Source organism: Cryptomeria japonica, chromosome 6, assembly GCF_030272615.1.
Source record: "Cryptomeria japonica chromosome 6, Sugi_1.0, whole genome shotgun sequence".
Taxonomy (NCBI): Eukaryota; Viridiplantae; Streptophyta; class Pinopsida; order Cupressales; family Cupressaceae; genus Cryptomeria; species Cryptomeria japonica.
The window spans coordinates 200,726,757-200,970,549 of NC_081410.1; the positions used below are offsets into that span (position 1 = coordinate 200,726,757).

General features: G+C 38.2%; 2 protein-coding genes across 6 annotated transcripts; both read left to right on the forward strand.

Moving 5' to 3' along the window:
* The first annotated feature begins 61,313 nt into the window (after positions 1-61,313).
* LOC131063514 (uncharacterized) lies at positions 61,314-242,887 on the forward strand. 5 transcript variants are annotated; one of them, XM_057997365.2, is made up of 12 exons: positions 61,314-61,438; positions 61,637-61,790; positions 62,575-62,688; positions 115,121-115,239; positions 123,119-123,165; positions 123,375-123,475; positions 130,595-130,688; positions 131,698-131,806; positions 132,136-132,325; positions 189,841-189,912; positions 242,050-242,163; positions 242,448-242,887. In XM_057997365.2, exons 2-12 carry the CDS (start codon positions 61,662-61,664, stop codon positions 242,541-242,543), a joined length of 1,185 nt encoding a protein of 394 aa, XP_057853348.1. In that variant the 5' UTR covers positions 61,314-61,438; positions 61,637-61,661; the 3' UTR covers positions 242,544-242,887. The 5 variants fall into 5 exon arrangements, 3 of the variants coding, with proteins under 3 accessions (XP_057853348.1, XP_057853349.1, XP_057853347.1); XM_057997366.2 differs by having other exon boundaries at positions 61,366-61,472; XR_009111085.2 differs by lacking the exons at positions 61,314-61,438; positions 242,448-242,887 and adding an exon at positions 205,117-205,237 and having other exon boundaries at positions 61,479-61,790.
* Positions 151,683-154,594, forward strand: LOC131856077 (uncharacterized). Its single transcript, XM_059207301.1, has 2 exons — positions 151,683-151,960; positions 152,238-154,594. The coding sequence occupies exon 2, from the start codon at positions 152,259-152,261 to the stop codon at positions 154,575-154,577; it is 2,319 nt and encodes a 772-aa protein (XP_059063284.1). The 5' UTR covers positions 151,683-151,960; positions 152,238-152,258; the 3' UTR covers positions 154,578-154,594.
* Positions 242,888-243,793: the final 906 nt, after the last annotated feature.

Below are 243,793 nucleotides of genomic sequence, written 5' to 3' on the forward strand. Positions count from 1 at the left end.
TCTGCTCCACCTATTTTTCCTTCACTAAAGCATCCAAGCTTTTCTAGGGACCTTCAACCTACTATGGTCAATAGGCGACCTGACACTCTTGTCCCATATAAACACAAGCTCGAGCAGGGCACTGTCCCAGAGTTTTGACAATGCAAATCCTCACAAGTATGCTCCTCATCTCTTCCTCTACCTATCTCAGTGCCTGTTTGTTTGCCTATGTATGTGTGATTGAGAAGGCCCCGCCTTCTCTTGAGTTGGTCACTACCCCTCTTCCAGAGGTTGGCAATCTTGTTCTTGTTTTATCTTCTCTAAGTGAGTCACCTACTTCCTCCACAGAGGCCTGCATGTTCGACTCCTTGGAGGACATCTCGACCTTGTCTATGATCTTCATGCAATCGTTGACCCTTGCCTCCTCTGAGCCTATAGACGAAGACATTGTTGTTGCTTCATCTCTTGCTCTTGTTGTTGGTGAGGCACCTGGTGCAACCCTTTTGATTGTCCCTCTCCTAGATCGCCCCCTTCAGCCTATGAACTAGATTGGCAGGGCGATGATCTCTTATGGGATGACCTTTAGATATATGTCTTCTTCTTTTTTCTCTCTACATCTGCTTGCATGTATGCGTGATTGTGTTCCCTCGTACTTTCTTTATCTGTTTGTTCCCTCTCGAAGGACCCAAGTTACTCCGTAGGTACTTGGATATGGGAGGTTGACTATCTTTATCCATTGTGCTCTCCTGAAGGACCTGAGTTACTCTGTAGGTGCTAGGATACAGGGGATTTTCTATCATACACATTCCTCTATTTGTCTATCTACTTCTCCTATCTGTCGTATCTTGATTTTTGACATTTGGGAACGATGCAAAGCGTTAGGGCATCCTTTTGCCTTCTTCCATGTTGACCTGAATTTTTATTTTATCATTGTCTTCATGTGCTCTTCTTCCGATCTGAGACCTTTGGTGCTATGACGATGCACCCATCCTACAGTGATGCTATATATCCTTTTGACGCTTCTATGGGTTCTGATGCCAAATTATTGGATCCCCTTGTCCTCTTGCATTGCATATTTTGATGTTGTGTATATCTATGTGCCACTTGTTCTTGGTGGCATTCCATGGAAACATCTTGCTATGTTGACGTGCCACAACTTCTCTTCTCCTTAGAATAACATGCCTTCCAGGCATATCATTCTAAGGGGGGGCATAATAGCTGCATTTTATCTTTTAGCTCTTGCATTTGTTTTCTTTGCTAGTTGTTTTTTCATGTTTGCCTATGTGGGGGCCAAACACTCGATCTTTCTCTTTTTCAAGATCGCCGAGGTGGGGGTCAAACCACTTGATCTTTTTCTTTTCTAAGATTTCCTAGGTGGTGGCAAAAGTCACTTGATCTGTTTCAAAGATCGCCTACATGGGGGCCAAACCATTCTTGATCTATCTTTCTTTCTTTCCTTGGTAGGGGCCAATCTACTACTTACCAAATTCATTTTCCCTATCACATGAAAATCTAGCGTATCGCTACCCATGCCGGCAAATCTATCTTCATTCGCCCTATCACATGGCTATCTAGTGTATCGCTACCCATGCTGGTAATTATCTCGAGCCCTATCATATGACCATCCATACTGGCATATCACACCCTATCATATGGCTATCTAGCATGGCACATCTTGCTAACCATACTAGTGTATCTTATACCAATTGCGACTGCTTATCTCGTATCTTTCTGTTACTAGGGGTTTTCCTCCAAAGCGATCTTTGTTTCTATTACGTTATCTACTTATTTATCTTATTATCCATCAAGCTAATTTGTAGCTAGTATGTTTGCAATGTACCAAGTACCAATATTTTTTCCAAGCCTTAGCATCATTTCGCTAGGGGCAACCTCGTTTGATCAATGAAAAATCTGCCTCCCTATAGCGGCTTTCTTTTCCTTTATCTTTTTCTCTACTTTAGCTTCTCACCTCTTCGAAGAGACGTGCTCGCTAAAGTGGGGGGAAAATGTAGTGTCAAAAATATCACCCCTTTGTGATAATCACAACAAATAGTGCCTTCCCCATGTCATTGGAGGTCAGACTCTGCCATCTTGTCCTTTTGTCCACTTAGACCATCCTTGTCAGCTTTGGCCAAAGTATTACCAACTGTGCCAACCTGTCACCCTCGAGGACACAAGTATGACGTGGAGACGTTCATGTGGCATGCTAGCATTCCACGAATCTGACAGTTCGCAACTGGTTGTTTGAGCGTTACTTTTGCACCCAAAAGGAATCATAATGCCTCTGCATGCATCCACTGATGCCCAAATTCCTTCTCAGGACTATCTTTCATGTTAGAGGCATTTGGGGGGATTCTTTTTGGTGTTTTGATATTCCTTCTTGCAGGTTGAGCTCTTGGAGATTATTTTGGAAAACACCACCATTGTTGCAGCACTTCAAGCACTTCCAATAATTTCAAGCACTTCACACTAGCATTCAAACGATCATTCATGGAAGAGGAGTCTACTCAAACCTCTCTTTTTCACTTTCCAATTTGTATTTCCAATCTCGTATTGCATTATCTATTATCTTCATTATTTCTCTTTTCTTGTGGCTTGTTGGGTTGTCCATGGAGGTGGAAACACCAAAACAGGGATCTAACTTATGCAGACTCCAAAACACAACCCCAACATTTTTCCTCTCTTGTATGTGTGTAGGAATATCATTGTGAGGAGGATGTTGAGTTGCAGGAGGCTTCATAACGTGGACTTGTTGTGAGATTTTCGTACTCCTTTATTATTGTCTTATCCTATTTCATGATTCATGTTTTTCAACCATTTTACCATTGTTTAGTTATTTTTCAAACTCTGTTGTACATCTTCGACTCTTTGTCTGCGCTCTACACTGCATCTATAGAGGACGACAGTGCGCCGCGTTGGTGTCCCAGATCCACATGCTCATCCCAAAGACAGAGGCTCTACAGAGCTGTCTAGAGATGCCTCTTGGGTGTCTGACACTTCTCGCATAATTTTGTTATCCTCTGGCTCATCTTAGAGCCAGTTCGAGGAGGTAACAGAGGGTTAGTTTGTCCTTGAGGATTCATCATCCTTGAGATGACAAATTTCCTCCCTTACAATAATAAAAGATAAATTAAAAATAAATAATTTTTTTCCTCTTGGACAATAATTTAATTCTAATTTAGACCTGTAAATATTGTTGAAAGCAATTTAATCTACACCCTGAGAAGATGCTGAAAACAAGACATACACCATATCCTTGACACAAACATGAAATCAACAAAACTTTTTTATTAATTGCATGAGTCTAAACATAATACAAGGGGACAACTCAATTAAAATTTAAATATTCATTTTCTCATTCTGATAAAAATTTAATATAAAATAGTATACTATGATATCATGAGAATTCTTCTATATCTTTTGGAAAGACACTTTACAAAATAAGACTAGACCTCCTAGAACTCAAACATTGAATCATTTCAAAATGGTCTTGAATTCCCTGTTACAAAAAAAAGCGATCAACAAGCTTTCAGCCATGTACACATGTTAGGTATTCATTTGACAATCATATAACAAAATAATATGGCAAAGGCATCTTTGCATCTACTTCATTTCATCATATTTTCAAAAATGATAACTAATAGTTGAGATGGAAAGATGGAGCCCTATATAGTGGTTGAGTTCACATGCAACCCAAGATTACATTCTTCTTCATTCTACAAAGAAAAATGCCATCCACTCTAATGTTATCAACAAGTACTATATGTTGATTATACTCATCTTCCAATAATATGCTAACAAATATTGTTATTTCAGTCATTCCACTCTCAAGCTTTGAAACATCATTGAGATAAGTGATCAATTTCTCAATACTTGTTTTCTCCTCAACATTAATATCAACAAAAAGAAGGGCTAGGATATTTTTGAACTTTATTCTCCATTCGAACATATCCTTAAGTGGACCTTTCTCCTTAATAGTGTAGGCATGTGAAATATTGAAGTGCCTTCAAATGAAATCAACTCCTTTTAATCAACCTTGTATATATCATATGGGTGTCAAGCAAATAGAATACATGTTTGTAATTGATATGCATGTTAATAAAAACCAATTGTGCTTCTTGTCCCATTTGTACATTCTCAAACAAAACATTTAAAGCATTAAATATTCTTCCGATATGTTTCTCTAAACATTGCAAATCAATTTCACACCTAGAATGGTCTTTGTATAATTATTTGATTATATTATAGCTTTTCCATGCTTTGTTTACATGTTGAAGAAGCGACTCCAATCTATTTCCTTGAGTAATGAACTTATTAGGTCAGTTTCCAAATTCTTCTATTTTTCTTCAAAGTTCTCCTTGTCTTCCAACTCTCTTTCAAATTGTTTGATCTTCACCTTTTTAAACTCCAATTATTGGCTCAATTTCAACAATTCATCTGATGATATTACTATTCGTGGAGGAGGGATTGATGATGTTCTAGTGGTTAGTTGCCCTTTAAGCCTTTGATTTTTCTTAGTCAGCTTAACCAAGTCATCTTCATGTGTCTAATATAATTTCTCTATAAGCATGATAATATTAGATGTCAACTATACAACCAGAACAATAGTTGCATCTGAGATAATTATGGCAACCATGTGACCACACAATTCATTTTTCTATTTGGTCATTGTAGGCTTATTGGTCATAAAGAAGTGTGACCAAATGGCCAACACATCATGTTTGTCATCAAGAACATAACCAAAATATAAATTCTTGGTGATTTCAATATTAGCAATAACCTCTATCCAACTCGTCTTCTTAGAAAATAAAAAACAATCACTAATGAAATATCCTAGCCTTCCAACATTAGAATGCCACTATATTTAACAATCTTTCTTCCTTCTTTAGGGGTCATTTTTTCTAACTTATCCTTCACTCTTTTTATGATCTCCTCAGAGAGTAGTTTGTTATTCTCCAAAATGACCTCCTAAATTTCCTTTTCCTATTGGCATTTTTCATCAATTACTTTGAAAATAAATTTCTTAAACTCCTTAGATTTGGTGAACTTATCATCATCCTTAAAATGATTGCAGACCAACTCTCTAATGTCATATACAACATCTCCCCCTTGTCTAAATGTGACCAATCTTATATTTGAGAGAGGAGGCCTCTCTCTAACATTCTCTTGTGTATCAAATTCACTTCTCTTCTTCTTGGCCCCTTGGGACAAACTCAAAACCATTGTCAAGGAACTGCACTATGGGATCCCTTCCAAGAGACAATACATGAAATGGTTTTATAGCCCTTTGTCTCTTTGGAATGATAGGGGTTGCAAGCGTTGATGGATTAGATGATGATGAAGGTACTAAAGAAGACCATTCAGAAAATCTAGAAATAAAATGTATAGTGGGGGTGGGGTAGTAATACTTGAGAAGACTAAACTTAGTAATTTTATCTCATCTAGATCATTCTTGTAGGCACTCTAGATCATCCTCAATCTTAGCATAGAGTCTTGGACATCCTCCCAAGATCCTTTATAATCCATGTCTTTTTTTTTTCTATCTGGCTTTGTAAATCTAATCCAATTTTCTCTAACCTTCTACAATTTTGCATAATTGGCACAATTTATGATCATTTCCTCTTCCTCATTAAACTCGTGCATATACATAGACATTTTGAATGTAGCCCTAATTTTCTTGATAAAACCTTCTAGATCAATTGACCTTATTACTCCTAAGTCCATTTTATATGGGGTTGGGTAATTGATGATAAGCTCAAGGGCTTCCTTATAATATACATAAAAATAAATAAAAATGCAAAGTGACAGACATGAATGAGCCCTTCTTTAATATCCTCAAATAAGTCTTGTCTAACTCATTTATCTATCAGACAATCTTCAAGAAACCAATTCTATTGGGGATAAATTTGGGGTGCACATGAGGATATACTGGTGACCCACAAACTCTAATTATTGTGTTGTCCCTAAAGAAAAATTGGTCTCCCCACTCATGAACCTTAAAATTTGTTGTCAGATCCTTGGGCCTCAAAAATGTTTTAATCTACATAGAGAGACGGGGATAAATTTGGGGTGCACATGAGGATATACTGGTGACCCACAAACTCTAATTATTGTGTTGTCCCTAAAGAAAAATTTGTCTCCCCAACTGTGAACCTTAAAATTTGGTGCCAGATCCTTGGGCCTCAAAAATGTTTTAATCTACATAGAGAGACCCCAATCAAATTGTCCCCCCAACTAAAATAATACTTTCCTAACAAAATGTTCCTCAAAATACACATAATTGGTAGTAGGGTAGTGTCTATCCCACATGCATGTCCACTCTTAGAATAGAAAACTCTCTTTCTCCTCTATAGGTCTGACATTTAGCGGCTCCTCCCACACCTTCAAACTAGTGAATAGAATCATGTCCATCAAGAATGAATAAAATCTGAAGTAAACTCTAGGAGGCTCACTTTTCACATCCACTAGGGCTTTGTAGAGTCTATTTGCAATAAGCTTAGCATAATCAAAAGGCCTATTCTGATCTCTTGATTGAATGTTTTCACACAATACCAACATATAGTTTGGAACCCTTATCTCGTAATCAAGGCCAAAAATTTGACAAAGTACATGATAAGTATCCTTGAAATAAATCCCAACAAATCAATATGATATGGAACTTGCATATCGGTGATGAGTTGTTTATTTTCCTTGGACAAATGATATAGCCTAAAGGTCGAGAGTTTGAATTCTTGTTCAGTTTGAAAATATGGAAAATCATGTCTTTATTAATGGTCATTAATCTTCTTCCATCCTTAATAAACAAGTCCATCTTCTTAGGATCATATGCCTTTGCAATGGCCCTTATCAAATACATTGACAAACACATTTAGTACCACTAACCTCCCAAGTTTATACCTCCATATTTTGTAGATAGGGGATTTTAATTTGGCTTTGTCATAGCCTCTTTGAAACAATTGAAAACCATTAGGAGAGACAATTAGGTCTCTACAAGAAGCATGATCATCTACAAATAAGTCTTGGATCATTCCTAACCCACTAGTGTTTTTACTTACTTCTAATGAGCTTGGAAATTAGGAAATTAGGTCTTCATGAGATTTTATTTTAGCACTCTTAGATGATCCAATCATTTTGGAAACTAGGTTTACGGAACTAGTGTTATAGGCCTTTTAGAGAATTTGTCAAAAAAGAACTCAAATGATGATAGATATACTAAATTAAAACCCTTGGCCTTTAATTTATTAATCGGCTCTTTATAAAGACATGGAAATGCACTTTAAATTCTAAAATGGGGCAGAAGAATGCAATAGAAGACTCACTAGTTATATTGCCTCCAAGAACCCTAATTTGTAAATGGAATTTAGCACTGCAACTTCAATTCTCAAACATTAACAATGTAACTACTTTTTTAGGAGCTCTAGAGATAATATTCTTCGCAAATGATGGAGAAAAGCATTGGAAATTGCCTTTAAAACCACCACAAGGATGCCATTAATTCTCATTTGAGTTAGGCAGGTTGGCATGACTAGTCGTTAATATTTTTGAATTCAAACATTTTCCAGCTTCACCTTTGGTGACTTTGAATTCTACGAAACCAATTCTTGACTGATAACTCATCCATGTAGACACCAACTTGGATGAACTTTAGAGGTGGGGTCCTCTCTTTGTGCTTTCACTTGTGAGTCTTCAAGATTTTTGATCTTGCTAAAACACAAAACTCATGAGAGTCATCGATCTTGATGAAGCTAGCAAGAAGTTAAAATTCATACTTTTCTTCTTGCACTTATGTATGAGGTAGCTTTTCTATCTTCTGATCTTGCAAAAATGTTAAATTCAAGAGACAAAAGCTTGGTTTTTGGGAAGTGGAGGCTATTCAATAAGTAGGAGCTTCAGGTGGCTTAGCTATACTGTGGGACCAAAGAAGGATAGTGATAGATGAAATAGTTAAAAGTACAAATTGGTGCAGCAACATTGCCAATGGAGTCAGAAGTAACATCAAATTGCTTCAAGAGACAAAACTTAATATAGAGGAAATAAAATCATTTATAGAAAAAGATGGGTTTTTGGGAAGTGGAGGCTATTCAAGTAGAAGGAGCTTTAGGTGGCTTAGCTATACTATGGGACCAAAGAAGGATAGTGATAGATGAAATGGTTAAAAGTACAAATTGGTGCAACAACATTGTCAATGGAGTCAGCGGTAACATCAAATTTAGATTGGTAAATGTGTATGGACCAATCCCAACTAATAGGAAGCGAGAAGTATGGACAGAATTGGGAATATTTTTGAACCAAAATCCTTTGCATACTATAAAAGGAGGATATTTCAACGCAATTTTACATTTATCAGAAAAGAATGGAGGAATCCAAAAGGAAATGCAAACACAAATTGTCTTCTGAGACTGGGTAAATAGAAACAATTTGATAGAAGTGATTTCTGAGAATGGTGTGTTTACATGGAATAATAGAAGAGAAGAATTTATCTATATAGCAGAAAAGCTAGATAGATTGTTTTTTAAATGAGACATCTTAACTTTTGAACATGACATGAAATTGGTCATTATGCGTTTCTCAGGGTTAGACCATTTTCCAGTCCAACTAAATATATTTGGGACATCTAAACCCAAGAATTGCTCTTTCAAGTTTGAGAACATGTGGATGAAACATAAGGACTTCATGGATCTGATTGATAATTGGTGGAAGGAAGAGAAATTTGAAGGATCCAAGTTATTTTGTTTTGTTGCAAAACTCAAAGCACTAAAACAATTTTTTTTAAAGTGGAATGGAGAACAATTTAGAAGTATCTTTGAGACAAAAGAAAAGTTAGAAGAACAATTAAAAAACCTTAATAAAGAAATCAGAAGGCAAGGTATGGTTCAATCATTTTTTCTCAAAGAGAAGGAATTACTAAATGAATATGAAGATATCTTAGCTAAGGAAGAAACCTTCAAGAGGAAAAAGTCTAGGGAGTTATGGCTTATGGAAGGGGACGAAAATTCTAAACTCTTCCATAATAGCACCAAATTCAGAAGAGGAATTAACAGGATTACCTCATTAATTAAAAACAATGGTGAGCTGGTGGAAAAACATGTGGATATAGTAAAAGAGGTAGTTGTATATTTTCAGGACACCTTCAACAATGTGGAAGGGTCGAACTATAGAGATGAATCCTCTTTGGTGAATCAAATTCCTAGAATACTGACAAAAGATCAAAATAGCATGTTAATGAAGAAATTATCAGAAGAAGAAGTGCTAATGGTGGTAAAACAATTGCACCCGAATAAAGCTCCAGGAGAAGATGGATTCCCTACTGGATTCTATAAAAAATGATGGCCTATAATAGGGAAAGAATTGGTTGAAGCAATAGACACAACAAGACACTCAAGAAGATTTCTCAAAGAAAAAAATAATACTTTTATAGCGTTAGTACTAAAAAAAGGGAATGCTACCTCCTTAGATGAGTATAGACCTATATCACTATGCAACATCTCATACAAAATCCTTGTCAAGTTTTTGGCAAACAGATTAAGGAAAATATTACCAACATTAATATCAAATGAATAGTTTGGTTTTGTCCCTGGAAGGTCAATTTCAGAGGGCATTATCATAGTGTAAAGCGGAAAAATGATCGAACCCTAGTCATTCTCCCCTCCCCAACTCCGAGGAGAGAGAAGGGAGAGTCTCTAGGGTTGATGGTTTTCACTTAGGGGAGACTTTACATTCAAAAGAGGGGTTGAAACCCACAAGATCCAATCCCACATAATGCAAGATTGGATGCTAAATGAGTTTCAAGAGTTAAGACAGCAAGGCTACCCTCTTTTGTAAAGAATGTTGATAGAAGAATTAAGCTAGGAATGCATAGAAAGTGAGAAAGATTCGCTTATAAACTGAGATAGGGATATAGGATGAAGCTGCGGACCTAGAATTAGCTATAAAATGTCGATACGGCGCTGTCCTGCAAATTTGAGCAAAAGTTGACGGGACGATGGCGCCCGGCGTGCACACGGTCCTCCGAAAAATCCGCGAAACGAAGGGGGATCTGTTCGTCTCTGCACAAGGATTCCAGATCTTCAATTTCAGCCGCGTACCTGCAACCTACACACAGAAAAGCGAAGATGATTGGGGGGTTAGGGATTAGGGGTTTGCCCTTAGGTCAAACCCCGGTTTTGGAATTAACCAAGAAATGAGAAATGTTGTAAATGTAATGTAAAACAAGTACTAATACCTTGTTGTAAGGATGTTTGTATCCTTATATGCGAAGGTATAGATGTTGTTGTTTGTTGTATGTTGTATGTTGTAGCATGTAATGTGTTGTAAGTGATCTCCTCTTCAATGGTTGAATCCTTGTCTTGAATGCAACACTTAGCCTTGAATGGAGACTTAGAATGATCAATTGCTTGAAGGAATGCTTGAATGCTTGAATGCTTGAATGTTTGAATATCGTTTTCACCTTTTTTCATCCTCCTCAAATGAGAGAGGAAAAGTAGTTTATATACTTGCCAATTAGGGTTAAAAGACTGATTTTCCTGACCTTAGGCCGACCAGGAAAGATAATTCTCCAATTTGCAAACAAAAAGGCCCGAAGTCCCATAGGAGACCGGGCCCAAAATAGGGCCAGGGACCAGGGCACTGGGCGCCATGGTCCTGGGGGACCAGGGCGCTGGGCGCTCTGGTCCCACCTCCCGAGACAGTAGGGTGCAAGGAGGATCAAGCCAGGGTGCTGGAAAAATGCAGCTTTTGGTGTCATGAGCAAGTTTCGGGGTCTCCATTCAGGTTTAGTGTTGCGTCGCCATCGTGAAGACCCAAATGCAGTCGAAATTGCAAGTGTCGCAATTTTAGGACACTACATTTAGCCCCCACTTTAGCGGGAGTATAAGCGTACGCTCATACTTCCGGTAAAGTACAAGGAAACAACATTGAAAAACTTTCACCACGTCAAGGAGGCAAGATACACCAAGCCCCCAGTGGACTAAGGATCTTACGACTTCGATTGACAAAGTAAAAGGGAAGATCACGAGGGAGAACCATGACTGTCAGTAGTAAGGTTCCCTCACTATGAGTCATGCAAGAAAGATATCAAAAATTTTCAAGGCAAGGCTAAATTTGTCAAGAAATTTTCAAGTATCTTGAAAAGATATGAATGGGATGTATGCCCCCCTACGTTAAAGTGATCACACATGCCTCACCGGGGGTGATTGCTTTAAGGTAGTGATACATATAAGAAATGAGAAAGGAAAGGAGCACGTTATCACAAGGATTTAGCCCCCAAGTGTGAGATAAGCCCAAGGATAATAGACACAAAACACAAAGCACAAGGTGACTTCACTTTCCTTGGGGTCAGTATGCTGTATGATAATTCATGTATATCATATGTATGTATGCATAATTGTTCTTCATTCCCCAATCAAGGAAGGTCACCTAGAAGAAGGGAACACATGTGTCTTTTGAGTCAACATGAGAGAGATCGAGAGATCTCAATGCTTTGCATCGTCCTCAAGTAGACAACACTAAGGACAACAAATAGAAGAATGAGAATAACACATAGAGGAAGTAACGAAAGAGAGGAGGAGAGAATCTGCTATGCTAATGAAACTAGTCTAGCATGTCATCTACCCCCCGATCTTGCTGATCAATGTTTCGGGAGGTAGTGAACACGCTAGAGGAGGAACATCCAACATAGCAGATGGAGCTATCACAAGATCCAAACAAGGGCTATGTTCATATCCCAAGCCGTGGTGTTCTTGTCTAGGAGCTAGGATAAGTGCTTTAGAAAATTCATTAGATAAATGGTTATCAATATCAACAAGTTCATATTCACTATCAGAATGAACAGGAGTAATATTTTCATCATGAATAACATTTTCATCCATATCATCATCAAGATTTATAAAAATAGGATCTTTAACTCGCACAGGATCAAGACCATCATGCATCTTATGTTTAGGAGATTTCGGCTCAATCGTCGGCTGAGGAGAAAATGGAATAATGCTTGTTGAAGGTGTTTTTGGGGATTGCAAAGTTTGAGAGGTAGCTGCCTGAGCTCTAAGATGACGCTTTCATCGGCATTCACGAGCAGAACGATTTCGTCTAGTGTTAGTAGGGAGTTGAGAAGATTGAGGAGGAGGAATGTTCTCATCCTTATCACTTGGGTGTTTAGGTTGTGGTCTCTTAGGTTGAATAATAGGAGAAGAGGAAGGTCTCTTCTCTCCATAAGAGGAAGGAGGAGGAACTGCTCCATATAAGGGAGGAATATTTGGTTTAGGAAGGAGACCAAGTCCATCATGACGAGGAGGGATAGGTCTACTTATAGGAAGTTTATCAGACATAGACATAGTCACATCCATAGGGATGGGTTGGGAATCTTCTTGAGGAAAGACATTAGTTTTATCTTTCAAAGGAAGAACTTCCTTCTCAAGAATGATAGGAATGTCAAGTTTGTGTGTTCTAGGTTCACTTAGAGATAGGATCATATCTGTTTTCCACTTTTGATAAGATTTGAAAAGATGATCACTTCGTGGAGGAAGAGATTGGAATTGTTTAGGCCAAAAATAATCAATAGGAACGCTAGAAGTTCTTTCAGCTGGTTTAAAGAGACTATGATTGACAGTAACAACTTCACCATTATGGGGAAATTTCAAACACTTGTGAATAGGAGAAGCAATAGCTTTCATGGAAGATAGCCAAGGATAGCCAAGCTTCACACGAAATTGTTCGGAAGATGGAATAATAGAAAAGTTCACATCAAGGGATTTGTTACGGACCTCAATAGGTAATGTAATAGAACCAATTACAGGAGAAGAAAATGCATCAAATAATTTCACAATCACATCTGTTTTGTCATAGATCACTTGATTCAATTGCAAAGTAAAAAGAAATTCTTCAGTAATGACATTAACCATACAAGAAGGATCAATAAGCACTCCACGGCAAGGTGTGTTCTTTACTTTTGCAACTATATATAAAGGACCATCAGGTGCCCTGATAGTTTCACTGGAATCAAAGGTGATGGAAGGTTCTTTAGGGATTTTCTGCTGCTCTACAAAGTTAATCACATTCGGAGTCATAGACACAAGATCATCAGGTGAGACAGAGGAATCAGTAGTATCAATCGCATTAGAGGTATGAGAAGGTAATGGATCAGTAAAAATCTAAAGATTTTGGTTAGGGGGAGCTACAAATGTATTGCCTTTATCATTCACACCAGAAACAGAGATAGTATTATTATCAATCAAATCTTGAATTTTCCCCTTTAAAGCAAAACATTTTTCAGTATCATGCCCAGGTTGACGATGAAATTGACAAAAAGATTTGTTATCAAAATAAGGTGAATTAATCTTTGCAGGATCAATTTGCCTTATAGGAGGAAGAGTAAGCACATTTTGTTCCAATAACTTATTCATAATACTATGCAATGATTCATTCAAAGGAGTAAACTTTCTTTCTTTCTTGAAAAACTTAGAAATAGGAGACACACCTGATGCTGCATTCACATTGTTGTTGATGATGTTTTCATTGAATTTAATGGACTCTCTATTCAGTTTAAACTTCCCAAATGGTTGTTGACTACTATCACCCTTATCACTCGGAGCCATAGGATGTGATTGTTCCATTTGACTCACAGTCAGTTGATAATTGTGAAGAGTTGCGCACAACTGTTGGAAAGAAGTAAACTCAGAAAATAGGAGTTTTTCTCTAATGTCTTTTTGTAAATTAGAAATAAAGATTCTTTGAATATCATTGTCAGGCACTGGAAAAGAAATTTGAGCATACAAATGCTTATATCTACCAATGAAATCAGTCACTTTTTCTTTAACACCTTGTTTACAATGCATTAAATCAATCAAAGTAACTTTAGGACTTATATTGTTTTGAAATTGTTGAATGAAAGCATTTGCAAGTTGTTCGAAAGAAGTAATAGAATAGGAAGGCAACGAGCAATACCATTGTAGTGCTTTGTCTCTTAATGTTCTAGTAAACAATTTTGCAAGCAACCTTTGGTCATAAGCAAAATCAGTACATATTGTTTGAAAGGTCTTAACATGTGTTAGAGGATCACCCTTACCATTATAAAGCTCCAAATGCGGAATTTCAACATGTTTAGGGGGGATAGCTCGAACAATATCAAGAGAAAGTGGGCTCGCAACATCAAATGTGGGCACACTAAACTTAGATTGATTCATAGAGGCAATTTGTTGCTGTAAAGAAGAGACAGTTTGTGCAAGATTGTTAATGGTCGCTTCAGTCGAAGAGTTCATATTAGATGTGTTAGATTGTGATGGAGGTGTTATGTTATTGAAAGAAGGTAGAGAGTAAGGTGGTGGGACACTATGATAGTTAGTCATAGGATATGATTGGACAGGAGGAACACTACAAGGAGGAATGGAATGGTTAAATGAATTGCCCCCTTGCGTCATGTTCATTTGTGGTGATATAATAGGAACACTCATTGAAGGAATGAAAGAAGAAGTCAGATTGAATGAAGGAAGAGGGTTGATTGAAGAAGAGGGATTGCCCCCATGACTGGTGATCATAGGAGGAATGTCTTGTATTGAAGTAGTCATTATGTTTGATGTAAAAGTAGGTATGCTAGCAATAGAAGTCATCAAAGGAATAGAATGATTGACTTGAGTAGGAGGTTGTGTATAACCTAAGGTTTCGGCACAACTTTTCATAGGCATCACATTTGAATCCACAATGTGTGCAATACCACGCAAAATATCAATTCCATTCTTATCACTTTGAAGCATACGTTTTAGACCCTCAATTAAAGGAAGAGCTTGACTATTAGGGTATTCTTGAGACATCCATTGTCGAAAATCATCAAATTGGTTATCCAATTTTGAAAGTTGTTCTACAGAAACCTCATGGAGAGCTTCTTCATCATTAAGAGGATTAGAGGAATTACCCATGTCCTCGTTAAAAAGACCATTCAAATTAGGTTCCATCTCCTCAGTAATTAAACCTTGGAAAGACTTAATTCTAAGGCTTCGTCTAACGGGAATAGTGTAAGTAGGGCTTATTGTTGTAAAACTCATGCACTAAAGAAAGAGAGAAGATTTTGAATTTTAGAGGTAGCAAATTTCAATAAAATCAGCCAATCTCCTAGATTTAAGCTGTAAAATGCAAGCAGGACAATCTCCCGAAATTTCGGAAAAAATGTCTGGGACCGTGGCACTCGGGGTGCACACGGTCCTCGCAACTTTTTTCAAAATTTGCAGGGATGAAAGTTATGATGATTTTACAACTAACTTGAAAAAATTGAGTGATTTTACGATCTGTAGATAGGCCAAATTAAAGTTGCAATTTCAAAATTGAACCCTACCAAGATTGTCGAAAAATGCAAAATTTGAATTTTGAAAAAGAGAGGGAAACTGAAATTTTGAATTTTATGATTTTAGAGGGAATACCAAAAGCAATGCAAGTTTTGAAATTTGAAAGTTGACTCAATTTCACGCAAAATTCAATTTTGAAAGCGGAAATCAAAGTTGTTGTAATTAAGCACTTAATTTCAAAAGTCACAAATTGCAAAAATTTGAATAAATCACTGAAATTTCGAATGAATGATAACACACTTTTCAGATTTAGGACTGTAAGAAACACAATTTTGACACAAATTTCAATTTCAACAATTTTTGAATGATTAGAAGCCTCAATCCAAGCAATCACTAGACCAACTTTGACTGCAATTTTGAAAGTGTTAAAATTGATAAAATCGGCCAAAATTCTGGATTTTAGCAGAAAAATATAGTAAGATCTAGCTCCCGAAATTTCGGAAAAAATGTCGCGGACGATGGCGCTCGGAGTGCACACGGTCCTTACAACTTTTTTCCAAATTTTCAGGGATGAAAGATATTGTGATTTTATTGCGGAATCCAAAGTTATAGCTGATTTGGAGATGTTTTGATCAGTGAAATTGTCGGACAAAGGTTGAATCAAGAGGGTTTCAAAAATTAGGGTTTTGACACTTAACCACTTAATTTTCAAAATTAACGCACAAATATGAATTAATAATTTGTAATAGAAGGGCAGATCTGAAACAAGCATCAACAATTAAACATTTCACAAGTTTAATTACTTAAAAAGGAAATTTAGGGTTTTTATGCAATTAACCTCTAAAATTTTGCAAAAGATCAAACATGGAAATGTAATCAAGGAGTCCAATTTTCAGATCTAACTATGAATAATCAGAAAGGATGTTCACGTCGGGTTCACCAAAATGTAAAGCCACAACTCCGAGGAGAGAGAAGGGAGAGTCTCTAGGGTTGATGGTTTTCACTTAGGGGAGACTTTACATTCAAAAGAGGGGTTGAAACCCACAAGATCCAATCCCACACAATGCAAGATTGGATGCTAAATGAGTTTCAAGAGTTAAGACAGCAAGGCTACCCTCTTTTGTAAAGAATGTTGATAGAAGAATTAAGCTAGGAATGCATAGAAAGTGAGAAAGATTCGCTTATAAACTGAGATAGGGATATAGGATGAAGCTGCGGACCTGAAATTAGCTGTAAAATGTCGATACAGCGCTATCCTGCAAATTTGAGCAAAAGTTGACGGGACGATGGCGCCCGGCGTGCACACGGTCCTCCGAAAAATCCGCGAAATGAAGGGGGATCTGTTCGTCTTTGCACAAGGATTCCAGATCTTCAATTTCAGCCGCGTACCTGCAACCTACACACAGAAAAGCGAAGATGATTGGGGGGTTAGGGATTAGGGGTTTTCCCTTAGGTCAAACCTCGGTTTTGGAATTAACCAAGAAATGAGAAATGCTGTAAATGTAATGTAAAACAAGTACTAATACCTTGTTGTAAGGATGTTTGTATCCTTATATGCGAAGGTATAGATGTTTTTGTTTGTTGTATGTTGTATGTTGTAGCATGTAATGTGTTGTAAGTGATCTCCTCTTCAATGGTTGAATCCTTGTCTTGAATGCAACACTTAGCCTTGAATGGAGACTTAGAATGATCAATTGCTTGAAGGAATGCTTGAATGCTTGAATGCTTGAATGTTTGAATATCGTTTTCACCTTTTTTCATCCTCCTCAAATGAGAGAGGAAAAGTAGTTTATATACTTGCCAATTAGGGTTAAAAGACTGATTTTCCTGACCTTAGGCCGACCAGGAAAGATAATTCTCCAATTTGCAAACAAAAAGGCCCGAAGTCCCATAGGAGACCGGGCCCAAAATAGGGCCAGGGACCAGGGCACTGGGCGCCATGGTCCTGGGGGACCAGGGCGCTGGGTGCTCTGGTCCCACCTCCCGAGACAGTAGGGTGCAAGGAGGATCAAGCCAGGGTGCTGGAAAAATGCAGTTTTTGGTGTCATGAGCAAGTTTCGGGGTCTCCATTCAGGTTTAGTGTTGCGTCGCCATCGTGAAGACCCAAATGCAGTCGAAATTGCAAGTGTCACAATTTTAGGACGCTACACATAGGTCAATAAGCTATACACTCAGCTCAGAAGAAAAGAAACAAAGCATGTTAATCAAACTAGACATCAAAAAGGCTTATGACAAAGTGGATTGGATATGCCTTTGTAAATGCATGGAAGCATTTGGATTTAGCAAGAAATGGATAGATTTAATCTTCTTTTGGATATCAACTCCAAAATTTATAATTTTGGTCAATGGTGCCCAATAAGGATTTTTTGAAATAACAAGAGGGATAAGGCAAGGGGGCCCAATTTATCCCTTCTTATTTATCATAATGGCTGAAACTTTGGGCGGATATTTAAAAAGAGCACAAGAATCGGGCCTACTTAAAAAGATTAAAATCACAAACTCAATCAATTTTATAACACATCAGTAGTTTGTAGATGATACTATGCTCTTTGGAGAAGGATCAGAACAAGAATCTAGGGAGATAAAGTCAACACTAGACCTTTATAGTAGAGCATCTGGTGAATTCATCAACCAAGAGAAATTAGAGATATTCTTTTAAAACATAAACATCAGGGAAGAAGAAAATATACTTAGAATTTTATACTTCAAGAGAGGAAATCTCCCATGTAAGTATCTGGGTCTTCCCCTTGATAAGGATACTAGAACAATCAGAGTTTGGGATCCACTAGGGGAGAAACAATTGGAAAGGCAGATGGCTGACTTGGGCGGGTAGAGTAGTAATGTTGGTAATAGTTTTAACAACAATCCCAATTTATATGTTATCATGCTTAGCCTTGTCTGTTGGAGCTAATGCGAAATTGGTTAAGATCCTAAGAATTTTTTTCTAGAAAGGGTTAGCACAAAAGAAGAAATACACCCTAATTGTATGGGATAAGATTTGCAAGCCTAAAGAGCTAGGTGGAGTTGGTATGAGAGATTTATTTTGGCTTAATAAAGCTTTGAGAGCTAAATTGATATGGAAAATGTATGAAAACCTAGAAGCTAAATAGGTCAAAATATTACAACACAAATACTTGGAAAACAATGAACCTTGTAGCATCTTTAGAACAACACTGCCTCCAAAAGGGTCTAGAGTATGGAATTTCTCAATGAGCTAAAGAAACATTATATCAGAATAACTAACATGGGATGTGGCAAATGGTAAGAAAGATTTATTTTGGAATCATTCATGGGGAGGTTATCCAATTATATCTCAAATGATGGATATAGTCATAATCAAAGATGAGTTAGAAAGGGTATGGGGCAAATTTGTTAGGGATTACGTGGAATTTAAAAATTCAAACTCAACAGGAGGATGGAAATGGAAATATTTTGAAAACGTTAACCTGCCTATAGAAGACATCGAACAACTCCAATCCTCAAAGATAGAACAATATTTTTTATAAATTCAGAAGATAAATTAGTTTGGACGGTTCATCCTCAGGCTCCTCAGGCAAATACAGTTCAAAGGAAGGATATATAACTATAATTAAAAAGCAGAACATAATCAAATCTGACCTACCTTTTCATCTTTGCTGGGATAAATGGATTCTCCCTAAAGAAGGTATGTTTACATGGGCCACACTTAAAAAGAAAATCCTAATTGTACAATGGTTTAAAAGAATAGGCCTCCAAGGACCATCAAGGTGTGCTTTATGTGAAAAGGATGAAGAAACAATAGATCACATATTTACTATTTTCCCTTTTGCTCAAGAATGTTGGTAATGGTTATGTGCCAAATTGGGTTGGATAACAACACTTCCAAATGATATAACCACATTATTCAAGAGTTGGCCAATTCTCAATTAGGAAGAAACTTGTAAGGGATTATGGATAGCAGTGCCCTCAATAGTAATTTGGGAAATATGGAAAGAAAGGAATAGAAGACTTTTCAAGCAAAAAAAGGCAGAAATGAAATCTATCAACAATAGAATAGAAGCAACAATTGTGGAAGTCATCAATAGTATATTAGAAATTCCTCCATGTAGCAATGCAAAATTCATATTTTGGGATAATAGAATAAGGAAAATATGGCATGGTCTTCAAATCCCTACATATGCTGGCCCACGAGGGCTTTCCAGCAAAGAAGAGAGGAAAAAATGTATTTGGGTTCCTCCAAAACATGGTTGGTTTAAGCTCAATTTTGATGGAGCTTCAAGGGGAAACCCAAGAATATTAGGAGCTAGATGTGTCATCCATAAGTGGGATGGACTAATTGTGGCAAGGGCAGCTAAACCTCTAGAACAGGACACCAATAATATTGTAGAATTTAAAGCTCTAATCATGGGGATCCAAACTAGTAAAGAGCTAGGAATCAAGAGGTTGGAGATAGAAGGAGACTCAACTATAGTAGTAAATGCCATAAGAAAGGAAGAAGCTTCAAATTGGAGGATCAAATCCTTATTGTTCAAGTGTTAGAAGAAATGAAATCCTTTGAAGAATTTGATATTAATCACATATATAGAGAAGGAAATGTGATAGTTGATCAGTTGGTGAATAAGGGTGCGAATGGTGAGACTATTAAAGAATTAAATCAAGAATTACTTCTCTAATGAGATAATTATTAATATTGGATAGATATTTGATGTTTATTCTTGTCTCATACAAGGTATTAGATAGATATTTTGATAATAAAAATCATATTTGTATTTAAAATCAAACTTTGTAGGGGGTTGATCTAGGCTAGTTATGGTGGAAGGGTTGCGGTATTTTATAATATCTTGAGACTTGATGAAAATTAAATTTATGGCCTTGACCTTTATTGAGCAAAAAAAAATGCTAAATTGACACCAATTGTCAATATCGATGAAAACATGTTCCTTTAGGCACTAACAAAGAAAAGGAATATTTGAGCATCTCATGGTTTCTCAAAATTTGACATGGTTTAATCACATGGTTTGCTGATTTTGTTCTCATGGTGAGGAGGAGAGATGTTGTTACCAAGTACAGTCATGATGGGGGACCTATATGGTTGAATGTGTGTTTTGTGGATGTGATCATGATGCCATGGTTGTTCCTTGTGTTTAGGGACTTTGGCATGACATGGTTGGATTTGTAGGTGCTTTGATTTATAATTATTTGATTTGGATTCCTGATTGATATGGTGGTATATCTTCTTGTGTTGAGGATCATGGTTACTTTGACTTTTGGGAGCTCATGATGCATGCTTTGAGTTCTTTGATTGTTATATTGTTTTGGTTGATTCTCATGTTAGAGGATGGTTTTATGATATTGTCATGGATAGCTTGGATACACTTTTAGTGGGAGATTTTGATAGTGTGATGTGGTGGTGTAGGATTTGATCCTGATTATTTGTTGGTGGTTTTGTATCTTCTTGAGATGGAGTTCATGGTTTATTTGATATTGTTGACATTTTAGTTGTATGTGTGTAGACCTTGATGATCTTCATTTAAGAAATGGTTATCATGATGCTATGGAGAGCTTGGTATCATGGTTAAGTGAGAGCTTGTAGCAGTGATGCGTATTCACCATTGGATGGTGGATGATCTTCTTAGTGTGCAGATGTTTGGAGGATGCCTTAGATCCTGTTGTTGCAGAATGGTCTTTCACATTTACGGGTACACTTGTAGGAGATGGTGATCTTCATGATATTTGAGGATGTTAACATCATGGAGTTCTCATAAGAGTTCTTTGGTTGAGGTACGGTTTATGCTTTCATTTGACATGTTATCCTTTCTTGATAGGATCGTTGATATTATGTCATGGCACACTCTTGATATTCATTTAGAATCATGGCATGTTATAGTTATTTGATATGTTCATATGGAGCATGTTATCTCTTTGGTGGAGATGGTTAGATCATGTTGTCATGTTTATGCTGTTGATTTTGTGGTTGGAGCTTTGACATTGATCTTGGTAGTTCTCTTTGTATTGGGTACATGATCATTTGCTTGATTACTTCATGGTGGTGGTATGTTGCATTTGGAGTTTGGAATGGATTTATTGGTTGTAGGTACTCATGGATACATAGAGATGTTGGTGATGTTGGTATTCTCTTGTGATTAGAGATATATGTTGAGATGGTTGATGGTTTCAATAGAAAGACCGAGGAGAATTCACCTAGTATAGACTTGAGAGGAGATTGTTCTTAGATGAGTCATGATGACTTGGATAGCTTAATAAGCATTCTCATTCCCACTCTTGGTCTACTCAGCGGTTTTACTACTTGAGAGGTATTGTCCATTATTCCTTTCAGGTGCATTATGTTTATGCTTATCTTTCATAGATATGGATCTTGAGCTATGAATAGATAGTTAGTTTTGAAGGATTTAGTTTGAGAGATGTATGGCATTGGTTATCTCCTTGTGCATTTTAGTTATTATTATGATGGTGACAGTCATTGATATTAGTTTGGGAGATGGTTTATTGGGTGTATTCACTAGGCTTGGGAATGGATATTTAGTTTGATCTTCTTGGTTATGAGAAGTTTACATCCATGTTGATTACATGTTATATATGTTGGTTTAGTCCAAGGGACTTAACGATGTTTGGGTGTTGTTATGCTATTCTCATTTGGGGTTTTATGGAGGAGATCATACTTGACACAGTTGGCATTTAGAGGTGTATGTAGAAGGACATGCTACAGGTTTTGATTTGCAGTATTTCTCTCTTTGTTTTGGTTATCTTCTTGGATGTTCGTATTCACATTATATTGGTTTTAGGTTGTTTATCTCTTTCTTTTGTTGGTGTGGAGAACATGGGAGAATGTTGGAGACATGGTGTGAGAATGGTACTTGCAGGTTATTGGTTTACATGATGTTCATATTGATGTGGATGTTCTTGATACTACATGGTTACACTTCTATGATATGTTATTGGTGGATTCATTTCAGATTTGACATTACCTATGCAGTGGGAGTTCCTTGGTGTACATGCGTGGAAGGTATTGCACTTGGGGTTTATGATTGCATGTTACAGGTTGCATATGTTGATGAAATGTTATTCATTTGGTTTTTATGCCTTGGAGGCATGTATAGTTGATGTGCTAGTACTTGCTATGGGTGTTATTTCAGCTATGTAAACAACTACCTTTGTATTGGATACCTTTGGATTAGTGTTTTTGTTTGGATATCAGTTGGTGCAAGACTTATCATTTGTTGTGACATATTGTGTGGCTTTCTCTTTGGATGGCCTTTTCATGTCTAGTGGCAGTGGCATGATGGAGGGTGGGAGCATTCATGTATGATATGGTGGTCACTTTGGTTCTTGTTGTAGGTATTTTGATGGAGCACTTGGATTCCATTATGGTATATGTGCATGAAGAGAACAATCTCTTGTTCGTGTGACAGATTACTTCTTGGCCCTTATGCAATGTATACAACAAGTGGGAGAATGTTGGGAAAATGGTGTTGTACACCTTGAATAATATTTTTTTATTGTTGTATTATTTTATTATTGTGTGAGGTGGACATGGAATTATATTGTAAAGTTGCACCTAGGAGCACCTAGATGGACATGCAACATGTAGAGATTCTTTTGGAATATTCTTGTAACCACTTGATGAGTTGTATTGACACACTGATATTATTATATTTTATTTAATATTGGGGAATGTAATTGTGATGAAGTACCCAATATTAAATGTGGATCAAGGGTAGGTAGGAAAAATATTATATTTTATTGTCACATGGTTTTGCGCACATGGTTTTGGTGTAATACCAATTGGTAGTTTTGTGGGAGCTTGTGTTTATAAAAGAAACCACAAGGGTAGTTGTTTGGGTTGGTCAGTTAGCCAGGTTAGCATTTGTGGATGTTGAAAGCATGGCATGGGATGTGTGGATTCATGCTTACTCACATGGAGTGCTTGTTGATGGCTTGTTATGGTTGGGTTTTAGAAGCTTTCCATAGTTATATTGTAATGGACGCATTGATGAATAATACATGGTAGATGATGCTTTTGGAGGTTGGGTTTTTCCCTCATGAGGGTTTTCCCAGGGTATATCTTGTGTCACCTTTTCATGGGTATGTTGTCTATTCTTTGCATGTGGATTCTATGAGTTTATTTTGTTGAGATCTAAATTGGGTTATGTGGAAATTGTCAAAAAGTTGGCTACAAGTTTTCTTACAATTATTTCATAGGATTGGGAAACATAGTGGGATCTTTGTATTACTTTGCAATGAATGTAATGTATTAGAGGAAAGTTTTTAGTTGACTTTGCTAATCATTGCATGTTGTGACTATTGTGGAGGGATATATTTCTTCTAATTTTAAGTTTGAATTTTGATAATCAAGAAGGTTTTTCTATCTATTATCAAAGATTATGTGTTGTTGTGACAAAACACAAAAACGTGTATATTTATAAAGCACAAAGGTAATGCAATCGGTAAGACTCGGTAACCCTAGGTCGAGGGGCCGATTATTTCAATGTTTGAAGGCGCTTAAGTTGTGACTCAAGTGATTGGTTAAGGGCAATAGAAAGCCATTGATGAATAATAACATAGAGCCCAAAAGAGCAATAAAGATTTATGGTTTTAGATAACCTAGATAACTTAAAGATTATAATTAAGACGTGGAGAATTAAAATAGACAGGGAAAATTAAAATATTTTTTCCAGTCTATAATGAATGAATGAATGATTTTTAATGACGTCCACAAGACCATTAGTCTATGGGACCAAGAGTAGCATCATTAACCATTTTCAAGTTCTTTTCCTTGTCAACCCTTTTGTTGTATATCTTAATCAATAAGCCAGCGGTCTTGTGAGGTTTTGCCTCTTCAAATATCTCTTTCAAACTGGACCCCTTCAAAATTTCCTCATATTGTATACTAATATCCTCATAGGCCGCACACTCAAAGATGAAGTGTCATTCAGTTTCGACTCCCCCTTTATTGCAAAAAAGACAAATTCTTTCCTCCCAATCCTCCTTTGGGACCGTCCATCTGCCTGTCTCTCATCTTAGATGATGGGACCCAGTTCTGATATGAGCAACAAGCAATCTAGCCTTTCCTTTAATTAGCACCCTTGGATAGTCTTTATCCCCATGTTCACCCAACAGTTTAAACTCTTTGATATAATGAGCTTGTTTTCGACCAACCTGCTTTGTCCACATGGCAGTTCTAAATTTTTCAAACATGAACTTTTTAATCTCCTCATTGTTATTTGGACAATCTTTCAAATTGATGTCCCACTTGATGGTCCATATAATATTTTGCTTCATCCAAGTTTTCTTCCTCCGTTTTAACTCCTCTTCAACCACCATTTTGGGTCAATGATGCTCATCCATGTTTTCAATAGTAAATTAGAATTCATTAAGTTATTTGAATTTTATTGCATCTCGACTTTGAGGTGGGACTACTTCCATAAAATTGTGATACGAAATCTTGTGTGATGCAATAGAAAGGTGACACTTGTCTCAATTTTGATAATGCTTTGATATTTGATCATCTAATGACATGTAAATATAAATTTAAAATATTATATATTTTCTATTGTGATTCACAAATAACATTAATTAATTTCAAATTATATTAAAAAGGAAAGGTTGGTCGAAGCATTATTGGGGGTAATTGTCGAGTCTAGTTCCAGACGTAGCTCTAGAAGCACTATAATCCCGATGAACCCACCCAGGGAATTATAGAACAACATCTGATCAGGGAGAACTATTTAGAGCCTTCAATGAGATCAAGAAATATAAGTTCAGTTAAGGTAATCCCATCTATCCACTAGCCTACAGTAACGAGTTTCCCTCCTTATTATAGTTGTTCAAAATCAATACCAATGAGAAAGAAAGAATTCAACAAGTTAGTTAGTTAGTTAGGGCCTCCAACTAATTTCAAATCGGTAGCTCAAAAATTAATGAGCCAAATTTCTTGCCAATCGCTAACTATTGACTCAACCACATAGACACCAACTTAGATGGGCTTCAGAGGTGGAGTCCTCTCTTTTTACTTTCACAAAATGTACGACTCTAAGCTTTTTTATCTTGTAAAAACATGAAACTCATAAGAGTCCTTGATATTGATGAATCTAGCAGATAGTTACCATTTATACTTTGCCTCTTCACACTTTTGCAAGATGTAGCTTTCCTCATCTTCAAATCTTGCAAAAATGTAAACTCAACATTTGTCATCGATCTTGACGAAAACATGTTAACTTTAAACAATGGTAGGGAAAAAGAATATTTGAGCATCTCATGGTTTTGTAAGATGCAAAAATCTTTTCTTTTTGATCTTATAAGAATTCAAATTCATTCTACGCCATAAATCTTGGTGAAGCTACACACATGATAAGTTTGACTAAAAGGTACTTTGTGGGTTCGCAGAATGTGCAACTTTATGATCGACAAAAGTGTAAAAATATGATAGAATACATTTTTTATTGATCATAGTGAACACAAATTAGTCATAAAGAACAGAGGCATCGCAAGCAGTAAGACATAGGCATGCTAGGTTGAGGGGCTAGTTAGTTATTTCAACATTTTCAAAGTTGCTTAAGTCATGACTTAAGTGACCGATTGATGGTATGATGAAAGAATAAGGATCCGATCAACTACTGAGAGGGGGGGTGAAACAGTAGATAGAAAACTGATATAAACTTTTAGCAAACAAAAATCAACCTCTCAAAGCAAACTCTAAACTGATTGGTTTGAACACTGAACTTCAAATGCAATAATACTGACAAGTTAAATCGGTTGACTGTCATAACAGAATAACAATAAGACAACTCTGGAACCCACAAAACCTTTTAACTAAATCATTCAAATACTTTACTGATAGTAGTTAAAACATATTTCAGATTCTTGTCGGTTAACATAACATATCAAAGTGGATTTAGTAGTTAAGGAATTCAACCATAATAAACATAACCACAAAAGCATTCACCACTTGACACAATATTTTCGACGTGGAAACCCAAATGGGAAAAACCACGGTGGGGATGAATACCCATAAGTATTCTGAACTCTTCTGAAGTTTGCCCTGTTAGGAGCCTAGCCTGTGAAAGCTTTACAATAAGTCTTGTTAAGAACAGATCCTGTTAGGGACCACCTGGTTAAGGGATTAACTATAATGCCCTATTAGAAGCAATACCCTATTAGGAGTAACCTCGGTAGAGGATTTGGAATCCAAACTAATGGACCACCTGGTTAGAGGATTTGAATAACACTAAGCTTGTCAGAGCTTACCCTGTTAGGGGATTTGACTATTGTAATTGTTAGAAAACAACAGGGGTTTGTTGATCTATTTGAACAGCACTACACTTTCTTGTTCAGATCCTTTTCATGCTCCTATTTGTCTTTACACATACTGCAAAATATCATCTGGTTCGGCAACCACACTCTCTTACTCTCAACTACAAATTACCAACAATTCAACAAAACAACTCATCGACCTTATAAACAAAACAATAGGTCGGTAACGCATCACAAACCTATGATCTCATAGAGATTACAAACAAATCGGTTCCAAGTATGACTTTTGGATTACATAATAATCATTGCACAACATTCAAGATATCCTTAACCGCTTCATCGAACATTGTAACTCATCACATGGTTTCCATTACATGCAACGAACTTGTTCATTCCCAAGACAAAAACCATTATATCTACATGCCAAAATCCTTTTGAAACTCTTCTCATACAACATGCATACGTGTCATAATCATTACCGCTCATCATTTGATCATAAACCAATACAACTAATTCACCAAACTCCATCAGTTAGGGTTTATCATATCAACAGGTAAGGTTTACCGGTTGAAATCACTTCTTCTCTAGTAATACCGGTTTCCTTCACAAGCTCACTTACTGGTAGAAAAACAACATTATAACAACATCATCACCGGTTAAGTGACATCAATGGAAACATAACATTTCATTAATACAATCTTCATGCAAATGCCAACACTAATTAAGAGTAATAAGTTACTAACGAGTTAGAACATAGATCAATAAAGATAAATAATGGTTTAGGGTTTTAGATGGCTTAAAAATTATGATTAGCACTTGGAGAATTAAAATAGACTTAAGGAAAAATAAAATATTTTTACTGATCTAGGTTATGGGTTAGAAATTTGAATTCGTAGCATCTCGACTTTGAGGTGGTATTGCTTCCTTAAAGTTTTGATATGAAATCCTTTTGCGATGCAATAGAAAGGTGACACTTGTCTCAATTATAGCAATGCTATGTAAGAAATTGGTTGTGTTAGAGATTTGGACTACAATTGGACCTACATCATTGATATTCGATCACCTAACATTGCATGTAGATATAAATTTTAAATATTATCTATTTCTATCATAATTCACAAATAACATTAATTAATCATAAATTATAATAAAAAAGGAAAGGTTGGCACGACAAAATTCCTTGCCAATGGTTGATTGTTGACTTAGCCACGTAGACACCAACATGGATGAGCTTTGGAGGTGGTGTCCTCTCTTTGCACTTTTGCAAGATGTAAGTTTGAAACATTTTTGATCTTGCAAAAATGTAAATTTAACATTGGTCGTTTATCTTGATTAAAAAACATGTTACCTTTAAGCACTGACAGGGAAAAGGAACATTCAGGCATCTCACAGTTTCATAAGATACAACTCTCTTTGCTTTTAAATCTTGCAAAAATGCAAAGTCATTCTAGGTTGTAGATCCCAGTGAAGCTGCACACATGATACCTTTGAATAAAAGACACTTCATGAGTTGATGAAGTTCACAACTTTATGATTAACAAAAGTGAGAAAATGTGACACAAAATAGATTATTGATCTTGATTATGATGAATTTGAGTTATTCATAAAGGACAAAGGCATTGCAACCAACAAGACATGGGAACACTAGGTCAATGGGCTGAGTATATCAATGTTTGAAGGCACTTAAGTGATCGGTTAAGGGAAACAACAAATTATTGACAAATTACAACACAGAGAAACAAGGAGAAGCAAGGGTTTAGGGTTTTAGATAACCTAAATAACTTAAAAATTATAAATAGTACATGGAGAATCAAAATAGACTTAGAGACAAGTAGAATATTTTTCTCGATCTAGGTAATGGGTTAGAAATCAGAAATAAGAATTCATCAAGTAATTTGAATTTTGCAGTATCTCAACTTTGAGGTGGGACCACTTCCATAAAGTTGTGATATGAAATCCTTGTGTGATTCCATAGAAAGATAACACTTTTCTTAATTCTAGTAACATTATGTAGGAAATTGGTTGTGTCAGAGCTTCAACCCGACTTTGAACCTACATCATTTATGTTCGATCATCTGATGGTGCATATGTAAATATAAATTTCAAATTTATGTGTTTTCAATTGTAATTCATAAATAGCATTAATTAATCACAAATCACAATAAAAAGGAAAGGTTGGAACCACCAAATTCCTTACCATTTGCAAGGTTGTAATCTTATAGAGATAAATCCAATAGCCACATAAAATAATAATAAATAGTCTCAAATTTGTGCCAAGTAAATAATAGTCACATCAAGTAATTTTGCAACATCTTGAGTTTAAGGTGGGACTCCTTCCATAAAATTGTGATATGAAATCTTTGTATGATGCAATAGTAAGGTGACACTTGTCTCAATTACAGAGATGATAGGTAGGAAGTTGTTTGTGTCAGAGCTTCGGTCTAGAATTGAACCTACATCATTGATATTCGATCATCTGATGATGCATTTGTTAATATAAATTTTAATATATTTTTTCTATCACAATTCAAAAATAGCATTAATTTACCAAAAATTACAATAAAAGACAAATTGTAGCATTAATTAATTCGACATCGATTAATTTGCATGAGAATTGTTTTGGCTAGTCTTATGTCATTTATGCCAACTTGTGTGAATTACCTCATTGTTGGCTTACTATGGCTTAAAGAATTTGAATTTTAATACACCTATGTCTAATTTTGCACCAATTTATCAAATCAAAGCAACTAAATTTAAGTAAGAAAGTAGTTTCTTGTTGATTACATTGGTGTGATATTAATGCATTTCAACTTTAAATTCTCAAGGTTTGATTTGCCAAATCATGTAAAACTAGCTAGAGTTTCCTATTTGTATTTGGCAAACACTTCAGTCATGGATAGACCAATTAGTTTGACAATAGATTTAATAAAAATGGTCATCCTAAGATTGATTTCAGATGTGCATATACAATGCATTTTAAAAATTAGCATAGACTTGTTTATTTGAGTAGTTTAATAGATCTTAGGAGAGGAGTTTCCGGTGTTGAAAACTAGATACAAAGCTAACACATATGTGTCCCTCTCTTCTGGAATTAGGTGAGGATAAGGATATTGTATTACAACTAAGTGAGTAAATGATCAAAGAGGATTTTTTAGGTGGCTTAGATGATGCAGTGGAAGTGACCTAGCTTGGAGTTGGTGATAGGGAGGGGGGTACTCAAAGAGAGTTAATCCTTTTGCAATAGGAAGTTTTGTGATGTATTAGTGGGCTCCCTTCACTCTACACTGGTCTATCAAAAAATCAAAACATTCAAACTCTCTAGGAGTGCTCCCAATCAGAATGTGCTCACTAACTGCTCAGGCATGGTTGAGATTCACAAGGGTAAATCCAACCTCAATCTATCAAATTTCTAACATATGCTCGCAGGGGTTGTAGTAGGTGTCCTTAAGGTTTTTTTCAAGCTAATCAACTAGTTTTGTGATTGGGTTTCATTAATTTCTCCATTGCTCCTTCTTTCCCCTATTTTATAGGCTAGTAGCCCTAAAGCCCCAATTAGCCCTACCTAACCGGTTTTTGAGGAATTACTCAAAATTGTCTCAAAGAACCAAGAAAATTCATTTTTGATTTGTGTACCCTTTTGGCTGAAATTTAAGATTCATTAGGTGAGGAAACCAGGTCTGTCTGTACAGATACGGAACCCAAAAATGGCATATTTGGAGGGTTTTTGGGTCTTTTTGGTCTTCTTCCAAGGGTTTAATGTCTTCCCTGGTCTTCCACACCTCCAAACTTCCACAAAGGCTCTTCCACACCCCACCTACTCATGTCAAACACTAGGAATCTTCAAACCTGATCATCCCTACAAGCACTTGCAAATTTTCAATCATATCCTAATTGGGCTATGACTGAGCTCACCTAGGAAATGATGTCCAATGGCCTTTCAATGACCTCCAAACCAAAACAAATATTATATACACTGTACGAAGGTTCCATGGCTCGATTCCTAAGAGTTATTGAGCAAACCTCAAAGGACTTCAAGCTGGAACCATGTTTGGGCCTCTAAAACCCTTGCTTAGGCCGAGAGCAATACAAAATAAAAAACTCAATTCAAACCTGCAACAAAGACTAACTCAAATGCCTCCTAAGCACTACAACAACATGTAAAAATCAATCCATGAAGTACAGATTGTTGCTCACAATTTGAGAAAAATGTAAGTTAAAATTGGAAAAAGGTCTTCAAAATGTATTACAATTTTCTCAAGGTGTTCACCAACCTGATTACATTCATCCTCAGAGAATTTATATTCCAAGTAGATCCTAACCAACTCTCCATCGGTTTCCTAAACACCGATATGCTCATTTCAAAAAGTTGCTCAAAAGTTGTAAAATGTTGTCGAGCAACATTGACAACTTTTGCCAAAAAGTGCATTTTTGCTAAGATGACTTAAAATCATTAACATGACATGTCTTAATTTCAAATAAGGCTTTTCAATATGTTTGACACCAAAAAGCACGTTTATGCCATTTTAGCCTTACAACGGCTCATAAGCCAAAATTGAGTAAATACATGATCCCATTGACATTCATCCTCCAAATGCATTTCAAAAACACATGTGGACCTATAAGTAGTTCATTATTCACAATCCAAAACCAAACTAAAGACTAACACACCAAAATGTAGAAAATGCACTCAAAACTAGGTGCTCCTACACCATACTCCCCCAATGAGAAAGAAGTCAAGTGACTCCTTTAGGAAACAAAGAAAGGGGAACTCCAAGATTAGAAAATTCTACCTCAAGTACCCAAGTATCCTCATATGCTAGAAGGTTCTGCCATTTGATCAAGTTCTCCATATAGACGGTATGCCTTGTTTGCTGAGAACTCTAGAGTCTAACACCTTCTCATCTTGTGGAATGGGTGCAGGTGGTAAGGGCGGGTCTGATATTTCTTGAGAGACCTTTGAGACTCTACTACCTTCCTCTGGAAGTGTACCCTTATACTGTACCAAATCGGCAACATTGAAGATGGGAGATAAAGCCATATCATCGGGTAGGTCTAACTTGTAAGCATTGTTGCCATACTTGGCCAAGATTTTGTAAGGACCAATCCTCCTTATCTGAAGATTACTAGGGAAACCTTTCTAAAGCCTTGCTTTGTTCAAGTTAACCATGACCATGTCCCCAACTGGAAATTGTATATCCTTTCTTTTCTCATCTACTTTTTCCTTGATTCTCTGAGTGGTGTCTAGTAGGGTTGTTGTAACCTGCTCATGAACCTCTTTCATGGATTGAGATATATCCAAATCATGTCCACTCTATTGTCCCATCTTTCCAACATATCTAAGCTCCAAAACACCTCTAGGATGAAGGCCATACACAATCTCAAAAGGGCTTTTATCGATTGACCTGTTCGCACTGTCATTATAAGCAAACTCAGCTTGATGGATGATTTGATCAAAAGCTTGTCCATACTCCTTTGTCAGGAATCTATGAAGGTTTCCAAGTGTTCTATTGACCACCTCTGTTTGGCCATCCATTTGGGGATGATGGCTAAACCGAAATACTAGTACCCAATCTATGCCACAAAGTCTTCCAAAAATGACCAATAAACTTTGCATCTCTATCTGATACAATGTTGATAGGTAAACCATGAATTATAATAACCTCCTTGAAAAAAAAAAGAGCAATGTGACTAGCATCATGAGTGGGCTTACATGGAATAAAATGGGCCATCTTGCTAAACCTATCCGCCACAAAATAGATGCTATCAAAACCTGATTTGGTTTTAGGCAAACCAGCAACAAAATCCATACTTACACACTCCCATGGATGATTTGGGATAGGTAAAGGCTGATAAAGACCAGCATTGGAAGAGGTACCCTTAGCTCTTTGGAAAACCACACATTGTTCCATATATTTCTTGATATCTCTTTGCATCTTAGGCCAATAGTAGAATCTTTGGACAAGTTCCAAAGTCTTGTTCAAACCAAAATGTCCACTTAGGCATCCATTATGCTTCTCTTGCATCAAATTTTCTCTCATAGACCCTTTAGGTACACATAGTTGTCCTCCTTTAAACAAAAGTCCATCTTGTAAGGCGTAATTTTCATATTCACTATGAAAATGGTTTCCAAACTCTTGACAAACCTTGTAGGTAGCAACAAAGTCTTCATCATCTTGATACAAAATCTTGAAACTATCCACCCCAATGCTTTTTAGTTGCACTTCTTGCACCGTTAGCAACCTTCTACTTAATTCATCATCTACTTTATTACATTGTCCTTTCTTGTGTTTAATGGTAAAGTTATATGACTACAAATATTCTACCCATTTAATATGCTTATGGTTCAACTTTTCTTGAGAATTGAGAAAGCTAAGAACTTGATTATCAGTATAAACCAAATTCTTTAGGCAATAAATAATGCCTCTATTTCATCAATGATTGAACAAGTACATACAACTTCAAATCATAAGAGGAATACCTTTTCTTTTCACCATTGAGCTTCTCACTGAAAAATGCAAGCGATCTATTGTCTTCGCTTAAAACTGCTCCAACCGCTATGTTGCTTGCATCACATTCAATGGTGAAGAGCTTGTCAAATCTTGGAAGAATGAGTACCGATTGAGTAGCGACATTTTTCTTCAAGAGATAAAATCCTCTTTGTGCTTCCTTTGTCCATTGAAACTTGGTTTTCATACCTCCCTTGATTGTCTCAAGCATGGGTGTACATATCTCACTAAATCCTCTGATGAACTTTCTATAGAATTTTGCCAAACCATGAAAAATTCTTACTTCACTTGTTCTATTAGGTGTAGGCCAACTGATTATGGATTCCACCTTAGAGGTATCCATCTTCAAATCACCTCTTGAGATGACAAACCCAAGATATATCAATTCCTGTTTAATAAACTCACATTTCTCTAAATTGATGGTTAGTTGCTCATCACATAGTTTCCTCTTTAATATGTCATCTAAGTAAACAACAACAAATTTACCAATATAGTCCTTGAGTACTTCATTCACGAGTCTCATGAATGTGCTAGGAGCATTTTTGAGTCCAAATGGCATAACAAGCCATTCACAAAGTCCTTTTGTGGTCTTGAAGGTTGTCTTCCATTCATCACCCTCCTTGATTATGATTTGGTGGTAACCACTCTTGAGGTCTATCTTGGTGAAGTATTCAGCACCTCCTAAACAATCCATCAAGTCTTCAATTCTTGGAATGGGAAATCTACACCTGATGGTAATCTGGTTTATGGCTCTAGAATCAGTGCAAAGTCTCCAAGTACCTCCCTTATTTGGGGCTAAAATGATGGGTATTGTACATGGGTTGATGCCCTTTCTTATTAGTCCATTGTCTAAGAGTTCTTGTATTTGCTTAGCTATTTCCTTGTTTTGATCTGGTGTCATTTTGTAAGTTGCCTTATTAGGCAATGAAGCTCTGGGTATGAAATCAATTTGGTGACTTATGGCACATTGAGGAGGCAATGTTGTTAGTGTTCCATCATTGATAATGTCCTTAAACTTATTTAGGACCCGATTCACTTCTTTGGGAATGCATACTTTCTTCTCTTTGTTGTCTTCTTTTGGTTTTACAACAATGGCAAACCCCACTCCTTCTCCTTCCTTGAGTGTGTTGATAAACTCCTTCTCACCAACTAGCAGCACGTTAGAACCTTTTGATCTGCCCTCTACTTGGTCTCCTATGGACTGAATTTTATAGGTGATTCCATCCTTTTGAAATGTATAGGCATTCTTCTCTCCATGGTGAATTGCTTTTCTATCAAACTGCCATGGCCTACCTAGGAGTAGCTGGCGAGCATCCATGGGCAAGATGTCACACAATAATATGTCCTTATAGCCTCCTATAGTGAACTCCACCCAAGTTTGTTCATTCACAAGAACATGTTGCCCCTTGTTGAGCCAAGTAACCCTATAAAGATCACTATGTGATATTCTTGGTAAATTGAGCTTACTCACAACTTCCTCTAATACTATGTTATCTATGGATCCTGAATCCACCACCACTCTACATACCTTTCCCAAGATCTTGCATTTTATCCTAAACAAGGATCTCCTTTGGCTAGGTTCCTCCTTAACCGGTTCTTTAATCAAGACTCTTCTTATCTAAAATTCTCTCCAACCTCTGAATCCAAAATCACTTCTGATGCCTTCATGTATGTTGCATCTTCTTGAGCATAATTTACTCTCCTCTCACCTCCTTGGGATGAGAAAGACTTCTCAGGGAATCCATAGGCCAGGTGTCCAAGTTGATGGCAATTGTAGCACTTCATTGTGGTGAAATAGGACCCTATTCCTGATCCACTAGACCTTCCTTTACTAGAGTGGCTAGATCCCCTTCCCTTAAAATTGATATTGCTATTGGAATCCCCACTTTTCTCTACCAACTTGGATCCCCCTTGGGATATTTGGTCTATGCTTCTTCCACCAAAGCTACCTCTCTGACCTCTACCATCTCTCCCCCTACCTCTACCGCTGTTGCTTTTCTCTTGTTTCTTTTTGCTGTTTTCTTCCACCTTGAGTGCCAATTGATAGCACATATGAACGGTACTAGGGTTTAACAAACTCAATTCTTCTTGAATATTCCATCTTAAGCCATTCGAGTATTTGGCTAGCTTGATGCTTTCATCTTCCACCACCTTGGATCTCAGATGCAACTTCTAAAATTCCTAAGTGTAGCTGCTCACATCTAAGTCTTTTTGTCTCCTTTTGTGCAATTGGATCTTATAATCTTCAGAGATATATGCTTCTTTCACCTTGGCTAGAATTCCTTTCCAAGTGGCTATTGGGTTCTTACCCTCCTTTTTCCTCTCTTCTTGGATGAATTTCCACCAAGTCAAGGCTGCTCCTCTCAATCTAGATTTGGCTACCTTCACCTTTTGTACCTCACTAATCCCATCACATTTAAAGTGATTCTCCAATCCTTCAATCCATTTCATGACTACTTCTGGTTCCATTTTTCCACAAAAAAGTGGCACTCCTTCTAAGGATTTTCCACCTAAAGCTTTGATGGCTCTAAGGAAAGGTTATTCAGTTAGAATACGATTTGGTTCAGGTGTTCTATCCTCTTCTACTACTTCTTTACCCTTCCCTGCATTGACCTTAATTGTCAATTTCTCAGTCTTGTATTCAACTGTGTCTAGTTTTCTCTCCAATTGTAGTAATCTTTCCCTAAGGAGTCTATTCTCTTCCTCGTGATCTTCTACCTTCTTGGCTAACTCTTCATTGGTCACCATCCTTGACTATTTTCTCCTACTAATTTAGTGTTTGTCATCTACTGGCTTCTTCCCAAATCTTGGTTGCTTTGATACCACTATGATGGGGAGGGGGTACTCAAAGAGAGTCAATCCTTTTGCAATAGGAAGTTGAGTGATGTCTTAGTGGGATCCCTCCATTCTACACCGGTCTATAAACCAATCAAAACATTCAAACTCTCTAGGAGTGCTTTCAATCAGAATGTGCTCACTAACTACTCAGGCATGGTTGAGATTCACAAGGGTAAATCCAACCTCAATCTATCAAACTTCTAACATATGCTTGTAGGGGTTATAGAAGGTGTCCTTGAGATTTTTTTCAAGCCAATCAACTAGTTTTGTGATTGGGTTTCATTAATTTCTCCATTGCTCCTTCTTTCCCCTATTTTCTAGGCCTAGTATCCCTAGAGCCCTAATTAGCCCTACCTAACCGGTTTTTGAGGAATTACTCAAAATTGTCTCAAAGAACTAGGAAAAATCATTTATGATCTAAGAACCCTTTTGGCTGAACTTTTAGATTCATTAGGTGAGGAAACCAAGTCTATCCGTACAAGTATGAAACCCGAAAATGACATATTTGAAGGGTTTTTGGGTCTTTTTGGTCTTCTTCCAAGGGTTTAATGTCTTCCCTAGTCTGCTACACCTCCAAAATTCCACAAAGGCTCTACCACACCCGACCTACTCATGTCAAACACTAGGCATCTTCAAACTTGATCATCCCTGCAAGCATTTGCAAATTTTCAATCATTTCCTAACCGGGCTATGATTGAGCTCGTCTAGGAAATGATGTCCAATAGCCTTTCAATGACCTCCAAACCAAAACAAATATTATATGCACTATATAAAGGTTCCATGGATCGATTCCTAAGGGTTATTGAGCAAAACTCAAAGGACTTCAAGCTGGAACCATGTTTGGGCCTCTAAAACCCTTGCTTAGGCTGAGAGCAATACAAAATCAAAAACTCAATTCAAACCTGCAACAAAGACTAACTCAAATGCCTCTTGATCACTACAAGAATATGTACAAATCAATCATGAAATAATAGTAAAGAAATCAATCCATGAAGTACGGATTGCTGCTCACAATTTGAGAAAAATGCAAGTTAAAACTAGAAAAAGGTCTTCAAAATGTATTACAATTTGCTCAAGGCGTTCACCAACCTGATTACATTCATCCTCAAAGAATTTATATGCCAAGGATATCCCAACCAACTCTCCATCAGTTTCCTAACCACCGATATGCTCAAACTTTCAAAAAGTTGCTCAAAAGTTGTAAAATGTTGTCGAGCAACATTGACAACTTTTGCCAAAAAGTGCATTTTTGCCTTTTATGCCTTGCCACTCATTCTAAGCCACCTAGGATGACTTGAAACCACTAACATGACATGTATTAATGCCAAATGAGGCTTTTCAAGATGTTTGACACCAATATGCATGTTTATGCCATTTTAGGCTTACAAGGGCTCATAAGCAAAAATTGAGTAAATGCATGATCCCATTGACATTCATCCTCCAAATGCATTTCAAAAACACATGTGGACCTATGAGTATTCCATTATTCACAATCCAAAACCAAACTAAAGACTAGCACACCAAAATGTAGAAAATGCACTCAAAACTAAGTGCTCCTGCACCAGTTGGGGTGCCTTTACCTCAAGATATTGAAAGCTATCTTGATACCTAGGCTCCCATGCACTAGTATCATTTCTTAGGAGGATTTCATAAAAACACCTTGGCTATACATTATGAGAAAGAATGTAAGGTATGTTGATTCCCGAAGAGGCTACTTTTGATTGATCCCATCAACAACATGTTATGGATTGATGGATTCAAGGCTCAAATTGTTGCAGAAGATGGACATCTCTAAGATGTCTTAATGTCCTCTTTGTGTTGTTTGCTTACTCTCTTTTTTTTCTAATGCTTATTGAGTTTTGGTCTATTTGTTTTATTTGTCATTTTAGAAAATTTGAAACTATTCACTTTGGGTAACATCCCATGGCTACTTAGTACTCTGTAAATTTTGACCAAATATAATGAAATACTATTCATTTCAAGTAATATTTTGGCATCTAAGCAATATGGGTAATAGTTATAATCTAACAGAATATTTTTTGGCTTTATGTCTCATGAATTATTTCATTTTTGAAGAATTCAAATATTCTTCAAATATATAAGTTAATATAATATGTTTAGTGTTTGAAACTCTCAAACCTAGCTTAATCTAATCTTTCAAATGCATGAACTTGAAGAAAAGATTGGTCTACTTCATTTTCGAAGCTTCAAAACACATAATTATAACAAAAAATATTCTCATTTATTTTTGGAGTATTTAAACATATATGTTAAACTAAAAATATGGAGAAAAACTAGTAATAAATATATTGGTTTCAATTCTAAAGGCCTTCAAATTTAGCTCAACATTTGAAACGTAAATTCATCAAGTAAACTAATTATTATCATTTAGCATTGATATTTTCACCAACAAAATTATTATAGTTTTTTATATTTATATAATTCGTCAGTAAAATTATTTTTTGTTTTATATCAAAGCATAATTCACCAATTAAAACTTTATAGTTTTATATATCTATATAATTCACCAATAAAATTATTTTATATCAAATCATAATTCGCTAATGAAAGCAATTCTTTTAATTTTAAGAAATGCTTGATATGCTAGAAAAAATATTACATTTATTTGAATATAAGGAAAAATCACCAACAATAATTTTTTTATTTATAAGGAAGATATTTATATTTGGCAACATTTTCTAATGGTTTTGGACGATTTGAGAAAATTCGTCAACCACATTAATATTATGTGTCTATAAATATTGAAAAACTCACCAATACAATTAAATGTTATTTCTACAAGTAACAAAAAATTCGCCAAGATTTTATAATTTTTTTGAGGTGGGGTTTCTTAAAGTTTTCATTGATAGAGATCGTACTAATTGAAGATACAAATATGTCATGAAATGAACATCACGTTCACATCACTCTCTGCCATACAATTTTTACAAGTAGCTACCTATAGAGATGAAGGATGAAGTCACATTTTTGAAGGTTGTACCACCTTTATTGATGGTTGTACATATATCCATTGTGAAGGGGTATGCGGGATGAGGGTGGCTGCAAGAAGTTGAGTCCCACTTTTGGGCAAAAAGTGGAAGTGTTTTTTGTTTTTCAAATTTTCTGTCGATTGATGTCAAAATTTGAGGCACTTAGAGATTGAATCTCAAAAAAAATTAATAAAAAAAATGTAGTGCTTGGAGTCTACTTTTCAAATATATAATTTATTTTAGTACCCACATGGTATAAATCGCTTTTTAGTAGGCATGTTTAAAAACCACTTTTTCAAAATGTCCGTTTCAAGACCATACCACATGTGTACGACCACCATTTTTTGATGAAAATAAATTAATTTTTGCAAATCCTTTTGGGAAAAAATACCTAAGACACCAAATATTGATGAGAATATTTTTTCTTATTTTTTTATTAATTTTTAATTGACAATAAAGTACATTTTCAAAACATCGGGTGAACGACCACCATAATTTGATGAAAATTTCATTTTTAATTTTTTTTTTTAATCTTCAAAAGAATTGTATGTAGATTGATGTCATATAATTTATTTTTCTAAAAACCTTAAAAACAAAAAAGTTATTAAAGTTTTACTGAACCTTAGTATTTTAGGTTTAGGTACCACTCTTGATTAATAAATGATGCAAAAATAGTAAAAATAATCTTATTACGATGAAATTTACACTTTTTAAATCAAGACACTGAGAACTCTAATGGGTTTTTGTTTCATCAAAAAATTCGATCAGGAAGGCCCTCAAAAATTAGGCCAAGGCAGAAATCTGATATTCTTTTGCCTTAGCCATTTTTTTGGAGGTCCAAGCATAGGCTTGGTCCCACCAAGCCTAAACCAAAGCTAAAACCAAGACATAGGGATGTTTCCCGCTCCACCTTTTATGAAATGGGCACCCGTTATTTGAAATTCAAAAAATGAGCGCCTGTTTCACTTTGTACCATTGAAAGCGAAACAGGTGCTCGTTTCGCTTTGTACCGTTGAAAGCAAAATGAGCACCTGTTTTTTCAGAAACATGTACCTGATTTGAAAACGGGCACCCATTTCATTCAAATAACGAGTGTCTGTTTCTTAAAAGATCTGTTGGGCAAAAAACTGGCCCACAAGGACAAATTTCAATGATTGAATGATTATTCAATCATTATCTAATAGGTTTGATCTGTAGAGAGAATATTTTGTTAAATAATTCTCTTTTCTTGTCTTGTTGTCAATTTGACAAGGAGATCCATTTGAATTCAAATTTTGGTGTAGTCATGGGATCAAATCAATGCAGAAAGAGGCAAAGGAAGGTTCTGACAGCTGAAGACATTGCAACAAATAGAGAGAAGGATGCAAAATGTCAATGAGAAAGAAGAGCAAGAATTAAACAATTGAACAATGTTGGAGCTTCAAGTTCAACAATCGTTTCAGAAGAGGAGAACATCAAGGACACCATAAATGTTGAAGAAGGAAACACAATAGAACCAAATTTAGGTGCATCTTCTAATCCATTATTGGATACAGGTATGTCTTCACAACCCCATGTTTCTTCTCATGAACAAATTGGCGATTTAGTAGAAGCAGGTTACTCATTAAATCAAACCCTAAATGAAAGTAAAACTCAAATTGAAACTGAAATTGAAACCCCAATTGAAATTCAAAATCAACCAGCAATTGAAATCAATAATGTGGATGTAGACATGGAAACACCAATTGAAAAAGAAACATGTTTGAATGATAATGAAATGAATGAATATTTTTAAATTAAAAGTGAAGTGCTAGACAATCTTCCTGACTTGGTTTCATGGAGACAGATTAGGACACATGCAAATAGATTGTTTAGACAATTTTTTTATAATAAGAAATTTGGGTTTCAATGTCAATTAATGTTTCAACTAATTAAAATGACTAAAATGCAAAAAGTGATGAAGAAATTAGGATTTTATATCAAACCCTAGAAGAAGGACGAGTCTTTAAAATAAGTTGTATCGACTGTTGCTAGCACCTTTGATACAATCGGAAAGAAAAATTGTTCTAAAGATAAGAATGCGGCACGACGAGCAATAACAACAACTTTAGTAAGCAAAACAACTTCTAATAAAAAAATGATGACTAACATAAGTGGATATCTTAATATTCATCCCAAAACTTTGTCAAGAGTTGTAAAGAGAAGAGTTAACTTTGAAAGTGATCTGGCAAACAATTTATGGACTTTTAGTGGTATACTACCAAGGTCTGATATGAAACTTACCGGTGAAGTCAAAACTTTGATCGAAACATTCTACCATGATAATACGAGAGTATCACCTAATGCTAAAGATGTTCTTAAATTAAGAGTTGGGTCAAAAAATTATGATCCACATCCAAAACACCTTTTGGACATGACTCAAACTGAATTGTACAAAAAAAAAATTAGATGATAAGATGTTAACTATTAGCATTAGTCAAAGGTCTTTTTAAAAGTGTAAACATTGGTATGTTCGGATTAACAAGGAAAGAGTCACATCATGTTGCAAAACTCATGTTCAATTTCATTACCATTATGATGTATTTTGGTATATACGTGTTACCATGCATAGTAATGGAATGTTGCAAAAATGTGGTATAAATATACCACTTGAAACTATAAATGAGTTTCTATCAAGTTTGTTTTGCAACCCACCTAATGAGCAATATTTTCTTTTCAATGCATGTGTTTCTGGTGTATGTGATATATGTGACAATCTTGCATTGTTGGATGAGTGTTTGCATGAAAATATTTCAATTGATTTTGGATAACAATTAGTTGATGTAAAAAGATTTAAAACTGTTGAGTATCTATTGAAGGATGGAAAGGTTGGAAGACAGTGTGATCTAATTACTGAAAAAGTTAGTGTTCATGCATTTATGAATGAATTTAAGAGTAAGATTGAAACTAAATATGCTAAACACTCTCAAAATGCTAGATGGGTCCATGGTTAGTTTCGAATATGTAAGAATACATTTCTTATTAGTAGTATAGTTTTGGTCGTTGACTTTGTAGAGAACTACACACTTTCACCACAAGATGAGGTCCAATCACAATATTACAATTCGGTGCAAGTAGCAATTTTTGTTCATATTGTCTATAGGCATGCACTTGATAGTACATAAGAGGATCATAAAATTTTGAGAGAGTGCCATTTCTATATGAGTGATAATAAATTACACTCATCAGAGTTTGTCTAGTATTGCTTCAAGACCTTTTATGAGAATTTGAGGGAGAGAGAAATTCATATGACACAACATCTAATATGGTCAGATAATTGCACAGGGCAATTCAAGAATTCTAGAATGTTTTATTGGTTGAGTAGGATACATAAGCAAACTAATATTGAACACATATGGAGTTTTTTTGAGGCTAGACACAGGAAAGGAGAACATGATGGTGTCGGTGCATGTGTTAAGAGAGCCCTTTGCAGAGAGCAACTTAAATTTTAGGAAAAAGCTAAATTTAAAAATGCAAGTGCAATTGTGGATTGGTGTAGTGCAACTTTATCCACAGGATCAAGTCAAAACTCTACAATCAGATGTTTCTTCTGGCTAGTTGAAGAGGAGAATATCCTTCCAAGATATGATTGTGATACAACCAATGGGTCAACTAGATGGCATTCATTTAAGAGTTCTAATTCTAACACTTGGACTATATGGACTAGGGAGCTTGCATGTTTTTGTCAATTTTGTGTTGCAGGTGAATGGGAAGAATGCGAGAATACGGAATAGATTGAAGAATGACAACAAAAATCCTTAACACCTAGTGAGACACAATATCAAGATGTTAGAAGAAATGAAGACCCAGATCATGCATTTACATCAGAAGATTATGATCGTGTTTTAGACCTCATACAACTTGGTAATTTAATTCAATTTCTTGTTTATAACTTTAAATTATATTATTTATGTATTATCATATAATTTATTATTGTATCTGAATTAAAAATTCTAATAGGTTTTATTTCTACATGTACTTAATTTTTTTTTCCAGGACATGTGTATGTTGTTGTTGCACCTGAGGATAATGATGAGCAGACTAAGTATTGGCTAGCTAGATGTGTAGAACCTAAGAAAAATTTGATATGTCATCAAGTAGATGATGATGGTTTTCAGTATCCAGTTGGGTCTGTTGTGGTAGTTGGCACATGGCTACACAAATACCTAACAAGAAAGAATGGCTTACCAGCTTATGAAGACTACCAATCAGAAAAGAAAATTATACACTATTCTCATTTGGTGATGGCAGCAAACATCAAATTAGAAAGATACACAGGGAGACCTGTTAATAAGGTATTATGGGCACTTTCAATGGAAGAGCATGAGGCAATCATAGATGCATTGCAGAAGAGAGAGGATGTAGATGGTACATTAGGTTGAATCAAATTTATGCATGTAAGTTTGTGTTAATTGTGTGAACTTTTTATATGTAACTTTCTATATGTATATATGTCTTCTTTATTCTTATACATTTAGCAAATTAATTTGGTGTTTAGGTATCAAGTACAACTTTATGTAACATGGATGACATTGAACTTGTGCATTTTACAACTTTTGGCTAATCAAAGTTGTAATACTAGGTGAGTACAATTCTTTTATCGTCGTTATATTGTAATACAAGATGAGGTCCTAGAATTCAATTCAATTATGATAATTTTTTGTCTTTGTCCCTTTAACATATATATTGTTGTTATATACATAGGTAAAATGAAAGTTTAGTATTGAGATGTCAAGTACAACTTGATGACATGAATGACATAGATACAACTTGGTGAGTACATTAGATTGAATAAAATATATTTAACATTTTGTAGCGTAAATTAAACTTTACTTTTAAATATATATTTTTAATGACATTTGAACATTCATTTTATTTTTGCAGGACCCCGCAGAATAACATGCGTGCATTGATATAATTTTGGTTTCATAAACAACATTGTATTCATCTACTTTTATTAAATAAATAAACTATGTACATTGGCCCCATGTTCACTAATTGATGATGATAGTTTTTTATGTTGATAGTTATTTTTTCATGTCAATCGATGTAACTTCATTCAATATAAATAAGTTGATGTTTGCATATATATATATATATATATATATGTATGTATGTATGTATGTATGTATGTATGTATGTATGTATGTATGTATGTGTCCTACTCTAATCTAGTTCTCATAAAATCAATTCATCTTGTCAATTACATGAACAAATAAGTACATAATAATGAATGATAACAAGTCTATGTTATAAGTCCACCATAGTACTCATTTTGAATATTATTATTTCGATTGTAAAAATGACCCATTCAATTATTTCAGATATATATTCTTTTTAAATTGCATCATTTAGTGAACTATTCAACAACTTCATCCTATCTTTTCATATTCTAATTTATTGCTCCCAAAAATTTCAATTTTAAAGGCTAATTGTTTTCCATCACTATTTATGCTAAACCAATATAGATCTAGCATTTAAGATTTTGTGTTCAATGACAAGTTCAAAAGTCATTGGTAATTATTCAAATTAGATTGAAAAGAAGAATGAACCAATTATTTTTTATTACATCCACGTCAATAGATACAACATTATCATAAGCATTTACATATATGTCACGTGTGTCTTTAATTTATATGTATATTAGAAAACAAATTTGGCTTAATGTCAACAATGTGTCATGATTTTTCTACACATAATAAATTCCTAATATGTTTTTAGTACCCCATTTGTCTTTGACACACATTTAAGCATATGCTAAATTTCATTGAAATTATTAGATTTAAAGGATGTAACCACATCAAGTGGACAAGACTATATGCACATGTATTCATCTCAAATATCACAAACATCTTTCTTAGTTTTTATTTTCCATATGTATAGCATTTCAATAGTAGATCTAGACTATCACACTAGTCATAACATATCATTTGACCCAAAGGGAGAAGTCGATAGTAATTGTTAAAATAGTTGAGTATTCCTTATCTATCACATTTTCAATTATCATTCTCATCTCTTTTAATAAGTTTAGAGTTTATATTGCATTGTTTGTTCTATTATTTTAGTATACAAAATTGATGAGCTTTATGTGAACATGCAAGATTTAAAACTACCTATCACATTGTTCTAGGTTAAATTTTTTCTCAACTCATAGTTAATTGAATTTTATTTTATTTCTATAAAATTTCATAATATTATATTTTTCATCAACCTATGCTTCTAGTTAATATTACAATGTCTTTTCATAATTAGTAGTTTTATCTTTGATATTTAATAATGTCATATGATGTGCAAGTGCGAGCCTCTAGAATGGAAAATGATATTGGAGAATATGTGTATGTCATATAATCTTTGTCTTTAATAGTTTTAGAATGTCATATCATGTGCATGTGTTAAAAATTTTAGTATGATTATTTTCTACCTAGGATGCATGTGTGAGCCTAGAATGACAACACGACACATAAATATCTTGTACAAGTAAAGTGCAAAAAATTCATACTAGAGGGCACCAAATCACATAACAACTGATGATATATGTTATCACATAGCAATTCCTGATATCATAATAACAAGGACATGACATAATAACAAGTCCTAGTCCAAATAACATAACAAGTCCTGATAACATAATAACAAGTCCAAATAACATAATGTCAAGTCCTGATAACATAACAAGTGTCATCATAAAAAGTCCATAATATAATAACATAACATGTTATAACATATATAATCTAAGAGCTCTCGTGCATCTGATTAGCAGTCCTCTTCACTCCGCGCGAAGATGATGCATCATCCTGCTGGATGTGCTCTTGAGATGCACCATCTTGTGTGTCTACAATATCAGTGTCTGCGCCCTCCTGTACATTATAAAAGATAACATGACAAGAAGTTATGTGTGTTTAATTCAAATGACTTGCATAATTCACTTATAAAGTAATTAAATAATGAACATTTAAAATAAATTACCATACGACCATGCTATGTAATGCCCTCAATGGTACAAGGAGGTCCACTCTCATGAACAAAAAAAGTGGTTGCAGTCAAGTCCTGTACAAAAAAAACATTATATCAATTTTGATAATCCCTATAAAAGACAGGTACACAATAGACAAATTAGAATTTTTTTTTTTAATCATGACCTCAAATGACAATGTTGATGGTTGCATTTGGCTCAATCTCGTAGCCATACCAAGACTGATAGTGGTGTCGACCTAAACAACATATATAAAGCACAAATCAAACTTGTATATACATAAATTATAAAGTATATAAAGACTACAAGTTTATGGAAGAAAATCATATATATGGTGTCTGATGTGCAGCCAAAGTCACTGATGGGTGAGGACGTACACGTGATGCATCATCAGACAACCCAAAAGCCTACAATTGCAAAAAATAGGCATGAATCAGAGTTGTACATAAATTAGTAAGCATATAAACACTCAAAATTAATGGATGAAAAATATACTAGGGGTATATGAGGCCGAGCCTCAGTGATCGATGGGCCAGGGCGTGAAGAACTATTAACCTCAGTGTTACACAAAACACCCTACAAAATTGGAAAAAAAATATCATACGCATTATTAAATTCGAGTTTTAATTGTTTATTTTAAATGTACTTCAATGTATCTAGATGAAAGTGCATACCATAAACAGGGCACCAGCATCTTGAGGTATTGAGGTAAGATGATGGGGGTCCCTCGATGATGTGGTATGAACCCTCCTCTGTTCAAAAATTAACTCGTGTTAGGGTTCATATGTGTATATATATTGAATTTAATATTGCACTACAAATTATATAAATAAATTTGTACCTCTGTAGGATGATCATTGTCTATGCATAGGGGATTAACATACGAAGAGATGACATCATCATCTATACCCTCGCCAGTATCGTCATATCCACCATGGGCCACATCAACATCGATAGGATCACCATCTCCTCCATGGGCAACGTCACTCTAGGGACCTGTACATATACTCCCACAGCTCGTGCAAACATGTGCAATGCTGGGGGTAGCCCTCACCCGGTGCAGTTGCTCTAACAAATTACTTGAAAGGGCACTCAATGAACCAAGAGTAGATTCAACTGCTCGATGATGAATGGGTGCAGGAACAACTAGTGTGGGAAGAGGAACAAGGAGATCATCACACACATGATTTCTAACTCTATCACTCAATTTGGCCCCTGGCTTGTCCTATGACATGCCTCAACCAACCCCCTGGAATGATTTGATGTTAAAGTAATTGGGTTTTTTACCCAATTCAAATTCAGCCCATAATTTTTTCAAAAAATACATCGGCACCTCATGATTAGAGTGTGGTGGATGGTCAAATACCATCCACCAACACTTGCAAAAGTGTGCAGCTATCTGTGGGTGCCTACACCATCTAATAGATATACGTGGCTTCTTGGGATCTATCTCCTCACCCGTTTTTGGGTTCACAAAATAACATTTCAAATTATTTTTTGCTATTTTCAACTCATTGACCTATTTATAAGATAGACCATCAGAATAATAAGTACACATGGACTCCCTCAATGTGTGATATCTATCTAACTCCTCATCCAATGTCTGTACAAAATAGACAACACCTTGCATACTATCTGCAAGACGTAGTAGCTGCAGAGGAGGATGAGGATCATGTCTAATACTATGAATATCCCTCAAGAGGGAAGCAATATTCCTCCTCATGTTCTCCCTCAACTTCTCGAGAGTAGGTGGAGGTGGAGGTGGAGGGGGTGGAGGTCGCATATGACCTAATGGATCGTCTATGTCAAACTCATTCATTATGTGAATATAATCTACATATATATACAAACATGAAAAAATTACTATTTAATTTATATTTCACCTTCCAAAAAAAAAATAATAATTAAATACAACATTTAGAAATATAAATTTAAACATTCAAACTTTTACGCACGATTAAAATAAAGAGAGATAGAGAGAGAGGGAGAGTAGGTAATTTGAGAGACAATGAGTGAGAGAGAGTGAATGAGCGAGAGAGAGAAAAGAGGAGAGAGTTCATAGAGAGAGAGTGAGAGAAAGAGAGAGTAGATAATGAGAGTGAGTGAGTGAGATAGAGAGACAAAGAGTAGGAAATGAGAGAGAGTGAGCAATATATATATATATATATATATATATATATATATAGAGAGAGAGAGAGAGAGAGAGAGAGAGAGAGAGAGAGAGAGAGAGAGAGAGAGAGATTTAAACATCTAACTATACATGTATAACATTTAAATATATGTAGAATTGGGGTGAAAATGGGTCTAAGGAATCTTATGTCATATAAGGTCCTACTAAGGGGTCCTAGGTATCTTAAAAGGTCCTAGGTTATACTAAGGGGTCCTAGGTTATCATTTTAACTTCTAACTATACATGTTTAATATTTATACATAACATTAGAAACATATAGAATGTAATATTTCAACATATCAAAAAAAAATTTAAACATTTAAACATCTAACTATACACATGTATAACATTTAAATATACATAACATTGGGGTGAAAATGGGTCTAAGGATGCAATAGGATGTATTAAAGGGTTCTCAGTTTCTTATAAGGTCAAAATATGTCCTAGGATGTATTAAGGAATCCTATAATGTCTTAAGAGGTCCTAGGATGTACTAAGGGGTCCTAGAGAGAGAGAGAGAGAGAGAGAGAGAGAGAGAGTAGGTAATGAGAGAGATTGAGAGAGAGAGGGGGGGTTATTGTTCATTTTCTATCTATAGTTTATTCTTTATATTTTGTCTAGGGTTTATTGTTCATTTTTTTTAGGGTTTATTGTTCGTTTGTTTTTTGTTTAGGGTTTATTGTTCATTTGTTTTCTTTCTAGTTTTTTTTGTTCATTTATGTTTTTCTTTTTGTTTTCTACCTAGGGTTTTAAGTTTTAACTATTTTTTATTTTTCATGTTTTCTACAATATTTGAAAACTAAAAACAACTATTTTAAACATAAAATTAAATATTTTTTTTACACTATTAACATTTTTCAAACTTTAAAATTTTAACCTACACACTATGATTAAAAAATGACAATAAATTAATATTTTTTAAGAAAAATAATAATAAAAAATGAAAAAAAACAAAAAACAAAGGTACGTACCTAGAATGAGGAAAAAAATGGTCTGGGGGGTCAGCTGTCAAGCTAAAAACAGGCACCTGTGCTTCCTGAAATCGCTTACCCATTTTCTGAATAGTGAAAATGAGGAAAAAATGGCTAATTTTTTTTGTAAATACATTTACAAAACGAGCCCCCATTTTTTAGAAATCAGAATCGGGTGCCTGTTTTTCTTTGGGGGCCCGAACCAAAACGAGTGCACGTTTTCAAAAATGTGCGCCCGTTTTAGTCACGACTCAGGCCTCCGAAGCGAAATGGGGTAATTTTCCCAACCCACGGACTTCCACAGGATTGGGACCCAACTTTCAACTAGATTACCCATGAAATAATCATTTAAGTGAAATTTACATATGGACATATACTTCCTTACACTTGAAGTTGTATGTCATATATATAGTTTTAAGATATTTGAGATGGGTTTAAGATCTTTAGGAGTTGCAATGCAAATTTTAGTTTTTTGAGGATCTTATTTTATGTCTTATTCAAATTTTAGTAATCAATAGGATCCTATAATATTCAATAGTATCCAACCATTATCTAGTGTTGCCAATCATTTTGGAGGCGTCCCTTGGCATTTTCGGTTATTTTTATTGCTACCTGTACAATTTCAAGTGGTGATTAAATTCTAATTTGTGCTGGATACTTTTGGGTATCATCTTTGACAATTTATAATGTGTTCTAAATGTGTTTAATTCTAATTTGATAGTTTATTGACAGTGCCAAACCAAGTGATATCAAACCTTCAGTCAACTTCTAGTGTCATATATCAAAGGTATACCTTTGTTGGGTATGTGAGTATATTGTTTATCCATATTATTTGCTTCACTTTAGGGTTGTTGCAATCATCTTTATATATGATCAACAATTTATAATAACTATCAATGTTTTTATATGATATTTATAATACATTTGATCTAATTTTGTAATATTGTGGATGGTAGTATGACCAGTGGTTACTTCTTTGCATCTTATTATTTGCACATGCCACTAAATAAGTGGAAGTACTTGTGCCAATTTGTATTGCACTTTGTTGAATAAGTAGTGCAAGTGTTTTGTAATTGTTGTAATGCGCCGCCAAGGAACCCTAGAGGATAAGAGCTAAATACACAAGGAATGCATTAAAAAAAAATTTGAACTAATAAAGTGTCGTCATGCATAATATATACAAGTATAACACTCAAACCTCAAGATAAGATCAAAATGCCTATAACCAACAACACACATGTGGAAGATTAAATACACAAAACTCCAATTGAATAAGGGGAATAGTATCCCAAACCTTAGGACACGGTAGAAGAGATTTTTAGGGTCACACATGAACATCCACAAAGTTACCAAGCTCAAACAACAACCAAGACACACTAAATTATGTCCTAGGTGTCACGAATGGACTCTGGTGAAACACTAGTTGTAAATGGATGCCTTGAAAACCATCCAAAATCACACAAAACCTACTCAAGACCTCTCTAAGGGTTCACTAACATTACTACCTTCACAATGCATCAAAAATTGAGTCAAATTGATGCTTATAGCTCCCGAAGATGCCTTTGGATTGAATGGCCAAGTATAGATTCACAAGTTAGAATCAAGTGAACAATTGGCACTAGTGCTCAATAAGAACACTAGTGTGATGTTTTGGTATCCTCTACCTACACTAGTATCCTTACGAGGCACTGGCATGCTCTAGATTGGTAATCTGCACTGACGTCCCTAAGACACACATTCGTCCAAAAAAAAAGAGATTCCTAGTCGGGTTGTACGAAGCCCAAGACACCTTAAAACCCTTGGTGAAGATGAAACATCTCTAAGACACCCAAGATAAGAGAATTTGATGATTTTTTTTTGAATTGAGACAAGATGATTAACTTTAAGTCACCGGATCACACCTACAAGATAAGGTGAAGTATAGTACAACTAGAAACCATAGTTCCAAACCTCAAGGGCGCCTATCGAAGTGTCCCAAACGAGCTCCAAAGGACTCAATTATACTAAGGATTTGATAATATCTCATGACCATAAAATGAGATGACTAAATCAATCTTTGAAACTATAAGAGACACATCTACATTCATTTTAAGCACCAATGGAAGTGTTCCTATGATAACCATATAATATACCATGAAATGAAAAGTATACAAGATCATACTTGTGGCCAAGTCCAACACTAGTCCACATAAAGGATTTCACTTACCAAATCAATTACATCTAATTAAAACAATATCCTCATGAAGTGATCATAAATGCATAGTTATCAATAAATACAATGCTCATTTCAAATTACATAAATATAAAGATAGCCAAAGCAATTAAAATCATTGGAAGGGGATTTTAACACCACGTGCATTCTCATATGTTCGAATGATGCGATATCATCACTATTACATATAATCATCAATTAAAGGATATAAAAAATAATCGCATCAAATTATTGCATTAAACAACAACATCAATATTATTTCATTGCATCAATAAGCATATAAACATTCCCCAAATGATCAACATCATAACAATGTACTAAATTCAACATGCATTTCATCAATTGCATCAATAAGCATTTTAATCTACTTAATGCATCAAAATAACATAAATGTACTTATTAATATTAAATCAACTAATCAGGCTAACGTCACTTGTCTACTCCAATCATTAATCAAATCGTCATAAATATCTTCATCTCTCATAAGGTAGTTTGTAATGCCCCTGCTATGAGGCCTAGAGGACAAAACATAATAAACAGAAGAAAAAAAAAGTTTTTTTTTTTAAAGAATTAAACCATACAATGCAATGAGTATCATGATGATACACGATAAGGATAAAATAAATATTTAATATCATACAAGAGTTCTCAGGGCCCACAACGATGCTACTCAAAATTAACACAACCATACATATAAGAATAAATGAAAACTTTTACAAATAAGATTACACTGTCCTTTACAAGGTACATGAATAATATTACATTGCCATGAGAGTGTACATAAGATCATTGTTTACAATACAAGGTATCCATAAGGATATAGTCTCCAAGAGTACAATAATGAAGTGAGTACAAAATCTGGAACACAATGTAGATCTTTAGTCTCCTCACAAACTATCTCAACCAGGATGCAAGTCGAACCAAAACCCAATGGGTGCGAATAGAACCCCACCCAACAATGTGGTACCATCAAGTCCACCCCCCATGCTAGGAGGTATTAGTTAGACCCAAGAGACGAAAGGAAGAAACATAATGATTCAAGGACACACTTGAGGGTCACAGGACCAAAATCACAAGAAATCCACAAGACGAGATCAAAGAAACTCACAAGAACAACAACCAACTTCTAGATGCCCAAGAAAACACAAAGGGACAAAAATAAAGAGAAACCACTAGGTATGCACCTGGGAAGAGTATCATCACTAGTTTGTCATGAGTTACCCTGGTAGGTCTTCACTAGGTCCCGATCCCCATCCTGGGTTACCCTGATGACCTCTCCCGACCCTCGGCCCCCATGCAAACTCTAGTGGACCACACCAACCTTTCATGGGGACAAGATTGGTGGACGCTATTCTAGGCCTTCTCAACTTATCCTGAACCTTTACAAGCATTTGAAAGTAAAAGAGACAATAAAATTAATCTTATTTAATGTGATCTAACTACCCACCCCAATTCATTATGTTATGTTTTCACTTGATTACAAACTTTCATTCAGTTACCCTAGTGACCACTTTGGGTTTTGACCCCCAATGAAAGCCACTCCCCCATGAATGAACCCAGGAATCCAAGCAACACCAAAGATCAACTAAAAATCACAAGATGGTAAAACACCAAAATACCATAGCAAGGCTTGACTCTCTTGCTAGAAAAGGATAACATACATGGAGTATCCAATAAGGGCTAGGTAACACCATCCAGCTACCAAATCATACAAGACTTGAATGCATATCAAAAGAGAAGCAAGACTAAGACAATAAGGAATTCCATAACTCCCTCCCAAAGCCTCTGGAACAATTAACATAAAACAACCCATCCAATTAACCTGTAATGACATAAAGGCAAAAATATGGTCTCATTATGTCAAGGATGACATATTTCAGTTCAAAAAACAAAAAGACCACTATAACACTATTACAATCAAGTAGTTCAAAACTTCATTAACTCTCTTAATCCAGGGTTATAAAAAGAACCATTATTTCTTAATTTTACTCTAAATAATTGCTAAAATGATCTACCTCTACATTATGCAACATTTAAAATAACACTTTTCATTTTAACCCCAACATGATTCATTGGATTAAATGAAGAACCCAAATACACTATATATAATTATACAACAAAATATATTCTGGCCAACATTATAATGCAGGGCACGGGAGCCGAACACGACAGCGCCTGTCGCAGGGTGACGTGGGTGTTCTCCACAACAGTGGGAAGGGTTTTCCCCTCCCCACGACTATGGGGAGGCTCCCCATCGAAGTGGATTGAGCCACCCATAGTCGTGGAAGGGGCTATCCCACGTCTGTGGGAAGAGCTCCCCATAGGTGTGGGTGAACCCACCCCAAAATGCATAGAGAATCATTAAAAAATAGAATACAATTTTTTTTCTTTAGAAATACGACTCAATGAATATATATATATATATATATATATATATATATATATATATATATATATATATATATATATAAATATATATATATAACATACACGAATTTCACAGAAAGATTCTATAGGAAATAATATTAATTTAAAAAAAAAAACCATCAAGAATTCAAAATGCACAGTTGATAATAATTTTATATTCAAACCCCCAAATTTTCTTTTGATTTCTGTAAAACTAAAACAATCAACAATTTTACATTCAAGCCACAAATTGTAAATTTTTCCAAAAACCCAATTTTACCCAGATTCACAAATAATTTTTCTAGAACCCAAAAACCCATATTTAGAGATCACAATTTACATTAATTTATCTCAGGTTCATAACTAGATTGCAATAACCTGAAAAAAAATCCCTCATTCCAAGAGAACTGTCTCTTTTCAAATCAATCACAGACAATTTCCCACATTGAAACAAATAAATTTTCTTACATGCAAGGTGTGGATCTAAAATCCCTACCTCAAAAACGTTGTCTAGGAAGAAAATGTGTAGAAGCAAAAGCAACAATTTACCAGATGTTCCTCGACTGCCGAATTTAGAGAGCCAGACACAAAATTCCAGAAGCTATGATAAAATATTCAAACACCCATCTCTGCTTTCTTAGTAAAATTCAATCAACCCCCTTGTTTCCCCAAGAACTAGCAAATTCATGCACATAGCTTCCCCAATTTTCTTCACGGGAAGAGCTTGTGTCCATTTCCCCTAAAAAAGATGTATCAAATAATTTCTCAAAAGTAACTCCCAATGCATGCAAGAGTTTTTTTTTTCCATAAACCAAGATATTAATTATTCATAACTCCCCACACACAATATAAAAATCAAAATAATTAAATAAAAAAATTATATTATTATATATATACTTTTCTTTAATAAAAAGGGTAAAATAGATTATTTAATGAGTGGCAAGTATACCAAATAATTACTTTTAAAATTTAATTCCTTTGAGCACAATAAAATACCAAATTAAATGTTTTAATTTAATTTTAATCTAGTATAATTTGCATTTCATTAATTAAATAATTAATCAGGAAAACTCGAGTACTATTTGATTATAAAATTAATCTTTTTTGCAAAAGTATTTAATTAACATTAACCAAACTCTAAGATGACGTTGCAACTAACATAACACGAAGACACAAGGGCATGACCGGCAAATACAAAACTAACTAAGACCACAAGGATACCTGAAATGAAGGTTATGTCTAGGGTCTGACTGATATCTCCAGTTTCCACTTTACCATTGGGTTGGAGAGCATGCTTAGACTTGAAGATTCAAGTGGAGTCAATGCTCAGTACCTGCAGATACATAAGCAAACCATCGAACATGTGCATATAAACCATATAATAACACACCGTGAAAAGGGAATGGAAGCGACATAGCTTTCCCATAGAGAATAGTGCGACGCTTTTCCCCTTCACCCAAGCACATCAGAGATAAATTGCAATGTATGATTAGAATAAATAATCATTGATAAACATAAAGATTAAATCCTAACATTATATATGGAATCCATCTCAATGATCATCTAACTATCATAGCATAGATATCACCAAATAACGATATCATAAACAACAGTATGAAAATCATCATTATTCTAACAATTCACATAACATAGAGTATAAATGTCACATATGAATCTAGGGAACATAGACAACATCACATCCAAAACAAAATGGACCAACACCAAAAGGGTCGAAAGCACACAAAAAACTCATAATCACAGGGTCTGACAAGCCAAAAGAGAGAGGGCACTACATAGTTTGAATCACTACGTCAGTCTATCAAAATCATCAAAGGCACAATTGCATCATCACAAATCTGATAACAATTGCATCATCATAAATCACCATAATGCAATCCAACACATCATGGGTCCATAACAATCAAAAAACATATATCAAATAGAGCATAATATAGGCACTCAAGGCCATACATTAAAATCTATAAGAATTTGTCAAAAATAACCAAGATCTAGAGCCCAATGAATAGCACAAAAAAGGGAGACAAAAGATTGATACGAACAATTGTATTCTCATCCAGATGCAAAATATGATCAACTGGATAAAATCATACAATGAGATGAGCCCGCTTATAAATGCAAGGCCATATGGAGGTGAGCATACAATCATTACATGTGGCCCAATGAGAAACACAGGTAGGTAGGAGAAATAATAAAATATTCCACAAGAGGTAGATCACCCACCGAAGGTGGAATGTAACAACAAGATAAGACCACAAAAGGTGGAATTTATCCTACAAGCAATTTCCCTATGTACACACTTCCCTAAGTGTCTCATATGCAATCTACAATGAAATGCATTACCCTAAGTCAACTTAAGTGTAATTATGAGACATAATTTACACCAACAACCCCCCTCAAGTGAAACTTAGGGGAATGTAGAATCAAGCTAATAATGCTAGATGGGTCTTGATTATGAGGCCATGTTAGGTACCCATGTACAAATGCAATTCAATCTCTCACAAATAGAGAAAGGGAGAAAACCACGTGGGTAAAACTCATGCCCCGCCAAAAGAGAGATGAACATACAAAAGAACTCGGAAAGATGAAGGACAAAACCCCGTGTGAGGAAAAGGTCCCGCCCCTAAGAGAGAAGAAGATAGGCCAAGTAGTCCCCCCTCAATGTAGAATTTGCACCAATGGCAAAAGCTTGAAATTGAATGAAGAAACTACTCTATGATCGTCGAATAATGTTCCTCCCCTTAGGAAGAAACAAAAGCAAAGGTGTTTGTATGGAGTATCCCCAATCCTGAAAGGAAGATGTAGGAAGAAAACTCAAGATGTATGAAGTCTCTGAAAACTACTCAAGTGTCCCCATGTTAATGCTGAAAGCTGCCCTCTCCAAATCAGGTGTATTAGTCCATAGTACTGAAAAAGACAATCCAAGATCTAGTGAAGAAGAATGTAGAACATGATCCAAAGACTCAAGTGTCTCCTTTAAGGATAAATAGACCTCCTTCAAATGTTATACATAAGTATTCACAATCATGTCAACCTCAAAAGAATGATTATGTAGAGAATGAGCAAGAGGGTTAGAGTGTTTCCTCGCAACAATTGAAGAATGAGCATCTCCATCAAAGAGAAAATGAATATCATCAATGATATCTCCCAAATCAGCAATGTAGGATTCCATAAACAAAGCTACAATGTCTGTCAAGTAGTCATCCCAAGGAACTGTATGTGGAAGACAAGGTATATCCTACTGCACTGAATCACAAGAAGCCAAAACTATAGCAACATCTACACCATCAGGTGCAATAGTAGATGCTATATCAATATGAAGAGATGAAATGCAAAGCTTAAGAACTGGATCACATGTGAGAACACCCAAGTTCAAGCAACCAAAGTTCTCCTCAATATCGATATCCACACAATGAGTGTGATCATCATGTGAAGAATCAAGCTCATCAATAGGACCAAAATTTGAAAAGGAGTACAACTGAGATGTATGATCCACCACCATAGTAGCAATGATAGATCTACTCTCCAAGTCTCTATTGATAACTAAGTCAGGTGAGAACTCCATAGTATTCCTTGTTTCCCCATGATGATTTGATAGATGGAAAGAAGATTGTTTGTTAAATGAGGTACACACAACACATCATTGAAGGAGTTATCCCCAATAGCAATAGATCCTTTCCCAATCACAATCATATATGTATGTTTTCCCATCAAAATTGATGGCATGTTGCAAGGCTCAAATGAAAAGAATATAGATTTCAACGATGCCATATGATGAGAAGCTCATGAATCTAGAAGCCACCTCCCTGAATCATGAATTGTAGTAGCATAAAGAGCTTGTCCTTTACTTGTCCCAAAAGTGTGATCCTTTCCTTTATCAAATTCCTTTTCTTTGGAAGAAGAAGCTGAAGTAGACATTCTATAAGGCAAACTGATTCTATTCTTCTCAAGAAGATGTTTCAATTCATCAACATCCTTCTTGTAACAATGGTGTTCATCATGTCTCGATTTCTTGCAATATGCACAAAAAAGCTTCTCCTTATGTGAGGATGTAGATTTTCCTTGTCGTGGAGAGGATGATTGTGTTGTATCTTGTTGTGACTTTGTCTTAGACAATTTTTGGTTTTTTCCTTTTCCTTAATTGCTTTGATTCCCTTGATTAGCCACCAAAGCTTTGGACTTTGAAGACTTGAGAACCCTCATGCTCATCAAATTTGTTTGCTCCAACATTAACATTTATGTGAGTGAATCAAACGAGGGTATAGTGAAAGAACTATCCACTATCAAGCGATGGGTTCAGAAGCTAGAAACAAATGATTCATATTCTGATGGCAGCTTTCCCAATAAATTATAGACCAACTGTGCGTTCTTCTTGTCAATGCCATAATTCTTAAGTTGCACTCTTAGCTCATTTGCCTTAGTGACATAGTCTTGGATTGTATCAAAATTTTTGGGATCTAACATAGTGAGATCATTATCAAGTTGATAGCCCCTAATATCATCAATTTGGCCATACAATTTACCGAAGCTATCCCAAGCATCTTTAACTGTTGTACACTTCTCAATGTGAAAGATGATATCCTTTGATACACACTTCCTCAAAGTTCTAAGATCCATAATGTTTTTAGTGATCCATTCCATGTGAGAATTATGATCAGTTGGTATCGTAATAGTTCCATCAATATAGTGAGTTAATCCTTTTTCCATTAACTTACTCCATGCATCAATAATCCAAGAAACATAATTATGTGTAGTTAAAAGTGGAAATTTAGGAGAACCCATAGCAACAAAATGAAAGAGCAGAAGATAAGGAGAGGCACAGTCACACAAGACAGCCCCTCCCCCCCCAAAAAAAAAAAATTCACTCAATCAAAGAACCCTCCCTCTCTCTGCCCCCCAAAATGATGATTTGACACTTTATACTTAGTGTGTGTATAATAGGTCACTTGCAAACTGGGGTAAAGTGGGCTTCTAATTTCAAGATTACAATTGCCTCAAATAGGCTATACAAGAATCAAACCAATAATGCAAGAGATCCAAACTGAGATCCAAGTACCAAATAGGCCAAAAGAGACCAAATACTGAAAGTACAATTTCTACTCAAAATGGTGAAAAATTGATAGCACCACGTGAAAGTAGACAAAAAACTATGCACTTTTAAAAAATACACCTGAAAAGGAGATCATATGAACTTAAACAGAGCCCAAGAAGCTGCAAAATCAAGGATTGGATAGGTACAATTGTTAAAAACTGAAATTTTTTGAAAAATTTGTCCATTAAAATCAGAAATTAACAACACTATTGCGGAGAGCATGAAAAATTTGCCCAAATAAAAAAAAATGATTAAAAAAGGCTTTCAATTGACCAAGATATGAGCCTCCGAAATTGGATTGCAAAATCAAAAAGCTCATTGAAGAGGGGTCAAAAATATTTCAAAAAATGTGTTGATGTAGTGCTGATATCAACATTTCACTAGCTTAAATTTGATGGCCGTATGGCCATGATGGCCAAAATACCTCTGCCTACATGGCTGTATGAGTGTACATATGTGCTAATTTGGGCAAATGAAAATGTGACAGATGTCCGTACAGATTGTATGAAATTTGACGTGGCTGTACAACTGGCCTGCGTGTCAGTTTGATGTGGCACTTGTACTACGTATGACATCAACACTTGTACACATGGCTGTGTGGTGCCAACTAGGCATATGATTGCTTGCATACAGTGCTGACGTGTACTAATTGTGTGTAGACGTGACCAAATGAGAACCTGACACATGTCCTGTGCAAGTAGCATGAATGAAGGAAATCTTGTTGTGTGGCGGCACTATGGTTGAGTTTGGTGAATAGAAGAACACTATGTGTCTGCGTCGGGTCCTTCCAAAGGTAGAGTCGATAGAAGAGGTGCAGCTGCCGATGGTGCGAGTGGTGGAGAGATGGGGGCTGTGCTGGGGAGTGCCGACTGAACGGATTGAGGAGTGGTGTAGTCGGGGAGCTAGAGGTAGGAGAGCATTGTGTGGGCTATCGAGGAGCGGGGCAACGATCTGGAAACATTGCATGGGCAATAACATAGGAAAAGAGTAGGACTACGGTTGGATAAAGTGTAGGGCGACGACGACAAACCTTGCAACCATACAACATGGTATGATACAGGAGTGAGGGTGACCAACCCCCCCTCCCCCAAACAAATAATAATTTTTGACAATTCCCTTTTTAAATAAAACAAAACTTTTACAATAAAAAATATAAATTCTGCGGAAAGTATTTAGAAAATAAAAATGCAAAAATATATTTTTTTCTTTTGAAAAAATCTATACAGTACTCCTTAATAGGTGATTTTTTTCTCCTTATGCTTTGAAATTGACTTTCACCAAAAATAGTTGAATTTATACTCAAAATTCATGGAAATGACCTCCTCAATTTATGGCGAGGTTGATATCGACGTAGGATGCTCCCAAATTGTGATACTCCCCAAATCTTAAAATTAAATTCACCAAGATCTCTCTAAAATGACTACTTAATGAAGTCCCAATGGCTTTGATACCATGTAAAAATTTGTCAAAAATAACCAAGATCTAGAGCCCAATGAATAGCACAAACAAGAGAGACATAAGATTGATAAAAACAACTGTATTCTCATCAAGATGCAAAATATGATCAACTCGATAAACCATACAATGAAGATGAGTCTGCTTATAAAGGCAAGGCCATATGGATATGTGAGCACACAATCATGACATGTGGTCCAATGAGAAACAAGTGTATGTAGGAGAAATAATAAAATATTTCACAAGAGGTGGATCACCCATCGAAGGTGGAATGTAACAACAAGATAAAATCACAAAAGACAAAATTTCTCCTGCAAACAACTTCCCTATGCGCACACTTCCCTAAGTGTCTCATATGCAAACTACAATGAAATGCATTACCCTAAGTCAACTTAAGTAAAGTGTAATAATGAGACATAATTTACACCAACAAAAACAAATAAAGCATCCAAAGTAAGATCAAAGCATCACAAAAATATTTACATCCAAAATGCAAATGACACAATCATAGGCACATGGCTGAATCCACATCAAGAAGGAAGAATGCAAAAGCGCACACTGGAGGGACATTACAATTGTACTCCGTTGAATAAATTTATAGTGCTTGTGCTTATTGTAATTGCACACCCCATCAGATAATCATATATATGAATGTTTGCCTTATAGTTCTTGCATGACACTCCACCAAAGAAGTCAAGATTTGGCTAACACTATTGCCTAGTGTGTTTTTTCAACATTGTTGCATTTTAGATAGTGGTGTTGTCCTATACATCATATGTTCTCACCTTGCCCATATCAAAAATTTGGTGATCAAAAAGTGATAAAGACACTACATTGTAGTTTATTTTCAATCAAAAAATATGAAAAAAAAATAGAATGACTATTACAATTACATCAAAGCACCTCCTATTAGTTTAGATCTATGCACTTCAATTCAGATTTGTATCGAAGATTAGGTTTACACACATGAATTCACAATCACAAAAGTGAACCAGAAGAATGAGAAATAGTTAATTTGTAGAATTATATATTTCCATGATAGTCAGTATTAAAAACCCATAATATTAGTGAATTGATTCTTAACATCCTACATTTCATTTTTCCATCATCAATTATTAGACTAATTATCACGTTATATTTATTTACATTCCACATTTTTTTGATATTAATCCCAACTCATTATACCTCTATATAAAACAAAACTGAGATCTATTTATGGCGTTTTGATTGCCAAAACCGGAGATTTGTATTTTGCTGACATTTAAGCCTAAAGGGCAAGCACGTTACAATGGTATATAATCTTCAGCATTTTTTTCCTTAAACAGGTACTTTCTTTAGTTTGGCAAAGAGGTAAATTTGGTAACCATGATCATACACAATTGAAAGCAATAGCCACCCTCGGCGTCTAAAACGAAAATGTCAAAAGTTACCAATGTCTCCAATAGAAAAAATATATTGAACCGAGATTCTCCTGATCAATGTTTTGCAGACAAGCGAAGTTTGAAGTGAATTGAATGAAAATGGGGACGAATTTACTAGTAAAGGAGTGTGCAGGAAAGGGCATGGGGGGAGCATGCGCTGGTCCGGCCTATATACGCTGTGGACTCTGCGGAGCTGTTAGTTATTGCTCTCCTTTTCACCAGGTGCACCCTCGCAATGAATATCTGTTTTACGTCTGTCTGTGTTTGTAATCTCTCTTATATTGTAAAGGTATTTTTTCATATCATTCTTTCCCTTACTCGGCAAAAATTCATTAGAATGCAGTGATTATCTTTATTGTTCTAGTAGAATAGGAAAAAGGGTTAGAGTTCATTACGAAGGATAGGTTTCAGGAATTCTTTATAAGAACTTCCCATAATTTAGAAATAGGTGGTGTGCAAATATAATATGAATTCAATTCAGTAACATAGATACTCCTCAATTCTAAGGCATTTTAGTTAAAGTCTTTGCTTAGGTGGTAGTTGGAGAAAAACAATTGGTACAAATATAATTTGAATTCAATTCAGTAACATGATTTAATATATTCCACTTTCAAGGGCACTTTAGTCACAGTCTTTGCTTAGTATATTGCTTTTAGTGTATAATTCTAACCAATGACACGATGATACTATAAAAACAATCTTTAATATTGTCTACCATTTTCCTTTTGTTTTAAGAAATTTGTATTGACTTAGACCTTCTAGTTTATCTAGAGATGCTGAATCAGTCTGACTTTTTTGGAACTGGATATTTATGCAGGGTGTTAAAATTCAGTAGAACTAGGAGTATATGAAAGCTCTTAAGAATAAAATGCCCATTGAAACTAATTCAGCCATATAAGCTGAAGATATTTGCATATAGATGCAATCACAATTCTTATTCTAGTTAAATGTAGCAGCAAGAGTTTCAGTTAAGTTGACATGAAGGTTTGTTGTTTTGTTTGTGCAGAAACTTCATTGGACAGAACACAAGGAAGAATGTAAGAGAATGGAGAAGCAAATGAAACACACTAGCTTTTTGCATGATTTTCCTTTTCTGTTTACACGAGAAAGTACAGAGCAGGTAACCATTTGTTCTTTTGTTTTCCTCTATTTTCATTTCATCCCTTGAAATATAAATCACAACTCATGGTTGTTTTCTAGTTTCAAGATCTTTTTAGCATACCACCTCAAAATTTATGTATTTGGCATATTCTTTTGAAGTTTCTAGTCACGAGTGGAATACATTTTGTGGGTTCATAGAATGTGCATGTGAAATACTAAATTTATATCTTGTCAGGAAGGTTGAACCGATTAATAACCTTTTGGTAATTCCTTACCACTTCTCTTTACTCTCTTCTTGATAGAGTTTGCTATGTTGAGTGCAATCTAAGCTCATCTATGACTATAATCTGATATACCTGCATCAAATCATCTTCTTAATCTTCAGAAATTCATTATCAATAGTATTTTTTTCTATTCATGCATCTCAATAAAGAAAACAAACTTTGTATGAATACTTACTTTGTAAGGATTCAAACTGAGGTACTTCACAAATTTATAAAATGCTTTAAATTTAGATAAAAATTTCAAAAGTACTATATAACAAATTATCTAAGATCCAAGTTTTGCATTTGTTTTGAGCAATGTAAAGAAATAAACACAATGCTATGAGAATCTGAGAAATAAAATCAAGGCTATGAGAATATGTACATTTCAGAAAGAATGCAGATTTAACATGTCTAATGATTGTCAATATCCATCATCCCATCTGATCAATGTTGCCGCCTTTCATCTACTAAATTTATTGCTATTTCAATAACGGCTGACTGGTTTTAGAACCTGATCCCCCTTGAGAGGACAATGACCATCTTAATTCCCTCCTCCACAACCTACTTGAAACAGATCTCCCTTAAATGATTCAATTCAACCATCAAAGACAAGCTCCTGAATTTCCTGTGTTGGTTGAAAATTTTGTACACCTGGGGAGGTGTGCAAAATTTTGGTTTCAGCCACAGCATGTGAGTTAAAAAACTCTCCTAATTCTAAGGGAAGGCTCCCCCTTTTCTACTATTACAAATTAACTATGATATATAAACACTAATCTAACTTGGGTGGGACAACATCCTTTTCTCTTTCTTCAGAAAAGATGATTTTCTTTTCTCTTTTCAAAAAAGAAATTGCAATTAAGAAACAAATACAACAACTTAAGAAACTTTAACAAATACCAAGATGCTTATACAAAAGGAATTGAAGTTTCTGTGAAAGCGCAAAGTCTTCCGTCACTTCCCCGGGACTGGAATGTAGAAACAAAAGCTCAAAGTCTTTACTTTCCTACTATCCTATCTACCTTCCATAATGATTAATATGAGAACTGTTAAAATTAGAACCACAAAGATTAAAATTAGAAATCAGAAACAAAAAAATTCTCAAAGGAACAAAATACACAAAATTTATCCTAGGAAAACCCTCCCCTTGAGGGTGAAAAACCCAACCACACCAAAAGTGAACTTTATTATAGGCACAAATCTGATACAATGCTTTCAAGATTAACAAACAATGAACTAAATAAGATTGTTAACACTTTAACAATCAACACATAAGCCAATAACATCTCAAAATGAGTGAAGGCTTCTACCATACATCTGACACATAACCTTTCTGCAATATGAATTGATAAAACACCAATCGAATACAAGCAGACGAACCAAAATATCTGATGAAGATGCAAGGTCGCAAATGAAGATATCAACCAACAACAAAAACAAAAAAAACTTCTACCTCAAAATGATCACGTAAATATATATTTTGAAAACCTTAAACTTCACATGCCCGAGACACATAGCTGATCCTCGAATAGAAGAAGCACGACACAACATAACTCTCGATGGTGGAAGACGAAAAGCCACATGCTAAAGAATAATCGGTAGTTACACTACCGACATCAAGAGGAGTTGCAAATACGATGAAACAACTGAACTTCACAACGGATGAAAAACAGGTAGGAAATAAACCGCTACCAGCACACACGATGCTCACACGAAGCCGCAAGCCATGCACACATGAGCGGTGATGGTTATCATAAAGAACCGATACACCTACAACATTCCTTGAAGTGAAGAAATAAACTACAACAAACACAGAGCTCAAAAAAATCGAGTGAAATAGATGAATGAATAGATGCGACAAGGTAAGGAATCATTAGCAAGAAGAGATTCGCACTCATCGCTGGTGATATGAAGTCTCCTGACGCTACAAACATTAACACTCCCTCTTAGCAAAGGAGATATCATTTACTGATTTTCAAGTCATGGAGTCTCTCAACATGACAAACACAATGCCTACGCCCATATGTGTAAATAGCAAAATTTAGTCACAGATTCTCTCAACGTGATTGTTGGTTGAAAATTTTGTACACTTGGGGAAATATACAAAATTGTGGTTTCAACTACAGCGTGTAAGTAAAACTCTCCTAATTAAGGGAAGGCTCCCCCTATCTAACTACAACTTTGAAAATAAAATAGGATGGGACAGCAATCTTTCTTCTTCTTTCAAGAAAGACAATATCCTTTTCTCTTCACAGAAAAGGATAACGATTGGATATAAACAACAGTAACCACTTTCAAATGAAATGAGGAAAGGAAATGAAGTTTCCTGAAAGCGCAAAGACTTCCATCACTTCCTTTGGGACGGGACAACAATATCAAGCTCAAAGACTTGATTATATGAAGTCCTATCTACCTTTTTCTATACTAATGCTATAAAAGACAAGTTATGACAGCTCAAAGACTGAAACTTATTCTTTTCTTCTTTAAACAATGAGAAGTAGTGTAAGCTCAAAGACTCACAACTATTTCCCACAAAATCTCCTTCTAAATTCTGTTTAAGAACAAGTGTAAGAACAAAGGCTTACAACTTTTTCCAATAGAACTTCTACTTTAACTAAATTAATTTTCAATATTTGCAGCCCAAAGACTGCAAATCAAATTCGATTAAGCTCTCAAAGAAACACTTGCAAAGAAGGAAATATGGAACATCAACTCAAGAATGTAGTACAAAGACTCAAAACTTGAGTAATTTTCTTCTATTCCTTTCAATCTTTCAATTTACACATAAAAGCTCAAAGACTTCTTTGCTGCAAATTTGACAGAGTTTTTGCTTGCTTTCCAAAAAGATAAAAATTACAATAGACCCCCTCAAGTATCCAACTAACTTGAGAAATTCTCTCAACCACCAAGACCTATTCAATAACTAACTATGACTTATTCCAACTACAGTCCTAATTGAACATAACTTGTAGTTGCTTTACATGTAATTACAAAAGTGCAAGTAATGAGTTAACTTGCATTTTACAAAAAATACTTTTACATGTAACTTGTCGAAAGGAAAACTACAACTAAAGATTACAAAAGTGGAAAAATACAACTAAGTGTTGAAAAACACTTAAGTTGCAGCACGTGAAGACACGAATCCTTTGAACTTCTGGATGATCATTTGTAGTTCCTCAGGATCTGGTTCATGAGTGTTCTTGGCAACAACCATGGTCTTCACGATAGTATCATGACACCGGAGGAGCGCAGAGCTGTTTTTATTCAGGATGGACTGAATTTCATGCAAAAAGGCTTGGTGTTTTATCAACATTTGAATTGAAGCGGCCGAGAATTGTTCGCTCCTCCATTATGAATCCTCATCTGTAAATCAGTAAGAACTTCTTCATCTGTAATTCGCATACCTACAACAATGACTAACAATGACTAACACGACCATTGCAAACTTGGATGCTCTAGAATTTGCTCGCCTTCCCAGGTGGCATCCTCGATGGGTAGATTCTTTCAGTGTATAAGGAACTCTTTGATTGTGCGTGTTCTCAACCTCTTTTCTCTGACATCGATGATCTCATCCGACTCCAAAATTAGTTTCCCTTCGTCGATGGGTGGCAGATCCTTAGACACTGTGACGTGTTGCCCGACGACCTTCTTCAGACATGACACGTGAAAAACATAGTGAATCCGACTCCCCTTAGGAAGCTCCAACTCCTAGGCAACTTCACCCACTCTCCGAACCACCCTGTATCCATAGAAACGCGGCTTCAACTTCTCCTTACCACTTGTCTTCAAGGAGGATTGTCTGTGCGGTTGAAGTCGGAGGTAAACCAGATCACCAACCTCAAAATTCCGCTCAATCCAGTGTCGGTCAGCATACATCTTTTGTTGGTTTTGAGGTAGGTTGTCTTTGAGAGATGTGAGGATGTCTAAACTCTCCTGAAGCCAATCTTTGGCCATTGGTTCACGACTGTCTCCCAATGCCAGGTCAACAAATGAAGAAGGTTCATAACCGTACAGTGCTTTGAAAGGTGGCATGCCTATCGACATGTGATAAGTGGTGTTGTAACAGTGTTCACCCAAATGTAACCAGCAAACCCAAGCCTTTTGTTGTGCTGAGACGTAGTTCCTGAGATAACCCTCCAACCATTTGTTCACAATCTCGGTCTATTCGTTTGTTTGCGGATGGTAGCTTGTGCTGGGCGATAACTCGGTTCCTCCCAACCAAAATAACTCCATCCAGAAGGTACTCAGAAAACGGCTATCCCTGTCACTGACTATGTTTCGCGGTAAACCATGTAGGTGGAACACCTCACGGAAGAACAACTCGGCCACTTGAACTACTTGATATCCTGTGGGGATGGCAAAAAAAAGTGCATACTTGGTCAATCGGTCAACTATGACAAAAATGCAATCCTTTCCTTGCACTCTGGGGAGTCCAGTAATGAAAATCCATCGAGATGCTATCCCATTTTTGGTCGGGAATTGGCAGTGGTTGTAGCAGTCTGACCGGTAGGTTATGCTCAGATTTGTTCTGCTGACAGGTGGAGCATTCCCGCACATACTGCAGGACACCGTTCTTAAGCCCCTTCCAGGAAAACCTTTCACGGATCTGTTTGTAGGTTTTCAAGTATCCCGGGTGTCCAGCCAAGGGAGAGTTGTGCAATTCCTTCAGAACCTTTTCCTTCATCTTGGATTCGGGTACCAGATAAATTCTGCCCTTGTAATAAATGATGTCGTCAACTACCTTGTATTGGTTATCCTACACTTGACCATCCATCAGTTCGCAGGCAAAAGTGTTCTTGGAGTATTCAACCAACAGGTATTCCTTCCAGTCCGCCGAAATCTGAGATAAAGAACATATGGCAGGCCTTCTTGACAGGGCATCAACGACCACGTTATTCTTTCCCTTCACATATTCAATGTCGAAATCAAATGCTTGGACTCTGCTCACCCATTTCTGTTGTCGTTCATTCAGATCCCTCTGCTCCAAGAAGTATCGCAAGCTGTTGTGGTCTGTTCGCACAACAAACTTTGCTCCGACGAGGTACTGCCGAAACTTCGTAGTGCGTGTATGATGGCGAGCATCTCCTTGTCGTAGATGGAATATAACCGCTCAACTCTCGAGAGCTTTTGACTCTCGAATGCAATCGGGTGACGGTCTTGCATCAACACCGCTCCAATGCCTTCCCCCGAGGCATCGCACTCCAGGATGAAAGGGCGAGTGAAGTCTGGTAGTGCCAGAACTGGACACATACTCATAACTTCTTTTAATTTGTCGAAGGTCTGTTGCGCTTGCGCATTCCAATGGAAGGATCCTTTCTTTGTCAGATCTGTCATTGGTGCCCCAAGCTGTGAAAATCCTTTCACAAACCTTCTATAATAATTGCACAAACCAAAAAATCTGCACAGCTCTGAGAGAGTCCTGGGTGGTGGCCAATCCAAAATGGCCTGAATCTTCTCTGGGTGAACTTGTACCCTCTGGGCGCTGATGACGTGACCCAAGTACAGGACCTCGGTCATTCCAAATTCACATTTGGACCTTTTGGCATACAGTGATTGTGATTCCATAATCCCCAATACTTCATCCAAATGCCCCACATGTTCCTTCCAGCATCTACAAATGTCTTTTTACCGGTATCCTTGCTTACAGTGAATGTCTTCTTTTCTTCACCTTCATTTGAAGAGGTGAACTTTATTTCTTTACCGGATGTGTCTTTGCTGTTGTTTGAGCTTTGACCTTCTTCAAAGCCTAGGCCACCGGTATCTGTGGATTGCTTTTGTTTGCTCAACATCTTATCTAAGGCTTCGATGCTGCCTTCATATTTGCTTCTTACTTTTATTTCTTCCTTACTTTCTTCAAGTTCCTTTGTGAGCTTCACTATTTCTGCTTCCAGATCTTGATGCTCCTTTTCCTTCATTAGATTAAAAGATGTAACTTCACATATCCTCTTGGCTTCTTCTAGCTGCAGTTTCAAGTCAGACATAACTTGACCGGACTCATCTAGGGATTGCTTCAAGAGACCTTGTTCATCTATTGCAGCAAGCTTGACCTTCTTGAGTTCTCTTCTTGTTTTACTTAGTTCTTCAAGAGCACTTATAAGCTCTCCTTCTAAATCCACTTTAGCCTCAATATCCTCTTCTTCCTCATCTTCACCAACCGGTTCATCAAGTGCCATAAAGAGATTAACATTTCTGTCATTCTCATGGTAGTCATTTCTGATGCACTTTCTTCATCTGTGGTATCATCCTCAATAGTATATAGGCTGTTCTGCTTCCGGTAGCCTCTTCTTCCTTGTCGATAGACATTTCTTTCTCTATCTTTGCCAGTAGATCTGCTAAACCCTGTTGACTCATCTCCACCAGTTTCATTATAAGGACATTTTGCAGCAAAGTGTTCAACTCTACCATAGTTGGAACATTTGAGTGGTAGCTTTCCTTTATACTTGCCGAATCCTCTTTTGAGCTTTCTGACAAAGTTTGCTGCCTCTGCATCAGAGTCTTCACTGGATCCTTTATGAGCAGCTACTTCTTTGCCCTTTTGGGTGGTGTTGAATGCTGCCTCTTTCCTTAAGGAAGCATCACCAGTTGTTCTCATTTCATAGGCTGTTAGTGAGCCAAATAGCTCATCCATCGAAAAGATCTTCAGATCCTTGGCTTCTTCTATGGCAGACACCTTTGTATCATACTTAGGTGTAAGGGACCTAAGTACCTTTTTGACAAGGATCTCATCTGCAATTTCTTCTCCAAGTCCTTTGATGGTGTTCATAGTTTCATCAAATCTGTGAAGGTAGTCTGCAATCTTTTCATCATCCTTCATCTTGATGCCTTCAAGTTGGCCCCTTAGTGCTTGCAGCTTAGCCTCTTTGACTTTTGCATCTCCCTCAAATAACCTCTGCAATTTATCCCAAGTCTCCTTGGCTGATGCACAGTGCATGACTTTGACAAACTCATTATCAGACAGCCCGCTCAAGATAGCATGTTTGGCCTTTGCATTGTTCTCATACTCCTTGGCATCCGGATCAGTGGGAGGAACACTAGAAACATCATACCCATTCTTGACAGACATCCACACATTAAAACCAAGGGAGGAAATATAGGTCTCCATTCTTTTGCTCTAGAAGGCATAGTTGGATCCATCAAACATGGGGGCTTTTGAGGAAGCAAACTCATTTCTTGCCATTGTGTTCTAAGTCCAGAATCTACCCAAGGTTTAAAAATAACCAGGAACCTAGGCTCTGATACCAATGGTTGAACACAGAGTACCACTAAGAGGGGGGGGGGGGGGTGAATCAGTGGTTCCTAATCTTTTTGACTTCTAAAGCATTTTCAAAATACCGGTTGTTATCTTAAGCACTAAACAATCAAACAAGTAAAGGAAATGAGGAAACCAAAAAGGACAATCACACAAGTGCAACCCACAACACCAGATGTACAAGGAAAACCCAATATGGGAAAAACCTCGTTGAGAAATGCTGCTGGAGACTACTGCTCCAATCCAACCTCACAAGTAAAACACTAAATTACAAAGATTTAGGGCACCAACCTCTACTGATTTAGGGCACCAACCCAAGGAGCACCAACCCCTGCACCAAGCTCCAACTTGGTGATGTATATTGAAATACAATTTTGATACAGTTATAGCTTCTTGTTGCAAATGAGTTTTGCAACTCTTGATCAAATAGGTTACTGCTGGTTGACAGTCTTTTCTTCTCTACTGGATCTCACACTACTTGTTATGAGATCACTCTCTCTAATTCTTGGCCTCTCTTCTCTCTCTCTCTCTCTCTCTCTCTCTCTCACAGTCTCACAACTCACTGTGTCACACTTTGATGCCGTCTTTCTCAACCACACTTCACCGGTTTGCTCAACTGTTGGACTTGCTACAGTTATATCGGTACTCAACCACTGCCGGTTAAACCCTCTCACCGGTTTGCTTGTTGACTCACTCTGCAACTTTCTTAGAATAAATTCTAAGGGAGATGATTCTTCTCTGCTCTCAAGCTCTCTTCAATTTTTTTCTTCTCCTCAAGCATCAACCTTTTCTGTTTTGAGCTCATGTATTTGTTATCGTGGATTCCCGCCAAGAACGCATTCAAACATTGCTGTGTTAGGTTTGCCTTCTCCAACTCGATCCGAATACAATTTGATTTTATCTGCTTTTCAGGGATAAGATCTTCATGACATCGATCAATCACCAGCAAAGCTTCGCATTCCAATGTGCGTTTTCTAAATCTGGAGGTCTGCATCATGCTTTTCTACTTTTCTTTGTCATTCGCCATTAATGGATTTGCTGTTTCCTTCACCAAAGAGGTACGAAGATCAAATCTTCTTGCAGGATCAGTGCAGTTGCTTTTCTAGCTTGCCTTCCTCGAGCCGCAATCCTCTGGCATCCTCCGTGACTTGTGGGTTCCTCATAAAAGCCAACCTGCTTGCAGATCTGTTACATCGATGCACATTCCACCGACCTGTGCAATACCTCCACCTAGCATCCAGCTGTCATGCTTGTCGACATCCACCTTTGCTTGGATTCCTATGTCGGTTTGACATGCTTTGTCGACCAGAGTTGAATCCCGGTTTAGTTTATCTTACCAGTATGACTATCAAACACCCTCTCTGTTCTGTTCATCGGTTGTTGTGCCTTCATAACACACAAACAACCTTCGTCCCGGTTTATGCCTTACCGGTAAGCCTTCTTTACCGGTAGATGACACAAGTCACATTTACCGGAACCCTTCCTTCTGTCTTGCTCTTCTTATACCTATCACCATTTCTTACTTACCGGTCACCTAGCCAAACCTGTTGACATCAATGACAACTTAATGCCAAATTGCCAACATTCACCTCATACAAATTATCCTTCACCTTGTATGGATCTATATCCTTCGAACACCATATGTGCCTTTTTAATTACTGTACTAACCCCTCATACGGATTTGTTTCTTCTTGCCACCGTACGGGCTTTTTTAGATGCTGTGAAAACTACTCGTATGGTTGAACTCATACAGACTTCTCTTCCCTCGGGAGGATGTTTTGTTTTCAGTCTCGATATCTATTGTTCAATTGTAAGCATCAACATATGAGGACGAAGGCACTACTTTCATCTTCTTGCGCAGCAAAGGGATCAATCCCTCAGTGAACCACCTCTTCTTCAACCCGTTGGTCAGCTAGTGTTCCATCTTGTTTAACAACTCTTTGAGCCTATGGTTGTTAGTGCGTACACTCTCATTTTTCCCTTGCTTAGTATTATAGATTTCGGCCACGATCTCGTTGCCATCCCTTAGGAGTTTGAACTCCTCTTCGAATGCCTTCTTCAGTTCATTCCACTCGGCCTTGTTCTTAGCATCTAGGTCTGTGTACCAGTCAATAGCAATTCCTCAAAGGATGCAGGAAATGCCTTCTGCCAATAATCGTAGTCATCTTGGCCAATTCCATCCCATATCGTTATACATGTCTTACAATGCCGCATGGGATCCTCTGATCCATCCCTTGTAAATTAAGGGAGTTTCTGCTTCTCCTAGGTGTTCATCATTGTTTTCACTCGGAAGGTACCAAAGGATTCTTCGGCTCAGGCTTCCTTGTTCTTGGTTTCTCGGCGAGGGACAAGTTCCCGCAAATTGGTTTCTTGCCTTCTTTCTTCCTTGTGTGCCGGGCTTGGGGGACTGTAATGACCGCTACGTCCTAGTGCTTTCCTTGTACTCTCGGCCACGTACGCGTCCACCTCCAACGTCTCCAACACTTCGGGTACTTCTAGGTGTGCTGAACCTGGGTAGATTGTTCGAACTACCACGTTCCAGTGCTTTCCTTGGTACTCTTGGCCATGTGCGCATCCTATACACGTCCACCTCTAGCATCCCAACACTTTGGGTACTTCCAGGCTCTAACTCATCCTTGTGCTCCCTTTGGCCAACAGTCGGGGAATCACCTAATCGCTTGGTCTTGACCACCTTGTGGCCTCTTCTCACCTTTATTGGGGTCTACGAACATGAATCACTCAAGGCTGACCCGATTTCTTTTAAGGCAAGGACGCCAAAATGTTTGCTTCTATATCTAATAAATTAAGTATAGGAAATAATAATACAAATGATAATGCATACCAGACAGGGCAGTAAAATATATCTTTATTCACACATGCAATTATTATAGAGAAGAAGACCAGAGATGGTCGACCAAGGATTACAATTTACCCAACTATAGAGTCCCCCCTTCCTTGGTGGTACACAACATATGTAAAGGACCCGACGGTTGCCAAGAGGAACACAACTGTCAACCAATCGACACATTAACTACCCGAGAGTGACAAACCACTTAATACAAACAATTAATACATTGGTGGATAACGAATATTACCAAATATAACGATAGACATTTTATGCTGACTACAAAATCCCCTCAAATATGTTTCACAAATCTGCAATATGAGAGACTCAACAAACAAGTCTGAAACACCTGTCAAATACTCATTCCACAAAGCAAGATCTGAAACACTATGATCAACCTATTGAAGTGAAGCACTCAAATATGAAGAAGCGGGAGGTGGAGGAGTAGGAAGCTCAATACTCATCTCAAGAACACCAAGATTCAAGTGACCAAACTTCTCACAAACATGATTAACCCTTGATGGAAGGGTGTGAACATTAGTCAAAGGAACATCATCATTATCATGAGAAAAATGAGAAAAGGAATATAATCAAGATGAATGATCCACCACTCCTATTGTAGTAGGCTACCCTTGTTTGCTTCAAACTTTTCCCAACAGTCTAGAGGAATTTCGTCAAACAGTTGTCATGTATAGAACCTATGTATTGTTTTTTTATTTTAGTGTAGTGGTCTGTTGTTTTGCTGATACCTGGTGTGTTTTGTGGTGTATCAACTTGCAAGCATACATTCCATTCCAATATATTTATAGCAACAAGTTCATACGGAAAAAGTTCTAAACAGTTGCAACCAAAACTAACTTGAAATTATTATGCTTCGAATATCCAAAATTACAGACCAAACTTATGGTTACTTTCAGATTTTACAAAAACAAGTTTTAGGAAGTATTCTATTTCTCAAGCACAAGTGATAACTCAGAACCTATCACAACATTATTGTTGCTAGGCCATGACATAGTCACTGGCTTTGATATATGCTGCAGATTATGGACAATGGCCCTTCCCAGCGCTACATGTCCCAGTCACAGTGATAGACAACTTGCAATTCAAGGCTGGGCGTCACCTCCTCACACTCGTGCCTCACCCCACAATGGCAATCTGCACCCTCAAGGAGGACAACCAAGGAGTTGTATGGCTATGGCTGAGTTGTAATGGCTTGGGTGCTATTTGCAACACAGCAGTAACTCACGCAGGAATGTTCTTCTGTAAGGCCCGTAGCAAGTAGTGAATGAAATCGCGCTTAGCTCCCTTCCTAGTACGTGCTAACTGTAATGCCACGCTTCAGCATTGAAAATTACTGTGGTCTGCCAATCAATAGAATCTGCGACTTAACCCAATGGAGCCTTCACAGTCCAAACTAAAATATAGATGCCGAACTATTCATTCATTGTTAATTTGGATTATTTCCTAGACCAGGTCTCTCATAGGCATGGAAAATGTTGCATTAGAGGATGAACGTCCCATAATGCCTGAAAATTTTCCAAAGACATTCTCCTGAAATAAAAAACTTCAACACAATTTCCAAGATAACACAACCAACATTTAAAGCTCTTATTTATAACTCCCTTTGGGCACAATTACCAATGCACCATAAATGTGGGGATAAAGAATGTTGCAGTAAAATATTAAATATCCCTTATGTCTCCAAAATGAAAGGGAACTTTTAATTTTTCCCTTTAAACATTAATACTAGCATTTAATAATCACTTAGGTTAAATATTTAAATTTAACTTTAGGAACTTTTAATTTAATTGCCAATTAATTAATGGCTCATGAAATTGGCAAACTTGATGAGGAATTAAATGCACCAAAATATTGATATCCAAAAATGCTTCAAATATTTCCAATCATTTAGCCACAACTCACTATAAATAGTAAGTATCTGGAAACCTTGACAAACACATCTGATTGTTGTGAAACTGAAATTGCCGAGGCCAAATCCTTCACTGATCCCTGTACGTCCTAGTTAGACCTTGGGACCATGGCAAGATGGGCTAACGAAAGATCACCTCATGTCTGGCTAAAAGGGGGACATTATAGTCCGCCCCTCTTGAAATTGCTTGTCCTCAAGCAATCTCGGCTCTAGATGCTGCAAAACATACTCGCCCTCCTAGGTAGCATCCTCTACCGGCAAGTTCTTCCACTTTACCAAATACTCCTTGATGACCCGCCTCCGTAAAGTGCGCTCCCTAGTATCAAGAATGACTTCAGTAACCAAATAAGTTTCCCCTCATCATCCAGAGGAGGAACTCTGCTGAAGGTACCGCATTATGTGCCAACGCCTTTTTGAGGCGAGACCCATGAAACACATTATGCATTTTACTGTTTGTTGGCAACTCAAGCTCATAAGCCACCTCACCTACCCTCCTGCTAACTTTGAAAGGTCCATAGTAGCGAGGCTTCATCTTCTCTACACCACTCCTCTTGAGAGTGGATTGTGGGTAAGGCTGCAACATAAGGTAAACCATGTCATCGACCTCAAAAGATCTCTCCACTCTGCGTTGGTTTGCATACTGTTTTTGTTGATTCTGAGCTTTTTGCATATTCTCTTTCACGGAATTCATTATATCTAGACTCTCTTGTATGAGATCCTTAGCCTTAGGTACCTGTTGACGTGTCTGAAATCGCATTGCTACGACTCCATCCGGCTAATGCAGAATAGAATGTACTCGCTGAGTATCCTATCCTCTCTTGAGATAAGGAAATCCCTAATGCTGTTTTTTGTTGATTAAAGGGGACGACCTCAAGGTTTCGATTGTCAGGTCTTGACTGCAAGTCGCTCAGTGGTTTGATGTGTTTTGCTGGAAACACAAAGGGGACTGTTAGTAGCCTATGTCGGTCATGACTCTAACCATAAATATATCGGGCTCACTGATGAAGAATTAAGTACAAGGTATTGCAGTCGTGAAGCATACATCACAAAATATAAGCCAACGCACGCATTACAAAATATAAGCACTCATAGAATAGATGCATTTAGAGATGTATTTTATTCATTCCAAAAACCCACACCTTCAAAGGTGCTACAAGGTTGCATATAAAGAGTCTGCGGTTGGTTGAGCCATCAACTGCCAACAACTACCAACTACCCACCCATATAACAGCTTAATTATTACTATTACATTAATATAACTAGTTTTACGGCTTACATCATCCCTCCCTCAAAACTTGTCGTCTTCCAGACGACAACCAAAACAAAATTAAGGAACTATCTACTGAGAGGGACAAGAGGGCGTCCCTGTTCCTGCTGTGGTCCGCTCCCTAAGAGCTCGTAGGTCTCTCTCAGCAGCCAGTTGCTTTCCCCTAGTGGCCTTCAGTAGTCGAAGAGCATCCATCCGATCTTTCTCCGAAACTGCCAGTTCCTGTTCCTTAGCCACCCGTGCAATTTTTTCTTGTGCCACTTCGAGTTTGAGAGCTTTAATTCTTTCTTGCATCTCACCTTTTTGTTGCAGGGATAAGGCATGTTCCCTTTCTAGCCCGCTTGCCTTCCCTGTCACTTCCTGGAGGTGCAAAAAGGTAGTGCGGAAGGTCTGTTCCATGGCAGTGAGAGCCCTCATCACTCCTGGATCTACTACATATCCTTTCAGAGTTTGTGGCACCACCCAGTTTCCTATCATTTCTGGAGTTGCCCTATCCGGCCATCCCAGGTCTCTCATATGCTCGGAGAACTCCTCGCAGCCCTCCATCATAAAAGCCAGCAATGCCTCAGTTGCCACTACTATAGTACTCATATCAGATCCTCGAGAGTGGTTAATCATCCTCAGGGTGGCTGCTCTCATGGCCTCCAATTCTGAGACAAATTGCTGCGCAGCAGCCTCGAACCCTCTGGTTCCTTCCTCTGGTGTACTTGTGTTGTGTCCTTTTCCAGTTCCATCACTCTTTGTGCTCTCTTCCTGCGCAGTTCCCCCCATCCCTGGGCTTTCCTCCTGTCTGCCAAACCCTAGGGATGGTGACGGTGGTGGGACTTCCACGGCCATAGCAAACCTGGCTAGTAGGCTATCTGCTTTGGCCTCCATATCCTCTTCCCCTTGTGGATGTTCTCCTGCTTCCTGTGGGTGAGTTACTACCTCCATATCCTTTTCTTGGTGTGTCCCTCCCCAGTCTCCTCCTGTGGGTGTGTTACTACTTGGATCGGCTATTGGTGCCACCACCAAGGCTATGGCTCTTGTTGCTTCCACCCCCCGAGATGTGTTTATGTGGAGAGTGTGGGCCCCTGAGTTGTGTTGCCGTAGGTCCACTATCCTCGACTGTGACAAGGTACCCTGCACTCCTTGTGCCAGGTGTGCTATGCACGGGAACTGTAGTATTCTTTTCTTTGCTCCCCATCCAGCTGCTACCATCTCCTGTCCTGCTCCTACTCCTCCATGTGCCATGCCTAAGGCCTCCATATTTGTTGTGTGTCCACTTCCTTCCCCCTCCACTCTTTCTGCAAGGGTTGGCCTCGGCTGGAGTCGAAACTCTTCTCCCTCTTCCTCTGATGAGGATACTGCAAGTGCCTCTTCTTCCCCTGTTTCTTCTTCTTCCTCCTCCTCAGAGCTACCTTCTCCTTCCAAGCCTTCCTCCATGCTACCTGATGGTTGTAGCCTTACCCTTTTTCCTAGGTCTTCCGCTTGCGCACATGTGTCCAAATGTATCTAGTAGTACATGGCTGGTTTGCATGGTTCCACCTGGCTTGCAGCTATAAATTCCTTTCTGTGTTCAGGTGCCACCTGCGTTCTCAGTGCTTCGAGAAATAGGGCAAAGATGTGGTGCAGCATATAAAATGTCTTATGTTTCAGAAGCATAGCCTCTTTTACCCGACTGGATAGAACGCGACCCCAGTTGTATATTTTCCCATTGCTCAGTCCATACGTCAGGCGCAACATCCATATGGCCACATCTGATGCTCGGCTTGCAGCAGTGAGTTTGCTTTTTAGAACATCCATCACGCACCTCCATTCTGGGGAAGTAATATATGTTTTCTTCAAGCCTCTTCTATTATTGTTCTGCCACAAGTTGTTCCATTGGTCTTTGGTGAGTGTATCACCACATATGTGTTCCAGGAGCCTCTTTTTTTCCTCAGTCGCCATTCTCACGGATGGCTTCATGGCTGAATCCCCACTACTAGGAATGCCAAAAACTTTCCTGAATTCCTTAGCTGCGTATGAGATGACCATTGTGTGTCCCAAGTAGTCGATCACTGATCTGTGCTTGTCCTACTCATATCCGTGGACCATGGCTCTCAGTATGGGCTCGAATTCCCTAAAGTTGAATATTGGCATAAATATGATTCTATCCACCTCTGCCCTTTTTAGCGAAGCTTTTAAGGGATGATCATCTCTAGTACTTTCCCGCCACCTCTTGCATTCTGACCCCGTCACTCCTTCAAATACTAGGTTCGCTGCAGTCACCTGTTCCTGTGTCTTCGCCTGGCCTTTCTTGCTGGAGGTGGCCATGTTTTGTTTGTTCGAATTAGTTCCTCTGAAGTTGATCTCGTAGCTTCCAGTCTTAGGGTTACCTAGACTAGCTTTCACCATATTGAACCGGAATTGTTGCCCGACCCGATTATCTTTAATTGTTTTGCTCAGCACGATGCTAGGGTTATTGCTCGGTATGCCCTGCGTAGGTTTCCCTGTGTGCAACCTGTTGGTGTGCTTCCTATGACTGCTGTTGTGCGTACGCGTATGCCTAGCGGTTGTGCGTACTCTCCTGGGCTGGAGGGCCTGTGCCACTCGTGCAGTGTGTGACGCGTATGCTGGCTGAGCGCGGGACGCGTACGCTGGCTGCGCCTGTGCCTCCCGCACGCACCTCCTCCACCCTCTGTTCCGTGCACCCCGTTGGCCACTGGTGTATGTGCCACCCAGCGTAAGCCAGACCCCGTCTGTGCCACCCCACGTACGCCACCCTCCACCTGCTGTGCTTCCTGTTGTGCCGCCTGTGGTGTCGCCCTACGTACGCCCCACCTAGCCTGTTGTGTCGCCCATCGTGCGCCACACCTCGTCCACCATGTCGCCTCGTGTACGCCACCCTCGACCTGTGGTGCCGCCTTGCGTACATCACACCCAACGTGTTGTGCCGCCTGGTGTGCACTCTGCCTTGCTTGTTCGCATGTCGCGTTGTATGTGTCGTGTCTCCCTTCGCCTTGTGCCGCCCTATGTGCACTCGACCCTCCCTTGCCTTCACTTTGTGCCGCCCTGTGTGCACTCACACTCCGTTGTCCGCTTCTTGTCGTTCTTCACCTTTTGATTTTTAGCGTACAATGATAGTACGCACTTTGCCATGTTATTATATTTTTCCCTTGCTTTAATTTTTAATGTCTTGACTTTACTTTTTGATATTTCGCCTTGGCCTTTTATTTTTAAATATTTTTGCCTTGTATTTTTTCTTCTTTTTCTCTCTCCATCCTCTTCTCTCTTCATTTTTTCTTTTTTCCACTTTAATCTACCTTCCCATATTTTTGTTTGGGTTTTGTGGAAATCTGATACGTTAATTTTTTCCATCACATTGTCCTTGTGACCACCTGTGGGTTCCACCATTTTAATGGCTATCGACTCCCTTTCCTTGTAGATTTTTAGTTTTGATCCATTCACTGGATCCTTGATGGGACTGTCATCCAGGTTAGACAATTTAATAGCTCCATTTTTTCCCACCTCCCTTACTTTGTATGGTCCTAGCCATCGGAGGCGAAATTTACCTGGTCGGAGTTCATTACGGCCATTGTACTTGAGTACCAGCTGTCCGGGCGAGAACTTCATCCGCCTTAGATGTTTATCATGCCAAGCTTTTCTTCTGTTTTGGGCGACTTCTGTGGCCCATTGTGCCATTAGGCGGCGCTCATCTAATTTCTACAAGGTCATGAGTCGTTCCTTTAGGCTTTCCTCATCCCCCCATCTATTCTGTACTGCTATTCGCAAGGTTGGCACAGTGTATTCTGCTGTCATCACTGCCTCTTGTCCATACATAAGTTGAAAAGGAGTGTGCGCTGTTGTTGCCTTGTACGTTGTCCGGTAGGCCCACAATATCGCAGGCAACCGCTCTTCCCAATCCCCTTGCTCCACTCCACACGTCTTGTAGAGAATAGATACGAGTACTTTGTTGGTCGACTCCGCTTGGCCATTCGCCCTGGGATAGTACAGGCTAGACAATGCGTGGAATATCTTGAATTCTATTGTCATATTGCGTATCACTTGATTGACAAAATGTACCCCCCTATCACTTGTGATTTGCAGGGGTATTCCGAACCGGGTCACAATCTATTCATAGAGAAAGTTGGCGGTGCTCATGGCTGTGTTGTCAGGTAAAGTCTGGCCTCGGCCCACTTAGTGAGGTATTCTGTGGCTACCACTATGTAGTGGCATCTATGCACCTTGCTGGTCCTAAGTGGTCCTATGAAATCCAATCCCCATCTTTCGAACAATTCCTGTGGTTGGGATGGAAAAAGAGGCATGAAGTCTCGTTTGAGTGGCTTACCTGCCCTTTGGCATGTGTCGCAGCTTGTCCCCCATTCCCTCGCATCTGCATAGAGTGTAGGCCACCAGAGCCCTGCTAGCAAGATTTTCCATGCCGTGGTATCCGGCCCCATATGTCCTCCCGCTATTCCTTCGTGAGATTCTCTTAGGACTCCAGGAATTTCTTCCTCCAAGACACATCTCCGCAAGATACCGTTCGGCCCCAGCTTATATAGGAGTCCTTGGATTAGTTGGAACGTGGTGCTTTTTAGTGCTAGCTTCCTTCTCTCGCTTGGGGGCATGTCGCCTGGGAATGTTGCTGTAGAAAGATACTGCCCAAGTTTCTAGTACCAGGATGGTAATACAACTATCTTGAATAAGTGACCATCAGGGAAATCTTCGCTCACCCCTCCTTCTGCTGGCTCCCCGGATTTTATTCTGGATAGGTGATCAGCCATTACGTGACTTTTCCCTGGTGGCACCACAACGTTGAAGGTGAATTCCTGAAGCAAGATCAACCATCGGCTTACTTGTCCTTGAATAACAGGTTTGTTCACCAAGTACATGAGTGCTTGGTGGTCCACGAAGAATGTGAATGGTGTGGCTAAAAGATAATGGCGGAACTTTTGTACTGCATATACCATTCCTAAGGCTTCCCTTTTTGTGGTGCTATAGTTTCTTTCTACCTTCAACAGTAACCTACTAGCAAAATATATTGGGTGGTCCAAGCCTGAGGATCCAGGTTGCGTCAGGGTGGCTCCAATCGCAAAGTTAGAGGCGTCCACATGTACATGAAATTTGTTCTCCCAATTCGGGCATGCCAAAGTAGGTGCACTTACCAATCTAGTTTTGAGTTCTTCGAACGCTTCCTTCTGTTCCTTGTTCCATACAAATGGTTCCCCTTTCCTTGTTAGGCGTTCAAGTGGAAGGGACACTTCGGCAAATCCTTTAATGAACCGCCGGTAGTACCCAACATGGCCGAGGAAGGATTTTATCCCTGTAACATCCATTGGGCTATCCATGTCGAGGATAACTCTGATCTTATCTAGGTCTGTTTTTAACCCCGCTTTACAAACTATGTGGCCGAGTAATCTCCCTTGTGACACCAGGAACCGGCATTTCTTGGGATTGAGTGCAAGTCTTGCTCGTCGGCACCGGTCCATGCATTCCCCCGGTATCCTCGAATGGTTCTCCTTATCACTATATACTGACCAGTTATCCAGAAAGGCTTTAAAGTTCCCCGTGGCCATTTTGTCAAAAATGTGGAGTATGATCCTCTGGAAAGTGGTTGGGGCGTTGCATAGCCCAAATGGCATACGGTTGTACGCGAAAACTCCATCCTCTACAACAAATGTGGTTTTGAGTTTGTCCTCCTCCGCGATGCTGATCTGGTTATAGCTGGAAAAGCCATCCATGAAGGAGTAAATCTCATGCCCCCCCCGCTACCTCTTCCAGGATACTATCCGTAAATGGTATCGGGAACGTGTCCTTAATGGTTACAGCATTTAAGCTTCTGAAGTCTATGCAAATTCGGATCTGGTTTCCTTCCTTCTTCAGGGAAATAACAATGGGAGAAACCCATTCACTAGTTTGCCCTCGGAAAATGATCCCAGCCTCTAGCATTTTTTCTATCTCTTCTTGTACCTTGGCCGCATAGTTCTTATTCATGCGATAGGGGCGTTTCCGCACAGGCCTTGCCCCCTCCATCAAAGGTGTTCGACGTACGCATAGTTCTGGGGGTACTACCTTCAGATCCTTATAAGTCCAAGCGAACATATCTTTATACTCCAAGAATATCTTAAATGCCGCCATCTTTAGCACAGGGTCCCAGTCATCTCCAACCAATATTACTCTTGGGTCCTTGTCATCCCCCAGGTTGGTGCTCTGAACCTTTGGTTCCTCGTATTGTACCACCTCTTTATCAAATTGATGTGTCGGGGTTCTGTCTACCTCTGCCCCTCCTTCCTCGTATTCAGCAAATTGTGGCGGGTAGGTGTCATCGTTTTCCAACTCGAGGATTTCTAACACATTGCACTCTAGTTGGAAGATCTCATAGTCCTCCATCTGCCAGTGGAATAGTCCACTAAGAGAACTTGTCTCATCTTCTGAACAATTACCGAGGCAGAGCACCCCTTCTTCATTTGGCTCTATCTTGCCTTTTTCCCTTGCGACATCCTCCTCTGAGCCAGAATCTGAGGCCACTTCTTGACTCACCTGCTGGTTCCGAAGGTCAATGACATATTTGTTCCCCTCACTTTCAATGGAAAGGGTATTTTTCTTCCAATTATGGTCTGCTTTGGCCGTGATAAGCCATCCCCTTCCCAAGAGTGCATCATATCGCTTCCGCTCCAACGATATGACCATGGAATCTAAAAAGAAGTGTTGTGTCCCGATAGTTACCTTTTTGCTCATAAGCGTGCCCAATGGTTTGATGCCATGCTGATCGGCTCCTACGAGGTGGAAGGCAGGTGGCCAGAGCGTTGACTTCCCCAAGGTTTTCCATGCCTCCTCAGGCAGCACGTTTACAGCAAACCCACCGTCTACAATGGTGTTAGTAAGCCTGAACCCGAGAATCTCCATTTCTACTACGACTGGTGTCCTGCCTACCCCTACTGTCATCAACATAGGGTCATTGGTCTCCTTTGAGTGTTTCCTTTCTTCCATTTCCTCCCTTTGGCTTTGCGTCTTCCCCTCCTTCCTAGTCTCCTCCACTTGGTTTATAGCTATCTGCAGTTGTGGTAGTGTCTGCAACAGATCCACTACGCGGACCGACACGGTGGTTTGTAGCAGCTGTTTCATTATGGTTGCTTTAGAGTCAATCCGTATGGTGTTGGTGGTTTTGTGGGATACTGGCTTTCTCCGTTCCTCACTCATTTCCCTTTCTACTTCCTTTTGTGCCTCCTTTAGTCTTTCCTTTTTTGTACCTGGGTCAGGGTATATTAGTTTCCTTGTATGGGATTGGGTAATGGCCAATACTTCTGATACTTCTGGTTCTGGCCGTACTACCTCCAGCATGTTCACGCCTTTCTGCCTTGGACATTCTGCATCTTCGTGATTGCCCGGCCCACACCATTTGCAGAGTAGTCCTCCTCCTTGTCCGACACCACTCTGGCAGTCGCGTGCAAAATGGCCCCATTCGTTACATCGTCGACATTGTATCATTGGTCTGCCTTTTGCATCGTATTGGATGCAACCCCGTGGGGTATTATTATTACTGTTGTTGTTACTCCCCCTCCGGCTGCTCCTATAGCCACCTGGTGATGCGTCTGAGTTTGTGCTCTTGGAAAGTGTAGTGGGTGGTGTTGCCTGTTCTTGAGTATATAGTACCTGGGCACTCCTTGTCTTCAAGTTGCAGGGGCATTCCTTAATAGCATGCCCCAACACTTGGCAAATGTCACTGAAAGCTTTCTTTGGACAATTGGTTTTTGTGTGTCCCTCCAGTTTGCACTCTGTGCACCAGAGGTCCCTGCCCTCCCTACTTTCTTCCTTTTGCGTCCGCATTTCCCACATCATCCGTCTCATATCCTTCCAGAGTGCTTGTATCGTTCATGACTCCTCCTCGCTTTCCTGATCACTACTATCTTCATCACTTGTGCCTTCTTGCCTTTCGATGTCTTGTTCTCACTTTCAATATCCATGGCTCTATTGTATGCCTCCATGAAAGTAGATGGAGGTACTACCTTCATCTTTTTCCGCAGGGATGGTTGCAGACCCTCGATGAACCATCGCTTCTTTAACCCTTCGGCTGGCGTATTGTCCATTTTGCCAATTAATTCTTTTAGTTCGCGGTAGTAGGACCGTACCGTCTCACTCTTGCCCTGTTTGGTGTTGTATATTTCTGTGACAATCTCGTCATCGTCCTGCAGTAGCCGAAACTCCTCCTCAAATGCCTTAGCAAGTTTTTTCCAGGTATCCTTCGAAGTGGTGGGTAGGTCCATGTACCAGTCAATGGCAATTCCATGGAGAGTGGCTGGGAATGCTTTCAGCCAGTTATCCTCATCATCCTCGCCATTGGCCTGCCATATGGTGACACAAGTTTTACAGTGGCGAGCAGGGTCCTTCGATCCTAGTCCATTGAATCTGGAAAGTTTTTGTTTTTCGGGGTTATGTGCCATCTTTCTCGTACTCCCCGAGTTACTTTGGAAATTGTTGAATGACTCGGTTGGCGCGGTCGTTTGTTCCCAATTATCACTACTTCCTATTGCCTCTGGGCTGTTGTGATTCCTGTCCCACTCTTGTGTATGTTGTCGAGAACCTTCCGCCAGGCTCCCTCTTTCTTCAACTATCCGGTAGAGTTTCAGGCGCCTCTCGAGTTGCTCCTGGATGCGCAGGGATCTTCTCACTATGTCTTCTTGGTTCCCTTCTTGTTCCTCCGAGGCTTGTCAACTTCGATCTTTGTTGAGTGTATTTGGCATTAATTATTGGAACTACAGTGGTTTCGTCGTTGTGTGGAGTCCCTCTGCTCTTCTTCCCTTTAATTCCTTTCTTTGTATTGTTGGAGCACTTGTTGCCTATGTTGCTCCCTTCGTGTGTTCTCTCGTTCCTCTTCACGTTCCACGAGTACACGTGCCAACAACCGTGGAAGGCTACCTAGGAGGTCATATACCGCCTGGTTCATGTTGAGTTCCGCTCGTACCGTATCAGCCGAGACAGCGCTCAGTTCCGCTTCTCGCTGTACGTACCGTTCCACAGAAACGTCTCACGCGTGAATCAAGTCCTGTGTCAACTGATCCTCCCTGGTTACTTCGGTGTTATCTTCCACGTCACTGTCTGTCACCAGGATGCTTTGGTCGAATGGACGACCCATTATACTTCCATCCTGCCAGCTTTCCATCCTAAGACCTTCAGATTCGACTTAGGCAATGGTGCCAAAATGTTAGTAGCCTACATCGGTCAGGACTCTAACCATAAATATATCGGGCTCACTGATGAAGAATTAAGTACAAGGTATTGCAGTCGTGAAGCATACATCACAGAATATAAGCCAATGCACGCATTACAGAATATAAGCACTCATAGGATAGATGCATTTAGAGATGTATTTTATTCATTCCAAAAACCCACACCTTCAAAGGTGCTACAAGGCTGCATATAAAGAGTCTGCGGTTGGTTGAGCCATCAACTGCCAACAACTACCGACTACCCACCCATATAACAACTTAATTATTACTATTACATTAATATAACTAGTTTTACGGCTTACAGGGACTTACGGTGATATGGATAATTGCTGGATGAGTTCCCTAAAAGTTTGATAGTCTCATTATCGATTGGTTTTAGTTGCATGATACTATTTCAGTAGGACTACGGATTCTTCTTGGTAAAAAAAAGGGAAAAAGAGGGATAGGGAAAGAGAGGTACAAAAAGTCTAAATTATTTAACTAAGATAGCATATTAAGAAAATAGATAGACACCTCCAAATAACTAGATTAAACACTATCAACCATTTAACCACAATACTTGTATAAATCTAGTGCGATCTTCAAGGGAAAAATGAGTTTTCATACTATTAAACACAACATCAGAACTTTAACATTCATTCAATGAGTATTCAATAACCAAACTAAGCATGTGAAAGGGTTCAGATTAACCATGTAGAAGGAGTGACAATCAGTCATTCCCTAATGGTATGAACAACGAGGATTCTATTAGATGTTTATCTGTAAAATGCTATATAAATGAAAAAAAACGTAACTGAATAATTCAAATTAGTGAAGAAGGAGACCATGCACTCACAAGGAAACTTGAAACAATCTTAACTTTGCATTAAATCCTGTAAATTTCGCTAGAGCTTCAGCAACAATCCATGAACTTCTTACAAAATGAGGGAAAACCAGTCCCCTTAAATAGGCTTGCAAAAATAGATGAATGTCCAAGATCTAATCTAAACAAGTGGCCTAGATTCATCCTTACAAAAGGTACCCATACCCATAAATGGAGGGTAAATATCAGCAACTACCCCCAAAGGGAGCAATAACTACCTAAAAAGGTAATTAGAACTTATCCAAAATAATTCAAAAAGGTGTACACACAGTTTACATTTACAGTTGACTTGGAAGTCAAATATGACCCTTTGGCCAAAAAGTGCACTTTTCAAAATTTTAAAAAGAAAAAAACACTTTTAAGAAAACACTTTTTCTTTTCCAGTTTCATATCCTTTTACCAAGAATTGATCCTCTCCATGCAAATATTCTTGCCAAAGGCCTCGACCTGCTGCACGTTCCTCACGAACATACCTCTGGAACTTGATGCACTATTGGAACAACAAACCGAACTGAGGCATAGGGGGATGATGAATTTTATACTGCATGCTCTCCAGATAATGATCTATGTGTTTCAAACCGTCCTGCCAGCTGGACCGATTAGCCTCAAAACTCAAGATATTAGAATGTAATTTACTAGCAAAATCTAGGTCCTCTGTAGAGTAGGCGACCTTATCTATTTTTAATCTATCTTCCCAGTCTGGATGGATTATGGGATCGGACAAACTATTTTGCCAACCCAAAACATGGATCGGAGGATTATTCCACCAAGGTCCCTTGTGTTCCTCAGAATTTCCTCGCATGTCTCCTGCTCTTTGTTAATGATGGCCTTTGTGTCATTCTTCATGCTGATGGTCCAGTACTATTCTTTAAAAATGTTGACGTCGTGGGGGTCCAAGATCTCAGACAATGTAGGAATTTGTGGATGGGTCTAGAAGAGAGCTGTCATGAGGGGGAGAGTTGTAGTAACGACTTCATGAATTATGAGGCATTCCCGCTTCATCTTGTACAATTTGACCAAAACGGTTTCCCGGTGGTGGGCCATTTTCTTTACATCCTTAATGATTAGCTCCCCCTTCTCCTTGAGGCTTCGAATCCATTCCCTAACAGCTTTGGCAGTATCCCGTACTCCTTCAAATTTTGCCGTGGTCCTCTGTGCCAATGCTGTCGGGAGAATGTGGGATTCGGGGGTGTTATGCAATGGTCTTAGGAGTTGGTTAATGTACCCCTCGGCCTGCTCAACACGAGCTTGATACATGTTCTTTTCAGCAGTTATTTCTTCAAGTTGCCTGAGCATGTTCTGTACTGAATCCTTGAATTCCTCCTGTTCCTGCTCCTTAGTGGCTCGTCCGATGGGGACAGTCGTTATGCTATAATTAGCCAGTGTAATCTGATTTGCTGGCTTGTCCATAGGCGGGGTGGCAATATGAAGGATACAGTTTCTTTGCTCATCCTTGGTTATCCTGGAATACGCCTTGGGCTTTTTCTTCCCCTTGGCCTTAGCTTGGTCGATACATGAGAAGATGTCCTCCAAATCGATGGGTGGCTTGGTGGCGGCCTTGTGCTGAGCTCAAGCAATTAACCATTCTTGAGGTACAGTCTGGGCTGATGCTATGGTTAAATTGGCACTTTGTTCTTTGATGTTTTCAGTCGGTTCGTCGCATATTTGCAGCTGTTCCGTTACAGGAGGAGTAGAGGAAGTGTCAAGTTCCTTGCTCGTAGCCGAATTCTCTCCCACTTCACTGAATAACTGCTTGGTATTTTCATGTGATGGTTGTTATTTAGTCTTTTTAGGCTCGCGGGTATCATCTGTCCTTTGCTCTCCTTCAACAGTAGAGTCATCCTTAGTAGTATTATGGAGCAGCAATTCATGGTGGCTCTGTTGGGTGGGTTCATGCAACTCAATCCCCTGAGTGGATGGAATCTCTCCTTCCTCAACTTGGTTATCAGGTTCGGCTGATTCAATGGCTCTTAGCTCGACATCTAGCATGTCGGGTGCAGGAGGATCATCAGCCCCAAATACGTCAATATCACTCTGGGAAGGCGGAGCAGGTATATAATCTAGTTCAACTACATCATTTGACGAACTGGGGTCCTTTGATGATGAAGTGACCTTCGGTCTCCTAATAGGGATCTTTTCCCTTCTTGTTCTTTTGGATGTCCGAGTTCCTCTGCTGGCCTTAGCCTTCTTTCTTTTCTCAGGCTTTTTGGCCTCTTCCTTAGGTGCACTGGAAGTTCCCTCATCTTCGGAGGACTGAGAATCAAGGTTACCCATCAAGTGGTAGGTGAACTGGACCCCCTCATGTATCAGTCGCTCAATTTGCTGGTGCAACCATTGGTCAGTATATCTTCCCGGGGCTGCCATAACCACCTCAAAATCAATGATTGGATCTTGTGACCAATCGATGCTTGGCAAAAGATGCCTTACTGCCTCGAATTCTCGGACTTGCAGGCAATTTTCTGAATCTGAGTTGATCTGGGACCCGGCGGTATTCATAGAGTCGCATTTGCTGCACACTCAGCCTTGAATATTCGCGCCTTCGGATCTCATAGTCATTAGAGCAGTTCTTCCAATAATCTTCAACTGACTCTTTTGCTTTGTATCGCCTGCCATAGGCCCTCTTTGCCAGATTGTCGTGATCGAAGCATTTCCTTGGAAAATGCTCTTGTAGGCCATAGGAGGCTAGTTCTGCAAAGGATTCCTCTGCTTGGGATGGGTTCTTTAGATGGACATCCTAGTTACCTATAACCATAGGGAAAGCGAATCCAGATTGCTGCCTGTCTCTGAGTAAGCTACTCACCGGATGTGACTGCCTTGCGACTTCCAGGAGAACTATCTTTTCGGTTGGGTACCGCGGAAGTCGGAAAGGAGTACCCTCAAAGCCAGCTATCAGGATGTATGAGAACCTTGGGAACTGGATGAAGCAGGCCCCATACCTCTGTACTAGAATAGTAGCTTTCTCTGAGAGCCTTATGTGTAGTCCTCCCTGCATCAGCCTGACCAGGCGCATTGTGAAGGCCTCATTGACGCGTTCATACTGACCAACTGCATAGGTCGGGTTGTTCTTTTCCCTTTGAGCTATGTCCTGATAGTGTAGCTGTGGATAACAATCATATACTTTCACCTGATCAGGTCCATTCCCAATTTCACCTTTCATGATCAAACCCGGTAGCGGCTGGTTCCTGGTGAACATGTAGACCAAATAGGAGGTCATAGTGAAGTACTTCTTTGTCTCAAGTTCGATCAGTTGAGTGTGGATGTTGTCGCTTATGATCTGGGCCCAGTCAAACTTGGATTTCCCAGCGAAGACCTATTTTGTGAAGTAAAACATCCATTCTTCAAAGTGATTAGATTGGGGAAGTCCCATAATCCTGTTGAGCAATGTGACCATGTCCCCATGCTCATTGTGAAAGTCGCTTCTAGGGGTCTTTTTCCCAATCCTGACGCTTGGAGGTCTTCTTTCCTTGTACCACTCTTCATTTATCGGTGTTCTGCATCTGGCGGGGTTCATGTCATACGCCCCCTGCGCTTCATCTATAGTCGTGGTTGTGGGGTTGTTCGGGAAGGGAATGTCAAATACGTTGCCAATGGCCTCAGGAGTGAAGTTAGCGAGGACCATGTCCTCGAGGAGCACCAATCTGGAGCTTGGTTGGTAATGTCGGGCAACCTCTACTACTAGCTCATAGTTTTGCACTGCCGGGGGAAATCCTGCTGCCTGGGCGATGCCACTTTCCATCATCCGCCTAGGCTTGCCATAGGCATTAGGGGAGAAGACTTGGTTTCTGAAATCTTGAATATCAATATGGCCCAGGTCAGTATCACCGACATTCTCCCAGACACTCTGAACTTTTGATTCCCTTAGTCCCCCTCTCTGATACTGATACTTCATCCTTTCGACTTTGTGAGGGATATCTAATTTGGACGCTCGTGATGTCTCGGCTGTAGCAGGTGTCTTTGATGATTCTATTGTCGATTTAGGCATTTATCTTGCACAGCCGGATGTGGATTACGAGGCGATGTAAAGGAAGTAAAGCGGGTTAGATAAAGGATATGTCAACATACAAGGATCAATTCGAAAACCGAATTTAAAGAACAACATGACACCTTAGCTAAAAGCTTGATTGATTTAAACATGAATATTTATGAAGCTTTCGATTACGAATTTATACTTTGGCAATTTTAGGATCAATTTTTGAAAATGGACAAAGCTTTAAAATTTTCCCAAGTCTGAAAATGCATTTTTCAGCTGATTCTTAGGAACAGACTCTGATTTAATTGCTTTGAATGATGCCTTATAAATGGAAAAAGATGCGGTTTCGGATTTAATCAGTTTAAATTTACTTCGCATACGCATCTATATGATTTTGCAAATATTTTGAATGATTTCAAGAGAGGTGAAGCACACTTACCTGGCGAAAATGAATGGTGTGGATCCGCACAACCTGCCTTGCAAGAATGAATTCCAAATTTCGGATGGGGGAGTCTGCGATTTGAATTTTAACGGTTAACTCCCTATTCAAAAATTTCGCGCCTTTGGTTTGAAAAGAAAATGCAATTTTACACTCAGACTCAGCAATTTTATTACCTTGGTTAGGATGGCGATTTACCTTGGGCGATTAACCTCCTGCGATTTCCCTTGAGTGATTTTTCGGAAAAAAAAGGGGGGGTTTTGGCGTTTGCAAAGATTGAAAATTGCGATTTACCTTAACTGCGATTTTAGATACTTCGCAAGGTTTGTAAACTTTTCTAACTTTCACGAGATTTATCTCCTAAATGCAAACTTCGGCAAAATGGGAGGGGATTTCAAGTTTTACTTCTCGCAATATGGGCTCCCTGCGCGACTTTCCGCATTCTATGCACTTTCAAACTTCTAACTTCCATGCACTTCACCCTAACTTTGGGCCTTCGACATTCTGAGGGGGGTTTTCAAGTGTTTTATAAACTTTGGCACTTTGGAGCATTTTGCCAAGTTTGACACTTTGATGCACTTTTCCAACTTCACACTTTTAACTTGAGATGCCATTTTCGGGGCTTTGACCCATTTTGAAAACTTCGGCACTTTTAGTGCACTCTCAAACTTCGCAATTTCACAATTGCCCTCCAAATCGCAATTTTCAGGGGAATGGAGGGTTTTGCAAACTTATACTTTCACGCACTTTTCCTTGTATGACAAATTTCGGACTTTTGAAAGAGTTTGCAAAGTGCGGCACTTTAAGTATGTTTTCAAACTTCGGCACTTTGACTCTTTTTGCCAATTTCGGCGATTTGGTGGCTTTTGCCAACTTCGGCGATTTGGCTTATTTTGCCAACCTTCTAACCTTTTCGCCTTCACTTGAAAGTGCAAACTTCGACACTTTGGTGGCTTTTGAAGACTTTACTTTAACACTCCTCCCTCATGCGAATTTCGGGTTTTGGAGGTATTTTTCAAACTTCGGCGTTTGAAGCTATTTTGCCAACTTCGGTGATTTCAGGTGTTTTGAAAATTTCGCACTTTAAGCATTTTCACCCAAAAGTGCGAATTTCGGCGTTTTGAAGGAGTTTGCCAATTTTCCAATTTTAACGCTTTACCTAAAGGTGCGATTTTCGGGCTTTATGCGCCCTTTGCAAACTTTAAAAAAAAAACTTTCACTTCCACCTTTATGTGCGTTTTCAGCATTTTAGTGGCTTTTGCCAACTTAAGCGATTTGGGGCATATTGCAAGGTTTTCGCCCTTTTCACACTTTACCCTCCGGCTGCGAACTTCGGTGAATGGGAGGGTCTTGGGGAACTTTTGTTTTCTGCATCTTAATGCCATTTTCGGGGTTTTGACCCATTTTGCCAATTTCGGCACTTAGAGAGCTTTTGCAAATTTTTACTTCTTGAATTTGGTCCAATGCTAGTGAACTTCGGCATTTTGGCCCATTTTGCAAACTCTTAGAAACTCATGTAATTTCTCCCCTTTAGTGCAACTTTTGAGGATCTTGGGAGGATTTGGAACTTCGACATTTGCATCCTTTTATCTCTGCTATATCCTCTGACGAAAATCGGCACTTTGGGTCTTCATGCGACCTTCAGATGCTTTATCTCTTTACATGGCGGATTTCGCCAGTTTCTATCATGCCACGCCTATCTCAGGCGATTTTACAAGCTTAGACAATCACTTGGAATTCATGCCCAAAGGCTCAACTGACCTCATGGATTCACAAGCTCCTCCGCTCAACATCATCATCTCATGGACTGATTACGGGCTCGCTCAAAAGGACGTGAGACACTCTGTGTGGAACTCAACAAGGTGAAGACGGAAAGGCCCCAAAAAGGAAAGGGGACCCTATCGGCGACAGGGAGCGTGTGCAACGCACAACAGTACCCAATTATCACCAAACAACAAATCCAAAAAGCTCGAAGCCTTGTAACCATAAAGAGCCATAAAGGGTGACATCTGGATAGACATTATAAGTGGTGTTATAACAATATTCTCCTAAATGCAACCATTTCACCCATGCTTTCAGCTGCCTTGCAATATAATTACGGAGGTATCCTTCCACCCACTTGTTCACAATCTTTGACTACCCATCTGTTTGTGGGTGATAACTAGTGCTTGGGGTAAGTTCTGTTCCACACTACCTGAAGAGCTCCTGCCAAAAATTGCTCATGAATCTGCTGTCCCTGTCACTAACAGTGCTCCGTGGCAAACCGTGCAACCTGAATACCTCTCGGAAAAATAACTTAGCTGTTTGAACCGCTGTATAGGTGGATGAAATAGCGAAGAAGTGTGCAAACTTTGTCAACCGATCCACTACAACATAAATGTAATCCCTGCCTTGGACCTTGGGTAGGCCTGTAATGAAATCCATCGACACATTGTCCCACTTCCTCTCAGGACTGGGTAAGGGCTGTAATAGTCCTCCTGGGAAAGAGTGCTCATACTTATTCTGTTGACACATCGGGCACTCCCTCACATACTGTAACACCTCTGTCTTGAGCCCCTTCCATGTGAAGCGCTCTCTCACCTGCCTGTAAGTTTTGAAATAACCTAGGTAACCTGCTAACAGCGAGTCATGGAAAGCCCTCAAGATCTTTCGCTTCATAGGAGATCCTGGCACTAAGAAGATCCTCTCCTTGTAAATGATCAAATCATTTACCACAGTGTACCCGTCATCCTGGATAGTGCCATCAATAATTTTGGTGGCCCACTTGTCCTTCGCATACTCTACAAAAATCAACTCTCTCCAATCATCACCCAATACTCCCAAAACACACAAGTGAGGTCTCCTAGATAAAGCATCAGCAACTATATTTTTTTTTGCCTTTGACAAAAAACTATGTCAAAGTCATAGGCCTGTAGTTTGCTGACCCACTTTTGTTGCCTATCATTCAAGTCCTCCTATCCAAGGAAATGCTTCAAACTATTATGATCCGTCTTGACTGTGAATTTGCTTCCCACCAAATACTATATGAATTTAGCCAAGGCGTGCATAATTGCCAACATCTCCTTGTCATAAATGTTGTAGCTCCTCTTAATACCCCTCAACTTCCTGCTCTCGAATGCAATGGGGAGCCTATCCTGCATCAATACCGCCCCTATGCCTTCCCCTGAGGCATCACAATGCAACTCAAAAGTGTTGTGCCTTGCACACACTCCCCATCGTCGACAGGGTCCCCTCCCTTTCTTTTTGTTTTCTCGTCTCGTCCTCACTCAGGTTCTGAGTAGGGAGTTCCGGTAGTTCGCAAGGAAGATGTAGCAGCTAAGAAATTTTTGAATGATGAGAGAATGACTAGCCTAAGTTCTAGTTACTGGAGTGTTTACATCTTGGAAAAAGAGGCAAGATTTTGCATCTAAGTCAGATGACCAAGCCGCTAAGGGGGTTTTGAAAATTCAAAGTTTCTGAAATAATCTTGAGGTCGAGTTGAAAATGTCTTTAGGACCTCTCGAGAGCCAAAATTGGCCCCTAAGGCCAAAATGCGAATTCAAAATCTTTAAGGCCCAAAACGTTACAACTTAAAGTTGAAATTTGGTCAACTAGCCCAAAATGCTAGGAAAAGTTCAAAATTCGGACCATAAAGCCAAAGTTGGAGGTCACTAAAAGAAAACATGCAAAATTGTCTCCTAGCTCGAAAAATCTAAATCGTGCAAAATGGCCTCTTAGGCCGAAAAGTGAAAAGAAGTAACTCGCTTCAAAGTTTGCAAAAAGGCCCTATAGGCCGAAAATGGGCAAAACTCGAAAAAAGTCCTTTTAGGCCAAAAATGGGCAAAGGCTCTCAAAATCGGCCTTTAAGCCGAAATTCACAAAAGAGCCTTTAAGCTTGAAAACCACTTAAGAGCTCTAAAATCGGGCATGAAGAAGAAAATTTCAAATCAAATTCACAATATTGGTTCATTAGCCGAAAATACCCTTTGGCCCGAAAAAGAACAAGTTAATAGAGTCTAAATCACGCAATAGAGGTCTTTTGGCCGAAAATGGCTAATCTCGTGAAACTACTTAAGAGGCCGAAAAGTTAATAAGGACTAAATCTCACAAAATCATACTTCTAGGTCGAAAACTTCAAAAGGTTCACTTCAGGCGATAATCATTTCACTCGAAAATAAACTTAACTCCAAGTCGCGCAAAGTAATTCTTAGGCCAAAAAGAGGAGGTTTGTAAAATTAGCTTTCAGACCGAAGTTGCTAAGAGGTAGAAATAAATCGCGCAAAAGCCCTTTTAGCCCAAAATCCACATAGGGGGTTATCTTCATTTAACATCATCTTGCATTTTAAAATGTATGACCTAAGATTTCAATAAAGATCGATAGAGGAACAACCAAACTCGCAAAAGAGCCATCTTCCTCGAAAATAGAGTAGAGGAAAGTTCGCGCAAATCATACTTCTAGGGCGAAAATCGTCAAGGAAGGAAATCATGAAACGCATCAAGGAGGAAACTCACACGATATGAGAATCATTAGAGAGATATGATTCACGAAATACCAGGTCAAAGGCCGAAAAATTAAAATGGTTTTCTAGATCACGCAAAACCCTTTATGAAGCCGAAAATAACCAAAGCATCAGAGAATTGCGAAAGTAAGTTTCAAGCTGAAAATCCACAGGTTTGCATAGTCACGTCAAAGGAAAAATCGTGAGAAATCATTCAAAGAAAGAATCATATGAGAAGCCAAAAAGGGAGGTAAATTCTAAATCACCATTTAACCTTCATTCTGCCGATATTTTCAAACACATCCATCATACTCTAAGATATTAAATCGCTCAAACCCCTTTAGGAGCCGGAAATGATAAGTTTGCATTTTGGAGTAATAGATTCAAAGTTTGCATTCTAGCTTTCGAAGCCGAAAATCGCAAAGGAGTTAAGTTCATTTGAGAGGAATCATGCGAAAGAAATAGGGCGTGGGTTAAAGAGTCAAGCCCGAGAAGTTCTCCCTTCATCACCGAATTTCAACTGTTTTTGGTCAACAACCTATCATATTGCTGCGAGGTAAGTTAAATTCGTCCTTCACATGGTTGAAAAATGATCATATTTCTTTTATTTAAGATGGACTTGTAAAATAAATTGTGAAAGTTTAAACTTAAACCTTAGGAAACAATCAATCATTCACCAAAACACTCTTTTCCAAGTACATTCTCGAAACAATCAGCATACAATTATCAAAACTTTCAAACATTGAGTCACAAGCCAAAACGTTTGCAACTTTCCGCCATTAACAATTGGGAGTAACATTTCGAAATCCGCTCCAAGAACAACAGTTAACCAAAGCAACTTGACTTTCAGCTTCAAATTGCATTTAGCTTCCAGACGATGAGATTTAAATTGTTTAAATGTTGTGTTTTAGCAATGTTTTCAAATTTCGATTACCTCGTTGATCGTCAATCTTAACGCTAACACCATATTTTGGTTTTGCTAACCCGTTTTTGTTACCTTAATCTTGTCTCGTAATCCGTGTCCGATTGCGTAGGATAGATGCCTAAATCGGCGCCAGAGTCCTCAAAAGCACCTAGCGCAACTGGAACATCCCGGATTTCCAAAGTTGACATTCCCCACAAGGTCGAAAAAATGAAGTACCAGTACCAAGGAGGAGTGAAGGAGTCAAAGGTCTAGAGTGTGTGGGAAAACATAGGAGACACGGACCTAGGACATATTGATATTCAGGATTTCAGGAATAGAGTGTACTCTCCGAAAGCCTATGGCAAGCCCAGACGAATGATGGAGATTGGTATTGCTCACGCAACTGTGTTCCCTCCGGCTGTGCAAAATTATGAATTAGTGGTTGAGGCTGCTAAACATTATCAGCTGGAAACCAGATTAGTGGTATTGAAGGGGATGGTACTAGCTGACTTCATGCCTGAAGCCCTTGGGGAAGCATTTGATATCTCGTTTCCCGATGATCCCATTGCCACAACTATCGATAAGGCTCAGGTTGTTTATGACATGAAATCCTGCTAAGTGCAAAACATTGATAAACGAGGAATGGTTCAGTGAAAGAAGACCACCAAGCACTATAATCACTAAAAAGACCCCCATAAGCAATTTTCATAATGAGTATGGTGATATGGTTACCTTACTCAGCCGGGTCATGGGACTTCCTCAATCCAATCTCTTTGAGGAATGGATGTTCTACTTCACTGAGCAAGTCTTCGCTGGGAAGAGTTCGACTGGGCTCAGATCATTAGCGACAATATTCATACACAGCTGGTTGAGCTTGAAGAAAAAAAGTACTTTGCCATGACTTCCTACTTGGTCTATATGTTTGCTCGACACCAACTGGTGACGAGATTAATTAAGAAAGGTGAGATTGGGAATGGGTCGAATTAGGTGAAGGTATACGACTGTTACCCTTAGTTACATTACTATGACATTGCCCAAAGAGAAAAGAATAACATTGCATACGCAATTGGTCAGTACGAGCGTGTTAATGACGCTTTTACAATGCGCCTGGTTAGATTAATGCAAGGAGGATTGCATATAAGGCTGTCAAAACAGGCTACCACCCTGATTCGGAAATATGGTGCATGGTTCATCTAGTTCCCCAGGTTCACCTACATCAGAATAGTAGGCTTTGAGGGAACACCATTCTGGCTTCTATGCTATCCATCAGACAGAGTAGTCCTCATGGAGGTAGCAAGGCGGGCACACTCAACAGGCAGCTTACTTAGACAAAAAGCAATCGGGGTTCACCTTCCCCATGATTTTGGGTAATCTTGATGCACACTTCAAAAATTTAGTGCAAGCTGAAGAGTCATTTGCTGAATTGGTGTCCTATTGCTTACAGGAGCATTTCCCCAGGAAATGCTTTAACCATGAGGGATTGGGAATGAAGGCCTACGACAAGCATTACAGGGCCAAGGCATCGATAGAGGACTATTGGAGCAATTGTTTTGATGACTTTGAGGTCCGTCGGCGGGAATATTCTAGGTTGAGTGTTCAGCAAATGTGGCTTTATGAGTACCACCAAGTCCCAGATCAAGTGACGGACTATGGAAATTGCTTGCAAGTCCGGGAATTTGAAGCAGTTAAGAACCTCCTGCCAGCCATTGATTGGACTCAGGACCCAATCACAAATTTTGAAGCAATCATGGAAGGTCCAAGAAGGTACACAGATGACTAGTTATCCCAACAAATTGAGAGGCTAACCATGAAGGGACCCAATTCACATACAATTTGATGGGTAGTCTCGATTCCCAGTCTTCAGAGGACGAAGGAACCTCAAGCGCGCCAAAGGAAGAGGTTGAGAAACTTGAAAAGAAGAGAAAGAAAGCAAGGGCCAATAGAGGGACTCGAACATCGAAAAGAACAAGAAGAGAAAAGATCCCAATTAGGAGGCCAAAGGTTACTTCCTCATCCAAGGACCCCAGTTCAGAGGATGATGTGGTTGAATTTGATTACATACCCACTCCACCTTCACAAAATGATCCTATTGCATTCGAGGCAAATAATCCTCAAACTTAAAATGAGCAAGAGGCAGAGGTGAGGATCATTAGCTTGGATGAACCTGGAAATTAGGTCGAGGGAGAGATTGCACCTGATCATGGTATTGGTAAACAGGAGCTCACGCAAGAGAGCAGGCATGAGTTGCAGCTGGAAAGCGGCAACAAAGATGACACCATGGTTGAGGGAGAACAGAAAGAAGATGCGACTCAAGAACCCAACAGAATTGAAGAGCAACCATTACTAGAGGGTACCCAACAGTTGCTCAGTGACGTGGGGGAGAACTCAGCCGTGAGTAAAGGATTAGATACTGCACCCATTCCTCCTATGCCCGATCAGTTACAGATAGGCAACGAGTCAGCAGAGGCCTTCAAAGAACAGAGCGAGAATCTAGCAATTACATTTGGACAGACCATCCCTCAGGACTGCTTAATAGCTCGTGCACAATAGAAGGCGGCTGTCAAGCCACCAATTAACTTGGAGGATATCTTCTCTCGGATAGGAGAAATAAAATCCAAAGGCAGGAAAAAGCCGAAGACTTACTCCAAGATTACCCAAGAGGAGAAAAGGAATCGCACGATTCATATTGCTACCCCACCTGCAGACAAACCAGCAGATCATATTGCATTAGCTGATTACAACATCACGACCATCCCAATAGGGCGAGCCACCAAAAAGCAGGAGAGGGAAGAGTTCAAAGATTTCATGCAGAATATGCTCAGACAGCTTGATGAAATGACCGCTGAGAGAGATATGTATCGGGCTCGTGCTAAGCAAGCTGAGGGGTACATATATCACCTATTGAAACCGCTGCAGCATGCCGCTGAATCCCATGTTCCCCCATTGGGGCTAGCACAAAAGACTACAACTGAATTTGAAGGAGTGCGTGACACTGCCAAGGCTGTTAGGGAATGGACCTGGGGCATTAAAATAAAAGGAAAGAAGATTATTAATGATGTATTTGAAGTAACAATCAAAATACAAGCGGCATGGATAAAGATGCTGGAGGTGCATAGGGAGTACGCCAAAATTCAGGAAGTGGTTGCCTTAGCTCAACCACTCATGAGGGCTTTTTTCTGGACTCACACTCGGATTCCGACACTACATTCTATCCTAGATCCCTATAATGTCAATACTTTGAAAGAGTGGTATTGGATCGTCAACATGAAGATGGACATGGCGGACATCATTAAGAAAATTCGGGAGGAATGTGAGATGGACTTATCCCATATCGAAAATGGCGGTGAAAATATCCATAAGGCATTGGTCATTGGTTGGACGGATACTATGGAGGATGCTGATGTAGTATCACGATGGAATGCCAGGTTGAAGTCCGATAAAAATGCATACTCTGTGGAGGACATAGAGTGCATCAACAAGCTGCATACAGACATATTGCGCTTCAAAGATCAACAATTGGATTGGAGTACGCCAAAATTCAGGAAGTGGTTGCCTTAGCTCAACCACTCATGAGGGCTTTTTTCTGGACTCACACTCGGATTCCGACACTACATTCTATCCTAGATCCCTATAATGTCAATACTTTGAAAGAGTGGTATTGGATCGTCAACATGAAGATGGACATGGCGGACATCGTTAAGAAAATTCGGGAGGAATGTGAGATGGACTTATCCCATATCGAAAATGGTAGTGAAAATATCCATAAGGCATTGGTCATTGGTTGGACGGATACTATGGAGGATGCTGATGTAGTATCACGATGGAATGCCAGGTTGAAGTCCGATAAAACTGCATACTCTGTGGAGGACATAGAGTGCATCAACAAGCTGCATACAGACATATTGCGCTTCAAAGATCAACAATTGGATTGGCGCGAGCGGCTAGGGATAGTCGACTCTCATCTTGAAGGAACGAAGTTTAAAATGCGCAATCCTCCTTTCCCCCCTAATGAGGAATTGTTCCCCGTTTGTATATAATTTCAAGAATATGTTCGGGAAGAACGTGCGGCACACCGGGACATCTGGAAAGGTTACTTGCATGAAGAGGATGAATTTTTGGAGAAAAAGTCCACCACGGGGAAGGAAAAAGTGCTTTCTGGAAAATATCTGTTTCTTTCAAATTCTAAGTGCACTTTTTCAACATAAAGTTTCTTTCCAACTACCAAAGTCATTGTAAATTTTTGAGCTCCGTGCAAGTGCACTTTTTGGAGCAGCTTTATGTTTGGTAGTCGGTAGTTATTAGTTACTTTATGGTTGGTGTTGATATTTTGCTTTCCATTTATGGGTATGGGCAACCTTGTTTTAAGGGATGAATCTGGCCCACTTGTTTAAGTTTAATGTTGGTCATTCATCCATTTTGAAACTCTATATAAAGGAGTTGGTTTCTCCTTTATTTTGAGTAAGAAGTTAAAGATTGTTGCAAAAGCTCTGGCAAAATTTATACAGATTTTAATGGATGTTAAAGTTGTGTCATTTTACTATGAGTGCATGGTCGTCTTCTCCACCTTTTTTAAATTTCTGCAAATGTATTTAATTTTTAGACAACTTGTTTAGATATATATTTGATAGAAATCTTGGTTCATACCATTAAGAAATAACTGATTGTTATTCCCTCTGTATGGTTAGTCTGAGCCCAATTTTATGCTAAGTTAGGTTGTTAAATTTGAATAAATGGGTGTGAAAATCCAGCATTTATATTTAGCAACTTGAAAATTTAAAGTTCCTAGATGATTGCATCGGTTTTACCTAGTTGTGCTTGTTTGCTGGCAAAGTAATTTCTGGTTATTTTAAGATTTCCGTCTATGTCTCAATATGTTGTCTTATTTAAGTTAGCTAGCTGTTCTTATTACTCTCTATCTTTATCCCTTTTTTCCCTTTTTTTTTTAACCCGCAAGTCAAAGCTAAAGCAACATCATGTTAAAGGTAAATCAGATGAAATCAAACTGTAAGATCTTAGGAAACATGTGCGAAACCAATTCTGTCTAACCGTAAGTCCCCTTTGTGTTTCTAGCAAAACACATCAACTGTTGAGCTATCCTGCAGTCAAGACCTGACAATCGAAACCTTGAGGTCGTCCCCATTGATCAATTAAAACAACATTAGGGATTTCCTTTTCTCAAGAGAGGATAGGATACTTAGCATTCTATTTTGCGTTGATTGGAGAGAGTCGTAGTTCCGTGATTTTAGCCACATCAACAAAAAGGTCTACTAAAATCAAGAATGGCCAAAACCGGGCAAGTGCTCTTCATTCCTTAAACTTGTCAAAACACTGCTAAGCTCTATTTGACCACTCAAAAGCATCCTTTCGAGTCAAATCTGTAAGGGGAACAACAGTTTGTGAAAAACCCCTCACAAAGTGGCGGTAGAACCCACACAACTTGGGAAATCCCTTAAGCTGTGAAATATTCCGGGGTGGCGGCCAATCTATGATAGCCTGAATCTTTTCCGGATCCACACGAACACCCTTAACACTGACAATGTGACCCAGATATAGCAACTCAGTCATCCTAAATGCACACTTAGACTTTTTTGCATATAGGGACTCCCGCTCAAGAATGCTCAACACAATATCAATGTGTTTCAAATGCTTCTCCCAAGTCTTACTGTAAATAAGTATATCATCAAAAAATATGAATACAAATCTCCTCAATTGATCTCTGAATATCCTGTTCATACAGGACTGGAAGGTAGCTAGTGCATTAGTCAAACCCAAGGGCATGACTAAGAACGGAAAGTGACCAAAATGACACCTGAAAGCTGTCTTCTCCACATCATCTTCCTTGAGCCGAATCTAATGGTAGTTGGATCTCAAGTCTATCTTGAGGAAGTAACAAGCTCCATGTAACTCATCTATAAGCTGTTTTCTTATTCAACTCCCTGTAGTCAATGCACATCCTGAAAGTCCCACCCTTCTTTTTTACTAACACAACTGATGAAGCAAAGGGGCTCGTACTAGGTCTAATGTGCCCCATCTCAAGAATCTCTCTGATAGCCTTCTCAATCTCATCCTTATACCTCTTCAGATGCCTATAGGGTGTGGTAATAATAGGTATAGCCCCCTCTATTTCTATCACATGCTCGAATCCCCTGTCGGAGGTCTACCTGGTGGAATATCACCAAATACTTGGTCAACAATGATTGCACTTGTGTAATGTCCCCTTCTCAGTGATGTGCATTCAGTGGTCCATTGGCCTATTCCGGAGACTCGTAGGCTATTTGGAAAGGAGAATTAGGGTTTCCTATTAAATAGGAGGATTCTTTTGTGTTTTCAGGGCATATATGTGGGAGTTTGACAGTTTGGATTCTGGATTCCTTCTGGGTTTTCAGAGAGCTTCAAGATGGTTCGACATGCATCTGTATCGAGTGACTTTTTCCTGACTTACTATTTTTAGTAAGTGCGACGGCTGCTCAGAATGTGGTTAAAATCACTTTGGAAACACTTACTATTTTTAGCAGGATGCTATTTTTAGTAAGTACTATTTTTAGCAGTTCTATTTTTAGCAGGATGTCAGCTGGCCTGTTCAGATGGCTATTTTTGGCAGGTCAGTTTGAGCAGTTGGTCTTCCAGCATTTTTTGGTGCTATTCTTGGCAGGGATTCTACAGCTCAGCTCAGATGACTATTTTTGGCAGTTCAGTTCAGAGCCCCAACTCAGTTCAGTTTTGGTGATTTCCAGCACTTCAGTCTCCAGCTCAATTTGGCAATAATCAATATTTGAGGAGAAGGCATTTTAATATATATTATACCTTAGGCATGAGGTATTAATAATTGATTATTTTATGGATGGACGACTTAGGAAGGGAGAAAATATTAATTTTATCCTAAGTCTATTTGGGCGAAAATTGCATATGACTTCAAGGGGGTCGTCATGGTGTTAATAAGTAAATTATAACTCAAGGCAAATGGGCGATTTTCTAAGTATATTGCCTTAGTAATATTTTTTATTTGGAAGTCATAGTTGGGCGCCCACTTTACACTTTATTTTATGACACTTATATTTATTAAAAAGGGCGAACTTGTGCAAGGAAATGAAATGAAATGCAATGCTAAATGTGGGTGAAATGGAATTGCATTTGGTTTGGGCGTATTTGGAGTGCATTTGAATTTGAATTTGGTTGGCAAAAAGTTATAAATAAGTGACTTGGGCTCTCATTTTGGTATCTTGAAAATCAGTGATGTTATGCTGCCGGATTGGCGACAGAACTTGAGGCTTCGGAGTGCGTCTCCCTAGTGCTACCCGGTTTCGTACTTGAAATACAGTACCTAGCTGTGCCTTGTATTCTTCCTATCATTTTCAGAGCTTTGCCATAGACATCTTGGTGTTGCAACGATTCTGGACTTGCTGGTTTTGCCTGTGGCTGAAACACATTTTTGCTCACATCTCTCTGCTGGAGCGTCTGATAGTTATGGGTATTATTCCTATCTTCCTTCCCAGCACTGGCAAACAAGTTTGTAAGTTTTTAGCACATTTGTTTGAGTATTGATTTAATTATGCAAAATCGAAATTTCTAGTCTAGGCGTGGGTTTTTTTGGGTTGCATTGGGATGCGTGCAAAATAAAAAGAGGGTTGTTTGGGGTGTGGCTATGATTGGTTGTCATTGTATTGGATGTATGGTGGGATTGGGCTTGATTTGAATCAATTCGGGTAAAAATTGAGTGAGTTATGAGTATTTTCATGTTTTCATGGGCTGCTGGAACTGTACTTTCAGCCTGCAGAGCAGTGTAACAGAAAATTACAGTATTGTGTAGAAATCTGCAGTTAATCTTCTCATCTCATCTCCATATTGTAAGGATTGTCTCAGTAGTATTGAGCATCCCATTCTATCTGCTTTCATTTGTAATTCCCATTGCATAAGTGGAAGAGGCTGGCTTGCCGCCTTCTCAGTTTTGTAATTCAGTTTTCTTTGATAAATAGTCCTCCCGCTGAAATATGCGGTAGAGTGATGTTTTAATGTAATGTCCTCCCGCTGAATAAGTGGTCGAGTGATAAAGTTCAATGTTTTGGTCCTCCTGCTGAAATATGCGGTAGAGTGATTGTTAATGTAATGTCCTCCCGCTGAAATACGCGGTAGAGTGATTGAACTTCAATTTCTTGTAATTTTCCCTTGGTCGGTTTACCGCCAAGATGTTCAGTTTCTATCCTGCTGGATAAGCAGAAGGGGCTGGCTTGCCGCCCATGCATTGTAATTTTCAGTTTGTTTATTGATGCTGACGATCCCCGGAACACCGTATGCTCTCACCCTCCCAGTCTGGGCTCTCGGTGAACAAAAGGTGGAAGGGTTCTCTTTCAGTTGTTTTGCTTATTCCTCTAACCTTAACGGGTTATTTGTTGTGGATGAATTGTTATTGGCCTGAAAATCAAAAAAAAAAATTAGTGGGATATTACAACTTGTGAAGGATTCTCTTGCTTCTGTTGTCCAGTAACCTTTGGCATCACCAAAATCTCAGCAGCCCACTGAACCTGATCATGATGCATCAAATGCTCCATCCTTCTAAGTGACACCATATGATAAGCCTCGATGTACCACCTTTCTACCCTGATGCTCAAACTTCATCTCTACCTTCTCCAAATTAAATGTAAACTCCACCAATGAAGCCATCCAAGTCATGCCTAATATCACATCATAGTCCCCCGTATCAACCACATAAAAATCATCCACTAGCTCATAATCACCTATCCACATATGCAAGTTAGTAATTTTCTGCGTGTAAAGGATTTTGTGTCCACTAGCCACCATGACTCTAAACCCATCATGCTCCTTTGTATGTAGACCTCGTTTCTCCACCAACTGAGCATCAAAAAAATGTGTCGCTCCAGTGTCAATTGATGATATCACACGCTGCCCTTGTATCACTCCATGAACCTTAAAGGTGATTACCTTTTGGGTACCTGTCAAACGTGCTAACATCCTATCATCACTGGAATCCCCTCCTGCCGCTGATCCACCATCACTGTTTCTAGAAGCTGATGAATTTTCTGAACTCTCAGAAGCTGTATCCTCTGCTGAAAAATACTCAATCTGCTTGACCTTGGTCTTAAGAAGACACCTATGGGAAGGGTTCCATTGCTCCCTGCAATGAAAACACATTTTTTTCCTCCTAAGCTCATTCAGCTGATCATTATCCAGTTTCTTAGTACCCTCACATGGTTGTTCCGTGTCTTTTTGTAGTGGTTTCTTATCTTTGTCTTTCCTATAATGGGAGTCCTTAGGCTGAAATTTACTTTTATAGGATGAAGGTGCCAAGTGTCTAGTTTTTTTAATTGCTTCTTGTAAAGTCAAAGGATCATGACCGTTGACCCAACCTCGCAATGGATCTAAAAGACCATCCACAAACAAGACAACCAGCCTGCTCTCTGAAATATCAGTTACCAACACGGCTAACCTTTGAAATTCAGCAATGTATGTATCAATTGATCCCCATTGTCTAAGTTGTGCCAGCTCCTTAAAATGCAACTCGAGGTCCTTGGTATCAAATCTCTCAATTAATTTCTTTGTGAACTCTGCATAAGTGACAATTTGCGCATGTCCCAAGGTCACCATACCATGGTGTCATGTCCCCTAAATAAACGTTTGACATATGTAATATTAATTATTTTATATGAACCTTCCCCATTCATTCATATAAATGATTAATATTACATGTGTAATGGTTAAAAGGCATGTTCTTAATTACATGTGTTATTGTTTAACTATTACGGGATTTTTAACTACCAAATTGGTGTTAATAAAGAATGGGCAGCAACGATGAGGGATAACGAAGATTTATGAAACGAAAACCAAGTTGGGAAGCAACGTTTGATTATCCGTGTGAAATCAAACACTTTTGTTAATTCCTTTCGCCAGCCTGCAACTGGCCTATTGGAACTGGGACGTAACATAGCCTGAAAAGAAACCTGTGTATTACCGTGGACTCCAGGCAACTCTGTGCATTGCCGAGTATTTCAAAAACCATCCTTGGTGGGAAGGCTCGCGACTCTGGGCAGTAACGTGGACTCCAGGCAACTCTGTACATTGTCGTGTATTTCAGAAGAAGGCTCGCAAATTCTGTTCATGACTGTGGATTCCAGGCAACTCGGTGCATTGCCGTGTATTTCAGAAACCATGCTGTGGACTCTAGGAAACTGACAGTGGGTGTAGCACTCGGCACGTGAACTCCATTCAACGACGTCGATGGTAGAAATCTGCGCATCCATTCATTCCATCGTGAACGGAGAGACCCGATATCGAGTGCGTGATTAATTTGTTTCTGCATGGTGAGTGGAAGCTATGATAGAAATGCAACATGCCGTAAACTTCACTCGGTAAATACTCGATGCTGAAGCTGCTGCTAACACGCATCATGGGGAAGTTCCGAAACTCTCTGAAGACAGTCAACCACGTAAAGGGACATTGAGAGCTACGGATAATCTATAGGTGCATTATTTTGCAATATAACTCACTGTAAATGACTGTTCAATACTTGTTATGAATATCAATAAAAATGAAATGAAGTTTGGGCTATACGGGTTACATTGTTTAATTAAAGTCATACGCCTTTCACCTATCAAACAGTTAAGTAAAAACTATATCTCTGTATAAACTGGACTTTTGCAAACAGTCTCTAGTAGGGAATTTTACAGTGGTATCAGAGCTTTGAATCCTGCCAGCCTATAGGGTATTGAAACTTCATGAAACCTTAATTCACAGTTGAGTATGCACCAGGGAAATTATAATTTCCGAAGTACTAGGGCCCGTCAAAACAAATTTCCTAACTCTCCTTTAGCGCAGAGTAGTTCATCTATTCCGTTTGAAATTGAGGATAGCCACACAGAAACTGACGAAGAACTTATTTTTGAAACCAACATGGGAGACCCAGATAACAATAGGGATCTATTGGCTGCACTAATCAGAAGTCAACAAGATATGCAAGATAACGTTAACAGAATAACCAACTTGATGACCCAGTGTATGGCCAATAATATAAATCAGCACCAAAATAATGGAAGACAGAATTAATCAACATCAAAATAATGGGGGAAACAATGGGGGTAGAGATGAATAGTCAGTCAATAATCAGCCAGAAAGAACAGGAACAAGACCATTTATGCCTACATTTACTGCTAGAAACCAGCCGCCTGAAAATGAACCCACAATAAAAGTAATACAGGAGGAAATACATCAGGATTGGTTAGGTTCCAGAGAAGAATTCAGATCAACAATGACATTTAGAGAATATTTAGATGTCAGAATGAAACATAGGCCAAAAGGACAACAAGGGAACAACAGTGAATTGCAAAGGAAAATTGGAAAAATGTCCATTCCTTATTTTGATGGTACAGGTAAAACAACTGCTCGGGCATGGGTGCAAAAATTAGACACATACTTCCAATTAAACCCTATGTTGGAAGAGGAGGCAATTAAATATGCTGCATTACATCTTGACAGTGTGGCACATGAATGGTGGCATCATGGGCAAATAACTTTGGGACATAATTTGACAGTTACTTATGTAGAATTCACTGAGAAACTTATTGATAGGTTTGATTCCAAAGATCCTGAATTACATCTTAAGGATTTGACTCAGCTTAAGCAAACTGGAACTGTTGAACAATATATTTCTGAATTTGAAAAATTGGCTGTCTTAGTTACTGAAATTTCAGAAAGACACAAGATTGTGATATTTATAGATGGATTGTCTAATTCCCTCAAAGGTTGGGTTAAGTCCTTAAACCCCCTTACCTTACAAACAATGTCAAAAGAGCAAGAGAATTTGTCATGTCCCCTCCTGGATCGTTATATATATAAGCAGAGAAAGAGAGAGACCCTAAATGAAGAAATTATTATTATTATTTAATATAATAATTACTAATGAATGATTAATTAAAATTCATTAATTAAATATTACTTATGAAGGTGCACATTACAAAGAGCACAAATGGAGGTGTATTCTTTCTATGCCATGCCCCATCCTTAATCATCATATTTTTCCTAACCAAGAAATGTGACCTAAATATAGCAATTAAAATATTGTTAATTGTTTATTAATTTAATATTTTAATTTATTCATTATATACAAATGATATAATAAAATAAATCTAACAATTATTATTAATTAATTAATATTTGTTAATCGATGATATTCATAAAATGTTTTAATGAAATACTATCACACCATTCAAGTGTCGTAATGATTCTACCACATAAGTTTACCTTGATCGTCAAAGGCAGAATCATCTAGGTTCACTAGCCCAATCATTGGTCTAAGACTCGATTAAGACTTGAAGTATAAACAATCAATAGTTTATACATTTCAGATACAATGCAAGCATACCATTTATTATTTATGGGCATCGTGGAAGGTTAATACGGATGGCATGAATGACGTCAAAGATTAAGGAGCCGATTCTTCTCTAAGAAAGTTCACGGAATAGTTTCCTCTTAAGACACCGCTATGGTATAGTTTCCAATGAATAACACAAGCGATCATGTTAATATCAATAAGGATATTGATGACTGATTAAGCAATTACAATCGATTAATTTTGGAGCAATACAAGATGAGTTTAGGAAGAGACATCAGACATGTCTCTTGGAGGCATCCAATCTAATTGCAAAGATATAAGGAGGAAAAAGAAATATAGAAAGAGAAAAACAAAAGGAGGTGCTTAATACGTAGGCTGATATATGAAGTTTGAAATGATATTATGCAGAATTTAATAATAAGATTTAGGTAGAATTTCTTTATTGTGGCAGATCAGATCTGACACATGTTAGATCTGTCTGCTCTTACAGCTAAATTATAATAACTAATGTAATTAGGCAGTGGCGGTGTTAAGCTCTTACAACCAGAATTATAACAACTAATGTTTTTAGGTAGTGGGACGTTAATAATTTATATAATAAGTTATATATATATATATCAGAATAAGGAATAATATAATTATTGTAAATATGGATATTGATAATAATAAATATTAATATCATAATTACTATTAATACAGTACTTTTAGAGATTAGTAATAATTCATATAACTAGTAATTAATAAATACGTAAATGATTTATAAATGAATCAGAACAAGATTAATTGTTTAGTAGGGTAAGAGATGTACAGAATGTAGGTGTAAATAGATATAAGTAATAATATTTTAATATATATATATATTAATGAATATAATGAATAGTTTAATATATATAGATTAATGAATATAAATAATGAACATCTGAATACATATGTTAATGTAAGGTTCTTAGATGTTAATGAATATGTATGAACATAAGTAATTAATACATATCAATGAATAGTAGGAATATATGTTAAGAAATAAATGTGAATATTGGATAATGAACATTTTTATGAATATATGTTAGAAAATACATGTAAATCAGGAATATGTAAATGTGGATTGTGGAATGGAAAATAGTAATAAAATGCAAAAATGTATTATAAATATTATTACATGATGGAGGCTATAGAGGGAGAAACTCCCTTAGTCTAAAGGAGGGATTATGATAATCCCTAGGGCAGTATATATACTGAATATCTATATGCATATATATGGTTTGGTTGACTAAGTTCATCCAAGAAGAGACGGATCTGGCCCGTCCCCTCTAAGGACTTGGATGATGGGATGCATCATCCAAGGCAAGGAATTGACATATGGTCTTCCTTGGATGGCTTGGGTGTAAGACAGGAATCGAATTAACCTTCGATTTCTTGGATGGCTTGGGTGTAAGAAGTTACATCCAAGACAGGAATCGAATTAACCTTCGATTTCCTGGATGGCTTGGGTGTAAGAAATTACATCCAAGACAGGAATCGAATTAACCTTCGATTTCCTGGATGGCTTGGGTGTAAGAAATTACATCCAAGACAGGAATTGAATTAACCTTCGATTTCCTAGAGGACTTGGAACCAAGATGGGTTCCAAGAAGGTGAGCTTCACAGCCGCCTAAGGACATGTCCCAGTGCTGCACACGTATCCTTTTTAAGAATTGAGATTAGTGTAATTAAGTAATTGAACTTTAATTGCAAATGAGATTAAATATGTATATATTTTTTGTGTTCTAACAATCGGTTTTGCGGGACAATGATCTCTAACTAGTAGGGACATTACAGAATTAGAACCATCTTCAAAAGGAATTTTTTTTAATAAAGGACCACCTCCTAAACCAGAAAAGGACAAAAAACCTTTCAACAAAGATATTTTCCCTAAAAACAGGTTAGATAAGGAGGAGAGGGAAGAGCTCCGAAGGAAAAAACTGTGTTTCAATTGTAGGGAAGCATGGCAGCCTGGACATAGATGTTTAGGGAAGGGAAAAATTTATTATATTGAGGTTATGTTTGACAGTGAGGATGAAGAGAATGTTGATCCTAATATAGAACGAGCATCACAGAACACAGAGTTAGAAACAGGTACTAAACAAGGAGGAGTAATAGCATCCATGACAGGAACTCCACATTATAATATTTTCAGAGTTAGAGGAGTTTTGAATGGACAGCATGTAATTGTTATGCTTGATAGTGGTTCTACTCATAATTTTATAGATTCAACACTTGTAGAAAAACGTGGTTTGCAGACTGAAAAACATGAGAGATTTGATGTTAGAGTAGCAGGTGGAACTAATTTATCTAGTACTCATAAGGTTCCTAAATTGAATATTACTCTTGGCAATTACACTAATACTGATGATTTTTATGTGATTGATTTGGCTGACACTAATGTTGTCCTGGGCATACAGTGGATGGAAACATTAGATGAAATACCAGTTGGCAAGCATGTCAAGATTATCACCATATGTATCGCTCAAATGATTATTACCAAAGGCATCGATAAAGGAGATTAAGGAAGATTAATTAATTAATGTCAAGTAAACAATAGCGATTATAATGACTTTGCTAAGGCAGTGATTAATCATTTTAAACCGATTTGTATAAGTCATAAAGAGGTGAGATTAAGGAAGGGACATGTCTATTCCCACCAATGGATGCAACTATCCTATAACAATGAGACACATAATGAGAATCGATCCCATTCTAAAGGCATCAGGGGATTTTGTCTTTGAAGGATAAATCAGATACAAGCATTCACAAACAGGGATCAGACTACATAGATTGTGATAGACAGCAATAAAGAAGCGATTAGATGTTAATACAATGATGGAGTCTATGCAAGCAATCGATTATGAAGGATATTATGATAAGGAAACGATAGTGAAGACTCAATGAAGTATTGTGATTTGAATGATGCTAGACGATTTATTAAAGACAGTAATTGAATAAGGAGAGCAGCAACCGGAGTAAAGCTGCAACTACTAAAAATGTATGATAAAAGACAACTGTGATGTGAAGCAATCAGGATTATAAGGGCAGTGAATCAGTTAAGAGCAGCAAATATTTAATGAAGTATAGCAAATTAAGACTTAATACAAAGACCAGCAATTACATGCTAAAGAAGCACCCAAGGTAAGGTAAATGAATGTGATAATCGCCCTTGTTAAATGCAGCGATTAATAAGTTATAGAGGAGTGATTAATGAATCCTATTAAAGACGACGATTAAAAAGTATTACAGAATGGGATGCGTCCTTCACCCAGTGTCTTATAATTCCACGGATAAGATATAAAATGCATTTACAGTTTCTTAAACATAGCAGAGGAATTGGGCAAAACTTCAAACTCTTTTAAAATTGGGCTATGGTAATATTATTGGGTTCTCTTATGTCATCACTGCGATCACTATCTGATGTGAACTATTGAAGATCAATACAAAGTCAAACGGATTATTAAAATCAATAATAAAGAGACAGGACAGTTACGTAGCTAAGGAGTAATCCGTATAAATCATGATTAGAATGATGAGTCGACAAGTCTTAAAGAACAGCGAATTCATAAGTAGCAGCATGTTTAACAAATAGCAGCAATTGATAGTAAATTGAAGCTAAGCAACTAGTTTGCAAAAGGACATCTCCTTTAAAGAGAGATGTTTATTTGCATAAGGATGTGACTCTTCAATAAATATGAATATATAAAAGGAGAAGTAGAGGAGATAAGAAAAAGCCATTTTTTGAAGACTTTAATTAGTTATTTATTTCCAGATTTGGATATCTCTAGTAGAGTAGAAGTCTGCAATATAGAAGCACACATCTCAAGTATATGAACCTGAGAAAGTTATCAAGATAAGTTCTATCCTATGAACTAGTCTAGGAATTTTAAGTTGAAATATTATAATGAAATATATTCAGTTTGATAAAATTATATTTAATAGTATATTATAACTCTCACTTTAAGTTAGATTTGTTGTTTCAGGACTGAATTATGGTAAATCCCAAATGGGGACATTAAACGATATTTGAAATTTCATCTTTCATTCTCCTAGTTTCAAACTTTTAAATGTATAACAACATCATAAGTTTATAAATGTTTACTACAATGATATGTCAAAATGATAAAAGCAACCAAATACAATCTACATCGTCCTCTTTCCCCTCCTAATGTAACTCAATTTGTCAGGCCTCAAACTAAAAGGTGCTACAATATCAAAATGATGATAGAATGTTTCTTCAACATTGTCTATGTGGATCTCAATGCTCCTCTTCTCCTCTTCTTCCTTTCGTATTTTGTTGTTCAAACCTGTTTTGTACAAGATTGGACTAAATAAAAGAAGATAAATTTACTCTTTAATGTTTTTTTACCTCCCTAGCTGCACCCAAGTGGACCTGAGAGTCCATGCCCAAAGCTCAGGAGTCCGAGTTTGGGGCTCGGAGAGTCCTGGGGTGAGACTTCAATGAGTACTCCCTAGAGCTCTTTCAGACTCACCGCGAGAGTCAGTGGCAAGTGGACTCAGGTAGAGATAGGGCTTGGGAGTTTGGAGAATTTTGGAGAGTTTTCACAGTCCTCGAACTATGGACAATGATATCCCAGCCAATGCAATGATCTCACTTGCGATCAAGGCAAAATAAAAAAGCCTGTAACAAATTGCTGCAGTCCACAATGATCAAGAGGGTATCCAATCCAATCAGTCCACAAAGGACAAAGTATGCAGGAAATAAAAGTTTGAACCATAAACTGCTTGCCACAGATCTCAAAAAGTATAATTGCCTACAACAAAGGTTAGACTAACAAAGATAAAAGGAATCAGACCATATACTGGAAATCGGCCTACCACCAATATAAATAGCCTTGCAGATGACAAAAGTGCTGATCTAATGTATGGCATAGACCGTGGGTAGTTCAAGCCGCGGGCCAAATCATGAACCTCAACCCAAAAGAAAAATTGTAGAGAGATCTTGCCTTACTCCAAATATATGAGAGGCTTGTAAGCCAACCTTCACAAAATGAAGATGCAAGTTGTTCTGCGAAAATGAAATCAGGCCAATGTGTGGATGTCAATGAAAATATAGACCCAGCTAATGCACTATTGTGGTTGTGACCAAGGGGCTGACAAAAAGACAATCACAGACCTGCAACAATTTGGTGCCATGGCCAAAAACAAGAAACACGCAAGGTACAAGCCAAGGCTGCAAACAACAGATCTAGTCACCAAAATAGATATAGCGCCACTCGGCAATCTTAAAGCTTGTCAGAATCAAAGGCCCACCAATGAATATAGAACATAGACTAAAAAGTAGAGACATCGACCACACATGTAGGGGAATTGGAGATCTAGTGGGTTGACAAATGTCTGATCAACTTGTAGACCAGATCAAAAAAGTACATGCACCAAGCAATATGATATGATCCAAAAAGAACAATTTCACTGTGAATTTGTTTTTATATATTTCAACCATATATAGATATCTCATATCAAAATATTTTGCCCTGAAAAAAATATGCAGAGAAATGATAGTTTTTCTTTTTTTGCAAAATAAGAAATCCAAATTGATTGTGCTCAGGGGGTTGTACAGCCTCTCGGGCAAATTTTTTTGCCTTAGAAACAACTTTTTCTGAAAATAGGCGAATTTATAGTCAAAATTCACTGGATCAGCCTCCTTAACACAATGGTGATGCCCGTTTCACCTCAAACTGCACCCAACAACTTCTCAATGCCAAAACACGCTTCTCAAGAGGAGTTTTCAAATCTAGCGCTATGATACCATGTTAGACTATTTGGTGACTCTACAACCCCCTAGGATCTCTGAAGACCAAAACAACTTCCACAAAGGAGAATGGCAAGAAAGATTGCTTCAACAATACAAGATTGATGAATATTGATAATAGACATATGAATGTACATAATAGACCTTGCATATAACGACAAGGTGAAATGAAGGATTAGACAAGTGTCATAATCCTATGCAATTGATAGCCTATCATCCACATAAGGTGGATAAGTGACAATGTGATAATTCCACTAAAGGTGGGAATTCCACTTATAGTGGAAATGTTCCTAAAGTGGTCACTAAGTAAACTTCAGTAACATTTGTAATTAGGACCTAGGTGAAGACTTTATTAGGTACAACACTTAATTACATCAACATGAATGTGGTCATCAAGTGTTATTCATCCACTTATCTCCATCTGGAGAATGATGCAATATGGGGGGTGGTTAGAAATATTGCATCATAGGATGCATAAAATAATAATTTGTTATAGTTTGTTAAATAGGTTTTAGAATAGTGGTACATATTGAGCTGTTAAAAAAAGCTCAATATTTATAGGAAAGTTGTTTGGGAGTTACCTATAAAATAGGATATGAGAACCTTGTAGAGGGGTGATGTATTTGATTGAAAAATAAGTATGTATGATCTTGTGTTTAATTTTTGCAGCTTTTTTTTCTTGCTCAATTTTCTTACAAAAAGCTACAATTCTTTTCTCCTCTTAATTCCTCTGAAAGTGATTTCATTGTATAGTCAGAATTGGTTAGCTGTTTTATATTTTTCTGATGTTTGATGCCCTATTTGTGATACGATTGTGAGTGCATATTTGTTCCCAAAATAGATATGAGTTGTCGTTTCTTGTTTATATTGAAGCCAAATCATACATGATCCAAAATTGTACTCCTTAAAATTTTCCTTATAGGTGGAAATGGGAGAGGTATCATATTGCTCTTTCTTAGAAAGACGAGAACTTCACCAGATTGGTTTGTGGAAATCCGAATGTGGATGTGGAGAGCCAATATTGTATTTGGATGCTTCATGGTATGTCTTCTTCCTCTCCTGCCCCTTCTCCCTCTCTTTTGCTGTGACGACACATGTATATATTCACCTAGTTTTGTAATTTCTCCGGTGTATAAGGAACACAAGTATTCCTTGTCATGAACTGAATTCCTTGTTTGTGTCAAGGTTGCTCATGTATCATATTTTTCTCAGTGACTAAGATTGTGATTTGCTTTGAAAGTTTTGTTGTTATTTGAAGGTAATCTAGCTATTTCAATATGCTAGAAACATTTAATGTATTATATTAGGTGGTAGTCAGGTGTTAGGGTTTTGTGGTGTTTGTTACATTTTTTAATTAAAAAGGGTAAATTATATTAATATGTAAGATTTTTCCAGAAATCCCATTGTCCACAAGAATAAAAAGAGACTTGAGCAACAGTGATATAGTTACCAAAGACTTCCATTTGGAAAAAAAAACAAAGCATTTGATGACAACCATTGCTTTTAACAGCTGACGACAAACAGATTTAAGAAAAGTCTAAATTGAAGAACACATAAGGAAAAAGAGATTATTAACTGTATAAAATCTATTTAAGTTTTGACATTGATTTTTCTCCAGCTAACGAAATTGTTACTCCTGTCCCACTGATTGTATATACGTGTGTTCCTTGTATCAAATATCATATTCAGTCTGGGAGAATCAGCATATTGTGTAAATATCTAGGTGCAATTTTAATATTATCATATATTTTCCATTCATCTTGTATGTGTTTATTCCTTTGCATGTATTTGTGTGCAATCAAGTGCTTCTCACAGGTGCTCTACTTTGATTGTTTCTTTGCCTTGAGGCTTTGCAACCTCGGTGAGTTTTTTCTCAATTTTACTATGTCATGTGTTTTTTGTTGATTATTATTGTAACTAGGGGCATTTTGATGATTTTTTTTAGGTTATAGTGATGTGTTGAGGTTGTTGGGTATTTCCTGCTATTGAAGCTTTCTGGAAAAACCATACCTCAGAGCCATTGATTATTGTTATTTTAGACATCTTATTCAGTTTGGCAGTTTCCTTGGAGAAGTTTCTAAATATCTAGTTCGAATTCTGATACAATTCTATACTTGCCATTGATCTTGTTGCTTGTGTTCATTTCTTTGTTCATCTCTGTGTTCTATTTATTGCTTATCATCAGTTCTCTTCTTTGTCTGCCTCTATGCCCTTTAAGAATTTGCGACTTTGGTGGTTAGTTTTAATTTCCTGATAATATCTAGTGTATTGCTGGATGAGAAGATGTATAGTATAAGCTAATAGGAGATGGTAATTGTGTTATTTTCTTTGAGTCTTTTTTTCCTTATTTTCTTAAAGATTCAACTAGTGGGCACAGTGTGTGTGGTGCAAACTGAAGAGACAGGCTCTGTTGTTTTACTAATAAAAGTGGTTTAGGTCCAGGAACCAACAAAATTGGGGCAGACACCAGTGTCCAGGCTGAAGCCACATAACAATTTTCTGATTGACAAGGTATCAAACAGAAAACAAACACTAAACTCATACTAATATTTAGTCAAAACAGCCAAAGCCACAACCGGACCACCACATTCAATACAAATACAATGGGAAAGAATGCCATTAGTTCTACTTATTGCTACACATGCCAAATGTCCTGCCTGCCATCACCCTTTCCTATTATCAGGAGAACCTTCTTGTACGAGAGATAGGCTCTATGAAGATAGAGGACAATATTATTATTTCACATAAAAATTAAAAACCATGGTAGGTAATGGATGATATGTCATCATATGGATAGTCAGTTTATTGTGGGCAGGTAGGTAACGGATGAGTTTGATTGGCCTCGATAAGATTTGTATTAGTGCATCTTCTAGAGAACTGAAAGATTTTCTCGTACAAAGTTGGATCAACAAGAAGATTGGTTGGAACAAGTGAATAAAATTAATTTGCAATCCTTTTCAATTAATCCACTTTTTGAGTTAGATATAGAGATATCTTATGATAATTCACTTTTTGAAGTGGTTCTCTAGGATAATCATGTTGAGAGTTATGTACATGAGAAAGGTGCCTCATCGAGTAGTAATGATGGTTTTGAGCTCACTAACATTTTGTAGTATACAACCCTAATTTTTTGAAAATATTATCAATTGAAATTGAGATGCAAAGCAACTTTCCTTTCACTTTTTGATCACCTAGATTCCGGAGTGGGCAAGGTGAGAGCATACGGTGTCAAGATTATGATGAAACTGAATTGCAGCATCTGAAAAGAAAATGCCGGGTGACAAAGCCAGCTAATACCACTTATTCAGTGGGGTGCATATGTAGCATAGTTGCAAGACTCGAACTCGGCAAGCTGATTTGTGACTCACACTCGGCACCCAGACTCGGCAAATTGAAAAACCCCAAAAAATCAATTTTTTGAGGATTTAAAACCAGTTTCATGCATCCTTTAATAAATAAACATTAAAGACACAATAATCTCATCAAATAGAAGCACATACACAAGTTTACATTGATCACATAAGTATAAATGCAAATCAACAACATGGACTATGGAAATCTGATGAATCTAATTCATAAAATCTTCCTGATATTTGTGGAACACCTGCAAACACTTTATAAACTCTATATTGAATTCCTCAATGTGATTTTGATTGGACTTCATCTTTGTCTGACAATCGCAACTCTTAACCCGACAAGTTGGCAAGGTCAAATCTCTGATACCATTGTGAGATACCCTTACTGTTTTCACCCCAAGTCCTTGTAATATATTCCAAACAATTATAACAAAAATTTGCAAAATGTCTAATGCTCAGAAAATAATATTTGCAGAGCAGACTTGGTTTGTAACCAGCTTGATATTTTATAAGAACTCGGAGTATTACAACATGGTGCACCTTATCAGCTGTGTCTTCCAACATATTTGCATTCAATCTTATTCAACTAAATAAATATATTTGCACAGTGAATAGTAACTAAATCATAATAAATGAACAACTATTATTGGACATATTTGTAGAAATAACTTCAATAGAGAATTTCATAAATCTGAGTTTAATATAAATATTGATCAATGTTGTTGTATGGAGCCTAATAAGACTTGAAGGTTAAAATTTTCCCCACATTTATCAGCACAGTTTCCCCTCAAATTATTCAACGGGGGTTTGGGGGCAGCGCCCCCAAGATGGGGTCAAGGGGCTTTTATTTTTTTATAAAGGCGTCGGGAGTTATTTTTCTATTGGCTGATATCTAATGCTCAGAAAATAATATTTGTAGAATATCCATCAAAGTCCAAGGTTTGCGTGGCTTAATTACTCCTCACGTCCTTGAAATTTCTCTCTAATGGAGACTACACTAACTTTACAAGAACATAATATCACCAATCACTTATAGATTTACAAGAACTGATTTTGCTGATTCAGAATGCTTCCCTAACTTGGAAAACTCCTTAAAAAACTCTGCTGCAGCAACCTGGGCACCAAAACTATGAAGGGCGATTCAACTAGAATGAAGATTCTCACTTCCCAAGGCCATGAACTGTAATAAACACTTCTAGAATTATTTTGGAAGCTTAGATGCCTCCAGGCAAGATGATTTGCAGACAAAAGAAGGCAGACTAATCACACCACCCCATGTACCAGTACCAAGGTTAGGTGCTTTCTTTCAAGAGTGGCAATTTCAACTATAAATTCAAATATGCATCAAAAATTACATATGACATATGGAAAAGGGTCACCCAGCAGGTAGAAATCCTTTGAACCAATACCCACAAGCAGAAAATGATTCTTCGTTGAAATATGTGCCAAAATATGGTTTTTTGTGTAGCTGATATGGTACAACCAGCACTGGAAAAAGTCTTCAAACCCCTTGAAACTCAAACAACACTCCAAAATGGCATTTAAATAATCAAAAACTGAATACCCAAATCAAATACTTGACAAATCTTCATTCTTACTAAACCCTTATCTCCAAACCTCAGGCCGAGGTCACTGAAACTCAAACTGAAAACAAAACCAGCTAGAGTGGATCTTGCACCAACGAAATCAGAGAACCTGTAGAGGGTTTTTGTTTTCAACAATCTTCAGAAGAAGGGTTTTTGTTTTCAACAATCTTCAGAAGAACTCTCCTAAGTCATTCCAACAGTATTTCATTATGTGTGCACACGCAGAATAATGCAAATGAGAACCCCAATCCTCCTTTTATAACTTTTGAGAGCTATTTTAGGAAAAAGCATTTTTTGCTGCCTTCTTTCTTTTTTGAAAAAAACTTTTTTGCTTTTTAGCTAGCTACTTAAAACTCGAGTTATCCTTTGATTTCCCATGAGATCTTTCCCTCATGAACTTTGGTAAGAATCATGAGGCAAAGAGATCCACAAGCTCACAAACTCTTCTAATTGATGTTAGTACGGGAGAGGAGATTTCTAACAATTCAATGCAGGGACTTTCAGCTTAAATCCTGCTTTAGGACCTGCTAAGATCTTGTTAAATACAATGATTAGTTAGCTTATATACAATGATCAGTAAGCTTATCTTCCCTAGTAACTATTATAAGCATGGGATCATCCACTCCCGCCAGTTTTGTATTTTTAATTAATTGCTGCTTTTGCAAAGCAACAAAAATAAATATAATGTCTAGATAATGTTGTATGCTAGAAACTCAAATGCTTTAAAATAAAATTGTGTTTGTAAAAGTCCAAGTACCTTATTTAGGTGATGGGAAAAGGTATTGAGGGATCACTTTGAGTCTCTTCAGAAACAAGGATAACTTGGATATCATGATAGACAAGACACATCAAAACATCTAAAGGAGAATGTTTCTCTATCTTTACCCCTTGGAAAGAGAAAAGACAACTGGTTGGAGAAGCCACATTCTTTATCATGATAGTTTTCTCGGGAGATATAGACACCACCATCGTTCTTGTCTATATTTGAATGCAATTGTGTAGCCTAGGGCTTTGACAATGAAAAACAACAGAAGGGGGAGGGGATGAATCAGTATTTTCAGATTTTAAAATCTCAAGAAGACATGAAACTGAAAATTAAACATTCAGTAAGACAGAGACAAGACATTTTATCACGTGGAAAACCCTTTCAGGTAAAAAACCACGGTTTGCTAAACTGCAAAAAAAATGGGCATCAACCCGATTACAAAATAGAGCTCTAACTCTGTCTATTCGAGGCTCCAACCTCTATTACACAAGAAGCACCAACTTCTGAAAACAACTTCTTATAGAAAGGCTCAAACCATCTCAAATATAGGATTTAAAAGAGAACAGATTAACAACATTGTTTTATACTAATATGTATAAAACTCTTTAACCTCAGAACATCTCCAGCATAAACTTTAAGCTTTAAAATGTACCATACAAAGATACTTTGCAGCAGACTAAAAGACTGTATAATATAAGAGTTATTCTGGTTCAAAAACACCTTTTCGCATTGGCACCTGTTACTTCATATACTTCTCAACTGACCACCACGATATTTGAGTGAGTATCATTTGAGATGCTTGATGATCTTTAAAGTTGCAGACAGAGAACTCGTTTTCAACTGAAGGTGATTCATTCTACTTGAAACTTCAAGAGCACATCCGTATGTCAAGATTATGCATGCTTCAAAGTCGATACACACAATAAAAACTTCTCATCAAAAAAATAATCATAGCCATATTCAGTCATCACCATTTAACTTCTGCTACTTCTCTTCATATTAGAAACTACTCGCATCAACCTGAAAAAAACAGTCGCATCTCTTCATGACAATTGGCACACGTAGAAATTCAACGGCTATACTCAGCTGCAAACTCGACTTCAGACTGAAAATTCAGAGGCAAACACACCACTTACAGAGAGATATCAGTTTCAAAAATCATCCACAAGACACAGTCCAAATCATTTTTTTGCAGAGCATAGAATAGCTGGAAAGGTGAGTTGGAGGAAAGAATATACAGTTACAAACAAACCACCTCTGCAGATATGACAGGAAAAGTAATTAAAACGAATACACTAGCACATTTTCTGAGTCTTTTTAAAATAAAAAAAAAGTCCTCATGCCTGCCACAGCTGCTACCAAAAACGAACTGACACTCAGTCTGCCACAAGGAATGTAACTGACGTCAGAGAAGACAGACCTACTAACTGTCGAACTCCTGCCTTGACTGCCACTAAGGACACTGAAAAATCGGCAAAACCATAAAGGTGACAAAAGTGACAAACAAACAGCCATCCGCCTGGCAACAACCAAACAACCAAGACATACGACCAAACAGCTGCCACATGCCACACACTGAACTTAGAAGATCACACAACACCAGTAGCATAGATCATACTAAAAAAAAACTGTGATGTCCCCTTCTAGCTAGAGACATCACTCTAGCTTGTGATTAGCCTATCAAAGACCCTCGTAGGCTAGTAGGATTGGATAGAGGGTCACCTTGGCGTGGAGATCTTCCGGTGACAGAGCAGAGTACACTTCTAGGTTGCCAGAGTTTGTTTATGATGAGTTTTGCTTTGAGTTTGGCTTGGCCAAGCTATTTTTAGCAGTTGGAGATGGACCCCAGCTATTTTTAGCAGACATCATGGTCATATGGGTGGTCAACTAGTGAGCTCTAGTTTCAGACGGCATAGCTAAATTCAAAATATTCGTGGAGTTAGACAAGTTTGAATGACTTAGCATTTATTATTAAGTGATTTAATAATAAAATTATAAAGTGACTTTATATTATAATCACTTAACTTGAGGGTCAACTCATCATTAGACGGGCCATGTTTTTAATTAAATTATCTGAGCCAGACTATTGAAATATTAAAATTAAATGCCCATTTAATGATTAAAATCATTTTGACACCCAAAGTGAAATTAAATGAAATTACAAGCAAAATTGTAATTAAGAGGATTAGGGTACGACTTGCAAAAAAGGATATATAGGGTTGAGTTTGGAAAGAAGAGCATGGCTATTTTATTTCGACATTGTGAAATTGAAAGGGTTTTGCTCTGGAGACTAGGGTTTTCAGCCACTATTGGAGGACGTAGTTGCTTCAATGTTCACCATCTGAGCTGATGAAATATTCAGTGATATTTGGTTTCAGGAAGACTTCATTCAGAGGTCTTATTTGCATCTAATTGCGCAAAATTGAAGAATAAATTCACGAGAAATTATTGCAGATTTATTGAAGAAATTTTGGTGATTAACAAGTATGGTACGGATTGCTACAGTACCGCCGTACGGACTGCTATAGTGCAGCGTGAACAGTACCACGTGAACAGTGCCGCCGTACGGACTGCTACAGTACCGCGTGAACAGTAATTTTTTTCAAAAAAAATAAAATTTGCAGTTTGCAGATTTTTCAACTACTGGGACAGCAAAAATCAGGTTTTTTATCTTACATTGTAATAAATTTGTTTCCCAGGCATATTGGCCATAAAACAGAACAACATTCCCTTGATAGTCTCGTAAATTAATTCCAGCAGTAATATTATTGTTTCAGTATTATTTTAAGCATAGGAGTTTATTTCAGTATTGTATCATTGCTCATATTACCAAAAAAACACAAAAAAATCTATAAACATTCAAAAACCAAAACAAATTCAAATCTACTGCATTCAAAAGAAACAGTCAACAGAGGAGAGCCAAGTTGGGTTCTTACAAAAACTGGCTACTTGACATCAATGACACAATAACAGACAAGTGCAAACTCATGATAAGTACACACTGTTGGCTTTTTTATCATATTAGTTATGCTTCTGTTCTTTAGTTGGAGTTTGGAATAAGTCTAGTAACAAGTTACTACACTCCAATGCCAATTTAAAATAGTTTTTAATTGTGAATAAATCCCAAGATAAATAAATTTTAATGTATAATTGCAATATACTAAAAAGAAACATAAAAGAAGAATCATTAATGCTTTGTTTGTTTTTTCCAGGATACATGGCAGTTGGAATTTGAAGAGTGAGATGTGCCCTTGCACAGGTAGTCTCCTCAATGCATGTTACGGTCTACTTATCTTTCTTTATGTCAGCTGTTGTTTTGTGGTGGGGAAATAAACTAGACTATCTATCAAACTTGCAAGATTTTCATACTCTGTCTCTTGTTTTATTTCTTTGGGATAAACTGCTTTTAGATAAAAAATAGATAATTAGTGTTTATATGTTCTTATTTACCAAATGTATCATTTGCAGATCCTGAAAGTCCCTTAGCTACAGTTCTGACGAATTGGGCTGATTACTACAGCTGGAGGTGCCTCCCTCTTGATTCACCAGTTGCTTTACTGCTCCACTGGGTACACTATGGCCTAATTGATTTTTTATAATAAACTAGAAAGAGCTAATTTATTTATATCATTTGTGTGATTGTCTTATTCTTTGGCAAAAAACCAATCCATGTATATTCAACATGTTGGGCTTAAATTTGGGAAAAAATGGATTAGGGAAAAAACAGAAAAGATCGCGCTGCAAAAATTGGAAAAAAACCTTAACCTTAGATTTTTTTGGGTCAAAATATTGGTCTGACCAATATTATGTAGAAACTTGTGATTTTTCCAGGGAAAAAAATGGCATAGGGGAACAATAAAGATAAATTATGATTTATCTTGAGTTTTTAAAGATTTCTGCTTCTATGATCTGAAGAGTAGGATTAAGGATAGTCTATCAGATATCCTTATAATTTCATAAGCATTTTTTTTAGTTTGCAAAATGTGAATTATATCAAAAGTAGGCAGTGGCGTAGAAATATACATATCATATAAAATGTGTGCATAGCACTCTTATCTGATTCCTTGCAACTCAGTACATAGCTCCCAAAAAACACACAACATATGCAAATTTTGTACTAAATATGCTATAAAAAGACTGATATCAAAGTCATGCAACTTGCTAGTGTTATGCACATAAGCACAAGATAATTGTAATAATAAATTTGAACATAACAAAGTTATGTATTCATATGAATTAAATTTGCTCTTGAATATCTTGCAAAGACTAGAGCTCCTAGATTTTGATGTTCATAAAAGCCAAATCCTCCATGAATTGAACTTTGAAGGTATGGTATTACAAAGATCTTCCAGATCTCACATTAGCTTTTTGAGTTGAAGTTGTAAATTATATTCATATGCAACCTCACCAACAAAGAGTTAATCAGGGGGATCTCTATATATATCAAGAAAATGGTTCTCAATCCTGAACCTTAAATGTAACATGATTTTTGAGTTCCCAGGAGATCATTAGAAGCAAATGTATATATGTGTGTCTCTGCATGTGTGTGTATTTAGATATCCTTGAGATGCTCTGAAGTTTGAGATAATTTCAACATGAAAGCTTCTCCAAGTTCCCTTATCTCTTTTGATCTTTCATTTCTTTGTCACCAATTAGAGTTATGTTGTCATTGATGGTGTCCATTGGGGACAGTTCAGATGGCTTAGTTTTAAATTCAATGATGGATGTGAAAGAAAGAATTGAAATGAAATGATTTTAACTATGCCCATGAGACCAAAATTAATGTATGGGATGAGATTGTAAAAATCTATATTTGTGATTTAGGTGTTTTAACAAATCTTCACAAAATCAAAATCAACACAAGTATAAAGAAATTTCAAGGCCTTTTCAGCAATTATGGCTCCAAACTCCTTTGAAAAACACCTCCAAACTGGATGTGCTCCTTCCCAACAAACCACACTCTAGCACTGCACTTCAACCCCCCATTAAAGCACTCAACTCCTCAGAGGAAGACCAAAGTTACAGGTCTGAAAGTATTTCCCTGTAGGTTGCTGTTTGGATGCTGAAAATACAAGGGACAGTGATCATTGGTTGAGACAACTTGCCATTTTACGTCCATATTCGCTCCAATAACTCCTACAATGTGTTAAATGTAATGTCCCCTTTTTGGGATGATATGGTTTATGATTGGATTAGCCTATTATTGGCCCTCGTAGGCTAAGACTAATGGTTACAGGGTCCCAGTTGGCAGTGCAGGAGGCTTATTCCCATTCCGGAGGTCAGAAGTGTTCAGGATTGCTCTTCGTTTGGTTCAGTTTATTAGAATATCCTTATATTTCTATTATTTAATGGTTAATTATGTACGATATTGTAAATATTTAGGAGTTTCCTTTCTTGCTTCAGTTATCGATTGTTTCTCATTAGAAACATCGATCCTTGTAACTCTATTTAATGATCGGTTTGATCATTTGTAAAGATATCATATTTTTACCAAATACTTCAGCATATTATGGTATCAGAGCAGCAGTTTTTAAATTTTTTTGAAAAATTTATCATTCAAAATTTTTCAAGAAATTTTTTCCGGGTCCTGCATTTGTAAAAATCGTGGGTTTGTCTAGGAAATTTTAATTAATAAAGCTCTCCAGCTTGTTCGAGAAGCTACTTCATAAGGAGGAATTAAAAGTAAAGAATGTTTTATGATTTATCCCACATTGCTAAAAGTACAAGCATTCACCGACTTGAGAAAGCTATATAAGCAAGGCTATCCTTTCATTTGAGGCATGTTATGAGAACTGGATATTGAGATTATTTCTCCATTGTTGCTGGAAATCAGTGACTGGATTTTCTAAGGACAAAAACCCTTGGAATTAGTGAAGGTTGGATGGAAACTCATTCCTTCAAGATTGGTGAATTCAAACGGAGTTCACATCTAGATTAATAGTGGAATTTTGGAATCGAACAAGCAGATTATTGGAGGTATTGGTGGCGCAAATGTTCATATTCGCTCGGGAGAAAATCATGGGTTTGAGAAACACACATACAGCCATTGATTCTTAAATCAGACTCCATCTATTTGCAGATTGTGAGTATAATATTCAGCAATTACTCTTGCTACCTTGGGTGCTGCCTTCCTAAGGTTTAGACGATCATGTTTAATGCACAATAGATGGCATAAAGGCTGCAAATTATTCATTGTATAAAGCTTCAGGTCTGAAACAGGGGCGGCTACCTTTGTGCATCGATTTGGCATCCAAGAGTCCTCATTGCATGAACTAGGGATGCCAGGCCTTCATTGATTGAGGAGGCTTCATAATCAGGTTCTTTCATAGCCACTTCATGCATTGTGGTGTTGTTTCCTAAGCAATGAATTGTATATCAGACCTTAAGGGGGCTGCTGTAGATGATCATTTTATATCAGACTTGTGTAGCATTGGGAAATCATTGTAAGGCCAATAGACTAGGCTGCTCATTCTATACTAGTATTGTAATGAGGTAGAACATCAATGAAAGGAAGGGGAGGTTGCATGATAAATGTTTGATTTGATGCCTATGGTTATAATCTTCATAGACAGCATAATAGATTGCATGCCAACCGTTTGAAGTAATGTCTAGTTGCTGTAGGTGCATATTTACATAGTGTGGGTTATCTATATGCATTCATAAAGACAAAAAGAATTGCATTTGCATTATGGCTCTTTGCCTAGACATCTGAGTAACCATTTGACAGCATTTAAAAAGTGTTTGACAAAATTCCTAAGTATTTAAAACTGAAAATTTAAGTCAGAACCAGCATTGGTTCCTACATTAACCATTCCTAGGTGCAACCAATAACCCAAATATGGGCCCAGAAAACCTCACGCCAGGACTCCCTAATGCTCATGCCAAGGTTATGTGCGCTTGTATGGCCCATGAATGTACACCTCCCTTAATAAATTCAAATGCTGCTATAAAGACGTGGAAATCAGTGTTAATATGGTCGCCCTGCAGTTAGGAACCCTCTAGAAAATACCCACAATTATTTGATCCACATTTTCACCCTTATCAACTCCAAAGGGGGTACGGCCAGCTCTTGGGAGTGTACGGCTAGCCCAAAAACTCTGCAAAATCACTCCAAAATCACTGCCAACTATTAACAACACAAACTCCAATACATGCAATCAGAACACTTTGAATATTCTCATGTTTTGAAGCCCAGAAATCCCAAACTCCATAAAATTAGTGTTTCCTGTGTGAAAACACCAAACCAGATATGATGGATCTTTCACCATCGAAACTAGTGAATATTGATGTGGGTTTTCGTCCTCAAACAACTTCTTAAAAAACTCAATGTTCACTCCAACATCATCTCGGTATGTGTGCAACTTTGAGTGAATTAAAATGAGAGCCAAAACCCCTTTATATAGAGTTGGAGGGAAAAAGGACAAATTTAAAAACTCAAATAAATTCATTTCTCTAGAAAAGGCCCCCCTTTTAATAATTTTAAAACAGTTTAATTCCAAGTTCCCCTTTCCCTAGGCATCCAACTTGGGGAACATAACATCACTTTATAAAAATAAAACACTAAGCAAAGTTGCATGGAAACGGATACGGATACGGTATTGGATACAGATACAGCCATTTTTTAAGACCTCCAATATGGATACAGCTGGATACAACATTCATAAAAATCACATATACATATATTTAACACAATTTTCTAAGTTATTAGAGGAGATTTTCATTACTTCCAAAGCAATATGGACACATAATTGCTACATAAATAATTATATGTTGATTTAGCAATTTACAATATGCAAAAATAGTAGAGTTGCACTAGAAGATAGTTTGAAAAAATGGGTTGCTGGAATAGAAAAACATTTCATTTGCCTTTCTCAATTGGTGTAGGTTTTGCTTATACCAATTTTTAATTTTTTTTTTGCATGAATGAAGTTTTATTAATGTAAATTTAAGAAGATTTACATCAATTTTGAAGAAATCAAATCACATAGTATTTGGCATGATTGGAAATCAAGGTTTTTTGGGCATGCATGGGTACAATATCCGAGTTGTATCGGATACGTACCCATTTTGGATACGAGGATATGTGCGCCCAAGGAGGGACATAGGAGTTTCGGGCTACTCTGACACTAAGTGAATATCAAAACATTAATTTATAACTTTAGTGCAAACATTTAAATAATTCCAATCACATTGCAAAAGGCCTTGCCAAGGCACCAAAAACTGATCATGCCAAGAAATAACTGATGCTGAAGAAGGATGCCAAGTGCCAAACGGACTCTTACTATACATAGCAGTATTCTCCAAGAATTGTGGAGAACAACCTATAAGGCCAAAAATGCTACAAAAAGGGTCCCTACCAACTGAACACCCACACAACTGTTGGAAGCTGAGAAAACTGAAACCAAGCTCTCCAAGAAAGCTGGAGTCCCTAATCACCACCAATTAGCCTACAGGAACCCAGGAATAGGCTAACAGGAAAACATCAGCTGACTAGGTCTGAGAGGGGGACATTACATAAGAGATGTATAAAGTTATTTAACAATTGATATACTTTCATTGTACAGCTGTATGTTGTCAGTCAGCAACAGTACGCTCTCATTGTATAGCTGTATGCAGTAACACTGACTCTTTCTACAGCTATATGCAATCCTAAAGAAATATATGGAATTTATGTTACAAAAGCAATTATCAGTAGGTAACTAGTTGTAAGGTATTTAAGGAAGTTTCAGACATTTGCTTTTCAGTTGTAAATCAAGTACTGCTTATTGGCTTCTTATTTTGGGTCTCTAGAGCAGAGAAACGGGAATTGCCCAAAATTGCCGAGTTTGGGAGTGCGCAAGGGGCGCTGCCCCTGGACCCCGCAAGGGGCGTTGCCCCTTGACCCCAACTTGGGGGTACTACCCCCAAACCCCCATCGTAAAATTAGGGGGGAAATTGCACCGATAAAATTAGGGAAATTTAACCTTTGAGTCTAATTAGGCTCCAATTCCATATAACAACATATAGTTTCATTTGGTGCATCAAGAGTTGGAAAGGAAGAGTTCACATCTCATTTGATCATATGATGACATGGATTTTTTATTACATGAGTTTTGTAATATTGTATACATTTGACAATATTTATATATCTATGATTGTTATTTCCTTCAGCTACAATTTGCGTTTATGCTTATGTGATTGATGTATACTTGTGTATGTAATCAAATTAGCTTCTATTTGATGATGTTATTGTGTGTGTAAGTTATATTTAATAAAGGGTGCATAAAACAAGTTTTAAATCTTTAAAAATCTCTAAATTTCTTGAGTTTTCCACTTTGCCGAGTCTAGCCGAGTCTAAGCCGAGTTTTGACTCCCAAGTCCGAGAACTGAGTCGAGTCGGCCTCGCCGAGTCCGAGTCCCGTTTCTTTGTTCTAGAGGCCTTTGGGGATATCAATGTAAACATAGTTGTACAACAGAAATGAAAAAGAATTTGTGTACAGTCTAGAACAGATCTTGGGAAGATTTAAATCTTTTTTTGCACTTATAATTTGCCATCTTGTTAAAAAAATTAACATTATAGTCATTCAGTGTTCCTCGCCTTTTCCAATTCTTCAAATTTGGGAATGACAAAGGTTGTTTATGAATTTTAGATAAAAAATGAAGCCTTTCAAAATGCTATCTCGTTCAAATATTCTATAAGTGTTATTACATTTTATGAAAATATTGTGAAATTCTTATTTTCATGGTTATGGGTATCTTCAAAAAAGTGTCAGCTATTAGGGCCCCATGTTGCGTATCACATTGAGTGAAGATATCTCATGATACATAGGTTCGGACTTAGCAGAGTCAAATTGTCTGAACCAGTCTCTGGCTTAGGTTTACTCATCAAGATTTGTGGAGCCTGACTTTCATGATATATTTTCTAACTCCTGGATGACAACATGAATACAATTAGAAGGAACATCATCTAGAAATGAAATAATATCATATTATTGTGGATGAGATACAACATGAGAGAGCACCAATAACAGAGAAGTAGAATGTTTGGAAAAAATAAAATATGGGTCTACCAAGAAAATTTGATACCAAAAAGCCTATGAAATTACAAGGAAAGAAGAATATAGTAAAGAAGCTACCTTAACTACTGGCCTATGAGCTTAAACAATGGAAATGGCTTCACATAAGTTGGCCTGAGGCAGTTAGAAATTTTAAAGAGCAGTGAATGAATGTGAAGCCAGGCACTTCATGTGTGGTAAACATAACACTTAATTTAACACCATAATTAGGAAACCGTAGCCCAAATTGAAGGAGAAATTTTAGCACTAAATTGGACATATATAAATAATCCCTATTTTGGTACATTTGCACAAGTGATTCGAGTTCTCTATCCACTTCAAACATTGCATTGAAAATTTTAATGTGTTAACTAATGCTAACAATATTCTTTTATAAAATATTTAATACACTAATTAATACTTTATGCAAATGAAAATTATTCAGAGGCAGGGTTTACTAGAATGCGATCTTAAGTCTGAGATGCTTTACCATGGAAACATTCATTTCAAAACTAATTTTCTATTTATTCATGTATTTGATTGTATTTTTAGTTCTCATCTAAAGTGCACATTTTTTATAAAATGCCTATTAATGAAGATTAATATCTGTTGGTATCTTTTAACAATAATATTGTGTGGAGATGTTGTTTACAGCCCCTGACTATGTATTATGCTTTCCAACTCCTTGCTACTAGACTGCAAAACATTCTACCCAGTCCTGGGCAGGAGTTGCGGATCCATTATTTGGGTAAGCTGAAATTCTCTTTAATATATAATTTTTCAAAGTTAAAGCTATAGTTAATGAATTCATTACAGTTTCCATTCTAAATTGTGCTCAAGCTATGATGCTTGTTGAAAGAACAGATTGAAAATATGGTAAAACTAAATATTATTGATAATTTATTGTTATCCTTTCCAAATTGCTAATTATGGCAGTAAAATTTACAGTTATAATGCTTAAGTTTTCTATCTTTAAGTAGGGCTGTCTCTTGTTTAAAATCAGTTGTTGAGCTTAACATAAACAATGAAATAGCTTATTTGACTGTCCAATACAACCAAAAAGTATCAAATGCACTGGTAATGAATTTTACATTTTGAAATAGCAAAGTTGAAGATTCTAAGCCATTTTTTATCCGAATCTGAAATTGCAATTCCTTATAAGCCAATAGGAGGCCAGAGCATGAGATGGGTTGAATTTTAACCAGTAGCCATGCAGTGATATATCAGAATTTATCTTCAGGAAATTGCTAAATACAATTTATGGAGTTTCTTAGAACAAAACTTGGTGTGCTTTTTCTTCATGCACTTTACAATCAGTTCTTTTGGGCTTTAGAAAGCTTGCCATTTTATGAGCAATATCTTTGCCTTTGCTTACCTTTTTCTTGCCAGTGATCACTGTTGAGGTTTAAGGCCAATCAATTCTAGTTGTCTGCAATTAATGAATATTACCAGATGATTTTGTCTATTTTGTGTTTATTGATGGTTTAAAATTTCTATCAGAAATTTTCTGATGTTATATTTAAGATGCATTAAACAAAGCTTTAGAAGGAAAAAATGAAAGAAATAAATTATATTAGTTTTTGTCAATTACTAAAGGCTAAAGCCATCCGATGGGATTGTAAAACATAACCATCCAAGTTAACCCCATAACCTAAGAAATGTTTGTTTCATCTATTAGCATAATGCAATTTCTTTTATGAATGAAAAATTCATACATATGAAATATGATATTCCACCTTTTCTTTGATTGCATTCAGGTCCTGACAAGGAACTCCATCAGCTTCCAGTTTTTGCAGAGCTATGTACTCTTTTTCCTGGTGTTCAATTACAAATAGATTTTGTTGGACCTTCCGTACCAGATTTCAGGTTATTCCCTTTATTGTAAAGCAATCTTCTCGAATAATAAACATATTTAATCAATTCTCTGGACTTAATAAATCAATGTACTAAAGGGAATTGAGATGAGCTTGGTTGAAAAAAATGGAATCTAATTCCAGTCAAGTGGTTCCTTTAATTTGGGCTTCATTTTGTATCCCTTACCTATACAGCTCCATAGAGAAAGTGGACATTCATAAGTTTAAATAGACAAAGTCCACATTTCATGACTTGAAGGGCTTATATTATTGTGCCTTCTTACTTTTCTTCTTCAAGTACTGAGAATTGCTCTTTGTTTATCAATTTTGTTGCTTTGTTAGAGATGGTGAACATGCTGAACTTACAGGATATGCAAAATGCCTGAATGATTCTTGCCAATGCAAAGTTTCTAGATGTATGGAAGATCATATGTATGACACAACATCTGTACAATGCAAAAATCAACCTTCCACTATGGCATTACGGTTTTGGAAGGGTCTCTATCATGAGCGTTTTGAAGATATTAAAAAAGTAAGTAATTTTATCTTACTTTATTTTTTCCAAAATGGGACAGAGAACTTATGTTAATAGTTGATGTTACTAGGTATTATGCATTGCTTGACGATTGAATTACATATATATTTGGGGATTCCTAAAGAACTAATTGTCATAAACTAGGTTTACTTGGTGAGTCAGACATTGGTTTGTGGTTTTGTGAATAATTGTTATGTCATTAGAAGAAATTATTCCAAGATCAAATGCTAAACTATTGAACCATAAGTACAGATATGTAATAAATGAGCAATAACTGTAAAATTCATAATATCAAAAGATTAGATCTGTAAGATTTGTTGTGGGGAAACTGATACTATGGAAGAAAACCCCTCATAACCCTCTTAATGATTGGCCCAAAGTAATTGCAAACCTTTCACAATATACAGTAATCTTTCTTTAAGAGAGATTAAGAGAGGGGTGATAAAATTGTAGAAACACCAAAAGAAGCCTATTATCCACGTTAAGAAGAGACTACTGGATTCTATAAATAGAGTGGAGAACTCAATAAGAGTTGCAAAGTGATTTCAATCATTATCCATGGTCAACCTTCAGAGTGTTTGCCAAGTAACCATATTTCCCATTTGGTGAGGGGAAAGTGTGTGCAAAGTGGTGAAGTAATTGCATTTAAAATGAAATTCCAATATTTTTCATGAGGAGGAATATCTCTAAATGGGTAAAATAGCCAAAGAAGAAAAGATGATTTAACACACTTATAGTCCTTTTTAAAGTGAATACGAACTCTACATGGTGATCTAGAGTATTTAAAATTTACCTAAATAAAGATTAACTTCCAAAAGCAATTCTACATTTTAGTGCATATTATACTACATCTTTTAGTTTGGATTTTTCAACATGGGGAATATCTTGCCTCCTAAGACGTTAAGTACATCCTAGGTAATGAGGCATCTTCATTTGGTTTTTCTGGTTTTCTTAGATAATGTGGTTCCCACACTTGGATTGTATTGAGTGGTGTAGTCTCTTCAAATAATAGCATTAAAGCCTTTAGAGAATTCACTAGCCTCTTTTCTAATGTAGTCAATTTTGGTAAATTAGGAGTGTTTCTTACTTGCAATGTAATGTCTTTTTTTGTTTGACCCTCAAAAATAATTAAAAGATTAAAATTAAGTTGTCAAAAGATAAATAAATTATAAGACGACTAATTTTAATTATTTAAAAGGGTCTTTAAAATAATTAAATACTTGTTCAACTATTTCAATGAGTGACTCATGTTATGGAAATTTATTAAAGGTCACCTTCTTATTAAAATGGATTAAAATTATATTCTTTCTGGGAAGTTCCAGGAAAGATTATAAAAGGAGGATTGAGGGAGTCATTTGGTATGCTTGGTTTTTATTATTTTCTCTTGGAGAGCTTAAGAGCTTCTGGCTTTTGGTTCAAGAAATCTGAGGACAGAAACCCTTGGAATTTCATGGTGGATTGGACGAAAACCCAATTCATCTTTGGGGGTGGATTCATGATAGGATTCATCATTGCACAGTATTGATCAGCTGGTTGGAGGTTTTAATCTGGGATGTCATAGAGGGCTTTTATAGCTAAATATTGTCAAAGTCTCTTTCAGAGATGAATCTGCAGAGTGGGTGAAATGGATATTTAGCTATTCATTAGATGAATATTTTGTTGGGCTTTGTGAAGATTTATTAATTGATTCTGATTGATTTGAATAATATGAGAGCAGCTTCAGTTATTTATGGGCATATGGAACAACGATGAATGCCATTGTTAATATGAAATTAGCTGATTTAATAAAAAGGGAAGACAAAAATTATTATATTTTAATTTTTAAGTGACTTACCAAAGGCACCATTGGATGAATTATGAAGAATTGTGGGAATTGTTATTGATGGTAAAGGGCTCGATTAATTTAAAGCACGGATACTATGGAAATAAATAATTGATGGTTTGAATATTTAGCCACTCCATTTTCATGCTTAAATGAATAAAGTTCATTTTTGATACTTTGAAGAGATTCTTTGATGGCATGAACTGCCATATTATACAATGTGGGTTTATTTCCGTTAAAGCAATTCCCTGGTATGACATAGTGTTGACGTGGCTAAAGTCGTGTTGTGCGAATCGCACACCCATCCCCGTCTTAGACAGGGACCCCCTAGTTTGTGCCTTTCTGTCCTTGCGGAAGAGGAAGGGGATATGAAGGGTCAAGTGCCGCTAAACCAAATTCGGCCTCTAGTGCCATATTGTGAACTTAAAACTCCCCAATTCTTGCAAAATCGCCTAAATGTGAAGAAAGAGTTAAAGCCTGCAATGACGTTGAAAGGATGATTTTCGCCTGCTGGTGAAGGAGTGAATTTCCTAGCCAAAATGCCAAGGTTGCAAAGCTTGCCCAAATGCCTTAAAATTCCAAAAAACTGATCCAAAATCCAAAATTTGTAGAATCTGGCGAAAACTGATCCAAAATCCAAAATTTGTATAATCTGGCGAAAACTGATCCAAGGTCCAAAATTTCACTTAAGTTCCCAAAATCGCCTTATGGACCGAATTTCGGACCCAGAGGCCAAAATGTTAAAACTTCACCAAGTTGAAAGATTGCTAAAATCGCCCAGGGGGCCGAATTTCGGACCCTGGGGTTAAATTTCAAAAAATTCAAAATTTCCCAAAAATGGCAAATGGTCCGAATTTACCTTCAAATTGCAAAAACCTCCAAATGGTCCGAATTTCACTTAAAAATATCCAATTTCGGACCTTGGGGCCGAAATTCAAAATTTTGTATAAATTTGCAAAAGGGTGGTTAAGGTCCGAAATTTGTGGAAGTTGTAAAAAACTCCTTATGGTCCGAAATTTGGGTAAAATCGCAAAGTGCCTTAAGCTCCGAAATTCGAAAATATGAAAAAGTTGCGAAAATGTGCAAATAGTCTGAAATCCTTCCAATTCGCCAAGAGAGCCAAAAAATCGCGAAATTCCAAACTGGCTTAAGGTCTGAATTTGGCCTAAAAATCGCAAAATTCCAAACACGCCTTATGTTTCGAAGTTTCTTTGATTTTCAAAAGGGGGCTTAGGGTCCGAAGTTTTTTGTTGCGAAAAGTGTTAAATGGTCCGAAAATGCCTTAGTAAACAAAAACGTCTAAAACATCCGAAAATTCCAAAAGGCGTCCAGGTCCGAAACTCCGAAGTTCTTGTAAAATCGCGAAAATCGCAAAGGCTTTGAAACTCCAAAAACGTTAAAAGGTTTGAAAAGAATGCAGCCTCCGAAGTTCACGCAGGTCAGGCAAATGCAAAGTATAAGTTTTGGAAGGGCCTCCATATTTGCCAAAGGGTCCGAAGTTGGAAGATAAAACGCAGTTGAAATTCCAAAGTCCCCTACTTCTCCGAAATTCACCAGAAAGGGCATGAGTGTTAGGATTTTAAAATTTGCAGGAGCTCTTCAAACCTCCCGAGTTGCGCTATAAGAAGTTTTCAAAACGCCATAAACCCATTCAAAACGCCCAAGACTCCAAAGGTAAAATCACGCAGAAGTAAATCGCCCAAACACCATCAAGACCAAGGATCAGATTTCACATTCGAAGAGAAAGGAGAAGCATTTTCAAGATACATCTCACAAAGAGCTTCTCAAGCCAGACGTCGTAATTAAATTTAATATTTGTTAAATTAATTAATTAATTTTTCAAATTAATTTAAAGAAGTGAAATTGGTTGATTGATCGCAGGATGTCATCGAAGAACCAGGAGAAGGCCTCAAACGCAAATCAAGGAAGGATCGCAATCCAAGGCCAAGCGCTGGAAGCTGGAGGAGAAGGATGCACTGCAGGATCAAAGCGATGAAGCATTGAGAAGCGTGCCACCCAGGACCAAAGACCGAAGAACATTCCAAATGCAACAATCATGCATTCTCAGGAAAAATGGACGACAACCTGAAGCGCAAATTGGAGATGTGATCAGAGTGATCAAGAATGAGGAACGTGTTGCAGAGCGCAAGACGAAGCATAAAGAAGCGCGCCACAACCTGAACCACAGAGTTGAAGTCCACCGACAAGATTGAAGACAAAAAGAAAAAGAACACTCGGTCTATGCATTCTTAAGAAAGTGCACAGCTGGATTTAAGTCCAGAAATTCAGTTTTAAAATTGAAACTGCTTTATTATAAACTGCCTATGGGTCCCGCGCAAGATATTTTTGTGGATAAACTATTCCCAACCACCAAGAAGACCGAATAAACCTGAATTAAAGCCAAAAGTGGCAGGTAGTTGAGATATTTGTTGGTTGGATAACTGGGAATTAATTGGGCATAGGATAAAGCTGCCATCTTCTAGAAGGCAGATCAGGACCCTTGGATGCAGTCCATCCTAGCCTTCGATTCAAAATTGTAATATCTATTAAAGGCAGAGGCCTTTCTTTTGTAAAGGGTTAGATGGTTAGATAGTTAGAGATTGTTGGATTGTTAGACTTTGTTGAGAGAGTTAGATTTTAGAGTTAGAATAGGTTAGATTTTAAGCAGTAGCATAGAGATGCTACAGAAATTGTTGTAATAGGCAGCTGAAATCAATATATAAACATTGATTTGGTGTTTATTGTCTTGTTTTCATCCTGTTTGCATGGTTTCTCTCAACATTTTAGATAGATCTTTTTGTTTTGGGTGTGCAGGTATTTGATAGATTCAAGCTCATACCATTGAGGATATACTGATTGTGTATCCTTTTGTATGGTTAACCTAAGCCTTTAATTGTGCTTAGTTCAATTGCAGGTGTCCGTCTGAGCTACGCCAGAATTGGGTGCTTAGCTGTGCATCTCCAGTCTGAAAATCTTTTAAGTCCCTTTGAAGATTGCACCGTTCCTACAAGGTTGTGAGCTATTCTGGCCAAGCAGGAATTGGTTATGTTGAATCCGTCTACCTGCATACCCGTGTTGTTAGTTTTAGATCTCCTAACCCTTTCCTTTTGCTCTTTATTACGTAATTCAAGAATCACAGTAGACCAGTTTGTTGCAAATCGTAAGTCCCCTTGTGTTTCCAGCAAAAACACATCAAACCACTGAGTAGTCCCGCAGTCAAGACTTGACAATCAAAACCTTGAGGTCGTCCCCTTTGATCAAACCAAAAACAGCATTAGGGACGGACTTATCTCAAGAGAGGATAGGATACTCAGCTGGTTATTCTATTCTGCGTTGGCCGTATGGAGTTTGCAGCAATGCGATTTCAGACACATCAACAAGTCGGATAACCAACTCCATCCGGTCAATGCAGAATAGAATGTTGTTGGTTGAGTGTTCTATCCTCTCTTGAATAAGGAATCCCTAATGCTGTTCTAATTGATCAATGGGGACAACCTCAAGGTTCCAATCGTTAGGTCATGACTGCGGTATAGTTCAGTGATTTAATGTGTTTTGCTAGAAACACAAGGGGACTTACGTGGTTAGATAAAATTAGCTTTGGTTTCACAAGCTCCCTAAGACTCTACAGTCTTAACTTCATCAAATTATTCTTTGTCATGATGCTGTTCATGGTTTCAACTTTCAAATAAAAAAGGGGAAAAAGGGGGATATAGAGGAAGAAAGAAACTAACTAATTTATCTAAAACAGCATATTTAGGTGCATAGATAGAAACCTTTGAAAAACCAGATTTAACTTTGACAGCTAATATAGCACAACTATGTAAAATCTAATGCAATCTTAAAGGGAAAACTAGATTTTCAAGCTATTAAACACGAATACTGTTAGGTGGGAACTAGGATAATGCTTATAATTTTGCTAGTTATGGTTTAGTAATACTTTGGTTATGTAATAAGTCAGCCATTTGGTTCTCGTAGGGGTTAGTCGGCAGTTGTGATGGTTGGCACCCCCGCCAACTGCCGAGTCTTATATAGTGCAATGTAAGGGAACCACAAAAACAGTGATGATGTACTAGTTTTGGAATGCAATAAAGGAAACATCTTTCTGCCATATTGTTGTGACCGTGACTGTTAATTTATGTTTTTGAATATAATTGGAGTTGTTGGTTATATGTTCTGTGTGTACTTCCTGTTTATTCCGTGAACTTGAACTCACCGTAGGGAGTAAACATTTTGGCGCCGTTGCTGATTCGAATTCCGGAGATCAATATGGCAGCAGGTGGTAACCACTAATGGGCCGACCATTCAAACAACACTTGATAGTCATTGAAGGTGACACACACGAAGAGGCCACGTAGGCAGAATTATGGGAGGATCAACTGAAGGAGGATCTAGTGGAACTGTGGGACGTTTCCGTCACTCAGTTTGTGCAGAGGGAAGCTTGGGAGAGAGCAGTCCTTGAGGGCACGGTACGTGAGGAACTCATAGTAAATTATGTCATGTTTGATCTTCTTGGGAGCCTTCCTAGACTGCTGGCACAAAACCTCATTGAACGGCAAGAGCAAAGGGAAGAAATCAGTCGTGAACGTCGTCGGCAACAAATCCTGCAGCAGTACGAAGAAAGGAGCCGTAGGGAAGAGGAAGAGAGGGATACGAGCAGATGCCGTACCCCTGGCAATTAATGCCCCTACGTCCCAACAAAGACCGACGACATGGTACCAATGGAGAGGTAGGCGAGGGGTCGGTACGAAGATCCCTACGTATCAGAGAACAAAACAAGCGGAGACGTTGGTTGAGGGAGATTGCTGAAGGGCCGGAGAATCCGGAAAGGCAGAGCAATAGTCGGAGCGTGAGTTAGAGCCGTAGTCGGGAGAGGTAGAAACCGTGTACGTGGAACTAGTTGGTAGAGGTTGCGAGCAACCTACCACTGTCGGACGTAGCGGAGGAAGATCTCGTCGACCAAGCCGCTCACTCGATGTCGAGTGAAGAAACTGAAACTCACTCTAAGAGAAATCCGACCGTGACGAAGAGGTCGCATGGGACCTGTAGGGTGAGGTCACCGAACTCTTTGAAAATAATCTGTATAGAATTGGGAGTTTGTCTCTTGCGGAACAGTCAAAAATAGGAGGGCTAGAGCCAAAAACCCCAGGAAGGAGGGACTATAGGAGTGGGGGTGACCAAGGTGCGAAGGACAGAAGGGGACGCGTAGAAAGCTCGCGTACGGAGCCGAACGGTAGAATCTGGTCGAACGCATACGAGACCTTCCAGACGGCATATAACACATTCCAAGCGGCACATAACACCTCTCAAGCGAGACAAAGTACCTTCCAGGTAAAAGCAATGGTACACAACCAAAACACTCCAGAGAGACAAAAACTTCCAAGATTTATGGGCGACGGGTTAGAGGACCCCGTACGGCACTGCAAAACATGTGTAACCATATGGGAAGCGAACAACCAATATGACCAAGATTAGTGGTTGAAAGAATTCTCAACCACTCTCTGGGGGATCGTGATTGACTGGTATACGAACCTTGATGCCCAACACAAAACAAGTTGGAATGCTTTGAAGAGGGCCTTCTAGGAGGAGTTCAAGCTCCTGAGGGATGATAATGAGATTGTGTCTGAGATCTATAGTACTAAGAAAGGGAAAAGTGAAAGTGTCTGGGCCTATAACCGTAGGATGAAGGAGTTGCTAAACAAGATGGAGAATCAGCTGCGCGATGGGTTGAAGAAAAGATGGTTTGTGGAGGGGCTCCTACCATCCCTCAAAAGAAAGATGAAGTTGGTCCCTCCGTTGTCATATGATGAGGCCTACAACAAAGCAATGGACATTGAAAGTGAAAGCAAAACATCAAAAGGGAAGAGGAGGGCGAGCAATGATAACGGTACGGATGAAGATAGTGATCGAGAGCCCAAGATCGTACAGGCCCTCTGTAGGGATATGATGCGGATGATGAGAGAGTTGAAGGTCGACAAGGAGAATGGCAAAGAGGGTAAAGAACTCTGGTGTACCAAATGCAAGGCAGAAGGTCACACTAAGGGAACATGCCCACGAAAATATTTTTGCGACATCTATCAAGTGTTGGGGGATTCCATCAGGGAATGCCCATACAATCTAAAAACGTGGTCCTCACCCAACCGAAGCAAATCATTCCGCCAACCACACCACCCAAACCAGCAAACTCCGATGCTTCACCAGGGGGATATCACAATAATCGGCGAGGGAATAATCGGTCCAATACAAACATGCCAAGGAGTAAAATCCAGTATGATGCAAAAGGGCGACCTATGATTCAATGCCGCAAATGTAATGAATGAGGCCACTTCGCTCAGGAGTGCCAGAATGGAAACAACAATCGGAGTTTGTTGTGTAAGTGGTGCGGACCTGGAAATTTTGAGGACATTGATTGCCCGAAACAGAAGGGGGTGAATATGCTTGACGTGAAGGAACTGGAGGAGGTACTAGCAATCACAAGATTGCAGAGCAATAAGGCAGTGTATCCCGATCCCCGTATGGAGAAAGAGACTCCGGGAAGCAAAAGAAGACATTGAACGGGCAATGGCGGAGGAACGAAGAGCCTCGCACAACGCTGCCAACACCCACTTCGGTTAGGGCCTGAAAAGACTATAATCAAGCAGATGTTGCAAATCACCGTACCTGTATGAGTATCCGATCTTCTGCAAACAATGCCACAATTGAGGATGGCTCTGACAAATGTAGTTGGTGACAACACCATCAACCAAGAACACCATCCGGTGACAGCAAAACCACCCAGTACGAACCCCAGGACAGAACCAGAACTTCCACAGACCCCATGCTACTCACTGTGAGTATCAGTCGGAAGCTGACCGTGGTGGAAATGGAGATAATGGAACAGAAATTGAGACACAATTGTGGACAGCAGCTCTGGAGTGAATGTACTGCTAGAAGAGACATGGAGGGGTCTCGACAAACCAACCCTCTGGCCACCAACCTTCCACCTTGTCGGTGCGGATCAACACGGCATCAAACCTCTTGGAACCCTCATGGCACAGAAGGTTGTTGTGGGTACACAACATTTCTTCAATGGTTTGTGGTCATTCCGTTGGAGAGGAAGGCCTATGACGCCCTCCTCGGGAGGGGATGGTTGATTACGACTAAGGCAAACCATAATTGGAAGAGGAATACACTCTCCATCGAAAGTGAAGGCCGGAAGTACGTAGTTGACCTACAGAACCAAGCTGTAAGCGAGGAACTAGCATCATTTGATTTTGACTCGGATGACTCGCACAATTGGGAATGGGGTTACCAAGAAGGTAAGGGGAGGATGGAACCCAATGACGAAGGGGTGTTGGAATTAGAAGGATGCTCCGAGGATGAAACCTGTTCTCTGGCCAAACTTTTCCACTGGCAAATGGAAGACTACAAAGTGTTCCATCTGGAGTGCCACATGCTGTAGATATGTGAGATCCAAGAGTCAGGTGATGGTATGGAGGAGGCAGCATTCCCTCCTGAGTATGGGGAGTACCGTGAGGGTGTGGCACGGGTGGATGAAACACCTGCCCATAGGTTTGAGTGGGATAAGGCTATCAAGTACGAAGAAGCAAATGTGAAGATGGTCAACTTGGGCAAGGATGACGATCTGAAGGTGATACTTGTAGGGGATGACTGGAACTCCGTACTTAAAGAAGCAACCTTCAGAATATTCCTGGAGTACAAGGACGTCTTTGCGTGGACGTACAAGGATTTGAAGGGGATACCTTCGGAGTTGTGCGTACACCGCATACCCCTTGTACTCGGAGCCTAGCCCATACGGAGGAGGCCGTACAAAATGAATAAGAATTATGCAGCAAAGGTGAATGAAGAAATTGACAAGATGTTGGAGGCCTGAATTATCTTCAAGGTAGAAACCAGTGACTGGGTATCACCAATTGCATCTCTCTAAAGAAGGAAGCAAACCATATCAAGATATGTGTGGACTTTCGATGCCTGAATGTTGTGACTATCAAGGACCACTTCCCAATTCCGTTCATTGACGACATTTTGGAGGAGGTAGAGGGCCACGAGATTTACTCGTTCCTGGACAGATTTTTTGGATATAACCAGATTAGCATCGCGGACGAAGATAAGCTGAAAACAACATTCATAGTGGAGGATGGAGTATATGCATACAATCAGATGCCCTTCGGCCTTTGTAATGCTTTGGCAACCTTCTAGCGGATAATATTGCACATTTTTTATGGGATGTCAGTTGGAAGTTTCAAGGCATTCCTCGATGACTGGTCTATCTACCAGTAAGCAGGAAACCCATTTGAGTGCACTCGGGGAGTGCATGGAGAGATGTTGACGGGCCCGACTAGCCCTGAACCCTAAGAAGTGTCGATTCATGGTACCACAGGGGAAGCTGTTGGGGCACATTGTGTGCAAGGAAGGATTGAAGACAGACCTCGACAAGGTAGGGGTGATTGTGAACATGGAGAGTCTAGTGGATGTCATGGGGGTGAAATCCTTTCTCGGACATGTCGGCTATTATAGGAGGTTTATCAAGAGCTTTGCGCAAGTATCTTGTCCATTGGACAAGCTGACAAGGAAGGGAGAACCGTTCAAGTGGGGGACGGAGTAGGAAGAATCCTTCAAGGAGTTAAAATCGCGACTGGTGAGTGCACCAATCCTCGTGTACCCTAACTGGGACAAGGAGTTCTACGTTCACATGGATGCCTCCAATTATGCCATCGGCGCCGCTCTGGCATAGGTGAGTGTACAGAGATTGGATCACCCCATTTTTTTCGCCAGCCAATTGCTTTCCAAGGCTGAACGGAACTATAGCACGACAAAGAGGGAGGCACTGGGAATGGTGTACTCCGTACAAAAGTTCAGCCATTACCTCCTTGCAACACCATTCACCTTTTATGTGGATCATCAAGCCTTGATGTATCTGGTGAATAAGCCAATAATCTAGGGACGGGTAAGCTGTTGGTTGTTATTACTTTAGGAGTTCACCTTCACAATCGTAGGACGGCCCGGAAAGAGCCATGTCATTGCGGACCAACTATCAAGGATCAAATCCGGAGAGCCCGCGAAAGGAGTAAATGAGGATTTTTCAGATGCCCACTGTTCCAAATAACCTTACTACCTCCCTGGTACGAGAGCATTGGCGAGTACCTGTCCACCTCGACATTTCCACGAGACATGCCATTGGGGGAACTGCGTAAGCTGGCACTGAAAAGTAAAACCTTTCAACTGATCAATGGCCTACTATACAAGATGGGACTGGACCAGATCCTGCGAAGATGTGTGACGCAAGAAGAAATTTCATGTGTACTAAAGGAAGCTCATGACAGACTCGCAGGAAGCCACACGGGACCTGATGCCACCGCACGAAAAGTATTGTTGGCAAGGCTGGGGTGGCCAACCTTGCATAATGATGCACAAGAATGGGTCGTGGGATGTGATACATGTCAGTGTATGGGGAAACCACTGAAGCGGGATTTCATGCCCCCATTCCTCTCTTAGCCGCAGGAACTGTTTGAAAGATGGGGATTGGATTTTGCAGGGCCTCTCAAGGTGAGCAATATGCACAGATGTCGGTGCATTGTTGTGGCTACGAAGGATCTCACGAAGTGGGTCGAAGCGAGAGCTCTCCCAGACAACAGTGTCGTGAGTACGACAAGGTTCCTATACGAGCAAATTGTGACCAGGTTCGGGATTCCAATTCCGATTACAAGTTACCAAGGAGTTCACTTTGTTAACCAGGTCATTTGGATGATGACAGCAAAGTTTAAAATCTTTCACAATCTATCTAGTCCATACTATCCTCGAGCAAATGGTCAGGTGGAAGCCACAAACAAGATACTTGTCTCCATCATTTATAAGTCATGTGGAGTGGAACAGGATGACTGGGAGGAGTGTCTCCTCGTAGTACTCTGGGCGTACCGTACAACATACAAGGTGATGACAGGTCACACCCCATTCCAATTTATGTATGGCCAGGAAGCCGTGGCACCGACAGAGTACACTGTACCAAGCCTACGAATTGCTGTTGACAACCGGCTGGGAAATAAGGAGAGTCTAAGTACCCATCTTATGAACCTCACCAAGTTAGATGAACGTCGGATGATGGCGCAGTGGGCGACGGAAGTACTGGCACGACAAATCTCCGACGGACGAACTTCCGTCCCTATCAGTTGGTTCTGAAGTATAATGGCCGCAACGAACTTCGGCCTGGTAAGTTCAAAGTTCGTTGGTTGGGGCCCTATAAAATCAGAGAAGTGGGGAAGAATGGAGCAGTAAAACTTTCCACTTTGGATGATAACCCAATATGTGACCCTGTAAATGACTCGAAGTTGAAACTATATTGAGAACATGATAAACCAATCCTACCAATCAACATGTTGGGATATGCCACAAAGGGAGACTAGACTATCGAACGAAGCAAGGAAGTGGAAGAAGAACCTGTGGTTGTGGCAGAACCCTACCGACACGACGAGGATTGGGCCAAGCCACTCACATTCATTGAAGAAAGACTCGTGCCCAAACAAGTTGAAGGTATTGCATTACCTAGAATTCACAAGCACCTCACAAATGCCTATTTCGGTGATCCAGCCGTATGGATAAGGATCAGGGGGCATTGGAGGAAGAGAGCTCCATACGAAGGATTCCGCGAAGGTTATATTGCATACGACATTGATGAAGAAGCAACGGCTAAAAGGAAGGCAAAATTTGCCGAGAAGGAAGAGGAGCCAATTGACTTGGAGGAAGAGGTAGATTTGGAGTATGGTGCAACCTTAGGACCATGTTTGAAAATGGTACTAAAAGTTGAAGACTTGTTTGTGATAGCATCACGACCTGGCGAGCAGGAAGCAGGCCCCAATGCACTTTACCAAGTGATCCCTAACCCCATAAGGCCACTGCAGGTGGATGGCGAGAAAGTGACATGGTACCAACAATATGGAGGTCGGTACGCATATGGAAGTTATAAAGGAGTGTGACCGGCACCATTGGTGGACAAAATAGGGTACCTGGAATATGTGGGCACGTGTTGCCCTGAGGAGTGTTACAGGAGACTACCACATGTATGTGCATGGTTGCATGACTTAGAGATCAGAGTAAGACCTCAAGAAGATCCCACTGGGGTAAAGAGGAAAATGGAGGATCCGGAGGAGGGTGAGGATCAAGTGGGACCAAGCAAAAAGAGGAAGGAAGAAGACGTTGGCAATAGGGTAAGACCGAGGAAAGGAGTGAAATGTCGGAGACAAAAAGCCAAGTCGCGTAAACAGAAGAAGACAATACAAGCTCTGGAAGAAAAGGTGGTACAAAAAGGTGATAGAAAAAGCACCTGGAGGAAGCAAATTGACAAGCTCTATGGTAAATTAAAGGTACGAGGGTTAACATTGAAAAATTCTTGCCAAGTAAAAATATTTAAAGAGTATTTCAAAAGAAGAATACTAAAAATGGAAAAAAGCTGGCAAATAATAAGAATTAAAGGGGAAGGGTCAAGAGTCATTAAGAAATTAAAAGAAAAGGGAAAAATATTAAAATTGAGCAAAGAAAGATTGACTAAGGAAAAAAAGAAGTTATTTTATAAAAAATTACTAAAGTATGTTTTAAGAACCCTAACCCTGAAGGAAAAAAAAGTGTATAAATCATCCTTGCCGCCTAGATCAAACCAATTAAGCAGCCAGCTGAGAAGCGAAAAAGAGGAAGTCGGAATTTCAAGAAGCCGAAGACAGTCGTATGATACCGTACCATCAGCATCAAAGGAATTGACGTACGTTATCATACTACCATCAGATGAAGTGTCGTACGATACTGTACGAACAACGCAGACCGAACAATATTGTTAGCGAAAGTGGTCGTACAACCTAGTACGAGGTACACTGGAGTGTGAGCAATGGTCGTACGGGGCTGTACGGAGGAGGTCAGCACGAACATCACCAAAGGTAGCATATGGGCCCATACAAACATCAAGCAGTTCGTATGACATCATACGATTGGATGAAAGTTGCAAAGGAACACCGTACGAACGTGTGGGCCTAGCATCGTATGGGTCAGAAGAGACTACGTACGGTTCTGTACGAAGTGTCTAGACTCGCTGGGAAGAATTACGTACGGCTGTGACAGGGTTCTGCACATGGCGTGAAGGCATCAATATTTTTTTTGGGTATTCGTTCAGAGTTGGAAGGAGTCCGTACTGCATTGGCTAAGGGAATTGGGGAAGAAATTGCTGATATCTATGCAGTTCGTATTAAAAAAAAGTCATGAAGGGTTTGGAACCCACGACATTCCGAAAAGTGGAAATCCGTACGGTGAGGGACCCACGACATTGCACGACAAGAAGGATTCAGGAGCAATCACCCCAATTGAAGGTATGGTGAGAACAAGTTGGGGAGACCCCAGCCGTGTGAGAGCTCCAGATTGTTATAATAACGGTCAAGGGCACGAAAAAGTAAAGGGAAAAGCATAGAACCCCAGCCAAACAACAATGATGGCGACAAGTACATGAGAGTCCAGTAGCAGCAGTAAGAAGGCCAAAGTAAGGCCAAAAATTCAACGTGACCTGCAAGGGAAAGTGACAGTGGACACTTTAACATTTGAAAGTGTCACAGGAAGTGAATGCCGCAGCTGGTGGGACAAAACCCCTCTGGACTACGCATTGAAGAAGTCTCTCAGGAAGGCTGAAGTAGACCACGCCATTCAGATGCCGACCTTCAACATAAAGGAGTTTGAACCGGTTCTCCGAACCATAGTGGCTGGCTACGAACCCTGCAGACAAAAATCCATTATAGAGTACCAGGGCTGCAATATCACGTTCTCCTTCAAGCCGCATGACTTCCAGAGGGTATTTGGAATTCCAAAGAGAGGGGAGTCCGCGTCGAAACCAACCACCTAAATGACAAAAGAGAGGAAAGATTTTTTGTTGAGGTTGGTGTGTCGTAGCGGTTTGACTCCTGTAGAGTGGAAGAGCTTGTGGGCAAGTAGCAACAGCAAAGGGCTAAAACGCTCCTTCATTGCCAATGGTGACTGGCAGTGTCTGATGGACCTGGTGAAAAGCACGCTGACAGGGGCGAGTAGGGCTTCGGATATTGCTATTTGGATGATAAGCCTTATGAATGGACTTAGCTTGGGTAGGGTGTATAATTGGTTGCAACTGCTCTCGGATAGAATCAATGAATTTCTTTCCCTGGAACATAAAACATTCTACATGTGCCACCACGCCATCTGCTTGTTCCTGGAAGATGTCCGTACGCAGGTACCCTCAGAGACGTGGGGGAAATTTCAACCGTAGGGAAGAGTAGAGCCAAATAAACCAGCCATGTACTACTGGATCCATTGGGACACCCTTAGCGGTGATGCCATCCAGTCGGCCAGGAAGAAGAGGAAGCAAGATGTAGAGGAGGAAATTTCGGATGAGGATACAAAAGTGGAAGAGGAAGAGACTGAAGATCTGGAGAGCTAGAGTGGTGAGGAAGGGTTTCAAATGGCACCACACAATGTGGATTCGGATGAAGTTGAAGAAGTGGAAGGGGTGGAAGTGTAGCCAGAAGGAGAAGAGGTAGAGAGGCCCATGGCTGAAGGAGTACAAGTGCAAGAAAAAACTATAGCACAGGTAAAGTTTGCAGCCCCAAAGTTACCCCCTTCAGCTCACTTAGTACCCTCGTAGGCATTGACAGTGCCACACCGCTGGGAGAAGCCACCCCAGTTGGTGTGTTATTTCAAAGAGTTCCCGAAGGATCCCCACAGGCACCAGTCCGAGTGTCCTTGCCCTAGGTTGCGCTGGCCATCGAAGGGGTAGTGCAGCCTAGGGACAAAGCCGCACAAACACCTATAGTCGGGGCAATACAGTCAGTTGAGGGAGTCGTACGCACACCTCCAACAACAACGGGAGTGACTATGGAGGGGGATGTACGCACGACGGGGGCAACCGAAGATGTTCACTGTACGGATAACAACTATACAGATGGCAGTATCTTTGGGAGATGTACAAATGACAGTGGCACCACCTTCAGGTGGAGGTGTACCGACGGCAATACCTTCGAGCGGAGATGTACGGGTGACTATGGCCGAAGGAGTAGTACAGAGTGTAGAAGACAATGCATACAGATGAAGGGCCAGTACGAGAGGAATTGGCTGTACTAGATGCTCTTGTGGCAGAGGAGATAGATCAAGAGCAAGACGTGGATCCATCCCTGGACAGTTGGTTGGGGAAGTTTGCCCTTGCACCCCATGCACCATGTCCCCCTTGACCACGCACAATGGCAGTTGGCCAGGAGCAAATTAAAGGATGAAGAGATCGGAGACGTAGGGCAAACCCCGAGGAAGGGGGAGAGCTAACAAGAGAATACACATAGTGTCATCAATTTGGAGGATGAGAACTTCCAATCCGGGAGCAACAGGATGGACACGTAGTCGCCACCAAGGAAGGATCCATCCAGGGGTCTTTGCATTTCACAGCCAAATTCACAGGACCTAGTGGGATCCATTCGACGGTTCATGGAAGAGTTGCAGGGCTTTACAGAGGTATCACGGGGCATTGTTGACCTGGCCTTGTGAGTGGATGCAGGAGCCCTAGTGAAAGCGGAGAAGCTTCTGGCATTTAAGACCTCCGGATGTCAGGAGGAGTTCACACAACAGTTCGTCCAACACGGCTGGCCAGCAGCCGAGACTCCAAAGATGGTGGCAACCTGGCGGGGCACACACATCATGCACGGCCAGGGGGCACTTGGCCCCACTTTGTAGGGTATGGAGAGCTCCTATAGGGAGCTATATTTCGAGATGCAACGGGCCCAGGCCGAGCAACGAGCTACTAAGGAAGAGGCTGTTGGACTCCAAAAGGAGTTGGATAAACATATAGAACTTGCTGCTGTGGATAAGCAGGTTAGATTTGAGCTAGAGGAGGCAACTTCACTCCAATAGACCCATTTGGCTGAACAAAGTGTTCAAATGAAGACATTGGAGGAGAGGGTATCGTCCTTGACATGTCAGGTGGAGCAGAAGGATTAAGATCTGATGGAGGCAACTCTCACGGTGAAGAAAGCTCGTGAACACCAGTTGGTTGCAAAGAGGAACCTACGACTCTGTACGGAGCAACTTCAGTATTCCCGACAGCAGGCTCTAGCTTCTACCACCCCAAGGACGTATTCTCATCCCTCTTAGTCTTAGTTTTCAGTTTTGACTAGCTCCCATTTTGTTTTCGTTGTCTGAAAGATGACTACTTTGGGGGGGGGGGGCTGATGTTAGGCGGCAACTAGGATAATGCTTATAATTTTTCTAGTTGTGGTTTATTAATACTCTGGTTATGTAATAAGTCAATCGTTTGGTTCCCATAGGGGTTAGTCGGCAGTTGTGATGGTTGGCACCCCTATCAACCGTCGGGTCTTACATAACTAGTTTTGGAATGCAATAATGGAAACATCTTTCTTCCATATTGTTGTGATTGTGACTATTAATTTATGTTTTGAATATAATTGGAGTTGCTGGTTATATGTTTAGACTAACCATACAGAGGGAATGGCAATCAGCCAGTCCTTAATGGTATGAACTTAAAGACTTCTATCAAATATTAACCTGAATACACTATCTATAAACAAAATACATAGAATAAAATCAAATGGTGAAGAAGGAGACCATGCACTCACATAAAAATTATAACAGCTTTAACTTCCATTAATTCTGTATAAATTTTGGCAGAGTTTCAGCAACAATTCTAGAACTTCTTACGAAAACAAGGGAACTCCAATCCCTTTATATAGGTTTCCAAAATTGGATGAATGGCCCAGGTTTAATCATACAAGTGGCCCAGATTCATCCTCCAAGAAGTGGCTGCCCATACCTATTTAATAGGAAAAATATCTCCCTACCAATTACCAACTAACTAATAACTACCTATCATAAAGCTGGCCCCCCAAAAAGTGCACCTGCACAGAGCTCAAAATTTTCAAAAGTACTTTAGTGGTGGGAAGAAATAACTATTTTTGGAAAAGTGCCTTTATGATCCCAAGGTTGACTCTTTCTCCAAAAAGTCAGTTTCTCCATCCAAATGGTCTTTCCAGATATCTCAGTTTGTTGTTGAGTCCCAAATAAGGCTTTCATGATGGGGAATCTCGGTTTGCTGCGTGAGTCCCAAATAAGGCTTTCATGATGGGTAGAGCTATACCAATCGTTTCCTGAAATTTGATGTACTCTCTCTCGACCTCCAACATCTTTATGCGGGTTGACTGTAGATCGATTGCCATGTTGACTGCAGCCCTGATAACTTGCCTTCCAAGAGCCTTGACGCTCTTGATCCATTCTCTAACTGCCTTAGTTGTGTTGCACACTCCCTCAAACTCAGCTGTAGTTTTTTGCACCAATGCCAATGGAGGAACATGAGATACAACAGCATGTTGTAGCGGCCTTAGCAAGTGATCTATATATCCCTTAGCCTACTCGGCACGAGCCCGATACATGTTGCGTTCAGTGGTCATCTCATCCAGTTTGAAGTATGTTTTGTACAAAGTCCTTGAACTCTTTTCTCTCTTGCTCCTTAGTCACCTTCCCAATTGGGATACATGTGATGCTGTAATCAGCCAGGGCGACCTCTTCTGCCGGTTTATCCTTAGGCGGGGCAGCAATATGGATCATCTGATTCCTTTGCTCGTCCTTGGTGATCCTAGAATAAGTTCTCGGCTTTTTCTTTCCTTTGGCCTGAGATTCCCCTATCCGAGAAAATATGTCCTCCAGGTTAATTGGTGGCTTGACAGTTGCCTTTCGCTAGGCTCGGGCTATTAGCCATTCATGAGGGATGGTTTGTCCTGATGTGAGTACCAACTCCCCACCTTGTTCTTTGGACGCTTCAGTGGACTCACTGCCTATCTGTGGTTGATCGAACGTAGAAGGTGGATTGGGCGTTGTATCTTGTCCTTTACTCATAGTTGAGTTTTCTCCCACCTCATTGAGCAACTGTTGGGTAGCTTCCAATGGGGGTTGCTCCTTTGTCTCGTGGGGTTCTTCAGTTCTATCTTCCTCCTTTTCTCCTTCAACTGTGGTGTTATTTGTTGTATCACCTTCTTCTTGTTGAGCCTCATGTTTGCCCTCTTGTTGTTTCTGCTTCTCACACTCGTGTTCTCGCGTGTGCTCATGCCTGCTAGTCTCCTCACTTGGCCTAATTTCCCCCTCAACCTGATTTTCAGGCCCATCCAAATTGATGATCAACGTCTCTATTTCTTGCTCATTGAGCTATTGTGCATCATCTATCTCTAGTGGCTTATTTGCAGTGAACCACGGGGACGCGTCCCCCCCATTTTTGGGCGCGTCCCCCCGTCAGAGACGTCTCGGGGACGCGGGGACGGGGACGCGACGTCCCCCGCCGTCCCGCCACCGCCACCCAAACTCCGCCGGGACGGGGAGACGTCCCCGACGCGGAGACGTCTGGGCGTCTCCGTGGGAGACGCCTGGGCGTCTCCCTGTCCCTCAAGAGACGTCCAGGCGTCTCTCGAGGGACGGGGGGACGCCCAGGCGTCTCCCGCATTCCCACGCAAATAAAGCGCATTTTTTATTTTTTTTTTAAGTTTTTTATGACATGTGCTTTTTGGGGGGGGTTAAGGGGTAACCCTAATTGGACGTGGGCCCCACCCTACCCCCCAAAACAACACAAAAACATATTTAGTTTGGATTTCACTCTCATTATGCAAAACTGATTTTTTTTCCAGCAGCTTGAAGAGGAGGAACAGCTTGAAGAAGATTGATTGAAGGGGTGAAAAAAGTGACTACAAGCGTGATAGGAGCTAGAAGAAGCAAGAAGAAGAGGAAGAAGAAGATTCTTCTACATTTTGGAGAGATTTTTCAAGCACAAGGTAGGGTTTTTCAACTTCTTCTTGTTTTTTTTTTGTTTTAGTTTCTGATTTTCATTGTTCTATGTCATTTTTGGTTTTTTTAATTTTTTTTCCCTATTCATCTTAAGACTCAAAATGAGATTTGATGTTGAATCTTGAGGGCAAAATGATTCATCATTTTGCCCTCAAGATTCAACATCAAATCTCATTTTGAGATGAATAGGAAAAAAATTTAAAAATATATTGTTAAACAAGGCTGATTTTATTTTTATTTTTATTTTTATTTTGTGAAATGCAGTGTCAATTTGAAAATTTCACAATGAGCTCCCAAGGCACGAGTGAAGATAACATGGAAATCCATTCTCATAGTGAGAATGATTCAGAATTTGAACCTGAAAATGAGGGGGGTGACCATGGGGCTGATCCTGAAGCCCAATCTAGTTCTATGGCAAGTGCAGCAGCTAGTACAGGTTGCCCTTCAGAGTTGTTGGCACCATATGCTAGGGGTCATTTTGATCCTAAGTCTCCTCTAAAACAGTTTGCTTCACAAATATCAGTACAAGGCACTGCATCACATTCAAGTGGGGGAACAAGGAAGTGGAAGTGCAATATTTGTGACAGAGAATGGTTCGGTAGCATTAGCAGGGTGAATGCACACTTTCTATTTTGGAGAGGAAAAGGCGTGAAACATTGTAAGTTTTTGGAGGAACCCAAAAATATACATTACAGAATTGAGTTTAACAGGCTTTGGGGGGTTCCAGATGACACAAATATTTCAATGCCTACTACTTTGTCTGCTAGGGCATCACTTCACGACAGCCAGAATGTGCCAGTGCCACATACTTATCATGCTTCGCAGGCGGGAGGAATGATGTTTGGATCTCCATCTACTTCCACTTCTACTGCTGCCAGGGCTGGGAAACGTAAGTTGCATACACCACAGAGCAACCCCATTGCTGATATGTTTAATGTGCAGCTGAGAGATGAGATAGATGAATCCATTGGCAATTTCTTCTTTGCCAATGGCATTCCATTTCATGTTTCACGGTCTCCTTATTATAGGAAGATGATAGATATGGTGGCCAAGGGAGGACCATCTTATGTGCCACCAGGGGAGACGAAAATGAGGACCTCGATCTTGGATAAAAGCTATTCCAAGATCAATATTTTGATGGAGAAGATGAAGGCATGTTGGGTGGCATCGGGGTGCAGCATAGTTATGGATGGGTGGACGAACATTAGCCATCGTCCACTCATCAACGTCATGGTCACATGTGCAGAGGGCCCATACTTCCTTAGAGCAGTTGATTGTACAGGGCATCGTAAAGATGCTGATTTCCAGTTTCAGGTCCTCAGGGAGGCTATTGAGGAGGTTGGGCCACAAAATGTGGTCCAAGTAGTGACAGATGCAGCCTATGTGTGTAGAGCAGCAGGGAGACTCGTTGAGGCAGCCTATAGACACATTTGGTGGACCCCATGTTGTGTGCATGCCATGAACAATGCACTCAAGGACATGGGGAAGATTGACTGGATTAGAGGAGTGGTCACCGATGCGAGAGATGTGCAGATGTTTATCTGCAACCACCACATTTCACATGCACTCTTCAGGACCTTCGCGAAGAAGGAGTTCTTGAAACCAGTTGAGACTAGATATGCATCCTATTTCATTCTCTTGGAGAGAATGATTGAGTTGCAAGAGGCATTGCAACTCATGGTTATGACTAATGAGTGGAATAGGTGGGCTGAGGCCAAGACAGAGCAGGGGAGAAGGGTGAAGGAGATAGTGAAGAGTGATGTGTTTTGGACTGATGCGAAATACATTGTCTCCATCATTTCTCCAGTATTCCAGGTGATCAGATATGGGGATGGGGATGCACCTAACCTTGGAGAGGTGTATGAGTGCATTGACTCTATGCTTGGCCAGATGAGGGCTGCTGTGCGAGTGAAGGACCCCTCTCTAGCATTCTACAATGAGCAAATCCGGCCTATCATTCAGAGTAGATGGGACAAGTTGAACACTCCTTTGCATATGGCTGCCTTTGCCTTGAATCCTAAGTGGTACAAGGCTAGACCGGGTAGAACGACACCGATTGAGGATGATGAGGTGAAGGCAGGTTTCTTTAGGTGCATAGAGAAGATGTTTGATTCCAGAGATGCCGGCACAATGCGCACTGAGTGGGGAAGATTTGCCACTCTTAGAGGTTATTCAGATGCAGCAAAGATGGATATAGACATTATGGCACAGGAGGACCCACTTTTGTGGTGGAAATGTCATGGCCCGAAATCTTTGACCACCACTCTAGCCATCCGTCTGCTATCCCAGGTTTCCAGTTCTTCAGCTGCTGAGAGGAACTGGTCTACATATAGCTTCATCCACTCTCTTAAGAGGAACAGACTTACCTCTAAGAGAGCAGAGAAGCTTGTGGCTGTACACAGTGCTTTGCGTCTCATTGACCGCAAGACACTTATGTACAAGGAGAGTCCAGCGGCACGATGGGATGTAGAGCCAGAGGAGCCTTCACAGATTGATGAGGATGATCCTACCACTTCAGATGCAGGGCTAGTTGGTGTGAGCTTGAGGGACCTTGATCCTCAGGAGTCCAGCAGTTCCAGTGAGGAGGAGTTTGCAGATGATTAGAGGCCTCCATTAGCTACAGTTTGAGTTTTCACTTTTCAGTTTTCAGTTTTGTCATTTTGTATTTGACTCGTCTCTTTTGTAATGCTATTGCTACACGTATTTGTATTTGGCTACTCATTGTAATGATGAATCATGTAATCATCTTTATTATTATAGACTTTGCAATGGCATCAGATATTCATATTTTTCGTTTTCCTTTTTCGATATTCATATGATAGAAATGAGAAATCTCCAATTTGACAATTTCATTTGTCAAATTTTATTTACTTTTAGTTTTAGCAATTAGCAATTAGTTACGTATCACTAATCTAAGTAATCTTGGTATTTCCTATAGTTTCATTTGAAATCTAATTCTTATACTGTTATACTGTTATACATCTTTTCAAAACTAGTTTTTCAAGTACTATATGTATATATATGAGCACCACCACCCCGCCACCCCCCCGCCGTCGTCCCCCCCGCCGTCCCCCCGCCGTCCCCAAATTTAGGCCCTTGGTCCCCCCGTCCCCGAGACGCGTCCCCCTCGTCCCCCCGTCCCCCCGTCCCGAACGCCCGTGGAACACTGCTTATTTGCCTATGCGCCAACTGGATCATTCTACGGAGGTGGAGTAGGTAGATGATCAAGCTCAACTACTTCATCGCCCGAGTTGGGGTCTTTAGATGAAGTGGCGACCTCTGGCTTTCTTATTTGGATCTTTTCCCATACATGGGCTTCGAGTGATCGACAGGGGTTCCTCTTTGTCCTCTTTGATGTTCGGGCTCCCCTGCTGGCCTTTGCTTTCTTTCTTTTCTTCTCAGGATTTTCAACTTCTTCCTCCCTTGGCGCACTTTACGCCTCCTCGTCTTCTGAAGACTGGGAATCAAGACCACCCATCAGATTATATGTGAACTGGGTCCCCTCATGGGTTAGCCTCTCTATCTACTGGTATAGCCAGCTATCTGTATATCTCCTGGGACCTTCCATTATGGCTTCTAAATCTGTGATCGGGTCCTGGGCCCAATTAATGGATGGTGGGAGGTCCTTGACTACCTCATAATCTTGGGTCTACAAGCAATCCCCATAATCAACTATCTGATTCGAGACCCGACAGTATTTGAAAATTCTCATTTGCTGAATACTTAACCTTGAGTATTCTCGTCGACGGACCTCAAAGTCGTCCAAGCAGTTAGTCCAATAGTCCTCTATGGATTCTTTACCTCTGTAATGTCTTCCATAAGCCTTCTTCCCTAATCCAGCAGGGTCGAAATACTTCCTGGGGAGGTGTTCTTGTAGGTTGTATGATGCTATCTCGTCGAAGGATTCCTCGGCATGCACAGAGTTTTTGAAGTACACATCATTTTTCCCTATAACCATTGGGAATGTGAATCTTGATTGCTTCTTCTCTGTAAGTATGTGTCCAGCTAGTTGCGCCCGTCTTACAACTTCTAATAGGACCATTCTATCTGACGGATAATGGGGAAGTCGGAATGGAGTTCCCTCGAAGCCTAAAATTCTGATATAGGAAAAATGAGGGAACTGAATGAACCATGCTCCATACTTCAATATCAGCGCATTAGCCTGCTTTGACAACATTATATGCAATCCTCCTTGCATCATTTGGACCATGCGCATCGTGAATGCATCATTAACGTGCTCATACCTGTCGATTGCATAAGCAATGTTGTTTTTCTCCCTTTGAGCTCTGTTGTAATAATGCAGCTGAGGGTAACAGTCGTATACCTTCACCTGATTTGGTCCATTCCCAATTTCTCCTATTTAGATCAACCTTGGCAGCTGCTGATGTCTAGCAAACATGTAAACCAAGTAGGAAGTGATGGTGAAGTATTTCTTCTCTGCAAGCTCGACCAGTTGTGTATGGATGTTGTCGCTTATGATCTGAGCCCAATTGAACTTAGCCTTTCCATTGAAGACCTGCCATGCGAAATAAAACATCCACTCCTCAAATAGGTTAGAGTGGGGGAGCCCCATGACCCGGCTAAGCAGTGTAACCATGTCCCCATATTCCTCAACGAACTCGCTTCTATAGGTCTTTTTGACAATCCTAGTGCTCGAGGCTCTTCTTACTTTGAACCATTCTTTGTTTACTAGTACCTTGTACTTATTGGGATTCATATCAAAAGCGAGTTGGGCCTCATCTATGGTTACCACGCTGGCGCCTTCAAGAAGCAGGATGTCAAATGCTTCTTCGATGGCCTCTGGAATGAAATCAGCCATCACCATTTCATTTGCAACTACCACCCTGCTCTTCGGCTGATAGTGCTTTGCAGCCTTGACCACAAGCTCATAATTCTGAATTGTTGGTGGGAAACCTGCAGCTTGCGCAATGCCGCTTTCTAGCATCCGCTTGGGCTTTCCGTATACATTTGGAGCACATACCCTCTCTCTGAAGTTTTGAATGTCTACCTGCTCGAGGTCTGTATCTCCAACATTCTCCCAATTGCTCTGGACCTTCAACTCTTTTATCACCCCCTGATATTGATACTTCATCTTTTCAAGCTTGTGGGGAATGTCGGCTTTGGACGTCTGTGATGTCACTGGTGCATCAGGTGCTTTGGAAGACTCTGCCACCTGATTAGGCATCTATCTTGCACACCCGGACAAGAATTACGAGACAAGTTTAAGGTGAAAAACGCAGGTTAGCAGTGCCAGAAGACAACGTTAGCACTAATATTGTTAAACAACGAGATAATCAGAATTTGAAAATACGGTAAAACATGCTATTTCAACGACTTGTATTATGTGGATGGAGATTAAATGCAATTTGGATTTGAAAACCTTGGTTAGTTGGTTTGAGCGAGTTTAAAATTTTATTGCTCCCTGCGTTGTTGATGATTGAAAGTCACAAACGCTTTCTGTTTTGAGCGCTTTTTGTTTTCAGACTTGTTCGCTTTGCTGGAGATTTTAAATAAAATGTTTTGATGAAGATTTGGTTTGGAGGGATGGTTTTAGGTTCTTCAGTTTACAGCCAGAATCTTCAAAATTTGTTTGAGTTTTAAATTTAGAGTGGAGGCCGAATTCGAGAGGTAATGGTTTCTTGGGTTTGAATTTTAAAATTTACTTAAATGCTTTCTACATACTAACCTTAGTGTGAATAATATTCATACTCATCAAATGTAAGATTTCAAAACCATTGAAGGGCATTTCCAAGCTTACCTGGCGACGTATTTGAAGTTTATTGACTGCAAATATTGAATGAAATTCTGCATTTGAAGAGTCTTTGCAATTTCGACCTAATGTATTGGAATGAGAGAACGTCCTCCTAGTAATAAAACTCAAACGTTAATAATAGAATACAAACTCGGCATGATAACAACAAACATGCTTTGTTTGCGAACTTGAATTACTTGAAGAATCAGCGACTTTTGGTTTTGCCCTATACCAAACTTGGCGATTTTTACCCAAACATGTGATTTATCTCTGTTAATTTTCGCCCTTCTTGCCTCAACTATCGAACTTTAAAATGCCCTAGACCAAACTTCGACCATTTTACTTAAATGTGCGATTTTGATCTTTTAATTTAAAACTCCTAACTCTTGCCTTCAGATTCTGGATGAGAATGCACGACTTTAGGTTAAGCGCCCAGCGAATTCGGGAATCATTTCATGAAATGAGCGATTTTGCTAAACTTGAGATTTTTGGTAGGAATGCACGACTTCGCACGATTTTGTCCTAGCTCGCGACTTTGGGAAACTTGGATTTTCTCCTTTCACTTGCGTGACTCCTTGTTTCTTGGTTATGAACGCTAGAATTTGGCGACTTCTGAAAAATTTACGATTTTGCCTTTAGTTTTATACGCCCCTTTCTTGCTTCGCACATTTTACCTCTTTTGTGCTATTTTTAGGCTTTACTTTTAAGTTAAAATATCCCTCTCTCACAAACTTCGCTCACTTTAACTCATTTGTGCGATTTGTGTTCTTTTGCAAGCTTTGTTTGAATGCTCTTTATTTCGGGTATTTTGACCCTTTTGCACGATTTTGGACCTTTTAGTTACAACGCCCTCTTGTAAATTTCGGGTTATTTAGGTATTTCGCGTGATTGTTTTTAAGTTGTAACGTCCTTGTGCAAACTTTGGGCTATTTGACTGTTTTGCATGACTTTTCTAACTGATGACGCCTCTCAACTTCGCACATTTTGACTTATTTGTGCGATTTTTGCTTCTTTTGCCTCACATTGTCAAAACTTCGGGCCTGTTGGGCGAAATGAGAGATTTTTCAGTTTCATTTTTAAGTTAAAATGCCCCTTTAAAAATTCGGGCTTTTTAGGGCTAATTGTGCGATTTTGGCATTTAACTTAAGGCGTATTTTTCATTAAGTCCAAAATTCGGGTTCTATACCTGAAATGCGCGATTTTACTCTAGGCGCAAATTTTGCTTTAGAATGAAATTCTGAATTTTCTTATACAAGGTGCAAACTTTCTTTTTATGTTTCTTGCAAAATGGCCTAAAATGCTGAACTTTCAACATACCCTCCTCAATTCTCAATGAAATTTGGCGATGTTGACTTAGATGCGACTTTGTTCTCATTCCCTTAACTAGCAAAACTCACCAAAATACCGAACTTTACTCACCTTTTGCAAGATTAGATAAAGGGCCGAGTTTTTCCTCATTTGCTCATTTAAGCAAAATTGTGATATTTTCACCTTAGTGAATTTCAGCTGCATTTACGTATTGATTCCTTGGAACCATCTCCCCTTAGGCCCAATTCATGCTTTACTACCTCCAGGACTCGGGACCTTCGATCAGCTTTCAACTCTAGTTTAAATCATCTCTCCAAGGTCTACTCTCCCATTGTCGCAATCTACTCTACCTATCTACGGAAACTCCTACGCAGGACCTCAATGAGGTAACAATGAAAGGGGGGACCCTGTCGACAACGGGGAGTGTGTGCAAGGCACAACACATAGCTTCCTTCATTACGGGAGGACCTTCTATAGCATGAGTTCTTTTCAGGTGTGGCTCTCCTTTCCTCTGTGGCGTGAGTTATTTGTTGGCATGACCCTCAGTATGGCGGGAATACCATAAGTTGTGGCATGAGTTTATTCACTGTGCAAGCCTTCTTATGGTCAAGAGACTGAATTATTTGTTGGTCGTTTACTATCTTGTGGCATGTGGAATCTCTCAAGGCGATGTACCTTTCTCTAACATGGTTATTCATCGTGTGGAGTTGCTTGTGGCGTGGTCTTTGTTTTTGGGTATGGCTTCTCACCTTTCTAGCGTAAGCTGTACACATTGGATGTTACTCTGCTGATGCAAATAGAACTCTTGGAGCCAATCTATCACTTCTACAGACCAGAATAAAGGATTGAATACTTGCTGAGTATAGATGTGGTCTTTTCTGCTAGTAATCCTCTTATTACCAATTCTAGTGGTCAGCCTGCTTTGTTGAGATGGAATCTGCAATGTATGAGGCATTTAATGAGTATGCTAGAAGATTGAGGACGATTATCTCATGGAAGGAAATTAAATGCTGCTGTGCAGTTCTGAGATCAATAACAAAATCAATCAAGATGACTTGTTTTTTCTGAGATTCAAGGTCAGGAAATTCATTATCTTGTTTATTTCTGAAAACTGTACTTTTTTCTTAAAATTATTTATGCTGGAAGTGTGTTGTTTAATTTTATTTGTTATGAACTTCACTTGAATATGAATGCCAAATCTCAAGCTAAACCCCTCTAGAAAAACAATAAACAAATCAACTTGCCAAGTTTAAGTTCAGAGCAGAAATACAGAGTTTAGATTACTTTCATATGGTAATCTTGTGAATGAATAAAATTGGGCAAAATTGGTTAATGGTGCGTTGGATTTTCTCTGTTCCAGGCAAGCTGTGAAGATTAGCATTGGCTGTCATTTTCATCTGTTTTACAAGAGCTGTTAAGAGTTGCAATCTATTTCTGGATAAGGTTTCTCTCTTTGTTGAAGTGTCCCCATAAATTGCATCATACCAAACACCTTACATATAACAGCAGTAAGGGAAGTTTAGTTAAGCTGGGCAATTTTCCCGTTGGGACATTATATGCAACCTAAATCTCTTATAACTTTAAGAAATTTGTGCTCATTCATAGGGCATTTGAGCTTGACATTTAGTGCATGACCATGTAACATTTTACATACTGGAGATTATTATTGCAAGCAACTAAAGTATGCATATAATTGCAGAGTCTAATGATTAAAGTTCAAACTTGAAACTAGATAAATTGCTGCTTTCCTTTATACATGAAAGTGATGTATTCATGATAGATAAAATTTAAAAAACCTAATTTCCAAGTGTAGAGGGAGACTAACAAAACACAATACAATCACAAATCATATTTCATGATAATCACAATGATAGAAGAGATAAAACAAGATGGAGTAAGCCAGTATTCAAGCTCAAACGACCAATGCTTGGTCCTCTACATCTATGTACTTTAATAATGGCTCAACATCATCTCCCTCATTCCCTGAATTGTCTGCTTCATCAACCTTTGAGTGCATTTAAATTTTGGGAACGTGTTCAGACTTCAGATTGCAATAATGACATTTAATTTTCCATTATCTCAAAAATTTCAGCTGAATGACCTCTCCCACCCTCAGTTGTGTATGCAGAAATTCCTCTTTGTCAACCAATAAGAAATTTGGTAATGTTAAACAGAAATCATATACCTAGAATTTAGCAGCTTGAACTAAATATTCAATAATAAATATTTGTCAACCCTTGCAAAGACAAAACTGTAGACCTGATTTAGTTGCAGTAGAAATAACAAATTGTATGGCTAAATGAAATCCCAATTTGCACAGCCAAAGATGGTAATCACGACTGTCCTTGGCAATAACTGGAAGCCGCAATAAGAATATAAAGATACGGCAATCTTGTTATTAAATCAGCAAAATGGTACGACTAGTACAAATATCAACATGGCTGGAAAATGGACTGGTACAGCCAGCAAAAATGATAATAATATTTGTCACTGAATACCAATAAAATATTCTAAAACCATCACAAGGATAATAATATTTATCACTGAATACCAATAAAATATTCCAAAACCATCACAAGTCTGATAACCAATATAAACTCATTGAAAAATACAATCACCAAATTGAAATGGGAAAACAATTGCAAACTATTAGCTCACTAGTAATCCTTGGATTGAATTACTCATATGAATGCGAGGATTTTTGTCTTTGAGTCCATTTCCCAAAAGTTAAAATTTTATTTAACTGCTCAACCATTAAAGTTATTAGTTCCATTTATTTTTTGTGGAGTAAGCTTTCCGTGGGAAGTGTTGGAGTCCTGCCAGTCAATGGAATTAGTTTGTCAAGTCTTTTAAGGTATTCACACTCAACATGTGGTAAGGATTACACATTATCACATGTCTATATTTTTCTTTTTAGTATTGAAACATTTTTAGTACAAATATTTGAGCCTTTATGAAACTTTGCATGCAATCAAAATTATTGTCAATATTCATGTCATTCTTGTCAAATAATTAAGTCATCAGGTGGTGGTTTGTTTTTGTCATCTGACAGCGTTTGCAGTTTACCCACAAATGATGATTGTCAAATGTAGAGAGTTGAGTTTTGAATGTTAAGATGGCTCCAACACTGGATGAGAAAGGATTTCACACTTTTATTGTGGAATAATGAGTCCAAAATTTTGCCAAAAAGTGGCAACCCCGCCTAAGTGAATGGGTTTGAAAATCAAAATTAGTTGCACAATTTGAGTGGCACCTAGAAAAGAGCTATTAAAAGAACATAAGGGATGGTGCACTCTCGCATGTGGCATTGTAGGGGAAAAACTTGACAGCTGGCATGTTGTCATTAAAACTATATGTCATGCCCCATCTAAAACCCTAGTCGCAACATTAAAAAATCCCAAATCACAACCACAATTGAGTTTCTCTTGACACATGGGCCGACCCATGTCTGGTGCAATTATGGATAAAAAAGAGATGCAAAAATAATCTTTTATTTTTTGATTGACCCTGTCCTATGAGCCGACCTTCTCTCAAGGAAATTTATAAATAAAAAAGGGTTTATTCATGCTTGGCCGACCAGCATTGAAGAGAGGTAACCATTTGTTTGAAGAGGCACTTCAATGGGTATAAATAAGAGTTTTTGGAGGGTCATTCAAGGGGGGGAGGAATCAAGGAAAATCAATCCTAGTCAAGTAAAGACTCGCAGCAGAAAATAAAAAGAAATATCATTTCAAGGGAGCAGACTAAAATATATTTACAGCAGACCTAAAAATATTATTAAAGCAGACATCTGAACATATTAGCGTCATCGGCTCCAAGGAATACAGCAATCAGCAAAAGCAAATAATATCCAGATCAGAAAAGACGTGTGTAAGCAGCAGACACACAAACAAGATCATACTCTAACTGATCCAATTCAGATCTATGTTACCAGAACGAGAAACGAAAAACGCAACTGCAACGACAACGTGATGAGAAATGGTAAATTTAGAAGTTGCATGTAAGAAACAGATAAGATATATATATATATATATATTTTAAAATAAAAAATTTAAACGAGTACCACTATTTTTGAAGTATAAAAATTTGAAAAACAATTTTATCATCAATAGTTAATGATTAAATCAAACAGCTCTTTAAACTAACGATGATGAATTGTACAGTTCTGTAATCGGCAATTAAATAAATAAAAACTAGTACTTTACACCTGTTATTTCTAAGGAATCAGTAAGTCTAGGAAAAGTCTAGAAACTCGTTAATAACAGCGAAAGTGTAATATCCCCCTTAATTTTTTCCACAATTACATTCAACGCAACACTTGTATGGTTAGGAAATGAAAACGAAATGCTTCTCAAAGTAACCGTCCACTTTCTGATCACCGAGAGCCCAATCTAGGAGGGTGAGAGCATATAGTGATGAGGGGATTATTAGATGCCAATAACTGAAAATGATTACAATCTTTGGGCGGCAAGCCAGCCCCTTCCGCTTATACAGCGAGATATTGAAAGCAATGCAATCACTTGGCGGTAAACCAGCCAAGGACAAGCCAAAGAACTGAAGAGTGCAATCACTCAAATGCTTGTTCAGCAGGAGGGCTAGAAATGAAATTCAAATCAACTCTACCACTTATGCAACAGGAGGATAGTATTACAATATCCAAAATAGGTGGCAAAGCCAACCTCTTCCACTTATGCAGTGGGACTTAAAGCAATAATCCAATCAGATGGCTATTAGTACTACTAACCAGCTTACAATGCATAATATGGATTACAAACTAAGAGAAAATCACTATTCCAAGATAGGCAGCATGGCCAGCCTCTTCCACTTATTTAATGGAACAAGAAAGAACAATAGGAACTGTTGTTAGTACTACTACCACAATTACAATATGAATCATAGAAATAAAAAATGGAGGACCAACAACCGCAAATAATAACCAAGTTTCTTCTTTCCACACCAATAAACTTACACACCCCAAAATCAACTCCCAACACCAAAAATATCAAGGCACACCAAGAAAGCTCTTCACACAACAAACTACAAATTCTGAAATCAACAATAACACACTGAAAATACGCATACCAGCAAGCTACGGACACACTAAAATGCTCACAACTTCCCCAAATCAACTCTGAATTCCACCAAATCAAAATCAAATGAGAGATATAACATAGACAACACAAATAGAACCTCAAACCTACACCACGAACACCACAAACAATCAGCACACAACCCAAGGCAGCAATGAAAAATATGTCCTAGCTGAAAAAGTTCGATTTGCAACAATAAATCCAAATCAGCAAACTTGTGGCTGTAAATTGGTAGACCGCATTGCCTTGGTAGTAGGAAACTTCAAAGCCAATACCCAGAATGATATAATCAACAGGCAGGGAGTTATGAACAAAAGATTGCTTCAACCACACCAAAAACCAGCAACACTGAAATCCACACCACATTGAAAATCTGAAAATGCACACTAAAATCGAACCACACATTCAGAAGATCCAATCACAGCTAGGAGTGATGTCTCACACTCAAAGTCTGACAAGAGCCGTAGGAGGTATTCACCCTCGAAGATTGTCTGGAGTCAATCCGATAGCATAACGGTGTAAATTGTCTGAGATATCAAAACAAGAGCCCAACACTCTTATTTATAACTTTTTGGAGCCCCAAATTCAAATTCAACTCCCTCCAAATTTCCATGAAATGAAATGAAATGGCATTACACTTGGGCGTCCAAACCAAAATAACTTTAACTTGGCAAAAATCATATTTTCCCCTTAGTGGCCGCCCAAATAATCAACCATCAAATGTAATGTAAAGTTGTAATTCTTTTTAATAAAATATAACTCCATGGGCATCCAAACTTAGTGAATAAAACATTAAGCTATCCTCAAAGTGGTCATCAAAAGCATAAACGGCATCACCATATAAATAAATTGTATCTTTTTTAATTCAATCCCTTATCTCTCCATAGTGGCGTCAAGAATCAAGATATTCAACCATAGGTTAAAGTTCTGCTAAATATTTCCTAAATGTGATGCCAAATTAACATAATTAATTCAACAATAGAATATGACACCAAAATAAAATATTAACCTGTCATTTAATTGATAAATGACTAAGTCCAATAAACTGCACTCTGGTACCCCATTATGAAGGTAAAATATTTCACCAAATAGACTTGGGATAAAAATATTATTTTCTCTTTTTTTTTCCTAAGTTGTCCATTCGAAAAATAATCAAATATTAAAACCATATGCCTAAGGTAGTAATATAATAAAAATACCTTCACCTCAAATACTGATTATTGCCAAATTGAGCCGAGGACTGAAATGCTAGAAATTACCAAAACTAAACTGAACTGCTAAAAATAGTCATCTAGGTGAACACAAGATCCTGCCAAAATACTACTAGAAATAACCACTGAGATTAGCTGCAGAATCCCTACCAAAAATAACATTGCCAAAAATAGTACTTACTATAAATAGCATACTGCTAAAATAGTAAGTGTTTCCAAAGTGATTTTTACCACATTCTAAGCAGCTGCCAAACTTACTAAAAATAGTAAGTCTTGAAGAGGTCGTCAGATTGGTTTCCATGTTATACCATCGCAAAGCTCTCAGAAAACCCAGAAAAACCCAGAGAACTCAACTGCTTCTGCCTCCACTTATGAAAAATAGTAAGTTGATCAAACTCCATAACTTGCTATGCCTGTACCCTCACTGAGAAGCTTTCTGAAAACCTAGAAGGAATCCAGAACACAGACTAACAAATTGCAACAGGTAAGCCTTCGAAACTGCAGAAACATCCTCCCAGAGGTAGGAAACCCTAATTGTTGCTTCCGACTAGCCTACAGGTCTCCAAAATAGGCTAAGGGTTAGTTAAACTGATTACTGCTGAGAAGGGGACATTACAGTCCGCCCTCCCCAAGATTGCTTATCCCCGAGCAATGCCACCACAACTCTAGAGAATTTTAGATTGATCCACACCAAAGCGAGTATGATCCCAGGGTCCCATGCCCGTCTCAGAAAGAACCCACCATGCTGATGTTGTGCCACTCTGATTAACATCACGCCAAAACTGCACTAACCTCCCTTGTAACTCCAAAATGTTACCATCCATGATGATCAGATTGAAAAATCTTGAAGGACTGACATCAATATCGTTCAACATCTCATGCCCATAAAGCTCTTAGTAATCAATATCAATAATGCCACTATCTATCACAAGCCTGGGCAATAGGAAATAAAGTCTACACAACTCACAATCAAACTCCACAACATATCTCCCCAACGTGTCAAGCAGAGCCATGACTGGAAATGTGACTTCTCCAAATCTCCCTACAAAGAGGAAAACAATCCTTTGCAGGTGCTCAACAAATTCATTCTCATAACTCCACATGAATCTACTAGGCCTCAATTGAATTATTCTAGTACAACCATGGAGGGCTTCTGAAATCTCTTATAGTTTCCACTCCAAACACCTCAGAATGATGAACCATGGAAAGCAAAGGTTCACTGTCCCAATCATAAGTAGAAGAGAGGGCATAAGGATAACCTTTAGTTAGAGCTTGAACACTTCCCATACACGGATACTGATTGCCCCAACTCACCATACCTCTCACTTGAGACCATAAACCCGTCCTTCCAAGCGGCTCTGAAGTTTGAAAAAGAGTACACCAGCAGCCCACCAAGTCTGAAATGAATGACTTGAGATTTGATTTTAGGAAAATCAGCATCCAAGAAGATGAACAGCTGCTGCAACACAGAAAATCATCATCCAAAACAACACATATGCTCATGTTCAAGGCTGGAAAACACCTCCAAGCAATCTCCAATTGAAAACCATTACTTGCATGACCAAAGAAATTGCACCAACTCCTCTGAATGAGAGCAAACCATAAAATGAAGTGGTTAATCTGCAACCAATCAGCAAGCCCAAATCTGAAAATCTGATCCATTCTTTCCTAAAGAAGATGCTCAAGAGTATGCATTTGTTCAATGGTCCAATTTTGAAACAATATCTCATGGTTGCAAGTTGCACTTAGATCCCAAACTCTGCAATCTAATCCACCCTCATCATTGAAGTCAAAAGGGATTCCCACATCAAACTTGAAAAGTGGATTAACAAATGTCCAATCAGCATCTGTATCAGGCAACGAACTATCAACCTGCTGATTACTATCAGAGTCATGCTCCAGCCAAACATTCTTCTGCTCCAAAATCACTTTTTTTCAAATCTTTGGGGACAAATAGTAAGATCATACTCCTCCTGAATGCAATCAAGCTCCAACATTACCTGATTGATCTCCTTGGCCATTTCTCTATTCTCTTGCTCTCTTAAATGTTTGGCCTCATAGAGCTGATCATTTGCTTCAAGAAGTGTCTCTTGGACACTTTTGAAAGAAAGCCTAGTGGAATCGAGCTCAATGGTGAGCTCACTAACCTCTCCCCTCAATTGCTTATTCAAAGACAAAGTCTCATTAGCAAACTTTGTGGCAACATCTCTATCATGCATCATGTGTAAGAAAACCAATTTTATTCCTTCCATTGTGTTCTTGATCGTGTGCAAATCAGCAAGGGGAATATTTTGTTCACATTGGTCTCTTGGTGTCACGAAGATGAATTTTCAACTAGGCTTCTAATGTCATCCAATCTAGATAAAGTGTGTATTTCATTTTCAGCAGACACCAACAATTCATTCTTCCAATCATTAGAATGCAAGGCAAATGTATTGTTGTTATAATGAATACCAAAATCACAACTATCACACTGGGCATCAAAGTCTTCTAAGCTGTCACAAATCACACTTGCCTCTTCTTTATCACCCTCAACAATGAACTATGAATCTAAATCAACGAGGCCACTATGTCTATCCTCAAGATCAGCAACATGCATTGATAAATCAATCATGTCATCAACACCATCAATGCCATCTTCCATGTAAACATTTTTCTTTAAAACCAATACAATATTAGGATCAAATGTAAATTCATCCCATGTTGGATCCTCTTCAAACTTAGTTTCTTTTACACCTGGATCCCAAATGCTAAAAGCCTGAAAACCAAATGCCAACTTAGATTTTGAATCTTCTCTTGGTTTCCACACCTTGCTATTCTCACCAAGAGAAATGCTAGAGCCAAGTGATGCTCCATCTTCTATCTCATACAATGGGTTATTGGATGTTATCCAATTCTGATCTAGGGTATGAAGTGAATTGCCACTATGGTCAAGATCTAAATCAGAATCATAATACTTGTCAACATTGATCCCATAGCTGTCCCAGCCCTCTTGTGCGTCCTCATCATCACTTTCAGCGGTGTTTTCTGGATCCAATTCACCAAGATGACTAACTTCATGCTCAAAATCAGCTTCATGTGAAGATAAGTCTGATTTCCTCTCAGAAATTAAATCAGCTTCATCAATTCTAACCTGCATATCTGTATCATGCTCTTCATTCTTGAACCCATTGGTCTCAAGACCAACATTGATTGAATCTGAATTAGGCTTCAAAATCGTTGTTTCGTTCTTTCCACAAAACCAATCATCATTTTTTCTAATTTCATGCAAGTTTGAGGGAGTATCTTGAGGCTTTGTCACACATTCTTCATATGTCAAGACAACCTTCCCATCCAAACGTTCAGATTTTGCAGCACTCATTGTGTATACCCTTTCTTCTCTCCTCTTCTTCTTTTGGTTCAAAAATTGGTCCAAGGTGAGGATATTCTGGATCTCTGCAGGGAGAGAAGCATACTCCATGTAACTATTCCTTATTTCATCCACTATCGGTATCTCAATTTCAGCCGGAGGCACTTCCTTGGGTAGGAAGACGGGTTGCAAAGGTTTTGATACTAACCCTCCAGGTGTTCCTCCATTGTTGCTTCCATGATTACTCCTATTTCCATTTCCTCTAGCATTTTGATTAAAAGTGGCAAACAACTGGAACATCATGTCCATCATGGTGTCAAAATTTTTCTTAACTCTCGCCACAACCCCATTGGCAACATTCTAATCTAATGTTCTCTCTGCCATTGAATCCACCACTGTTTCTCTGTCACTCAAGGAGAACTTCGATCACTTGGAACAAACAGGCTAGCAGGAAAACCAACTCTGATACCACTATAATATCCCCCTTAATTTTTTCATATTTTTTTTCCACAATTACATTCAACACAACACTTGTATGGTTAGGAAATGAAAACCAAATGCTGCTGAAAGTAACCCTCCACTTTCTGATCACCAAGAGCCCAATCTAGGAGGGTGAGAGCATACAGTGACGAGGGGATCGTTAGATGCCAATAACTGAAAATGATTACAATCTTTGGGCGGCAAGCCAGCCCCTTTCACTTATACAGTGGGATATTGAAAGCAATGCAATCACTTGGTAGTAAACCAGCCAAGGACAAGCCAAAGAACTGAAGAGTACAATCACTCAACCGCTTGTTCAGCAGAAGGACTAGAAATGAAATTCAAATCAACTCTACCGCTTATGTAGCAGGAGGATAGTATTACAATATCCAAAATAGGTGGCAAAGCCAGCCTCTTCCACTTCTGTAGTGGGACTTAAAGCGATTATCCAATCAGATGGTTGTTAGTACTACTAACCAGCTTACAATGCATAATGTGGATGACAAACTAAGAGAAAATCACCATTCCAAGATAGGCAGCATGGCTAGCCTCTTCCACTTATGCAATGGGACAAGAAAGAACAATAGGAACTGCTGTTAGTACTACTACCAGCATTACAATATGAATCATAGAAATAAAGAATGGAGGACCAACAATTGCGAATAATAACCAAGTTCCTTCTTTCCACACCAATAAACTTACACACCCCAAAATCAACTCCTAACACCGAAAAGCTCAAGGCACACCAAGAATGCTCTTCACACAACCAACTACAAATTCTGAAATTAACAATAGCACACTGAAAATATGCAGACCAGCAACCTACGGACACACTAAAATGCTCACAACCTCCTCAAATCAACTCCGAATTCCACCAAATCAAAAGCAAATGAGAGATATAACATAGACAACGCAAATAGAACCTCAAACCTACACCGCGAACACCACAAACAATCATCACGTAACCTGAGGCAGCAATGAAAAAGACGTCCCATCTGAAAAAGTTCGATTTGCAACAACAAATCCAAATCAGCAAACTTGCGGCTGAAAATTGGTAGACCTCATCGCCTTGGTAGTAGGAAACTTCAAAGCCAATACCCAGAATAATATAATAACCAGGCAAGGAGATATGAACAGAAGATCGCTTCAGCCACACCAAAAACCAGCAACACTGAAATCCACACCACTGAAAATCTGAAAATGCACACTAAAATCGAACCACACATTTAGAAGATCCAATCACAACTAGGAGTGATGTCTCACACTCGAAGTATGTCAAGAGCCCTAGGAGGTATTCACCCTCGAAGATTGTCAAGAGTCAATTCGACAGCATAACAGTGTAAATTGTCTGAGATATCAAAACAAGAGCCCAACACTCTTATTTATAACTTTTTGGAGCCCCAAATTCAAATTCAACTCCCTCCAAATTGCCATGAAATGAAATGGTATTACACTTGGGCGTCCAAACCAAAATAACTTTAACTTGGCAAAAATCATATTTTTCCCCTCAGTGGCCACCCAAATAATCAGCCATCAAATGTAATTTAAAAGTTGTAATTCTTTTTAATAAAAAATACCTCCATGGGCGTCCAGACTTGGGGAATAAAACATTAATCTATCCTCAAAGTGGTCATCAAAAGCATAAACGACATCACCATATAAATAAAATGTATCTTTTTTAATTCAATCCCTTATCTCTCCATAGTGGTGTCAAAATATTCAACCATAGGCTAAAGTTCTGCTAAATATTTCCAAAATGTGATGCCAAATCAACACAATTAATTCAACAATAGAATATGATGCCAAAATAAAATATTAACTTAAGTCGTTTAAATGATAAATGACTAAGTCCAATAAACTGCACTCTGACACCCCACTATGAAGGTAAAATATTTCGCCAAATAGAGTTAGGATAAAAACATTATTTTCTCTTCTTTTTTTTTCCTAACTCGTCCATCCGTAAAATAATCAAATATTAAAACCTTATGCCAAAGGTAGTAATATAATAAAAATAACTTCACTTCAAATACTAATTATTGCCAAATTGAGTCAGGGACTGAAATGCTAGAAATTACCAAAATTGAACTGAGTTGGTGCTCTGAACTGAACTGCTAAAAATAGTTATTTGAGTGAACACAAGATCCTACCAAAATACTACCAGAAATAGCCCCTGAGATTAGTTGTAGTATCCTTGCCAAAAATAGCACTGTCAAAAATAGTACTTAGTATAAATAGCATACTACTAAAAATAGTAAGTGTTTCCGAATTGATTTTTACCACATTCTGAGCAGCTGCCAAACTTACTAAAAATAGTAAGTCCTGAAGAGGTCCTCAGATTGGTTTGCATGTTATACCATTGCAGACCTCTCAGAAAACCTAGAAAAACCTAGAGAACTCAACTACTTCTGCCTTCACTTACTAAAAATAGTAAGTCAATTAAACTCCAGAACTTGTTATGCGTGTACCCTCACTGCGAAGCTTTCTGAAAACCCAGAAGGAATCCAGAACCCAAACTGACAAATTCCAACACGCATGCCTTCGAAACTGCAAAAACATCCTCCCAGAGGTAGGAAACCCTAATTGCTGCTTCCAACTAGCCTACAGGTCTCCGAAATAGGCTAACGGTCAGTTAAACTGATTACTACTGAGAAGGGGACATTACAGTACGCCCTCCCCAAGATTGCTTGTCCCCAAGCAATGCCACCACAACTCCAGAGAATTTTAGACTGATCCACACCAAAGCATGTACGATCCCAGGGTCCCATGCCCGTCTCAGGAAGAACCCGTATCAGAGCTAGGAGTGATGTCTCACACTCGAAGTTTGTCAAGAGCCCTAGGAGGTATTCACCCTCGAAGATTGTTTGGAGTCATTTAGCAGCATAACAGTGTAAATTGTCTGAGATATCAAAACAAGAGCCCAACACTCTTATTTATAACTTTTTGGAGCCCCAAATTCAAATTCAACTCCCTCCAAATTGCCATGAAATGAAATGAAATTGCATTACACTTGGGCATCCAATCCAAAATAACTTTAACCTAGCAAAAATCATATTTTTCCCCTTAGTGGCCGCCCAAATAATCAACCATCAAATGTAATGTAAAGTTGCAATTCTTATTGATAAAAAATACCTCCATGGGCGTCCAAACTTGTAGAATAAAACATTAATCTATCCTCAAAGTGGTCATCAAAAGCGCAAACGACATCACCATATAATTAAAATGAATCTTTTTTAATTCAATCCCTTATCTCTCCATAGTGGCGTCAAAATACTCAACCATAGGCTAAAGTTCTGCCAAATATTTCCAAAATGTGATGCCAAATTAACACAATTAATTCAACAATAGAATATGATGCCAAAATAAAATATTAACTTAAGTCATTTAAATGATAATTGACTAAGTCCAATAAATTGCACTCTGGAACCCCATTATGAAGGTAAAATATTTCGCCAAATAGACTTAGGATAAAAATGTTATTCTCTCTTTTTTTTTTCCTAAATCGTCCATCCATAAAATAATCAAATATTAAAACCTTATGCCTAAGGTAGTAATATAATAAAAATACCTTCACCTCAAATACTGATTATTGCCAAATTAAGTCGGGGACTGATATGCTAGAAATTACCAAAACTGAACAAAGTTGGAGCTCTGAACTGAACTGCTAAAAATAGTCATCTGAGTGAACACAGGATCCTGCCAAAATTTTACAAGAAATAGCCACTGAGATGAGCTGCAAAATCCCTACCAAAAATAGCACTCCCAAAAATAGTACTTACTATAAATAGCATACTGCTAAAGATAGTAAGTGTTTCCAAAGTGATTTTTACGACATTCTAAGTTGCTGCCAAAGTTACTAAAAATAGTAAGTTCTGAAGAGGTCCTCAAATTGGTTTGCATGTTATACCATCGCAAAGCTCTCAGAAAACCAAGAAAAACCAAGAGAATTCAACTGCTTCTGCCTCCACTTACAGAAAATAGTAAGTCAATCAAACTCCAGAACTTGCTATGCATGTACCCTCATTGCGAAGCTTTCTGAAAACCCAGAAGGAATCGAGAACCCAAACTAACAAATTCAAACACGCAAGCCTTCAAAACTGCAGAAACATCCTCCCAGAGGTAGGAAACTCTAATTGTTGCTTCCGACTAGCCTACAAGTCTCTGAAATAAGCTAACGGTCAGCTAAACTGATTACTGCTGAGAAGGGGACATTACAGTCTTCCCTCCCCAAGATTGCTTGTCCCCAAGCAATGCCACTACAACTCCAGAGAATTTTAGATTGATCCACACAAAATCAAGTACGATCCTAGGGTCCCATGCCTATCTCAAGAAGAACCCATATCAAAGCTAGGAGTGATGTCTCACACTCGAAGTGTATCAAGAGCCCTAGGAGGTATTCACCCTCGAAGATTGTCTGGAGTCAATCCGATAGCATAATGGTGTAAATTGTCTGAGATATCAAAACAAGAGCCCAACAGTCTTATTTATAACATTTTGGAACCCTAAATTCAAATTCAACTCCCTCCAAATTGCCATGAAATGGCATTACCCTTGTGCGTCCAAACCAAAATAACTTTTACTTTGCAAAAATCATATTTTTCCCCTTAGTGGCCGCCCAAATAATCAACCATCAAATGTAATGTTGTTATTCTTTTTAATAAAAAATACCCCCGTGGGCGTCCAGAATTAGGGAATAAAACATTAATCTATCCTCAAAGTGGTCATCAAAAGCATAAATGGCATCACCATATAAATAAAATGTATCTTTTTTAGTTCAATCTCTTATCTCTCCGTAATGGCGTGAAAATATTCAACCATAGGCTAAAGTTCTGCTAAATATTTCCAAAATGTGATGCCAAATTAACACAATTAATTCAACAATAGAATATGATGCCAAAATAAAATATTAACGTGTCATTTAAATGATAAATGACAGTCCAATAAACTGCACTCTGGCACCCCATTATGATGGTAAAATATTTCGCCAAATAGACATGATAAAAATATTATTTTCTCTTCTTTTTTTTTCGTAAGTCGTGCATCCATAAAATAATCAAATATTAAAACCTTATGCCTAAGGTAGTAATATAATAAAAATACCTTCACCTCAAATACTGGTTATTGCCAAATTCAGCCGGGGACTGAAATGCTAGAAATTACCAAAACTGAACTGAGTTGGAGCTCTGAACTAGACTGCTAAAAATTGTCATCTGAGTGAACACAGGATCTTGCCAAAATACTGCCAGAACTAGCCACTGAGATGAGCTGCAGAATCCCTGCCAAAAATATTACTTACTATAAATAGCATACTGCCAAAAATAGTAAGTGTTTCCAAAGTGATTTTTACCAAATTTTGAGCGGCTGCCAAACCTACTAAAAATAGTAAGTCCTAAAGAGGTTCTTAGATTGGTTTGCATGTTATACCATCGCAGAGCTCTCAGAAAACCCAGAAAAACCTTGAGAACTCAATTGCTTCTGCCTCCACTTATGAAAAAGAGTAAGTCAATCAAACTCCAAAACTTGCTATACATGTACCCTCACTACGAAGCTTTCTGAAAACCCAAAAGGAATCCAGAACCCAAACTGACAAATTCCAACACGCAAGCCTTCAAAACTGCAAAAACATCCTCCCAGAGGTAGGAAACCCTAATTTTTGCTTCTGACTAGCCTACAGGTCTTCGAAATAGGCTAATGGTCAATTAAACTGATTACTGTTGAGAAGGGGACATTACAGAAAGTGTTAAAAGCTCATAAATAAAGCAAAAAGTTTAACTGTGGCTAGTTTGAATGCTTCCACGATGCCCAGTGACATTTGAAAATGGTGGTTGGCAATGGAAAACCCATTTCTGTTGTTGAAATGCAAAATGGGGCTGTCCCGTTACGTTTCTGGCAACATAGATTCAGACCTATTATATCAAACATCTAATAATCTTAACAATTACTCTTGTGGGAAAATTCTAGGGTAAAATCTAGTAATATCCCAATAGGGGACATTACAATCGGTATCAAAGCAATCCTTCTTATCATCCTATAAAATGTAGTTGATGCAACCTAGCCAAAGGGCTCAAAGGGATTTGGAAAGAGAAAGGAGGAAACTAGCATCCATCAATAACTCTACACCCAACAACACCATGAGTGAACAAATGGGCAATGAATTGAGGACCTTCATTCAAGTTCTCATGGAGCAAAACAAAAGAACAACCAAACTTCTCCAAGCCATCCAAAACATGAGCAACAATAACTCTAGAGCCAACCAAACCAATGGGAGGGATACCACATCCAACCACTCTATAAATAACAACCTAACAAGGGCATGAGCACCTAGACCAACGAGACCTCCTTTCTTACCTAGGGAAGATCCCATGATATAGGAAGAAGTAAATATTCCCCCCTTTGATAATGTGGAAGAACTTTCGAAAATGTACTCAAGATTAGATCTCGAAGTTAAGAGGGATGTATCCTTTAGAGATGATTGTGATGTTAAAACATCAATTGCCCCCAATAAGAGAAGAGGGCAACCTGACAAAGACTTAAAAGAAAGAATTAGTAAAATGACCCTCTCCAAATTTGATGGATTTGGGATGTCTATGGCATGTTCATGGGTCCATAAAGTTGGACATCTATCTTTCACTCAGCCCCATGATGGAAGAAAATGGCAAAAAATTTGTCGTACTCGACTTGGAGGGAACAACCCATGATTGGTGGCATCATGGTCTTATTACCCGAGGCCACCAACACAACAAATTATGATGAGTTCACCTAAAAACTTATCCAAAGGTTTGACCAAAAACATCCGAAATGGTACTTTAGGGAACTTACATAACGAAGGCAACAAGGAACCTTTCAATGGCGAAAATGAGTTGCCGTTGCTTTCGGTCAACACAAAATAGAATGCTAAGTGTATCCTATTCTCTCTTGAATAAGGAAATCCCTAGTGCTATTGGGGTTGATCACGAGAGATAACCTCAAGCCTCATGTTGTCAGGTCTTGAATGGCTAAGGATAACTTCGCGTTGATGTGTTTCGCTAGTAAACACAAGGGGACTTATGCCTGCTGCAAGGATAGACTTGTAGGATATGTTCTACAGGCAACTTTAAGACTTCACAAGCCTTACATTCATCACATATCCAATATTCATGATGCTATCTTATATACTTTGTAACAGATTTTTTTAAATAAATAGCAAAAAGGAAGGGTTAGAGAGGTTAATCTATCCTAGATAGAATAACTTTCAAGTTAGTAGACGAAGTCTTTAGAAAACCAAGCCTTGCTTTGCCATTTTTTGACACAACTAAGCAAAGGCCAATGCAATCTTCAAAGGCTTAAAACAAATTTTCAAATTACTAGATGCATACATTGAGTTCTAAGATACATAGCATTTCAACGCAACATCCATCAATCGAACTAAGATTTATACATGTTCAGTCTAACCATACATAGGAAATAACACTCAACTAACTCCCAATGGTATGAAAAGGAAACTCTATCAAATACTAACTTAAAGAAACCATTCCATATTAAAATGCATAAATAGAAATAAATAAATGGGAAGAAGGAGAACCATGCACTCACATGAAATTCATACACAAACTATTCTTCAAACAATTTCTGTATTAATTTTGGCAAAGTTTCAGCTACAATTCTTAAGCTTCTTACAAAAAATGGGAGAGAGCAGGCTCCCTTTTATAGATTTTCCAAAACTAGATGAATGGCTAGATTTAATCCATTAAATGGCCTAGATTCATCCATAGAACATGCCCCCCATACCTAGTAAAGGATGTATTTTACATCCCAACTAATTTTACAACTACCAGCCATTAAGTCCCCTTCAAAAAGTAAACTGCATGGAGCTCAAGACAGAAAAAGGTGTTTTCCTTGTTGAGGAAATAACTAAGTTTGGGCACTATGTTTTATCGTTTATTTCAGCCCAACATAGATATTTCCTTTTACATAAAGAAATCCTTTTCACCATCTAAATACCTTTTCCAAATATCCTTGCCTGCTGCCCGCTCTACCCGCAAATATTCCTGGAACTTCACCATGGCAAATCTTATCTCTTGTCTAGAAGGCATGGGTGTGTTGTGCATTCGATAACTAGTATCCATAACATGATTCTCCACCCTTTTCAAGTGACGCTTCCACTTAGCCTTGTTGGCCTCGTACTCACGTATTACGGCACACAAGCTGCTAGTAGTCATCATGTCACCTTTGGAATACAAGGTCCCATCATTCTTCAGCTAGCTTTTCTAGAGAAGCCTCAGTGTGTCAATTTCCATCTTGGGATTTTTATCGCCGATCATTCTCTCTAGAAGTAGGGAGCAACTATCTCCGACGAATGCAACGACATTTTCACAAGTCTCTCATCCTACATCAATGATGTTTAGTATGTCACTCTTCAATCTCAGAGCTCGATGCCAATCCTCGATGGTGCTGAATTCGTGCGGTTCAATATCTTGCCAGCCCATGGGAATCTCGGGGAAAGTCCACAACTTGACATTCATGAGGGGAATTGGTGTTGGTTGAAAATTTTGTACACTTGGGGAAATATACAAAATTGTGGTTTCAACCACAGCGTGTGAGTAAAACTCTCCTAATTAAGGGAAGGCTCCCCCTATCTAACTACAACTTTGAAAATAAAATAGGATGGGACAGCAATCTTTCTTCTTCTTTCAAGAAAGTGTAATGTCCCTACTAGTTAGGGATCACTGTCCTGCAAAACAGACTGTTAGAATGCAACAAATATATATAACTAATCTAATTTGCAATTAAACTTCAATTACTTAATTAAAACTAGTCTCAATTCTTATTTAATAAAAAGGATACGAGTGCAGTGCTGGGACATGTCCTTAGGCGGTTGTAATGTTCGCCTTCTTGGAACCCATCTTGGTTCCAAGCCATACCAGGAAATCGATGGATAATTCGATTCCTGTCTTGGATGTAACATCTTCCATCCAAGCGTACCAAGGAAGACCATCATGTATGATCAGTTCCTTGCCTTGGATGATGCATCTCATCATCCAAGTCTACCAGAGAAGACCGGCCAGATCCGTCTCTTCTTGGGTGAACCTTTGACATCCAAGCCCTAGCATATATGCATATAAATACTCAGTATATACTGCCTACCAAGGATTATCATAATCCCTGAATTAGGCTAAGGGAATTTCCTCCCAATAGCCTCCATCACATAGCCAAATTATTGTTATTCATATAACGTTTTATATTTCATTATCATTTTTTAATCTATAATTTATGCCTGTATCTACATATTCCTTGATTACTATTATTGATCCTATATCGATACAAATATCCTGCATACATACATATATCTATTGCTACATATACATGAGACAATATTATTATAAAACTATCACTTTGTCAAAGAGACAGATCCATTATAAACATATATGTGTGTGTGTGGCACACACGTCCACACACATATATTCTTGTGGCGTAAATACTAACCGCCCTGATACCCATTTGTAATGTCCCCTACTAAGTTTAGGCCTGTTTAACCATAATTAATCTATTTCTATACATTTTGACTTAAACTACGTTGATTAGGAGACAAAACCATCTTAACCGGAATTCAATCAGTGATAACATAATCTTCTTCCTGATACTGAATTGATAATTCAATTAGATTTATAATCTCACATTTACTTGTTCATTCAAATTACAGTTTCTATATATATTTATTTATCTAAGTTCAGATAGTATTACACTATAAGTTTTATTGCAGAGTAGTTCTTTGTAAAATATTATTTGACTGAACAACCCTTATATATATATATATAAATACATAAAACAGATTATATTCCCTATAATATAAATTACTACACTACCCATTTACTAAACACCCATCATTATTCCACCTAGTAGTTGTAGTGGCAGACAAAACTGACATGCCACAGTATGTGAAATTAAGCTTGAATCCCTTTATATTAGTATTTACTATTATACATATTGTAGTTTATGTTAATATTATTATTATTAAAATCTGCATACGAACATTATCGGGCTATACATTAAGCAGTCTTTATCAAACGCATCCCCTATGCATACCACTGAGGACAAGGTTGTCACTGCCTGTAACTTAATAACAATTCTGATCTGACCTGAAATATAAATTTTATATTCTTTCTTTAATTGTCAATCAGTAAGTTTTAGTAAAGAATTTTATGAGTACTGCCTCTAAACCTCCTAACCCTTGTAAGATTATCAGTTGTTAGTATAATAGTGGTTGTAAAGGTAGACAGATCTGACATGTCAGGTCTGGTCTGCCATTATATATAAAATGAAATGTCTCATACACATTGCAGTCTATACTTCTATCAAATTCTGCATACAGACATTATCAAATTTCATATATTAGGTATACGTAATAAGCACATCCCCTAGGGACACCCCCAAGAACAAAGAAGTTATTGCCTATCCTCCTTTTATGAGCATAGACTATATATAATCATTTCCCATCTATTCGATAATTGCAGATGACATCCTTATATGATTATATTAGATGTATGTGCCTACAACCATTCTTCTTCCCCACTTGTTTCCCTTTTTCTCCAAAAAAAGTTGTCGTGTCCTGTTTGAAAGTCTAACTACCCCATAAAAACTCCTCCACAGGTAATGACTATTGGTCACGATTCTAAAGAGGAGACATGACGGATTGAAGTCACATCTGTCCAAAATACATCAACACCAAGGGTTGTGACTCTTAGAGAAGCCGTCACTACTTAGTGCGATTCTTATAGGAATTTCGCACTAGTAATATTAAGAATTATTTATTAATGTTGGTAATGAATTTAAATAATGATTAATTTCTGTCATTATATTAATAATCAATAAATATAAATTATATATTAAATCTTGATTATTATTATTATTAAGATTTTATTTAGTTCATTCTATTTATTTATTTGGTTATACATATATAGTTTTATATTTTAATTGTATATTATTTATTATTAAATTCCATTTTTAGAGCGGGCATCATCATTTTTTGACTGTTTAGATGGGGACATCACAAAAAGACAATATCCTTTTCTCTTCACAGAAAAGTGATAGCGATTTGATATAAAATAGTAGTAACAACTTTCAAAATGAAATGAGAGAACGGAAATGAAGTTTCTTGAAAGCTCAAAGACTTTCGTCACTTCCTTCGGGACGGGACAACAATATCAAGCTCAAAGACTTGATTATGTGAAGTTCTATCTACCCTTTTCTATACTAATGCTATCAAGAACAAATTATAACAGCTCAAAGACTGCAATATCTTATTCTTTTCTACATAAAACAATGGGAAGTAGTATAAGCTCAAAGACTCACAGCTATTTCTCACAAAATCTGCTCCTAAATTCTCTTAAGAACAAGTGAAAGCACAAAGACTTACAGCTTCTCTCAATAGAATATTTATTTTAATTTATATTAAACTCAAATACTTGCAGCACAAAGACTGCAAATCAAATGCGATTAAGCTCTTTAAGAAACATTTTGCAAGAAAGATAATACAGAATACAAACTCAAGAATGTAGCACAAAGACTCAAAGCTTGAGCAATTTCCTTCTATTCCTTTCAATTCTTGAATTCACACGTGAAAGCTCAAAGACTTCTTTGCTGTAAATTTGGCAGAGTTTTTGCTTGCTTTCCAAAAGATAAAAATTACAATAGACCCCTCAAGTATTTATAGAAGAGGAGCTTTGAGAAAAAGGTGGGAGGATCCTAACTAACTTGAGAGATTCTCTCAACCACCAAGACATATTCAACAACTAACTATGACTTATTCCAACTACAGTCCTAACTGAACACAACTTGTAGTTGCCTTACATGTAATTACAAGAGTGCAAGTAAAGACTTAACTTGCATTTTACAAGAAGGCTTTTACATGTAACTTGTCAAAAGAAAAACTACAACTAAAAGATTACAAATCTGGAAAAATACAACTAAGTGTTGAAAAACACTTAAGTTGTAGCACGTGAAGACATGAATCCTTCAAACTTTTGGATGATCATTTGTAGTTCATCAAGATCCGGTTCATGGGTGTTCTTGGCAACAACCACGGTCTTTACAATGGTATCATGGCATCAAAGGAGCGTAGAGTTGTCCTTCTCCAAGATGGACTGAATTTCATGCAAAAAGATTTGGTGTTTCATCAAAATTTGAATTGAAGCAGCTGAGAATTGTTCGCTCCTCCATTCATTATGAATCCTCATCTGTAAATCAGCAAGAACTTTTTCTTTTGGAATTAGCTCTCCATCCTGACTTATTATGTTGCAAGAGGCCTTTTCACAATGAAAAACAATATCTTGGAAAACTTCACCCCGTAATCTCATTGCATCACCAATCTCCTCAATGAGAGATTTAAGAACAAGGGCCTTATTTTCCAGAAGCTCTTCAAATTCCAAGTACATGACCCTGGAAGAGATGATGGCATGCTCTTGTAGAACACTCAACTTTTGTTGGGGCATAGTGCGCCAGATTGTCAAACTACCTTCAACACTTTCCACGTTCTTCTTAAAAGCGTAGGAGGTATGACTTAATTTCTCTTCAATAGTCTCTAACTTAGACATCTTTTGAAAAATGTCTTTCAGCACTTGTGCACATAGATCATGAAGTTGATCAACCCAGGAATCCAATGCTTGTACTTTCTGAGTAGCCCTTTCAACACTACGAATTGATTCTCGTGCCTCGGTAGAACTTGAAGGATTACTCACCTCACCAGTATGTTTTGTGATTTTACGAACAACTGCAACAAGTTGTCGGTTTTCCTCTTCTAGCTTGTCTTTTTTTGCTAGAAGTTCATCTCACTGCTGTACCAGTGAAGCTACAGAAAACTGAGCATCATCTTTAATCACCTCATGCGTTTGCTTACCCAATTCTATCCTTGTAACTTTGTAATCAGCAGCTGACATCTCTTCAAGTGGCTTATCTGCAATGGGTTCAACAATTTCACCTACCTTCATCTTGTTGTTGTCAACAGTTACTTTGGAGATAGTCTTGGCCTTTTTAGCAACTTTGGGTCTAGACTATTTAATTTGCTGATAATCAAAGGCATCAGGTGAGATTTCTTGCTTTTTCCTTTTTGGAGTAAAAGAACTAAGCCATGGAGGTAAAGCCATCAACTTTCCTTCAGTAGCAGTTGTAGGCAAAGGAGAAGCAATTTCTGTTTGAATAACCGTGGTCAACCTGGGAGGAGCATCTGTTTGGATAGCGACCACGGTTTGCTCAGTAACCAATGGGCATGAAGATTGCCTCATAAATTCTTCAAAACCAGAAGTGGAGGTATCAATCTCCAATAGCTGGATACATCCAGGAGTATGTTCAGGAACTTCAAGCACACTCTCTTCTTGATGATCAGGAGGCGGCTCGTATGCTGAAATAGGAACGACATTCTGAGGAGATTCATCCACCATTAAGTTAGGAGGAGAAAGGGGCGTCTCAATGGAAACTGAAGAAGGGATCTCATGAGACGAGTCCGATGCTGGAGACTTAGGAGCATCATCAGATTGTTGGCCTTCTTCTGGATTATCAAGATCAATCACCTGAACATGGAAATGTGACTTTTCCTTCCCACGAACTGTCGCCTCCTCAGGAGGAAGCAATACTACCCGACTATCTCGCAATTTGATCCTTGTGCCCGAAGATGATGCACCTTCCTTGTTGTCAACCTGAATCTCAAACTTACGTCCAAGAGGCCCAGTAGAATCGTCTTCCTTTCCAACCTTTATTTTAATGAGTCTAACACCATTACTTTTCAGCCAAGTGTTGGTGTTAGCCAAGATAGGCTGAAATCTCTCAAGAATGGATATGCACTCCTTGTGTGACCATTGGATTAAAGGAAGTGGAGCTTCCTCAACCCTTTGTGAAATATACTCAGGATCAAGTACATGCCCATCATCAATCATCCCTTGTGGAATATCCACCAAGTTCAAATCAACAACTTGCTCAACAGTGAGCCTGCAGTAATCCATCTTCAGAATCTCCACCTTTGTACGAAGATCTACTCAGATATCCTCAATACGATGCACATGCACGAAGGATTTTTTGATCTTCTCCTTCATACCTCGATAATCAAAATCAGCTCTGGAATTAAACCTTTTGAACTTAATTTCCTGCATTTCAGTCTCCATAGCCTTGGTTTTGACAGATGTGACAAGAGAATACCGACCAATTTTTAATGGGTTTGTTGTAGAGATCCCCATTCCAACCTTATGTTTGACGGACTGATGAGCGTGGACAGCCATGATCTGTCTTCCCAACTCCATAAGAATAATCTTATCAGTTGGGTATCTAGGGAGCATGTATGGCTGCCCACTATAGCATCCGATTCTCATATAGGTAAAGGTCGGGAATTGAAGAAACAAGCATCCATACTCATTCACCCTTTCCCATGCCTCATCGGATATCCTTTTGTTCTTTAGAGTTCTATCAAACTGGCACATGAAGTAACCGAAGAATGCATCTTGAACTCTTCTGAAATGCAATCTGTTGGGTCTCAAAGGCAGCTGATCATAGTATTCCCATACCGGTATAAGCGAGCAGTCACCCTTGGTAGAAAGACCAGGGAAATGTCTGAGTGATGCTGCCAAATATACTAAGTATGAATTCATATAGAAAGTTATGGTCGAAGGGACTGCTGCAAGTTGTTCACACAAGGCATCACTGATGACTTCTCCCCATGAAATGTGATGGGACAGCCTTATGAACATGACAAATTGGTACATCCATGGCTCAAAAATATTAGAATATTCAAGGCCCATTATCCTGCTGAGGAGAGTTATGATGTCACCAATCTCCCACTTGAAGTCACAACGGTACAACTTGGCCCATCTTGAGAAGGCGGCTCGTGGCTCATGGATCCACCTGTTGATATGACGTTTGTAGTCCTTCTCCCTTTTCACATAGTACTCAGCTGCACTATCTTTGGAGAATTCCATATAAACAGGTGCAAGAGGTATTCTGAAGACTTTCTCAATTGTGTCTGTGTCAAGGCGGATTATTGCTTCACCATCATCATTTTTAATGGTTCTTGTCTCCTTGTCAAAGTGATGGGCGCAAGCGAGAACAAATTCAGGTTCTAGGGCAGCCACTGGAAAAGAAGATGCGTGATGGCTATGGCTGTCCGACAGCCGTTGCATATTGCTATCTTGCGGATCCTCAACCCTCTTGACAAATTCTGACATATCCGCATGCCCTATCTCTGTATGTCTTAAGCGATCCAAAGGAGAAGAAACTTGGGAAGGTGCAACTTCATTTTGATACTTGTCATATTTATACTTCATCTTTTTTGGAATTGGAGATGACGACAAATCTGACATTGAAGGACAACCTGAAATACTGTGATGAAAACTTAAAAGTGTTAAGGCAACATCATAATCAGCTGCAATTAACATTTTTCCTTCTTCAAATGGGAAGAACTTCAACTCTTGCACTTCACGATTTTTGTGAGAGAAAAATGGGAAATAAATGGGAATGGGGGAATCTTGACTTTGACCAATTTTGGATCTTGGGGAAATTTTTGCAAGTATACAAGTTGGAAAGAGCATAAATGCAATTGGATTTTTAAAACCCGAATGCAAGTACACTTGTAAATTTGCAAATGGAGAAATGGGTGGAAAATGAGAATTAAACTTGTGGAAAATGAAGAAAATAGGAAGTACGGATATGGGTGACATGAATGGATAAAAATGGGAAGATCCGGGAATGTCATTTTCATGAAAATGGGAAGAACTTTTAACATGTAATCCGGTTCTAAAAACCCGAATTTGAAAGGATGGGTATTTCTCATTTTTGCAACTTGGAATTTTAACCAAAAATGGTTAAATTCTTTTAACCGTAAGGGAAGAACAAAGATTTTCATCCAACTTGTAATCAGGATTTAAAATTTTGAATACAAGTAAAGAGGGAAAATGGGGAAGATCAATGCAATTCAAAAATTGCTTATCAAGGGGGGAAATCTCTCTCACAAAACCGATTTTTGGGGCAAGAACAACATATTTACAAATTTACAACTAGAAAGGAAAATAAGAAAACAAGAAAATGAAACAAGAAAAGAAAAGAAATCGTACTTTGTTTCAATCTGAAAATGCCTCTCCAAAAGATGATCAATCTTTGGAAGAAAGAAGAATAGCTCTTAAATAGAGACAATCCGCAATTGAAAACCCTAGCCACGTTTTTTACCAAAACACCTTAAGCTGAAAAACGTGGCAGCAAATGCAAGTTTGGAGGGCCAAAATGTCAAAGAGAAACCACGCCTAAGAGTCCCAAAGCAAAACACCTAAGGAAGAGATAGAAACATGGCATCCAAACCTTCCAAAACGCAGCCTAGGAAGGATCACGTGGTAAAAACATGGCATCAAATGCATCTTAAATGGCCCATAGAATGACTGAAACTTCTCCCAACTTCAACGCCTAGGTAAGAAAGGTAAAAACAATTTAGGAGATCGCTGATTTGCAAAGTAAAAATCGTCCAAAATGTGGATTCAAGGGACCACGTGGTAAACTGTTTTTTGCAAAGAATGAGGGTAAATCATCACCAAACAGCAGCAATGTGTTCTTCAACCCTCATAAATCGCCTTGCTACAAAATCGCCTCGTTACTCCTTGAATTTCTCCACAAAAAATTGGGAAGAACTTGTGGAAAAATTGACTGAGGATAAGAAAATCGGGTTTTTGGGAAGAAAATACAAGTTTTAATTCATGTATTCACATGCAATAGAGGAAATCGGGTTTTATTTCCCATATAACAAGTTTTAATTGTCACTTTTCCCTCAACAAGACAAAATCGGGTTTTTAAAATGCAATTACATGTTTAAAAATCCTCCAAAATGCACTTTATAGAGAAAATCGGGTTTTTGGGCAAAATAGCAAGTTTTAAATGTCACTTTATTTCAATTATAGGCAAAATCAGGTTTTGGAGAGAGATGTGCAAGCTACATTTTACTTGTAAAGGGAAAATAAAATCCCTACAACAAGTTTTAATAACTTGCACATATGTAATAGGGGTTTAAAATCCCTATTACAAGCAAAAGCCATTAAAGTAGGGGTTTTAGAAAAGAATTACAAGTTTACTTGTAACTTAACCAAAAAATCCCTATTTTAAGTGAAAAAGCCAAAAAGCATCAAGGGGGAAATAAAAACCAAATTACAAGTTTTTATTTTTCAATAAAGTGCACTTATAATTAGTCAAAAATTTCCCTACAAAGGCCAAAAAATCATTAAAACTTGCAATTCAAGAGAAATTTCCCACCTGCAATCAAGGAGAAAAAACCCGAAATTGAAGGAAAGACATAGCAAACGAATCCAAAATGCGACGAAATTCGAAACGTAGTTCGAGGATGGATTGAAGATTAAGCCAATCCAAGGATTAGTCGAAATTTTGCCTCAGGAAGCATGCCATAGAGTAAAATTTTCATTTTTTCACAAAAATTTCATGTAATGGTCCTTCATTTTTGAAAACAAAAATGAGGACAACCACTCGATAACCATTTTTTTCGATTCTTCCAGGCTATTTCTGAGGGTCTCCATTGATTGCATATTCCAGTCCATCTCACACTATAGGGAAATTATTTTGTTGAGCACTTGGTTTCCTTTCTCGGTTATATCCTTGAACCATTCCTATGTTACTCTAGCAGTGGTCCTTATCTTTTTGAACTTAGCCATTGTCTTCTGTGCCAATGCCACGTGAGGGACATAAGACTCTTTTGCTTGTTGCAATGGCCTGAGCAAGTGATCAATGTACTTCTCAACCTATTTAGTCTGGGCTTTATACATCTCTTTCTCCTTCATCTCTTTCTTCAATCTTCTCAATATTGCCTCGGAGGAGTCTCGGAATTCCTCAACTTCTTGTTCTTTGGTTGCTCTTCCCATTTCTACTGACAAAATGTGGTAATCAGTAGGGGTTACATCCTCGTCTGATTTGTCTAATGGTGGAATAGCAACATGTACGACCATTTTGTTGTGCATCCATGATTATCCTCGAGTAGGTCCTAGGCTTCTTCTCCTTGACTTGAGGTTGTCCTACTCTAGCACATAAGTCCTCAAGACTTAGGGGTGGCCTCAATGTTGTTTTCTTCTCTATCTAGGTCTACAACCATACAAGGGGTGCGGATTGGTTGGAAGTGACCACAATTTCCTTCCCCTACTCTCCAGAAGCTGCAATTGACCCAATATTCACCTTATCCACCTATAGATAGAGGTTGGTTCTCATCAGCATCTTGCTCCTTTCCTCAGATCCGAACTTAAGCTATAAACCAAGAAATCGCGGAGTTAAAAGTTTGAAAATGCTCTGCTATCGCCGAACTTTGGCATAAAGTGCAAAGAGTTAAAAAGTATCAAGAGTTTTCGCAGAAGGCAAAAACCCCGAAGTTCGGCAGCCCAAGGATAAAGTGCAAGTCTTTTAAAAGTTCACAAAAGACCAAAAAGGCCTGAAAATGCCGAAGTTCGCCCAACCAGCCGAGTTTTACGACGGACCAAGGGAATCGAATTTCAAAGGGGAGGCATTTTAAAAACGACCTTGCACAGGGTAAAAAGGGGGGAGTTTTAGAGTAAATCGCAGCCTTGCAAAATATCCTTAGAATGCTGAATTTCAAAGAGGTTCTTGAATTTTGGCTCCAAGAGCCGAGTTTCCTCCCTTGAGCAAGTTTGCATTTTTGTCCTAAGCAACCAAGTTTAGTCATCTTAAAGCAAATCAGTAAGCCAAGAGGCTTCAGTGGATTCAGATCGCTCAAACACCATCAAGACCAAGGCTTAGATTTCACGTTCGAAGAGAAAACGACATTCAAGATACATCTCACAAAGAACTTCTCGGGCCAGACGTTAAAATTTGATATTTGTTAAGTTAAATTATTTAATTTTTCAAATTGATTTATTAAAATGGGATTAATGGTTTGCAGGTCGCAGGGCGCCATCGCAGAGAACCAAGCGAAGGCCTGAAAATGCCAATCGAAGAGGGATCGCAACCAAGGCCAGGCGCTGGAAGCTGGAGGAGAAAAGATGCAGTGCAGGATCAAAGCGATGAAGCATTGGGAAGCGTACCGTTGGACGACAAGTTGAAGTTCACCACCAAAGACCGAAGAACACTCTGAATGCAACAATCATGCGTTCTTAGGAAAAGCACACAGCTGGATTTAATTCCAGAAGTTCAGTTTTAAAAACTAAAACTATTCTAAAATTGCCTATGGGTCCCGCGCAAGATATTTTTGTGGACAGTTATGTCCAACTACTAGATAGACTCAAAATAATGCCAAAACAGTTGTAGGTAGTTGAAATTATGGTTGGTTGGATAACTGAGAGTTTAATGGGCATGGGTTAAGGCTGCCAGCTTTTGGATGGCAGGTTGCAGCCCTTGGATGCAGTCAATCCTAGCCTCTGATTCAATATTGTAAAAACTATAAAAGGCAGAGGCCTTTCTTTTGTAAAGGGTTAGAGATTTTTGTTAGATAGTCAGACAGTTGGTTAGAATTTTGTAGTTATATTTTAGAAGTTAGAATAGATTAGATTTAAGCATAGCATAGAGATGCTGCAAAAATTGTTGTAATGGCAGCTGAAGCAAATATATGAACATTGAAATATGGTGTTTGTTGTCTTTGTTTTAGTCTGTTTGCATGGTTTCTTTCAGCTGGTTAATTTTAGAGTGCAGGGATTTTAATGGTGAAGTGTGGAGGGGTATTTGATGCATTTTTGGTTCATACCATTGGGGGTCTGTTGATTGTAGGTCACCGTGCATGGTTATTCTGAACCCAAACTGTGCTTAGTTCAACTGCAAGTGTTCGTCTTAGCCTGCGCCAAAATTGGGTGCCTAAATGAGTGTCTCCGGTCTGAAAATCCTTCATCCCTTGGAGCTTGCACCGTTTTTGTCTAGTTGTGAGGGTATCTCTGGCGAAACAAGATCTGGTTTATCGAAATCTGTCTACCCACTACATCAATTGTTATCATCCTTGCCCTTAGGCTTCCTGAACCCTTCCCTTTTGATTTTATTACGTAATTCGAAAATCACAGCAGACCACCTTGTTGCAAAATCGTAAGTCCCCTTGTACTCCCAGCAAACCACATCAATCACTGAGTTATCCCGCAGTCAAGACCTGACAATCAAAACCTTGAGGTTGTCCCCTTTGATCAATTGAAACAGCATTAGGGATTTCCTTATCTCAAAAGAGGATGGGATACTCAGCGAGTACATTCTATTCTGCGTTGGCCGGATGGAGTTTGCAGCGATGCGACTTTAGACACGTCAATAGTTACTAAAGTAGAGATTCCTACAAAAGACCCTCAAATCTTTATATTTGGAAATATCTAAGGTGATGTTTATTTTCTACTTTCTTTATGAGTACATAAGTATAGAATCTTTCCAAATCAGTAATTTAGTAGTATTGAACTCTTCAATGTGTTACAGCAAGCACTTCTATGCCCAACATATTTAGTTAAGTGGCTTTATTTATTTGTTTGTTTTCTCTCATAAGTAAAGGAAAACCATTCAAGACGGGTGGAAATTAAAATTTCTACAGCTTTATTGAAATATATTTTATTTTGATTTGATAACCTACGGTTCAACAAAACACCATGCTTTTTTGGCACCCAATATTTTTTGAGCCTTTTTTGATCAAATAATGTTTATGGTTATGTGGATACTGATAATTTTGAATATGCACAATCTAAAAGAGTATGGTTTCTTTTGACTACAGGTATCTCCACCTCACTTTATTTTTGCGCCAAATGCTGGCATAGCAGCCTACCATAGCTGGTTATTGACCATTGTATGTTTTTATCTTCTTCACATTGGTTATCCTTTCATATTTTAACACCTAGTGAATTACTTGGATTCTTAGCTTATGCTTTATATTTACAAAATTTTGGCCATTCCTTTGTAGTGACATGCATTCATGATTACAATGCAAGAAAAAAATATGATTCCACTAAAATCCTTTGTATGTTATATAAACTGTGAGCACTTACATAGGGGAATTAACTCACAATATGATAATCTTAAATTCATAAAACTAAGAGCAATAATGGGAGAAAGTGAACTTATATTTTGGATCCTTGGTAGAATGCTACAAACTAAGTATGGAAAGAAAGAAGAATATTGTCACCAAATGACCAAAAATAAGATGATGGTACTTAAAAGGTACCAGATAGAATAGAAAACTTAAAATATTTTATGTTTATGAAAAGTAGCTGAACGCTAAGCATAAAGAATTTAAACATAGCAAGAGGGTAAACCTAATACCCTATTAGACAAGGATCCCTCAATGATGCATGGACATGATGAATAGTAGAGCTAGAGGCCATAATAAAAGAGATCAGTGGTGTCAAATGAAAATATCTTAGTATAAACAGAACCTAATGTTACAGTCCAAGATTTCATCTATGTGGGAACAAATGAATCATTTTTCTATGTATAAAGTTGTTGACCCACAGCCAGATATTTGCTTCAATATGATGCAGGTCATCTATGGTTTGGATCTTGACTATAACTATTTATGATAATTATAGTAGACATGAAGGTGCTATAGTGAGGACAACAATAGAGAGAGATAGGCCTACTAGTTGGAGAGATTGCAAAATGTTGAGAGATAAGTAAATGGTACGAGAAATGTAGAACAAGTACACACTTGGGTGCAGAGTGGCATGTTCAAAAATTGTTGGTTACATAGGATGAAAGGGATGGTTTTGATGTAATGATATCTAAAACAACCATTTACATAGAATGAAATGGTAAATTTCCATCAACTACTACTCCAATAGTGCAAGAAGAGGTATAATACCTATTCCATTCACAAATGTGGGTGCAAGGGAAATCTCTATATTTTCTAATGGTGATTGTAGTATCAAGATTCTCATCTGCGTAGCAACTCTCAAGTGACTAAATTTACCAATCATACCTCACTGTCAACCTATGTCACAAGGTTTGAGTTCAAGTTTGTGCTCGGCAACAATAAAATTCAGATGTAGTTTGGCAAGAAGAAAAAATTCAAAAAAAAACATGATTATATTTGTTTTATATAAATTTGATTTTAAAAAAATATAAATAATAAATCCATAAAAATGAAAGATTATTATATTAAAATTGAATAAATTATAAGAAATTTAAAAACATCATAACACAAATATGTTTAGAAATCTAATTTATATATTATTATATAAATAATAAATATATTAAATTTTATTTGACTAAACATTAAAATAAATGAAGAACAACACTTAAATTAAAATCTGAATATTAAATATTAAAAGAGTGCCTACTCGCATAATTTAAATAATGGGGAAGGATATCGTGGGGATAAGTTATTTAGCTGAAGGGTCCAGGTTTCATTAGCCAGTGAGGGTTTATCCACTTTATTTATCTGATTTTATGCAATAACATTGAATGGATTATCCTCTTGCCTTTCTTTCTATCTGCAGATAGTGTTTCAAAGGGAGGTGTTGTGGCTACTCTTGTTGCAGCAGATAGCATTTCAAGAGATTTAGAATCCATGTCTGGATATTAAATAACTGCATTCAAAAGTATTTTTTGTATAAACGATTTCAAACTTTTGCTGCATAAAACCCTATAGGAAAATTCCAATTGAAGTCTGCCAAAAATGGCAAATCCTTATTCATACGAATATGGGAGCAAACAAAAATGAAGTTTTAAAATTTCTTTGAAGTTTGCTGAATTTTGAATTTCATACATATAATTCAGTGAACCCTGTGATTTAGCCCTCAACCATACAAATTGGGATGTTTCATTCGTGCAACATTAAAAGTATACATATCACTCATCAATGCCACTTATCATGTTCTTTGCATCCTTTTAGTTATTCTGATTAAATTATCTATGATTACTGATTAATGATTACTGTAAATTGTTGTTTGTGTTTTTATCCTTGGGCATTTATACATTCATAGATTCAGTCACTAATGTATATACATTGCCAACCTTAGAAGTATCATCATATCAGTTGATAGTTAGACATATTGATAGCTGATGTGATTTTATCTCTAATGATGTCGTACGAAGTCAAGAAGATTGTGCTAATAATTATGGATGCTTTGCATTCAAAATCCCATCCTCGCATAAGAGCAACCTCAAGCAGTAAAATTAGATAAGATTCTAAAAACAATGCACACATAACTATTCTATGTTGCTATCATGGTAACTCGGAGACACGTCGCCCACCCCCTCAAACATGTCTCAGAGACGGAGATGCATCTCTAGTACCGGAGACATGTCTTCCATACAAATATGAGAGCAAACAAAAATAAATTTTTAAAATTTCTTTAAACTTTGCTGAATTTTGTAAACTCTATGATTTATCCCTTGTAATGTCCCTACTAGTTAGAGATCATTAACCTGCAAAATAGATTGTTAGAATACAACAAACATATATATATATATAGAAGTAATCTAAATTGCAATCTAACTTTAAAATACTTACTTAACATAATCACAACTTTTATCTAATAAAAAGGATACGATTGCCATACGAAAGTATGTCCTTAGGCGGCCGTGAAGCTCGCCTTCTTGGAACCCATCTTGGTTCCAAGCCCTCCAGGAAGTCGAAGGTGAATTTGACTCCTATCTTGAATGTAATTTCTTACATCCAAGCCCTCCAGGAAATCGAAAGTTAATTCGACTCCTGTCTTGAATGTAATTTCTTACATCCAAGCCCTCCAAGAAATCGAAGGTTAATTCGATTCCTGTCTTGGGTGTAACCTCTTACACCCAAGCCATCCAAGGAAGACCCTATGTCAATTCCTTGCCTTGGATGATGCATCCCATTATCCAAGTCCTTAGAGGGGACCGGCCAGATCCGTCTCTTCTTGGATGAACTTAGTCAACCAAGCCATATATATGCATATAGATATTCAATATATACTGCCCTCCAGGGATTATCATAATCCCTCCATTAGGCTAAGGGAATTTCTTCCCTATAACCTTCATCATATAATCACATTAATATTACATTTTATAATTCATTATTGTTTTCCATTCCATAATTTACGTTTTCATTTACATATTCTTTAATCTTTCTAATGATCCTAAATATACATACATATTCTACATAGATTCCTATCTTTATTGCTACATTCATATAAGTAATCATTAGAGATATATGTACTCATAAAAATGCATATGTGTGTGTGTGGCACACACATCCACACACATCTATACCTTAAGACTTCTTAACCCCTCTTACCTGTACGCAGATTGTAGCCTGCGGTTGGAGTTCGCACTGTAGATGTCGCCTGCAGATTGGGAGGCATACCATAAAGAACACAAATGTTACTTCTTGTAACTTGATAACAATTCTGATCTGATCTTATCAATGGTGATGTCACTAGATGCTTTTGATTCCTTCCCTTTATATCTCTCAATTTGAGGGAGAGGTCACACCTCTTCATCATGTATGCCCTTTGGCAAGAGACATACCCTTTCACCATTAGCACCCTTTGAAAGAGTGTAACTCTTTATTATTTCTACCATTTGAAAGGGACACAACCTTTCATAATCAGATCTGCACTTATTATTTAAATCAAATCTGCACTTCTCATCACCAAATTATCCCCCCTCTCAAATGAGGTTTTCTTCTCCCTTTTATATATCATTGTTGAGGGAGTCACAACTTTTCCTTTCATGTCTTTTGACTTTTCATTAACTTAATTAATTTTTTATTAATCATATTTAATTATATCATTTTATATTTTAATTTTATTATTATCATTTATTATTAAATTCTATTTCAAAGTGGGGATATTATTATCATTTATTATTAAATTCTATTTCAAAGTGGGGATATTACATCCCTCTACTATACAATTTGGTATGTTTCATTCTTGCAACATTAAAAGTATGAATATCACTCATCAATGTCACTTATTATGTTCTTTGCATCCGTTTAGATATTTTGATTAAATTATCTATGATTACTATAAATTGTTGTGTGTGTTGTTATCCTTTGGCATTCATACTTTCATAGACTTATAGTCACTAATGTATATACATAGCCAACCTCAAAGTATCATCATATCAGTTGATAGTTAGACATTTATGATAGCTGAAGTGGTTTTATCCTCTAATGATGTTGTACAAATTCAAGAAGATTGTGCCAATAATTATGGATTTTTTTTCAAAATCCCACCCTCACAAAAGAGCATCCTCAAGCAATAAAATTAGATAAGATTCTAGAATAATCAACACATAACTATTCTATGTTGTTATCATGGTAAGCAAGAGACGCGCTTCCCATCCCCTGAGATGTGTCTTGGAGGCAGAGATGTATCACCTATACCGGAGATGTCTTAGGAAATGTTCTAACACATAGGGTTCATTTGACCACTTTCTCTGAAGTCTCCCAACCAAAAATCGACGTCTTCCTCCAGAAAACCTAGGCAAAACGTATTGAAAGGCAAAAAAGGAAGGCAACTAAATAAAATAAGACTGCATAATGTTTCATTTTGATATTATCAATTATGGATGATGCAAAAATCCATGCAAAGTTATATTGATCGGATCTACTAACAGTGTAGACTTTTTGAGGAGGACATAAACAATTGTATGATTGATTTCCTGACATTGTAATGGTCTAAAGAGAAATTGCCTTTATTATTTACTGTTCCTGTATGACTGATTTATTGTTCTTGTTTTTAAAGTTCTATGTCATGATGTTATCTAGAAATTATTAAATTATATTATAAAATGGCTCTCCAAGTACTCTTGTCTCCTATATTTGAAAATTAGTTGTACTAATATCAGTACCAGTCTCTCGCGCCTCCAATACCCCTATCTCTTGGTGACTATGGTTGTTATCCAAAGTTGTTAAGAGCAAGTCAACTTACCAAGGGAAATGATTATCTAAGGGTCAATTAGAAGAAAAGAATTGTATTTGTTTTCTAGAGTTAACAAATTTTGGAACTATTTCTCTTCAAGTCAGGATGAATAATCTTGGCAAAACTAATGTTTTATGGTTTGCAGTTCTTCACAACCTCTATTGGTTTGCAGTACTTCCAAGAACTTCAATCCATCTTAACTAATATTGTACATACATTTCATGGTGTGTATGGCATCCTAGGTAGATTGGACATGGTGGCATCCAACTACACACCCATAACATACTTGCATTTGTTTCACCTTCTGAAGACAATGAATAGTTTGGAAGAGAAAGAAATGGTGCATGAATGAAAGATGCCAAGTACTAATTGAAGCAATCTGATTTAATTTTCTGATTCTGATTTCTTTGGCCAGCGGTAGAGGTTTTGGTTTTATATTTTTGTTTTTTTGAAGTTTTATGCTTTTTTTGTGTTTTTTGACATATAGGCCTTGGGAATTTGGGAATGCAAGTGAATAACAATGATTAAACATGAACTAATGACTGAGAATAAATTGTCAGATTGACTGATTTTATAACAGCAATTAACAAATACCAATGAATAATGGAATTCAACAATGATATGCTAAAATTGGCCTACCAGGTGTCCAACGCCTTGCCTGGAGGGCTTCTTTATTGACTTAAATGAATTCAGTTGCTTCTACAGAAGCTTCCAAAGGGTCCTGACTGCTCCAATGTGTTTTATTCTCCTAAATAATAATTATCAAAAACAAATCTTGCAAGAATAGATGAAACTGCTACTATTTCCTTTAGGCTCCCAGGAGACTTCACTGAAATTGGTCAATTTTCCCCACTTAATTGCTTATATCTCTCACCAAACTGACAGAAGCCTGAAAGGGTGATTTATTTCCTTATTCCTAATGCTGACAATGAAATTTATGCCAAAGAACCAACTGCAAACCCTCTGAATTATCCTATATGAGTTCCAGGCAAGAAAGAATGGTACGGCTGACCTTGGGTGATGTAATTTTGCACTTTGGAAGCCGCAACCTGTTGAAGAATGTCTAGAAAGTGCTCAGATCTGTAGGTTAAACCCTGCCAAAGCTGCAAATGTGAATTCTCCTGCTGATTATCACTTATAATACCCAAATTCTAATCCCAATGCTGTTGTACAAGAGCTAGAAGTGTAGGGTTTCGTCCACACTACCCAAATTCAAGAGGGATCTTGTCCTCCAATGGCTGCCAAGCTGAATCGTGCTGGTTGCAGACCTGTAATTCTCCAAATGGAAGCAAAAACAATAATCAAGAATGCCCCAAAATGTACGTACTATGCCTCCTTAAGCAAATCGGACCCCTAAAGGCATCAAAAGAAGATTCCTTGTAATCTTTTCTCCTCATAAAATTTCGCCCACCTTGAGGGTTGCTCTCTCGTGATTAATTGACCACTTTTTAAGTTATAACACTTGCCTAGGGAATTGAGCCAAGGGGTAAATAAAGTTATAATATTATAAAGTTACTTTTATTAAAATTTCTAATAATAGAAAAAAGTAACTTATAAACTCTTATAAGCTTTTATAAGCTTTTATTATAAACTTTATTGAATAATTCTTCACCAAACTCCAAAACTGGCTAAGTATAGCTCCTCCTGGTGAACCAAACATCTCCTAACCCCATCATTTGCTTGGGAAACGGCTAACAGGCAAATCTAAGATTCTTGAGCTATCACTGGAAAAATGGGGACATTACAATGAATTAATTTATATCAAACTATTAAAAGAACTTGTACATTACTTACCCTAACAACAAATTTACTGCTTGCTATACTAGCATTCAAAGGTGCTGCTATTGTGGAGAAAGAAGAATTGAATCTCCTCATCTATTGAACTTGACAAAAACTCTTTGTTTCCATTGCACTTTTAGATGTGAGATAGTTTGTGATAACCTCAACTTTTGTTAGATCCACTTTGTAATGTTCCCTATTGGTACCTTACTCAATTTGCCCTAGAATTATCGAATGAGGTATGGATTATGTAAACTGATAACTTAATATCTTGATTTAGAACCCACAACCAGGTTAGTTATCATTATGGAAGATGAATATACATGTAATCCAACAATGTTAAAAATAGAATTTTAATCATTATTATAATATTCATAATGTATGTGTACTGCTACCACTAATAAATTAAATACAGGAAATAATAATGTACATGATAATGCATACCAAACACAGCAATAAAATATATCTTTATTCGCACATGCAGTTATTACAAAGAAGAAGAATAGAGATGGTCAGCCAAGGATTACAATTCACCCGACTATATTGTACTTCCTTCCTTGGCGGTACACAACATAATTAAAGGACCCGACGGTTGTCGAGAGGTACACAACCATCAACCAACCGACACATTAACTACCCAAGAGTGAAAACCCACTTAATACAAACAATTAATACATTGGCAGATAACAAATATTATCAAACATAACGATAGGCATTTTATGCCGACAACATCATCCCCCCCAAAAGAAAAAGTTGTCTTCCAGACAACAAGTAAACATCAAGTAATATCTGGAAAGACTAATGACAAGAGTGTAGGCAATGACTTGTATTGGACAACCACAACTTGTAGTGTACCTACCAAATCAAATGGGCGTTTGGGGGCAATGCCCCGAACGAGGTCAAGGGGTAGCACCCCTTGTGGGGTCAAGGGGGTAGCGCCCCTTGCGGTACAGGGCAAGGTTGAGGGGAAATGCCCTCAATGCCAACACCAAATTTAGACCTTCAAAACCATACAAAACTCCATGGCGCACATGATTTTCGTGATTTTTAAGACGCTAGAAACATTATTAATGAAGCCAGAAAATGGAGGTTTTGTGTCAAAATTATCATGTAGAAGTTGTGGATGCCTTAAAGAACTGAACTTATAATGTTGTAGCCTAAGTCACAAAGTTCACCGAATTTTGGCCATGCAGTTCAAAATTCGGCGAACTTCAAAACGAGATTAAAAATTCGTTGAAATTTGCATCAGATTCGTATGGATATAGGGCATAGGTTTTTTGTCCCTAGAAGTGGAAGCTCTGCCTTGTCCAACAGCATCGCAGGAGTGGGTTAAGTGAAACTCGTGTGCTCCAACCATCGATCTTGAGCTGCTTTCAACGAAAGACTATAATCGCTTGTCAACCAACAATGGGTCCTCCTTATAGTTGAAATGAATGGACCCATTAAAATGCAACAAACGGATTTGAATGTCGAACGGGGGTTGAGGTCGGGAAGCGATTCGAGGGGGAATAGGAAGGGCTTTTGCACGAACTAGTCTTTTATCATTAATTTTTTACTTTTCTTTTATAACTTTTTTCTTCAACTTTTAGCATTTTGTTTTTTCAAGTATAATTTATTATCTTAATATTTTATTTACATTTTATGATTAAACCACATGTTATGTTATTTTAATTTTTAGCAATATAATTATATTTGATATTTTAAAACATTTAAATTAGATTTTCATTTGTAATATAATATTATTTATCTATTAATAATACTAAAAATTAAATTCTATTTATGTTATAATATTTTTTATATTTATTATAATTTATTCAAATCTAATGTAATTGCTTCTTTTTTGGGGATTTATTACTTATAGATTTACAAAACTAAATTTATTACTTATATTTTAAAAATCAAATTTATATAAGGCGAATTTAATTCGATTTTTTTATCCTTGTTGAATTTCATGCAAATATTATTGTTGCCAAACTCGAACTCGAACCTTGTGACTTAGGTTGTAGCTGCCACACCCAATGGTTTGACCACACTACACTCCTACCAAGGTGTCGCTCTGTTGTTGCCAAGTGACTCACACAATGTACCAAAACCCTCACCCGTATGGGCCACTTGATGCAGGGCTCAAAAACACTGTACAACAAAACCAAAAATGTCTTCCATACGCTATACCACAAAATTGATGGGCGTGCCACTGAGTGCTTCCACGTACGGTAGAATTGAAAAGCATCATACGAAGCATCTAGTCTAGATGGCGTACAGTAGAGTTGAAGAATATTATATGTGTGGTCTATGTCCTACACCGTACAGTTAGGATGTTACCAAGGTCCATCTATTGGTTGGGAGGGTTTGTACACTGTACGTCAAAATTGAATTTTGTCGCGTAGTTCGTACATTGTACAATGAAAACAAAGATTGTTGTGAAGAGAGTCGTACGTCCTATGATGGAAGTACTGACTGATGTGTGAATTGAAGCTGCCGTACGAAAATGTCTTACATGATGAATTTCATACGGGACGAATGCTAAGGGGACAAGATGCCAGACTGCCATACGGGTTTGGGAACAACTTCCTCTATGTGGAAATGATCACCTTGCCATACATGGAAACGATACCAATGAAGCCATATGGAATTCAATGAATGTGATTGTATGGTTGCATGCCACCACCATACGGTGTGGAATGAAGCAAACTGCCATTGTAAGGAATAGTAGGGAGTTCGTACAGGTGCAAGATGTCATACACAATGTCGACGTACAGGTGCAAAATGAGACTGTCGTACGAGTGCAACCTAAAACTATCGTACACAATGTCGTACAAATGCAAAATGAGACTGTCGTACGGGTGCAACTTGAAACTATTGTACACAATGTTGTACAAGTGCAGAATGAAACTATCGTATGGGTGCAAGTTGAAATTGTCGTACAAGGAAGTTGGGAGTATGAGTTTCTCCATAAATTTCTTGTGATGTTGATATTCCTTCACAAGTACTCGTACACTCCACATTACATATTTTACTCTTCATACTGTCAGATGTATCCCTCATAACTTTATATGCTTTCATTGGTTGCCCTTCACCAAGAGTTGTAGCTTCAAGAAAATTACATGTTGGTGAAAATACCTCGTAGTCCTCCATTTGTCAATGGAATAGTCCATTCAAGGAACTCGTCTCATCTTTAGAGAAATTTTCCAGTTTGAGCACCCCTTAATCGTTGGTTTCCATGCCTTTCCTCCCTTCGTCCATACCTAACTCTCCACCCTCAAACTCTGAGTCAGAGGATGCCAGTTATTCACTCGTCACCTGGTTCCTCAAGTCAATGACATGCTTCCTCCCATCACTCTTGATTGAGAGTGTGTTCCGCTTCCAATTATGATTTGCTTTGGCAGTAATCAACCATCCCCTCCCAAGGACTGCATCGTACGCCTTCTTCTGTAACGGGATGACTACAAAGTCCAAGAAAAATTGTTGTGTCCCAATCATTACTTTTTGTGCCATCAATGTTCCCAACGACTCAATGCCATGTTGGTCGACACCTACCAAGTGGAAGGTCGGCGGCCAGAGTGTCGGCTTTCCTAGACATTTCCAAGTGTCCTCCGGCAACACATTAACTCTTGAGCCCCCATCGATGATGGTGTTTGCCAACATTTGGCCCATTATTTCCATCTCGACAATAGTCGGCTTCCTCCTGATGCTCACCATCAGCAACATTGGATCAGTGGCCTCATTCCCTTCAGGTGGTGGTTTTCTTGTCAATTCCTCCTCTTATGGCTTACATTGTTTCTAGATGACTGTGTCATTTGTGTTGGCAATTGCCATTCTCAGTTGCGGCATAGTTTGAAGAGGGTCTGCCATTTTGATAGGTATGGTTGTTTGTAGCCCTTGTCGAACTATGTTCTTCTCTAACTCCCGCAATGGCATACCTACAGTTCCATTGGAGGTTACTCCTTCCTTCGCGAGTACTTGTTCTGCTTCAGCTCTGGCTTCTCGAAGTCGTTCCTTCTTCGTACAAGGGTCAAGCTACATCGCCTTCTTCATCTGTACTCTTATGATTGCTAGAACTACCTCATCTTGTTCCTCTACATCCAGCATATTAATACCCTTTTGCTTCAGGCAGTCGATGTCTTCATGGTCACCTAGTCCACACCATTTGCACAATAATTGTACGTTGTCTTTCTTGTTTTGATAGTCTCTTGCAAAGTGTCCCCATTCGCTACATTGTCAGCACTATATGATAGGACGTCCTCTGGAGTTGTATTGTATTTGATTTTGCCCTCGTTGATTTCCATAACCACCTAGCGATACATTTTGTGGTTTCGATGGGCTAGACTCCCCTTGTGTGAAGAGTACTTATGTACTTCTCGTTTTCAAGTTGTATGGGCACTCCTTGATTGAATGCCCTAGCACTTGGCAAATCTCACAAAACATATTTCTAGGACAATTACCTTTCGTGTGTCCCTCACTTTTGCATTAAGTACACCATAGTTCATTACTTTCTTTATTGGTTCCTTTCTCGGCCTTCAATTATTTCATCATTCTCAACATATGCCGTCGAAGGGCTCGTACAGTTTTGAATTCTTCGTCATGGTTCCTTTCTCATCATCATTGGTCCTCCTCTTCCCTCAGGAGGAGGTTTTGTTTTCACTCTCAATGTCCATCGCTCGATTGTAAGCATCAGTGTACGAGGACGAAGACACTACTTTCATCTTCTTGCATAGCGAAGGAATCAATCCCTCAATGAACCACCTCTTCTTCAACCCGTCGGCTAGCTAGTTCTCCATCTTGTTCAACAATTCTTTGAGCCTACGGTTGTAAGCGCATACACTCTCATTTTTACCATGCTTGGTATTATAGATTTCCGCTACAATCTCGTTGTCATCCCTTAGAAGTTTGAAATCTTCTTCGAATGCCTTCTAGAGATCAGTCCATCCCGCCTTGCACTTGGCATCAAGGTCTGTGTACCAGTCAATGGCAATTCCTCGAAGAGTGGCGAGAAATGCCTTTAGCCAATAGTTTTGGTCATCTAGGCCATTCGCCTCCCATATCGTTATACATGTTTTGCAATGTTGTACGGGATCCTCCGATCCATCCCCTTTAAATTTAGGGAGTTTTTGATTCTCTTGGGTGTTCATCATTGTTTTCACTCGGGAGGTACCCAAGGAGTCTTTGGCTCAATTCCTCGACGAGGGACAAGTTCTTGCAAATTGGTTTCTCGCCTGCTTTCTCCCTTGTGTGTCGGACCTAGGGGATTGTTTTGACCATTACGTTTCGATGCTTTCCCTGCACTCTCGGCCACACACACATCCTCTACACGTCCACCTCTAGCGTCCCCAACACTTCAGGTACTTCCAGGTGTGCCAATCCTGGGTGGCCTGTTCCGACCGCCATGTTCTACTACTTTCCTTGCACTCTCGACCATGCACGCGTCTTGTACACATCCACCTCCAACGTCCCAACACTTTGGGTACTTCCAGGCTCTGACTGGTCATTGTGACTCATCCATGTGCTTCCTCTGGCCAAGGATCGGCGAATCACCTAATCACTTGGTCTTGACCACCCTATAGCCTCTTCTCACCTTTATTGGGGTCTACTGACATGAATCACTCAAGGCTGACCTGATTTCTTTTAAGGCAGCGACGCCAAAATGTTTACTGCTACAACTAATAAATTAAATACAGGAAATAATAATGTACATGACAATGCATACCAAACACAACAGTCAAATATATCTTTATTCGCACATGCAATTATTATAGAGAAGAAGACCAAAGATGGTCGGCCAAGGATTACAATTCACCCGACTATACCATACTCCCTTCCTTGGCTGTACAAAACATATTTAAAGGACCCGACGGTTGCCAAGAGGTACACAACCGTCAACCAACCGACACATTAACTACCCAAGAGTGACAACCCACTTAATACAAACAATTAATACAGTTGCAGATAACAAATATTATCAAACATAACGATAGGCATTTTATACTGATTACAATGTACATGTGGGATTCCTTGAAGGTTCTACCCAACAACCCATCGTCATCATGGAGTGCCACTTGGGAGATCATACAAGGTGCCTCGAGCCGTTCCATCCAGCCTAGGAGCACGGAATGACATCCATCATTCAGCCTCCCAGCCCCACTTGGGGTGTCTATAACAGAATGGCTTTCTAGCTACTTGCATTCCTCATATGCACTATCTCCCCTCCATAATGGGACAGCAGATTGGATGAAAATTTTAAAGGAATTGTTATTAACTATTCTATTATGCATAGGCAAAATCATAGCAAGAATAATAATATATAGAAATATATACAACAGTAGCAATATGCTATCTATGTATCATTCTACTTCCTATCAAATGGAAGACAAATAACAATTCAGTCAATCAAAATGCCCTGCATTATACTTCATACCAAAATATTGACCAGTATGTCAACTGCTGTCTAATTTATTAACAGTGAGACTGTAGATCTCTTGCTTGATCCCTGCTTATTCTCTCTTCTTTGATGCTGATTACTTGCTGCCTTCCTTGGCATAATAACCCGATATATATATCCCTCAAGAGGGTGTGGAAGGTTGTGCCTCTTGATCAGGTGTATCTTCCCTAGAGAGAGGTATCTCTTCCCTTCATGTCTCTTGCCTTTTTATTATGCTCATTACCTAACTTGTTCCTTATTAACTAAATTCTCTACGCCTTAATTACCCCTGCCTCCCAACTCATGGTTGTTATCATAATGAGATCACTAAGATTCGCTGCCTTTATTAGCAATGAGATCGCTGCTGGGATTAAGGATGAGGTTGCTGTCTATTTATCAGTGCTCGATCAGATCGCTTGCTCTTGGTTTGTCTTGGTCCAGTTTATATTACCAAAAATTGTGAAGTCTTATATGATAAGACAATTTTCTGAAAATATAGAAGTCATGGTGGGTGCATGACACACTCTCATTTCTCCTTCAAACATATGTCCCAAATAGAATAGCAATTGCCTTTGTAAATATACATTTCCTCATTCTACATAATTTTTTTTCCCTAAATAGACTTGTAAAACTTTCTTTAATGGGTTAGATGTTCTTCTTTAGTAGCTCTAAAAAAGCAATATATCATCTAGATACACTATCACATGCAAATCTATGAGTGGGTAATTATTCATCAACCTTATAGAAGTATTTGGTGCACTAAACAAGCCAAAAAGAAGAATGTAGGAAGAACCAATCACTCATAAAAACATTGTTTTATTTTGAAAATTGTCTTCCAAATATCCTCCTTATTATGAACTTTGTGGTTGTTGTACTAGAGATACAAGTCTTTAAGTGCATGGTAAAATTTGTTTAACATTTATTTATACTTGGAGAGTGGATAGTTGTTCTTGCTGTCAATCTTTTTTAATACATTGTAGTTTATGTTCATTCTAAAATTAGTTGCCCCTTTGTGTCATGACTTTGGGCAATCTGCTTGAAAGAATGACACTTATCCAACAATTCTTGCAGTTGTCTCTTTACTTCATTCCTCTTTGAAAATGATTGCTTGTACAAGGCAATATTTGGTACAGAAGATAAGGGAAGCAAATGAATTGCATGCTTTAACCTCCCTTTTTGATGGTTAACCGTTTGGAGCCTGGAACACTGCTTAAAATCTAAAACAAACACAATTCCTCATCCAAATATTTTAATTTCTCATTAATACAATTAATCGTAGTACCATTACTTGGAAAAAATTGTAATGCCCCCTTCTCAAGCATGGTCAGTTTGTGGACAATTAGCCTATTTTCGGAGTTCTCCCGTAGGCTAATTGGTGAGTAGGAGAGAAATCCAAAGTTATTGAGAGCACAAAATTAGTCTAGAAGAGGTTTTATTCATGGCAATAAGCTCAGTTGGTCTTGGTGAGCCTCTTGATGCTTTCAGAATTGATTTTTGATCTTTCAGGAGCTTTCCAAACATTTTGGAGAAATATATTCTTTTTAGATAGCTGCCTAGTTGCTTCATTTCATCGTCCTATATCTTTAGTGACATATTGGTATAGTCAAATTTTATTTTTAGTATCATATTGGTACTTTTCTCAACTTGAGTAATTTATTGAATTATTAAATAATTATTACTTAAGTTGTCTCAAGGTGAAAATATAAAAAAAAAGCAACTCAGTGTAATTATTTATTAAAAAACGTGTTATAATTTTGTGCTTCAAAGAGGATGCCTAGGCACAAGGGGCTCTTTTTGCCCATGATGAATTATTATTTTCAAAAAGGAGTTTGTGGAGGAAAAAGGGAATTGCTATTTTTATTATTATTATTTTTTTCCCTCCAACGTGTTATAAAAAAAAGTTGAGAGCTCATTTGAAAGGTTAACGATATTATGAAGTTTGTTTCTGTTGTAGAGAGAACCTGTGTTCTCCGATTTTCTTGAGGATGAAAACCCACCTAGCTGGTTGGATTGATTTCATCTAGGAATCACCAGTGGGCTACAAAGTGAAGTTTTTCCAGCTGTGTTACAAAATGGTAACTTGTGATGTATTTTGATTTCATATTTTGGATTGCTGATATTGTTTATGGTTTGGTGCATTGCTCGGCAATTTTTGGAGGGTTTTTATGAGACTAGTTGTACATCCCTGAGCAGGCCATACTTCTTGCTTGGTCGTACATTTCTAGTTGCAAGTATAAGGTGAATTATTATTTGTATTTTCTGTCATATTTTGTTATCTGCTGCCCCTTTTTTGGCCATACACATTGAAGAGTGTAGAAAACATGTAGGAGGTTTGCCATACATAATGGTACAAGTTGTATTATGGCTGATGAAGGGGGGCATGAGCGTCGCTGGGTGAAGCACCAAGTTTCTAGGTAGTGTTTCTTCTTGTTTGAGGAGGCCAAAATCTTTTAAACCTTCCTCAAGTCTTTTGGCACTGAGATTCTATGATTCTGGAGACTTATGATGATGTTTTGTAGTTCTGTACCTGTTGGACCAACATTTTATCAGACCTGCACATGTCTAATTTCAGTTAGCAATTTGATATATACTTCTAGTGTGTTTTGATGAAGTTTGGGGTTTTTTGGAAGTGGTGTTTCAGTCTATGCTGATTTGAGGTGTGTTAGGCGTGAGTTTGTTTAGCTCTGGATGATTTCCTTGGTGTTCAGTACTATTTGCAGGGTGTTTCAGTTTACATCAGACCTGCCCTGACAGTGTTAGCAGCAGATAAGAGTGTCATTAGACTTGCAATCTGCCTTGTTCATCTTCCAGAGGTGCATTTCATGTTGAGCATTTGAGTACTTGTTTATTTTTGCAATTTGGTTCATTTCTGGATTGATACAACAACCTTATTAATGATCAGCACTTAACATTATTTTATATCAGCAGTCATACTTCCTATATGATGTTTGAAATGCTTTTGCAGTTAACTTTGTAATACCTTGGATGGTAGTACCACCAGTGGTTTTTTTCTTGCTCTCTGATGTATTTTCTCACCCTACTGAACAAGTGGAAGTGTTGTATTTGCTCACCCCATTGAATAAGAGGAAGTGTTGTATTTGCTCATCCCTCTAAATAAGTGGAAATACTGTGTTTTCTCACCACTGAATAAGTGGAAATTTTGTAATTACACTCCTTTGAATAAGCGTGAAATGTTTGTGCTTATTGTAACTACACACTCCGTTAAATAAATGAATAAGTGCGCTTTCATTTTAGTTTTGCATATAACACTCCATTGAAGAAGTGAGATTGGCCAGCCTGTCGCCTAGTGTGTTTCCTTCTAAATTGCTATGTTTCAGTTAGTTGTTGTGGTCCTTTACACTGCATGCTCTCACCTTGCCCATCTCGGGAACTAGGTGACCAAAAAGTGATAAAGACATTGCATTGTATCTGATTTTCTGTTGAAAAGTTTTCAAAAAATGAGGAGTGTTTATTACAAAAACTTCTGTTCAATTATGGTAAAGTGTAGCCCAAGGCTAGAACTATGTTAGTTTGAATCAAGTGGCTGGTTTTCTCACCAACCCATGGTTTCATGGGCAAAATCCATAGTTTTCTGAAGAAATGGGTGTTGTGATCATTTCACACATCGCCCCATTAAAATGGGGACCCCCTCTTTTTGCTTCTGTTTTGCCTATTCTTCTCTCTACTCTTAGGGTTTTGAGTGAGTGAATGAGTTGTCTGGACTAGGGTTAAGCCTTAGGGGTTTCTATTGGATATTTTCAAGCCGAGTCCAGTCAAATTTTGAAGGTTATTACGCATCCTCCTGAAGATTGATTACTGAAGTTAGGGTTGTCTTAGGTCCAGTCAGGATTTTGAGGGCAAATTCAAATTTTGTCTAAGTGTTAGCATTTTAATGATGGAATTGTGCATTTTTTGTCTGGGTAATTTTTGACCAAATTTTTGATGGCTTGATAACCGATTCCTGGCCTTGGAAATGACCTAATTATGCCTTGTGAAGTGACTGAAGACCTAAATTTTGGATATTTTGTCTTATAGAGATAAAATCGCTCCTGTCCCTCTCCCAGGGACCAAGGCGAAAGTGATATTTGGTGCATCTTGGTTATTGACTTGTTTTAATTGTTTTGTGCAGGGTCGCCAGGGGATATGATCGGACGTGAATTGAAGATTTTGAAGATTTTGAAAACTCAAAAATGACAAGTTTTTAAGGTTTAAGGTGAATTCGCTCCTGTCCTTCACTGAAGGACCAAGGCGAAATGGTTTACTTAGGTCATTCTTGGCCTTGATTGGTCAAGTTGGAGCGCCAAGGGTGCAAAGAAAGATGAAATCGACATGATAGAACACCCAGCCTTGGTCGTTAGCAATGAAAGGTTGAACTTTTGGCCTAGAAAGATAAAGGCGCTCCTGTCCCTCACCAAGGGACCAGAGCGATTTTCTTCAAACACACCTTCTTGGACATTTTTTGGACTTGGGCTCTCGTTCATGGATGGCACAAGGATGATATCTTCCCCAGCAAAGGAAATTTGGGATAAAAATTGTAATGATTTGGCCTTGAGGACAAAAGGTGCTCCTGTCCCTCACTGAAGGACCGGAGCTTGAATTCCAAACTTGCATTATCCTTGCAAGATTTAAGTGATTTCGCGATTTGAGGAGGTCAAGAGAAGTATGTTTTATTCGTTGAATATAACTTGAGTGGCCTACGAAGGAGAAAATCAACCCAAGTTGCAATAGGCGCTCCTGTCCCTCTCCAAGGGACCAGAGCGATTTTTAAAGGAAGCTCCTGTCCCTCTCCAAGGGACCAGGGTGATTTTCCCTCAAGACAAGTTTCTGGCAAAGGAAAAGCAAGTTTTACGTTTGAGATGAATGAAAGAAGGCATAATCAATCCATTGAAGATAATTTTGAAAGTTAGCAAAACACAAGTGAGCCCATAGTGGCCAAGGCGCTCCTGTCCCTCACCCAGGGACCAGGGCGAAAAACACATCTTCAAGTCTTTCCCTCCAAATTTGGATGAATCCAGGCCAAGGCACAAGATGGCGATGATATTTGAAATGCTTCAAGGAAGAACAAAGTTGCAAAGACCACAAAACTTGATGAAAAATGGCCAAGGCGCTCCTGTCCCTCACCAAGGGACCAGAGCGAAATCTTCAAATTTACCTAAAAGGCCTAACATTTTGGAATGCTACTTTCGTTTTAAACACTCAAGATGGAATAAGGAATGATGTTTTATGCCTCGAAGGTCATTGGAAGTTGGTGCGATCATGAATATGTGCAAAAAGCTAAAGAGCGCTCCTGTCCTTCAGTAAAGGACCAAGGCGATTTCTCCTAAAATCAATCATTTCCTTCCAAGACCACGTCAAGGCAAGGTTGTGCAAGATGGGAAATGTCTTTCGAAGGACGATGAACAAGGAATTGACCCCAAAAATCAACAATCCTAGGCTCAAAAACAAAAATCGCTCCTGTCCTTCATTGGAGGACCAGGGCGAAAATCCTTGGATGAGCTCATTTTGCCTTGGAGAAACGAGTTAAGCAGGCATAGAACGAGCAATAATGATCCTTGCCTACCTCACATCATGAATTGGCAATTTTGAAAATGAAGTCCAAGGACAAATGGTGGGATCGCTCCTATCCCTCACCAAGGGACCAGGGCGAAAGTGTTTTAAGGCACACTCCTTCCAAAGAAGGAATGAATTAAACTCAAGATTCCAAGCTAGAGTGCCATTTTGGACGTCCAGGAAGGGACTTTGAACGTGAAAAACAAGAAATACAAGGCCAAAAATGAATAGGCGCTCCTGTCCCTCTCCCAGGGACCAAGGCGAGGTTCTTACAAATCAATATTTTATCATACTTAGGCGCCAATGTCCTCTAAAAACATTAAATGCCAATTTCGCTAAAACTCCAAAATATTTAAAAAATTAAATTGACATTTAATAAGTGCGCATAGCATTTAATAATTAATTTAAGCCTTTAAAAAAATCAAAATTTTAATTACAAAGGCATTTTAAATTAATTATTATTAAATTAAATTTAAAAATGGAGCGCTTGGGGATATTATTTTAGTGTTTTTTGCAAAGTCGGCCTCTTCTTTTATTTAATTTTTTATTTATTTTTGGCCTATTTTCCAAGTCGGCCTATGGGCAATTGCAATAGTGAGCGCCTATATAAGAGGGGTATTTTGAGCGATGTTAATCCACCATTCAATCATTTATTCAAATGCGATTTGGAGAAGCAATAGAGGTGCGAAATCTGGTCTAAGAAGGAGTGCGAACTTTGTTGGAGGCTAGAGGTGGAGCGAATTTTCCTCTAGGCGTTGAAGACTAAAGGTGGTGAAGTTGATAAAGGAAGCTCATTTTAAAAGACCTCGATCCACATTTTGCCTAGTGAATTTCCTTATTTTGCATCGTTTTTTAGAATTAGTTCTCAAGAAGAGGTATGGCGAGATCTCCCTTGTTCAATTATGGAATTTTGAATTTTGAATCCCAAAATTGCATAGTCATATTTAGGAAATGATAATTCAAAGATTTATCATGAAGTTTCCTAAATTTAAAACTTAAATCTAGTCTATATTTTTACGTTGCAAAGTATATTGCTCATTATGAAATGTTGTGTAGGTATCAAGATGGCGACCCCAAAGGCAGGAGCATCCACTAGTCGTCCAGCTCTCATGAAGGAAGATCAAAGGAATGAAGAATTGGAGACCAAGATCGTGTCAAAGTGGAGCAACATTGGAGATACCAACTTGGGAAACTTCAGTGTGAAGAAGTTTCGAGAGGTCCCTTATATTGGAAAGCCATCACCTGTCGCAAGGAGAATAATTGAAAGTGGCATTATCAAGGCGGCCGGCTTCCCTCCAGCAGTCCAGTGTCATGAGCTGATGATCGAGTGTGCCCGCCATTATGACCCACAATCCAGATCAATCGTGTCCAAGGAAGGAAACACTTTGGCGTACCTTTCAGAAGAGGCTATCAGTGAAGCTCTCCATCTGCCAGAACATAAAGATATGGTTTACAAAAGCCTGGAAGGGGCTAGGTCCATGTACGAAGATGATCCAGACACTTGCTTGAGCATCATCAATAAGAATTGGTTACTCAAAAGTCATCCTCGCCTAAGCAAGATTCCCAACACACCACATAGGATCGACTTCCAGGAGGAGTACAGGGATTTGATAACTTTACTCAATCGAGTTACAGGGGCTCCTCAAGCCTTCTATTTTGAGAAGTGGATGTTCTACTTCATCCAAGTGATAGTTCAAGGGAAAGGAACAATTCATTGGGCTAGAATTATTAGCCATTGCTTGGACGTGCAGTTGAGAAGACTGAAGGCTACCAAGTCCTTCCACATGAGTTCATACATCATATATGCCTTGGTCAGGAGTTTTGAATATGCACGACTACCTCACAGAGGAGCGATCGGAAGAGGACCGGGGGAAGTCAGGGTTTGTGAATCTTATGTTCATTTGCATCACCCACCTGGAAGTAACTACAAGTTAGCTAATGATACCTTCACGATGAACATCACCAGGACATTGCAAGGCGGGATTCACAATTCGATATCTCAAGATGCACAAGAGCTTATAAAGAGGTATGGTGCTTGGTTTATCCAATTCCAGAAGTTTACATATATTAGAGTTCATGGGTGTCCTTCACCTCCATATGTGTTGCCAAGGTATCCGACAGACAGAATAGTATTACTGGAAGTGACTAGGCAGTTGGCAGCTTATGCAAAGGCATTCAGACACAGGCATGGAAATGGAATTCCTGTGCCTATCATACTAGGGAATTCAGTTGAGGTATGTCCTAATGCTCTAGCCATGGATGACGCAGAGAAAGAGTTGGCCTTATATTCATTTTCGTTCTTTGCCTTGAGAGAGAATTTTGATCCTTATGGATATATAGAAGAAACAGTTGGTAGAAAGTACAAACACGAATTTCAGATAGGGGACTTTCTGATGAATCTCTCAAGTGATTTAGAGGTGAAAAGAAAGATGCATTCCAGATTACCTTTAGATCTCATCAGGAAATGCAAAGTTTACAGAGTGGCCGATCAAGCCCAGGACAGTGGCAGACATCTCCAATCATCTTATGACCGAGAGGACAAAACAGTGAAGATAGATTGGAATGAGCCTGAGATTACAGACTTGAGAACTTTGACGGCTCCAGTTTTGTCATGTACTCGCAGATGGGTGGATATACAACATCAAAAGTTGAGAGAACAGAACACATCGATGACTTTTACTTTGGAGGAAAGGCCAGGGGAAGGAGGAGCAAGCACAAGCGAAGGCAATCCTCATCCTAGGAGCACAAATGAAGACAATCCTCACCCCAGATGCGTGAGTGAAGGCAATCCTCATCCTAGAAGCGCGAAAAGGAAAGAAAGACCTGAGAAAAGGGAACCCTCCAAGAAGAAGCAAGAAACCCGTCGAGATCACTCATCTGGCACATCTTCCCGACATGAAAAGAGGACAAGTCAAGGACAAGAGAAGAGGGTACTTGAGGTTGAGGAATCTATGGAATCAATGGTCCAGAATGATAAACATGAAGAAAGGCAAGCACCTCAATGTTCATCAAGTCAATCTCCCCAAGTCAATGAGCTACATGAAGACAAGAATGATGATGAAGTGACATCTCCTCTCCGAGAAGAAGAATCAGTGCCTAAAGAAATACAAGTTAGAGAGACAAGGTCCGCCATCCCAGATTGGTTAAAGGAGAGGCTAACGAGGGTGATTGTGATCGAAGATGAAGATAATGCAATTGATTTAGAAAGCCTTGTTGGAAATTCTCAGGAAGTGACAGAGAGAAGGAAGGCTACCAAAATGTCCAAGATGATTAGAGATGAGACAAGGTCCAGGAAGTTGCAGATAGCTACACCGGCAGTGGACAAGTATGAAGGTGAAATCCTTGCAGAAGAGTATGATGTAGAAACATTTGAGCTTGGTCCACTCACAGCCGAGCAAACACTGGATGAGGCCACTGATTCATTCGAGGCACTTAAAGACAAGCTTAAAGAAGAAATAGATATAGATAGAGAATAGCAGAATAGAATTAGAGCTTTTTGAGAGAAGAAAGTTATTTTGTAGCAAGATTGAGCATTGAAGAAAGAATTTCAAGCAATTGTTGTCTATGTTGACTTTGAGATCAATAAAATATTGAAGTTATGGTGTTTTATTGCAATTCTCGTGGTTATCTTCATGGTTGTTTACTTTCTTGAATCATTCTCAGTCGAAGTAGTGTTTAAATTTGAAGGACTAAGTGTTGAGCTTGATCTTTGGTGAGATTCACATTCCAAACCACTAGCTTCTTACTGATTGTAAGGACGCCTTGTGTGGTCAACTGGAGATATTTGGATTACTTAAACCTTCAATCATCATTGAACTATTGATATGTACCTTCATGGTAGTGTCTATGATTCTTGATGATTTGAAAATCAATAATCACCTTAGAAGATCGCATCAATCTCAGTAGAGTTGTAATTCTTTGGCAATACTGAAATTGGTCGGATCTTACCAAGTCTAGCCTACATTGAGTCATTCTTAGGATTAGATTAGGATTCATCTCTTGCAAACCCTACCTTTTGATCTTTTTGAGAACTTGTTAGTTTTAGGAAAAGCTGTTCCTGAACGGAAACGTAAGGCCCCTTGATGAAACAGCATTCACAACGACCACTGGTGCTTATCCACATGTAGAGACCCTACATTTTAGAACCTTGGAGTCATCCTGATTGATCCTTCTTCGCGACATCTTCAGCAATCAGAGGCTTTATTCAAGAGAGGATAAGGTACCCTTGGGTATTTTATTCTGTGTTAGGCAGTGTACAAAATACACGTCAACAATGGGAAAGACGGATTTTCTAAAAATCTGCCTTTTCTACCTTTAAACCCTGTTTTTTTCATTCACATCTCTTTTATCATTTAAATCCCAGGTTATAAAACTTGGTTGAGAATTTGAGAGTAATTAGCAACATTGAAAAAAATCCTTTATTTATGTCTTGTGTTTCTTTCTCTTTCTAGGCACTATATTTAATATTGGCATGAAATAGCAGTAACAGTTTCTTTTCTTAACGTCCACAAATATCTCGTCATTTTTTAATTTACTGGGTTTTCCCTGTTTCAAAACTAAGTTATTGATTTTGATTCACACTTCAGCTTTCCTTGTCAATGCCATGTAATTGAAATGTTACTATAAAATTAATCGTAGAAATTTCTAGCTCATCCTTCTTATCCTTCAAAAGAAGCGAATAAAATTTCCTATTTTCTTGAATACATCCTTTAGTTTCATTTGTATTTACCATGTCAATCTTGGGCTTGATTTGATCTGTCTAGATGATATATTTGATCCCATCATTGATTCACTTATATTTATTTCCCTTCAGCATGAAAATAAAACTCTTTAGATACAAGAAATAAGAAATGACTTTTAACACATCATCTAACTTCAAACGCATCATCAATGGATCAAGTAAATTTATATGTGTTTTCATATCAACATGTAGAATAAATCAATGCTATTTTTATTATTTATCTTTCAGTTACTTGTATTTCTACACCCTTCTTTGCCTAATTCATTGTCTTTGGATTTGAATATTTTAAGTTTTAAAACCAAACTGTTTGACTTATTCTGAAATCAAAATGAGATTGTGAGTTGATATTAAAATGTGTATTCACCTTCTTGATTCAGATTTTAATTTGGAAAATCTTTTTTGCTTCTTCCTTTTGCTCCTTTGTGATACCAGCATTGGTAATGGTTCAACCAATCTATTCATCTATTTCTGAATTTCTTTTAATTCTATTTTTTTTCCTTCCTTAAAGGATGCTATAGATTTAACGGAGGCCTTTTTGGTGCAGCTCCTAGGATACAATTTGGGATGAAACATGCAACATTTTGAGTTAGTAAGCCCATCATTAACACAATGACTACAATGATTCTTTCGATCTTTGCAAACGTGTAAAGCAGTGGCATTTTTTAACAAACATGTAAAGCAGTGGCTACTAGTATCACAAATGCAACTGCCACTTACACAACCATAGTTGCTAGTTTATTGGAAGTTATCTTATACATAACCTTTTATATTTTCCAACTTTGCTGTTGTTTTTTGTTGATTCTTGATTTATATGAACCATGAGAGGACTATCTATTACAATATCTCTTTATATTAGTAACACAATGGTTTATGAGGATACAAGAAATGGTTTGAGTGAAAGGGAACCTGAAACCTTCTAGTTTCCCTTCCACAATTTCTTAATTCTTTAGGAAGACTCATGATGAAGATCATCTTTGAATTTAATATTTTATACGAGAGATGGGCCTATAAAATTGATTTGAAGAGATTGGAATTATTTCCTACAATTTTTATTATGGGGGTTTTGAATTAATTCATGGGTTTGAGAGGAGATACAATCAATTTATGTAGGGATTAAAAATACCTTTTTGCATAATTGGACTGGCTTGCATAGGGTGGAATCAAAGAGAGGATACATTAAGAATTGTAAAAAAGATTGATGAAACATTGGAAACATTGGAAGACAATGCTAAACTTTTCTTATAAATTAAGAAAATACCCGAAGAATTGTCTAGAGGTTAACATCCTTAAAAACATAGTTTGCAAAATCTTTGAGTACTTGCCAAGTTGCCCAGTACTTTCTATTTCTTTGCTGTGTGAGTTTTTACAAGTTTAACTCTCAAGTTTTTATAGACGTAGGAAAAACATGGAAAAAACACCTACACAGGTTAACCGTTAAACATTGGTTAAAATGTGTTGTTCACACGTTTTTTTTGCAATAAATTATGCCTTTTATCTTTTGACGTGTCAATTTTTAATTTAATACATTTTATAACTGAATTTTGCAAAAAAAAATGTTTTTAAGAAATTTTAGTTTTTAGTACTTTCTAAGTTGCCAAGTGTAGTTCGCCAATAAATAAAATGAATTATTTTGTAATTAAGGAATTAGTCTCCGACAGTTGGTTGTTAGTTGTTAGTTGTTAGTTGCTGACGGTTGGCATTCTCAACCAACGTTGGCTTTGCTATATATTCTCTTATTGTACTTGTAGTTGGGGACCGCAGACATGAAGTCACTGTATCTATTGCACATTCGATAAATGAATGAATAAATAGATATATCTTTCTGGAACATTGTTGCAAGTAATTGTTATATTTTTTTATTCTGTTATTTCTGTTTACTCTGTAATCAGTCAAGTAGAATTACTGAGTTTTTGCCAAGTTTCTGTTAGTCAAAAATTTTGGGCTTTCCAAGTACTCTCCAAGTCTGAGTCTATGAACTATGCTTAAAAACAATCTTCTTATGATGTGTCAAGGAGGAATGCTAAGGTAACATACATGTTGGGAGGAGGCATGATTATATGATTAAGTTTTGTAAAAATCAGAAATTTGTGCAATTTTTTTTAATCCTCAAGAATATGGGAACTGAATTCTAGTACTCTTGCTTTTGTTATAGCGTCAAAGTCATTGGGAATGACAATGGAGGCAGAAATTGGAAAATTGTGCAAGATCTAAAGAAGAATAACATCAATACCCTTTGCATTTATTTTAATAACCCAAAGGTGAGTTGAAGGATGAAAAGACAACGCTAGGAATTTGTGGTGCATTAAAATGGGATAATTGTATGGAAATGCCCTTTGAAGCAAGTTAAAAACTGTAGCACTTTTGCACGTAATAATGGACCTCTCTACTTCCCTTTTAATTCCTCTTATTGCCCTCTAATCAAACTATTTTTTTAGGTTAGTTTGCTATGTGAGGTCCATGAGATCTGTATACAATGGCTGTTCCAAAAAGGTAATCAGTAATATAATCCTTCTTATCAATATCCTATGTAGTAGTTTTATATGCTAGGATATTTGGTGGGGAATTGATAGCCAAACCAGTTATGATATCCAGAAGGGTATTAACAATTGGATTAGTGAGTGTATCAGTAAGGGCATTGACATGTTCTCCTTTCTAACATCAGTCATTATAATGGCAAACCTTACAATAACTGAAACGGTTTCCAATTCCTAATTCAAGATATGTTCAATTTACATAACCTAAGTTGCTGGTTCGGGTTTCGGCACCAGTTCGCTGGTTTGGCAAAATTTTGAAAAGGGATTTGGGTTCGTTAGTACAGAAACAATGTAAAAATTATGTGTGTGTGTGTGTGTGTGTGTGTTAGTAGTCTGATGTGATTTGTATACATTTAACACTTCTTCAGTTGTAAGTCACGGACAAGATATAACAAGTTTATGGTGGTTTTGTTTTATATATGATGCTATGTGACATTCTAATCTTAATTCATAAACTTGTATGATCTTGTCTGTGACTTACAACTGAAGAAGTGCTGAATGTATACAAATCATATCAGACTACTAATAATCATGAAAGTCGCGTGGGAATAAGAAGCTAATTGCAATTTAGCTTATATGTTTATTTTAGTAGAAGGTTGGGACTCTAAATCTATGTTGAGATCAACTATTCTATTAAAAGTATTGTGTATATCTCAGATTGTAAGGTCTGATACTTGTTCGGGGATTTCTGTATTCAGTGAGTCCAACTGCTTGAGTGTGTAAATCATAAGTGAGCTTAGGAAACTGAATATTTCTATTGCTGTTCATAAGCCAAGGATTGTAAATCAGAATGAGCTAATGCATGGATATTTTTCTGTTGTGATTGTGCATTGCTCCAGTACATTGTATAAGGTTAACAAGTAAGATTTCAGAACTCAATTGTTTTCTGCTTTGTTTTATCTTGCTTTAGACGTAACCAAAATTTGAATAAATCTATCAATTATATGTTGTTGTTCTTAATAATTTTAAGTCTTAAACCTGCATGATAACTTGCAAAACAATCACACAAATTTGCAGGTCTGAAACACATATCTCTACAAACAAGAAACCCTCATTGCTATAAATTTTATAAAATTTTATTTAAAAAAAAACATAAATTTGGATGCCTAGGCATCCAGGTTTGCCCTAAACGAACTGTCTCGCTGGGGCACAAACCTTGGCCGAACCCAAAGGCGAACAAGACTAGGACCCAAACCCGAACTGTATTGGACCAGTACTAGGCCCTGAACCCAGTGAATCAACAAGGTGCAAGAGGACCTTCCCATAATCCACTCAAAATACCTAGAAATATTTTGGCTCAAAGTAAATCCATTCCCACCAACAAACCAATAGGATTCTACTTTGTAGAGAATCTCTTTTATTAGGTCTAACATTGTGGTTGGAGATGTATGTATCACCCAATTAAGTGCAATGACCCTGGGGTTTGGAATGATTTAGTCCTAACCAGCCTTGGATTGTAGTCTCAAGGAGGAATACCCTGTCAAGGAAAGAGTTGTGTCCAAAGAAGAACCAACAACCAAAGTCTAGGAGAGGAATCTATTTGAAAGTTGTCAATAATTAGAAGAAGTGAACTAGCAATAGGACCTTTAAGTGTTGTTCAAACAACATTCCCAAAAAAAAATGAGTCAACCTAAAGTGTAACTTGATTCGTTTGATTTAAGAATGAATTGAAAACCTTGTACTATAATATTTCATTAGTGTGGACCATAATAGAATTTACAAATATATTAAAGAGTTTGGCAAATTAGGTCTGTAGTATCCCTTGCTTATGTATGGAAGAATTGATGATTTTGATTCAAGGAATATTGCCCAACAAGTTACATACAATCTACAACTAAGCACTTTACTGATTTGCAAAGTATATAGGAAACATATATCAATTTAACTACCAAGGGAACAACTCAATTTTTCATCAATTCTAGAATTGACATTATGTCAAATAGATGTCATACATGCTTCAGAAATATGGGAGTTTGAAGTATACAACTGTTGCAATTAATTTCTGATCACTATTTCAGACTTTCTAATGATAGACAATGACATTCATTGATACATGAACAAAGATGTAAGTTTGCAACTGATCTCTAAATCGAACCCTGACAAGATAGTATTCCAATTAAGCACACCTGAATTGGCTGAGTACCAATTCCGAAGAGCAACCCTTCAGAGGATCTTTCACCCCCTCAGTTATGCAATCACTTGGGAGGTATCGTTCCCAATGATTCAGCTGAATACTTGTAGACCTTCAAGCTCCACAAATGCTCAAGTAGATGCACTAGAGAAAAAATAAACTTCGATGCCAAATGAGAGACCCATGGGGTCTATTTATACACATAATAGAATCTTCTAGAAGCCTCTTAGTCTTTCTAGAAGTATCCATAATAGAATCTTCTAGAAGCCTCTTAGTCTTTCTAGAAGTATCCATAATAGAATCTTCTAGAAGCCTCATTGCACTTTTTAGATAAAAAGTTACTTCATAAAATAAAAAGTGCACCTCAATTTAAAAATATAACATCTTGGCCCCAAATAATAAAATATAATGTCTCCAAGAGCATAATGAGCCATCCATTCACCAAAAAAACGCCAAAATGACTCTCTCACCTCAACCATCTGCCTACGAGAGTCTGGAATAGGCAAATCCACGTAAAGTGTCATGTCATACTAAAGAGGGGACATGACAAGGTCTTGCAAAGATGTGGTTGTCCTTTCCAATTCTCTTGATGGTTTTTACAAAAGGGTCCTAGTGGAGATCACCACTTCTTATACCGATCTAGGTAGTTTAGTTCATTGGTCCTCCACTTTCTTTATAGATTGCATCTATGTGTCATCCTTGCAAGCGATATTCCTTGCTCTTTGTATGTAATCACCAATGTTCCAAGTACATTTTTAGGATATCCTTTTGAAGATGCACCTCTTCAACACAACGATTAAGTTGATACTGATGTATGGTTATGAGGTTTGGGGCTCTACCTTGAGATCTTGTGATTAGGCTTGGGTTGAAAAGGTTTAGAGTAATATGCTTCAATGTATAATCGAATACAAATAGATGGGCCCTGAATGCCTTGTTCAAGCTGAATTTGCAAGCCAACTCCTTCATCTCAAGAGTATCTTTAGATTTGGTTGGTTTATACAAAGGCTTAGATCCATAGATAGCTTAACTTTGTCATGTGGGAGATATTTGTTTCTACCACTCTATTCATTTGAGGAGATTGCTTTTCTTTGTTCCTCCAAATGTTGGCATCATTGGTTCTATGAGGTCCATTTTCTCTTTTAGTCTATCGACATTTCTTTGGGAATGCTTTCCTTATTTTATATTGAAAGGGTTTGTTGCCTTTTTTATCTCTAGGACATTGAGTTTAAGGTGCATTTTATTTTTTGATTTTCCAATATGAAAACTATGGAAGACAACATTGTCTACATAAGTATTGTGATGGTTCTCAGTCTCTAGTTTCTTCTACTATCCTAATTCAAGATGTTTGGACCTATTTGTTAATGAAATTACCACTTTTAGGCATAGATTCCTTTGTATTGGACCAAGATCTCCTAGATTGATCACTTTCTTCTTTCAACCCATCATAGATATTGGAGACATTGAGTACTTTTTTAATATTATTGATTTTGTAGAAATGGAGATGGATTTGTGAGGCATTGCACATCCTTGTGATCTATTCCAATTAAGATTCCTCAACATCACAACTCTCATTCTAATTGTCATGGTTCTATCTCTTCTCGATGTTGGGGACCCTTTTAATGTCCATCTTTCACGACACAAACCTCATGCAAGTACACATTACTGATTTTGTCTCTAACACCGGTGGTTCTCCAGCTTTTATTGTTTGGAGAGGTACTATGTGAACTCAACTGTCTCCTAGGATTATCTAGCCCAACCTTGTTATTCTTGGAATTTCTCCAATGAGTCTTCTTAGAGTTTGCATCAGTTTTATAACATTTCACAATATTGTTGGCTTTTCCAAGTACTAGAATTCTAGCCTTGAAGTTTTTAGTTCCTCAACTAAGTGGTTTTCTTTTGCTTCCACTACTTTGTATGGTCTACCCCTTATTCTTCTATTTATACTTTTATTAGTTTGTCAATGTCTAAAAGTGATGTTTTCATAAATAATTGTTTGTTCCCTTTCTATACTTCTTAGTTCAAGAAAGAGGCTATAGAAAAGAGGTTGTTCCAAATTAAGGGTGACATATATGCATGCTAAATTGAGAATGCTAGATTTGAGGGTTATCTCTAAGGGAGTAAGGTATTCTCCAATTGAATTGTCGTTGCCTCTTAAAGTTGAATCTCCCCATATGTCACTTGGGGGCATACAAAGACAATCATATTGGTACTTTTCTAGATTGAAAATTGGAGACCAGTTTTCATGACTAATTTGATCTCATGGAAGAGCTATTTCCCTCCTTGGCAAGTGACTTTTTTCTCCTTTTTTGAGGAAGATGGGGTATCCCTTTGGCATCATTTGCTTGTCAACAAAATCAAGAAGGCTTTTCCATTGTCCATATACCCATGCTTGGAATGCCTTGGGCTCTAGCTAGGCTCTCATAAATTTGTATATCATTGTTTTCTTAATGACCAACCACGGACAACCTATTGTTGACATTCTCTAGGGTTGGAGGTGATAACATGTTTTTTTTGTTGAGAAAGAAGTAGATGTATATATTAAGTAGTTTTTCTTTGGAAGGGGATGGATGGACCTTAGAATAGTTTCAAAACTCGGTGAGTACTCTACAAGACTCGTCAAACTTGCAAATTGCTGAGCTAGCTATGCCGAGTCAACCAGACTTGTGCATTCAGTTTGGTAGAGTCATGGAGAGTAATTGGCCGAGTCTTGGACTCACCGAATCTTAAGGCTAGGACTCTCAAGTCCTGAGCTTGGACTCTTCGAGCACTTGGACATAATAGTCATGCTTTTTTAAGTGAAATTTCAATTTTTATTTTTATTTCTTCCCCTTATTTGGCCGTTTCACCCAACAAAGCATCGACATAGCAAGAAGACAAAAAAGATTCAAAGTTGTAGAGAGGAGCAGCAAAAGCAACAAAAATGGATGCAATGGAGGAAAACAAAGACACTTTTGAAGAAGCAATCTATTATTATTTTGGTATTGACTTACCTTCTAGTTTAAGGCCTATAAAATTAAGTTACACTAGGAGGGGAATGAGGAAGATGTAGATTGTATTTGGTTGTCTTTTTGATTTTGACATATGTAAACCTTTATAATTTTATACATATTATTTATAATTTTGTTGTATTACGATGTGTTGTTTGACTTTGAAACTATGAAATTTCAAATTTTGAGAGTTTGAGGATCATATGACATGTGTAATGTTTGAAGCATGAAAAATTGATAGTCAAATTAGATTTTTACGTTCTCCAAATGCATTAATTTCTTTTTTGTGTATGAGGTTTTTTTCACCGAGTCCACGAGTCCCAAGTCCAAGTCAAAAATTTTGGCTTCTGAGTTTAAGCCTAGTCCAAATCTTAAAACTTTGGTCCTTAGAATTCACATCTTTGAACTAGTTGTGTAGGGAAGGATGAGGAGGCGATCGCCTCCTTAAAGGGAAGGGAATGGATATTGCCCCTCGTAGCAGTTGTAGATTTGTCAAATGTGTGTGGAAAAGGCAAGTAATGGGGTGAGAGCAGGTAAGAATTAAAGGTAGATCTTGAAAAGAAAAAATGTAGAATGAGAAAACAAGAGTCTTTTTTGGAAGTGGAAGTAATGCTTGACATTATGTACCATTGATTGGACTCCTTGTCAATGATGGAAGGTAGTTATACTAGTTATACTATTATAATATATTAAAACAATGATATAATAAAATGTATCTACACTTGTATGTAATATGTAGTTGCAGCTCATTAATGATGTTGTATTAGTAAATTTGTCTATCTCTATATTCTTGTTCCTTCTCCATGAGGAGCAAGCCTTCTGACACCTCTTTTCCTTCTTCATACTAGCATTGGTAGTAGAGCCACTATTCAATCTTGTGAAGGAAGTTGAGAAGGTCACAAATCATTTGCAAAGGTGTGGAGGTCATGATTGCAGGTTGAGGTCATGAGATCATGCCTTGTAGTGAGTTGTGATGGAAGGAGGTCAAAAATTGCACTAGTTAGTTTCCAATTCATAGAAAATTGTTCTCCAAGAATTGCGAGGGTAGAGAGGGCACATTCGTTTTTTTTTGTCACAATATGTAGACAAGATTAAAAATCACAATTTTTTTGTAGCAGAAAAATGTGAGTCACATGAATTGAACAAAAAGTTTACAATCACAAACAGCAAGAAAAGCAATTGTGTGGCAGCCATTTTTAATTACAAATGAGAGAAGGAAAGGCCATACAAAACCTTTGAAGGGCACATGAGTTTTTTGAGTCAAGTGGACTTTTTAAGTTTTTTGTGGATTTGTGTGATATTTTATCAGCTGGTTCAAAACCCTAGTTGCAATCATTTTTGGGAGTTTTTCAAACATTTTTTCAAATGGTTGGCAAATTTTTCAAGAGCACATTTAAAATTGTTTTGGGTTAGCATATTTTAATGGCTAATTTTCAAATTTTAGAAATCGACTGGGAAAAATTATAATACTCACTATTGTTGAATATTGAATGTGTGATGGGATTATTTTAGGTATTGAAACAAGGCTTGCTAAGAACCTACATGATTTTGACAAGCATCATAGGGAGTCTTATTATTATTCACTCCTTTGAGACTTTTGTGGAGTCTTTGAACCTATTGGCTGGAAGTTAAAAGTTTGATTTTTTATAAGGTTAGCACCTTGAAAAAATTGGCAAGTGCTCGTCTAATTTGCAAGTACTTGAGGGTTGAAACCCTAGCCGAGTCAATCGCCATTAAACTCGCAGGCGATTATTTCATTAACTTGTAGCAATTTTAGTGTTAAAACCGCTAAAACTCATCGAGTTAAATTGTAAAACGTGTCATTGACTCATCTAGAATAAGAATGGAGGCACAAATCACTTTATTTCAAGGGTTTCTTTTGTTGTTGCTGACACGATAGACGGGTGACAACAGACGAAGGCTAGATGACCAAATGCGCTGCACAAAGAAGATTGCGAGAAATTCTAAAATTAGTGTTGTGCTCGCACACCTCACCCCGTTTATGATAGGGGACCCCCCTGTTTTAATCTGGTCTTCCCTCTCTCAGGTGAGAATGCCTAAAGAATTTGAAACCAGAAAAGAGAAGCGCGGGCTTCAAAGCGAAAATGAAAGATGAAAAATCGGGTATTTGCCTTCAAATGCAAGCGTTGTCTTTCTATCGAGCTTTCAAAAGTCATCAAAGGGCCGAAATGTGAGGAGAAGTTTCAAAATCCCCTTGCAGGCCGAGAATAGAGGCTTCAAAATGAAATAAAGTTCTAAGCCGCGAAAATGACAAATAGCCCCTTTCAACCAAAAATCTCCAAATTCGCGCAAAGCGTTCTCATTTGTCCAAAAGTGAAATAGAGGTGCAAGCTCACAAATCGGTTAAGTTGGCCGAAATGCAAGGAAAGGCTCACGAAGTTGTCCAAAAAGCCGAATTTCAATACTTCACCAATCATGCCAAATGACCATCGAGCCCGAAAATTAGTAAAGGCTCTATAGTTCACAAAGTCGCTAAACAGGCTGAAAAGGGTAAGAAGGAGACTTAAGTCGCACAAAATCGGCATGAAAGGCCAAAGTGCGAAGCTCGCAAAAATAGTGTTTAAGCCGAAATGTGAGGTAAAACTCCCGATATCGCCAAATAAGCCGAAAATGACATAAAGGTAAGATCACGCGTGTAGGCTAAATAGCCCGAAAATCACAGGCAAGGGCAAAATGATAATATAAATCACAAGAAAAGGCGAAGTCTACATTTCGTCCAAAATGCCCGAAGTTGCAAGGCAGGCTAAACCATAAACTTCGCACAAATCCCTTTAGAAGCCCGAATTTCTAATAGGTAAATGAAGAAGCAAAACAAAGTCGCACAATTTAACCTTTCAGGCCGAAAATGACCCTAGAAATGAAGTCACGCAAATCATTCAGATATTGGGAGGGCATTTAGAAATCGTACAATGTGGTTAAAAAAAATCGCGAATTCCCTCTCATTTGGCCGAAAAACCAAAAGCAAGTAAAAAATCATGAACTGAGCCGAAAATGAGAGAAATTTGCAAAGAGTCATTTGGCTGAAAATCCTATATGCCGACAATAAACAGAAAAGTTCAAATCTCGCTAAGTCTTCTTTTAGGCCGAAAATTAGAAAGATCTCCAAATTCATAGACATCTCACAAACTCGTCTTGGAAAGCCAAAATCTCACATTTTAGGTGAAGCGTTCAAAATTGGACATGCTTCTTAAAACAGGGTTGAACTTAACATCTCTCAGTTCACCTCTCAGGCCTAAATTTTGTCTAAGTTGGAGAGTGAATCAAGACGAAGGATCAGATTTCACATTTGCAGAGAGACATTTAAAAGATACATTTCACAAAGAGCTTCTCAAGCCCGAACTTCACCGAGACTAAGCCAAATGTTAAATAAAATTTAATATTTGTCAAATTAATTTAATTAATTTAATTAATTTTTCAAATTGATTGATTAAAGGTGAAATTGATTGTTCGCAGGAAAACGACATCGAGAGGAGCTAAAGTGATGACTTAACACAAGATCAAAGCTAGGCACTGGAAGCCCAAGAAGAAGATGCAGGAGCACGAGATCGAAACCAAGCATTGGGAAGCGTGCAGTCGGACCCCAAATTGAAGTCCACCACCGAGACCAAAGACCGAAGAACATTCAGAATGCAACAAGTGCACACTCCCAAAAGGATACACTACTAGAAGAAATTCCAGAAATTCAGTTTAAAAGACTGAAACTGTTTTATTGTAAAAGAAATGCCTGTGGGCGTCGTTGAAGATATTTTAAAACAAGGGAACACAGGCCAGTTATGTTCAACTACTGGATAGACCCAAATTGAAGCCAAATAGTGATAGTTAGTTGAAAATATGGCTGAAGGGATAACTGGGAATTAAGTGGGTATGGGTTAAGTCTGCCAACTTCTAGAAGGCAGATTGCAGTTGTTGGATGCAGCCCATCTTGGCCATCAATTCAAATTGTAAATTCTATAAAAGGAAGGATGCCTCTCATTGTAAAGGGTTAGACTTTAGTTAGATAGTTAGATTCTGGTTAGAATTTAGTAGTTAGAAGTAGCATAGAGATGCTGCAGAAATTGTTGTAATAGGTAGCTGGAATCAATATAATGGACATTGATTTGGTGTTTATCATCTTGGTTTTAGTCTGTTTGCATGGTTTTCTTCAGCATTTTAGATAGATTTTTGGTGTGCAGGTATTTGATGGATTCAAGCTCATACCATTGAGGATATACTGATTGTGTGTCCTTATGTATGGTTAGTCTGAGCCTTTAATTGTGTTTAGTTCAATTGCAGGTGTTTGTCCGAGCTGCGCCAGAATTGGGTGCTTGGCCATGCTCTTGCAGTCTTAAAATCTTCCAAGTCCCCTTGAAGATTGCACCGTCCTACGAGGTTGTGAGCCATTCTGGCCAAGCAGGGATTGGTTATGTTGAATCCGTCTACCCGTATACCAGCCTGGCTAATCTTAGGTTTCCTAAACCCTTCTCTCTTGCTTTTATTTCGTAGTTTGAGAATCAGATGCTGATCAGCTTGTTGCAAAACGTAAGTCCTGTTGGTGTTTCCAGCAAAACACATCAAATTGTTGAGCTATCCTGCAGTCAAGAACTGACAATTGGAACCTTGAGGTTGTCCCCTTTGATCGATTAAAAGCAGCATTAGGGCTTCCTTATACAAGAGAGGACAGGATACTCGGCGAGATCATTCTATTCTGCGTTGGCTGGGTAGAGTTGCAGCGATGCGACTTTAGCCACGTCAACAATTAGGAGCACGGATGTTTAATAGCGTATTGTTACATTGGACATGGTTCTTCCAAAACAAAAATTGGAAGTTACTAATATTTTGCACTATTGCCAAATGTAGGGTAAAAAATTAAACCAATATACATGCACATAAAAAATTTAAACTAATTTTTAAACATTATCTTTAATATATTATTTGTTTCACTATTCTAGGTAAAAAATATCAATTTTAATTAGGACATTTAAAATATTTGTTATTTAATATATTAAATATTAAAAAATATTGAGATTGTTAGTAATTTTAATTTGAAATATTTGAAGTGTTTTACATAAGTTTTTATAAAGTATGGTTTTAAATATTTAATTATATTAGCGACTAGAATTTGTTGTGTATTTTATTAATTTATAAATTAATAAAATATGGATGAGGCACCTCACATTTATAAAATATTGTTTTTTTTATAAAGTCTACGATATGTATTGAACTCAAATTTATTTAGACGTTTTTTTTTTGTTTATGATACACATTAAACTCAAACTTTGATTTATTATGATGGAAATCAGTAATATCTTTTACAAATTCAGTGTATATGTGTGTTTTTGAAGAATATATTAAGAAATTAAGTATTTCAAATGTTTGATAAATTTGCCGAGTTATTGCCAAGTTTCGAGTTTTTAAAATTTTTGGGCCAGCCAAGTTATTGCCGAATCTGAGTTTTTCAACCATGGTTAGTACATACTTGTTGCAAAAAGAGCATAGATAACAACATATGAGTGAATCTACCTTTTGGCATACAAAAAGTGCTTTTTATGCTTGGTTAAAGGGAAAATCTCAAAAAAAATTGATGACATTTCTCACACTAAATCCAAGAAAAACATGAAATGTTTTTTATGTAACAAATTTGGACATATTAAGAAATAGTGTTAGGCCATTATTTTTCAACTTTTAGAAATTATAACATTTAAGACAAGTTTTGTGGAAAGAAGTGCGTTGTGCTAATGTGAAAGAGGATGAAATTGTTGCCCTAAGAATTGGGCAAGGAGGTCTATCTAATCTTGTTGATCTTACTACAACTAATTTGCATGTCTTAGTTGTCAAAGATAATCCTATTGATCTTTGGCATGAAAGATACGATCATTTGAACTTTCCCTATTTAAGCAAACTCAGCGAAACCCGTGTGGTTCACGAACTACCCCCTATACAAGAAAAATAGGATTCATTTGCTAGGTGTTTGGTTGGCAAGCATGAGAGAAAGTCATTTCACATTAATTTGCATGTTATGCTAAGGGGCATTTGGATCTCATTCTTGCAAATCTCTATGAGCCTTCTTGGAAATCTCCTACTATTAATGTTTGGAGATATTTTCTATTGTTGATGGATGATTTTTCTAGAAAGATGTGGACTTCTTAAATAAGGCCAACTGCTATGGTGCCTTTCTCAAATTCAAGGCATTGATGGAAACATTCACAGGGCATCAAATCAAGACTTTGGAATCCAATAATGGGAGAGATTCACCTCCACGCAACTCAAAGAATTATTTGAAAAAGAAAGTATTTAATGCTAGTTAATTGCACCATAGCAAAATAAAGTGGTTGAAAGGTTTAATAGGACTATCATGGAGATGTCATAATGCATGATACACAACAAGAACATGTGCTACTGGTATTGCAGAGATGATAACACAATGATTTATCTCCTAAACATTATTTCTTTTAGAGCCCTGCATGATGTCACACTATAGGGCTTGCTTCAATAACAACCTTTAAGTAACATATTTTTTATCCAACCACATACATTTTAGTTCATAAGTGTTGACGTGTCTAAAATCACTGAACTTGCGACTTCATCCGGCCAACGCAGAATAGAATGTACTTGCTGAGTATCCTATCCTCTCTTGAGATAAGGAAGTCCCTAATGCTGTTTTTCGTTGATCAAAGGAGATGACCTCAAGGTTTCGATTGTCAGGTCTTGACGGTGGGATTGCTCAGTGGTTTGATGTGTTTTGCTGGAAACACAAAGGGGACTTACGGTGATATGGATAATTGTTGGACGAGTTCCCTAAAACTTTAACAGTCTCATTATCGATTGGTTTCAGTTGCATGATACTATTTCAGCAGGACTATGGATTTTCTTCTTAGTAAAAAAAAGGGAAAAAAGAGGGATATGGAAAGAGAGGTACAGCAAGTCTAAATTATTTAACTAAGATAGCATATTAAGAAAATAGACAGACACCTCCAAATAACTAGATTAAACACTATCAGCCATTTAAGCACAATACTTGTATGAATCTAGTGCGATCTTCAAGGAAAATAGAGTTTTTGTGTTATTAAACACATCTTCAGAACTTTAACATTCATTCAATAATTGTTCAATAACCGAACTAAGCATGTGAAAGGGTTCAGATTAACCATGCAGAAGGAGTGACAATCAGTTAGTCCCTAATGGTATGAACAGCGAGGATTCTATCTGATGTTTATCTAGAAAATGCTATATAAATGAAAGAAACATAACTGAATAATTCAAATTAGTGAAGGAGACGACCATGCACTCACAATGAAATTTGAAACAGTCTTAACTTTGCATTAAATCCTGTAAATTTCGCCAGAGCTTCAGCAACAATCCATGAACTTCTTACAAAATGAGGGAAAGCCAGTCCCTTTAAATAGGCTTCAAAAATAGATGAATGGCCAAGATCTAATCTAAACAAGTGGCCCAGATTCATCCTTACAAAAGGTACCCATACCCATAAATGGAGGGTAAATATCAGCAACTACCCCAAAGGGAGCAATACCTACCTAAAAGGGTAATTAAAACTTATCCAAAATAATTCAAAAAGTGCACACACAAAGTTTTAAAGTTTACAGTTGACTTGGAGGTCAAATATGACCCTTTGGCCAAAAAGTGCACTTTTCAAAATTTAAAAAGGAAAAAGCACTTCAAGAAAGCACTTTTTCTTTTCCAGCCCTAGATTCCTCGGTGATGAACTCGACCTCATCGTGCAAATACTCTCCCTAGATATCCCGATCAGCTGCACACTCTACCCGAACATAGTCCTGAAATCTCAGGCATAACTTGAATAATTCAGTCGTCAGCGGCATAGGTGGATTGAACATTTTGTAATGGATACCTTGTAGGAGGCTATCCAAATTCTCCAGCTCCTCTCTCCAGTATGACTTGTGATTTTCAAAACATGATATGTCTGCTTGAAGCCCAGAAGCAAAATCTAGATTCTATACAGAGTAAGCGACCCTGGGATTGAGTTGGTCCTCCCTTTGCGATTGCACCTCACTATCTTCCATACTATTTTTCCAACCGGGAACCATGGATTTGAGGATCCTTTCACCAAGATTCTTCACATTTGATAAAGTGTCATCGCACTTATCATGCATTTTATTGATATTATCCCTCATGTTGTCCTGCATCCTGAGGGTAACAATCATATACCTTCACCTGATCAGGCCCATTCCCAATTTCACCCTTCATGATCAAACTTGGCAGTGGCTGGTTTCTGGCGAACATGTAGACTAAATAGGATGTCATAGTGAAGTACTTCGTCTCAAGTTCGATCAGCTGAGTGTGGATGTTGTCTCTTATGATCTGGGCCCAGTCAAACTTGGATTTCCCAGCGAAGACGTGTTCTGTGAAGTAGAACATCCATTCCTCAAAGTAATTGGATTGGGGAAGTCCCATAATCCTGTTGAGCAATGTGACCATGTCCCCATGCTCGTTGTGAAAGTCGCTTCTAGGGGTCTTTTTCCCGATCCTGACGCTTGGAGATCTTCTCTCTTTGTACCACTCTTCATTTATCAGTGTTCTGCATCTAGTGGGGTTCATATCATACGCCCCCTACGCTTCATCTATAGTTGATGCTATGGGGTTGTTAGGGAAGGGAATGTCAAATGCATCGCCAATGGCCTCAGGAGTGAAGTTAGCGAGGACCATGTTCTCAAGGAGCACCAATCTGGAGTTTGGTTGGTAGTGTCGCGCAGCCTCTACTACTAGCTCATAGTTTTGCACTATGTTGTGCGAATCACACACCCATCCCCGTCTTGGACAGGGACCCCCCGTTTGTGCCTTTCTGTCTTTGCGGAAGAGGAAGGGGATATGAAGGGTCAAGTGCCGCTAAAACCAAATTCGGCCTCTAGGGCCATCTTGCGAACTTAAAACTCCCCAATTCTCACAAAATCACCTAAATGTGAAGAAAGAGTTAAAGCCTGCAATGATGTTGAAATGCCGATTTTCGCCAAGGGATACAAGGGAGATAAAATATGCAAAGTGCCAACGTTGACAAACTTGCCCAAGATGCCCAAGCTCGCGCTTCTCGAGGAGAAAGTTAAAATCGCCAAAATCGCTCTAAGGGTGAATTCGGACTTTCAAGCCAAATTGAGAGAAATTTCAAAATTCATTAAATTCCCAAAATGGGCCAAAGGTCCGAAATTGCAAAACTAGCGAAAACTGGTCCTAGGTCCGAAATTTCACTTAAGTCGCCAAAATTGCCTTATGGGCCGAATTTCAGACCCAAAGGCCAAAATTTTAAAAAGGTTAAAAAGTTGCCAAAACCGCCCAAGGGGCCTAATTTCGGACCCTGGGGTCAAATTCTCAAAAGAATTCAAAAGTCAACAAAACGGGCAAAAGGTCCGAAAATGCCTTTAAATTTGCAAAAGACCCCCAAAGGTCCGAAATTCACTTAAGTCATCTAATTTCGGACCATGGGGCCGAAATTTTATAAGTGAAAAGTTTGCAAAAAGTGCCCTAAGGGCCGAATTTGGGCTTTAAAGTGAAAATTTGAAAAGTGAAAAGTTTGCAAAAAGTGCCCAAAGGGCCAAATTTGGGCCTTTAAGTGAAAATCTGAAAAGTGAAAAGTTGGCAAAAATACCCCAAATGGCCAAATTCGGACCTTTTAGCCAAAATGTTAAAAAGTGAAAGTTGGCAAAACATTCCAAAATCCCAAAGTTTGCAAAAGTGCCCAAAATCCCGAAATTCACCATTAAGGGGTGAAATGTCAAAGTTTTTAAAACTTTTCGAACGCCCCTCTTGCCCGAAATTGCTAGGAACAACTAAATTCACGGAAGGAGTAAAGCGTTAAAACTTGGGAAATTTTCAAATAACCCTCCAGGCGTTAAATTTTAATATTTGTTAAATTAATTAATTAATTTTTCAAATTGATTTATTGAAATGAAATTGATCGTTCGCAGGTCGCAGGACGTCATTAGAGAACCAGGAGAAAGACCTGAAACGCAAATCGAAGAAGGATCGCAATCAAGGCCAGGCACTGAAGACTGGAAAAGAAAAAAGATGTGGGAACGCACTGCAGGAGCGTGAGAGCAACCAAACATTGGGATCTGTGCCTCTAAACAAAGATGAAGTCCACCACCAGGACCAAAGACCAAAGAACACTCTGAATGCTACAAGTTTATGCCTTCTCAAGAAAAAGCACACAGCTGGATTTAATTCCAGGAATTCAATTTCTAAAAAGCTGAAATTGTTTTATTGTAAAACTACTTGTAGGTCCCACTCAGATATTTTGAAAGAAAGGGGAAACAAGTCAATTGTGAACACTTATGTCCAACTACCAGATAGACTCAAATTGAAGCCAAATAGTGGTAGGTAGTTGAAATTGTGGTTGAATGGATGAGTGAGAATTTAATGGGCATGGGTTAAGGCTGCTAGTTTCTGGAAGGCAAATCAGGACCCTTGGATGCAGTCCATCCTGGCCTCTGATTCAAAATTGTAAAACTATAAAAGGCAAAGGCCTTTCTTTTGTTAGATGGTTAGATAGTTAGAGATTGTTGAATAGTTAGACTCTAGTGAGAGAGTTAGATTTTAGAGTTAGAATAGGTTAGATTTTAAGTAGTAGCATAGAGATGCTGCAGAAATTGTTGTAATAGCCAGCTGAAATCAATATATAAACATTGATTTGGTGGTTATTGTCTTGTTTTCATCCTGTTTGCATGGTTTCTTTCAGCATTTTAGATAGATCTTTCTATTTTGGGTGTGCAAGTATTTGATAGATTCAGGCTCATACCATTGAGGATATACTGATTGTGTATCCTTTTGTATGGTTAACCTGAGCCTTTAATTGTGCTTAGTTCAATTGCAGGTGTCCGTCTGAGCTGCGCCAGAATTGGGTGCTTAGTCGTGCGTCTCCAGTCTGAAAATCTTCCAAGTCCCTTTGAAGATTGCACCGTTCCTGCAAGGTTGTGAGCTATTCTGGCCAAGCAGGAATTGGTTATGTGGAATCCGTCTACCGGCATACCCGTGTTGTTAGTTTTAGATCTCCTAAACCTTTCCTTTTGCTCTTTATTGCATAATTCGAGAATTGCAGTAGACCACCTTCTTGCAAATCGTAAGTCCCCTTGTGCTCCCAGCAAATCACATCGACCACTGAGTAATCCCGCAGTCAAGACCTGACAATCAAAACCTTGAGGTCATCCCCTTTGATCAAACGTAGAAAATAGCATTAGGGATTCCCTTATCTCAAGAGAGGATAGGATACTCAGCAGGTTTATTCTATTTTGCGTTGGCCGTATGGAGTTTGCAGCAATGCGATTTCAAACACATCAACACACTGCCGGGAGGAATCCTGCTGCCTGAGCAATTCCACTCTCCATCATCAGCTTGGGCTTGCCATAGGCATTAGGAGAGAAAACTCTATCTCTGAAATCTTGAATATCAATGTGGCCCAGGTCAGTATCACCTATGTTCTCCCACACACTCTGAACTTTTGATTCCCTCAGTCCCCCTCTCTGATACTGATACTTCATCCTTTCGACTCTGCGAGGGATATCTGATTTGGACGCTCGTGATGTCTCGGCTGCAGCAGGTGTCTTTGATGATTCTACCGCCGATTTAGGCATTTATCTTGCACAGGCGGACGCGGATCACAAGGTGATATAAAGGAAACGAAGCGGGTTAGATAAAGGATATGCCAGCATACAAGGATCAATTTGAAAACTGAATTTAAAGAACAGCATGATATTTCAGCTAAAAAAGCCTGCTTGATTTAAACATGGATACTTATGAAGCTTTTCGATTGCGAATTTATACTTGGGCATTTTAGGATCAATTTTCAAAATGGACGATGCTTTAAAATTTTCCTAAGTCTGAAAATGTGTTTTCTAGCTAATTCTTAGGAACAGACTCTGATTTCAATTGCTCCTGACGTCTTATAAACGGAAAAAGATGCGGTTTTAGATTTAATCAGTTCAATTCATTTTGCACATACATCTATCCGATTTTGCATATATTTCAAACGATTTCAAAAGAGGTGAAGCACACTTACCTGGCGAAAATGAATGGCGTGAATCCGCACAACTTGCAAATTTGAATGGGAGAGTTCTTGGTTGGATTTCGGTGATTTTCTTCTGCGTGATTTTACCTTGGGCATCAAAGATGGGTGCCTTACAACTCTCCCTTTAAACTTCTAATCTTCTGCGTTTTCTTCTATGGCGATTTTCTCTCCTAACGGTGCTTCGAAAATCCTCTTAACCCCGTGATATTGCCAAGCTTCAGGAGTTTTCATGGATTTTGCAAGCTTTTGTATCCCGATTTTTGGAGGTTTGAAGGGCTTTTGCTGACTTTTAACTTTAACATTCACGCCACAAACAGCAATTTTCGGATTTGGGTTTTATGGCGTTTTCAAAACTTAGAGCTCTTGCGATTTCGCCTCATGGCATGAAACTTTGACGATTCTACGCCTCTTGCAGACCGCATGAACCTCACGTGATCTCTGGAGGGTCCTCCAAATTCTAACTTAGCGATTTTGGCATGGCGCGATTTCGGGATTATAACATGAATTGCAAACTTCGAAAACTTCGCACACTTAATGCAAACTTCAGCAAATGGAGATGGTTTGAAAACTTTAAGCTTCTGGCACTTGCCCTTCGGATTGCGATTTTCGGCGATTGAAGAGCTTTTGCAAACTTTTCAAAAAACAACAACTTTCCTTGTAATGCGAACTTCGGGGTTTTGGGGTGTTTTGAAAACTTCTTTTAACTTTTTTGCATTTACCCCTTACTATGCGAATTTCGGCATTTCAAGTGTGTTTGCAAACTTTTTTAACTTTTCCGCGTTTTGACTAAAAAGTGCGAACTTCGACACTTATGAGGTTTTTGCCAACTTTCAACTTTTTTGCATTTTGACTCAAAAGTGCGAACTCCGGCGTTTGGGTGGGTTTTGCAAGTTTGAACATCGTGATTTCCTTGTATGGCAAATTTCAGACTTCTGAAGGAGTTTGCAAATTTGAACCTTAATACCTTTCTATCATTTCTCCTCCAAATAGCGTTTTTCGGCGTTTTGAAGGCTTTTGCAAAATTCGGCGCTTTGGAGCGTTTTCAAACTTCGGCGATTTGGTGGCTTTTGAAAATTTTCTAATTTTAACGTTTTCACCTAAAGTGTGAACTTCGGCGTTTGGAGCCATTTTGAAAACTTAGGCGATTTTCGGGCCTTGGAGGTAGTTTGAAAGTTTTAACTCTTTGGATTTTGTCCTTCTATATCCTTGACGAAAATCGACACCTTGGGTCTTCATGTGACCTTCAGACGCTTTATCTATTACTTGGAGGGATTTTGCCAGCTTCTACCATCCTACGCCTATCTCAGGCGATCTTCAGGTTTAAACTATCTCTTGGAATTTTCATGCTCGAAGGCTCAACTTACCTCACGGCTTCACAAGCTCCTCCGATCATAACATCATCATCTCATGGACTAATTACGGGCTCACTCAAAAGGACGTGAGACGCTCTGCGCGGAACTCAACAGGGTGAAGGCGAAAAGGCCCCCAAAAAAAGGAAAGGGGACCTTGTCAGCAACAGGGAGCATGTGCAACGCACAACACTAAGTAGAAGAGATAAGCTAAATTCCAAAAGTTTTAGGCATTCTTTGATGGTTATAGTAAACAATCTAAGCATGCGTGCTTATTTATATTTCTACTAATAAAGTTATTGTTAGTTAGGATGTTGACATAAAAGAAAATCATATTTTTCATATTTTTAGTAGGTCAGTGAATTTTTTGAATCTAGTATTATGGTACCTTCAAAAGATGAACCATCTAGTTCATCAAGTTAGCCTATGCATTAACCTTTGGCTAGTTTTTCTCCACTTGTTAATTAGAGATGTAGTTTTAAAGGTGCTTCCACTCCGATTGAGATTTTCCCTTCACAATGTTTTACTAAGGCATATCAAAGGCCTAAGCGTTATTATTCCAATTTGTAAAGTGTCTATTAGAATGAACTTCCTCAATTAGATGAATTGGAGAGAAGAAAACAATTTTTTGGTTTAGTTATGAAGCATATTTATTTTAGTCTATCTTTTATCGTTTTTAGGTTTTTGAGCCATAAGGGAAACTAGAATGGGAAGTTCCCATGAAGGTTGAGTATGATGCATTGATGAAAAATCATACAAGTGGCAATCTGTAGAATTGTTTCCAAGTAAAAATCCTATTGGGTGCAAATGGATCTATAATATAAAATGCAAAGTTGGTGGTTCGCTAGACAAGTGCAAGGAACATCTTCTTGTTGAAGGATATTCACAATAGGAAGGGATAGACTATGAGGAGACTTTTTATCTTACTTATAAGATGGTCACATATTGATTACTACTCTTCACAGCTTCCCAATTTGGTTTGAAGGTCTATTAAATGGATATCCAAAGCACCTTCTTGAACATAGACTTGGATGAGAATGTCTATATAGCCCAGATTGAAGGTTTTCGGATTTTTGGTCCTAGACATTTAATTTGCAACTTGAAAGAATTATTCTATGTTTTCTAAGTAACCTCCTTGAGCAGGTAGTATCTCAATATTGATAAACATCTAAAATATTTTAGATTCAAAATGAGTCTTTTTTATCCAAATCTTTATTTTAGAAGTAATGGTAATGATTTTGTGATTGCTATTGTATATGCTGATGATGTTTCCATCATAGGCAGCACAAACTCGACAGTTTAGCAAGTAAAATCAAATTTTTGTGTGGATTTTACGATGTTTGATGTAGGCCTTCTACAATATCGTCTAAGATTTGAGTTTTGGCGATTTGATCATTTCATCTTCATGGTCCAAATCAGATTTCACAAGTCTTTTGGAGCATTTGGAGATAGACTATAACTCATCTTTTACATATATGGAGGTTAGGTTGAAATTACGAGACTTTGATGGTTCATCCTTGGTCAATGAACCACTCTATAAACTATTGGTGGGAAATTGGATATATCTTACAATCACTAGATTGGATCTTTGTTTTGTTGTAAGCTTTGTCTGTTTTGGTTTTTGTCAAAATTAAAGCTTTCATTAGATAGCTGCATAGTGAGTTTTGTGATATGTCAAAGGTACTCTTGACCATAGATGAAAATTTGCAAAACTCATGGTTACTTGCAAGTCAAAAAAAAATGGCAAGTTACTCACCTAAAAAATTGTAGTGATGTTTGATAAAACTCACCAATAAATCGCTAAAAACTCAAATGAGTATAAATTTGTTTTTTACCTAATGTTAAAAATTTTATGTGATTTTTGTGTTTTGGGGATGCGATTGGCAATGCAAAATACACAAGTTTTCATTGATTTCTTTTTGCTTTCATCTGAACTAAAAAAGAAGTGCAATATTTTTTGATCCTTCTAGTTTTTACCTTTCTATAGAAATAGATAGAAGGCAAATTTTTAGGCTTCATGGATGGCCTAAGAGGACTATTAGTGACAAAGATAGTATGCTCTTAGAGTCTATTTTGGCAAGAGCTCTTCCATCTGGCAAGAACCAAACTTACACTCAACACTAGCTACCTCTCTGAATTAGATGGACAAATTGAAATAGTAAATAAATGAGTGGATGGTTATCTAAGGAACTATGTGATAGGCCATTAGAAGGAATGGATAAAATTGCGTCATCTAGGGGAGCATTGCTATAATACTATCAGTCACATGTCCCTACAAATGAAACCCTTCATGGCATTATATGGGTATGAAGCTAGAAGGTTTTCTTTTATCTTGATTTCTCTGATAGCAAAAGCAAGTGATGTGATCAAACAAGGCCAAGAAATTTTGATGTTGCTCAAAAACCACCTCTAGTGAGCACAAAAGCAACAAAAGATGTATGCTAATCATTATCAAGTGGAGCAAACATTTGAAGTAGGAGAACTAGTGTTTGTGCAACTACAACCTTACAAGCAACCCTCCTTAAAGGCAAGTCAATATGAAAAAATCAAGCCTCATTTTTTATGGGTCTTACAAGATTCTAAAGCAGTTGGTGAGATAGCCCACGAGTAAAAATTGTCAAAGGAAAATAAGATTCATAATGTGTTCCATGTGTCTTTATTGAACCTTCCTCGGAGTTATCTCCAATGGAGGAAGAAGGTATACTCATTTTGATCCCTAAAGTGGTCGTAGACACTAGAATAAGGAAGTTGAGAGAATGGAGCATAATAGACTAGTTGATCAAATGGAATAACCTCCCCATTGAAGATGTGACATGGGAAGGCCCACAAATTCTGGAACATCCAAGTTTGTGGTTGCTTGAGGACAAGCGAATTCAAGCAAGCAGGACTTGTCATGTCCCCTCATTTCGCCCTTCATGGGGTAGACCAATATACCCATTTCCTAACTTCATTATCATCCTTGTTCCACTCTATGCATATATCCATCCCTACTACCATGCCTCTAAGACATTCCCAACTTTCACTTCTCTCACCCTTGGAATTTTGGAGTTTTGCATGCAATCATTCCTCGTCGCCAATCCCCAATTCCCCACGCACCATAGTCAAGATGTCGAGCTCCTTCTCTCTAACATATCGCACCCTCGAACCTCGATTTTTTATTGAAGGCACAAACCAAGGGACAATTTCTACATTCAAACCTTAAAACTCCTACCATTCTCCATTCTCCATCTCCACATAGAACCCTACACATTAAGAGTGCCATTAGTGCACATAATGACTTCTTGATTCCTTGAGGGATTCCACCTGGCACTAATAGTTGACCCTGTCCTTTTGAAGCCAAACCACATGGATTTCCAACAAGGGATGCCTTGAGGATGCCAATGATTGTGGTTTCGAACCCAAGTGGCTCCTTCCCATACTTGTTGAGGACAATTGTAGGTTGCAAGGGGCCCCCCTCCACGCCTTTCAAGCCTGTTTTCATAGAGGACACCATTTCCAACTTGATGCGAAGGGAGAGGATGCTCAACAAGTATGGGAAATCGTTTTTGCATATTAGGCCCAAGACAAAGATCACTATGCAATTTCCAACGCTCTTCCCAAGTATCTGTTGTCACAAAAAATTTCACCTTTGTTGAGCTATCAATTCAACAACCTCATGAAACATGGAAACAACCCCATAGTGTGGAACCTTACACAAATGGGTTGAATCTCCAAAGAAGTCCGGCTTCCTTCTCTATCCAAGTGGAGGTGTTGAACCAACTCAACACTCCAAATTCTACTTCTAAACCTATCCTAACAGCTTGCAGAGGAAAAGGGAAGAAGGAAATGCTAAAATTAAAGGAGGTGATGCACCAAGATAAGAGATGTTCCTCTCCCCACCCCTATATGACACAAAGAATCAATTGAAATGCCCTGAAGATGCACAAACTTTAGTTTCATGAATGACCCCAAACGTATGTATGGAGGTTTGAATTTCTTGAATGTCAAAAGGGAAGAAGGTTTCCCACAAGTCACACTCAGAAACAAATTAAAACAGCATATACGTGAGAGAAAGCCTTAAAATATACACTTGTAATGAAGGTAAGAAAACATGCATAAGTTGAGGAGAGGCCGGAATGATTATTTCAATTCATTCTCAAGCCAATGACCAAACTTACAGTTGTAGAAATGCAAGCAAATATACAAATCTTCAAGAGAAGTGAAAAAAGCATGAAGTAGCTCAAGCCAGCAGTAAGAGAACCCTTTACGATGAGGCTTAACAACCTATATATAGCAAACCAGTCGTAGAAGAGTGGCCAATGGTCAAGGGGGGGAAGCCTTGACCCTGGCGTGCATAGAAGAATGTTAGTCCAGGAAGGCAGGGAAGTGCACAAATCTGATATGATTGTGCATGCAAACAACCTAGCCATACCCTGACAAGGCAATCTCAAGAAGAGGAATACTTCTAGAAGGTGGATTGTCTAACATTTAGAAGGTCAAAGCATGCAAACCTAACATGAAGGACATCAAGTGACCATAAATAAGCATGGCCTTGGACTCCACTTGATGGCAATCTTGCAAAAAACATTAAAAGCGCCCCTATAGCTCCATAAAAGAAAGTAGACAAGTCACAGGGCTTGGGGGAGCAATAAGAGCCCTAAGTGTTGATCACATCATCTAGAAGGGTCGCAAGTTGGACGTTGGGCCCTTAAGAAAATGCTGAAAGGGGAGAGGTTTTGGGGTTCTGCAATCTAGAAGGAAAGAGGAAAGGGAGGAAAGGAGGTTTGGAAACCCGGGGTTCCGAGATTCCAAGGTCCAAAAAGAAAGGAGGTCCGGAAACTCGGGGTTCCAGGATTCAGAGATTTGAAAGGAAAGGAGGAAAGGGAGGAAAGGAGATCCCGAAACCCGGGGTTCCGAGATTCCGGAGTCCAAAAGGAAAGGAGGAAAGGGAGGAAAGGAGGAAAGGGAGGAAAGGGAGGAAAGGAGATCCAAAAACCTAGGGTTCTGGAATTTTGAGGTCTGGAAGGAAAGGAGGAAAGGGAAGAAATGAAGGAAAGGAGTGTTGGTTAGGTTGAAAGGACCAAAATACTGAGAGGGGGGGTTGAATTGGTATTCCCACAGTTATAAAAACTTTTCTCAAACTTTAATTTTCCACAGAGATATCAATCTTCATCAAACAAACTTAACAGATTTAAAACAGCAAATGAAGAATAAACATGAAAAACAAAACCACGAGACAAACATTGGATTTTATACGTGGAAAACCCAAATGGGAAAAACCACAGAGAGTGTTAACTCTCAGGAGAATATAACTAGTTATATGGTGTTTACAAAAGGGGTGGCTCACTACTAGATTACAAAAGCGGCTCGCTATTGGACTACTCACTGCAAAGATACAAAGGAACGACTTACTACTAGAATGCTCACTGCAACAAAAAAGGTTGAACTGAAAAGGATTGCATCTCCAAATGCATATGATCGGTTCGAGATTAAGCTCAGATTACAATTTACAAACTCTTACAGTAGATCCAGTTAGAGATCTCTGTACAACTGTCCTGTAGCAGATCCGGTGAAGGACTCCTACACTACGCAACATTGTCTGTAATCGTTGTCCGCAACTCACACTTCACACACTGCTACCTTCGTTGCTAACTCTCTTTCGCATATCTCATGAACTTCCTCAATCTCTTTCTCACACACACCTTCATTCCATACCATCATATACCTCATGCTACTACATATGTATATATATACTGGAGGGCACAAATACAAAATAGTGTGTCGGCCAAGCCCAACACGTTAGCAAGACACTCATGTCGGCCTCCGCAAGATCTCTACACACTTCCCTTTACATACCTCATTTGCCAATGCATATGTCGAGATTACCGGAGTGGGGCAAGGTCATCCGGACCCAAGAATACTGACCCATTATAAAAAAATTAAGCATAATATCTCCAAACTATAGATTTCACGCATACCAAGGATACCGCAACATGAAACTCGAAGAGATACTACTGATATGATCAAAACAGCTAATATCGGGACACATGGCTGATACTGGGATCAATGAGAACTCAAAATTTTGGAACAAGGATCTTCCAAAGATTACCACATTATATTACCTCCATCATACTGCATCTGCATACAACATCCAAACTGATATCCTGACCAATCCAGGCTACATATATTGTCCAGTCCAAACCAGATAGCTGGTTTGACATCAATGACAACAATGTCAACAATTTCAACACAAGTCTAACAAGGAGGTCTGGAAACTCAGGGTTCGGAAGGAATGGAGGAAAGGAGGTCCGGAAACCTGGGGTTCTAGGATTCCGAGGTCTAGAATGAAAGGAGGAAAGGGAGGAAAGGAAGGAAAGGAGGTTCAAAAACCCGAGGTTCCAAGGTCCAAAAGGAAAGGAGGAAAGGGAGGAAACCACCTCCTAAAAAGATAACACTTAACATTTCATGATTCTATTGGTTTTGTCCTTGATCAACTAGGGCAGCAGTGGTCCATGAAACATATCTCTGATCGGTTCTCACTAATGGACCAAGGGTGTCATGAAATGACAACAGTATCTTAAGATTGCAAACAAGATCAAGAGACTATTATGAAAAACCCACAAACAAACCCTATCCAAAACTCACAATGAGCACTTATTCAAGCATCTAGATCTCAGGACAAAATCGATGGGTCTATGGAGATCAAAGAACAAAACCCTAGTAGATCTCATGTCGAAGGACAAAAACCCTAAGCTAAAGGAGTGGTCTCACTTAGAGGTCATGTTCAAGCTTTAATGGTGGTGATTCTTTAGCAGCATCTAGCTAGTTTGACTCGTACGTTACCTTGGGAGTAAGCCATTGTATTACCTGTTGTATTACAGCTATGTGGCCAATATTTTGATTGTTAGGACCTGCAGTTGTATTTTCTATTGTTGTTGCTGCCATAGCATATCTTTGTAAGAGGGTTCAATCCCGATTAATGTAAATGAGGGGTTTCGCAATTTTGCCTACTTCTAAACTTGATTTGTAAACTTGAATGTTGTCGTTATTGAAAAATCGTGATTAGATTTGGTTTGCTAAGTCCAGTAAATATATTTAAAGTTGCACTTCAACATTAATGATGAACCCATCAATTGCAGTAATAGGGTTTAATGTTATTTGCATGAATGTTAAGTTTTTGGCTAATTATTTAGCTTGAAATGTATTTGTCCAAGAAAAACTATATTTGTTGAAGGTTTTAATTAATATTTATAGTAATATTTGGCTTGGGACATTACAAGCAAACCCCATCCTGATTCCCTTATATCTGCAATTACATGTGAAAAAAACACACACAAAAACCACTGAAACGCTATAAATTATTATTAAATACATGCAAGAACCAACACATCATGCACAACATTCAACACTATGATGTATTTTTGTTTTTATGACACAAAAAGTCTCGAATCTTTCATCAAATTAGGCATGACAAGGGGGATCCTTGCACCTTTTAAAACATGAAAATAGTGATTTTTTTTGTGTTTCAATCTGCTAGTGTGCAATTTTTATGTCTGCATTGATACATTAAAAATGTCTTGTTTTGCAGAAGCTCATAAGTGAACTCCATGTACCAGCCGTATTCACAGATTATTGTGAAGAAGCAGCATTTCTGGCTATCCGTTGCATTAGTAGTATCCATGAAGATCCTCTAGCATTACCTGTGAGTGTATATACTTTTTATTGTAATTAATTATTATGTTTTGATCTGTATTATAAATAATTCACAAACAAGTGTAAACTGGACAATGAATTGACTGTCGATGCATAGTGAATAGCATGGACTTCTAAAATGAGGTTGTTTTTTCTTATATACGTAGAACAACATGTGGGTTGTGTGTATCCATGGCTTTTGATGTTGCCTTTGTTTAATTCAATTAATCAAGTCTGGCATGAATAATTTGATTGCAAGTTGTCTGACTAATAAGCATTTCCTTTTATTTGCAGCTTCAGATTAATCCATTCAGGCAACCTATCATTATTGAAAATGCTGTTTTAGACATTCCCACATATTCAAATTCCTTTCTTTTTGGAACATGCTAAATTTGAAGAAAAATCTTATCAGTGGTAGTGCTTGTCAACTAATCATTGCCATGATTCACACTTATGTAGACATTAAATATGTTGAAACCCTATTTATCTAGCAATTTCTCAAACTTGTAGATTGCATGGTTGTCTATAGTCATTATTTTATCTTTGCAGAAATATTAGAGTAATTAATTAGTCTCAAAGCATGCGTATGAACTGAAGTTGTCTTTTGTTTTATGCTCTTCTTGGTCCATATATTGATACTTTTCACTTAGATTCTTATGCTACAATATGGTTGGATTATGATCTAATTTGGATGTGTTATTTGAGAGGAAATATATTGGACGCTATTTGATGGATTGTGATGACTATGATATTCAGTGTGGTCACAATTGATAGCCCTGACATTTATTATTGAAATATATATTTAGATAGATAGATAGATAGATGTATTTTATGTGCACAGGATTTCAACATTGTTCTTGTTTGGTTTAGCTGAAACCCCATCCACTTTTATGGCCTTGGTAGTAAACAATTTGATCGGTAAGATTGCTACAACAGCTAGACACAAACAGAATTGGCACTTGGATTATATGAGGGATGATTTACATATTACAAGCCTCTTACCGATTTATCATAGGATGCAGACCGAAAGGTAGAAATTTCGACTCACCTTTAATGACTTCAAAATTTAAAATTTAGCCTTGACATTCCTTTTTGGGCTTAGTGTTGTAGTTTTTAACATTTTTGGAGTGCTTGATACTTGATTCTTGGGCTCTGCGTAGTTTGCATGGCTTTGGAATGTGATCCCATTCCATGTGTCTTTTCTTAGCATAGGTTGTAAGTACTGTATAAATCTATTTAATTAAAAAAAGTCTGACTCTTGTGTATGCGTGTGCGTGTGTGTGTGTGCGTATGTCTAAGGTCAAATCACACAAGGATGGGACTGATCCTAACCCCTAAAATTTAAAATTCAAATTTTGGTTGACTCTTACCCATTCCTTTCCCTCCTTGAACAGACTTTGTACAAATTTAACATGACTAATTGTTATGTAATTGTATTTAAAGGTGTTCAATCGGATTAATTTACTCATCCTTTCATATTGGAAGTATTGTATCCTAATATGCTTTTAGCATAGTAGCATGCTGGAAACACTTCACTTGAAGCTCCTAAAATGAATATAATTTTTTATTCCATCATCCTAGAGCTTTTGCGTGTTTTTATCAATTTTTTGACAATCATAAAGTTGGTCCTATCAAGGAGA

What these genes read in the sequence shown, in the direction of transcription:
- LOC131063514 (XM_057997365.2), top strand. Translation starts at nt 61,662, where the DNA reads ATGAAAATGGGGACGAATTTACTAGTAAAGGAGTGTGCAGGAAAGGGC. An exon ending in GTTGCGGATCCATTATTTGG is followed by an intron (nt 130,689 to 131,697) that starts GTAAGCTGAAAT and finishes GATTGCATTCAG; the next exon opens with GTCCTGACAAGGAACTCCAT. An exon ending in GTTTTGAAGATATTAAAAAA is followed by an intron (nt 132,326 to 189,840) that starts GTAAGTAATTTT and finishes TTTTGACTACAG; the next exon opens with GTATCTCCACCTCACTTTAT.
- LOC131856077 (XM_059207301.1), top strand. Translation starts at nt 152,259, where the DNA reads ATGAGCTCCCAAGGCACGAGTGAAGATAACATGGAAATCCATTCTCAT.